Genomic DNA, 288358 nt, shown 5'->3' with positions numbered 1-288358 from the left:
ATAAATCACCTAACATTCCTAAATAGTTTGGAATAACGTGCTTTAAAACATCAGGTATGATGTTGTATCGATCAGGTAGTGTAAGGGTCACGCCCGCTTCACAGTGACAGACCAAACTCCCCGTTTAACGCACCGCAAACAGTCCATTTGCACAACCGCAAACTCCCCATTTGCACAAGGTTGGTGTCATGCCCTGCTCAGACGATGTGCGGAGGTCTGCCAGATTAGCAGCACGTGTCTAGTCATTTGTTTTGTTTTGGAGTCGTGCTAGATCCGCCTCCCTTCAGGTTCTCTGGGTGGGGTCGTTGGTTTAAATTACTCTCACTCCCAGGGTTCCATGCGGGTTATAGCTTCTGTCAGGTTGTGGAAACAAGGAGTGAAGGATTGGCTTTTCCTGCTCAGATAAGATAAGTTGGTTTCTGATTTCTTTGGTTTGCTGTCTAGGCTGTTTGAGTGTCGTCTGTCCCCTCCTGGTTCTGAGGGAGCAGGCTGTCCCTTTTTCCCCTTTCACCATCTCAGGGATTCTAGGGTATTCTCAGCCCAGGCATGAGGACACATTATTCCCACCTTCAGGATCTGAATGTGGGCAAAGCAGAATAGGGACAGCAGTTAGGGATTTGCTAGGAGGTGACCTCATCCCCAGCTTCTCGCCTAGAAATATTGTTTGTTTAGTTATCTGTGTATCTTATATCGTCCGCCGTGACATTATAACCCGCCATAACTGTGACTGCCATTGCTCAGCGGTTTTGCAATGGCATCATTTGATGCGCTTTTTGACCGCATGCAGGGATTATCTCTAGAGGTTGCGGATCTGCGTAGTTCGGTCACACGGTGTCAGAATGCTCTGGCATCAGGTGCAGGTCAAATTTGTGGGGAGCCTAAAGTCTCTCTTCCTGAGAGATTTGCAGGGGGTGCGGATGACTTTATCCGTTTTAAAGAGTCATGCAAGTTGTATTTTCGGCTGCGTCCATCTTCGTCAGGTGATGAAAGTCAGAGGGTTGGTATAATTATTTCTCTGCTTAAAGGGGACGCACAATACTGGGACTTTTTTCTGCCGCCCGGTTCTCTGGCCCTCCGGTCGGTGGAAGAATTTTTCAAAGCCCTAGGATTAATTTACGATGACCCAGATCGAGTCTTGATGGCGGAATCTAAATTGCGTAATTTATTACAGGGTGAACATACTGCAGAGGTTTACTGCGTTGAGTTTAGGAGATGGGCTACCGAGTCAGAATGGAATGACCCCGTGTTACGTAGTCAGTTTTGTCAGGGGTTATCTGAGAGATTGAAAGATGCCCTTTCTTTTCATGAGTACCCAGATTCTTTGGAGAATGCTATATCTTTGGCAGTACGGTTAGATAGACGTATTAGAGAGAGGTGAGAGGCTCCCTCCGTGCAAGGGATCCCTTCTGTGAGTGGTTTCGTCTCTACTGCTTCCCAGGGTGATGTTACAGGTAACTCTGGGGTAGGGGAGGAACCCATGCAGCTGGGTCAGGTATCTTTCCGTTCTGGTAGTAGAGACTTTAGGAAATTGCATAGACTGTGTTACTACTGTGGGAAAAGTGGTCATTTCATTTTTGCTTGTCCTTTTGTTAAACCGCATGTTGATAAGAAAGAGAAAAAGGAAACCGTCCTGACTCTTGGTAGTGTGAATAGAGTGTTGGAGCAAGCAGGTATGCAAGCTCCCTGTAATACTTGTTTTCTCCTTCCAGCTATGGTGGCGCTAGACTCAAGAAAATTTGTTGTTGAAGTATTCATTGACTGTGGTGCTGGGGTAAACCTTATTGACTTTCTTTTTCTTCAAAATCTGGGTCTAAGTACTTGCACTTTAGAGAGAGAGATTCCGTTTTTTGCAATTGATACTTCCCCTCTCTCTCAAAGGAGTCTCACTCATATTGCTCATGGCATTCAGTTAAGGGTGGGTGATTCACATGTGGAGATTATGTCTTGTTTTGTCATGAAGGATTTGCCCGCTCCTGTAGTCTTAGGGTTACCGTGGTTGACAAAACATAACCCAATTATAGATTGGCAAGCAAGACAAATCATTGGTTGGAGTGAATTTTGTTCGGATAATTGTCTTGGCACATCTATCTCTGGTGTGTCCACTATGGCTCTACCTCAGTACCTCACAGATTTTGCGGATGTCTTTTCAAAAGGGGGGGCTCAGGAATTGCCCCCTCATCGTGACTATGATTGTCCAGTTAATCTCATCCCAGGGGCTAAATTGCCAAAGTCTCGGCTTTATAATCTTTCTCAACCCGAAAGAGAGGTCATGCGGAAGTATATCGCCGAGAGTTTGGCAAAAGGTCATATTAGGCCATCTAAGTCTCCAGTGGCAGTAGGTTTATTCTTTGTAAAGAAAAAGGATGGATCGCTGAGACCTTGTTTGGATTTACAGGAATTTAACCGTATTACGGTCCGGGATCCGTATCCCCTTCCTTTGATCTCCGACCTTTTTGATCAGATTGTTGGTGCCAAGGTGTTCTCCAAGTTGGATTTGAGAGGGGCCTACAATCTGATCAGAATCAAGGAAGGGGATGAGTGGAAAACGGCCTTCCATACGCACGAGGGTCATTTTGAGAATCTGGTTATGCCTTTTGGGTTGACGAACGCGCCAGCGGTATTTCAGCGATTCGTCAATTACATTTTCCATCATTTGGTGGGGAGGTTCGTGGTAGTTTATTTGGATGACATTTTAATTTACTCTCCTGATCTGAAGACCCATCAGGATCATGTGAGACAGGTTTTGACGATTCTTCGGGAGAATAAATTATATGCCAAATTGGAGAAATGTGTGTTTTCTGTGCAGGAGCTTCAGTTTTTGGGATATCTGCTTTCTGACTCTGGTTTTCGTATGGACCCCGAAAAGGTCCGGGCGGTTCTGGAATGGGACCGACCAGAGAATCAGAAAGCTTTACATAGTAACATAGTACATAAGGCCGAAAAAAGACATTTGTCCATCCAGTTCGGCCTGTTATCCTGCAAGTTGATCCAGAGGAAGGCAAAAAAACCCTGTGAGGTAGAAGCCAATTTTCCTCACTTTAGGGGAATAAAAAATTCCTTCCCGACTCCAATCAGGCAATTAGAATAACTCCCTGGATCAACGACCCCTCTCTAGTAGCTATAGCCTGTAATATTATTACGCTCCAGAAATACATCCAGGCCCCTCTTGAATTCCTTTATTGTACTCACCATCACCACCTCCTCAGGCAGAGAGTTCCATAGTCTCACTGCTCTTACCGTAAAGAATCCTTTTCTATGTTTGTGTACAAACCTTCTTTCCTCCAAACGCAGAGGATGTCCCCTCGTCACAGTCACAGTCCTGGGGATAAATAGATGATGGGATAGATCTCTGTACTGACCCCTGATATATTTATACATAGTAATTAGATCTCCCCTCAGTCGTCTTTTTTCTAACGTGAATAACCCTAATTTTGATAATCTTTCAGGGTACTGTAGTTGCCCCATTCCAGTTATTACTTTAGTTGCCCTCCTCTGGACCCTCTCAAGCTCTGCTATGTCTGCCTTGTTCACTGGAGCCCAGAACTGTACACAGTACTCCATGTGTGGTCTAACTAATGATTTGTAGTAGTAGGAATATGTTCTCATCACGGGCATCTATGCCCCTTTTGATGCAACCCATTATCTTATTGGCCTTGGCAGCAGCTGCCTGACACTGTTTTTTGCAGCTTAGTTTGCTGTTTATTAAAATTCCTAGATCCTTTTCCATGTCAGTGTTACCGAGTGTTTTACCATTTAGTATGTACGGGTTACTTGCATGATTCCTTCCCATGTGCATAACTTTACATTTGTCAGTGTTAAACCTCATCTGCCACTTATCTGCGGTTTTTGGGGTTTACTAATTATTATTGAAAATGTATTTTGAACTATTCTACCATTGTAAGACCTCTGACTGATATGACTAAGAAGGGCACCGACATCTCTGTCTGGTCGGATGAGGCATTGCAGGCCTTTTCGACTATTAAGGAGTGTTTTGCGTCTGCTCCCATTCTGGTGCAGCCCGATGTGTCTCAGCCATTCGTGGTGGAGGTTGATGCATCAGAAGTGGGGGTTGGAGCGGTGCTGTCGCAGGGTTCATCTCCTGGCAAGTGGGTCCCGTGTGCCTTTTTTTCCAAGAAGCTCTCGGTCGCCGAGAAGAATTATGATGTGGGAGATAGAGAGTTGCTGGCCATCAAGTTGGCCTTTGAGGAATGGCGTCACTGGTTGGAGGGGGCGTCTCACCCCGTTACAGTATATACGGATCATAAGAACTTGGCTTACCTGCCATCTGCCAAGCGTCTGAACCATAGACAGGCCAGATGGTCACTGTTTTTTACCAGGTTCAATTTTGTGGTTACTTTTCGCCCGGGGGTTAAAAACATCAAGGCGGATGCGTTGTCTCGCAGTTTTCCTGGGGGATGTGATTCAGAGGATCCTGCTCCGATTTTGGCTGATGGGGTGGTGGTCCCCGCTCTGTACCCCGAATTGGAGATGGAGGTGTTGGGAGCCCAGGAGGGGGCTCCTGGTTCTTGTCCCCCAGGGAGGTTGTTTGTTCCTGAAGGACTGCGATACAAGGTATTCAAGGAACATCACGATACTGTCCTTGCTGGACATCCTGGTGGTAAGTCCACCTGTGACCTTGTGTCCCGGAGGTTCTGGTGGCCCGGATTACGTAAGAGCATTGAGGATTACGTGGCAGCTTGTGAAACCTGTGCGCGGTCAAAGGTTGCTCATACTCGACCGGCTGGTTCACTCCTTCCTTTGTCTATTCCGTCTCGTCCTTGGACGCACATGTCTATGGACTTTATTACGGATCTGCCGAGTTCCTCCGGGAAAACAGTAATTTTGGTGGTAGTTGACCGTTTTTGTAAAATGGCTCACTTTATATCGTTAACTAGTCTACCTAATGCCAAGACTCTTGTGCAGATTTTTGTTGATAATATCGTGAAATTGCATGGTATTCCTTCAGATGTGGTTTCTGATAGGGGCACGCAGTTTGTCTCCCGGTTTTGGAGGGCGTTCTGCTCTCGGCTTGGCATTCAACTTTCGTTCTCTTCGGCTTTTCATCCGCAGTCGAATGGGCAGACAGAGCGTATTAATCAAAACCTGGAGACCTACTTGAGGTGCTTTGTGGCTGAGAATCGGGAGGACTAGTCCTCATTCTTGTCCCTAGCAGAGTTTGCTTTGAATAACCGTAGGCAGGAGTCCACGGGTAAGTCGCCATTTTTTGGTGCATACGGTTTTTATCCTCAGTTTGGTACCTTTTCTGGGAATAGTTCCTCTGGGATGCCAGAGGAGGAGAGATTTTCTTCTGCCTTGTCTTCTATCTGGCGGAGGATCCAAGTGAATTTGGAGAAGATGGGTGAGAGGTATAAGCGAATGGCTGACAAGAGACGTGTGACTGGTCCGGACCTGTGTGTGGGTGATCTGGTGTGGTTGTCCACTAAAAATATTAAACTGAGAGTGCCATCTTGGAAACTGGGTCCAAGATTTATTGGTCCGTACAAAATATCTGCGGTGATCAATCCAGTAGCGTTTCGGCTGGATCTTCCGCAGACTTGGAGGATCCATGATGTATTCCACAGGTCTTTATTGAAAAAATATGTGAAACCGGTGGAACCATCGCCATTGCCCCCTCCTCCTGTTCTGGTCAATGGAAATTTAGAGTTCAAGATCTCCAGAGTTTTTGACTCTAGAGTTCTTCGGGGTTCCCTTCAGTACCTGGTACACTGGAGGGGATACGGCCCTGAGGAAAGGATGTGGGTTCCGGCGCTGGATGTCAGTGCAAGCCGACTGGTTAGGGCTTTTCACAGATCCCACCCGGATAAGGTTGGTCCGGGGTGTCCGGAGGTCACCCGTAGAAGGGGGGGTACTGTCATGCCCTGCTCAGACGATGTGCAGAGGTCTGCCAGATTAGCAGCACGTGTCTAGTCATTCGTTTTGTTTTGGAGTCGTGCTATATCCGCCTCTTCAGGTGCTCTGGGTGGGGTCGTTGGTTTAAATTACTCTCACTCCCAGGGTTCCATGCAGGTTATAGCTTCTGTCAGGCTGTGGAAGCAAGGAGTGAAGGATTGGCTTTTCCTGCTCAGATAAGATAAGTTGGTTTCTGATTTCTTTGGTTTGCTGTCTAGGCTGTTTGAGTGTCGTCTGTCCCCTCCTGGTTCTGAGGGAGCAGGCTGTCCCTTTTTCCCCTTTCACCATCTCAGGGATTCTAGGGTATTCTCAGCCCAGGCACGAGGACACATTATTCCCACCTTCAGGGTCTGAATGTGGGCAAAGCAGAATAGGGACAGCAGTTAGGGATTTGCTAGGAGGTGACCTCATCCCCAGCTTCTCGCCTAGAAATATTGTTTGTTTAGTTATCTGTGTATCTTATATCGTCCACCGTGACAGTTGGATACCAAGCTAGCCATGTCCCGTTCCTTGTCCTCACTGATGTCATTGAAGGTCTCTTCCTCCACCCAGCCACGTACAACACCAAGGGTCCCCAAAAGGTGACAACAAGCCCCCTGGGATGCCTGCTGTGGTTTGTCTTCCACCTCCTCAAAGCCACCTTCCTCCTCTGACTCCTCTTCTTCAGACTTCTCTCTCTGCGTTGCCTCTCTCTGCGTTATTATAAGGTGTGTTAAGTAGTACTATTCCTATCAGTTTAATCCCTGTTACGTCCCCTATCAGGGGACGTGTATATGGCATTGATTTTAGGAACGTGGAGATGGAAAAAGATGCTTGGTCCGTCCTCCTACTTCAAATTTGGGGCACTGCGAGTGCAATCTAATGTGCCTCCAGATAGTTGTGGTGTGTTATGTTGTTCTATTCTTATCAGTTTAATCCCTGTTATGTCCCCTATGCACTGGTGTGACACTGTGCCCTTGCAGGAACTGAAACGCACACTTGTGAAGGAAAATGACTGCTATTATTTTAGTCCAAAAAGCCTTTTTTTTTTTTTTTATGTGCACCACTGTTACACCAGATATGAGTTGCACTGGTGTGACACTGTGCCCTTTCAGGCCCTGAAACGCACACTTGTGAAGGAAAATGACTGCTATTATTTCAGTCCAAAAAGTGTTTTTTTTTTAAAATGTGCACCACTGTTACACCAGATATGAGTTGCACTGGTGTGACACTGCCCTTGCAGGCCCTGAAACGCACACTTGTGAAGGAAAATGACTGCTATTATTTCACAGTCAAAGTTAATTTTTTTTTAAATGCAAGCTTTTGTGACACCAGATATGAGTGGTGGCACTGGGCAAGTGGGCACAGTATACTCTGTGAGCCTGACACACACGCTGGCAGGCAGGTAACTGCAATTAGATTACACAGGAAAAAAAAAAAGCAGACTGATGTTCTAGCCCTAAAAAGGGCTTTTTGGGGTGCTGTCCTTACAGCAGAGATCAGATGAGTCTTTCAGGACTGTAGTGGACACTGAATGCACTAGCCTAGCTATCGATTTCCCTATTAAATCAGCAGCAGCTACACTGTCCCTCCTCTCACTAAGAATGCAGCTTCCAAATGAATCTAAAATGGATGCTGTCCAGGAGGTGGGAGGGTCTGGGAGGGAGGGTCTGCTGCTGATTGGCTGGAATGTGTCTGCTGACTGTGGTACAGGGTCAAAGTTTACTCAATGATGACAAATAGGGGGCGGACCGAACATCGCATATGTTCGCCCGCCGCGGCAAACGCGAACAAGCTATGTTTGCCGGGAACTATTCGGGACATCTCTACTTAGCAGAAAGGAGCTGTGTTTCCTTCCCATCATCTACTGGTCCTGATGATCCTGTCCCTCCTCCTTCTCGTCATTCATTTCGTCAGCAATTGATCACAAAGGTGATTGCAAAAAGACAACATTTATGCATACACTCATCCAATGGCGCAGAAGCTGAACGTGATCCTGCCCAAGTTGCTGGTACTACAGTCCCTCCCTTTCTATGTGGTGGACTCTACACCTTTCACAGAACTGATGGCTTGTACTGAGCCAAGGTGGAGAGTCCCAAGTCATCATTACTACTCAAAAAAGGCAGCACCAGCCCTGCACACTTATGTTGAACAATGTCTTTTGCTGCCTCCTCATCCTCCACCTTGTCCTCAGTCTCCATTGCAGGCACAATTCGGAGTCCTCCTCCAGCATACTACATGTGCAGGGCATGGCGGTGTCACGCTGTTCTGCACCTAGTTTGCCTGGGTCACACGGAGGAGGAACTGCTTTGCATCCTCCATCAAGAAATCGAATCCTGGCTGTCTCCTGGTCAACTGAAAATCGGAACCATGGTCACCGACAATGGGAAGAACATTGTGTCGGTGCTGAGTCAAGGAGGGCTTAGTCATGTGCCTAGCATGGCGCACGTGTTTAATCTGGTTGTAAAGCGGTCCCTGAAGTCTTCCAACCCTCTGCAAGACATCCTGAATATGGCCAGGAAACTGTGCATGCACTTCAGAAACTCCTACACTGCAAAGCATACCCTTCTTGAGCTGCAAAGGCAGAACAGCGTTTCCTAACATCGGCTGATATGCAATGTTTGCACCCATTGGAACACCACCCTCCACATGTTGGACTGACTATATGAGTAGGGATGAGCGAACCCGAACTGTATGGTTCGGGTTCGTACCGAATTTTGGGGTGTCCGTGACACGGACCCGAACCCGAACATTTTTGTAAAAGTCCGGGTTCGGGTTCGGTGTTCGGCGCTCTCTTGGTGCTTTTTGAAAGGCTGCAAAGCAGCCAATCAACAAGCGTCATACTAATTGCCCCAAGTGAAATTTCTCTGACCGTGGGTGTGTGCCACTCCGAGAGATGTTCTCTTTTAGTCCTGGAGAACCTACCGGTTGAGGTAGTACTAGGGTTGCCTTGGCTCCGTTTACATAACCCCACAATTGATTGGTCCAAAGGAGAGTTGGTGAAATGGGGACCTAAGTGTGACTCATGCTTGCCCGTGGTCCAGGCTGGGGTTTCAGTAAGGTCTAATACATTACCCTCAGTTATTAAAGAATTTTCTGATGTATTCTCATCCCCTACTCCAGAGGTTCTACCCCCCCATAGACCTTATGATTGCTCCATAGAGCTAATAGAGGGTGCCGAATTTCCTAAAGGACGAATTTATAATCTTTCAGGGCCCGAACGCAAGGCTATGGAAGATTATATTAAGGAGAGCCTTGCTAAAGGGCATATTAGACCTTCAGTCTCTCCTATGGGAGCAGGGTTTTTCCTTGTTAAAAAGAAGGATGGTGGTCTTAGGCCTTGTATTGATTACCGGAGATTGAATAAGATCACTGTCCAAAATAGATAGTCTCTCCCATTGATTCCGGATTTATTTAACCAGGTTCTGGGGGCAACCTGGTTTTCCAAGATTGACCTGAAAGGGGCATACAATCTAATCCGAATCAAGGAGGGAGACGAATGGAAGACATCGTTCAATACTCCGATAGGACACTTTGAATATCAGGTGATGCCTTTTGGACTCGGCAATGCCCCAGCTGTGTTCCAAAACTTAATGAACGATATTCTCAGGGAGTTCTTAGGTAAATTTATTATTGTCTATCTTGACGACATTTTGATATTCTCTCCAGATTTCGAATCCCATGTGTCTCATGTCAAACAAGTATTAGAGGTGTTGAGGGAGAACCAGCTATCCGCTAAGCAAGAGAAATGTGTCTTTGGTGTACAGGAGATACTGTTTCTAGGGCATGTTTTCACTCCTCACGCCTTTAAGATGGATCCTGGTAAAGTTTTAGCAATTAAGGAATGGGTAAGGCCTTCATCCTTAACCACCTCAGCCCCTATAGCTTAAACACCCTTAATGACCAGGCCACTTTTTACACTTCTGACCTACACTACTTTGACCGTTTATTGCTCGGTCATGCAACTTACCACCCAAATGAATTTTACCTCCTTTTCTTCTCACTAATAGAGATTTCATTTGGTGGTATTTCATTGCTGCTGACATTTTTACTTTTTTTGTTATTAATCCTCTCCCCCCTTGCAAGACGGGTGGTAATGAGCCGTTGGGGGAAGCCCCGGCGACTACGTCGCACGGTGCCACAGGCGCAAATCTGTTCTAGAAACAAATGCCTAAAGAGGGCCACACTTGTGTAGAAATTGTCCACATAAAGATGGTACCCCTTGCCGAATAAGGGTGACACCAAGTCCCAGACTGTCTTCCCACTGCTCCCCAGGTAGTCAGGGCAACTGACCGGCTCCAGGGTCTGATCTTTTCCCTCATAGACACGAAATTTGTGGGTATAGCCTGTGGCCCTTTCACAGAGCTTATACAATTTGACCCCATACCGGGCACGCTTGCTTGGGATGTATTGTTTGAAGCCAAGGCGCCCGGTAAAATGTATTAGGGAATCGTCTATGCAGATGTTTTGCTCTCGGGTATACAAATCTGCAAATTTCTGGTTGAAATGGTCTATGAGGGGCCGAATTTTGTGGAGCCGGTCAAAAGCTGGGTGGCCTCTGGGACGGGAGGTGGTGTTGTCGCTAAAGTGCAGGAAACGCAGGATGGTCTCAAATCGTGTCCTGGACATAGCAGCAGAGAACATGGGCATGTGATGAATCGGGTTCGTGCTTTTAGTTAGACCCATGTTGAGGAGAAGGCCCAGAAAAATTTTAAATTCGGAAACTTGGACTGGTTTCCACCGGAAAGGCTGGGCATGAAAGCTTCCCGGGTTGGCGGTTATAAATTGTGTGGCATACCGATGTGTTTCTGCCACAACTAAGTCTAAGAGCTCCGCAGTCAAGAACAGCTCAAAAAATCCCAGGGCTGAACCGATCTGAGCCGTCTCAACCCGAACTCCAGACTGGGCAGTGAAAGGGGGAACTACAGGTGCGGCTGAAGTTGGTGACTGCCAATCAGGGTTTGCCAGCACCTCAGGGATTCTAGGGGCTCTACGGGCCTGTCTGTGCGGTGGCTGCGACGGGGTAACTACTGCACGTGCCACCATACCAGCTTCAACTGCCCTTCTGGTGCTCGCTACTTCACCATGTTGTACGGCAGTGCTGGTACTAGGTCCAGGAAGGGCTGCGCTGCTGGTGTATGCCTCACCACGTGATCCGACAGCGCCAGCCCCACTCTGCTGCTCTTGAAGCGGATCCTGCGTAACCTGTGGTCTAGCGACACGGGGCCGGGTACGCCTGGTGCTATCAGGGACCGCAGCCTCCTCGTTTGAACTTTGGGTCAGAGAGCCACTGCTTTCTACAGGTTTATATTCTGACCCGTTAGATTCATCAGATGAGGGTTCCCATTCCTCATCCGACTGGTAATGGGTCATGTGATGAGCTCAGTGACGTCACCACAGGTCCTGAAGAAAGACCGGCAGCTACGCGATCAACTGGAGGAGGTGAGTTAATTTTTTAAAATTATTTTTTAACCCTCATTGGCACTTCCCACTGAGCCACCAATGTTTCTTATACTAGGGGGGGGGGGCGCACTGAGCCACCAATTATGTTTCTTATACTGGGGTGTTTGGGGGGGTGGGGCGCACTGTGCCACCAACGTTTCTTATACAAATACAGGAGGCGTGTGCCGGAATCAAATAGCCGGCACCCGACCTTTGTGACAGGGAGCTGCGATCAGCGGCAGTTAACCCCTCAGGTACCGCACCTGAAGGGTTAACTCAACTGCAGCTGAGTAACTGTTGTCACTGATCATAAAAACCTAATGTTCCTCGAGTCAGCTAAGAGGTTGAATCCTCGACAAGCCCGATGGGCTCTGTTTTTTACCCGTTTTGATTTCTCCATTACGTTCAGGCCGGGAAGTAAAAATGTGAAAGCAGATGCATTATCTCGGAGCTTCCATGCTTTTCAACCCACTGAGACGCCGCCTGAATCCATCCTACCAACTAACATCTTCTTAGCAGCTCTAACCCAGGATATCTCGGCTCGCATTAAGGCTGAACAACATCTGGCACCGGCATCCATCCCAACAGATAAGTTGTTTGTTCCCGTACAATTTTGTCTCCAGCTGTTGGGGGAGTGTCACGATTCTGCCTTTTGTGGACATCCGGGTGTTGAGGGCACTAAGGATCTGGTTTCTAGATCTTATTGGTGGCCCACTCTGACCAGGGATGTTAAGTCCTACGTGTCAGCCTGTGAGGTTTGTGCCAGGTCTAAGACACTTAGGACTCACCCTGCTGGTAACCTACGACCCCTACCCATTCCCAGTAGACCCTGGTCCCATATCTCGATGGATTTTATAACTGACCTACCGCTTGCGGAGGGTAAGACTGTGGTTTGGGTAGTGGTCGATAGGTTTAGCAAGATGGTTCATTTCATTCCCCTGTCTAAACTTCCGAATGCTAAAACCCTGGCGTCTATTTTTGTGAGAGAGATTGTTCGTTTACATGGCATCCCGGAAAATATTGTTTCTGACAGGGGTGTGCAGTTTGTGTCCAAATTCTGGAGGGCCTTCTGTCAAAGATGTAAAATTTCATTGTCTTTTTCTTCCGCCTACCATCCTGAGAGTAATGGGCAGACTGAACGCCTTAATCAGTCTGTGGAACAATTCTTGAGGTTGTATGTTGCTGATGACCAGCAATTATGGGTCAAATTCCTTCCGTTGGCTGAATTTGCTTTGAATAACCGTGTCAATTCTTCCGCTGGGGTCTCCCCTTTCTTTTGTAACCATGGTTTTCATCCCCGTTTTCATTCTGGGTCGTCCGTCTCCTCCTCTAACCCTGAAGCCGATAAACTCTCCTCCAAACTGTGCACAGTTTGGGCCCGGGTTCAATCGAACCTAGAAAAGGCTCAATGTTCTCAAAAACTCAAGGCCGATAGGAGACGTTCAAGGGGGGTAAACTTTCAGGTTGGGGATAAAGTATGGTTGTCCTCCCAGAATCTATCTCTCAAGGTAACTTCTAAAAAATTTGCTCCTCGTTTTATTGGACCATATAAGATCACGGAAGTGATTAACCCGGTATCTTTTAGGTTGGAGCTGCCCGAGTCATTCCACATTCATAATGTGTTCCATAAATCTCTGCTTAAAAAATATTTTGAATCGGTAGTACCATCAAAAGCCTCGCCTCCGCCGGTTCTTGTTAATGATGCTGTCGAGTATGTGGTGTCTAAAATAGTGGATGTCAGGAAGGTGCGTAATTCCTTGCAGTACCTGATTCACTGGAAGGGGTATGGACCTGAAGAGAGATCTTGGGTACCTGCCAGGGAGGTTCATGCTCCTAGACTTGTTCGTAAATTTCATTTAGAACACCCTGAAAAGCCATCGCCTGAAGTCTTGGGTCCGGTGACCCCTCGTAAAAGGGGGGGGGGGGGGGTACTGTCACGGGGTTCCGAAGGTGTACTCGGTCCCCCATTGCCCGCAGACCTGTTGCTTAGCTTTGGGAACGAGGATCTGTGTTTGACCTCATTCCCAGGGCAGTTTTACTAGCTGGGTGGCTCCCTGCTCCTAGTCTGCCTTGAGCGCCGAGCTGATCACTCGGTGCTCGACTGGTTGGTCTGTTGGTCATGTGACGCTGGCCACGTCACATGACCCTCACTCCCCACTATAAATACAGGCAGCCTGCTGGCTACAGGTTGCCTGTTAATTTATAGGTTCCTGGCTATTTGTTGGACTGCTGAATACTTACCTGATCCTGTTCCCTGACCATCCTTTTGCCTGCTCCTCCTGCACTGCACATTCGTCCTGGTATTGTGACCTCGGCTCCCACCTGACTACACTCTTGGGACTCCTCTTGTACTTCTCTGCTCTCCTGGTAATTGACCCCGGCTTCTCCTGACCATTCTTTGCTTAATCCTTTGTACTGCGTAGCTCTCTTGGTTCTGACCCGGTCCGTTCATGTTCCGTATTTTGTCTTGTCTGTCTTCCCTGCACATATCCTAAGTTAGGGACTGTCGTCCAGTTGTCCCCTGTCATCAGGACTCGTGAGGCAAGTAGGCAGGGCCAGGGGTGAGGGTGGAGCGCAGTGGTCACTATCCTTCCCCCTGTGTGTGTGTGTGGACGTGACCGTTACAGCTGGTCAATCTATTTAGTGTCTGCCAAAGCACAGTTTTTGTTCTGGGTTGAAATACAATTCCCAACTTAGCAATTCCCTAAATTAGTGGTTTCTGATCTATCAGGCCAAGGTTAAATTTATCCATAAAAGGGTATATTAGATTGAAGGTGCGGATAGGGTCATCCTCAATAACTTCACACGCTACCGTGCATTTCCAAGTCTAATTCTGTCCGTAAAAGGGATACCTGTCATCCAGGGCCTAAATACTAGGCCTACAATTTATATTCAGCTAAATCTGTTGTTACTGCTGTGCCTGTATTAGTGTAATATGGTACCTAAATAGATAGCCAGATAGTGTTAGGTGAAAAGGCCTGAATTTGAATTCAATACATTGGGCCAAAATTTTTTTTTCTTATTGTGGTGAACGGTAACAATGAGGAAAACATCTAGTAAGGGACGCGGACGCGGACATGGTCGTGGTGGTGTTAGTGGACCCTCTGGTGCTGGGAGAGGACATAGCCGTTCTGCCACAGCCACACGTCCTAGTGAACCAACTTCCTCAGGTCCCAGTAGCCAGCAGAATTTACAGCGATATTTGGTGGGGCCCAATGCCGTTCTAAGGATGGTAAGGCCTGAGCAGGTACAGGCATTAGTCAATTGGGTGGCCAACAGTGGATCCAGCACGTTCACATTATCTCCCACCCAGTCTTCTGCAGAAAGCGCACAGATGGCGCATGAAAACCAAGCCCATCAGTCTGTCACATCACCCCCATGCATATCAGGAAACTGTCTGAGCCTCAAGTTATGCAGCAGTCTCTTATGCTGTTTGAAGACTCTGCTGGCAGGGTTTCCCAAGGGCATCCACCTAGCCCTTCCCCAGCGGTGGAAAACATAGAATGCACTGACGCACAACCACTTGTGTTTCCTGATGATGAGGACATGGGAATACCACCTCAGCACGTCTCTGATGATGACGAAACACAGGTGCCAACTGCTGCGTCTTTCTGCAGTGTGCAGACTGAACAGGAGGTCAGGGAGGAAGACTGGGTGGAAGACGATGCAGGGGAATGAAGGTCATGCCACTGACTTTCAGAATTCGGAGGAAGAGGCAGTGGTGAGACTGAGCCAACAGCGTAGCAAAAGAGGGAGCAGTGGGGAAAAGCAGAACACCCGCCGCCAAGAGAGTCTGTCTGCTACTGGCCACCGCCATCTGGGACCGAGCACCCCAAAGGCAGCTTCAAGGAGTTCCCTGGCGTGGCAGTTCTTCAAACAATGTGCTGACGACAAGACCCGAGTGGTTTGCACGCTGTGCCATCAGAGCCTGAAGCGAGGCATTAACGTTCTGAACCTTAGCACAACCTGCATGACCAGGCACCTGCATGCAAAGTATGAACTGCAGTGGAGTAAACACCTTAAAAACAAGGAACTCACTCAGGCTCCCCCTGCTACCTCTTCTGCTGCTGCAGCTTCGGCCTCTTCCTCCGCCTCTGGAGGAACGTTGGCACCTGCCGCCCAGCAAACAGAGGATGTACCACCAACACCACCACCTGCGTCACCAAGCATCTCAACCATGTCACACGGCAGCGTTCAGCTCTCCATCTCACAAACATTTGAGAGAAAGCGTAAATTCCCACCTAGCCACCCTCGATCCCTGGCCCTCAATGCCAGCATTTCTAAACTACTGGCCTATAAAATGCTGTCATTCAGGCTGGTGGACACAGACAGCTTCAAACAGCTCATGTCGCTTGCTGTCCCACAGTATGTTGTTCCCAGCCGCCACTCCTTCTCCAAGAGAGCCGTGCCTTCCCTGCACAACCAAGTATCCGATAAAATCAAGTGTGCACTGCGCAACGCCATCTGTTGCAAGGTCCACCTAACCACAGATACGTGGACCAGTAAGCACGGCCAGGGACGCTATATCTCCCTAACTGCACATTGGGTAAATGTAGTGGCGGCTGGGCCCCAGGCGAAGAGCTGTTTGGCGCACGTCCTTCCGCCGCCAAGGATCGCAGGGCAACATTCTTTGCCTCCTGTTGCCTCCTCCTCCTACTCGGCTTCCTCCTCCTCTTCTTCCACCTGCTCATCCAGTCAGCCACACACCTTCACCACCAACTTCAGCACAGCCCGGGGTAAATGTCAGCAGGCCATTCTGAAACTCATATGTTTGGGGGACAGGCCCCACACCGCACAGGAGTTGTGGCGGGGTATAGAACAACAGACCGACGAGTGGTTGCTGCCGGTGAGCCTCAAGCCCGGCCTGGTGGTGTGCGATAATGGGCGAAATCTCGTTGCAGCTCTGGGACTAGCCGGTTTGACCCACATCCCTTGCCTGGCGCATGTGCTGAATTTGGTGCAGAAGTTCATTCACAACTACCCCGACATGTCAGAGCTGCTGCATAAAGTGCGGGCCGTCTGTGCGCGCTTCCGGCGTTCACATCCTGCCGCTGCTCGCCTGTCTGCGCTACAGCGTAACTTCGGCCTTCCCGCTCACCGCCTCATATGCGACGTGCCCACCAGGTGGAACTCCACCTTGCACATGCTGGACAGACTGTGCGAGCAGCAGCAGGCCATAGTGGAGTTTCAGCTGCAGCACGCACTGGTCAGTCGCACTGCGGAACAGCACCACTTCACCACCAATGACTGGGCCTCCATGCGAGACCTGTGTGCCCTGTTGCGCTGTTTCGAGTACTCCACCAACATGGCCAGTGGCGATGACGCCGTTATCAGCGTTACAATACCACTTCTATGTCTCCTTGAGAAAACACTTAGGGCGATGATGGAAGAGGAGGTGGCCCAGGAGGAGGAGGAGGAGGAGGAAGAGGGGTCATTTTTAGCACTTTCAGGCCAGTCTCTTAGAAGTGACTCAGAGGGAGGTTTTTTGCAACAGCAGAGGCCAAGTACAAATGTGGCCAGACAGGGCCCACTACTGGAGGAAGAGGAGGACGAGGATGAGGAGGAGGTGGAGGAGGATGAGGATGAAGCATGGTCACAGCCGGGTGGCACCCAACGCAGCTCGGGCCCATCACTGGTGCGTGGCTGGGGGGAAACGCAGGACGATTACGATACGCCTCCCACAGAGGACAGCTTGTCCTTACCTCTGGGCAGCCTGGCACACATGAGCGACTACATGCTGCAGTGCCTGCGCAACGACAGCAGAGTTGCCCACATTTTAACGTGTGCGGACTACTGGGTTGCCACCCTGCTGGATCCCTGGTACAAAGACAATGTGCCCACCTTACTTCCTGCACTGGAGCGTGATAGGAAGATGCGCGAGTACAAGCGCACGTTGGTAGACGCGCTACTGAGAGCATTCCCAAATGTCACAGGGGAACAAGTGGAAGCCCAAGGCGAAGGCAGAGGAGGAGCAAGAGGTCGCCAACGCAGCTGTGTCACGGCCAGCTCCTCTGAGGGCAGGGTTAGCATGGCAGAGATGTGGAAAAGTTTTGTCACCACGCCACAGCTAACTGCACCACCACCTGATACGGAACGTGTTAGCAGGAGGCAACATTTCACTAACATGGTGGAACAGTACGTGTGCACACCCCTCCACGTACTGACTGATGGTTCGGCCCCATTCAACTTCTGGGTCTCCAAATTGTCCATGTGGCCAGAGCTAGCCTTTTATGCCTTGGAGGTGCTGGCCTGCCCGGCGGCCAGCGTTTTGTCTGAACGTGTATTCAGCACGGCAGGGGGCGTCATTACAGACAAACGCAGCCGCCTGTCTACAGCCAATGTGGACAAGCTGACGTTCAGAAAAATGAACCAAGCATGGATCCCACAGGACCTGTCCATCCCTTGTGCAGATTAGACATTAACTACCTCCCCTTAACCATATATTATTGTACTCCAGGGCACTTCCTCATTCAATCCTTTTTTTATTTTCATTTTACCATTATATTGCGGGGCAACCCAAAGTTGAATGAACCTCTCCTCTGTCTGGGTGCCGGGGCCTAAAAATATCTGACAGTGGCCTGTTCCAGTGTTGGGTGACATGAAGCATGATTCTCTGCTATGACATCAGGGCCGGTGCAACCATATAGGCGAACTAGGCGTTTGCCTAGGGCGCCGGACTGCTGGGGGCGCCCTGGTGGGCTCCCCCTGACTGGGGCTGCATCCCTGGGCGAGCGGCTCTTGAGCCGCCCCCAGCGCCATTACAGGGGGGCCAGGAGGTGGTGGTTCTTCTTAAATATGGCAGAGCAGGCATCTGCTTGCCCTGATGGCAGGTGCCTGCTCTGACAGTAAATTACCGGAGGAGAGGAGGCGGGCGGCAAGGGAGGCTGTTCTAGCAGCTCCCCACTCCTCCCTCGTGCGCCCTCTGTGGCCCCGGCATACTAAACGACGCTCTGGAGGACTGAGGAGCTGCACCACACTGGACCCCAGGGAGGTGAGTGTTTAAGTGTTTGACTGAGTGTCTATCTGTGTATTTATGTCAGTGAGTGAGTGTATGTATGTCTGTCTTTCTGTCAGTAAATGTATGTGTGTCTGTCATTGAGTGTCTGTGTGTGTATGTCAGTGAGTGAGTGTATGTCAGTGAGTGTGGATGTCTGTCGGTCAGTAAGTGTCTGTGTGTTTGTCAGTGAGTATGTGTGTGTGTTTGTCTGCCAGTGAGTGATTGTCTGTCAGTGAGTTTCCGTGTGTGTGTGTGTTTCAGTGGGTAGGTGTCTGTCTGTCAGTGAGTGTATGTGTGTCTGTCAGTGAGTATGTCTGTCAGTGAGTTTCTGTGTACGTCATTCAGTGAGTGTCTAAGTACGTGTATGTCTGTCAGTGAGTGTATCTCTGTCTGTCAGTGAGTGTATGGCCTCATGCACACGACCGTTGTTTCATTCCGTGTCCGTTGTGCCGTTTTTCGTGATTTTCTGTGGACCCATTGACTTTCAATGGGTCCGTTGAAAACTCGGCTAATGCACCGTTTGCCATCCGCATCCATGATCCGTGGTTCCAGTCCGTCAAAAAAATATAACCTGTCCTATTATTATTATCGGAAAACGGTTCACGGACCCATTCAAGTCAATGGGACCGCTAAAAACGTGGAGGCACACAAGATTGTCATCCACGTCCGCGCGTCCGCGTCTGTTTTTTTTCCTATCATTTGCATGGCAAACCTGTCTTCGACTTTTTTTTTATTTCCTTTATGTCTGGTGGTCCTCCAAAAATAAAGAAAGACACATGGAAACAAAAACGGAAACGGATCACGAAACAACGGAACCCCATTTTGCGGAACGGAACACAACAACGGTTGTGTGCATGAGGCCTATGTCTGTCTGTCAGTGAATGTATGTGTGTCTGTCAGTGAGTTTCTGTGTACGTCATTCAGTGAGTGTCTGAGTGCGTGTCTGTCTGTCAGTGTGTGTGTGTGTGTGTGTCTGTCAGTGAGTGAGTGACATGAGGGGGCGGCAAAATGGATCTTTGCCTAGGGCGGCAAAAATCCTTGCACCGTCCCTGTATGACATGAAGCCTTATTCTCTGCTATGGGACCTCTCTCCTCTGTGTGGGTGCCGGGGCCTAAAAATATCTGACAATGGACTGTTCCAGTGTTGGGTGACGTAAAGCATGATTCTCTGCTATGACATGAAGACTGATTCTCTGCTGACATGAAGCCAGATTCTCTGTTATGGGACCTCTCTCCTCTGTCTGGGTGCCGGGGCCTAAAAATATCTGACAATGGACTGTTCCAGTGTTGGGTGACGTAAAGCATGATTCTCTGCTATGACATGAAGACTGATTCTCTGCTGACATGAAGCCAGATTCTCTGTTATGGGACCTCTCTCCTCTGTCTGGGTGCCGGGGCCTAAAAATATCTGACAATGGACTGTTCCAGTGTTGGGTGACGTGAAGCCTGATTCTCTGTTATGACATGAAGACTGATTCTCTGCTATGGGACCTCTCTCCTCTGTCTGGGTGCCGGGGCCTAAATATCTGACAGTGGCCTGTTCCAGTGGTGGGTGACGTGAAGCCTGATTCTCTGCTATGATATGAAGCCTGATTCTCTGCCATGAGACCTCTCTCCAATTGATATTAGTTAATTTTAATTTATTTTATTTTTATTTTAATTCATTTCCCTATCCACCTTTGTTTGCAGGGGATTTAACTACATTTTGCTGCCTTTTGCAGCCCTCTAGCCCTTTCCTGGGCTGTTTTACAGCCTTTTTAGTGCCGAAAAGTTCGGGTCCCCATTGACTTCAATGGCGTTCGGGGCGAAGTTCGGGTCGAGTTCGGATCCATTTTTTGTTGGTTGTTTTTATGTGGATCAGAAGAAGGACGAAATAAACAGTGACGTCAACACAAACTTACTGCTGACACCCTCTCCACTCTCTCAGGGGTCACAACTTGTATCAGCATGTAACACTTGTATCATCTGACGACGGTGTAAAAGGAGTGTGCTCTTTCACGCTATAGTAGAATCCTGGGCCGCTGCACGGTTCTTCATTCACAATTGAGTTATTTGGTCAATTTTGGCACCGTAACTGACCAAATAAGTGAAGTGTGAAGTGATTTTAAGAGTGACGCCTGTTATCTGTGTGTCATACTGACTCACAGTATTGTTTCACTACCACAACGGACTAGCTATGCGTGTTTCTGCAATGCACAGTGCTCTACACCACTATAAAGGCTCTCAGCAGCCAGGAAATAGCTCTTTTTTAATGTGATTTAATGTGATTCGTCACAAATAAATTCAAATCGAATTGACTCTTTTTGGGAAATTCGGTGAACCGTCCGAATCAAATTTTTTTGGAAAACTGTTAAGGGGTGGAGTGCTGTGGAGGTCACAGTTAAGGGTGAGGGCTGCTGTGGAGGTCAATGTTAGGGGGCGGGGTGCTGTGGAGGTCACAGTTAAGGGGGTGGGACTCTGTGAATGTTAGTATATATATATATAATATACACATTTCTTTTCTGTCTTTTCTTTATTCATGACTAAACGACTGGTCCAATCTGCACCCAATTTAGCATATAGGTAAATCAGGGGCTTAGAAAGGTTTTAGCTACTGTTGTTGAGAAATTAGGGACACTGTAGATGTCACTATTATGGGAGCACTGTAAATGTCACTGTTATGGGGTCTCTGTGGATGTTACTGTTATGGGGTCTCTGTGGATGTCACTATTATGGAGGCATTGTGGATGTCATTCTTATTGGGACACTGTGCATGTCACTCTTATTGGGACACTGTGCATGTCACTCTTATGGGGGCATTGTGGATGTCCCTATTCTCATTACTGTTATGGGTGACTATGGATGCCACTGTTATGGGGGCACTGTGCATATCTGTTATGAGGGCACTGTGAACGTCACTGTTATGGTGGCACTGTCAGTATCTTTTAACCACACACAACAACAACAGAGATAGAAGCTGGGCAATTCTGCTAGTAATAAAGATAAATTTAAAACATTTAATTTCTAGTAAAATGGTCATTTATTTCCAGGCAGGTAAAATATTTTACGATTGTGACTATTTTCTATACATCATTACTAAATAATTCAGCTGTTGTAGATGGTTTGGTGAGGCTTTGGCAATACCCACCACCTTGATTCTCTTGGGATCCCAAACACAATCCTCTTCCAGCCCACTCTTAACCATTCCACAATAGGCGGGCACCCAGGCTGTATCATAGCCATTCTTATGCCATGTCTTTTGCAGAGGATGACCTTGATAATGAATCCTTATGACCTTGCCCACATTCACTCTGAGCTTCAGGACTACCTGATCTGTTTTGTCATCTAGGGGGTATCTCTTGGCTTTATCTACATCTCTACTGACGTAGATGCCTTTTCCCAGCATTCCATCTTCAGATTGCTGAAATCCAGAGGACATGATTGCTCTAGCAGCTGCATATGTGGTGCCGTGGTACATTACATAGATCTTCCGATCTTGTGGCTGATCAGTATCTCGGAGAACCACTTCCCGAAATCCAGGCAAAGTCTCCTCTCCCCAGATATCTTCAGTGTAGTGTGAAGAATATCCATACTGATATGCCATGATAACTGTAATAAAGATGACAAGGGTGAGTGGTCTACAGCATCAAGCAACACAATAAGACCTCATGCACAAGGCTATATCTGTTTTTGCGGTGTGCAAATCATGGACCCATAAAACACGTGCATCCAGGATTTTCTCTTCCACAGGTCCCGCAGTATGTTTCAAATGCCTATTCTTGTCCACAAAACAAATAGGACATTTTTTTTTTTTTTGCATGGCTGCAGAACAGATATACGGAAATTAATGGATCTGTATTCGATCCACAAAAAAAATTGGATCGGGTGGGGACCGAAACTACGTTCGTGTGCATGAGACCTAATGGATCAAAATATGTTATATACATTAAATATGTTAAAGGCTATTTACACCTTTGGGGCAATATTTTAAAATTATTGCATTATACTAATTTTGAACAAAATTTTTCATTTGGTCTTTATTAAAGATTTTGAACCACTGTCTTTGTGCAGCCTAGAGTTTGTCTAGCAGCAGGATCTAAATTTTCACTCTGTTCAGTCAGTCAGCTCACCTGACCTGACCTCATAAACACTCATTATAGCTCAATTCTTATTTTACTGATGTGGCTTAAATAACTGTGTTTATGGCGTTTTAATAATTTAGAGGTAATGTTTATTAGATGACCAGCACAAAGTGAAAGCCTGTATTAGACCTAGCGATCATGCAGGCAATTGTCGGGAAGGAAGTGGTCCTTCCTGGCAATCGCCTGCTCCCTAGCAGAGGAGGCCGCAGCTTTACATGCAGCGATCTCCTCTACAGCATCGCTCGTCCCCATGCTGTCTAGTTGTTTGCCAGAAGCAGATCGTGATTAGAAAGCACAATCTGCACCGCAAAAAGTGATCTTTTAGCATGCTGAAAGATCACTATTGCCCGATGAAGGAACAAACTCTAATCGGCAGTATCGGTTTTCGGCGGCAGTATTACACTGCCAGATGATCGCTAACAAGCGTTAGAACGAACGCTCGTTGGCGATCAATGGGCAAAAAAATTTGCCAGTGTAATATAGCTTTAAAAAGTATCATTCACACAGCTAGAAAAAAACTGTTAACCCTGTGTGACAAAATGGCTCAAGACCATTTGAAATAATTATTTTTTGTCCAAATTGAGTAAAATGCAATGATATAAAAAAAATTGCCGGGAAAGGACCGAAACGTTGACCATGTCTTACGTATGCAACTGGATGGGTCAATAAAGTTTTGCTTTGCATCTTAACTATTATCGGAGTGCTGTGGTTATTTAAGACAACATAGATTTCAGTCTAGACGTACAGACTGCCGGAGGATGCACCTTGTCATAAATTAGGCGCATCCTCCAGTATTGAAGGGGATATGATGCAGGTCTATGATAAATCTCCCCCATGATGTTTTGTGTTCTGCAGTTTAGAAAGACTGAACTCGTAATTGCAGTGTGCGTTTCAATGGCCTTTTGGCACTGATCCATCAATGCCAAAGAGAATTCGTTGTTGATAATGACAATCTGAGGACGCAGGCTGGTTAAGTACTTTTAGGGTTAGTTCAATATGTTGCCGTCGTCAAATACACTGCATTGAAATTTGGTCTTTGTTTTTTGAAACCCTCTGTACATTATATTCACGTGGAATTGTAAAGTACATGAATCCATGCGCTATCATAGCAGCCATACGATAACTGTTATCAGCATTGTGCCTGGCCATAAAATGCATAAAACTTCATGCCAGTTTTGAAGTTTACCTTTGGTCCTGTGCAAATGATAATGTTCACCTCTGCAGTAAACTTGGTAATCCAGGAGCTAAAATACATAATTAACAATATAAATAATGACACCAATTAGAGAGGAGCAAAGTTCTCAAAAATTTGATTCAGCTGATTTGCCGAATTTCACCCAAAAATTTGCTTTGTGGCGAATTACTTCACCATGACGTGCATTTCTTTGTAAGTAGCAGGTGCAATGACAGGAAACAGTGATTGCCCCGCCCCCCATCATTGGACCCCTCAGATGTAGCATTGATTACTGATCGCGGCATCTGAGATCCATATTAACCACCTCAGCCCCCCTAGCTTAAACACCCTTAATGACCAGGCCCCTTTTTACAATTCTGCACTACACTACTTTCACCGTTTATTGCTCGGTCATGCAACTTACCACCCAAATGAATTTTACCTCCTTTTCTTCTCACTAATAGAGATTTCATTTGGTGGTATTTCATTGCTGCTGACATTTTTACTTTTTTTGTTATTAATCAAAATTTAACGAAATTTTTGCAAAAAAATGTCATTTTTCACTTTCAGTTGTAAAATTTTTCAAAAAAAACGACATCCATATATAAATTTTTCTCTAAATTAATTGTTTTACATGTCTTTGATAAAAAAAAATGTTTGGGTAAAAAAAAAAATGGTTTGGGTAAAAGTTATAGCGTTTAGAAACTATGGTACAAAAATGTGAATTTCCGCTTTTTGAAGCAGCTCTGACTTTCTGAGCACCTGTCATGTTTCCTGAGGTTCTACAATGCCCAGACAGTAGAAAAACCCCACAAATGACCCCATTTCGGAAAGTAGACACCCTAAGGTATTCGCTGATGGGCATAGTGAGTTCATAGAACTTTTTATTTTTTGTCACAAGTTAGCGGAAAATTATGATTTTTTATTATTTTTTTTCCTTACAAAGTCTCATATTCCACTAACTTGTGACAAAAAATAAAAACTTCCATGAACTCACTATGCGCATCACGAAATACCTTGGGGTGTCTTCTTTTCAAAATGGGGTCACTTGTGGGGTAGTTATACTGCCCTGGCATTCTAGGGGCCCTAATGTGTGGTAAGTAGTTTGAAATCAAAATGTGTAAAAAATGACCTGTGAAATCCGAAAGGTGCTCTTTGGAATGTGGGCCCCTTTGCCCACCTAGGCTGCAAAAAAGTGTCACACATCTGGTATCGCCGTACTCAGGAGAAGTTGGGCAATGTGTTTTGGGGTGTCTTTTTACATATACCCATTTTTTTATACAAAGTTGGCATTTTTTTTTTTAAACATTCTCTTTTTATTAAAGTTTACAACAATAAAGCATAATATCACATATACTTTTTAAGTATTTAGGAAAAAGGCATGACCAGTGCAACTGGTCTAAATGGCAAATTAGTGCAAGTCACAAGTATAACCTCTATCCAAAGATAACAAGTGGTTCGCAAACCTAACTTATCATGCATTGTGAGATTGCAGGTACCATACAATGGATTTCCCACTTTAATGAACATAAAATAATTAACATAACTAAAATTGGACCTAAAAACCAAAACAAAATCTTTAGACAAAAAACCTAAGAGTCGAGATGGTTCACTCTCTAAACCTGATCAATCGCATTCTGAAGTCTATATACCAGGAAAAGTGTGTTATAGACCTGTTTTCCTTCCGCAAAGACTATAACCATATCTTGAGACACACGTTAAGATAGAACCTATTCTTACAATCAGGTTAGTTCCCCTCTGGGTTGGCAGGAGTTCTGCTCCTCCAACTCTTCCGGATGGCGGTATCTCAGGGTCTCTGTTCCTGTTGAGTAACCATGTGTGACAACCAAGGTTGCCAAGTTTTCAAAAACCCCTGTCTGTTGTGAGACTCCCAACTGGTTAATTCCTCCATTCTGCATAAGTGATTCATTTTCTCATACCACATGGCTATACTAGGCGGTTCTGTAGTTCTCCATAAAGCTGGAACCAATAACTTGGCGGCTGTTATCATATGTGTCTGTAGATTATTATTATTAGGAGTAAAATTGCCCTCTGGCCTCCACAGCAGAACTAAGGGGGCAGTGAGTGACAAGTTTCCTGAGCAGATCCTATTCATAGTCTCCTCCACTGAATCCCAAAACTGTCTAATTTTATGACAATGCCACCATATATGGGAAATGCTACCCACATCCTCCTTACATCTCCAACATTCACTAGAGCTGATTAAGTGGATTTTCCGGAGAAATTCAGGTGTACGGTACCATCTGGTTAAGGTTTTGAGTGAATTCTCCTGCACTCTGACACATCTGGAGAAACCATGTGAATGTGACAGAATAAAAGCTCTGATAGGTTCATCAAGGCTTATCCCTAGTTCCTTCTCCCATTCTTTAAGGTAAGTGGGCGGATTGTCTCCTCTTTTTTCTAGAATCTGTCTGTATATTAAGGATAAAGTTTTAGTTGGCAATTTTGGCAATAGAACCATAGTCTCTAACCAAGATGGATCTATCTTCGAGTGTTTTTTAGATAACTTAAACTTTTTGCATGTTACTTCAAAGTCCCATTTTTGAATATCTGATCCTTCTCTAGGTGACTCCCCTCTGAGAGACTCAAAGATATCAGTGGTGAGAGGCAGTTTCAAAAGGTCTCCTACTTTGAGCTCTGATACAGATTCCCACACCGGATTGGCTTCTATAATTCTATCTGACAGGACATAGGGCAAAATATTGAGAGGTGTAATAGGGGATAGATCTCCTTTGCTAAGGTTTAACGCTGATGACCTCTGACACTCTTTAATAGTACTTTTAGTTATAACACTTATAATTTCCTGAGGGTTTAAAGTTGGAGGTTTGTGCCATAGCAAGTGTGTACTATTTTTCCCCAATATCTCTCTTTCAAAGCGTACATGTAGAGGATTATCTCCAGTTCTAGTTAAAATCAACCATCTCTCTAGATGGATAGCCTGAACATAGGCGGAGATATCCGGCAAAGAGATTCCCCCATGTCTCTTCTTCCTTATAAGTAGAGAGTGAGGTAATCTAGCTTTTTTGTTACCCCATAGAAATTTCCCCATAATAGATCTCAGTCTGTTCAGGAATGATCTGGGTATTGTTATTGGGAGGGAGCGAAACATATAAAGTATTTGGGGTAGGATGTAAGAGGTCAATACACTTTTCCGTCCTAGCCATGAAATTCTAGGTAATAGGGATTTATTTAGGAACGTTTGCACTCTTGTTAATAACGGAGTGTAATTAAGCTGGAACAGCTGAGAGGGATTGGCTGGGATCATGACTCCCAAGTATTTAATCGCAGTGGAGGGCCACTTAAAGGGGGTCATTCCTTTTATCTTTTTCATTTGGGAAGGGGGTAGTGAGACTCCAATGGCTTCAGATTTTTCCATGTTAATTTTAAAATTGGAAATCTCCCCAAAAGCTTTAAAGGTGTCTAGTATTTGCTTCATTGCTTCGACAGGGTTGGTGACTAATAGCAGCAAGTCGTCAGCAAATGCCGCCATTTTCTGCATATCACCCCTGAGTCTGATTCCCCTGATACTGGGATCTTGTCTGAACTTCAGCAGAAGTGTTTCTAGAACTAATATAAATAGAGATGGGGAGAGGGGACATCCCTGCCTAGTACCGTTCTTAATAATAAAGGGGTCCGACAATGTACCATTGACTAAAATACGGGCTGTGGGAGCTGAGTACAGGGAGAAAATTGCTGTGACAAAAGTATCAGGGAAACCAAACGCTAATAAGGCACTACGCATGAAAGGCCAACCAACCCTGTCGAAAGCCTTTTCAGCATCTGTCCCTAGCAATATTAAAGGCATGTTTTTCTTTTTAGCATAGCAAACTGCATTAACAACTCGGCTAACATTGTGCCTGCCTTCCCTGCCGGGCACAAACCCAACTTGCTCCTCCCCCACCAACCCAGGCAACAAACCTGCTATACGATGACTTATCAATTTAGCCCACCATTTTAAATCTGTGTTAAGGAGTGAGATTGGGCGATAGCTACCACACGCTTCCGGATCTTTCCCTTCCTTGTGAATGATAGTAATAGTCGCTTCCTGGGCCTGCGAGGGGAGGGTCGAACCACCTAGGAGGGAGTTACACATCTTGGTGAAATGTGGGATCATTATTTCCGCAAATTTCTTATAGTACACTATAGGGAAACCGTCTGGTCCTGGACTTTTCCCAGATGGGATGCTGTTGAGAACCTTGGCCACCTCCTCCTCAGTGAATAGCTTTAGTAGATCTGTTCTATCCCCGGCAGACAAGGCAGGCACATCAATAGATTTCAGGAAAGCGTCAATGTTATTTTGTAGCAACGCACTATCTCTAGTTTCGGGCCCTCTTTCCCCTTCCAGATTATATAGTGAAGTATAGAACCTGCAAAATTCTTTCGCTATAGCTGGTGTAGCCGTCAATCTCTGGCCTTCTTTTGATTTAATTATTTGAATAAAGGACTTATTCCTCTGTGCCTTTAGCAGGTTCGACATCAATTTAGAGCTCTTATCTCCGTGTGAGTAGTATTTGAAACGCAAAGCCTGTAATATTTTAGCTGATTTAATGTTCAGCTTGTCTTTTAGCTGAGACCTTAGGGATTTTAGCTGATTTAAAACTTCAATTGTCTGCGCCTTTTTATGTAGCTTTTCCAGTGTGGAAATCTGCAAAAGCAGAGAGTTTATCAACTGTGTTCTTTGTCTTTTAACTTTGGAGCCTATACTGATAAACTCTCCCCTTACTACAGCTTTGTGGGCCTCCCACAAAATCGGGCATGACATCTGAGGGGTTTCATTTAAGCTAAAATAGTCTAGGATCACCTTCTTAACCCTATCTTTATGTTCATTCTCCTCCAAAAGGGTTGAATTGAGCCTCCATGACCAGGACCTTGCAGGCATGCCATTCAATGCTAACTTCAGGCTCACCGGGGCATGATCCGATATTGTGATCGACCCTATGGTGGCTTCTCTAACCATGGGGATAACAGTATTAGATAAAAATATGTAATCAATGCGCTGGTAAGAACCATGCACTTTAGAGAAAAAGGTGAAGTCCTTCTCCTCTGGGTGAGTCAATCTCCACACATCCGATAGGCCCATATCTGCCAGAGTTATCTGCAATCTACGCTTCTGTCTTCCCGATAACTGGGTCGTGGCAGATGTGGAGTCCATCCCATGATCTAGTGCAAGATTGAAATCCCCTCCTAGTATTAAAATCCCTTCAGAGAACATTTTCAGAGAATCTAGAGCTTGTATCAGCCACTTAATTTGACCCTTATTTGGTGCATATATAGCTGCGAGGGTAATCATTGAGTTTGAGACCTTTCCCTTAATAAAAAGAAACCCGCCGTTGGGATCAATTAATTTCGCTGTTAACTGAGAAGGGATATTCTTATTAAAACCAATAGAGACACCTCTAGATGCCGAAGAGTGTGTGGCATGATGCCAATCTGGGAAATGTTTACTGGACATATTGGGGACATGGTCATGTCTGTAGTGTGTTTCTTGTAGAAACATAATATCAGGGTTTTCTTTTCTAAGTGTGTGGTAGACTTGGCTACGTTTCTGCGGAATGTTCATTCCATTCACATTAAGTGAATAAAGTGTAATGTGCGTCATATCTGGAATACTTGGTATCTAGACCAGACTTCTCATTAGTATCAGTGAACCTATAGACTCGACTCAAGAAAGTAAAGTAAAAGGACATAAAGACATAAAAAACACATATAAACAGAATGAAAGGACTTCCCAGTCCTATAGGCGCTATACAGCGCAATAGTGTAATTACATTTTGAGAATAAGACATTGGGGGAGGGGACATAGGTAAAGACTTCTAGATAAATATAGATGAACCACTCACCCGACCTCTTATATAATTTTAGTAAAACTGACCGGATAACAACAACACTTCAAGAGTTCCGAACTCATATCAAATGTATGGACTAAGAGTATGTTGTTCCACATGCTCTGAGGCCTGTGGTATTATAACTATAGCTGAGCCACTCTCTCAGTACCAAGGCATATCAAACTGAGCATCTGATTAGTTTGCTAGCAATAGTTGAACCTGAACATTTTAAACGGTGACAACTTTAAATATCTCTTACTAAAGAGCACATATATAGTAAGTAGATAAACAAAGGCTCTCTCTGGGACAAGTGACTACCATGAGAGAGGTAAAACTTCAACCTCCAGCATCAGGAGACCTCAATTCAGTCCCCTGTCAGCGGTTTCTTCTTTGTATTCTTGTACTTAGGCGTATCTTTCCAGGGTAAAGGGCCAGAAAGCTTTGGCAGCTTCTCCATGTTAGCTGAAGGGAGCCAGGAAGGGATATCCAGGGGAGAAATCTCCGGGGCCTCCCATACCTTGGTAAGTTCATCTGGATGTCGCACCACAATCTGCCGGCCGTTAACAGTGGTACTCAAACCGAACGGAAAAAGCCACCTTATGGGCAGCCTCCTCTCTCTTAATACTGCCGTGAGGGGTTTCAATGCCTTCCTTTTAGCTAGCGTGCTTGCTGCCAGATCCTGAAAGAACAGGATTTTGTTCCCCTCAAAAGTAACCTCTTCTCTCTCCCTTGCCGCTTTGAGCACTGCAGAAGTATCGAGGTAATTCAGTAAGGCACAAATGATATCTCTAGGCGGCTCACTTGCAGCAGGCTTAGGCCTAAGCGCCCTGTGCGCCCTTTCAATGATAATATTTTCGGCCCGCTCTGCTCCCACAAGTATAGCGAATATCTGTTTAACACTGTCCAGCAATGCTTCTGCCGCCACCGATTCTGGGACACCTCTTATTCTAACATTTTTCCTTCTCCCCCTATTCTCTTGATCTTCTAAGTGGAGATATATACTGTCCACCTGGGAGCCTAATGATTTCACATGGCTTTGTAAGCCCTTACTGTGTTGTACCGCAGCCGCTTGAAATTCCTCCAGCGCTTCCACTCTCTGCCCCACATGAGAGACCTCCGTTCTGATGACCGCCAGCTCCGTTAACACGGGGGATAGGGCCTGAGCTAAGGACTGCTGTAGAGACCTCTGCAGGAAAGCTCTGGTGATCGGAGCAGGATCCGGTTCGTCAGGCAGATCTGAGGGAGCGCAGGAGCTTGCGTCATCTGAATCCATATCCAGGGCTGCATCGTTGTCCTCCGCCGCCGCCATCTTCCCTCTGGCTGCAGGAGACGCCGTCCTCTTGTAGCGGTATTTGTCAAGATCTCCATGCGATTTCCTTAACTTTGTCGCCTGCGTGGCCTCTCCACCTCTCTCTTTGTTAGATTTGCCCATATTTATGTCGGTCAGGGCTATATAAAAGCTTTAGATCGGGTGGTATAGTGAGGAGCTCAGAGCTCACACGTCTTCCACCATGCTCAGTTGGCTCCGCCGACAAAGTTGGCATTTGACCAAGATATTTATCTCACCCAGCATGCGTATATGTAAAATGACACCCCAAAACACATTCCCCAACTTCTCCTGAGTACGGCGATACCAGATGTGTGACACTTTTTTGCAGCCTAGATGCGCAAAGGGGCCCAAATTCCTTTTAGGAGGGCATTTTTAGACATTTGGATCCCAGACTTCTTCTCACGCTTTAGGGCCCCTAAAATGCCTTAGGGCAGTATAAATACCCCACATGTGACCCCATTTTGGAAAGAAGACACCCCAAGGTATTTAATGAGGGGCATGGCGAGTTCATCGAATTTTAGTTTTTTGGCACAAGTTAGCGGAAATTGATATTTATTTATTTTTTCTCACAAAGTCTCCCTTTCCGCTAACTTGGGACAAAAATTTCAATCTTTCATGGACTCAATATGCCCCTCATGGAATACCTTGGGGTGTCTTCTTTCCGAAATGGGGTCACATGTGGGGTATTTATACTGCCCTGGCATTTTAGTGGCCCTAAAGCGTGAGAAGAAGTCTGGAATATAAATGTCTAAAAATTTTTACGCATTTGGATTCCGTGAGGGGTATGGTGAGTTCATGTGAGATTTTATTTTTTGTCACAAGTTAGTGAAATATGAGGCTTTGTAAGAAAAAAAAAATAATAATTTTTTTACGCTAACTTGGGCCAAAAAAATGTCTGAATGGAGCCTTACAGGGGGGTGATCAATGACAGGGGGGTGATCAGGGAGTCTATATGGGGTGATCACCCCCCTGTCATTGATCACCCCCCTGTAAGGCTCCATTCAGATGTCCGTATGTGTTTTGCGGATCCGATTCATGTATCCGTGGATCTGTAAAAAACATACGGACGTCTGAATGGAGCCTTACAGGGGGGTGATCAATGACAGGGGGTTAATCAATGACAGGGGGGTGATCAGGGAGTCTATATGGGGTGATCACCCCCCTGTAAGGCTCCATTCAGATGTCTGTATGTGTTTTGCGGATCCGATCCATGTATCCGTGGATCCGTAAAAAACATACGGACGTCTGAATGGAGCCTTACAGGGAGGTGATCAATGACAGGGGGGTGATCAATTACAGTAGGGTGATCAGAGAGTCTATATGGGGTGATCACCCCCCTGTCATTGATCACCCCCCTGTAAGGCTCCATTCAGACGTCCGTATGTGTTTTGCGGATCCGATCCATGTATCCGTGGATCCGTAAAAAACATACGGACGTCTGAATAGAGCCTTACAAGGGGGTGATCAATGACAGGGGCGGGTGATCAATGACAGGGGGGTGATCAGGGAGTCTATATGGGGTGATCACCCCCTGTCATTGATCACCCCCCTGTAAGGCTCCATTCAGATGTCCGTATGTGTTTTGCGGATCCGATCCATGTTTCCGTGGATCTGTAAAAAACATACGGACGTCTGAATGGAGCCTTACAGGGGGGTGATCAATGACAGGGGGGTGATCAATGACAGGGGGGTGATCAGGGAGTCTATATGGGGTGATCACCCCCCTGTCATTGATCACCCCCCTGTAAGGCTCCATTCAGATGTCCGTATGTTTTTTGCGGATCCGATCCATGTATCCGTGGATCTGTAAAAAACATACGGACGTCTGAATGGAGCCTTACAGGGGGGTGATCAATGACAGGGGGGTGATCAATGACAGGGGGGTGATTAGGGAGTCTATATGGGGTGATCACCCCCCTGTAAGGCTCCATTCAGATGTCTGTATGTGTTTTGCGGATCCGATCCATGTATCCGTGGATCCGTAAAAAACATACGGACGTCTGAATGGAGCCTTACAGGGAGGTGATCATTGACAGGGGGGTGATCAATTACAGGGGGGTAATCAGGGAGTCTATATGGGGTGATCACCCCCTTGTCATTAATCACCGCCCTGTAAGGCTCCATTCAGACGTCCGTATGTGTTTTGCGGATCCGATCCATGTATCCGTGGATCCGTAAAAACATACGGACGTCTGAATGGAGCCTTACAGGGAGGTGATCAATGACAGGGGGGTGATCAATTACAGGGGGGTGATCAGAGAGTCTATATGGGGTAATCACCCCCCTGTCATTGATCACCCCCTGTAAGGCTCCATTCAGACGTCCGTATGTGTTTTGCGGATCCGATCCATGTATCCGTGGATCCGTAAAAAACATACGGACGTCTGAATGGAGCCTTACAAGGGGGTGATCAATGACAGGGGGGTGATCAATGACAGGGGGGTGATCGGGGAGTCTATATGGGGTGATCACCCCCTGTCATTGATCACCCCCCTGTAAGGCTCCATTCAGATGTCCGTATGTGTTTTGCGGATCCGATCCATGTATCCGTGGATCTGTAAAAAACATACGGACGTCTGAATGGAGCCTTACAGGGGGGTGATCAATGACAGGGGGGTGATCAATGACATGGGGGTGATCAGGGAGTCTATATGGGGTGATCACCCCCCTGTCATTGATCACCCCCCTGTAAGGCTCCATTCAGATGTCCGTATGTGTTTTGCGGATCCGATCCATGTATCCGTGGATCTGTAAAAAACATACGGACGTCTGAATGGAGCCTTACAGGGGGGTGATCAATGACAGGGGGGTGATCAATGACAGGGGGGTGATTAGGGAGTCTATATGGGGTGATCACCCCCCTGTAAGACTCCATTCAGATGTCTGTATGTGTTTTGCGGATCCGATCCATGTATCCGTGGATCCGTAAAAAACATACGGACGTCTGAATGGAGCCTTACAGGGAGGTGATCAATGACAGGGGGGTGATCAATTACAGGGGGGTGATCAGGGAGTCTATATGGGGTGATCACCCCCTTGTCATTAATCACCGCCCTGTAAGGCTCCATTCAGACGTCCGTATGTGTTTTGCGGATCCGATCCATGTATCCGTGGATCCGTAAAAACATACGGACGTCTGAATGGAGCCTTACAAGGGGATGATCTATGACAAGGGGGTGATCAATGACAGGGGGGTGATCAGGGAGTCTGTATGGGGTGATCAGGGGTGATCAGGGGTTAATAAGGGGTTAATAAGTGACAGGGGGGGTGTAGTGTAGTGGTGTTTGGTGTTACTTATTACTGAGCTGCCTGTGTCCTCTGGTGGTCGATCCAAGCAAAAGGGACCACTAGAGGACCAGGTAGCAGGTACATTAGCCGCTGTTATCAAAGCAGCGTCTAATATACCTGTTAGGGGTTAAAAAAATCGCATCTCCAGCCTGCCAGCGAACGATCGCCGCTGGCAGGCTGGAGATCCACTCGCTTACCTTCCGATCCTATGAACGCGCGCGCCTGTGTGCACGCGTTCACAGGAAATCTCGCATCTCGCAAGATGACGCATATATGCGTGACTGTGCCTGCAGCTGCCGCCTCCGGAACGCGATCCTGCGTTAGGCGGTCCGGAGGCGGTTAAAGGGCTTGTCTCACCTCAGCAAATGGCCTTTATCTTGCAGAGAAAGTTAATACAAGGCCCTTACTAATGTATTGTGATTGTCCATATTGCCTCCTTTGCTGGCACTGCTCGTTTCCATGGTTATGACCACCCTGCAATCCATCATTGGTGGTCGTGCTTGCTCATTGTAGCAAAAAAGCACCAGCCTCTCTGGTGGCCAGGAGCGTGAGAGCACACATAGGCTACTACTTTTTCCTATAATGTGCAAGCACGACCACCACTGATGGATTGCAGGGTGGTCGTAACCATGGAAACTAGCTGTGTATAATGTGATGGAAAGATGAATCAAGCCAGCAAAGGAGGCAATATGGACAATCACAATACATTAGGAAGTGCCTTGTATTCACTTTCTCTACATGATAAATGCCATTTGCTGAAGTGACAACCCTTTTAAAGCATTTTAGTGGTTGCTAATTTAAAAAAATAAAATTGTTCTTACCTCATACATGAGAGGCCGTTTTTGGCCCTTTTGCTTAAAGATCCAGCGAGAAATTTTGTGCGGCGCATCATGACATCATCATGTCTAGCGTCTTGGTGACGTTATATGTCACCACACATGAGATTTCTTGCGGGATCTTTAAGCAAGATGGCCACAGCAGCCTATTCGCGCTTAAGTGGATGAGGTATGATTTTTTTCAATTTTTACCGCCATTTCAGGGAAAATCGATTCGTTTCCACAAAGCATCAGGAAAGTCGGATTCGGCCAAAGACAACCTTTCCAATTTTTTTTTATACAAAGTTGGCATTTGACCGAGATATTTATCTCACCCAGCATGGGTATATGTAAAATGACACCCCAAAACACATTGCCCAACTTCTCCTGAGTACGGCGATACCACATGTGTGACACTTTTTTGCAGCCTAGGTGGGCAAAGGGGCCAAGGTATTCCGTGAGGGGCATGGCGAGTTCCTAGAATTTTTTATTTTTTGTCACAAGGTAGCGGAAAATTATGTTTGTTTTTTTTTTTCTTACAAAGTCTCATATTCCACTAACTTGTGACAAAAAATAAAAACTTCCATGAACTCACTATACCCATCACGAAATACCTTGGGGTGTCTTCTTTCCAAAATGGGGTCACTTGTGGGGTAGTTATACTGCCCTGGCATTTTAGGGGCCCTAATGCGTGCGAAGTAGTTTGAAATCAAAATGTGTAAAAAATGCCCTGTGAAATCCTAAAGGTGCTCTTTGGAATGTGGGCCCCTTTGCCCACCTAGGCTGCAAAAAAGTGTCACACATGTGGTATCGCCGTACTCAGGAGAAGTTGGGCAATGTGTTTTGGGGTGTATTTTTACATATACCCATGCTGGGTGAGAGAAATATCTCGGCCAAAGACAACTTTTCCAATTTTTTTATACAAAGTTGGAATTTGACCGAGATATTTATCTCACCCAGCATGGGTATATGTAAAATGACACCCCAAAACACATTGCCCAACTTCTCCTGAGTACGGCGATACCACATGTGTGACATTTTTTTGCAGCCTAGGTGGGCAAAGGGGCCCACATTCCAAAGAGCACTTTAGTATTTCACAGGGCATTTTTTACACATTTTGATTTCAAACTATTTCTCACGCATTAGGGCCCCTAAAATGCCAGGGCAGTATAACTACCCCACAAATGACCCCATTTTGGAAAGAAGACACCCCAAGGTATTTTGTGATGGGCATAGTGAGTTCATGTAAGTTTTTATTTTTTGTCACAAGTTAGTGGAATATGAGACTTTGTAAGAAAAAAAATATAAAATCATCATTTTCCGCTAACTTGTGACAAAAAATAAAAAGTTCTATGAACTCACTATGCCCATTAGCGAATACCTTAGGGTGTCTACTTTCCAAAATGGGGTCATTTGTGGGGTTTTTCTACTGTCTGGGCATTGTAGAACCTCAGGAAACATGACAGGTGCTCAGAAAGTCAGAGCTGCTTCAAAAAGCGGAAATTCAAATTTTTGTACCATAGTTTGTAAACGCTATAACTTTTACCCAAACCATTTTTTTTTACCCAAAAATTTGTTTTTTTATCAAAGACATGTAGAACAATAAATTTAGAGAAAAATTTATATATAGATGTCGTTTTTTTAAAAAAAATGTACAACTGAAAGTGAAAAATTTCATTTTTTTGCAAACATTTCGGTAAATTTCGATTAATAACAAAAAAATAAAAATGTCAGCAGCAATGAAATACCACCAAATGAAAGCTCTATTAGTGAGAAGAAAAGGAGGTAAAATTCATTTGGGTGGTAAATTGTATGACCAAGCAATAAACTGTGAAATTAGTGTAGTGCAGAATTGTAAAAAGTGGTCTGGTCATTAAGGATGTTTAAGCTAGGGGAGCTGAGGTGGTTAATAAAGACCAATTAAAAAAAGATTTTTAGCCCAAAATGAGTAAAATGCAGCCATAAAAAAAATTGTCCACGAAGGTGTACATAGCCTTTATGGTCCGAGAAAACAATGTTGTTTCTTCTCTCACGCACTGTACAATTAGAAAGCCGTGGCACTGTGGCCAGCACTCTATATCCCTGCATGACCGTAACAGTAGAAAGTCTTGGTATGTACTCACCAGATGCGCGTGGAAGTAGGACTACAGCTGTTTTCCGCACATCTCCACCTTTTATTAGCTTGACACATAGCTTCGGTTTCATTTTTTATGTGTGACGTCTGTAAACTTTGTTCCTTTTTTATTTTTACAGCTGATCGGCCGGATTACATATTTACATAGAATGGATAAGGAAGGACACATGTGCATGAAAGTCAACCAGGAAAATGGAGCAGCTGATGGAGGAAATGGAAACTAAATCATTATCATTAACTCACCAAGAAAGATGAGAAAGAATACTTTATTAGGTTTGAGTCACAAATACCATTTATATTGCAGCTTTCGAAGACAAACTAGAGTGAAAACAAGAGGCAGGCTTCTGCCCACAATGACGGTGATGCACTCATGTGTCTGTGCCTACAATCAGTGGTGTAACGTGGGCTGCCAGCACCTGGGGCAAGCCAAGCATTGTGCCTCCCCAACCTGTGCCTCCCCCTTTTTACAGATAATGTAGTACATGTCACCTGCAGTCCTATGTAACACCAGATAACACAGTGATAGTTCTCTGAGTACAGATAATGTAGAAGATGTCACCTGCAGTCCTATTTAACACCAAAAATAACACAGTGATAATTCTCTGAGTACACATAATATAGTACATGTCCCCTGCAGTCCTATGTAACACCACAGATAACAAAGTGATAACTCTCTCAGTACAGATAATGTAGAAGATGTCACCTGCAGTCCTATGTAACACCACAGATAATAGTGATAACTCTCTCAGTACAGATAATATACTGTAGTAGATGTCACCTGCATCATCCATATTTGGATGGACATTACATACATTGCTAAAATATATACTGGAGAATACAGCACCACATACAGTACCTCTTACATCCAGGGAAGTCTCCTCTGATGTAGACTCTTTCCTCAACGTCTCCATTCGGTGATAAGACCACCATGATACCTTATTTCAGCCGCGTCTCATGTCTGCAGAGTTTATCACACAAGCATTTTAGATTCCTCAGTTTAGGCTTTGTTCACATCACCGTTCAGCCTTTCCGTTCTCTTTCTCCGTTTAGGGATGCAAACGCTCAGTACATGCTTTCCATCCTGCAGATTCCAGCAATAAAATGGACCACTATGGTGTAAAGATGTCACTGAAGTGAATGGGGCTGAGCTGCAATACCAGGCACAACCTCTATACAATGTACGGCGCTGTGCTTGGCGATCTGAGAAAAGGCTTCAGCGCTACAGTGAGCCGTGGTGTCTTCTCAAATAACTGCTCTGTGGACCCCCACAAATCAGATACTGAATATCTACCCTAAGGATAGAGACTCCTTTAACTCCTACTTTGTAGTTATGATGAAGAATTAGTTGATCGCTGGGAGTCTAGGACCCCCGTTCTTATGATCGGTAGGTGTCCTGGCCATCACAATCCCAGCGATCAACTAGTTATCCCCTCTCCTGTGCATATGAGGTAAATTAAAAACTTTACCGTTAACCTTTGCCTTCACAGTCCCAAAAGAGCCCTGATGACAGTGGGACCTCGAAACACGTTGGATCATTTTTTAACTTAGCGGTTAGGCCGACTGAAAAAAATAGGCTATTTAAAACGGACATACCGACATGGCCATTTTGCATGTGTGTGAATCCATTTTCTTCCATCTATCCATTTTTAATGACAGTTAAAAATGGCCATTAAAAACTGATGAATTTCATAGTTTTTTTTTATAGTGCTCCCCAATAGTAATAATACCCCCTCTTGGTGCTCACTATTCACATGGGGAGACTTGCTCTTCGCTAGAGACAGCAGGACCTGATGCTCCCAGCATGGTGACGCCCCTTGCACATTCGAGTGTCCCCACACATTCAAATGGATAAGATATTATTTTTTCTATAACCGTGAGACGGGTGCACTCTTGTCTAAATGGCCGTTAAGCTAAATGGGGTCCATCTGGCCGTGAAACAACCAGAATAGGACATGTCTTATTTTTTGACAGCTGCGATTCACTGGCCATAAAAAAAAAGGATATGTGAATAACTCCATAGATTTCAAATGTAATTTTTATTTTTTAAAAGGCTGTGTCATGGCCATTACAAAAAACGCTGTCGTGTGAACATAACCTTATGGTCCATTCACACGTTCGTAGTGTATTGCGGATCTGCAAATTTAACTGCCTATTCTTGTCTGCAATTGCGGACAAGAATGGAACATGTTCTATTTTTTTTTGGAAGCCGTGGACCGAAAGATCGGGGCCGCGCTCCGGAAATGCGGATGTGGACAGCACACTGTGTGCTGTCCGCATCTCTTCCGGCCCCATACAGAATGAATGGGTCCGGATCGATTCCACAACGTTACAGAACAGATCCGGACCCATTCTACGGACGTGTGAATGGACCCTTAAAGGGGCTCTCCAGGAATTAATAAAAATGTATTTCTGAAAATACTTAAATATTACTTTATTATATATTCCCAAATACCTTTCATTAGTTATAATGGCTTGTTTGGTCTGGGGAGCAATCATTAGTTACTTAACAACACTGAGGTAAAGAGCTGCCTCATCCTCCTCTCTGCTCTACCTGTCAGGGGTTATGATCCCGAATACAGATGACAAGATCTTTAGCTGAATCTCTGTAGGAATGGAGTTCATGAGGAGACATGAAGTACAGAGAGGACTGACAGGACAGACTGTGGTAATGTGGGTCTGTGGTAATGGAGACTGCATACAAGTGCTGCTTCTCATCAGCCACATCCCCACCCTCCTCTCTGTACTTCATGTCTCCTATGGGATCTATAGAACAGAGTGTTCAAAGTGAAGGAGAGCGCACCACCCATGCGTGGCCGTCCGCCATTCATTTCTGTGGGAGTGCCGAAAATAACTGAACAGCACACTCGGCTATCTTCAGAAGGCCCACAGAAATGAATGGAGAGAGAACCAACCATGCCAGCATGTCTCTGAGCAGACTTTCTATGTGAACTACAGGATGACATCATCACCTGTCAAATTCCTCCTGGCAGTTTTCAGGCCTCATCCTTCTCTGCCCTGCATGTTCCTCTGTATATCCTTGTATTCTGCTGAAGATATAATGTCTCCCCTCTCTAAATGAGCGGGAATGGAGATATATAGTAGGTGAGTATATACAGTGATTAGCTGCAGTTATATAAACCTCCTGACTCCCTCTGCCTGTCTATACCATCTGTGTGTGCTGACTCTCCAGTGTAGTTCTATGAGACATAGCTTCACGGTGGTCCCTCTGCCTTTTGCATGTAAAAGCTGACAGGGGAGAAAGAGATGACAGGAGAGAGGGAAGACAGGCACAAGCTGCACCAAATAAGAAAACATCGAGACCCTGCATTGTGAGGGGATAGCAGCTGTTTCCCCAATCTGTCATGGCTGCCCGCCAGGGCCGGTGCAAGCATTTTTGCCAACACAAGCGAAGCTACATTTTGGCGTCCCCCCCCCTTCCTGCAGCTCACCTTGCCCTGGTCCTGTCTACATCAGCTGGCTTCTCCTCTGTGTGGTCCTGATATCTTCGCTCTGCTTCAGACAATCGCTGGTTTGAGGACTGTATTTTTCGCCCTATAAGACGCACCGGCCCATAAGAAGCACCTAGGTTTTAGAGGAGGATAATAAGAAAAAAATATTTTCCATTACACCTCAGGTCAGACCATCAATCAGACCCCCAATGTTAATCAGACCTCAGATCAGGCCCCCAATGCCTCAGACCAGCCCTCCATGTCAGCCATCAACCCCCCATGTCAGCAATCATGCCCCCATGTCAACCATCAGGCCCCCATGTCAACCATCATGCCCCCATGTCAACCATCATGCCACCATGTCAGCCATCATGCCACCATGTCAGTCATCATGCCCCCATGTCAGCCATCAGCCCCCCATGTCAGATTTCTTTCCCTCAAGGCCTCCATGTGACATTTCTCCCCCTCCATGTCACATTTCACCCCCTCAATGTCACATTTCTCACCCCTCCATGTCACATTTGTCCCCCTCAATGTTAAATCACCTATGTTACATCAGCCCTCCCATTTCTCCCCCTCCATCCATGTTGTCACATTTCTCCCCCTCCATCCATGTTGTCACATTTCTCCTCCCTCCATCCATGTTGTCACATTTCTCCCCCTCCATCCATGTTGTCACATTTCTCCCCCTCCATCCATGTTGTCACATTTCTCCTCCCTCCATCCATGTTGTCACTTTTTCCCCTCTCGATCCATGTTGTCACATTTCTCCCCCCTCCATCCATGTTGTCACATTTCTCCCCCCTCCATCCATGTTGTCACATTTCTCCTCCCTCCATCCATGTTGTCACATTTCTCCTCCCTCCATCCATGTTGTCACATTTCTCCCCCCTCCATCCATGTTGTCACATTTCTCCCCCCTCCATCCATGTTGTCACATTTCTCCCCCCTCCATCCATGTTGTGTCACATTTCTCCCCCTTCATCCATGTTGTCACATTTCTCCCCCCTCCATCCATTTTGTCACATTTTTCCCCCCTCCATCCATGTTTTCACATTTCTCCCCCCTGCATCGTGTCCATTTCACCCCCCATGCCACATACATTTCTCCATGCGGGCCGCACAGGTACTCACCACCAACAGCTCCGCCTCAAGTCTCCAGACTTCTGCTCCCCAGTCTACACCAGTTGCTGCTGCCTGCCGCTCACTGTCACACACCCCTGACCCTGTGACTGTCTGTGTTGCCGATGCCGTGCTGCTGCTGAGCCTGCGTACCGCTCTGTGAGGAGCTGAGGGCCGGGGCTGCACAGCACACCTGCAGGCTGGTGTGGGCGGCCGGGCAAGTCTGCAAGTTATGTATTTAAAAAATATGTATAATAAGAAGAAAAAAAAACATTTTCCGCCCTGGCGCCGCCCCCCCCCCCCCCCCTTCTTCTGCGCCCTCAAGCAGCCGCTTGGTCTGCCTTATTATAGAGCCGGCCCTGCTGCCCGCAGAGGACTCAGGGCAGTGCAGTGTGGTGAGACTTCATCCCCTCTGTCTCTGCAAAGCCAGGCATGATGGGACATTTAGGATTCACTATTAAAACCATCTCTGAGGGGAAGAAGTAATCAAGATGGCTGTCAACCCACAAATTACTTATCAAAGAAATCATATATACACAAGAACCTCTATCTAATAATGGTCTGCACTATATAGGCAAAGAAAAAAAAATCTGGATTGCTTTTTTAACTTTACTTTTCAATGGAAAAAACAGGCATAGCCCAAACAGCTAAAATGCATCTCCATACCATTCTCTTCCCTCCAGTAAATTTTTACAGTGGCCACCTTTCATTCCAGTAGGTTGCAGTCTCTGGGCTCTCACCAAACTCAGATTTGTCCATTAGACCGCCAGATAGTGAAACGCGAGTCATCACTCCAGGGTACAGTGGCTATGTGCTTTACACCATTCCAGCTGGTGTTTCTTTTATACAGTGTTTAGTGATCTTAGGCTTGAGAGCAGCACAGTCCTTCTGCTGATTTCACTTCCAGAGCCTGAGTGAAGCAACAGAAGATAGGAGCCATGAGCATCAGTAGTCAGCAGTCACTGACTAATAATGATCCCATGCATTCAATGTTTTAGATGCCATGACAATACTAATTGTAGCCCCTGAAGTTTAGAATCAAAAGCAGGGAGTAGGTTCTTTTTTTCCAGATTGTTGCTTTTCTAAGTTGTAGCACTGATGGTGTTAAGTTGAGGCCCTCAGACTGTTCAGTAATGGTACCTGTTAGTAGATACAGCACCTTAGTTATACTCGAACAGATGCTTGTGCATTTTGTATACAAAGACGGTAACAAAGTGGTGGATTATTCAAATAATTCTATGTATTATAGTTAACAATCTATATATATTAAGAAGGATGTATGTATGTATGTTCCGAGATCATTAAAAAATGCAACCATCGATTTCAATAAAACTTGGTATACACATCCCTTGCTACCTGGAAAGAAATCTTTTGGGGGTCACAGCTCTCTAGCACGTACCATTCCTGAGATATTCCCAAAAGATGCAAATATGGCACATCACATGACCTACATTAGCCAATAAAAGCCTGCAGGTCTTTCTCTTTATATCCCAACTGCCATACACATGGTCACATATCCCTTATCAGCCAATAGAAGCTTGCAGGTCCTTAGTCTCCACATACGCACAGTTTTACACCAGGTTTCCAGCCAACAACCCAGCCATTTTTCCTCACTGCTGTAGGTCAGCTTTGGATGACACTGTTAGGGGGGCGGAGTGCTGTGGAGGTCACAGTTCAGGGGCAGGTTGGGTGGCCATTCAGGCCACCTTCAAAAGATGGACTTAAAAATCCCGCTCCCAGGTCCCACTAAGCCACGCCCCCTTCCACTCCGCAGCCGACGGGGATTGAAAAAATGAAGGTAAAAATCAACTTCTGTCAGCTGCAGGGGTGGGAGGAAGGGTGACTTTCTCCCTGCAGCTCACGCTCAGACAGCACAGTGCTGCTGTCTGAGAGTGAGTTGTTTAAAAGAACATCCCTGTGTCCGTCCAGGCCCTGCGCTGGATGGAGTACAGGGAGTCTGAAAGCTGGACTGTCCGGCCTAAAACCGGACCTCTGACACCCTAGGGGCAGGCTGCTGTGGAGGTCACCATTAAGGGGAGGGTGCGCTATGGAGGTCAGTTTTAAGGGGCTGATTGCTGTAGAGGCCACTGTTAAGGAGATGGGGTACTGTGGAGGTCACTAATGAAGGGGCGGCTGCTGTGGGGGTCACTGTTAAAGGGGCAGGCTGCTGTGGAGGTCTCTTTTAAGGGGGCGGGATGCTGTTGAGGTCACTATTAAAGGGGCAGGCTGCTTTGGTGGTCACTGATAAAGGGGCGTGATGCTGTGGAGGTCACTGTTAAAGGGGCGGGCACTGTGGAGGTCTCTGTTAAGGGGACAGGGAACTATGGAGATCACAGTTAAGAGGATGGTCTGCTATGGAGGTCAGTGTTAAGGGGCAGGGTGCTGTAGAGGTCACTGTTAAGAGGCGGGTGTTGTGGAGGTCACATTTTAAGGGAACAGAGCTCTGTAGAGGTCACTGTTAAGGTGGCGGGTTATTGTGGAAATCACTGTTAACGAGACAGGGTACTGTGGAGGTCAGTAATAAAGGGGCGGCTGCTGTGGAGGTCACTGTTAAAGGGCAGGCCGCTGTGGAGGTCACAGTTAAGGGGGCGGGGTACTATAGATGTCACGGTTATACTGGATACTGTCGATATCTTTTAATGACATACACAAACATTAAATGAAATAGATGAAATAGATGAACAGGACATGGCAAAGCACTCTGAAGTCTTTAGAGAAGTGTCATTCATACATCCCTGGTATACAGCAAGATTTCAGTAACCCGGTGTATACATTATTTCACACTAACAATTTTGGAGGACTACATCATTTCCTCTGTCATCCTGTTTATATCTGGATCAGTGAGTAAGATCCTTCACCAGTTGAAGACCAGACCATTTACCCTTTTTCCTGACCATGTGCATTTTTCCATTTTATAATTACTTGCGTATTTGAAAGCCAGAACTTTGATTTCTGGGGCTTTACTTTTAAGTCATTTTTATTTTTGTATTTTTTTTTTTTACACACAGGAAAATAAAACAAATGTAAAAAAAAAGTATTTTTCACATTTTTCTTTTTTATTTTGTTAATAGGACAGCAAGCAACAACATTTTTTTTTTATTATGTTCCCTTTCCATAATTGTCATTTCAGTATATTGTGTGATGTGTGGTGTTTTTTATTTTTTATTTTTCTTATTTACATGCTGTGCTCCCCATAACCTTTTTTTTTTTTTTTTTGGGGGGGGGGGGGGCACTTAACACTACATTTTGTAAATTAATGTTTTTTTTTCTGTAACTGGGGCTGACATATTTGCCCCAGTTACAGGGGGAATACATCCCCAGAGAGGTTACACAGGGCTGAACAACCTCACTACAGAGCTGATCTGGATCTACCAAGACCCAGGAGCTCATGCAGATCCCCGTCCCTTAGCGATCACATCATCACTGGGATTGAAGCAGGAAACAGCAATGTCGCTTCCTGATCTGTGTTCTCAGTGCTCATTGAGCGCTGTGTATAGAGTGATGGGGAGGGTAGAGACTTTAAAAAAATCTTCTCTGTGGGGAGCCCTGATGTCACTGACAGCAGACCCCCCACTCCTACAGTACTTGATTAGTGTGAAGCTGTTATCTCTGCAAGGAAATTTAGAAAAATCCATTCAGAGGTAAGTACTGACCGCCTGGATGTATAGACTCAATGGGCGGTTGGCAAGTGGTTAAAGTTTTTTTTTTTCCAGTTTACATGGTGAAAATGGATCAGGAGAGTCCAAACTAAAAAAAAAAACATGGGGAAGATGTACATGAGGTAAGGAACTACATGAGCATATCTGTTTAAAACCATAGTAATCCGGAAAACCCCTTAAAAGCCTTGCACCCACTATTCAGGATCCAATCCTTCACAGGGCACCTCAAGTCTTTATTTCTCTCTGACTTCTTAGTATCCCTGTAATGTGCTTTTGCTGGTGCTTCGAAAAAAATGAAGCCTAAACAAGCTACATCATGACCTGATGGAGTTACCAGGATGTTATTGTGATGTTTCCTTCATGTCAGGTTAGTAATCTTTCTAGTAATAACTGGGTGTGGACTTTAGTTTCATTTTCTTGAAAGTAGAAACTCCATTTGTAGTGTGGTAATGTGTACAGTACAGTGCTGGAAGCGTGTATATCCCTCCCAGATACCTCAGCTGGGTGAGATAACTGAAATCCAGAAAGCTGCAGTGGTTTCAGCAAAGTGTAGTTTGCTGAGACTGTTTGTCTAGATTCCCTTACGTCCTACCAGCAGCAGAGATGGGGTTAACTGCCCCCCCGGACTGGTAGGACCGGCGGAATTTTTAATGAGCCCAAAGAATAACCAATAGAAGAACTCCAGCTCCCTTAACCGCCTCCGGACCGCCTAACGCAGGATCGCGTTCCGGAGGCGGCAGCTCTGCACAGAGTCACGCATATACGCGTCATCTCTCGAGACGCAAGATTTCCTGTGAACGCGCGCACACAGGCGCGCGCGTTCACAGGATCGAAAGGTAAGAGAGTGGATCTCCAGCCTGCCAGCGGCGATCGTTCGTTGGCAGGCTGGAGATGCGATTTTTTTAACCCCTAACAGGTATATTAGATGCTGTTTTGATAACAGCGTCTAATATACCTGCTACCTGGTCCTCTGGTGGTCCCTTTTGCTTGGATCGACCACCAGAGGACACAGGCAGCTCAGTAATAAGTAGCACCAAACACCACTACACTACACCCCCCCCGTCACTTATTAACCCCTTGTTAACCCCTGATCACCCCATATAGACTCCCTGATCACCCCCCTGTCATTGATCACCCCCTGTCATTGATCACCCCCTTGTAAGGCTCCATTCAGACGTCCGTATGTTTTTTACGGATCCACGGATACATGGATCGGATCCGCAAAACACATACGGACGTCTGAATGGAGCCTTACAGGGGGGTGATCAATGACAGGGGGGTGATCACCCCATATAGACTCCCTGATCCCCCCCCTGTCATTGATCACCCCCCTGTAAGGCTCCATTCAGACGTCCATATGTTTTTTACAGATCCACGGATACATGGATCGGATCCGCAAAATACATACGGACGTCTGAATGGAGCCTTACAGGGGGGTGATCAATGACAGGGGGGTGATCACCCCATATAGACTGCCTGATCACCCCCCTGAATTGATCACCCCCCTGTAAGGCTCCATTCAGACATTTTTTTGGCCCAAGTTAGCGGAAAATTTTTTTTTCTTACAAAGTCTCATATTCCACTAACTTGTGTCAAAAAATAAAATCTCACATGAACTCACCATACCCCTCACGGAATCCAATTTTTTTTTTACATTTATATTCCAGACTTCTTCTCACGCTTTAGGGCCCCTAAAATGCCAGGGCAGTATAAATACCCCACATGTGACCCCATTTCGGAAAGAAGACACCCCAAGGTATTCCGTGAGGGGCATATTGAGTCCATGAAAGATTGAAATTTTTGTCCCAAGTTAGCGGAAAGGGAGACTTTGTGAGAAAAAACAAAATAAAATCAATTTCCGCTAACTTGTGCCAAAAAAAAAAATTCTATGAACTCGCCATGCCCCTCATTGAATACCTTGGGGTGTCTTCTTTCCAAAATGGGGTCACATGTGGGGTATTTATACTGCCCTGGCATTTTAGGGGCCCTAAAGCATGAGAAGAAGTCTGGGATCCAAATGTCTAAAAATGCCCTCCTAAAAGGAATGTGGGCCCCTTTACGCTTCTAGGCTGCAAAAAAGTGTCACACATCTGGTATTGCCATACTCAGGAGAAGTTGGGGAATGTGTTTTAGGGTGTCATTTTACATATACCCATGCTGGGTGAGAGAAATATCTCGGTCAAATGCCAACTTTGTATAAAAAAAATGGGAAAGTTGTCTTTTGCCGAGATATTTATCTCACCCAGCATGGGTATATGTAAAATGACACCCCAAAACACATTGCCCAACTTCTCCTGAGTACGGCAATACCACATTTGTGACACTTTTTTGCAGCCTAGGTGGGCAAAGGGGCCCACATTCTATAGAGCACCTTTAGGATTTCACAGGTCATTTTTTACACATTTTGATTTCAAACTACTTACCACACATTAGGGCCCCTAGAATGCCAGGGCAGTATAACTACCCCACAAGTGACCCCAATTTGGAAAGAAGACACCCCAAGGTATTCCGTGAGGGGCATGGCGAGTTCCTAGAATTTTTTATTTTTTGTCACAAGTTAGCGGAAAATGATGATTTTTTTTTTCTTACAAAGTCTCATTTTCCACTAACTTGTGACAAAAAATAAAAACTTACATGAACTTACTATGCCCATCACAAAATACCTTGGGGTGTCTTCTTTCCAAAATAGGGTCACTTGTGGGGTAGTTATACTGCCCTGGCATTCTAGGGGCCCTAATGTGTGGTAAGTAGTTTGAAATCAAAATGTGTAAAAAATTACCTGTGAAATCCTAAAGGTGCTCTTTGGAATGTGGGCCCCTTTGCCCACCAAGGCTGCAAAAAAGTGTCACACATGTGGTATCGCCGTACTCAGGAGAAGTTGGGCAATGTGTTTTGGGGTGTCATTTTACATATACCCATGCTGGGTGAGATAAATATCTTGGTCAAATGCCAACTTTGTATAAACAAATGGGGAAAGTTGTCTTTTGCCGATATATTTATCTCACCCAGCATGGGTATATGTAAAATGACACCCCAAAACACATTGCCCAACTTCTCCTGAGTACGGCAATACCACATTTGTGACACTTTTTTGCAGCCTAGGTGGGCAAAGGGGCCCACATTCCAAAGAGCACCTTTAGGATTTCACAGGTCATTTTTTACACATTTTGATTTCAAACTACTTACCACACATTAGGGCCCCTAGAATGCCAGGGCAGTATAACTACCCCACAAGTGACCCCAATTTGGAAAGAAGACACCCCAAGGTATTCCGTGAGGGGCATGGCGAGTTCCTAGAATTTTTTATTTTTTGTCACAAGTTAGCGGAAAATGATGATTTATTATTTTTATTTTTTTTACAAAGTCTCATATTCCACTAACTTGTGACAAAAAATAAAAACGTTCATGAACTCACTATGCCCATCACAAAATACCTTGGGGTATCTTCTTTCCAAAATGAGGTCACTTGTGGGGTAGTTATACTGCCCTGGCATTCTAGGGGCCCTAATGTGTGGTAAGTAGTTTGAAATCAAAATGTGTAAAAAATTACCTGTGAAATCCTAAAGGTGCTCTTTGGAATGTGGGCCCCTTTGCCCACCAAGGCTGCAAAAAAGTGTCACACATCTGGTATTGCCGTACTCAGGAGAAGTTGGGCAATGTGTTTTGGGGTGTCATTTTACATATACCCATGCTGGGTGAGATAAATATCTTGGTCAAAAGCCAACTTTGTATAAACAAATGGGAAAAGTTGTCTTTTGCCAAGATATTTTTCTCACCCAGCATGGGTATATGTAAAATGACACCCCAAAACACATTGCCCAACTTCTCCTGAGTACGGTGATACCAGATGTTTGACACTTTTTTGCAGCCTAGGTGGGCAAAGGGGCCCACATTCCAAAGAGCACCTTTCGGATTTCACCGGCCAATTTTTACAGATTTTGATTTCAAACCACTTCTCACGCATTCGGGCCCCTAAAATGCCAGGGCAGTCTAACTACCCCACAAGTGACCCCATTTTGGAAAGAAGACACCCCCAGGTATTTCGTGATGGGCATAGTGAGTTCATGGAAGTTTTTATTTTTTGTCACAAGTTAGTGGAATATGAGACTTTGTAAGAAAAAATAAAAATAAATCATCATTTTCCGCTAACTTGTGACAAAAAATAAAAAATTCTAGGAACTCGCCATGCCCCTCACGGAATACCTTGGGGTGTCTTCTTTCCAAAATGGAGTCACTTGTGGGGTAGTTATACTGCCCTGGCATTCTAGGGGCCCTAATGTGTGGTAAGTAGGTAAATGACCTGTGAAATCCTAAAGGTGCTCTTTGGAATGTGGGCCCCTTTGCCCACCTAGGCTGCAAAAAAGTGTCACACATGTGGTATCGCCGTATTCAGGAGAAGTTGGGCAATGTGTTTTGGGGTGTCTTTTCCCATTTTTTATACAAAGTTGGCATTTGACCAAGATATTTATCTCACCCAGTATGGGTATATGTAAAATGACACCCCAAAACACATTGCCCAACTTCTCCTGAGTATGGCGATACCAGATGTGTGACACTTTTTTGCAGCCTAGATGCGCAAAGGGGCCCACATTCCTTTTATGAGGGCATTTGTAGACATTTGGATCCCAGACTTCTTCTCACGCTTTAGGGCCCCTAAAATGCCTTAGGGCAGTATAAATACCACACATGTGACCCCATTTTGGAAAGAAGACACCTCAAGGTATTCAATGAGGGGCATGGCGAGTTCATAGAAATTTTTTTTTTTTGGCACAAGTTAGCGGAAATTGATATTTTTTTTTTCTCACAAAGTCTCCCTTTCCGCTAACTTGGGACAAAAATGTCAATCTTTCATGGACTCAATATGCCCCTCACAGAATACCTTGGGGTGTCTTCTTTCCGAAATGGGGTCACATGTGGGGTATTTATACTGCCCTGGCATTCTAGGGGCCCTAAAGCATGAGAAGAAGTCTGGAATATAAATGTCTAAAAAAATTTACGCATTTGGATTCCGTGAGGGCTATGGTGAGTTCATGTGAGATTTTATTTTTTGACACAAGTTAGTGGAATATGAGACTTTGTAAGAAAAAAAAAAAAAATTTCCGCTAACTTGGGCCAAAAAAATGTCTGAATGGAGCCTTACAGGGGGGTGAGCAATGACAGGGGGGTGAGCAATGACAGGGGAATGATCAGGGAGTCTATATGGGGTGATCACCCCCCTGTCATTGATCACCCCCCTATAAGGCTCCATTCAGATGTCCGTATGTGTTTTGTGGATCCGATCCATGTATCCGTGGATCCGTAAAAAACATACGGACGTTTGAATGGAGCTTTACAGGGGGGTGATCAATGACAGGGGGGTGATCAGGGAGTCTATATGGGGTGATAGCCCCCCTGTCATTGATCACCCCCCTATAAGGCTCCATTCAGATGTCCGTATGTGTTTTGCGGATCCGATCCATGTATCCGTGGATCCGTAAAAAACATACGGACGTTTGAATGGAGCCTTACAGGGGGGTGATCAATGACCGGGGGGTGATCAATGACAGGGGGGTGATCAGGGAGTCTATATGGGGTGATCACCTCCGTCATTCATCACCCCCCTGTAAGGCTCCATTCAGATGTCCGTATGTGTTTTGCGGATCCTATCCATGTATCAGTGGATCCGTAAAAATCATACGGATGTCTGAATGGAGCCTTACAGGGGGGTGATCAATGACAAGGGGGTGATCAATGACAGGGGGGTTATCAGGGAGTCTATATGGGGTGATCACCCCCGTCATTGATCACCCCCCTGTAAGGCTCCATTCAGATGTCCGTATGTGTTTTGCGGATCCGATCCATGTATCAGTGGATCCGTAAAAATCATACGGACGTCTGAATGGAGCCTTACAAGGGGTGATCAATGACAGGGGGGTGATCAGGGAGTCTATATGGGGTGATCAGGAGTTAATAAGGGGTTAATAAGTGACAGGGGGGGGTGTAGTGTAGTGTAGTGGTGTTTGGTGCTATATATTACTGAGCTGCCTGTGTCCTCTGGTGGTCGATCCAAGCAAAAGGGACCACCAGAGGACCAGGTAGCAGGTATATTAGACGCTGTGATCAAAACAGCGTCTAATATACTTGTTAGGGGTTAAAAAAATCGCATCTCCAGCCTGCCAGCGAACGATCGCCGCTGGCAGGCTGGAGATCCACTCGCTTACCTTCCGATCCTGTGAACGCGCGCGCCTGTGTGCGCGCGTTCACAGGAAATCTCGCGTCTCGCGAGAGGACGCGTATATGCGTCCAGGAGGAATGAATCAACCACCTCCAGGACGCGTCGCTGCGTTCGGCGGTCTGGAGGTGGTTAAAGGCAGTCTGTCAACTAATCTGAGCGTTTTTCTGTGTACATCGCTGAGGGGCCTGGGCACTTGCGGCAGTAACACCGCCCCTGGGCACTTGCAGAAGCTCATTTGCATACGTTTAAAAAGTCTCTTTTTCATGATCTCGACGAGGGACACAGAAAAGAAAGGTACCATTGTGATGAGGGTCCAAGAGTCTATAACCTGATCTGAGCGGTCTAAAATGCTCAGATTAGGCGACAGACTCCCTGTGACAGGAAACTTCTACTGTACAACGACAACAGCTAAATCTTTTTTACGTACTGGACTCTTGCTATTTGGTAGCAGGCCTACCATTAAGGCCTCATACACACAACCGTATCCATTTTGCAGTCTGCAAATCACAGTTCTGCAAAATACGGATGAATTATTTTTTTTTTACGGACCCATTGACTTTCATGGGTCTGTAGTCTGCATTTTGCGGACATATTTAATCTTGGAACGGACATAAGGATGCGGAAAGCACACAGATAATCCAAGTACTTTCCGCCTCCATACAGTATGTCCATTCCACAAAAAGATAGAGCATGTCCTATGCTTTTCCACAAAATGCAGACCAGGGAACCATTGAATTCACTAAGTCTGCAAAAATGCGGATGCAACTCAGACAGTATCTGTATCTTGAGGATACGCAGTTTGCGGACTGCAAAATACATACAGTCATGTGCATGAGGCCTAAAGGGTTTTTTCAAGACTCAGGGTAGGTCATTAATATCCGATTGGTGATGGCCTGACACCCTGTGCCCCCACCAATCAGCTGTTCCCTGCAGTGATGGAAATGGCACTTACTTACATAGCTCTGTTCAATAGGAAGTGTAGCCCAGCTCTCATTCACGTTAATACCACTACACTGTGCTGTATTGTTCCATGCTTCCTGTTCCATTCAAAGTGCTACTTCATCTAGTTGGTGGGGACTTGTGGTATCGGACTCCCCCTGATCAGATATTAATGACCTATTCTGAGGATACAGATGCAGTCGAGCTAAACTTGATGGTTAACGAATGGCAAGAAAAAGCTAACTAACTTTTCAATGGATTTCAATGGCATTTGTCAGGAAATAACCAAGATAACACTGTGCCATGTGTTATCAGTAAAGATGAGCCAAGTTTCCTGGGGGAGGGGTTAAAAAGTCCATCTTTTGAGGGTGGTCTGAGTGGGGCCCCCCTATGCATAGCTAATCCTTTCTGGTAGTGGAACAGTTACTGTGGGTCAGTATGACAGGCAGGTCACATACAGTATATGGATGTGCGCATCGGCATGCGTCATTATTAGGCTCAGTTGACACTTCACTTATTTGGTCAGTTACGGGTCCAAAACACAGAACAGGTGCAGATCTTTATGTGATACCTTTTCGGAGAGTAGGATAGGCTCTCCATACAGTAACTGCTTGGAACTGCGGAATTAACTGACCAAATAACTTGTAGCTCAATGTTTGTGTCAGGTATAATGTCCCTAACCTTGCAGTGAAAGAGCACTCTCATTTAACACCATCTGCAGTTTCCACATAGATTGCTAGTGAACCTGTTAGCCACTGATTCTACTAAATTGTGAAAGAGCATTTCACTGTTTGTGGGGTGTTCACATTGATTGATAGATAAGGTATTGTGTTACTTATTCTACTATAGAGTGAAAGAGCGATCTCATTTTACACCGCCTGCTGTTTCCACATAGATTGCTAGAGAACCTGTTCTGTTACCTACTGATCCCAAGTGGGGAGGGTTTCAGCAGTAAGTTTGTGTTGACGTCAATGTTTATATTTTTTCCTTCTTCTGATCCATCAGAAGAACAATCCCAAAAAAAAACGGATCCTGTCTTTTGAGTATTCACCTTCATCCGGTCATAATTTTGTCAGTAATTGATCAGTATTGATAAGGCAAAACAGAGCTGGGTCCAAAACAGAGATGACATATTTGCATGCCTTCTGTGTTTTGGACCCAATCCTGCTTTTGACTTCCAAATCATGATCAAATCCTGATGCAAAATACTGACCGTGTGATAGAGGCCTAATTCTCGATTTACGTGAGTTTTGGCAATTTGCATCTGACATCGGTTTTACTCAAATCGAAAAGAAGTACTGCATGTAGGACTTTAATGGCCTCTATCACAAGTCAGTATTTGGTCAGTTTTTTGCATCAGTATTCGATCAGTACAGGTCAGGCAAATACGGTAGTGGGTCCAAAACAGAGATGACATGTGATGGAAATATTTGCATGTCTTTTGCGTTTTGAACCCACTCCTGATTTTGGCTTCCAAATCATGAAAAAACCCTGATACAAAATACAGACCGTGTGATAGAGGCCTTATAGATGCCCCAAAGACACTTGGTCTTGCTTTTACTTTGTAACACATGTAGCCGCCATTTTAGGAAAAAAAAAGATTCGTTACTACGAAGCGCCAGGAAATTAAACAGAGGCTGTGACAGATACTGCACCTAACTGTGGCATCCACCAACCATAGGCGATAATGGCATCCATTCAACAGACATGTCATGAAAAACTATTGAAAAGCTCATGCATTTGTTATTATAGTCTACGGGTGGTGGTTACCACTGCCAGGTATCAGTCACCGTCTCTGTTTATTGTAAAGCTTGTGATGTGAACAGGGCCTTATTCTGCTTGTTCACACAGATTGTGGTTGAATGTCAGTCATGGATCAGCTATGGTTAGAGCAGGATATGCTGAAATTGTTGATGACAGTGATGACAATGCCTACTTTGGCCATGCTATAGTCATCAGAAACTAGTCGTAAAATCATTACTCTTTTCTCTGTCTACAAAGGGAGTTTCTGGTTTCAGGAAAACGAAACCAAAGTTCATGCCCGGTTATTACTAGACAGCACTAAACCTGACATGAAGAGAACGTCAGTAGACCATCCTGATAACTCCTTCAGGACCTATTGTAAAATATGTAGGCTTCATTTTTAGGCCATGTTAAATATACCATTCATATCTTTATAGTACAGGTTGTGATGGTTAGACAGGGAAACCAAATAGTGAATGAATGATGAGGACTAGAGCGACCCTACGAAGAAGGATTATATCCTGATTGCTGGGCTCAAGGCTTCAAGGGATCCGACTTACTGATCCAGATGTAAACAAGATGAAATAGGAAAGGAAGTATCCCTCCAAAATGTTTCGGGTAGTATCATTATTCACCCATGGTATACTGCAACATTTCCGTCCCTCTGTGCCTCAATATTTCCCATAGGTTATAATGGCATCTCTACAACTGATATGTCATGAAAAACTATTGAAAAGCTCATGACATATATGTTGAACATGTGGTGGTGGCCATAATGTTCTATTGTAAAAAAAAATATATGTTTAAATGTATACATTTTTACTGTACTCTGCGGGATGGAATAGCATTGGTATATTACTGGTAAAACACATTTAGGCTACATTCACACGTCAGTATTTTTCTATAATCCGATTTTCTGTCCGTTTTTTGCGGATCCGTTGTTCCTGAAAATGTTTCCGTATGTCATCCGTATGTCATCCGTTTTTTGCGGATCCGCAAAAAACGGAAACATGTATAAATTTCAATAAGCAAATAAAGTTGTTTGGATTTCTTTAAAAATAAAAAAATAAAAAAAATAAAAAATAAATTAAAATGTAATTTCCAGGAACGGATTCCGTATAAAACGGATGAAATACGGAATGACATCCGTATGTCATCCGTTTTTTGCGGATCCATTGACTTTGTATTGTACCAGGATCCGATTTTTCAGGAAAAGAATAGGACATGTTTTATATTTAAACGGACATGCGGAACGGAACAACGGAAACGGACAGCACACATTGAGCTGTCCGTTTTTTTCCAGGACCCATTGAAAATGAATGGGTCCAGATCTGGTCCAGATCTGTTCAGCAAAAAACGGAACAGATCAGGAAAGAAAAAACGGACGTGTGAATGGACCCTTATTGGTTGTCTTGTAGCACCTCTGCAGTAAAGTGCGGTACTAGGTGTTCTGTACTGCTCTTTACTTGTGCCAGGATTAGTTGACCCATTAGACACCAGGTAAGGTGGCTCCATTTTATTTTTCTGGTACATTGTGTACTGTTTAGGACCCTAAACAAGGTTCTGTTCACAATATAGCAGCTGTCTGACTTTTGTCAAGACCTTCTTTATCTGTATTTAGCTTTTTGCTTAAAAGGGATTGTCCCATTTTAAAATGTATGGCATATTGATAGGATATGCCATAAAAATCTGATTGGTGCGGGTCCTACCTCTGGGACCTCTTCCTATCTGAAGAACGAGGCCTCACTAGGAATGGAGAATGGTGAATGTGCGTTGCCCTCTCCATTCACTGCTATGGGAGTTCTGAAAATAGCAGAGCGCTGGTGAATGCTCTCAGTTCACTTCAGGGCCTTTTCTTAAGATATGGGTGGGTCCAAGATAGGGCTGCAGTAATCAAGTATTCTATCGACTAATCCAACGATTATTCGAGTACAGTCGTGGCCAAAAGTTTTGAGAATGACACAAATATTAGTTTTCACAAAGTTTGCTGCTAAACTGCTTTTAGATCTTTGTTTCAGTTGTTTCTGTGATGTCGTGAAATATAATTACACGCACTTCATACGTTTCAAAGGCTTTTATCGACAATTACATGACATTTATGCAAAGAGTCAGTATTTGCAGTGTTGGCCCTTCTTTTTCAGGACCTCTGCAATTCGACTGGGCATGCTCTCAATCAACTTCTGGGCCAATTCCTGACTGATAGCAACCCATTCTTTCATAATCACTTCTTGGAGTTTGTCAGAATTAGTGGGTTTTTGTTTGTCCACCCGCCTCTTGAGGATTGACCACAGGTTCTCAATGGGATTAAGATGTGGGGAGTTTCCAGGCCATGGACCCAAAATGTCAACGTTTTGGTCCCCGAGCCACTTAGTTATCACTTTTGCCTTATGGCACGGTGCTCCATCGTGCTGGAAAATGCATTGTTCTTCACCAAACTGTTGTTGGATTGTTGGAAGAAGTTGCTGTTGGAGGGTGTTTTGGTACCATTCTTTATTCATGGCTGTGTTTTTGGGCAAAATTGTGAGTGAGCCCACTCCCTTGGATGAGAAGCAACCCCACACATGAATGGTCTCAGGATGCTTTAATGTTGGCATGACACAGGACTGATGGTAGCGCTCACCTTTTCTTCTCCGGACAAGCCTTTTTCCAGATGCCCCAAACAATCGGAAAGAGGCTTCATCAGAGAATATGACTTTGCCCCAGTCCTCAGCAGTCCATTCACCAAACTTTCTGCAGAAGATCAATCTGTCCCTGATGTTTTTTTTGGAGAGAAGTGGCTTCTTTGCTGCCCTTCTTGACACCAGGCCATCTTCCAAAAGTCTTCGCCTCAATGTGCGTGCAGATGCGCTCACACCTGCCTGCTGCCATTCCTGAGCAAGCTCTGCACTGGTGGCACTCCGATCCCGCAGCTGAATCCTCTTTAGGAGACGATCCTGGCGCTTGCTGGTCTTTCTTGGACGCCCTGAAGTCTTCTTAACAAGAATTGAACCTCTTTCCTTGAAGTTCTTGATGATCCTATAAATTGTTGATTGAGGTGCAATCTTAGTAGCCACAATATCCTTGCCTGTGAAGCCATTTTTATGCAACGCAATGATGGTTGCACGCATTTCTTTGCAGGTCACCATGGTTAACAATGGAAGAACAATGATTTCAAGCATCACCCTCCTTTTAACATGTCAAGTCTGCCATTTTAACCCAATCAGCCTGACATAATGATCTCCAGCCTTGTGCTCGTCAACATTCTCACCTGAGTTAAAAAGACGATTACTGAAATGATCTCAGCAGGTCCTTTAAATGCCTCCGGACCGCCTAACGCAGGATCGCGTTCCAGAGGCGGCAGCTCCAGGCAGAGTCACGCATCTATGCGTCATCTCGCGAGACGCGAGATTTCCTGTGAAAGTGCGCACACAGGCGCGCGCGTTCACATGATCGGAAGGTAAGCGAGTGGATCTCCAGCCTGCCAGCGACGATCGTTCGCTGGCAGGCTGTAGATGCGATTTTTTTAACCCCTAACAGGTATATTAGACGCTGTTTTGATAACAGCGTCTAATATACCTGCTACCTGGTCCTCTGGTGGTCCCTTTTGCTTGGATCGACCACCAGAGGACACAGGCAGCTCAGTAATAAGTAGCACCAAACACCACTACACTACACCCCCCCTGCCACTTATTAACCCCTTATTAACCCCTGATCACCCCTGATCACCCCATACAGACTCCCTGATCACCCCCTGTCATTGATAACCCCCCTGTCATTGACACCCCCTTGAAAGGCTCCATTCAGACGTCCAATTTTTTTTTTTCCAGATCCACGGATACATGGATCGGATCCGCAAAACACATACGGACGTCTGAATGGAGCCTTACAGGGGGGTGATCAATGACAGGGGGGTGATCACCCCATATAGACTCCCTGATCACCCCCCTGTCATTGATCACCCCCCTGTCATTGATCACCCCCCTGTAAGGCTCTATTCAGACGTCCGTATGTTTTTTATGGATCCACGGATACATGGATCGGATCCGCAAAACATATACAGACGTCTGAATGGAGCCTTACAGGGGGGGTGATCACCCCATATAGACTCCCTGATCACCCCCCTGTCATTGATCACCCCCCTGTAAGGCTCCATTCAGACGTCCGTATGTTTTTTACGGATCCACGGATACATGGATCGGATCCGCAAAACACATATGGACGTCTGAATGGAGCCTTACAGGGGGTTGATCAATGACAGGGGGGTGATCAATGACAGGGGGGTGATCAGGGAGTCTGTCATTGATCACCCCCCTGTCATTGATCACCCCCCTGTGAGGCTCCATTCAGACGTCCGTATGTTTTTTACAGATCCACGGATACATGGATCGGATCCGGAAAACACATATGGACGTCTGAATGGAGCCTTACAGGGGGGTGATCAATGACAGGGGGGTGATCACCCCATATAGACTCCCTGATCACTCCCCTGTCATTGATCACCCCTGTCATTGATCACCCCCCTGTCATTGATCACCCCCCTGTAAGGCTCCATTCAGACCTCCGTATGTGTTTTGCGGATCCGATCCATGTATCCGTGGATCCGCAAAACACGGACACCGCGGATCCGCAAAACACATACGGACGTCTGAATGGAGCCTTACAGGGGGATGATCAATGACAGGGGGGTGATAACCCCATATACACTTCCTGATCACCCCCCTGTCATTGATCACCCCCCTATAAGGCTCCATTCAGACATTTTTTTGGCCCAAGTTAGCGGAAATTGTTTTTTATTTTTTTTAAATTTTTTTTTTTCTTACAATGTCTCATATTCCACTAACTTGTGTCAAAAAATAAAATCGCACATGAACTCACCATACCCCTCACGGAATCCAAATGCGTAACATTTTTTAGACATTTGGATCCCAGACTTCTTCTCACGCTTTAGGGCTCCTAAAATGCCAGGGCAGTATAAATACCCCACATGTGACCCCATTTCGGAAAGAAGACATCCCAAGGTATTCCGTGAGGGGCATATTGAGTCCATGAAAGATTGAAATTTTTGTCCCAAGTTAGCGGAAAGGGAGACTTTGTGAGAAAAAACTAAAAAATATCAATTTCCGCTAACTTGTGCCAAAAAAAATAATAATTCTATGAACTCGCCATGCCCCTCATTGGATACCTTGGGGTGTCTTATTTCCAAAATGGGGTCACATGTGGGGTATTTATACTGCCCTGGTATTTTAGGGGCCCTAAAGCGTGAGAAGTCTGGGATCCAAATGCCCTCATAAAAGCAATTTGGGCCCCTTTGCGCATTTAGGCTGCAAAAAAGTGTCACACATGTGGTATCTCTGTACTCAGGAGAAGTTGGGTAATGTGTTTTGGGGTGTCATTTTACATATACCCATGCTGGGTGAGATAAATATCTTGATCAAATGCCAACTTTGTATAAAAAAATGGGAAAAGTTGTCTTTTGCCGAGATATTTCTCTCACACAGCATGGGTATATGTAAATTGACACCCCAAAACACATTCCCCAACTTCTCCTGAGTACGGTGATACCAGATGTATGACACTTTTTTGCAGCCTAGGTGGACAAAGTGGCCCACATTCCAAAGAGCACCTTTAGGATTTCACAGGTCATTTTTTACACATTTTGATTTCAAACTACTTACCACACATTAGGGCCCCTAGAATGCCAGGGCAGTATAACTACCCCACAAGTGACCCCATTTTGGAAAGAAGACACCCCAAGGTATTTCGTGATGGGCATAGTGAGATTATGGAAGTTTTTATTTTTTGTCACAAGTTAGTGGAATATGAGACTTTGTAAGGAAAAAAAATAAAATAAAAAAATCATCATTTTCCGCTAACTTGTGACAAAAAATAAAAAGTTCTATGAACTCACTATGCCCATCAGCGAATACCTTAGGGTGTCTACTTTCCGAAATGGGGTCATTTGTGGGGTGTTTGTACTGTCTGGCCATTGTAGAACCTCAGGAAATATGACAGGTGCTCAGAAAGTCAGAGCTGCTTCAAAAAGCTGAAATTCACATTTTTGTACCATAGTTTGTAAACGCTATAACTTTTACCCAAACCATTTTTTTTTTTTTACCCAAACATTTTTTTTTTATCAAAGACATGTAGAACAATAAATTTAGAGAAAATTTTATATATGGATGTCGTTTTTTTGCAAAATTTTACAACTGAAAGTGAAAAATGTCATTTTTTTGCAAAAATTAAAATTTTTTGCAAAAAAGTTAAATTTCGATTAATAACAAAAAAAGTTAAAATGTCAGCAGCAATGAAATACCACCAAATGAAAGCTCTATTAGTGAGAAGAAAAGGAGGTAAAATTCATTTGGGTGGTAAGTTGCATGACCGAGCAATAAGCGGTGAAAGTAGTGTAGTGCAGAAGTGTAAAAAGTGGCCTGGTTATTAAGGGTGTTTAAGCTGGGGGGGCTGAGGTGGTTAATGAAAGCAATGAAATGCAGTGGAAAGTTTTTTTTGGGATTAAGTTAATTTTCATGGCAAAGAAGGACTATGCAATTAATCTGATCACTCTTCATAACATTCTGGAGTATATTTCCAATTTCCAATATTTATGTAATTCTCAAACTTTTGGCCACGACTGTACTCTAACGCTAAACAAATTAAAAAAACTCATCAGCCACGCGTGCCATCATCGGCCCCACATGCCATCAGTCCTCTATGCCATCAGCTCCCACCAGTGCCATCAGTTCCCCCCAGTGCCATCAGTCCTCTGTGCCATCAGCCTCCCCATGCCATCATGTCCTCCACTCCCCTAGTGCCATCAGCCATACCTCCCAACTCTTGAAAATCGCAAAGCGGGACAATTTGTGTGGCGCCCATAACGGTTTTAGGTGCAGTTTTTTTCATACTAGGCCACGCCTAGCACAATTACTGGCTCTGTCAGAACTACAGCAGCCGGGGATCGGTTAGGTGAGTATAAGTTTCTTTATTTTTTTTACAGCATGTGGAGCCCCTGGGACAATTTTTATTCTTGCGCTTTGATATTCATTTAAATATTAGCACATAAATCATCAAATTATAGATATTTTAAGTTCCAAATTGCACAAAATAATGAAGTAATGTTCTAATATACAGGTAGAAACCACGCAGATAGTTTATTAAGGAGCAATTTAGTACATTTATTAATGCACATTTATTCATTTATTCCCCAGGTCAAAAAGAGGGACATTTAAGGATCAAAGAAGGACAGAGGGACTTGGGTCAAAAAGAGGGACTGTCCCTCCAAAAGGGAGGCATGCCTCAGCCCCTCCATGCCTTACCTTTCCTGTCCGGGTGCGCAGATGGCCGATATGGAGTCCACAGGAGAAGGCCTGCAGCGTCTTCTTCTTCCCAACATGCACTGGGACCTAACGTCACACAGTGTCAGGCAGCGCACGATGACGTTGATCTGATCTGGGAACTGTAAGGGTACATACACACACACTGCATATACACACTGTAGTGTATATATCGCTGTGGAATCTAGGATGGAAAATCTGCAGGGTTTACAGTAACAGTGAAGTGCATGAGATTTAAACAAATCTGAGCCAAAGGGACAATGGGGCATTTTTTTCTGTGTGGAAGAAGGGCCTGTGGTGTTTTGAGAAGATTTTACATGAAATAGCTTTTTAGAAGCTCTTCTTTTCCTACTCCAGGATGTCCTGTTAGGCGGTAATATCATGCTCCTCTACCATGAGTCCATGTATCGTTTAATATACAGCAATATTCTGCTCCTCTTAGAAGCAGTTGATTGACTTTGCAAGATAGTTAGTCTATTATCTTCTAGTACACCTACAATTTTCTTTACGAGTGACTCTCCCAGACTCTCCCAGTCTCCATAGGGACCTTCAACATAGACCCATAATTGACGTTGAACATTTGTGAAAACGTTTGTTTAAGGATTTTACTAGGATTGTTATAATGATGGCCTATACTCAGAATAGGCCATCAATATCTGATCAGTGGGAGTCCAATAATCTGCATGATTGCATCCCTGCCGATCAGCTGTTTCCAAGTGGCTCCGGAACCAGAACTACACAGATCTGTCCATTGTGTAGTAGATGGAGCTGTGTAGTTCCAGTGATGCTACTCGGGACCAACTGATTGGTTGGGAGGTGGGGGTGGGGGCAAGGAGCTGCACCCAGAGGACAGGCCTTTGATATAAAAATCCTGGAAAACCAGTTTACCATGATCATTGATGCGTGTAAACATACCGCCATTTACCTGACAAATGAACAAATGCTTATTTGTCAGATGATGGCCTCCTTTATGCTAAATAAAATTCCAGCTGTAGGCAGCACATTTCCTTCTGTAAACAGGGAGGTGCTGCCAACTGTGTATATCTGAACAATCACATAAAGGATTGTTTGGATACCGATACAGTACCGCTAATGATTTCATAGAAATGGAGCTAAACAATCACTGATCGAGATGCTACATCATCAGTAAGTGCTCGTTTCAGGCAAAGATCTGTCCATGTAAAGGAGCACGTAAGGCGCAAAGATCTGTCCATGTAAAGGAGCACGTAAGGCGCAATTACAGTACATGTGCCAATGGAGCAGGCAATTATCGGGAAGGGATTGTTCCTGATAACTACTTGCTCTATAGTGCAAGAACGAGCAGCATCTACTCGCTGCAATCTCCTCCACTGTATAGGGATGAGGATGGCTCCTGCAATCACTCTTCCTTATACAGATTCATTGTTTCTGGCAGCAGATCCCTGCTTACACGGCACAAATGTGTTGCACAAAAGATCATTTCAAAACGCTCATCCACTGGCAGCACATTTACATGGGCTATTATAGGGAACAACCATTTGTAGTAATCTGGGGTGGATTGACCATAGACCCTACAGGGAGGTTTCCCAATGGGGCGATGCCTAGGAGGGCCACCCAAGCCCTCCTCATGTCTGACAGCCGAGTACATAGTAATTTGATTCTCTCTTACCCACCTGGCCAGCAGCCGGAGGTGCCCTCCGGAATTCATCTGTATTAACGTCCTCAGGACAGTGATACAGGTGAATACTATAGTGCAGGTGGCACTATTTTGTGCTGCACTGTGGTATTTGATTCACCTGGGGTGGTATATTGCTCTGCACTGTAGTATTGCTGACCCTGCCTTCTTGTGTTGTCCCTGCCTACTTGTGTTGCACCTGCCTACTTGTGTTGCACCTGCCTACTTGTGTTGCACCTGCCTTCTTGTGTTGCACCTGCCTTCTTGTGTTGCACCTGCCTTCTGTCAAATTGGACCCGCCTGCAACATAGGCCCACTTTTACCTTTTTTCCAGGGCCACTTTTAGTTCCCACTCCACCCCCGGTAGTAATGTTGCTTCCCAATCATCTGCCCGACAATCTGGCAATGCAAATCCAGCTTTAGTCCTCCAGGACCCATTCGGCATGACTAACATGAGACTCAATGACTAACTTTACAGTTATTCAGACTAAAGTCCATCTTTGTTTAGCAGTTGGTTCCTTGTTGGTTCCTTGTTATTCCTTCAGTGGTTCCTTGTTATCTGGCATTTCAGGATGGGAGGGTGCGGACTGTAATGAACGTCAATGAATTCTCATTTCATAATTATTACTTTACCTCACATACATTTAGTGACCAGTTTATATAGTTTGTTTAGTACATAACAGTTTTGGCAGTGCTTTGCCCATATGTTGTAACGTCTGGCATTGCCCTGTAAGACTTGATCTTAGTATGTCTGACCCACCGAGCTTGCACTAGGTGGAATATTTAACAACCCTCTATATAACTCCAGCCTTCATCAGCTGTTCACCACCATAAACATTGGGTGGAATGTATCATTTCCTTTGCAACCGAATTCTGGCAGGAAAAAAGGCTAGACAGCGACATGTGTCGCCTGACAAATAAGGGTACAGCTACATGGTAACATAATACCAACAATTGCTGAAACCAGCAGAATATAATGAGTGGTGTACAACTATCAACTCCTATATAAATTAAACCAACACGCAAATAACAAAGCGATCCATCTTTATTATAACAAATAGAATGACATACATGATAAAAAATCAAAGAATGCAGGAAAGTCAGGATTCAAGCCTCCAGACCCAAGGATAATGCAGTTATCAGTATAATTGCAGATACCACTGTTGTGTATGCAGTACGCCAGAACAGAGAATATAACGAGTGTGGCCCTGCACACATAAATATCAGCATATAAATGAAAGTAAATCATCTAGCAAGGTGAGGGCCGCCTAACTAAAGATAACAATGTCCAATATAATACTGGCAAAAGGCATAGACAACAGTGAGCAACATAAGCACATATAATAACAAGGCTGAGGGGAAGAGGTGGCTCACCTAGTGTTGCAATATGAGAGGTGCTCTAGGTCTAGGCTGACCCACCCAGTCAGAGGGAATAGAGCGAAAATGAAAGTATAGACCGGCACTCAGTTATGGGGAAAAAGCAGGAATTTATTGATGCTAAAAGAAATGGTAATTAACCATATGAGAAACAATACAAGGTAACTAAATTAGCAGTAAAAAATTAGTAGAAACTAGATAAATATAAAAAAAATAGGTTAAAAATGAGTTGCTCAATACTGTGGGTCTTGAGTAGTTTCAGATGGATGTATGGAGGGTGGCAGCGCTGTAGCAGGTGGCACTAGGCTGTCTTGAATTGAAACACTATGCTACCATGTATGGAGCGATTTAGTGTGAATAGATACAATGTGGATAGAATGAATTTAGTGTGATTCTGATGTGTATTGGGCTTACATCAGGCAAAATAGATTGGAAGGTACAGTATGCAAATGCTTATAATGTCACAGTGTATGAGGGTTCGTTAATCAGCCACTTCTGGCTGCTTAGTTGCGATGTCCTGTGTTTGCCGAAAGCTAGTCCCGGTAAGTTTGCTCGGCAAGCAGTACACAATTTTGATTACAAGTGCTTCGGTCTATAAAAAAAAAATGCTTAAACTGTGAAAAAATAGACAGGCCACGATGCAGTATAAAAAACGATGCGTATAAAAAATAGTAATGACAGGCCAGTATCGGGTGGCGTCCCACCCAATGTGTTTGTACTGGCCTCTGTTACCTTACTCGGTGTCCGCTCTGTGTCTGGTTAGTAGCCGGTCTTCTTTCTCTTTGCAAATCTGTGGCCGTTACTAGAGTGGATATTCCCGTGCTTGCTGCTGAGTCGAACGGGCCTTCTTCTAGTCGGCGTCCCACGTGTGTAGCGCTGGATGCGCTCCGGTATTGCATGGGCTTCTGAAGTTCTGGGTTGGGGGAATGATCTGTTGTTGCTGGAAGCGCTTCCAAGACTGCAGTATATCTTTGTCTATGTGCAGATTTCTTTACCCAAACGCATTTAGAAGTCTTCAACTGACTTCTTCCTCTGCACAGATCTCCCAGGATTCTTATAGTCGCTACCGACACCATCCAAGATCCGGGGTGGATTTTGTATAGAGTGCGTCTTTTTTACCTTCTCTATTAACCCTATCCCCACATTGGTGTATCTCACAAAACCCAGATTTCATATACCTCTATATACATACTGGGAGAAAATTTTATGGCACAAACTCTCGAGCACTATATTTTTATTGCCATTCCAGCCATACATATATGTTTTTTATGAATATATCAATATATTTGTATGATATACTTTTATGACTTGTTTAATTTATTTTTGGATATATTTTTTCGATATTTTTTGATATTTTTCATATGATAATAACACCATGCCTTATTTTGGATTGAACTATGCCTCAATAAAATACACTCGGCAAGACTGCCAATTGTTGCGGGATCTCCATATGTCATTCAATCACAAAAATTATGAATCCCCAAAAAAACGCAACACTGACGCACTCGGAATAGAAGTGATGTCATAAGCTCACTCTGAGACCAACACTATACTGCTGACTCTTTCCTATTATAATGCTCTTAATTAGAGATGGGACGGGGGATTCGTCGAATCCACGAATCCCTCGAATCTTGCTGGATTCGTGGGATTCGTGGACTCGAATCCAGACGTAATTTGCCTGAAACGAATCCGACGAATCTGGTGGGAGGGACTGGGAGGCGGAGCTGGGGGCCGGTGCGTTCACTGTGCTCCGGCCCCTCCGCTCCAGTAGTTATATAATGTGTAATTGTGATTAATAATCATGCTGCCCCCTCTGTGTGTAGTATAACATTCAATGACTCTTACTTACAGCCGGCTACTGCTATCGTAACAGGACGGCCGGGCAGACGAGCGGCAGCGTCACTGACTGACGTCACCTGCTTGCGCCGCTTCATTCATAAAGCAGGCGGCTCAGGCAGGTGACGTCAGTCAGTGACGCTGCCGCTCGTCTGCCCGGCCGGCCTGTTACGATAGCAGTAGCCGGCTGTAAGTAAGATTTATTGAATGTAATACTACACACAGAGGGGGCAGCATGATTATTAATCACAATTATACATTATATAACTACTGGAGCGGCAATGGGGGGGTCTGTGGATGGCACTGTTAAGGGGTGGGTGGTGGGTCTGTGGATGGCACTGTTATAGGGTGGGGGGGTCTGTGGATGGCACTCTTATAGGATGGGGGGGGTCTGTGGATGGCACTGTTATAGGATGGGGGGGTCTGTGGATGGCACTGTTATGGGGTGGGGGGGTCTGTGGATGGCACTGTTATGGGGTGGGGGGGTCTGTGGATGGCACTGTTATGGGGTGGGGGGGTCTGTGGATGGCACTGTTATGGGGTGGGGGGGTCTGTGGATGGCACTGTTATGGGGTGTGGATGGCACTGTTATGGGGTGTGGATGGCACTGTTATGGGGTGTGGATGGCACTGTTATAGGATGGGGGGTCTGTGGATGGCACTGTTATGGGGTGGGGGGGTCTGTAGATGGCACTGGTATGGGGTGGGGGGGGGGTCTGTGGATGGCACCGTTATGGGGTGGGGGGGTCTGTGAATGCCAGGGGGAGAGGTGAGAGGCACTATGATACTACTGGCACATTGGGGGGAGGCACTATGATACGGGCACATTATGGGGGAAGATGGCACTATGATACGGGCACATTGGGGGGGAGATGGCACTATGATACCGGCACATGGGGGGAGGAGAGAGGCACTCCGCACTTGATACTGGCACATGATTAGGGGGGCATCTATGGGGACACTTACTGGCACATTATTGGGTGGCACTGTGGGGGCATCTACTGAGGCCACAAAGAAGGGGTATTTTATATGGGGGGCTCTGTGTGGTACTAGTATTATCAGGGGTAGTTTCTGCAGTATAGTATTGGAGAGCACAGCGGCACAGTATTGGGGGTGTTAGGATGATTTGTCCAGAAGATGGGAGGATGATGGAAAAGTAGTAAACTAAGATTTTTTTTTTTTTGTCAAGCTGCAGAGACGAAAAATGGCTGAAAACTGGTGTCTGGTCTGAATGTCTGAAAGGAGAAGATGAGGAAAGAGAACATCTACAAGAGACGTCACTGGATGTAAGAGGTATGAGGCTGTATTACCCTGTATGTTCTGTAGTGATAGGAGCAGGGGTCATCGCGGTCATATAGGGTGCGACCGTGACTGGGAGGTGGAGGTTCAGACAAACTGACGCGGTCTGACTTTGTTTCTTACACCGTGCGTTCACACAATTATGTACAGGATTCGTAGGATTCGAGATTCGAAAGATTCGATATATTCGAGAACCTTTTCGGATTCGGATTCGGATTTGGATTCGAAAAAATTTGGATTCGTCCCACCTCTACTCTTAATGTTTTTTTAAAAAAAGCATATATAAAAAAAAGACGCACTCTGAACAAAATCCACCCCGGATCTTGGATGGTGTCGGTAGCGACTATAAGAATCCTGGGAGATCTGTGCAGAGGAAGAAGTCAGTTGAAGACTTCTAAATGCGTTTGGGTAAAGAAATCTGCACATAGACAAAGATATACTGCAGTCTTGGAAGCGCTTCCAGCAACAACAGATCATTCCCCCAACCCAGAACTTCAGAAGCCCATGCAATACCGGAGCGCATCCAGCGCTACACACGTGGGACGCCGACTAGAAAAAGGCCCGTTCGACTCAGCAGCAAGTACGGGAATATCCACTCTAGTAACGGCCACAGATTTGCAAAGAGAAAGAAGACCGGCTACTAACCAGACACAGAGCGGACACCGAGTAAGGTAACAGAGGCCAGTACAAACACATTGGGTGGGACGCCACCCGATACTGGCCTGTCATTACTATTTTTTATACCGCATCGTTTTTTATACTGCATCGTGGCCTGTCTATTTTTTCATGGCTTAAGCATTTTTTTTATTATTTTTTTATAGACCGAAGCACTTGTAATCAAAATTGTGTACTGCTTGCCGAGCAAACTTACCGGGACTAGCTTTCGGCAAACACAGGACATCGCAACTAAGCAGCCAGAAGTGGCTGATTAACGAACCCTCATACACTGTGACATTATAAGCATTTGCATACTGTACCTTCCAATCTATTTTGCCTGATGTAAGCCCAATACACATCAGAATCACACTAAATTCATTCTATCCACATTGTATCTATTCACACTAAATCGCTCCATACATGGTAGCATAGTGTTTCAATTCAAGACAGCCTAGTGCCACCTGCTACAGCGCTGCCACCCTCCATACATCCATCTGAAACTACTCAAGACCCACAGTATTGAGCAACTCATTTTTAACCAATTTTTTTTATATTTATCTAGTTTCTACTAATTTTTACTGCTAATTTAGTTACCTTGTATTGTTTCTCATATGGTTAATTACTATTTCTTTTAGCATCAATAAATTCCTGCTGTTTCCCCATATCTGAGTGCCGGTCTATACTTTCATTTACATATCATAACAAACCTGGCTGGAGGAACGGCCCAACGTCCGTTTCGCAGTCGCGCTTTTTCAAAGGGCACAATACACCCGCTATTGAGCCATCCCTATATACTCCCAACCTCCTCAAAACACCCTATCCCAGAGCAGATACCAGATTAGCTATGCCCCATTACACTTGTGGGATAATCCCACCTCATTCATCAAGGGGCCGGCGTACGTGAGACGCGATCAGGGCTGCGCAAACAATCTAGCGATAGCACGTCAAATTACGTGAAAACCCGTCGTCAGTGAGTGTCCAAAAGGCACGCCCACACATGAGATGGGCACATGATAGAAAAACCTGAACACGTGATACGTCACAAGGTCGAGTAGGTTGCACAAACTCAAGGTGGGCATATCATTAAATAGCGTACCACGAAGTACGCGCAAATAGGGTAAATCACATGATCAAGCAGCAAGAAAGATCTGCAATCGGGCCGCCTCCAGACATCACCAATTACATGATCGGAGAGCGATCCAAAATCTCATATTGAACGGACAATATAACCAACTAGACTGGGGCATGATAAGCAAGTAAGGCATAATAAAAAGTATTTGGATATGAACCGTACGGTGCATTACATAATTATACGTCATATCACGAATTAGTGAGAAGTGCAGTTGCTCATAGTGCTCAGGTGCAAAAGGAGAGCATAATAGTGTATAAATGCAATGGACAAACACACAATTTCACACAATTTAAGATATGTTGATAAATACATTATTATTATAAGATATGTACAAAAAATGTATCTCATAAATAAATAAAGTGAATTAAAAAGTATACAAAAAATATACAAAAAATAATAAAAGATAATAATATATATATATATATATATATATATACACTCACCTAAAGAATTATTAGGAACACCATACTAATACGGTGTTGGACCCCCTTTTGCCTTCAGAACTGCCTTAATTCTACGTGGCATTGATTCAACAAGGTGCTGATAGCATTCTTTAGAAATGTTGGCCCATATTGATAGGATAGCATCTTGCAGTTGATGGAGATTTGAGGGATGCACATACAGGGCACGAAACTCCCGTTCCACCACATCCCAAAGATGCTCTATTGGGTTGAGATCTGGTGTCTGTGGGGGCCATTTTAGTACAGTGAACTCATTGTCATGTTCAAGAAACCAATTTGAAATGATTCGAGCTTTGTGACATGGTGCATTATCCTGCTGGAAGTAGCCATCAGAGGATGGATACATGTTCTCATTCTGTTTACGCCAAATTCGGACTCTACCATTTGAATGTCTCAACAGAAATCGAGACTCATCAGACCAGGCAACATTTTTCCAGTCTTCAACAGTCCAATTTTGGTGAGTTCGTGCAAATTGTAGCCTCTTTTTCCTATTTGTAGTGGAGATGAGTAGTACCCGGTGGGGTCTTCTGCTGTTGTAGCCCATCCGCCTCAAGGTTGTGCGTGTTGTGGCTTCACAAATGCTTTGCTGCATACCTCGGTTGTAACGAGTGGTTATTTCAGTCAACGTTGCTCTTCTATCAGCTTGAATTAGTCGGCCCATTCTCCTCTGACCTCTAGCATCCACAAGGCATTTTCGCCCACAGGACTGCCGCATACTGGATGTTTTTCCCTTTTCACACCATTCTTTGTAAACCCTAGAAATGGTTGTGCGTGAAAATCCCAGTAACTGAGCAGATTGTGAAATACTCAGACCGGCCCGTCTGGCACCAACAACCATACCACGCTCAAAATTGCTTAAATCACCTTTCTTTCCCATTCTGACATTCAGTTTGGAGTTCAGGAGATTGTCTTGACCAGGACCACCCCCCTAAATGCATTGAAGCAACTGCCATGTGATTGGTTGGCTAGATAATTGCATTAATGAGAAATAGAACAGGTGTTCCTAATAATTCTTTAGGTGAGTGTATATAACAATATAATTCATGTGCCTATTAGTCCCAATAAAATATGTCAAAAACGTGTACGTCAATACGTCCCAGGGTGTATCAGGAAGCAAATTAGGGGATCGCAGCCATATATAATTCGTATCAAGAGAACTTAATCAACAGGGAATCTATAAAGAGGAGAAGGAGGAAAAGAAAAGGTTAAGTCAATAGCTGGTGACCAGATAATCACTAGAACTGTTAAAAACTGAATAAACCAATAAAAACATACTTCTAAAAACCAGGACCTTACCTAGTGAGTACCCGAATCTGGGGCAGCGGAAAAGAGGGGAACCTACAATAAAGGTGCAAAACTATTATTATCATTCAACCCATGTGGTGTGACAGAGTTTAAAGTGTAAATCCAACGGGATTCTTGCTGGGCAAGAATTATTTTCCAGTTTCCCCCCTTGGGGATATTCTGACATGGTCAATACCCCTAAACTGTAACAAAGAGCTGTCACATCCATGTACATCCTTAAGTCTGGGTATGGTAGTAAGAAGATCATCATCTGTGGCATCCTTCGCTGCTTCAATCGCCAGTACATGTTTCTGAATGCGTTTCTTAAATTGGCGAGTAGTCAACCCAACATGAATCTTGCCACATAAACATAAAGCCCAATATACGACCCCAATGGTGGTACAATCAATAGGATAGGTAATGCAATATTTCTTCTATGTGCCGTATCCCAAAATATGTCAGTCCTATCCATATTGCAACATGTCACACATTTGCCACACTGTTTGTTCCCCTACTTGGGGCCCTTTGAACCAAAGAGTCCAGGCTGTTTAATGATGTAATGATCCGTACCAGGTGATCCCGTAGGTTTTTAGAGAGTCTGAACGTCATCCTGTCACAGCCTTTGGTGTGCGCTGTGACACTTATGCCTTGCTTGCTGTTGCCTGTGGCAACGGGTTGCTGTTTCAGCATGCGGGGGCAGTGTCATGGCCTTTGTTGTGTGTGCCATGACATGGTTGCCTTGCATGTTGTTGCCTGCGGCAACGTGTAGCTTTTTATGCTGGTGTGTGCACTTCCCCTTTCAGTTGTTTCCTCCTGGTGCTGGAGGGGTTAACCACCTTGTTGGGCGTGGTCACTAGGTGCTTCATCTTACCTGTGGCTAGAGGCCAGGAGTCAGTGGTACTCCAGCCATGTTGTGTGTTGGAGTTATGCTCCTGGTCTTCATGTTCCATCTCCCAGAGTGAGGGCCTCCTAGTGGGACATCGAGGTCTCCAGCAATGTCTTCCCTCCCTTACATGTGTTGTATGTTTGGTGTGGGGTTATGATTTGGTGTGTTGTATTGTCTAGCTTGGTGTTCCTTGTCTGGTATGTTTGGTGATATCTTCCAGCATGGTTTCTAGACTTCCTAGCCTGTATGCAGTGCCACCTGGGGCTGCCATGCACCTTGAGGCATGGGGGTTTGGTGTGCTGGATACCTGTATGAGTTGCTGATATGGTGTCCTGTTTGGTGTTAGGGCTCCGGTACGTATTCATGGGTTCCAGTCGTGGTGGCAGCGGCAGGTAAGTGCGGCAGGTAAGTGTGTCTTGTTTTCTTACCTGACGATTCTCTTGCTGCATATGGTCTTTTCCTTTCTCTGCTTCTAGGCCTTTTGAGACTCCTGTTCTTCCGTGTCCTGGAAGAACAGGGTGCCTCTCCTCAGCTCCTTTGTGAGGGATTCTCAGGGCGACTCAGGGCCTTAGGTATCCAGGGTATGAGCCGTCCTACCATCCAGGTCCGCTCATACGGTGAGGAGTTAGGGCTAAGTATAGGGATGCATTAGGAGGTGACCTGCTCCCTTATCCTTGTGTTTAGGCCTAGTTGTTTTCCTTATCCCCCAATCATTGTATGGTGGGGGGTTTTCCCCACTCCCCGCCGTGACACATCCGTGGGCCATCAGTAATCGAACCTAATTGCGAGTCCACTCTAAGTATCTCCCAATACCTGGATAGTACTTCACCTATTTCAGTGCAGTTGTTATTGTATGTTGTAATAAACCGGATCTCATCAGACGTGTTCTTATGTGTTCTCTTTCGTAGGAGCTCAGAGCGTCTCGCCAGGCGTGCTCGACGATATGCCGTCTCGATGGGACGTCTTGTATAGTCCCTCTGCTGGAACCTCCTCCGCAAATCATCGGCCTGTAATTCAAAAAGATGGTCAGTAGAACAAATCCTCCTAGCCCTCAGAAACTGACCAACAGGTATGCTGTTGATCAGATTCCTAGGGTGTGAGGACTTAGCTGAAAGAAGAGCATTCACCGAGGTTTGTTTCCTAAAGAGGTCCGTAGTAATACCCCCATCAGCCTCCACCCACAGCTTGACATTAAGAAAATCAATCTCTGTTCTACTAAGCGTGTGGGTAAGTCGGATGTTCATCTAGTTATCATTCAGCTCCTCCACAAACATTTTAACTCCTCACTTGAGCCCTGCCAAATTATAAGAAGGTCATCAATGTACCTTCCCCAGTATTGGACCTTGTGTGACAGAGATGATACATTTGTCTGTAAAATCTCTCTCTCCCACAGCCCCAGGAAAAGATTGGCGTAGGAGGGTGCGCAAGCCGCCCCCATCGCCGTTCCCTGGAGCTGCAGAAAAGAGAGACCACCAAACATAAAAAAAATTATGGGTAAGTACAAACTCCATCAAGGTCAGCACAAACTCACATTTCTTTGGTTCCATATTAGAGGTCCGTAGGAAGAAATTAACCGCCTTCGGACCATCTTGATGCTTGATGGACGTGTATAGCGACTCGACATCACATGTTGCCAATAGCATGTCTGATTCCAGATGTAGATCTTCAACCTTTCTAAGGACGTCCATAGTGTCCTTCAAATACGGTAATTCTTCAACTAACGGGTGTAGGAAGGAATCAATATATTTGCAAACAGCCTCATTTAGACTGTTCGTTCCCGACACAATCGGTCGTCCGGGGGGCTGTCGTATATTTTTGTGCACCTTAGGAAGAGGATATAATGTAGGGATCACTGGATGTTCCTTCAACAAATGGGATGCTTGTTTAACAGTAATTATCTCATCCGTAACAGCCTGATTGAGTATGATATTCAATTCATTAATGTATTTTAAGGTTGGATTGAAAGTTAGCCTCACATAGCAGTCATCATCATACAACTGCCTCCAGGCTTCTTTTTCATACATAGTGCGGGGCCAGTTAACAATGTTACCCCCCCCCCCCCTTCCTTGTCGGCACCCTTAATCACCACGTCATGCCAAGATTTCATTTCTTTCAAAGCACACCTTTCCCCTTTGGTACAATTACCACTTCTATCAGAAAGGGGAATCTTAGCCAGGTCATTACAAACCAATTGGACAAACAGATCGATATTAGGAAACAACGACAGTGGGGAAAATTTCTTGGATTTGGGACATAAACTTTTGGGGAACTCAGCCATTGGTGATGATGTTTCTTGCTAATCCAAAAGAGTAGTTAATGTAGCCAATGCTTCCTGCTCCAAGGGTGTTGGAAAATTTGGATCCGACCTCTGATAAACTTTACCTCACATACATTTAGTGGCCAGTTTATATAGTTTGTTTAGTACATAACAGTTTTGGCAATGCTTTGCCCATATGTTGTAATGTCTGGCATTGTCCTGTAAGACTTGATCTTAGTATGTCTGACCCACCGAGCTTGCACTAGGTGGGATATTTAACAACCCTCTATATAACTCCAGCCTTCATCAGCTGTTCACCACCATAAAAATTGGGTGGAATGTATCATTTCCTTTGCGCCCGAATTCTGGCAGGAAAAAAGTCAAAAATTTTGGAGCAAACTGTTTAGACTACGGCTACACAGCGACATGTGTCGCCTGACAAAAAAGGGTACAGCTACCTGTGTAACACCCCAGAGTTGTGTTACTACACTCCTCTACTCCGCTAGTGCCCTTCAGGAGCCATTATATTGTCATCTGATGTGATTTTGATTATGTCATTCACAAATGTGCCTAAAACCATGTGAAAGTTAATTTTTTCCTTGTAATGTTACAGGTTTACCAGCAGGTGGCAGCATAATTAGTAGAGATAGTTTTAATGTTATGGCCGTTCAGAGTGGAACGATCCTGTTCTGTTCTGCCCCCCTGCTGAAGGGAAGTGGAGGTTTCCACATCCTGCAGCAAGGGAGGAAAAAAACTGTTAGATCCAGTTCTGTTTTGCCCCCTGCATAGGGAAGACAGCAAGAACCAAGTCTCGTTCTGAGACTTGATCAAGTTCCCAGTCTGAGCCCTGCAGCTCAACTGGATGCAAAGAAAGCAGAAAGTTGCAGACAACTCCAGTTCTATGAAGAAATCATCCCCTGAGAAGATAACTGTGAGTAAAGTCCAGAGATACAGGAGAAGCCATATTCCTCCTCAGCTAGTCAGTCCCCATACAGCAGAAGATATAGAGTGCAGAAGCCAAATTCCTGCCACAGTATAGAGCTAACAAGCAGACGTCCTTTCCTGCAAGCTCCAGGTTAATAGAGCAGAAGATAAATTCCTGCCAACCATTGCCAATACCTGCTGGGACCTAAGACTAAAGCTGTATCTTGCTTGGATGAAAGTTACAATCAGTAAAGACAAGTTTGAACTTCACCTAAAGGTCTGGATCTCAATTGCTGCTGCAAATTCCTCTATTACTCCTACTATCACTACACTCAATTTATTGCAAGTGAGCCAGAAGTACAGCCGTACCCAGGTAGGAGACACCGTTGACACAATTACCACTACCATACAGAGACATTACACCACTCTGGCATTCCTAAACTGAGACGTGCGTTAACACCTTTGAAGGGCCCTGTGACAATACCCTGCGCACGCTGCAATTGGCGTCACAAACAAAATACAGACTATTATCCACCTGACCCAGACATTGCATTAAAGTGGCGTCAGTATACCTGCATCCTGGTCACTGCATAAAGTGGCGTCACGAACAGGATTTACCTTTGTGCCTTATTGCATGTACTTATTGTTGAAGAGTGTGGGCTTGCATCAGCTGCAGCACAGTGGCAGAGCAGGGGTTAATCGGCCATCCCAGATATCTCCACACAGCAGAGGGGAGGGAACCAAACAGCCTGCCTCCACAGAGAAAGCATTTCTACAGCAGCAGGAACAAATGTGCTAAATACAAGTTCCCAGGAGGACAGAGAAATCGCTGCCCATACAGGAAGTGAAGCGGTGGCCATCTTGAAAAAGGGAAAATACAGTATTTTCTGAATTGGATGTTTGAGAAGCATCTGCCCTTGGATCTGAGTGAGTACTACTGTGCAAATAACCTTGCTAAAGACTGTTAAGAGTTATAATCTGTCTGCCAGAGCACCATACTCCCCGAAATTGAGCAGTTGCAGCGACTCTTATAGGAGCCACGCACCAATTCTGCTGCAGTCGCCCATAGCAACCTGCATCTAAATTGCATTGTAGCCAGTACTAATCCCTCTAATCTGGTACTGGGTATCAAGGGCCATGTCTGACAATAAGGATAGCACCCACTTGGACCCCAGTGTTCCACCAGCAGCAGCGGCAGCCACCTGCATCATGCCTCTTACTATGCCATACTATTTTGGGGCACCCTGGCTCCCAAGTTACTCAGGAGAACCCCATTCACTCAGGGAATTCTGTGATTAAATGCTAGCCACCTTTAAGCTATATCCAGTATCACAGGATCAGAAAGTGGAAATCTTGATTGGCCAGTTACAGCGAGCTGAGCTCCGGGAGGTCAAGTCCTGGCCTCGGCCAGAGCTGAAAAACCACTGAACGGATCCTAGACCGACTCAGTACCACCTTTGAGACTAGGACCGCCTCTGAACTTAAAATGCGCTTCTTTGGAAAGCGGAAGCAGTCAAAGGAGACCTTGAGAGACTTTGCCCTGTCCCTGCAGGAAGCCCTGCGGGCTGTTATCCAAATTGATCCACGTGAAGCTAAGGGACAAAATCAAACCCTCAGGGAACAGTTTATTGAAAGTGTCCTTGATGAATCCCTCAAACGTCAGCTGAAGATGCTGTAAGCTCAGCACCCAGATACCCCTTTCTTGGACTTTAAGGAACTTGCTATTGGCATCCTAGGGGGAAGTCACCAAGCTGAACCTCCTGAAAACAAGATGCCAGGGCCCACACTACGGCCTGCTACTCACAGTCAAATAGCTGAACATGGGGCTCAGGCACCCGTTCCAGATGCCGTAGCAGCTCTGACCGCTCAAGTCTCCCTCTTAGCTGAGAATATGGAGAGGATGATGAAACAGCTAGAGCGACTGGAACAGCAACCAAAGGTGGGGAAGGGGACTTTTGAAAACAGAGACCGCCCTACACCCGGTCCACAAGAATATCGGCGCCAGCCAGTCAGCAGGTTGTCAGACCCCGGTTATCAAAACATTAGGAAACAGCAATGCCTGCATTGTCAGAGGTATGGACACACTGAAAAGGACTGCTGTCAGTTAAACGGGTATCCCCTGAAGTCGAGGACCGCCCCTCGGGAGGAAGAATACTAGGTCCCAACGATCCAGCCTTTATGCCTAGGTATGTGGGCGCCCGCCTGTGGTTGAAGTTGACATCAACGGAGTGAAGTTTTCTGCTTTAATTGATACCGGATCTCAAGTGACTACCATCCGCCAAGCAGCATTTGACACAAGCAAAAACGGAGCCCAGCTGACGCAACCTCCGGAATCTTGGCTCCGCATCATAGCTACCAATGGCAAACCAGTGCTTATACTAGGTTATTGGGAACCTACCGTACAGATTGAAGATACCGAACTCCCATGCCAAGGGGTAGTCGTGATTCAGGTCCCAGATGATGACAATTGCCCTGTGGTCCTGGGGATGAATGTACTTGGCAACTGTTACCCTGAAGTGCTGAAAGCCTTAAAGAAAACCCTACTGACTACACCCCTTACAACTCAATAGGTTATAAACCAGACCATTCAAGTGCTAGCCACCCAACAAAAATTCAGCAATCAACGGGGCGAAATCTGCCGTGTCCGCATCAAGGATGCTCACCCTATCAAACTCGAGACTGGAGCAGAGACTCTGATATGGTGCAAGGCTTGCATCTGTATCCAAAGTCAAGATTATCAGGCCCTTGTGGAGCCAATACATCTTCAGGATCACCCCCTTCTCCTAGCCGCTAGGAGCATGGTCACTGTGTCTCAAGGAAAGGTACCTATATGCTTAGTCAATCTGGGTGATGAAGCTGTGAAATTAAAAAAGCACTATCCAGTGGCCTGCCTACACCATATCAGTCAGCAGATATCCTGGATTACCCCACTGCGGCGGCCCAACAATCACTCCAAACAGTGGAGGAAGCCAAAGACCTGCCGTAACAGCCCTGGTGGGCCGAACTACACATTGGGGATACCACAACCTCTGCTGAGCAGATCAACGGTGTGCTGGACTTAGTCAAACAACACCATCAAGTCTTCTGCAAACATTCTCTGGACTATGGTCAGACTCACCTAATACAGCACACCATTCCAACCGGCGCTCATCCTCCAATCAAGGCGAGATACCGACCAGTCCCTCCTGCCATGTACCAGCAGGTGAAGAAGATGGTGCAGGATATGAAGACCGCTAATGTCATCCAGGATAGTCACAGCCCCTGGGCTGCCCCCTTAGTCCTGGTAGAGAAGAAGGACGGAACCATCCGTTTTTGTGTGGACTACCGTAAGATCAACAACATTATGCACTAGGATGCGTACCCCCTGCCACAAATTGAAGAATCCCTGGCAGCTCTGGGATCCGCTGCTTACTTTTCAACTCTGGATCTAACCATTGGCTATTGGCAAGTCCCCATGGCACCAGAAGATAAAGAAAAAACTGCTTTTGCCACCCCAATGGGTCTGTTCGAGTTCAACAACATGCCATTCGGGTTATGCAATGCCCCTGGGACATTCCAGAGACTCATGGAAAGATATCTTGGACACAAAAACTTTGAGACCGTGTTGCTGTACCTGGATGATGTAATCGTCTACTCTAAGACCTACGAAGAGCATTTACAGCACCTGGCGGAAGTGTTCCAGACTTTGACCCGACATGGACTGAAAGTGAAACCTTCAAAGTGTCATTTACTGAAGCCCCAAGTGAAATATCTGGGACATGTTGTGAGTGCGGAGGGCGTGAGGCCGGTCCCCGACAAGATAGCTGCAGTACAAAGCTGGCAGGGCCCCAAAACAGTCAAAGAGGTCAAGAGCTTCCTCGGATTTGCGAGTTACTATAGGAATTTTATGCCGCACTTCGCTCAGATTGCGGAACCTATCCAGGAGCTTGTGAAAGGTCACCCTAAAGGCTGTCAGAATTCCAAAATACCGGTGGAGTGGAATGAAGAGAGAGGAGCTTTCCGACTGTTGAAAGAAAAACTTACATAACCTCCAGTCCTGGGTTACCCTGATTACAGCCTACCATTTTGCCTCTATACTGACGCAAGTAAGAAAGGTTTGGGAGCTGTATTATCTCAGACACAAGCTGGAACTGAAAGAGTCATCGCCTATGCCAGCAGATCTTTACGAGAGCCAGAGCGGAATGACCATAACTACAGCTCATTCAAATTGGAGTTTGTAGCCTTAGTCTGGGCTGTAACTGAGAAATTTAAGGACTACCTAGCTGCTACACCTTTGACGGTCTACACCGACAATAATCCGCTAGCTCACTTGAACACTGCACGTCTGGGAGCTCTAAAACAAAGATGGGCCTCTAGACTGGCGAACTTCAACTTCACCATTAAGTACCGGACAGGAAAATCTAATGACAATTCTGACGCTTTGTCTAGGCTACCTACCCAGAAAGAACCAATTTCTACCGATGATCAGTGGGAAGATGTGGAAATGCCAATATTCTACTCCCGATTTGCCCCGGCAGGAGGCCCTACACACTAGGCGTCCGACCTTTAAACCCAAAATATGGAAGCCACTATCAGACGACGTTTCTACTGGATTGGTATGAGAAGTGACATTGAAACTTGGTGTCGGCAGTGTCCTACCTGTGCTGTGGCTAAAGGAGAAAGACACGATCAGCGAGCCCCCCTTCATCCAATAGTGAGTAGAAGTACTCTTGAAATCGTGGCAATTAACCACGTGAAACTGGAACCCAGCAGATCCAGGTATGTCTATGCTATGACAATTATAGACCACTATACCAAGTCGTTGTGGCTGTACCTGTTACTGCAAAAACTACAGCTGCTGCCATATGGAAGAGAATCATTTTGCTGTACGGGTGTCCTGACAAGATACTCACCGATCAGGGATCTGCATTCGAGTCTCAGTTATTCTATGAACTTTGTGCCTTGTACAACTTCAAAAAACTGAGGACCACCGCATACCACCCTCAGGGGAACGGGCTGTGCGAAAAAATGAACCAGACACTGATCAACATGCTCAAGGCTGTGCCGCTTCACAAGCGGGCCAAATGGCTGTTACACCTCCCTGAACTAGTGTACCTGTACAACAATACAACTCATTGCTCCACTGGGTACACTCCATACTACCTCATGTTCGGAAGACATGCCCGTCTACCTACAGATCTTGCCCTTGACGTCCCTCTGCCGGATTGTGAACCACTCCTTCCCCAATCTGAGTGGGTCAAAGAGCATCAGAAGCGCCTGGAGGATGCCAAAGAAATAGTGGGCTCTAAAATAGAGAAGGCACAACAAAAATAAAAACAGGACTTTGATACGCATGCACATGCTGAGCCCTTACAGCTTGGAGACCAGGTCTGGCTAAAAAACAATCACCCAGTAAGCAAGCTGGATAGTACCTGGGAGCGTGAGCCATATACAATAGTGGCCATTCCCTCATCAGAGGTCTACGAAATCCAGAGAGAGGATAAAGGTACTCAGCGAGTCCATCGTAACAGGCTCACGAAATGCCTACAGGAACCTGTTCAAGAGCAGCCAAGAGAAGAGAATATATCACCTGAGCTGCCATTGTCTTCAGAAAGTGAGACTCCAACAGGGTTGCCTCCCATGCTTGACCCCCTTCAATGGTTTCTCCAACCTCAAATTCGAGTCCTGGTAGGCAAAGAGAAAAAATATAGGCGTGCTCAAACCCTGTCACACCGAGCACGGACCATGCCAAGAACCACGGCGTTACTTGAATAAAAAGAGAGAAAAGGGTCCAGCTCGATTAAAATGTTACCTTTATTTTTCAGTGCAGATAAAAGCCAGTTAGGCCTCATGCACACGAACGTATTTTTTTGCGGTCCGCAAAAACGGGTCCCGTTTTTCAGTGATCCGTGACCGTTTTTTCGTCCGTGGGTCTTCCTTGATTTTTGGAGGATCCACGGACATGAAAAAAAAGTCGTTTTGGTGTCCGCCTGGCCGTGCGGAGCCAAACGGATCCGTCCTGAATTACAATGCAAGTCAATGGGGACGGATCCGTTTGACGTTGACACAATATGGAGCCATTTCAAACGGATCCGTCCCCATTGACTTTCAATGTAAAGTCTGGAGTCCCTTTTATACCATCGGATCGGAGTTTTCTCCAATCCGATGGTATATTTTAACTTGAAGCGTCCCCATCACCATGGGAACGCCTCTATGTTAGAATATACTGTCGGATATGAGTTAGATCGTGAAACCTCATTTCCGACAGTATATTCTAACACAGAGGCGTTCCCATGGTGATGGGGACGCTTCTAGTTAGAATATACTACAAACTGTGTACATGACTGCCCCCTGCAGCATCCGATCTCTTACAGGGGGCCGTGATCAGCACAATTAACCCCTCAAGTGCCGCACCTGAAGGGGTTAATTGTACTATCATATCCCCCTGTAAGAGATCAGGGCTGCCAGGCAGCAGGGGGCAGACCCCCCCCCCCCTCCCCAGTTTGAATATCATTGATGGCCAGTGCGGCCCCCCCCCCTTCCTCCCTCTATTGTAATAATTTGTTTGTGGCACAGTGTGCGCCCCCCCTTCCTCCCTCTATTGTAATAATTCGTTGGTGGCACAGTGTGCGCCTACCCCCCCTTCCTCCCTCTATTGTAATAAATCGTTGGTAGCACAGTGTGCGCCCCCCATCGGCCCCCCCTCCCTCTATAGCATTAACAACATTGGTGGCCAGTGTGCGGCCTCCCATCTCCCCCCCCCGATCATTGGTGGCAGCGGGTTACTAGCAATAGTACAATAGTAAAAGATTCATACTTACCTGGGAGCTGCGATGTTCGTGTCCGGCCGGGAGCTCCTCCTACTGGTAAGTGACGGTTCATTTAGCAATACGCCGCACAGACCTGAGGCTGTCACTTACCAGTAGGTGGAGCTCCCGGCCGGACACGAACATCGCAGCAGCAGGTAAGTATGAATCTTCTACTATTGTACTATTGCTAAGTAACCATGGCAACCAGGACTGTAGTAGCGTCCTGGTTGCCATGGTTACCGATCGGAGCCCCAGCGATTAAACTGGGACTCTGATCGGAACTCCGCTGCCACCAATGATGGGGGGGGGGGGGGGGGGGAGATGGGAGGCCGCACACTGGCCACCAATGTTGTTAATGCTATAGAGGGAGGGGGGGCCGATGGGGGGCGCACACTGTGCCACCAACGAATTATTACAATAGAGGGAGGGAGGGGGGGGCGCACACTGTGCCACCAACGAATTATTACAATAGAGGGGGTGGGGGCCGCACTGGCCATCAATGATATTCAAACTGGGGAGGGGGGGGGTCTGCCCCCTGCTGCCTGGCAGCCCTGATCTCTTACAGGGGGATATGATAGTACAATTAACCCTTTCAGGTGCCGCACCTGAAGGGGTTAATTGTGCTGATCACGGCCCCCTGTAAGAGATCGGGTACTGCCAGGCAGCAGGGGGCAGTCTTGTACACAGTTTGTAGTGTATTCTAACTAGAAGCGTCCCCATCACCATGGGAACGCTTCTGTGTTAGAATATACTGTCGGTTCTGAGTTTTCACGAAGTGAAAACTCAGCTTTGAAAAAGCTTTATGCAGACGGATCTTCGGATCCGTCTGTATAAAAACTAACCTACGGCCACGGATCACGGACACGGATGCCAATCTTGTGTGCATCCGTGTTCTTTCACGGACCCATTGACTTGAATGGGTCCGTGAACCGTTGGCCGTGAAAAAAATAGGACAGGTCATATTTTTTTCACGGCCAGGAAACACGGATCACTGATGCGGCTGCAAAACGGTGCATTTTCCGATTTTTCCACGGACCCATTGAAAGTCAATGGGTCCGCGAAAAAAAACGGAAAACGGCACAACGGCCACGGGTGCACACAACGGTCGTGTGCATGAGGCCTTACTGTCCAGTCCACATGTTTCGGATCAAAGACAATAGCGATCCTTCCTCATGACATACACATACTAAGGAGGGGGTTGGATATATAGCGCCTCCACCTAAAAGCAGGTGGACACACTAACTACAGGCCCCTCCTTTAAATGAAATTGACAACATGTGCTAAAAAGCATGGTTAATTAAAACAAAAGAACACACATAAATCATGGATCAGAAATTCAATAATGTAATATCAAGTCGTGTTTCCGATTGAGTCCACTTGGTGTAGTGGACCCCATTTTGAAGATCCAAAAGGACTCACGATTCAAAAGCTTCTTCTTGTAGTTACCACCCCTTGATGGTGGAGTAACCCTTTCCAAGCCTTGCACTGTTAAACCCTCTGTGTTACAACCATGCACCACTGAAAAATGCAGGCTAACTGCAGACACATTCCTGGCATGTGAATGAGGAATGTCAGAGATGTGCCTGCACAGTCTAACCTTAAGGCCATTGGAGGTGCAACCAATATACTGGAGGGAACAGAGAGTACGTGAAATACAATACACCACATGAGTGGTGTTACAGTTGATGTATTGTTTGATGGAAAAACTTTGATTCATGGCATAGGAAAAAACTTCCTTGCCAGGTCGCATATAAGAGCAACACATACAGATTTTATGCCCACATTTGTAGCTACCAAGAAACCGCAACCACACTGGAGAAGCTCGTGCCCCCTCAGAATACGAGTCCTGATGCCAGTGTCCGAGATTTCTCTGTCTACAGAACCAAATCAGACAGCAGATCCTCCCGTACCAGTCCCGGACTCTACCTTCACTCCCAGAGACTCTGAACTGTCCTTGCGGAGATCCCAACGGACCAACAAAGGTAATCCACCTGCCCGTTTTCGGGAATTCTTTGAGATGAACCTTTAGCTATAGAGACAATAGGAGCCAAGCCAAGGACACATTTTTACTAGTAAGGAACATTGCTACCTGTTTATTGTTTACATTATTGGCTCCTTCATCTACCCTTTTTGTGTCTGGACTTCATGGACTCCATCTATCAGCCAAGCCATACCTCATGTTAGATTACAAATTATTTTAGAATTTATTTTTTTCTACTTGTTACAAGTTATGCAACGTTAAAAGCTTGCACCCAAAGAAAAGACTCAAACGTGTACCTGAGCTCTTTGTGATTTATACTGTGCTAATCTTACATTAATTTTGCTTAAATGTTTACAGGTTGAGCAACGTTTAAGAACTTATGCCCATTGTATGGACTCTTTTACAGATCCCGCAATGTGACCTTTATGTATTTTTGTGGAACTGCACTAACTTTTGCCTTTAGCCAGAGCAGTAGCACCTTGCTTCTGTGTGCCTTGCCTTACAGCTCTGTTCTCTTTACATGGACTGCCTCTGTGGACGCTTAATACTAATGGCCTACTCCTGGTGTCATGTATCCTAGGTACCCAGGTAGGACAAAAGGTAAGTCCCAGGCAGGTCCAGCAACTACAAGGGTAACATCGCTGCTTCGGGAACGGTAGGGGAATAACATAGCCCTCCTTCCTGTTTGCTATATGTGCCAGGTTTGGTAATGGGACTACTAAACCCCCATCCTGGTGTGTTTTCAGGAGTTCCATGGATTACTATACCCTCCTCCTGTGACTGCCAGAAGTGTTTAGAGAAGCTCATGACTTCCTCTTCTGTGCCTTTTCCTAAGGTATAGGCCTCAACCTTAGAGCCATTTTAGCTACCCATAGTCACCATAGTGATCGTGCTATAAGCCTTATATTTTGACTTTGGTGCAGGGAAGGGGATACAGGATAAAGCCACCCTTCCATTTGCAAGTATATCATTACACAATGGTGGGACTACAGAGTAAAGACACCCCCATGCTTCCTTTGGTGTTTACAGAGCTCAGAACACTTCACAGTTAGTCAGTAGTGATTGCTTAGTGCAGACCTTTGGTTCACTGGTCATACCGAGAGGGAAACTGTTAATTAGGACACCCTAATCAAGCGGGCAGGAACCTCAGGGTAGCCATTTCATGTTTATCTTTGTATGTCTTATGTGTATTTCAGGCAGCCTTTGTACTAAATTGGGTACCCCAGGGCTTATTCCTCTTATCCCAAGCACAAGCCGAGGATTGCTTGATTCAAAGTAAGGGAGAATGTAACACCCCAGAGTTGTGTTACTACACTCCTCTACTCCGCTACTGCCCTTCAGGAGCCATTATATTGTCATCTGATGTGATTTTGATTATGTCATTCATAAATGTGCATAAAACCATGTTAAAGTTAATTTTTTTCTTGTAATGTTACAGGTCTACCAGCAGGTTGCAGCATCATTGGTAGAGATAGTTTTAATGTTATGGCCGTTCAGAGTGGAACGATCAATCCTGTTCTGTTCTGCCCCCCTGCTGAAGGGAAGTGGAGGTTTCCACATCCAGCAGCAAGGGAGGAAAAAAACTGTTAGATCCAGGTCTATTTTGCCCCTGCATAGGGAAGACAGCAAGAACCAAGTCTCGTTCTGAGACTTGATCAAGTTCCCAGTCTGAGCCCTGCAAAGAAAACAAAAAGTTGCAGACAACTCCAGTTCCAGGAAGAAAGCATTCCCTGAGAAGATAACTGTGAGTAAAGTCCAGAGATCCAGGAGAAGCCATATTCCTCCTCAGCTAGTCAGTCCCCATACAGCAGAAGATAGAGAGTGCAGAAGCCAAATTCCTGCCACAGTATAGAGCTAACAAGCAGCCGTCCTTTCCTGCAAGCTCCAGGTTAGAGCAGAAGATAAATTCCTGCCAACCATTGCCAATACCTGCTGGGACCTAAGACTAAAGCTGTATCTTGCTTGGATGAAAGTTACAATCAGTAAAGACAAGTTTGAACTTCACCTAAAGGTCTGAATCTCAATTTCTGCTGCAAATTCCTCTATTACTCCTACTATCACTACACTCAATTTATTGCAAGTGAGCCAGAAGTCCAGTCATACCCATGTAGGAGACACCGTTGACACAATTACCACTACCATACAGAGACATTACACCACTCTGGCATTCCTAAACCTGGACGTACGTTATAACACCTTTGAAGGGCCCTGTGACAATACCCTGCGCCCGCTGCAATTGGCGTCACAAACAAAAGACAGACTACTATCCACCTGACCCAGCCGTTGCATTAAAGTGGCATCAGTATACCTGCATCCTGGTCACTGCACATGGTGACATGTGTCACGCAATTTCTTGTTGTTGAAAAGTCGCGTAACATTTTTTGTAATTATAGTCAATGGTGTCGCACTGCAACATGCGCACAAAAATTCAACTTGAATGGATTTTTTGCGACTATCGCGTCACAGCATGTTGCGTGTTGCAGTGCGACACCATTGACTATGATTACAAAAAATTCTGCGCAACCTTTCAGCGACAAGAAGTCGCACAACACATGTAGCCGTAGCCTTCAGCTGTTTTTGACACTGGAGGGACTGGACGTAGTGAGCTATGTTGATTAAGTATATGTCGGATTTATCAAAGTTATAAAAAAAGCCACGGACTTACTCCTGTAGGCATGGTAGCATGGGTTCCTTAATTGTTAATGTCCGACAGATGTAGCTTTACAGATTGAGTCAGATTTTCGTCTGGTTAGACCTAAAGAAAGAGAATGGAGCAGATGTAAATACGCGAGGACTGACTTTCATTTCATTAGTCTAGAAAAGAAACTTACAGCAATTTATCTCAACTTTGAACTTTAGAATGTAAAAGTACAAAACCAACAATAAAAATGACGTATGTAAGGGAGGACACGGTCCTGGTGTGCGCAGTCATTTTATGATGCAGATAGTATTAGTTTCTGCTTCTCAGTAAAAAGGAAAGTGCCTACAGAAGCAGAGCTTTAGGTGGACATACCTGTTTCTGCTGTAATCTTACACCTGAAAGGGAGAGGCGCTCCCGCCGGAATGTCACACACCACAGGTACTTTTTGGTTATAAAACAGAAAGTATTTATTTGTCTTTCTTTAGATCACAACTAGAGATGAGCGAATTTTTAAAAAATTCGATTCGGCAGGTTCGCAGAACTTTTTGTCCGGTTTCGATCCGGTTTCGATTGCGCCGAATCGTGTTAAAAAACGTCTATTTCCTGGCTGCAGAGAGCCTTTATAGTGGTGTAGAACACTGTGCCTTGCAGTAATACACATAAGGAGTCTGCGGTGGTAGTGAAACAATACTGTGAGTCAGTGTCACATGCAGATGACAGGCGTCGCTCTTAGAATCACCGCACACTTCACTTATGTGGGCAGTCACGGGGCCAAAACTGACCAAATAACTCAAGTATGAACTCAGCCTTAGTCCTCCTGCACACGAACGTGTGTGCCCTGTGGTCGTGCTGTGGCCCGCAAAATGCGGGACGCAATGCACGAACACCGTCCGTGGGGCAGCCGCAGCGGATCATGGACCCATTCACTTTAATGGGTCTGCGATCTGGCCGTTCCGCAAAAAGATAGATCATGTTCTATCTTTTTGTGGAACGGAAGTGCGGGACGAAACCCCACGGAAGCACTCCGTAGTGCTTCCGTAGGGTTCCGTTCCTTGCTTCCGTTCCGCACCATTCCACATCTCCAGATTTGCGGACCCATTGAAGTGAATGGTTCCGCATCCGTGATGCGGAATGCGCACGGAACGGTGCCCATGTATTGCGGATCCGCAAATGCGGTCCGCAATACGGCAACGGGAAGCACACGTTCATGTGCAGGAGGCCTTACAGGTCGATGTTAGCGCCAAGAAGAAGCACACTCCTTTTACACCGCTGAATGGCAAATAGGCCCTTATTTTTTTCCACTAATACACGCCACAGAAGGCTTTAGAGCATATAACTGCACCGCTGAATGGCAAATATATTTTACTTTTGCCACTAATACACGAGAAAAAGGGCTGTCATTTTCTCACTTCACCACATAGCGGCTATAAGCCCTTTTCTTCCCACTAATACATGCCAAAAAATGCTTTAGAACATATACCTGCACCGCACAAGGGCAAATAAGACTTATATAGAAATATTTCCTTGTAATAAACCCTGTTAATGGCTGTATCAAACAGCACTTGCACCCCAATAACAAGAACGGTTTGCTGGAATTACAGAGCTGTATAAAGGCAATTTGGATCCCCAGTCAGTTCAGCAAGGTGTAATAGGATTGTTCCTATTACCGAGGCTGTAACCTCCCCTACTGAACCCTGTTGAACATAAATGCTGTGGAATGATTCCTCCCTATCCTTTCCCTACACCTTGAATAATCTTTCCCTGCACTTGTAAATCGTTTTTTTTAGCACAATGAAGTTTTTTCATGCACTGTCCCTTGTGCCTGCTGACGTCTCTCCCTGCACTAAGTACCCTGGAAAATGGCAGAATCCAAGATGGCTGAGGCTATTTATAGGGCTGTGACATCACAGGGCTGGCTGGCTGGCTGCTGATTGGCTGCTGCAGGCATTATGGGTGATCCTGCCTTCCCAGAGTTCCTTGCTCCATGTCTTTACATGTGCAGCAGCCATTTTAGTGCGATATGTTACCACAAAGCGTGAGGAAATTCGGATTCGGTGTGAATCAAATTTTTCCTAAAATTCGGATCAAATTCCACTTCGTCAACTTTGATTCGCTCTTTTCTAATCATAACCTTCTTGTCGGATACTGTCACTTTATTTGCATAATGATTATTGTTCAGCGAATTGAAGTCAAACATAATTACTTCGGTCCGAATTTCAGAAAAAATTAGATTCGCAGCAAAGCCGTATTTCCTCACGCTTCGTGGTATTGAATCTATTTTTCTTGAAATGGTGGTAAAAATAAAAAAATATATACTCGCCTCAATCTTAATTGCAGAAACCATGTAACATTTTGCACCAGTGATGACATCTCCACGCCAGCATGATGACGTCATCATGTCACAGCGCGAGATGTCGTGCGGTGTCCTCAATCAAGATGGTTGCGACGACCTCTACGAGAGCAAATGGATAAGGTGAGTAATTTTTTTCTGATTAATCCCTGAGAGGCCTAAATTGTAGCCTCAGATGCTGCAGTCAACAACAAACACGGCATACAGGGACAGATTGGCCATAGACCTTACAGGGAAAATATATGAATGGACAGTACAGACATTTTGACACCATGACAAGAGGGCATCTTGTAGGTCTATTAGAAAGAAGGTTTCACCGTCATAGACAGGGATTCATAACGATAAGGCCTCTTTCACACTGGAGTGTGCGCCCCGTTGCCGTATTGCGGACCGCATTTGCGGATCCGCAATACACGGGCGCCGTTCCGTGGGCATTCTGCATCACGGATGCGAACCCATTCACTTGAATGGGTCCGCAAATCCGGAGATGTGGAATGGTGCGGAACGGAACCACGAAACGGAACCCTACGGAAGCACTACGGAGTGCTTTCGTGGGATTTCGTCCCGTACTTCCATTCCGCAAAAAGATAGAACATGTCCTATCTTTTTGCAGAACGACCGGATCGCGGACCCATTCAAGTGAATGGGTCCGCGATCGGCTGCGGCTGCCCCATGGACTGTGCTCGTGCGGGCCGCAGCACTACCACGGGGGCGCACACACCAGTGTGAAAGAGGCCTAAAGCAGTGGGACGATGGAACTATCTGCCAGAGGAGGTGGTGATGATTCATTGATTCATTGTACAAGTTCAACAAGGGTCCAGGAATGGATGTCTTTCTAGAATGTAAAAATATGGCAGGTTATGGATACTAGATTTCTGGAGATGGGACACTGATCCAGTAATTTACTCTGATTATCTCCTTTGGGGCAATTAGCATCCATCTCATAGGAGTTTTTATTTTTTATTTTTTTGTCTTCCCTTGGATCACCACTGAAGGATTATATGTTACACTTGATCGACCTGTGTCTTTCCCCAAATTTACAAACTATGTAACTGTGTAATTACACATTTAATGTTTTCATTTGGCCACCCTTCTGCAGGAAGATCTGTATGTGTTACATCCAGATTTGTCTTGGATTTTGATGCCTATTTGCCGCAGCATTCACTCTATGCATTGCAAAGGGTGAAATCTGCAATTAAAAGAAAACCTGTCACCATGAAAATGCAGTGTAACTGTCTGGCAGCAAATTACAGAGCAGAGGATCTGATCAGAGTGATATATAGCTATTACAAAGTAGATATGGTCTCGCTGTGTCGCTTGAACAGATTTGACTTGTGACTACTCCTAAGGGTGTTATCTAACTGTCAGGTTTACACCTTTTAACTAGAGATGAGCAAATCGAAGTTGACAAAGTGGAATTCGATCCGAACTTCAGGAAAATCTAGATTCGCACCGAATCCGAATTTTTTCACGCTTTGTGGTAACTAGGGATTAGCGAATCGACTTTGGATGAAACATCCGAAGTCGATTCGCAAAAAACTTCATTCTAATACTGTACGGAGAAGGAGTACAATGAGCAGGACACTGGGTCAGTGGGGATGCTATGCAGTGGGTCAGTATATATGTATAAGAGTTCGTGACGCCAGTTGCAGCTTGCGCAGGTACTATAGCAGGGCCCTTTAAGATGATATAAGCTCTCGTACCAGGTGAGGAATGCCAGAGGGGGATAATGTCTCTGTATAGTGTCAACGGTGTCTCCTACCTGTAGTACGACTGGACTCCTGTATCCTGGCTCACATGCAACAAAATTGAGTGCTGTTAATAGGAGTAATGGAGGAATGATGGAATTTCCACACAGATAATAGGGTCCAACTTGTTTTTACTTGATGGTATAATATGCAGCTTCTGATCCATATAAGTTACAGCAATAGTCTAGAGTCCCAGCAGGTCTTGGCAATATGTGGCAGGAATTTATAAGTATTCTGCATCTGGTACATACGCCTATTAGAATCTGGCAGGTATCTATCTTCTGCTCTGTTTGTGGTCTGCTTTGTTTGGGTCTGACTAGCTGTGGAGGTACTTATCTTTTCCTTATCTGGGGATCTGTACTTACAGGACTGCTCGCAGGGTATGGTGGTTTCTTCCTGGAGATCTGATAGTTCTGAAGATGGCTGCTTTCTTTGTCCACCAGCTGAGGTAAGGGACTCAGGCTGGGAAGGTTGATTTGGGCCTCAGCAGAGGCTTGAATCCTTGGTTGGATCTTGTTTTCTGGGAGCTCCTATCCACGCAGCCTACCCCAGCAGGGGGTGGCTGGTACAGTGCCTTGAACTTTCCTTCCTCCTCCTGAAGTAGGATGTGGGAACATTCCACTCCTCCTCAGAAAGGGGGAAGCTAGCCTGGAATGGTTTGTTCCAGTCTAGATCTATTAACTAACTGTGGCCTACCTACATATTGCTGCCACCTGCTGGTGTACATGGAAATTACAGCAAATATATAAAATACAGTCACAGAAATACATACAATACAAATGCAATGTCAGATTACACAGGATATTAACACATTTACATTTTAACATCATATAGCAGGGTGACAGAACTTTAGTGACATACTCTGGGATGTTACATACCCGCTTACTTTAAGATAAGCCGTCCTCGGCGCATGGTAGACGGTGGAGGAATAAGCTCTGGGTACCCAATACATACAAAGTGCTGCATGAATATACATAGAAATGACAAACAAAGACAAAACACATAACGGTTTCCTCGAGGTTCCTGCCCGCTAGCATAAGGTGTCCAACACACAGTTTCCTTATCTTGGTATAACCAGGTAACCTATAACTGCACAAAGCAAAACCTTTACTGACTGACTTTGTATATCGTCCACCAATATCAAAGAAAGCATGGGGGTGTCTTTACTCCGTAATCCCACCATTATGTAATGGAATGCCCGCAAATAGAAGGGTGGCTTTATCCTGTATTCCCTTCCCTGCATCATAGCCTGAAGAAATTTGGCTTATAGCACGATCACTATGATGTCTATGAGGAAGCTAAATATGAGGCTCTAAGGCTTGAGGTACCATACCTTAGGCAAACGCTCAGAAGGGGAGGTATTTATCATCTCCGTGTCTTCTGGCAAGTCACAGGAGGAGGGCAGTACGTTCCCATGGATCTTCTGGAAATGAGACACCTCCGGATGTGAACAATCCGGAACATAAAACAAGCGGGAAGGAGCAGCCTAGGGCTTCTAACGATTCCCGAAGCAGCAGGGGTACCTGTGAAGTAATCTAGACCTGCCTGGACTTACCACTTGGTCCTACCCTGGGTACCTATGGGTATATATCACCGGGTGTAGGCCATTAGTATTCAATGTCCCTCTGATGACAGTCCGTATGAAGGGGGGAGAGAACAAGAGCTGTGAAAAGGCACACTTAAGTAAGTTGCTACAATTTTTGTTAAGTGCAATGGTAAGTGCAATCATTCTGAACAGTGCATAAATTCACATTGTGGCACCTGGAAGGATAATACACACAATGGGCAGGTTATCTTGAACATTGCATAACATTTGTAAACAGGTTACAACGACATAAATTATTAAATAGCATGACAACTATATGCAAGCTTTTATGTTGCAAACATTTTATAAAATAGTGCAAACTTTATAAGTGCAGGGATAGACTCAACAATAACTTGAGTCCTTATTCCTGGAAGTGCTTGAAGTTTGTAGAATCCTCTGGAAATGGATAAAAGTTCTTTGCAATCAACCGGGCAAAAGTTAATTGTAATCCAAAGGGTTAAAAGTTAATAGCAGCAGGCTATCAAGTAACCAGAGAAAGGGGATAAAACGGTTAACTTGGAGATGAAAGGGTTAAGTGCTGATGGGGGGAGTCCTAACTGACATGACCATCTGGATGAGGACAACACTGGCAACCTGGAACAAAACGGTTAAAAGCACACAACATGCCAACAGGTCCTCACCCGTCAGGTAATCAGTCCATGGCGTGGCTCCCGAACAATGTCACTTGTCGGTTATTTTGTAGTGGGGACACCTTACAGGTAGGTGTCCAGCTCCTCGTCACTACTAGAGCTGCTAAAGTGCATCAAAGGTAATTCCTGCCTCTGCTGGTAGCTGAGGGTAGTGTTAGTAGTAGTGCGCCAGCGCCCTCTACCGGTTACAGTAGGGATTGGTTGTACAGCCAACCTGGAGAATGTGGCTGTAGCTTGCCGCAGACCGGGATCCACAGCCGGTGCGGGAAGGAGCAGAATCTCTGGCTGCAAAGGCTCAGGAAGGCCTGGAGCGGTTTGTGACGACTGCTTCCAGGGGAGCATATAAGTAGGCATAAAGCACGGCTGCACCTTGGGGTTAAACGTGAGGACCGAACCAGCCCCTGCACCGGAATGAGAGGTGCAGGGGCTGGTTGAGCCTTTTCCTTGAAGATCAGGCGACCGTCTGGAGTTTCCTGAAGGCACCTGGTCCTGGCCGCAGAGCCTGGATCCTCCTGCCAGGTCTCTGGGGTGATGGCAGGGGAGAGCGGTTTCTGCAGCAGGGTGACTCCAGCTGCAAAGAGTCCCTGCATGGACCGCATGGGGGTATACTCCACCTGGTCTCCAATATACAGGTTATGCCTTTCTTGAGGCAGGTAGTGCCTCTTTACAGACCGGCGGCCTACAAACACTTCTGTGCCCGAGTGGTTGTCCTGGAGGAATCCCACACCTCTTTCTACAGAGAACCATAAAACGGTTCTGGTCCTCCTAGTCAGCTTGGGGTCTCCAGATTGGGGGCTGTCAATGACCTGCTTGACCCACTCTAGTACAGCCGACTTATATTCCCACGCAGTCTGGGCGAATGCTGTGATCTCATGCGGGACCTCAGGGTTCAGGCTGCTTAACTGGCTGTAGCGGGCAGTGGAGTGGAATCACCAGCCGCCTCCACCGCACCAGTAGGCGGTTGAGGGTTTGCGGGCCTGAGGTTGATGACCGGTGATGGGGTCTCTGGACATGGCGGAGGGACGGACACGGACCGGGCCTGGGCCTCAGGGAGGGGGGTAGCTCCTACCTGTTGTCGCGGCCGGGCGGCCGGTTCCGGTGTCTTCTGCTGGTCCGCTCGGGATTCAGGCGCCATCTGGATCACTGGCTTCTCTTCAGCTGCTGCAGTGAAGTCAGCGGCATCCTCCGCGGGAGCACTTATTAGCCGTTGTGTGGTGAAGTGAGAAAATTGCAGCCCTTTTTGGCGTGTATTAGTGGCAAAAAAAAATTATTATTTGCCGTTCAACGGTGCAGTTATATGTTCTAAAGCCTTTTTTGGCGTGTATAAGTGTGAAAAAAAGGGCTTATTAGCCATTGTGTGGTGAAGTTAGAAAATTACAGCCTTTTTTGGGGTGTATTAATTTCCTTTTTATTTACTTATTTGATCTAACAGTATGTCAGACAGAGAAGTGCCAGGCCCTGCACAGGGGAGGGTCAGAGGCTTAAATGTTTCTGGCGCAGGCACAGGTCGCAGCAGAGTAAGGTGGCGTGGCAGCAGGGGTCACTTAGAGAGGACTGAGCTCACAGTGTCATCTAGCGGTCGTGTTTTGACCAGCAACCCAGCGGTTCTTGAATGGTTGACTCGGTCATCCACTTCGTTCCAAGTGACATCAGACACCCCCAGCCAAGAGTCGGTGGGTCGTCAGATACAACCCTTAGTTGGCATGGCCCGGTAGCAGGCCCTGTGCCCTCACCTGTCCTCAACCTGCCTCTGTCCTTTACTGTTCCCTCAGCCAGAGAAGTATTGTATGCTGTGGGCTCAGCTACACTATACAGTGAGGGCCAGCTACTAGAAGACAGTCAGCAGCTACTGGCAAGCCAAGATTTGGAGGAGACATCCGCCGCTTCCTACACTAGGCGGGCAAGTAGTTATGAGGAGTGTGGCGTTGGAGCTGGTGTTGCAAGCTGTCAGGCTCCTGGCTCAGAGACCGTTGAGGAATACATCAATGACGTGCAGACAGTACTCGATGATGATGTAGCCGATCACAATTGGGAGCCGGGTGACGAAGGGGCTTCATCATCATCGGGAGAAGAGGGTGGCAGCTTGCGCGTGAAGCAGAGGCGGAGCCAGCAAGTCGGTAGCGTGGCCGGGAGTCAGCAGGGTGGCAACAGTGGGAGGTCGGGAGCCAAATGTGCCCGGGGTAGACCACCCGCTTCGCAGAAGCCTACCTGCCCAGAAAGTATCAGGGCCGGGGTTCACTGAGGCAGCGGCAGTAGCAGTCAGTCAGTGCGGAGTGTTGGGGGTAAAATCACCTACTCGGCGGTGTGGCAGTTTTTTTGTTAAGCTGCCGGAGGAGGTAAACATAGCCATTTGCAGAATCTGTGGGCAGAAGGTGAAGCGTGGCCAGGGTGCCAATGTTGGCACCACGGCCCTGTGTCAACATATGCAGCATCACCATAAAGTGGCCTGGGAGAATCATGGCTCCAATGTGGTGGTCCAGCTGCATCACCCAGTGGCACGCACCCGATTTCACGCAGTCAAGGCTCCACCACCTCAACCGAAGGGAGCCGTCTGTCCTTCCCATCCACTACCGGTCCTGATGCTCCTGCTCCTTGCCCTCCTACTCCTCGTCAGTCATTCCATCAGCAATCGATCACTGAAGCGATTGCCAAGAGACAACAGTATGCGTGCATTCATCCAATGGTGCAGAAGCTGAAAGTGCTCCTGGCCAAGTTGCTGGTGCTGCAGTGCCTCCCTTTCCAAGTGGTGGACTCTGCACCTTTCAGAGAACTGATGGCTTATGCCGAGCCAAGGTGGAGAGTCATTTCTTTGCCAAAAAGGCAGTACCAGCCCTGCACAAATATGTAGAACAGAAGGTGGACCAGTCCTTGAGCCTGTCAGTGTCTGCCAAAGTACACGGCAGCGCCGACGTGTGGACCTGTAACGACAGTCAAGGACAATATATGTCCTTTTACGGCCCACTGAGTAAAAGTGGTTCCTGCCCAGCCAAACCAGCAACTTGGCAGGGTGACGGCGCTTCCGCCTCCACGTTCTCACGCCGTTGGTCCTGCGACAATGTCCAGCTCTGGCTCCTCATCCTCCACCGTGTCCTCAGCCAGCAGGGCAGGGCACCTCGATGTCACGCTGTTCTGCACCTAGTTTGCCTGGGCGAACAGAGTCACACAGGGGAGGAATTGCTCCGTGTCCTTCATCAAGAAATCGAATCCTGGCTTTCTCCGCGACAACTTAAAATCGGAACCATGGTGACCGACAATGGAAAGAACATGGTGTCGGCGCTGCGTCAAGAAGGGGTGAGCCATGCGCCCTGCATGGCGCACATGTTTAATCTGGTTGTCAAGCGGTCCCTGAAGTCTTCCACCCATCTGCAAGACATCCTAAAAATGGCCAGGAAACTTTGCATGCACTTCAGCCACTCGTACACCGCAAAGTACACCCTTCTTGAGCTGCAGAGGCAGAATGGCGTCCCCCAAACTAGGCTGGTCTGCGACGTTTCCACCCGTTGTAATTCCACCCTCCATATGTTGGACAGACTATACAAACAGAGAAAGGCCATAAACGATTTCTTGATGATCCAAGCGGACAGGAGTACTCTGTGTTACTTCAATGTCAGCCAGTGGCAGCTCATGCGTGACACCTGCCGTTTGCTCAGGCCCTTTGAGGATGCCACGTTATTTGTCAGTCGCCAGGACTACGGGATGAACAACATCATTCCACTGCTTCATATCCAGATGCTGGTAAATCTGGCTGGTCAGGGGACTGGAGACGTGGCACCTAGATCTCACGGCCACATGAACCCTGTGGGGGCTGAACTGGAGGAGGAGGAGAACATTGGAGCACAAGCAATGTGTAGCGAAATGGGTCGTTTTTCTACACAGGTGACAGGAGAGGAGCAGGAGCAGTCGGAGGAGCAAGAGGGAGTTGAGAAAGATGAGGCAGATGACCCAGACACACCGTGGCAGTATGCACTGGAGATGGAGGCAGGGAGTCCCTCCGGATCACTTGCGCAAATGGCCCGCTGCATGCTCACTTTCTTGGGTAGTGACAGCCGAATTATAACCATTCGGCAGAGGGATATCCTTTGGCTCTCCACCTTGCTGGACCCTAGCTACCGGTCCAAAATGGGGGCCTTTTTTTTACACCCGCTGAGAGGAAGGACAAACTGAACTACTATAAAGTCATTCTATGTAGTGAGTTGGCCGCTGCCTATGCGCCATCGTCCATCCTCTCGCAGGTCTGACCGGGGGGGGCTCTCTGCGTTCTTGTTCCTCTGCCATGGATGCTGTCGCAGGGTGGTGGAGGGGGGGGGGGGGGGTAGGAGCAGTTACAGCTCCATCAGCAGCAGCTTGAGTCTAGAGTCAATAAAGAGCAGTTTTCTTAACCCGCCTAGTGAAGAAACTACTCACCTGCAGTAGCAGCTAGACCTGGAGCATAACCTGAACCAGCAGGTGGTGGCATACTTGGATAGCACCCTGCCACCCCATATAGAAGATCCGCTGGACTACTGGGCAGCCAAACTGGATTTGTGGCCACAACTGGCCGAGTTTGCCCTGGAAAAGCTGTCCTGCCCTGCCAGTAGTGTGGCATCAGAGCGGGTATTTAGTGTGGTGGGGTCCATAGTTACCCCAAGGAGAACTCGCCTGTCCACCCAAAATGTGGCGAGACTGACCTTTGTCAAGATAAATCAGGCATGGATCAGCCAGGATTTCCACCCACCAATGCCTGATGCATCAGATTAGATAATCCATGCTGCCTCACCCAAACCTTGACAAAAGAGACCGGTTTCTTCTGGCTACCTGCCTCAGTTACTATTCTGATGCTGCCACCCTCCTGATGCAACACATCTGATGCCAAGTGCTCCTTCTTACACCCACCATCGTCAGCGGGTACTGTTATTGACACCCACCTCCCCACTTTGTCACCGGGTCACTCTGTGGTCTCCTGATGCTGCTGCCACCTCATCACTGAGGTCTCCTCATGCTGCTGCTGTCACCTCCACACTCTGTCATTGTGCCACTCTGTGGCCTCCTCATGCTGCTGCCACCTCCACACTATGTCACTGGGCCACTCTGTGGTATCCTCATGCTGCTGCCAACTCACAACTCTGTCTCTCGGCCACTCTGTGGCCTCCTCATGCTGCTGCCACCTTCACACTATGTCACCTTGCCACTCTGTGGTATCCTCATGCTGCTGCCAACTCACAACTCTGTCTCTCGGCCACTCTGTGGCCTCCTCATGCTGCTGCTAACTCAACACTATGTCACCTTGCCAGTCTGGGGCCTCCTCATTCTGCTGCTGCCACCTCCACACTATGTCACCTTGCCACTCTGTGGCCTCCTTATGCTGCTGCTACCACCTCCACACTAAGTCACCTTGCTATTCTGTGGCCTCCTCATGCTGCTGCTAACTCAACACTATGTCACTGGGCCACTCTGTGACCTCCTCATGCTGCTGTTGCTATCTCCACACTATGTCACCTTGCCACTCTGTGGTCTCCTCATGCTGCCGCCAACTCACAACTCTGTCTCTAGGCCACTCTATGGCTTCCTCATGCTGCTGCCACCTCAACACTATGTAAATGGGCCACTCTGTGGTCTCCTCATGCTGCTGCCACCTCCCCACTATGTCACCTTGACACTCTGTGGTCTCCTCATGCTGCTGCTACCTCAACACTATGTCATTGGGCCACTCTGTGGACTTCTCATGCTGTTCTCCCACTCTCCCCACTCCATGACTGGGCCACTATTTTGCCTTATTGGCCTGGTTGACATCATCATTTATTTAACCCTTCTGATCTGTCAGAAGGAAGATAAAATGAGACGCACAATGGATCCTGTCTGTGTAGCAGCCGTAAGGCCTGTATGGTCCCATCAGAATTGCCTTATGATTTGGTAGCCAAAAGCAGGAGTGGGTACAAAACACACAAGACGTGCAAATATTCCATTTACTTGTCATCTCTGTTTTGGATCCACTCCTGTTTTTTTTGGCTTTAGCAATACGTATGGATTACTGACCAAATGTTGACAGAGTGAAGGCGGATGCTCAACAGACAGGATCCGTTTTTTGTGGGGTTATTGTTCTGACAGATCAGAGGAAGGGCAAAATAATCAGTGACGTCAACACAAACTTACTGCTGACACCCTCTCCACTCTATAAAAAATATAGAAACTCCAGCAATTGAGTTGCAAGAAAAGATTTTTTTAATTGGTATTGCGGCTGTGTACAATGTGACGTTTCGGCCACACATTGGCCTTCATCAGACTACAGCCCCGTAACTGCCCAAATAAGTGAAGTGTGCAGTAGGGATCTGGACTCCACTGCAGGGGAACCACCAGGTTGTCTCTGTTCAAGTGACTGCTGACCCACAGGGGTCAGGAAACACCAGTGTAGAGCACCGAAGGATCAAGCAATGCCAGACTCAGGGACTGAAGTTAGGGCAGACTGCTTAGGGTCAGAACAGAGATCAAGCAAGGATCAGATCAGAAAGCGAAGGGTCAATGTCACATCTTTTGTCACATCTTTGCAGAAAAATAGTGAATTAGAACCTACTGCTTGAGTACCCTCCCACAAGAGACGGTGCCTAAAGTACCCCAGGGTAACCAGACATAGGGTGGCGAAGATTAGGGTATATGCATGCTGGCCCTTTAAGAGCCAGTGAGAGAGCTTGTTCCTTATGGATAGAGAGAGGCATAACCGGCAGGAGGCAGTGTGCGGAGCATTGTTACTTCAGTGGCCGGGACCACTAGGCAGGGAGAGAGGGCCTCCATCGGGAACAGGCCACCGGAGCCCTAAAGTTATGAAGCAGGTGAGGAAGGTGGCAGCCATGCCTGTCAGTGGCTGTGGGCATGCACCAGCGGCATAACAATAGTTTTTGGGAAAAATATTAAGCAGAACTTTTATTTAATTAATTTCAATACCTGCTTATTCTGGGCTGTGAAGTCCAGGAGGCGGTCCTATCAGTGATTATGACTGTGTATATAGAGATAGCTGTCAATTACTGACAGGACCGCCTCCTGGACTTTAAAGATCTGAATGAGCAGGAATTTAAATGAATGAAATACACGTTTTACTAAATCTTTTCCCACAAAACTATATATCAATCTGCTCAGCTCCTTCTGATCTACAACCTGCAGCTCAAAGATCATGTTCAACTGACAGGTTTCCTTTAAAATGTAAATCTAGGGGCTGCTTTAAACGTAGGGCGAACGGTGCATTTGCACCAGGACCCCTTCTACTGTGTCACGTGTCGACGTGCACACAGGCCATGTACAATCGTGGCCAAAAGTTTTGAGAATTACATAAATATTGGAAATTGGAAAAGTTGCTGCTTAAGTTTTTATAATAGCAATTTGCATATACTCCAGAATGTTATGAAGAGTCATCAGATGAATTGCATAGTCCTTCTTTGCCATGAAAATTTACTTAATCCCAAAAAAACCTTTCCACTGCATTTCATTGCTGTCATTAAAGGACCTGCTGAGATCATTTCAGTAATCGTCTTGTTAACTCAGGTGAGAATGTTGATGAGCACAAGGCTGGAGATCATTATGTCAGGCTGATTGGGTTAAAATGGCAGACTTGACATGTTAAAAGGAGGGTGATGCTTGAAATCATTGTTCTTCCATTGTTAACCATGGTGACCTGCAAAGAAACGCGTGCAGCCATCATTGCGTTGCATAAAAATGGCTTCACAGGCAAGGATATTGTGGCTACTAAGATTGCACCTCAATCAACAATTTATAGGATCATCAAGAACTTCAAGGAAAGAGGTTCAATTCTTGTTAAGAAGGCTTCAGGGCGTCCAAGAAAGTCCAGCAAGCGCCAGGGTCGTCTCCTAAAGAGGATTCAGCTGCGGGATCGGAGTGCCACCAGTGCAGAGCTTGCTCAGGAATGGCAGCAGGCAGGTGTGAGCGCATCTGCACGCACAGTGAGGCGAAGACTTTTGGAAGATGGCCTGGTGTCAAGAAGGGCAGCAAAGAAGCCACTTCTCTCCAAAAAAAACATCAGGGACAGATTGATCTTCTGCCCCATGTGTGGGGTTGCTTCTCATGTGTGGGGTTGCTTCTCATCCAAGGGAGTGGGCTCACTCACAATTTTGCCCAAAAACATAGCCATGAATAAAGAATAGTACCAAAACACCCTCCAACAGCAACTTCTTCCAACAATCCAACAACAGTTTGGTGGAAAACAATGCATTTTCCAGCACGATGGAGCACCGTGCCATAAGGCAAAAGTGATAACTAAGTGGCTCGGGGACCAAAACGTTGACATTTTGGGTCCATGGCCTGGAAACTCCCCAGATCTTAATCCCATTGAGAAATTGTGGTCAATCCTCAAGAGGCGGGTGGACAAACAAAAACCCACTAATTCTGACAAACTCCAAGAAGTGATTATGAAAGAATGGGTTGCTATCAGTCAGGAATTGGCCCAGAAGTTGATTGAGAGCATGCCCAGTCGAATTGCAGAGGTCCTGAAAAAGAAGGGCCAACACTGCAAATACTGACTCTTTGCATAAATGTCATGTAATTGTCGATAAAAGCCTTTGAAACGTATGAAGTGCGTGTAATTATATTTCACTACATCACAGAAACAACTGAAACAAAGATCTAAAAGCAGTTTAGCAGCAAACTTTGTGAAAACTAATATTCGTGTCATTTGGCCACGACCGTACAGGCCATGGCAGAGCAGCCAGGCTAGGCCTGAAATGGGATATCACGTGGCCTGGTGGCTCCTGCGTGGAGGCAGCTGACAGCGCTCCTCCTCAGTGGCTCAAGAAATTGTCAAGTCAAGGCTCCACTCCTGTAACTGCACTGTGGCTTGTGCCGTAACAGTAGTATCTAGGGCCAGGGACGTCTCCAGGCTGCAGCTGAGCTTCCTTCAAGTTTCAGACCAGTCCTCCTGGCTCCTTTGCTCATAAGGCCGCAGTGGCAATGTTTGCAGTGAGTACGTCCCTTAAAGGGACACTGACAGGGCCAAAAAGCATATTTAGGTATATATATGACCGTACAGGTCTTATAAAGTGTATTAGAATCATGTAAGTATCCCCCCTGTCCACCTTATAACTACAGTAATGTGAAGTTTTATAACCTTCTGGAATCGGGTTCAATCTGCCCAAGGGGCGGTGTTTCACCTCAGCTTGCGCCCAGCCAGCCTCGCCACAACTGCCGTTTGAAGCGCCGCCCAGCTCATCAATATTCACTTTGCTGGGCGGCTACTAGTGTCCCCGGCTATCTTCAAAGCATGCGCCCGGCACCCTCACTGGCCGGGATCGCATCGCGCCTGCGCACAGTCTCATTCTCAGAGGCAGCCTGTGAATATTGATGAGCTGGGCGGCGCTTCAAACGGCAGTTGTGGCGAGGCTGGCTGGGCGCAAGCTGAGGTAAAACACCGCCCCTTGGGCAGATTGAACCCGATTCCAGCAGGTTATAAAACTTCACATTACTGTAGTTATAAGGTGGACAGGGGGGATACTTACATGATTCTAATACACTTTATAAGACCTGTACGGTCATATATATACCTAAATATGCTTTTTGGCCCTATCAGTGTCCCTTTAAAGGGGTTATCCAACCCCAAAAATGTTCCCCCAAATGCCCGGACCCCTCACATAGATTGTATTTAACTCGCTTCCCGGCACCTGCGTACCTCCTGCTCCCCGCACGGCCGCCGCTGCTTCTCCCCATCGCACAGATCAAAACATCCGGCGACGGGGGGACGGGGATGGGGGGTATTGCCAATAGCAGGCTGCTACAGGGACGAGCCTCCGTAGCGTCACCCACGATGCTAGGGAGACTCGTTCCCGTCGCGGCCTGCTATCGACCTGATAGCGATAGTGTTGGTAAAGGTGAGGTTAATTATTTTATTTGCTAAAATCTCAAAGGATGATCGCAGATCCTGAAGAATATTGAATGGTCCCTAAACTTATGATAGCTTTAATAAACAGATTGTAAATGTAATATAAAAAGATTTTCGAATGTACTTTTATAAAAAAAAATTACCTTTCTTTGCGAAATAGGCAGCTCAAGTTCAGGTGCCTTCACTTTTTCAATGGATTTCAATGGCTTTTGTCATGAGATAACACCGTGACCTGTGTTATCAGCTTCAATTTTAGCTCAGCTGCATCTGTATATCGCTTTAGAATCTGTACACCCGTACACTGCTGTTTACTGGGCTACGGATTCCCCTGCGGTCGCATTGAGCTCTGTACAACCTGGAGCATACATCGCTGCTACGACCTGTACCAGCGCTGCTCTCCTTAAAGGGTTTCTGTCACCCCGCAAAACTCATTTTTTTTTTTTTGGATAGTTAGATTCCTGATAGTGCGATATAGCAGAATATAATGCTCTTACTTACTTTCATGCGGCCGATTCTTTATAAAACGAACTTTTATAATATGTAAATGAGAGCTCTACCAGCAAGTAGGGCGTCTACTTGCTGGTAGCTGCAGCAGCAATCCGCCCCCTCGCCATGTTGATTGACAGGGCCAGCCGTGATCTCCTCCTCCGGCCGGCCCTGTCAGTAATTCAAAAATCGCGCGCCTCGCGTCATTCGGCGCAGGCGTTCTGAGATGAGGAGGCTCGTATCCTCAGCACTCCCTCAGTGCGCCTGCGCCGATGACATCACCGAAAGAGAAGACATCATCGGCGCAGGCGCACTGAGGGAGTGCTGAGGATACGAGCCTCCTCATCTCAGAGCGCCTGTGCCGAATGACGCGAGGCGCGCGATTTTTGAATTACTGACAGGGCCGGCCGGAGGAGGAGATCACGGCTGGCCCTGTCAATCAACACGGCGAGGGGGCGGTTTTCTGCTGCGGCTACCAGCAAGTAGACGCCCTACTTGCTGGTAGAGCCCTCATTTACATATTATAAAAGTTCGTTTTATAAAGAATCGGCCGCATGAAAGTAAGTAAGAGCATTATATTCTGCTATATCGCACTATCAGGAATCTAACTATCCAAAAAAAAAAAAATGAGTTTTGCGGGGTGACAGAAACCCTTTAAGCCTGGCATAGATGGGGTAGGCTCTAGCAAAGTGGGCACAGGCAGAGGCGCAATGTGGTATGGGGCTCTGGTCGTGCTCACTCCTCTCTGCCGGAGCTCCATACCACATTGCAGATCGGACACACACCCATTCATTTCTATGGGTCCGGCAAAAAAAAAAAAAGACCGCACATGGATGTCATCCATGTGCTGTCTACATCCATGTGGCCAGGCTGCAAATTATAGAACCTGTCCAATTCTTGTCTGTTTTGTGCATTTGAATAGACTTTTTTTTTTTTTACAGTGGGTCCCATTAAAATTGTGGGATGCACACGGACTGCGCCCGTATTTTGCCTGATCCACAATTTGCAGACTGCAAAACGAATAAGGTCGAGTGCAGGAGGCCTTATAGTGATTGAAACAAGAAGAAATAAATTGTGTCTAAGCAAAAAATTCTGTCCATTTTGTTAATCACGTACAATCCCAGGAATACTTTTGGCCATCAGTGGTCATTTTGCACTCCTGTGTTACTTCTTCCATCCCCCCTAGAAGGCCATGGCTCTCCTCCCCATGAAGTTCCACATTGCTTCATAGATCTGGCGCTGTTGGATGAATCAGGAATGTTAACATGTGGACAGTTAGCGTGAACGATGGGGGGAGGGGGTTTGTAAATAAGGCTACTTTCACACTCGCGTTATGTGCGTATCCATCTTGTATCTGCACAGACGTATCCGCACAAATAATGCAAACGCTTGTATCCGTTAATAACGGATCCGTTTGCATTATTCATTCAAAAAAAGTCTAAGTCAAAACAGATCCGTCTTGACTTACATTGAAAGTCTATAGGGGACGGATCCTTTTTCAATTGCACCATATTGTGTCAGTGAAAAATGGATTTGTCCCCATTGATTTACATTGTAAGTCTAGACGGATCCGTTTGGCTCCGCATAGTCAGACGGACGCCAAAACGCTGAAAGCTGCGTTTTAGTGACCGTCTAAAAAACGCAACGGAGACCAAATGCAGCCAAAGTGATGCATTCTGAACAGATCCTTATCCAATCAGAATGCATTGGGGCTGAAATGATCAATTTTGGGCCTCTGGCGAGAGCCCTGAAATGGATCTCACAAGTGACCCAGAAAGGCCAGTGTGAAAGTAGCCTAAGTGAGAAAGAATTCTTTTTTAATGAGGATAAATTAGAAACATATTTGTACTTAGTAATTTATTTCATGGCAGATTAAAATCTCTGTGCCCATTGCTGCAGAAATAATTTGTGCTGAAGTTCTGGTGAGAAGTATTCAATGCCCATCACCTTGATTCTCTTGGGATCCCAAACACAATCCTCTTCCAGTTCACTTTCAACCATGTCACAACCTTCTGGCACCCAGGCTGTATCGTAGCCTTTCTCATGCCATGTCTTTTGCAGAGGATGACCTTGATAATGAATCCCTATGACCTTGCCTACATTCACTCTGAGCTTTAGAACAACCTGATCTGATTTGTCATCTAGGGGTTATCTCATAGCTTTATCTACATCTCTACTGAGGTAGATGCCTCTTCCCAGCATTCCATCTTCAGATTGCTGAAATCCAGAGGACATGATTGCCCTAGCAGCTTCATATGTGGTGCCGTGGTACATTACATAGATCTTCCCTTCTTGTGGCTGATCAGTATCTCTGAGAACCACTTCCAGAAATCTAGGCAAAGTCTCCTCTCTCCAGATATCTTCAGTGTAGTGTGAATGATATCCATGCTGATATGCCATGATTACTGTAATAAAGATGACATGGTGAGTGGTCTACAGCATCAAGCCACACAATGATAGGCCAAAATATCTGCAACATACATTCAATATCTTTAATTTAAAGTTTTTGCAGAATTACATGACCTACTGTACAAGCAGTGACCAGAGAGTGCCCTGTAATAGATTTACATAGCAAAGTAACATCTAAAATGTTTTTGCAGTTATGGGATATACTCTATACCTACCTAAATTTTGAAAAGCCCAAAGAAGGATGCCAGTAGCTGGGCACCTATTTTACAAATGTTTTACATATACACTAAGCTACGCCTCTAACTCCACCCAATGCTGTACATTCTAAATCCGACCCAGTCAGCTTTGTTCCCTCACACAGTAGTTATTCCCGCCTTAGGGCTCCCTTCACATTAGCATGCCCCCTTAGTGCCGCCCTCATATTAGTGATGCTCCTTTAGTGCTCCCACACCGTACAGTGTCCCCTTAGCAGGCTCGGACTAGCCCACAGGGGAATAAGTGAATGCACTGGTGGGCCCCTGAGCAAAGGTGAGCCCCCGATCCTGAACCATTGCAAGGATTTTTAAGAGACTACCCAGTTTATTATAGTAGGTGCATTGGGTGAAGGGGGCACTGAGGCAGGCCAGCCAGTATCCTTTTTCTCAGGGACCTGCCTTCTCAAAACCACTGCAGGGACCCCCATAATCAACCAACTTGAGCATTTTGCTGCAGCCTACCCCTGTGTGACCAGGTAGTATTTGCATGTAGCTGTACATTGGACTCCCAGAATGAACTTTACTGGTATGCCATAGACACCCCAATCCAACATGGTCTGTCATCTCCATTAAGCACTATTAAAGCAGTCATTTGAGTTAGATAAAAGTCAATACTCTTTTCTCCCCATTGTTTCCAGTGATCCAGCCCTCTCTGCCACTGATGTCATGTTCCTGGCTGCAGTGGTCACGTTCTGTACACACAGGTCACCAAGCAGACAATCAATGGCCTCGGCAGTATACTGGATGTTACAGCTGAGGCCAATGGTTGGCTGCAGCAGTGAACAGAATGTCACCACTGCAGCCAGGAAAACAACCAGCAGTGGGAAGGAACAGAGCACAGTGCTGGAAAAAGCAGCGGAGAAAAGAGGTGAGTATTACCTCTTTTGTTACTTTACCACATGTAGAGATGCTCCTAGAGTTTTATTTACCTGACAACCCCATTAACTGCGGTACTACATGAGTAGTACTGTTGACACTGACCCGAAATTACTGCCATATCCTTGTATACTCCTCCCCATTCCGCTTCTGGAATACATTGAAATTACTCATGAGCTGCACACAGAAGTCCCATGAGCGCAAGCTCAGAAGTCCCCTTATGGACCATTCAAACAGTGGAATTTAGCAGCAGAACTTTGGTGCAGACTGTTCAATTGGAGGCAGCACTGCAATTCACTGGGCTAGCACTCTTAAGGTTGTGACCATGTTGAGAAGGGACATCTCCCTTCTTGGTGTGGTTTCCAGGCAGGTGTGCATTTACGGTTTATCTCAATTCAGTGGAGCTAAGCTGTGAGCAGCCCCACAGGATCCAAAGAGAACAACTCTGGCAGAAACCACGGCAGATGTTGACAGTGTCAAACATAACCTTGATATAATACCATGGCAATTTGCAGTCATAAAGCAGGGAATTGGGGGAGTATACACATAAAAAAGCAACTTAAAGCCAGTGTCAGCAGTACCTCTCATGTATTACTGCAGTTTAACATCAAAAAGAGCTTTTATTTTTAAGCTTAATATTCTAAGACAATTTTTTTTGACTGTTTTTATTTTTCATTTTAGCTGTACTATGCCATTGGAAATTAAATACATAATATTGTCCTTCTGTAGCAGTCAACAAAAATAGACCTCCTATATAGATAATATATTGTCAGTCTACTGCTGCTGTGAGGGAAATAGTATATCTGACAGGTTATCCTCGTGATAAGGGCTCATTCACACGGCCGTTGCCCCTCCGTTGCCGTATTGCGGCCTGCATACGGCGGGGCCAAAATACACGGGGCACCGGCCGTGTGCAAATCCGGAGATGCGGTGCGGAACGGAAGCCCGGAACGGAACCCCGCGGAAGCACTATGGAGTGCTACCTGGGGTTCCATTCCGTGCCTTTGCACCGCAAAAAGATAGAACTTGCTCTTCAAGTGAATGGGTCCGAGATCCGCATGCGGCTGGCCCACGGTCGGTGCCCGTGCATTGCGGACCGCAATTTGCAGTCCACAGCACGGGCACGGAGGGGCAACATTAGTGTGAACAAGCCCTAACAGTGGGTTTATAATTGGGATAACAATATGACATAATTGCATTGCATTAGTATAATGTGTAGCGCACTACAGGGGAGAACGCACTCTGGTTACATTGATGGTCTGATCGAAAGCGCGGACAAGAATAGGACATGTTATATTTTTTTTGCGGACCACTGAACGGAGCAATATATGCGGACAGCACACAGAGTGCTGTCCGCATCTTTTGAGGCCCCATTAAAGTGAATAGGTCCGCATCCGAGCCACCAAAACTGCTTCTGGTTCTGCTGGGGTGGTATTTTGTCCACACCTACATCTGTTGTCCCACCTTCTATCAATTTCACATGAACTATCAGAGCAGTTCCCTGACAGTTCAGTGAAAAACAGAAAGCAAGATAGTTTTCAGATATACTAAAACTGAAGGCTTTAGCACAAAAAAAGGGTTGACATTTTTAATAAAGCCCTGCTAACGTCCCAGCTGTGGTCTTTGGGAAAAAATTATTTTTAGCCCAAAATGAGTAAAACGTAATGATAAAAAAAATTACCCTAAGGCCCCTTTCACACGGGCGAGTATTCCGCACGGATGCGATGCGTGAGTTGAACGCATTGCACCCGCACTGAATTCCGACCCATTCATTTCTATGGGGCTGTTCACATGAGCAGTGATTTTCACGCATCACTTGTGCGTTGCGTGAAAATCGCAGCATGCTCTATATTCTGCGTTTTTCACGCAACGCAGGCCCCATAGAAGTGAATGGGGTTGCGTGAAAATTGCAAGCATCCGCAAGCAAGTGCGGATGCGGTGCGATTTTCATGCACGGTTGCTAGGAGACGATCGGGATGGAGACCCGATCATTATTATTTTCCCTTATAACATGGTTATAAGGGAAAATAATAGCATTCTGAATACAGAATGCATAGTAAAATGGTGCTGGAGGGGTTAAAAAAAAATAAAAAATTTAACTCACCTTAATCCAACAGGACCTGTGGTGACGTCACTCCGGTCATCACATGATCCATCACATGATCTTTTACCATGGTGATGGATCATGTGATGACCGGAGTGACATCACCACAGGTCCTGTTGCTGCACAGCTAAGATGAAGACAGAAGGAGATGCCGGGCTTCGCGATCAAGTGGATTAAGGGGAGTTAAATAATTATTTATTTATTTTTAACCCCTCCAGCCCTAATTTACTATGCATTCTGTATTCAGAATGCTATTATTTTCCCTTATAACCATGTTATAAGGGAAAATAATACAATCTACAGAACACCGATCTGTCACGACCATGGTCATGGTCGTGACTCAGGATCCGCATGCAGTTTCCTGCTGTTTGGTTTTATTGTCAACCACATGGTGAGGCCTGCTGGTATGTTGCCTCATGTGTGGTTGCTGCTGGCAACATGATTTGGTACTTGGCAGTATAGCAGCCTGAGCTGTTGCTAGGCAGCTTGCTGTCAAGAGCATGCGGTTACACCTGGTTGGGTGTGTGTGTATGCACTTTGTATGTCTGGTGTGCACGAGGTTTATGTAAGTGTGCACTGTGACACTTCCCTTCACTGTGGCTGCCCATGGCAATGTTTGGTATTGTGTACATGTGGTGGCAGTGTCTCGGCCTTCAGGCTGACTCCCAGGACATGGTTGCCACGCATGTCGTTGCCTGCGGTAACAGCTGCAGTGTGATGTTTGTTTGGACGCTTCCCCTTTAAGTGACTTTTTCCTTTGCCTGGTGAGGGAAGGGTTAACTCCCTTCTTAGTTTGTGAACACTGGGTGTGTGTGGGTGTGTGTGGGTGTGTGTGGGTGGGTGTGGCCACTTGGGGCTATTTAGCTTCTGCTGGATGCCAGACTCTGAGGGGTACTTCAGCCATGGTTAGCTGAAGTCATCCTCCTGGTTATTATCATCTGTCAGTGAGGGCCACCCTTGTGGTCATAAATTACGTTATATGGTGTTATGAAGGTGTGTGTGTGTGGTCTCATTGTTATTGCAGCTTATGGTCCTGGGTTCCTGTGTGGTGTGTGCTGTGTCAGTTTGTGTTCTGGACAGCAGCACTGGCACATGGGTTCCAGGCTTTGTTGTCTGTGGCAGGTGAGTGTTGTGTTTGTTGCATTTACCTGCCATTGCCATAAGTTGTTTTTGTTCCCCTTGTTGCTTGGCCACTTTAGACTCCTGTTTCTCCGCTTCCAGGAGGAACGGGCTGTCTACCCAGCTCCTAGCTCAGGGATCGGCAGAGGGTCAGTAAGGGTTCCGAGGTTCCTGAGCATGAGCCCTCCTACCTTCAAGGGCGGCTCATGCAGCTAGGAGTCAGGGTCAGATTAGGGAAGCTCTAGGAGGTGACCTGCTCCGTAATTCTGTGGTACTGGATAAGTAGCGACCTTCAATCTTCTGGCATCGCACGGCTGAGGGTTTTCCCCATCCTCAGCCGTGACACGATCCCAAGTCCGAACTTCTGTGAAAAAGTTTGGGTACCAAACATGCGCGATTTTTCTCACGCAAAACAAAACGCATTACAATGTTTTGAACTCTTGCGGAAAAATCGCGCGTGTTCCCGCAACGCACCCGCACATTTTCCCGCAACGCCCGTGTGAAAGAGGCCTAAAGTGTTCATAACTTTAGGGCTCTTTCACACGACCGTTTTTTCCCGTTTACCGGCCGTTTTTTGCGTTCCGTATACGGAAACATTAATTTCAATGGTTCCGCAAAAAAAAACGGAATGTACTCCTTATGCATTCCGTTTCCGTATTTCCGCTTTTCCATTCCGTTGAAAGACAGAACGTGTCCTATTACTGCTCGCAAATCACGTTCCGTGGCTTCATTCAAGTCAATGGGTCCGCAAAAAAAAAACGGAACACATACGGAAATGAATTCGTATGTCTTCCGTATCCGTTCTGTTTTTGCAGAACCATGTATTGATCCACAATTTGCGGACCACAAAAAACGGCACGGTCGTGTGCATGAGCTCTTAGGTTACAGAAATTGTGTCTGTGAGAACCATGATTTGCCCCCAGAGAATGAGTGATTTCTGCATGTCTTGATATACTGTAGTAGGAGTGATTAAACATAATTAAATCTTTGGTTATTTATTCTATTCAAACTTCTGTAAATGTCTGAATCATACACGGTTTGTGATCACATATTCTTAACCTGTTGGCAAAGTGTGAACACATGCCTGGACTTGGACTCTTTGTGCAGAACCTGCAGCATGGTGCGAATGAACACCAGGACTTTCAACTAAGGTGAAGTTGTTTACTGAGCTGTTAAACCTACTTGTGTGAATAAAACGCTGCAGTTTTATCAAGAACAGTTTTTGGTGCCTCTGTTCTGCGTCCACCTACCAGAGCGAATCCCCACAGTATGTATGGTATTTTGTGGTATTTTTCTGCAAATTTGTGTTTTTTGTGGATATTTTGCACCTTCATTCACCTTAGGGTACTTTCACACTAGCGTTATTCTTTTCCGGTATTGAAATCTGGTAAAGAGTCTCAATACCGGAAAAAAAACGCATCCGTTTTGTTCTAATGCATTCTGAATGGAAAGCAATCAATTCAGTATGCATCAGGATGTCTTCCGTTCCGTCCCTTTACGGTAATTGACCCGACAAAATACCGCAGCTTGCTGCGGTATTTTTTCTGGCCAAAATCCCGGAACAATACCGCTCTTGCCGGCATTAATTTCCATAGAGATGTATTAATGCCGGATCCGGTACCAAGTGTTCCGGAAATTGCAGATTTTCCAGTCTGGCGCATAAGCCGGGACATAGGAGGAGCTATTTTTACTTTTCATCTTTGAAAAAAATTAAATACCGGATCCGTTATTCCGGATGAGACGGATCCGGTATTTGTACACTGCTTGCCGGATCTGGCAGGCAGTTCCATTGCCAGAATGGGTTGCCGGGGACGGCAGGCTGTTCCGTTGCCGGAACTGCCTGCCGGAATAAAAAAACGCTAGTGTTAAAGTACCCTTAGTACCCTTAGAAGGAATTGCATTTTTCATCTCCTTCCCTATGGGACAAAGTGCCTAACATGTGTTGAGACATAAACAGCACTAAAAAAAATACGAGTTAGAGTCAGATATGTAGTACGAAAAAACTGCAGGCAGTTTCTATGGCTTGGTTTAGTGAGTTTCTTTATTTTTATTGAATCACATTCAGTGCCAGTTTTTGCATGACTCCCCCATCAGCAAACATGTTCGGTTTGGCCTCCTGCGTATATGCATTCAATGGGGAGAGAGGAGAAAGCCGCTGCCAGACATTTCTAGGTTGGCTTATTTTCCAGGAGAACAAAAGGATAGGGTAAAAATTGTCACTTCACCCGATCCTTCTCTCCCTTGATATCATCTGTTGGGGGAAGAGTCGAGAGCTCCCCACACACATTAGACTTCTCGGTGGGTTTAGACAATAATAAACTAATGTGTATGGCAGCCTTAGGCTACATTCACACATCAGTATTTTTCTATATCCCGATTTTCGGTCCGTTTTTTGCGGATCCGTTGTTCTTGAAAATGTTTCCGTATGTCATCTGTATGGCATCCGTTTTTTGCGGATCCGCAAAAAACGGAAACATGTATAAATTTCAATAAGCAAATAAAGTTGTTTGGATTTCTTTTAAAAAAAATAAAAAATTAAAATATAATTTCCAGGTACAGAATCCGCATAAAACGGATGACATACCTAATGACATCCGAATGTCTTCTGTTTTTTGCGGATCCAATGACTTTGTATTGTACCAGGATCCGAATTTTGAAGAAAAAATAGGACATGTTTTATATTTAAACGGACATGCGGAACGGAACAACACATTGTGCTGTCCGATTTTTTCCAGGACCCATTGAAAATGGAACAGGACCCAAAAAACGGAACAGATCAGGAAAAAAAAACGGACGTGTGAATGGACCCTTAAAGGGATTATTCAGAAACTGAAAATGATGACCTATCCTTAGAATCAATATCAATAGCACATCGGCGTGGGCCCGAGTCCCAGCATCCCCACCAATCAGCTTTTTCAGGGAACCGCCACACACACCGTAGCTCTGGTTCCCGGCAGCTCACCAAGCACAGGGCCGTACATTGTATAGCAACTGTGCTTGATATTGCAGCTCAGCCCCATTCACTGCAACTGGGCTATATGACTGGTGTACAGTGATGTCACATGGCCCAGGAAGAAGCTGCGTCACTTACGGAGCACTGGCATTTTCTAACAGCTGATTGGTGGGGGTCCCAAGTGTTGGAGCCCCTGCCGATCTGATTTTGATGACCTATCCAGAAAATAGGTCATTAATATAAATTCCAAGATAACTCCTTACACCCCTTCCCACCTCTACACCCTTAAATTACCTCAGAGGTGGGGAATTTAAAGATGGAAACCACTCGCAAGTGCAGCAGGCACCATAGCCACCAGGTGCCTGCGGTTTTATAAAGCAGGCACCTGGAACGAACGTCAATCGCATACATTTAACCCCTCAGATGCCATGGTCAAATGTGACCATAGCATCTGCGAGGTTAAAAACCGGCTACTCCTAACAAGGATCAGGGTAGCCGGATGGTGTGTGCAGCAGTCTCTGTATTCCCGAGTGATATGAGGCTGCCGCACATTAGTTCCCTGTCTGTGGCATAGGAACACAGGGGGTCATTTATTAAGACCGGCGTTTTAGACGCTGGTCTTAATTAGCTCCTGTGCTGACAGTGGATCTAACGAAGTTATGTAGAGATGTTGGTGGAGAAAAGTCGCAGATTATGGTGCAAATGACCTTTGCGCCGAAATCTACACCATATATACACCTAATATATAGGTGTATTTCTGATCATAAATGACCCCCATAGTGTAATCCTCATAGATTCCAATGCTTCTCTGAGAGAAGTAATCTAATGATCGCTTGTTATCGTTCCCTGTGGGAACTATTAAAAAGTTAAAAAAGAAAAAAAATTGTTTTTTAAAAATATTTTAAAAATAAAGAAATAAAATTCAAATCACCCCCTTTCCCCAAAATAAAAATACATAAACAATAAAAAAATAAACATTGAGTATCGCTGCGTGTGAAAATGCTTGTACTATTAAAATATAATATTTATCCCATGCGTCAAACAGCAAAAGGGGAGAAAAAGTTCAAATGGCTGATTAGCTACTTTTTTGGTCGTTTCACCTCTCACAAAACATAGAAAAAAAAGTAACTTAAAAGTCATACACACCCCAAGGAAAAGTATCAATGAAAAGTTGCAGATCACTCCGCAAAAAATGAGCTCTCACACAGCTCCGTAGACATAAAAGTAAAAATGTTATGGAGGTCAGAATATGGCGATGCAAAGAAAAAATAAACTTTTTCCAAACTTTTTTTGTTTTTTTTCAGTATTAAAATGAAAAAATAAAATACAAAAATGATATCGTCGTAATCGTACTGATTTACAGAATGAAAGTAATGGGTCAGTTTTACTGCATAGTGAACGCCGTAAGAACAAAACTCATAAAACTATGGCGGAATTTATTTTTTTATTTTTTTTAATTCCACCCCATTTGGAATTTTTTCCTGCTTCCCACTACATTATATGCAACCGTAAATGGTGCCATTAGAAAGTATAACTTGTTTCACAAAAATAAGCATATGGCTATGTGAATGCAAAAACAAAAAAGTTATGGCTTTGGGAAAGTGGGAGTAAATAACAAAAACAAAAATTGAAAAATTGCCTGGTCCTGAAAGAGGTAAGGGATTTATTGGGACTTTTAATGGAAGCTGTCACCAAATATATCTCAATAAAAGCATCTGACTTGAGAGATGTAACCTCTCAGCTGAATTTAATGGTGTTGGTTTCATTTCGCTATGTACCTGGGTTAGCTTTTTTATAATATAGACATGAACCCCTAGGTGCAACAAGGGTGTTGCCATTGCATCTGGTTGCACCAAGAAGCCCCACGCATGCCCCGCCCCTACCGCTTAGGCTGCGTTCACACGGGCGAGATTTCCGCGCGGGTGCAATGCGGTAGGTGAACGCATTGCACCCGCACTGAATCTGGACCCATTCATTTCAATGGGGCTGTTCAGATGAGCGATGATTTTCACGCATCACTTATGCGTTGCGTGAAAATCGCAGCATGCTCTATATTCTGCGTTTTTCACGCAACGCAGGCCCCATAGAAGTGAATGGGGTTGCGTGAAAATCGCATGCATCCGCAAGCAAGTGCGGATGCGGTGCGATTTTCACGCACGGTTGCTAGGTGACAGTCTATACACTGTATTATTTTCCCTTATAACATGGTTATAAGGGAAAATAATAGCATTCTGAATACAGAATGCTTAGTAGGTGATCAATTGAGGGTTAAAAAATAAAAAAAATTAACTCACCTTGTCCTCTTGTTCACGTAGTTCTCCCGGTCTTTAGTTCTTTAAAAAGATGAACTATGGGCTAAAGGACCTTTGGTGACGTCAGATCACATGCTCCAATCACAGGGTCCATCACCGCGGTGATGGACCCTGTGATTGGAGCATGTGATCTGACGTCACCAAAGGTCCTTTAGCCCATAGTTCATCTTTTGAGAAGTAAAGAAGAGACCGGGACTTACGCGAACAAACGGAGAAGGTGAGTTAATTTTTTTTATTTTTTTTAACCCTCAACTGATCACTTACTATGCATTCTGTTTTCAGAATGCTATTATTTTCCCTTATAACCATGTTATAAGGGAAAATAATAACATCTACACAACACCGAACCCAAACCTGAACTTCTGTGAAGAAGTTCGGGTCTGGGTACCACAGTCGGATTTTTATCACGCGCGTGCAAAACACATTGCACACGCACGATAAAAACTGAACATCGGAACGCAATCGCAGTCAAAACTGACTGCAATTGCATTCCTACTCGCGCGGTTTTGCCGCAACACACCGGGACGCATCCGGACCTAATCCGGACACGCTCGTGTGAACCCAGCCTTAGACTGCTAGGGCCAGGCAGTAAGAGGTAATTAATTAATTTGGAAGATCCCTTTAACCCCCTGAGTCCTGGCTCCATAAATGTATGGCAAAAGGAACAGTTTTAAATATGGCACCCTCTTGCCAGTGCAGTGGACACCATAGTTACTTGGTCTCTGCCCTTTCAAACAGCAGAAGCCCCAGGCTAATGTCTGTGACTGGTGATAACGGCGAGCACAGACATTTAACCCTGTAGATGCTGTAGTCATATGAAAACCCAGAAGTAGGCACTTCCAGGGCAGGAATGGCTCCCCCATGCTGTGATCTGGGGGGCCGTTAACTTCGCTCTGATGGGCTGAGTATCTCTGAAGAGACCCAGCATATCAGAGTCGTAGTTCCTACGAAGGCTTGCAGGTGGCAGAGCTCCATAGAATAACATCAAATTGAGTCTTTTGAACTACAGTTAAAGCTAAAAGCGAGTTTGTACAGATCATTTTACTGCAGTTAACTCATTCTAATCCTGCCTGTAATGATATCACCTCTGTGTACAGATAAGACAGGATCCATAATTCACAGTAGGTGATTGTCAGAGCTCATCTGTTCTTTCCTTGTACAATGACCTCTGCACAGGTCACAGAGCAGGCCTACAAAACCCTCCCAAAGTCAACAGGGTCCCGTCCTGTCCCTTGTGTCTATGGCCCATGGGGCTGCCGTAAAGCAATTTTCTTTAATGCTTTGTAAGTGCTATTGAGAATAGCTCAGGCAAGATGGCTTCCCCCATAATAATGTCCAGGAAATAAAATAAAAATAAAAATCTACAATCAGAAAATAAAAACATATTACAAAAAAAAGATGTTCTAATATTTGGTTTTAACTTGCAGATTCAATTTTTGGTGACACATTTCCTTAAAAAGAGAGCATATGCTAGCCTCCTAGGGCAGCTAAAAAAAAGTTTTAAAAAAGTACTGTAAAATAAAAAGTTTTACAAATATAAAAAGTAAAAAATATAAACATTTAAAGCACTCCCTTTCCCCAGAATTAAAATAAAAATAAACAAAAAACATCCAGATCTTAGGCATTGCTGTGCCCCAAAATGCCTGAACCACTTTAGCTAGCAAAAAAAATGAAATAAAATGTGATCAAAAAGTCACACACACTCCAAAAATCTATAAAAAATAATGAATGCCCTACAAAAATGAGCCCCTCAGCTCCCCACTACAGTATATGCAATATTAAGTGGTGCCTTTAGAAAGTACAACTTATCCCACAACGGACAAGCCCTCATACGGCTATGTGAATGGAAAAGTAAAAAAAAAGTTAGGACGGGGAGGAAAAATCAAAATGCAAAGACTACAAAATCCATAATGGATTGAGGAGGGTAATGTGTATTTACACATGCCACTTTTACTCTGGTTTTTGCTACAATTTTGTACACATCATGTCACAAAACCAGCAGTACATTAGTGAGAAGTCTGACAATCACTGGGACTCAGGGAGTATCTTCCTCCTCTGCTCTTGGCTATGTACACGCGGGGCGTGTGCCTCCTGAATGTGAGTGTTCCAGACTCTCTGCCTCTACTTTCCATCATGTTATGCAAAATAACCAGCACTTGCTATTGCAGGTAAAAAAAACTTGCCTACCACCGGACTGCCAGTGAAAATTTCAACCCGGACTGTGGTTTAACGGTCAGACCCCCATCTACCCTAAGGTTACGCTATTAATATTAAATTCATATAAAACCAATAGAATTCTACTTCTTTCATGCATTTTACATTCAGAAACAAGTTCAGCATTACAGTCACTACTATATCATCCTGATGTAAACCGGTAGAGCTCTTGGGGTGTACTCACCAGATGTCGGAAGAAGAAGGAGTGAGGGTAATTTTCTGGAAATCTCAACCTTTTATTAATTTGCCAATTAGTTTCAGTTTCGTTTCTGAAAACTTTTTTAACCCTAGCTGGGCAAGATTAGATATTTAGTAGTTGAAGAAAGACACGTTCATCAAAATCAATCAAGGAAAGAAAAGAGCTAATGGAGGAAATGATAAAGATAATTCTTACTAACCGACCGAGGAAGGGGAAACGACTCAATTACAAAGGTTGTCCCATCAGGACATTTATGGCAAATCCATCGGATGTAAAGGTAGGGTTATCCAGGAGTGCACCACCAATGGTCAGCTGAGGCGATTGCCTCAAGCAGCATCAGGTAGGGGCAAGAGGGGGGCAGCAGAAGGGCCATGGGCAATGAGCGCTTTCATTGTGGCAAAGGGGTTAGGCCCCTTTCACATGAGCGAGTTTTCCGCGCGGGTGCAACGAGTGACGTGAACGCATAGCACCCGCACTGAATCCTGACCCATTCATTTCAATGGGTCTGTGTACATGAGCGTTTTTTTTTCACGCATCAGTTCTGCGTTGTGTGAAAAACGCAGCATGTTCTATATTCTGCGTTTTTCACGCAGCCCTGGCCCCATAGAAGTGAATGGGGCTTCAGTGAAAAACGCATTGCATCCGGAAGCAAGTGCGGATGCAATGCGTTTTTTCGCTGATGGTTGCTGTTTGTAAATCTTGTAAACATCTGAAGAGATGTTTGTAAATCTTCAGTTTTTTATCACGCTCGTGAAAAACGCATCAAAACGGATTGCACTCGTGCGGAAAAAACGGAACAACTGAACGCAATTGCAGACAAAACTGACTGAACTTGTTTGCAAAATGGTGCGAGTTTCACTGAACGCATCCGGAGCCAATTGGTCACGCTCGTGTGAAAGAGGCCTTAGGTTAAAAAATTGGCACTGGGGAGGGGTGCCATTTCAGTTTTTGCCTCAGGCAGCAGAAGGGCTAGATGCACCCCTGGGCCAAGGTTTCATGGGTAAAAAAGAGGGTTTAATTTAGGGGGGTGGCTTAAAGGGTTTCTGTCACCCCATTAAACCGTTTTTTGTTTTTTTTCTTTACTAATAATCCCTATAGTGCGATCTCATGATACATAAGCAAATTAATCATTTTGGTTCAGTAGAATTTGCTAAAAATCGATTTTTAAAATATGCTAATTACCTTGCTACCAGCAAGTAGGGCGGCTACTTGCTGGTAGCAGCCGCATCCTCCGATGGTAATGACGCCCCCTCGGCATGCTGATTGACAGGGCCAGGGAAGGGAATCGTTCTCTGCTGGCGCTGTTAGAATTTGAAATCTCGCGCCTGCGCCGTACCTGTCTACAATCGGCGCAGGCGCACTGAGAGGCGGCCGCTCTCTCGACCGCTCCATCCTCAATGCGCCTGCGTCGATGACCAGTGGTGTAGCGTGGGGGGGGGGGGCATTTCCCCAGACGCAAACTTCCAGGGGGCGCTAGCAGGGCCACACTGCCAATTAGGCAAAGTGAGGCGATGGCCCTGGTGACAAGCGGGGGGCGGCGGCAGGGCACAGGACGATGAACGCTTCCATTGTGGAAGCGCTCATCTCCATAGTCATCTGTTTTGCCGTCCTCAGGACAGCAATACAGATAGATGTGCTGCGGCGGGGCAGGGGAGGAAGAGGCAAGTTACTGGCACATGATTGGGGGGGCATCTATGGGGGCACTTGTTATTGGCACATGATTGGGGGGCATCTATGGTGGCTCATGTTACTGGCATATGATTGGGGGCATATACGGGGGCACTTGTTACTGGTACATGATTAGGGGCCATCTATGGGGGCACTTGTTACTGGCACATGATTGGGGGCATCAATGGGGGCACTTGTTACTGGAACATGATTGGGGGGCATCTATGGGGGTACTTGTTACTGGCACATGGGGGGCATCTATGGGAGCACTCATTATTGGCACTTGATTGGGGGCATCTTTGGGGGTACTTGTTAATGGCCCATGATTGGGGCATCTATGGGGGTACTTGTTACTGGCACATGATTGGGGGGCATCTATGGGGGCACTTGTTATTGGCACATGATTAGGGGAATCTATGGTGGCACTTGTTACTGGCACGTTATTGGGGGTATCTATGGGGGAACATCTTACTGGCACATTATTGGGGGACACTGTGGGGGCATCTATGAGGAAGCGCTCATCTCCATAGTCATCTGTTTTGCCTTCCTCAGGACAGCGATACAGATAGATGTGCTGCGGCGGGGCAGGAGAGGAAGAGGCAAGTTACTGGCACATGTTTGGGGGGGCATCTATGGGGGCACGTGTTATTGGCACATGATTGGGGGAATCTATGGTGGCACTTGTTACTGGCATGTTATTGGGGGTATCTATGGGGGCACATCTTACTGGCACATTATTGGGGGCACTGTGGGGGCATCTATGAGGGAACTTCTTACTAGCACATTATTGGTGGTACTTTTTACTGGCACATTATTGGGTGGCACTATGAGGGCATCTATGGGGACACTTCTTACTGGCACATTATGGCACTCTGGGGTCATCTGCTGAGGCCACAAAGAAGGGGTATTTTATATGGTGGAAGGGGGAGAGGAATTCTATAGGGGCTTCTACTGAGGCCACAAAGGGGTATTTTATATGGGGGGCTCTGTATAGGGGCATTTTATACTGGAGCAAATTATTGTGGGTACTATGGGGAAGGGGAGAGAGGAGTACTATGGGCTCATCTATGGGGGGCACTAAGAAGGGGTATTTTATACTTGAAAATTAGCCCTTTTTTTTCCCACTAATACACACCAAAAAGGGCTGTAATTTTCTCACTTCACCACACAACAGCAAATACTTTTTTTGTGCCACTAATAAATGCAAAAAATGGCTTTAGAATATATAACTGCACTGCTGAACGGCAAATATATTTTCTTTTGCCACTAATACACAACAAAAAGGGCTTAAGGCTTTAGAACATACAGGGCCGGCGCCACCAGTAAGGCGAACTAGGCAGTCGCCTAGGGCGCCACTTAGCAGGGGGCGCCCGCCGCGGTTTTAAAAAAAAGTTGGTTAGAACTAACATAACAGTGGCGGCCGGCGGCGCCCCTCATGCTGCACGGCAGAGCGGCTGAGCGCTCTAAAGAATCCCGGCGGGCCGCGGCGTGGGGCGGCACATGTCAGACAGGCAGCGCACACAGACACAGGCAGCAGGCTGCGCAGCACTGAGCTGAGCCGGCGCTGGTGACTCCTGACTGTGACTGAGCGCTGCTGCCTCAGTAAAGCCATGGAGGCGGGGGTGAGGGGGGGCGGGGTGTCTGACGTCCTGACTCTGAGTGACTATTGTAACTGCTGCTAATTTGTATGGGCAGCAGATTTGCACAAAACACCGGCTTACCTGGCTTCAGGCTGCAGTGCAGAGGGTGGAGCGGAGGCGGAGCTCTGCTGACTTTGGAGCTAATGAGGGGTGGAGCGAAGGAGGAAGAAGAGAAGGCGGCAAGGCCGCACACTGAGCAGCCCAGCAGCCAGCCACAGTGGCCCACCACCAGCAATTTTCCTCCCCCGACCCCCAGTGCGGCAGTGCAGTAGTGCAGTGCCTGTGCCTTCTCCTGGGACAGAACTAGAAGTGGGCTCCTAGCCTCCTACCTGCCTGGATTGGAGTGCAGCCTGCAGGTGCAGCTGCTTTCTTGTTCCCCAGGACCCCAGCCAGGGCGACATTCCTGAATGGTGTACGTACCGTGTTTGTCTCCAGTCCCCAGAGCCCGACCAAGAGCCAGACTGCAGACTCTTATTGTCCTGGACTGGTAAGTAGTCAGTAGACAATGCAATATGTTTATTATTTACTGTATTTTTTGCCTTATAAGACGCACTTTTCCCCCCAAAAGTGTGAGGAAAATGGCCGTGCGTCTTATAAAACGGATTGGGGATACTTCGCTGGCCGCTATGCTGCACAGCGCGGCCAGCGAAGTATCAGTGTGGAGGGAGGAGGCGGGGAAACTCATGGCGGGGCCCGGTGCAGTGACTCTACTCTAATACACCAGGCCCCGCAGCTGTTAAGTACATTCAATCCGAATGGGTCCGCAATTACTGTACTGTACTTACTGTACTAGTACCTTATGTATAGCATTAAGATGGCGCAGACCAGCAGCTCCCTCGATCATTCGCCACCTGCCGCAGCTCCCTCCTCATGTGCTGCCTGCCCGTCTGCCTGTTCATTCATAAAGTGAGATAAGCAGGCAGGCGGCGCATGACCGAGGGAGCTGCCAGTCTGCGCCGTCTTAATGCTATACATAAGGTACTACAGTAAGTACAGTACAGTAATTGTGGACCCATTCGGATTGAATGGACTTAACAGCTGCGGCGGGGCCCAGTGTATTAGAGTAGAATCACTGCACCGGGCCCCACCATGAGTGTCTCCGCCTCCTCCCTCCACACTGATGCATCTGATGGGGGATCTGTAGATGACACTTATGGGGATCTGTGAATGACATAAGTAACATAACAGTGAGTCATCCACAGATTCCCCCCATAACAGTGAGTCATCCACAGATCCCCCCCATAACAGTGAGTCATCCACAGATCCCCCCATAACAGTGCGTCATCCACAGATCCCCCCATAAAAATGCGTCATCCACAGATCCCCCCCATAAGTGAGTCATCCACAGATCCCCCCCATAACAGTGAGTCATCCACAGATCCCCCCATAACAGTGCGTCATCCACAGATCCCCCCATAACAGTGCGTCATCCACAGACCCCCCCATAACAGTGCGTCATCCACAGATCCCCCCCATAACAGTGCGTCATCCACAGATCCCCCCCATAACAGTGCGTCATCCACAGATCCCCCCCATAACAGTGCGTCATCCACAGATCCCCCCCATAACAGTGCGTCATCCACAGATCCCCCCCATAACAGTGCGTCATCCACAGATCCCCCCATAACAGTGCGTCATCCACAGATCCTCCCCATAACAGTGCGTCATCCACAGATCATCTGATAAGGGGGGGGGGGGGGCGGCAATTTTTATCTTGCCTGGGGCGGCAAAAATCCTTGCACCGGCCCTGAGAACATATAACTGCACCGCTGAACGGCAAATATATTTTTCTTTTGACACTAATACATGACAAAAAGGGCAATGGCTAATAAGTAGTGTTGAGCGAACTTCTGTTTTAAGTTTGGCGTCTAAAGTTCGGCTTCCGGTTAGCGGAGAATCCCGATATGGATTCCGAATTCCGTTGTGGTCTGTGGTAGCGGAATCAATAATCGGCCATGCGTTACGTACTGACGCAGCACATCAGACATCACGGCGCTTGGACTCCGCCTGCTGGTGACGCATAGCGGTTATGTACCGCCTAACAACAGGGGAGGGGCTGACACATGCTCAGTGGCGAGGCCGAGACGCAGAGAATCACCGTACATCCACACTGCACTATGATCATGCAAATGGTAAAAAGACAGTATGGTTAGAACACTATAGTATATATAGAAGATGCTTTGATATGAGGGATAAATGAATGAATTGTAATATGTCTGCAAAGGGGAGTGCACTATTTTTGTATTGGTTGATGAGCTGATTGGTAACAACCTTATCATGTATTTATACTGGCACTATTGCACTTTATGTTTCACCTGACTTGAGAAAGGTTCTGTGAGAGAACCGAAATGTTGTCACTTGATATGTAAAAGAGCACATTTTATCTTTCAAGGAGTGCTGCGAACCTTTTTTTGCTGTCTTCCGTCCTGAATCGAGGGACTATCGAGGGCACCCTACATCCTATACAGCTTTCAAGGGAGTGCTGCCACAGTTTTCTTATGGATCTACTTGCGATTGAAGGCTCTGCACCCAACCCTACCATCATACAAGGTAGTACATCTCAACAAAGGGACATTGACGCACATGTCTTTTCATACAGCAATATGGATATACAGAGGATTATGGGCAATGTGAAGGGGGACGCTGCCTTCCTCAATGTTCCCTCGGTTATCAATATCAAGAGGGATTATGAAAGCATTACTAAGAAGTTGGTATCCATTGAGCTACATTCGCTTACATTAGCGCAATATTACAAAAATAAGCGCATACCAAGGGGAATGCGATCCCGTTTAACACCTAACATGTTTTCACAGGATAATGATTTCAGAGCACGATTTGAAGCCATTGCAAACAAATATTCGATGGATGTCATGTTATTAAATATTGAATTTTCGCAGAAGGAAATGGCGACATTGAAAGGCAAGCTACAGGAGGCTGAACATCAGCTTAAATCTATCCTGACCACCAATGACGTTGAAACGTTTTTGGCAAAACAACAGGTGTTCCTGGATAAGATGCGAAAAGACCTTGAAGAGATCAAAAGGTCTAAATGGCACAGGGATCAAAGTGATTACGAGTCTGGACATGTCTATACTTGGGAACAACCCTGGCATGCTAATAGGAACATGATGCCAAGAAAGATACCCAGACGGAATAAGGAAATTAAGAAATGGGTGAGCAATAAAGATATAACAAATGATGACAGCAACACTATTCCTTCTGGGACTTTTTTAGGAGCACATTACAATATGGGAGACGCCCCACAAGAAGGGGAGGTCGAAGACACAGAAGAGCTGGGAAAAACCAGAACGTAAAGATTGATAAGGACCAACAACTCCAGACAGATGAATGCAAAGAAGAAATAGAGAGGAATGTAGTGGTAAACATTTCTTCACATACATTGACTGAACATGAATTGAAGGTATTGAACAAAGGACTGTCCTTCTGTCCACAGGCTAAGTCTGATTGGTTTCAGTTGGAACTGGACTTGAACCGCCTCTTCAGGAATCTTAGACTGAAGTTGTGGTTCGACTCTGGTTCCACTGATACCTTGATTGCAAATGAGGCTGTTTCATCAGATATTGGGCTAATGTTGAGACAATTTGGTTTGCATTTAAAAAGTTATTTTTTTCCTATTGTGAATTCACATGCCCTAGAATGTTTTATCGAGGCAGTGAAAAGAGACATAGCCTTATTGAGACAAAAAACTAAATCGGATGCATTTGTGAAACCAAATATTACTGCGCAAGAAATGTCTGCCTTAGAGGGTTTGTCCATGAACCCCGATCTCACCATAAAACCCGCCGACAAGGGTGGTGGGATCATGGTCATGGACACCCCTCAATATGTAAAGGAGATACACAGACAATTAGCAGAACCTGGTGTGTACAAACCATTGGGCAAGGACCCCAGGTTTGAGATTGTCAAAAAAATTGAGGTACAGTTAAATTTGGCAGAGGAAAAGAGTATCATTAATAAACAACTCAAGGAGTTTTTGGTGGTGAAGTCTCCAGCTACCCCAACTATATATGTATTACCCAAAATACATAAGAGGCTAATAGATCCTCCGGGACGGCCGATAATTTCTGTCAGGAACTCTATTTTCTCGAATATTAATGTCTTTCTTGACAAAATATTGAGAGAATATGCCATGGGCGCAAAATCATACATTAGGGACACAGGAGACTTCATCACCAAAATAAGAGAGATACGGATCCCGAAGGGGGCTATATTAGCGTCTTTTGATATTGTAACACTATACACTTCGATTAACCTTGAAAAGGGCCTGCTGGCTGTTGCGGAGATGTTGCGAGATTCACAATATCCTGCACATACCCGCCAGTTCATTTTGAGACTATTGGAGCTGTCGCTGCGGAACAATTTTTTTGTGTTCCAGGGCCAGTTCTATTTGCAGATGGTGGGCGTGGCGATGGTATCCAACGCCGCGCCCACCTATGCAAATATATTTGTACGGTCATTTGAGGAACGTCTTGTCTATGTATCTCCCCACTTCAATCAGGTTTTGACGTGGTGGAGATACATAGACGACATTTTACTCATTTGGACTGGCACCATGGATGCACTGATGGACTTTCATGTATTTTTGAACTCCCTAGATAAGGAGATCCAATTTACATTAACGGCATCGGTGGACCGGGTGCAGTATATAGATACTCAGGTTTATATAGAGAATGAACAAATACACATGGATTTGAACATAAAACCCACTGATAAGAACACATTACTGCATTTTGCAAGTGGACACCCAAGAAGGATGGTAAATTCTTTACCATTTAGTCAAATGCTCAGAGTAAGGAGAATAGTGGACAAGGATGACAATATGAATCAGGCACTAAGAAATATGGAGCAATCTTTTGTGAATAGGGGATACCCCAGAAACTTGGTGAAAAGACACGCGGATAAAGTGAGAGGCATGTCCAGAGAGGAATTGCTAGTTACTAAACCAAAACAGGCTAGTGAAAGGTTACCTTTTGTGTCATCTTATAATGAGTTGAGCCCAAATATAGAACGTATAGTGAGGCGCCATTGGGGGTTATTGAGCAGTGGTCACCCTACCATAGCGGCCTTTAAAGAACCGCCTATGATGGCATACAAAAGAGCAAGGAATATTAGGGACAAAGTGGTGCATTCCAAAGTTCCGGAAAAAAAAACAGTTAAGACAAACCTTCTTAAAGACGAAACGTACAGGATGTTTCCCATGTTTGGGGTGTGTGAACTGTAAACTTATGCATAAGGGGTCAGCATTCACACATCCCGAAACAGGAGAGATATTTAACATTAAATACTATCTCACATGTGACTCATCATGGGTAATCTACGTGTTATGGTGCCCTTGCAAAAGCTTTATGTGGGTGAAACCACATGTGATCTGAAAACTAGGTTAAACAACCACAGACAATCCATCAGAAATAAAAGAAAAGATCTACTGGTGTCAAAACATTTTGCGGAGAAGAATCATAAAGAAAATGATTTGAGATTTATGATCTTAGATCATGTTAAACCATTAGAAAGAGGAGGGGATAGGTTAACTGTTTTAAAGAAAAATGAGCTCAGATGGATTTTCTGTTTGGATACTTTGAAACCTAAAGGATTAAATGTCGAGTTTAGGGTAACAGGGGGGATGGTGGGCTAGTACCCCTCCTCTATTGCCCTTTTTCTTGTGTGTCCAGAATGCTGTATTGGGTGAACCCAGTGGAAATTATGTTAATTATACCACAATACGACTTTTTATGTTGTTTGATCATTACACGGGATTATCGTTAACTTATCTTGCTGGGTTGGTAATTAGGGCTGTAGGAAGTAATAGGAAGAAGGAGGATGTCAGATTGAGTTATTGCCCAAAAGATTGCCCTGTTGTAAAATGGCGGAAAAGACAAGTGAAGTGACGCTGGTGAATGCGACGGCGGATTCGCGGGCACGTGATGCATGCGTTAAGTACTGACGCAGCACACCAGACGTCACGGCGCTTGGACTCCGCCTGCTGGTGACGCATAGCGGTTATGTACCGCCTAACAACAGGGGAGGGGCTTACACATGCGCAGTGGCGAGGACGAGACGCGGAGAATCACCGTGTATCCACACGAGTTAAGACGCCATCTACTTGGTTCATTGTATATACCCCCAGCAAGGTATAGAAGTTAAGAAGTTTTAATTGCACCATGCACTTTATTATTGGCACTTTATATATGCACTATGATCATGCAAATGGTAAAAAGACAGTATGGTTAGAACACTATAGTATATATAGAAGATGCTTGTTAGCCTGCTTACATTGATATGAGGGATAAATGAATGAATTGTAATATGTCTACAAAGGGGAGTGCACTATTTTTGTATTGGTTGATGAACTGATTGGTAACAACCTTATCATGTATTTATACTGGCACTATTGCACTTTATGTTTCACCTGACTTGAGAAAGGTTCTGTGAGAGAACCGAAACGTTGTCACTTGATATGTGTGAATAAAAGAGCACATTTTATCTTTCAAGGAGTGCTGCGAACCTTTTTTTGCTGTCTTCCGTCCTGAATCGAGGGACTATCGCGGGCACCCTACATCCTATACAGCTTTCAAGGGAGTGCTGCCACAGTTTTCTTATGGATATATATATATATATATATATATATAGAAGAAAAAGTAGCCAGCAGCACTCCAGGAGATAAAGGCAAACGGTGGTTTATTGACCCAAAGTCAGACAAGCGACGTTTCGACAGCTTATTGCTGTCTTTGTCAAGCATAGTGCACATGTGACTCCAACAAAATATAAATAGGGGTATCAATCCAAAAACTTATTAACATCAATCATAATTGTTATGGTATAAAAAGACATCTTACATTCTGAAGATGATTACACAATATACATGTATTGAAGTGCCAATATCCGGCAGACATAGTGCATATATAAAAATAAAATACAACTGTAATGTGTCCTGTAAAAAGTGAAGAAGAGCATAATTAGTGCAGGTGGCAGTGTTGATTAAGTGAATTAAAAAACTCACTGTCCGGTGGGGAGCTGTATTATGCATGGATCGTGTGCAGTGGCGTCCCGATTCTCGCAATGCGCATGCGCGAGAGCGATAAATCTCGCGATAGCCGCGGTGGTCAAAGGCCGGGAGACAGCCTTTTCCAAAATGGCCACAGCGGTCTCATATGTATGTGCGCATGTCCGGTGTATGTTTGCTATCACCCAGGTAAATGCTGGGTACCGCCCAGCAATCTCATAAAGATAAATAACAAATGAATAATAAATGCTAACAGGGGATAAAGCGAACAGAGAAACGGCGATATTGCCCAGAGGTCCACCAAATGAAGTCAGTGTGATCACTGGGCAGATGCCGACCCATAATGCGATCGCAAAAGATAGAGAGAATGTGTCCTCAAATAATGATGGATCACAATGGGGGCCATCAGTATAGGGGAGAGAGATGAATGTCACTGGGTGATACCCACGGACTATCATCTAACCCTCCTCAAGGGGCACTATGATCTCTCAACAAAAAATATATATGATGAATATCACTAAAGTGAAAGATATAAATGTATTAACTGGGTAGGTAGACTTCCAATACTCAATATAAAACAATATGTCTAGGTGCTGTATAGAGAATAGATTACATTATATATAACAAAAAATAGGCGGAACAGGGATGATCCATTGCACTGACGATACATGACGTGTCATACAGAACCCCAATCACGGCAGTGTAGTTGAAATGAACCTAAAAACAAAAGAGAATATTTTAATATATATCTCATAAAGAAAAACTTGATTAAACATGTGTATAAATATATACATGTGCATTAGACCCACAGTAGGAAAAAGGATTACAGCAATCTCCAGACGGAGACATTAATTGTGAACAGTGGAAAAACTGTCACACCTTAAAGTCCACATTAAGCCCATTTGGTCTCAACGTATTTAACGTATAGATCCAATATAATTCTCGTTTTTTAAGAAGGGCCTGTCGGTCTCCCCCCCGTCTCCCTAATTCAATTTGCTCCAAAATGCGGAACCTCAAATCATTCTGGGTATGTCCCGCTTCCTTAAAATGTTTGGACACGGGTAGATCTAATTTTTCTTTCCTAATGGAATAACGGTGTTGGTTTAGCCGTGTTTTTACATCCCACGTGGTCTCACCAACATACCACTTACCACAGGGGCAGGCAAGCTGGTAGACCACGTAGGATGAATCACAGGTCAAAAATTGCGTGATTTTCATCATCCTGTTAGAGGCCGGATTAAAGAATGTATCGCCCTTAAGTATCAATTTACAATTTATGCAATGGTAACAAGGGTAGCAACCAGTTCGAGTGGAGCCACACATTGTCCTCACACTGGCCCTGGTGCTACCCACATCAGCCTTCACCAACCTATCCTTCAAATTCTTCCCTCTCCTGTAGGAGAATAAAGGGGGAGTCTGAAATTCAGCGACAGAGGGAAAACTGTTCCCAATCAATTTCCAGTGTCTCCGAATGACGCCCGCTATTTGTGAGCTGTCAGTTGAAAAGCTGGAAATGAAGGGGATGCGAGGAGTTGGAGGCTCACTCTGGGGTTTATTGAGGGTAGATTGGGTTTCAACTTTTTTAATGCTGTCCCTAATCAGTTTCTTAGGGTATCCACGTATGGCAAATTTATTGCCCATTTCCTCAAATCTGGTGTGTCTCACCTGCTTATCCTTCACTATCCGTTGTACTCGCAGGAATTGGCTGAATGGTAGAGACCGGATCATGGAACGGGGATGATGGCTGTCATACCGTAGTAAAGTATTCCTATCGGTAGGTTTCACTTTTGTTTTTAGGTTCATTTCAACTACACTGCCGTGATTGGGGTTCTGTATGACACGTCATGTATCGTCAGTGCAATGGATCATCCCTGTTCCGCCTATTTTTTGTTATATATAATGTAATCTATTCTCTATACAGCACCTAGACATATTGTTTTATATTGAGTATTGGAAGTCTACCTACCCAGTTAATACATTTATATCTTTCACTTTAGTGATATTCATCATATATATTTTTTGTTGAGAGATCATAGTGCCCCTTGAGGAGGGTTAGATGATAGTCCGTGGGTATCACCCAGTGACATTCATCTCTCTCCCCTATACTGATGGCCCCCATTGTGATCCATCATTATTTGAGGACACATTCTCTCTATCTTTTGCGATCGCATTATGGGTCGGCATCTGCCCAGTGATCACACTGACTTCATTTGGTGGACCTCTGGGCAATATCGCCGTTTCTCTGTTCGCTTTATCCCCTGTTAGCATTTATTATTCATTTGTTATTTATCTTTATGAGATTGCTGGGCGGTACCCAGCATTTACCTGGGTGATAGCAAACATACACCGGACATGCGCACATACATATGAGACCGCTGTGGCCATTTTGGAAAAGGCTGTCTCCCGGCCTTTGACCACCGCGGCTATCGCGAGATTTATCGCTCTCGCGCATGCGCATTGCGAGAATCGGGACGCCACTGCACACGATCCATGCATAATACAGCTCCCCACCGGACAGTGAGTTTTTTAATTCACTTAATCAACACTGCCACCTGCACTAATTATGCTCTTCTTCACTTTTTACAGGACACATTACAGTTGTATTTTATTTTTATATATGCACTATGTCTGCCGGATATTGGCACTTCAATACATGTATATTGTGTAATCATCTTCAGAATGTAAGATGTCTTTTTATACCATAACAATTATGATTGATGTTAATAAGTTTTTGGATTGATACCCCTATTTATATTTTGTTGGAGTCACATGTGCACTATGCTTGACAAAGACAGCAATAAGCTGTCGAAACGTCGCTTGTCTGACTTTGGGTCAATAAACCACCGTTTGCCTTTATCTCCTGGAGTGCTGCTGGCTACTTTTTCTTCTAGCTTATTGGACCTAGGTGCGGGTCCACATTTGCCGGACGTGCACCCCGCTTTTACACAGTGTGCTGCCTCCTCATTTTCTCAAATTATATATATATATATATATATATATATATAATTTTCCTTTCTTGTCATTTTTACAAAAGATTTCAGGGCAAAACAAATTTTTTAAGAAAGCTAAAGGAAAAAAATATGTGTACATTTGTATATTTTACACACACAAAGTCCACTATACCGTTGCTAAAACTAATAAATATATTATATATTGTGACACAGTGAGAGGTTTTGTCTGGCAAGGCAGGTATTCTCCTCCAAACATGTGCTGCTGGGCTGATTTACAGCCAGGTGAGGTCAAATACCCGACTGGATTTTAAGTGCCGGTCCAGGTTTTGGCAGCACCTGGCTATCCTTAAATAGGCAGCTGGGCTCAGAAGCGAAGTCTCTGTGTTGGGATCTGGGAGCCTTGTGTCTGGATGAAGGCTTGTTACCTGTTTGGCATGAAAACAGATTGGTGCTGCTATCAGCAAGGACTCTTTGAGGCAGAATTGCTGCATGGTGTGAAGTAACACCAACACCGCAAGAGGACTTTTTGTTTGATTATGACTGCTTGTTTTGTCACTTGCCTAAAGTGTGAATAAAACACTAAACTGTTTGATCCAAAGAACTTGTTGTTGCCTCTATACTGCGTCTGCTAATCCTGTCTACCGGAGCAAAACCCCACAATATATATATATATATATATATATAGTGTGGTTTCGCTCTGGTAGATAGGATAAGGCTCCATTCACACGTCCGCAATTTCGTTCCACATTTTGCGGAACGGAATTGAGGACCTATTCATTCCTATGGGGCAGTACGATGTGCTGCCTGGACACGGAATTGCGGATCCGCACTTCCGGGTCCGCAATTCCGTTCCGCAAAAAAATAGAACATGTCCTATTCTTGTCCGCAATTTCGGACAAGAACAGGCATATTCTATTAGTGCCGGCAATGTGCGGTCCGCAAAATGCGGAACGCACATTGCCGCTTTCCGTGTTTTGCGGCTCCGTGGAGCCGCAAAACACATTGCGGACGTGTGAATGGTGCCTTATTTTAGTGTTTATTCACACTAGAGGCAATTGCAGAAAACAGCACGTAACTTTGTCTTGGTGTTAATTCACACTCAATGGAAAGTTCATATAACATAAGTCACCTTGCTGTCAGTTCTGCCTCCAGTAGTCCACAGCAGGCTTTAGGGGGCCTGTTTCCCCAGCGTGCAGCTCTTAGCCCTCCAGCACGGCACAAAGCCTCAGATCCCCAAAAACAGGGGACATTTCTGCTGAGCCCAGCTGCCTATTTAAGGACAGCCAAGTGCTGCCAAAACCCGGACCGGTACTTAAACTCCGGTCCGGTATTTGACCTTGCCTGGCTGGAAACAAGCCCAGCCGCACATGCTCGGAGGAAAATACCTGCCTTGCCAGACACAACCCCTCACTGTGTCACATACCCCCCCCCCTTTGTTCAACCCTGAGGGGGTGGACATACGCCAGACAATGTACCCAGGACAGGGCATCCGCGTTTCCCTGCAACCGGCCTGCTCTGTGTTCTACCGAGAACTTAAAGTTCTGCAGAGACAAAAAACATCTGGTGACCCGGGCATTCCTGTCTTTGGCCTGGCACATTCACTTGAGAGGGGAGTGGTCGGTCGGCAGGAGGAACTTTCTCCCCAAAAAATAGTAGCGGAGAGACTCGAGTGCCCACTTGATAGCCAGGCTCTCTCTCTCCACTATACTGTACCTGGTTTCAGCTGGGGTGAGCTTGCGGCTTAGGAAGACAATGGGATGCTCCTCCCCGTTGACTTCCTGAGACAGTACAGCACCGAGGCCTACTTCGGAGGTATCCGTTTGTACTACGAACTCCCTCTTGAAGTCGGCGTCACCAAAACCGGTGACCCACACAGGGCCGACTTTAAAGTGGCAAAAGCCTCTACCACCCGATCATCCCAGCGAACCATCACTGATTTTCGTCCCTTTAAGAGCCCTGTCAAGGGCGCGGCTAGAGTAGCAAACTGGGGAACAAACCTCATGTAATAGCCCACTATTCCCAGGAATTACTTTATTTGCCTAGTGGTGACAGGTTGGGGCCAATTTCGTATATCGCCTCTATTTTGTTCACTTAGGGTTTGATGACTCCGCGCCAAATGACATACCCCAGTTAATTAGTCTCTTCTAACCCTATCGCACATTATTTTGGGTTAGCAGTTAGACCAGCTTTCCGAAGGGAGTCCACTACAGCCTGCACTTTGGGTAGGTGACTTTCCCAGTTGGTACTGTGGATGACAATATCGTCCAGGTAAGCCGAAGAGTACCGACGATGTGGACGAAGCACAATGTCCATTAGTCGCTGAAAAGTGGTGGGGGGGGCCGTGCAGATCAAAGGGTAAGACCTTATATTGATACAGCCCCTCAGGGGTGACAAAGGCAGTTTTCTCTTTGCCAGCCTCCTTTAAGGGCACCTGCCAGTAGCCCTTCGTGAGGTCCAAAACAGAAAAATATCGGGCTTGTCCTAACCTCTCGATAAGCTTATCTACCCGGGGCATGGGATACGCATCGAACTTGGAAATCGTTAGAGAACCGTTACGTCCCGTCTGGCTAGGGTATTAAGACTATCGGACTGGCCCATTCACTTTTGGACTCCTCAATGACGTCTAGTTGCAGCATTAGGCCTATTGCACACGACCGTATGGCTTTTTCAGTATTTTGCGGTCTGCAAAAAACATCCGCAAAAAATACAGATGACGTCCGTGTGCATTCCGTTTTTTGCGGAACGGAACAGCTGGCCCCTGATAGAACAGTACTATCCTTGTCCGTTATGTGGACAATAATAGGACATGTTCTATCTTTGAATGGAACGGAAAAACGGAAATACGGAAATGGAATGCATACAGAATACATTCAGGTTTTTTTGTGGACTCATTGAAATGAATGGTTCCGTATACGGAACGCAAAAAACGGAACGTAAACAAAAAACTTTTGTGTGCAAGAGGCCTTAGCTGCACTTCTGCAATGGCTTGTCACCGAGCCTCGGGTACCCGGTATGGTTTTAACCGGACTTTTGCCTGAGGATCAGTGACAATGTCATGCTGGATTATGGAAATGCGTCCAGGGAGGTCCGAGAACACATCTGTGTCCTGACTAATGGACTCCCTGGCTTCCTGAGCCTGTTTAGAGGAGAGGCTATCAGCAATTTTTACTGTGGCAACTGCTTCTCCTGCATCAGACCAAGGAGCCTGAACCTTTTCTCCTACAAAACCTGGCCGCGGGCTGTCTTCAGTCGAGGACTCCCTATCTTTCCTTGGTTTGAGTAAATTCACATGGTACACCTGCTCTGGCTTTCGCCTCCCCGGCTGGTGTACCTTGTAATTTACCTCTCCCACTTTCTCAAGTACCTCTTAGGGCCCCTGCAACCTAGCTAGGAACTTACTGTCTACGGTTGGTACCAGAACCAAAACCCAATCACCCGGGTTAAAGTTCCGGACCCGAGCCTGCAGATTTTAGACCCTACTCCGGGCTCGCTGCACTGCCTTCATATGCTCCCTGACCAGAGGCAACACTGTCTCCATCCGTCCTTGCATCTGGGCGACATACTCAATAACACTTTTGTGCGGTGTGGGTTGTTGTTCCCATTCTTCTTTGGCTATGTCCAACAGACCGCGAGGGTATCTGCCATATAGCAGTTCAAAGGGCGAGAACCTAGTAGAGGTCTGGGGCACCTCTTGCACTGCGAACATGTGATAGGGCAGAAGAAGGTCACAGTCCCTCTCATCCTTAGACACCACTCATTTTAACATGTTTTTTACTGTTTGCTTAAATCAACCGCATGCTGCGGTATTTTCTCCATCCAAAATTCCGGAATGCCGGATCCGGCATTAATTTCCATTTAAATGTATTAGTGCCAGATCCGGCATTAAAATTGCCGCATTGACGGCATGCGCCGACCTTTAAAAATGTGGAAATAATAAATACCGGATCCGTTTTTCCGGATGACACCGGTATTTCAATGCATTTGTCAGAAGAATCCGGATCCGTCTACAAATGATATCCGTTTGCATACGGATTTCCGGATCTGACAGGCAGTTCCGGCAATGGAACTGCTTTCCGGATCCTCAGAACGCAAGTGTGAAAGTACCCTTAGTCTCCATGGGTTCGCCCCGATACTGCACTGGACTGGTGCTGATCCAGGTTTTTGTTATTGGGATCTAAGGCTTGTGCCGGGGTGGAGGGCTGAGACCCATGTGAGGGGAAACAGGCCGACTAAAGCCTGCTGATGAACTCTTGTTGGCAGAACAGGCTGCATGGTGTCAACTGACACCAATACTGCAAGGTGAAATTTTTTTGCTTGAAAGTGTTTTTTTGTTGTGAACTTTCTAACGTGTGAATAAACACTGAACTTTTGATTTACAAACTGGTTGGTGCCGCTATACTGCGTCCACTTATCCTGTTTACCAGAGCGAATCCCCACAATATATATTTATATATACAGTACAGACCAAAAGTTTGGAAACACCTTCTCATTCAAAGAGTTTTCTTTATTTTCATGACTATGAAGGCATCAAAACTATGAATTAACACATGTGGAATTATATACATAACAAACAAGTGTGAAACAACTGAAAATATGTCATATTCTAGGTTCTTCAAAGTAGCCATCTTTTGCTTTGATTACTGCTTTGCACACTCTTGGCATTCTCTTGATGAGCTTCAAGAGGTAGTCATCTGAAATGGTTTCCAACAGTCTTGAAGGCGTTCCCAGAGATGCTTAGCACTTGTTGGCCCTTTTGCCTTCACTCTGCGGTCCAGCTCACCCCAAACCATCTCGATTGGGTTCAGGTCCGGTGACTGTGGAGGCCAGGTCATCTGGCGCAGCACCCCATCACTCTCCTTCATGGTCAAATAGCCCTTACTTTCAAAGTTTTCCCAATTTTTCGGCTGACTGACTGACCTTCATTTCTTAAAGTAATGATGTCCACTCGTTTTTCTTTACTTAGCTGCTTTTTTCTTGCCATAATACAAATTCTAACAGTCTATTCAGTAGGTCTATCAGCTGTGTATCCACCTGACTTTTCCTCAACGCAACTGATGGTCCAAACCCCATTTCTAAGGCAAGAAATCCCACTTATTAAACCTGACAGGGCACACCTGTGAAGTGAAAACCATTTCAGGGGACTACCTCTTGAAGCTCATCAAGAGAATGCCAAGAGTGTGCAAAGCAGTAATCAAAGCAAAAGATGGCTACTTTGAAGAACCTAGAATATGACATATTTTCAGTTGTTTCACACTTGTTTGTTATGTATATAATTCCACATGTGTGAATTCATAGTTTCGATGCCTTCAGTGTGAATCTACAATTTTCATAGTCATGAAAATAAAGTAAACTCTTTGAATGAGAAGGTGTGTCCAAACTTTTGGTCTGTACTGAATGCATAATATATTTTGTATTTGATTTTTTTATAAACAAAATAAGGGGGAAATGTGTCTGTGTGCATAGGTTGCTTAACTATTGTAAACTAGTAACTATAGCTTTAACTTATTTATTATTTTCTCTTCTTTATTTCACTTTTTATTAATTTATTCATATTTTTTTAATTAAATTTTCTTTTTTTCAAATTTTTAATGGACAAAAAGTGCGTTCAAGGCAGGAAGGGGTTAATTCAGACTGCAGGTTCACAATTATTTTTACAGCCAGCAGGGTGCTCTCTCACATCAAGTAGAGCGCTCCCCTGCCGGCTTTTTGACTTTACAGTGCGGTGGATCTCTGTACACAATGCAAAGAGATCACTTTGACTGGTCTCAGGGATCCTTACTGGGATGGTGGCTGGCTAATGACGGCATGGTCCCAGCAATATTCAGCGCCACTGGGCGTAGGCAGAAACGCAGTGTAACCTGGCGCTTTTATACGTTAGGTTGCAGTTAAGAGTTTTCAGCCATATATATGCGTATATAGTCATGCGGAGGCAAGCAAAAGGTTAATAAAGCTGTAGCTGACCCCCTCTTTACCCATAATTCAGTGTCTGTTTTATTCCGGTTCAAGCATTATTACATGTACTGGTTTAAGAAGGAGCCGCATTCTCAAGTCATACTTGGAATTTCATCACAACCTGTGCTATAATGCTAATTGGGCAGATTTACTAAGCCTGTAGATGGAGTAATGTATGAAGTGCACTGTCCTAGAAAAGTAGTCACCTTCCCTGTTTTGTTGGTGGAGTAGGCGTTTGCGCAAAATTTATGACGTATTCATGCAGTTTGCATTTACTAAGAGGCAGCTAGATGTTTTGTAGGTGGAACTTCATTTTTAGCCAGATTTATCATTGCAACTTTTTGCATAGTTACAAAAAAGTGACAAGTGTACTGCATTCCCCTGGTGGTGTACAAACTGACAACTGTCTTTGTAATAAATATGACTAGACCTTACACTGAAAAATGCAACATTCTGTAAAAATAAAAGCAAAAACTCACATATTGAGCATTACTCCCAAAGACCGACTGTCTAGATCTGTACCAAATATATCACAGTGGTTCGGACTGGATTACACACGTGGTGCTCGTAATGTTGAGCGTATCAAAGTGAATCAAATTCACTTCCATCCGAATTTCAGGAACAATTTAATCTACCTTTAAGGCCTCTTGCACATGAACGTGTGCGCCCCGTGGCCGTGCTGCAGGCCGCAATGTACGAACACCAACCGTGGGGCAGCTGCAGCGGATCGCGGACCCATTCACTCACTTTAATAGGTTTGCGATCCGGCCGTTCCGCAAAAAGATAGGACATGTTCTATCTTTTTCCGGAACGGAAGTACGGGACGAAACCCGTGCTTCTGTTCCGCACAATTCCGCATCTCCAGATTTACGGACCCATTGAAGTGAATGGGTCCGCATCCGTGATACGGAATGCACACGGAACGGTGCCCGTTTATTGCAGATCCGCAAATGCGGTCTGCAATACGGCCACGGAGCGCACACGTTCATGGCAATAAGCCTAAGAGTCATTCCGTCATAATAGAAGTCTATGGGCAGCATAACGGATCCATCTGGTTTCCTTTATGCAGGACAGGACTCCTGCATAACGGAAACCAGACTGATCCGTTATGCTGCCCATAGACTTCTATTATGACAAAATGCCTCTTAAAGGTTTTCGTTTTGCATTCCGTGATAGCCGAATCCATAACGGAATTCACCCAGAACCCGAACACCGAACCTGAAAACCTCAAGTTCGCTCATCCCTACCCAGAAGCACTACAGATATCGGCTGGTGACAGCTCATGCAGCCCAATATCTACTCCCCTATTGTGTTAAGATGGCTGGACCATTGTACATAACAAGCACTTGTTACCTCCTGTGTCACCCCTATCTCCACATAGAGTGTAAGCTCCAGGGCCCTCATTCCTCTTGTTTTAATTGTTCACTTGTCTGTTGCTATCATTATAGGCATAGATAATTCTCTAAACCTAGGTGCACCAAATTGCCCCACATTTTGGCACAATTTAAGACAAAATCTAGGTGCACTCATATCAGTGAATGTGAGCCAGTGTGTTAATGTTGGTGTATGGTGAACGACAAATTTATTTTTATCTAAAAATGAATTAAAAATCTACAACATATCCTGAAGGAGTTAAAAATATGTAAAAACTTCCCAGTGACTATATAGTTTCGTTTCCTTGAAAATCTTACATTTTGGAAACTCCCTTTTTTTTCCACATGTGTGTTTAGTTTTGCTTTATAGGTTCAACCCCTTGGAACTGTAAACCATTTTCATTCTTAATTTCTTTTTTTTCTTTTTATTTTTCCACCCTGCATTCTAAAAGCTGAAACTTTAGCTTTTTTATACTTAAATTTTTTTTTTTTATATATTTTTAGTCCCTACAGTGTACGTCAACATGCAGTGTGGCTGCCACAGCAACCGTATAGCTCCCTAAATTTATCATGAAGGGAATAGTAGTTTGATAAATGTGTCTTATCCTTAAACACTTTTGTCTAGAAAAGCTGCTCCAGTTTTCCTACCCTACCCTCCTACTGAGTGAGTGACTTTTAAAAAAAGTCTCAGTGATAAATCTGGAGTAAAATTCATTAACGTAGCTAACCAACCGACTTTCCCACCCATATTTGAAACTGGAGTGAGTGGTATAAAAATGCAAAAAGGCCCAAAATGTTTGCACAAATGACAGTAGTTACAAACACCATGTGCAAGACTTGGGTCTCTTGAAGGCATAGGGTTTGGAGGTCACTATTAGTAATAGAACACTCTTTAAAGGCATACAGGGGGACATAATGAAACCTTGAGTGCCAGAGTTTTAACTCGAGTATTCTCCAGGACCTTCCACAGCTCACAGTACAAGCACTCTCCATTAGTGATGATCAAGCACCAAAGTATTCGGGTGTTCGGCCCGAACACATTGCTATATTCGTGTGCTCGGCCGAGCACCCGAGTATAATGGAAGTCAATGGGAGACAACCTGAAGAGGGGAGGTTGCCTAGTCCATTGAAAAAACGCAGAAAGTGACAGAAACACCACTGAAATGGATCGAGAACAGCATGGGAACGATGTCTGGATGCATCTTTGACTCCCAGGTCGCTGCTGGAAACCATGTTGTCCGAGTTGTACGCCACTTTTACAGACTGACAAAAATACGCACAAAAAAATCTATTTTACAGGAAAAATTGTTAGGAAACATTCTTTCCTGTATATTCAATTGTGTATAAAGTGCAAGTGCTGCAAAAACTTACAAGCAAGAGGCACTCCAAAACAGCCTGTATATCACATGAAGGAGGGCCTCATTCACATTGTGGTACAATTGTTCAGGTAGTGGGACTCCTACACTACACAAAATGCTGCAGTTGAGCTGACCCTGTAAAACATTATATGCAAGGGCCTGCAGTTGAGATGACCCTGTAAAACATAAAATGCGAGGGCCTGCAGTTGAGATGACCCTGTAAAACATATGCGAGGGCCTGCAGGTGAGCTGACCCTGTAAAACATTACATGTGAGGGCCTGCAGGTGAGCTGACCCTGTAAAACATTATATGTGAGGGCCTGCAGTTAAGCTGACACTGTAAAACATTATATGTGAGGGCCTGCAGGGGAGCTGACCCTGTAAAACATTATATGCGAGGGCCTGCAGTTGAGCGGACCCTGTAAAACATTGTATGCAAGAGCCTTCTGCTGAGCTGACCCTCTAAAACATTAGGGGCGAGGGCCTGCTGGTAAGCTGACACTCTAAAACATTATATGCGAGTGCCTGCTGGTGAACTGACGCTGTAAAACATTATATGTGAGTGCCTGCAGGTTAGCTGACTCTGTAAAACATTATATGCGAGTGCATGCTGTTTAGCTGATCCTATAAAAAAAAAATTGTTGAGGGCCTGCAGTTGAGCTGACCCTATAAAAAAATTTGAGTTGACGGCCTGCAGTTGACCATGCCTGGTTGTAGGTTGAGTGGCGAGAGCCACAGCTCGGTCTGGTCCCTCATACCCTGCCACAGCTCTTATGCATAGGGGTGCTCGGTGTAACGGTTGCGGGCCTGTTTGGTGTGGGCCGACTTCTCCCTTTTGCAACCCCACTGCCTCTTCCAGCCTGTTGCGGTGCTGCGGATCTCTCCTCCTCTGTACTGCTGTCCTCACTCGGCTTTGCACCTTCCCATGTTGGGTCAGTGACCTCATCGTCAACCACCTCCTCTTCCACTTCCTCACTCTGCTCATCCTCCTGACTTGACCTAACCACAACCTCAGTGATTGACAACTGTGTCTCATCATCATCCACCTCGTGAGCCACCGTCATCACTTGTTTGGCAAGCCTCTCCATGGTGGGAGGAAGGATAATCAGAGTGAGGATTCGGTTGACCAGACTGGGCTTGGTGGAAGAGAGGGTGGTGCTTAACCGATTGGAAGCATTATCTTCAGCAATCCAACCGACCAACTGTTCGCACTGGTCAGTGTTGGACAGTGTTGTCCTGCGCCGCCCAGCTAAGTTGGACATGAAGCTGGGTACGGTAGATGTTTTTTTTTTTCTGGTGCACTGGCAGCGGGCACAGTTTCATTGTGCCCAGGGCCACGGCCTCTGCGTGCACCATCAGCATCACTCCCACTTCCCCGTCCCTTAGTGCTCGCCTTCTTCATATTAATGGTTTTGTCACTAGATGAGGCACAGATTGTTTTACAGTCCGCTAAAGACACAGTTTTCGGATGCAGGACAGTATATGTCACAGAAACCCACAGATTATGGACACTACATTAGGCCCAGATTATTGGAATTTGCAATACAGACACAGTTTTCAGATGCAGGACAGTATATGTCACAGAAACCCACAGAATATGGACACCTAGATTAGGCCCAGATTATTTAAATTTACGCTAAAAAAACAGTTTTTGGATGGAGTACTGTGTATGTCACGGATATGTATTACACGCACACACTACAGAGACAGTAGATGAGGACTGGCCCCTGATTATTTAAATTTACGCTAAAGAAACAGTTTTCGGATGGCGTACTGTATATGTCACAAAGCCACACACTATGGACACTAGATTAGGCCAAGATTAGTTAAATTTGACCTAAAGAAACTGTTTTCGGATGGCGGACTGTATATGTTACAGAAAACAACACACTTTGGACACTATATTAGGTCCCTGATTGTTTAAATTTACACTAAAGAAACAGTTTTCGGATGGAGTACTGTATATGTCACGGATGTGTATTAAACACACACTATAGACAATAAATGTGGCGCTGATTATTTGAATTTACGTAAAAAGACACAGTCTGCGGATGATGTACAGTATATGTCACTAATAGGTATTAAAGAAAAATATCTTGCTGCTGTCAAACACACACAGTAGTCCTTAAAAGAACTTTGGGGTCTTTGAAAAGCTTTTGGTAGTAAAAACAGCAAATATCTCTCTGTCCCTTCCTCAGCACGGATGTCCCTGAGACTGATCAATTTAGCGCAGATAAAAATATATTGCTGCTCTAAAACACACACACAAAATAGTCCTTAAAAAGACTTTTGGGTCTTTGAAAAGCTTTCTTAGATTAATAACTGTGAATTTCGCTCCCTACACTGCCTTTCCCTTCCTATGCTCTGCTCTCCCTGACTATGACTGATCCGAGTACGCGGATGACGCGTTCCAGCCAGCCAATCACTGTAATGCCAGCATCCAACATGGCTACGGCATTACAGTGATGGCAGTACTTACCTGCACGTTTATTGGCTGCTTAGCAGCCGTGAAATGTGCGGGGAGGAGACTCGAGCATGGCGCTCAAGCAGATGCAGTACTCGGCCGAGTACCGCCATGTGCCAAGCATAGCGATGCTCGAGCCGAACAGGTATTCGGCCGAGCATGCTCGCTCATCACTACTCTCCATGAAGTGATCCAGAACTGCTCACAATGATTCCAGGGACACCTCTGGTTAAAAGGGTTTTTGTATATACTTTTTTAATTGCATAAAATAAAAAATCTAGTATAGCCTTGGGTTTTAATGTATCTGTATAGCACCAGCTGCTGTTTGTTCATTTTTTATATTTACCAACATTACAGTTGGTAAATTCTGGGCATGCAAGCCACGGGAACACCCCAAACTCACCTGGAAGCACCATGTAAAGGCAGGGTCTACATAAACCCTGTCAATTATTGACCCTGGAATTTGCTAGGACTACCTCTGCAATTTGAATGCAGTCCCTGCAAAGTTGGGACTCTTGGAACTATGCTTTTTTTTTGTTTTATGGTCAGTGTTTGAGGACTTTAGTTTGGCCATGAAGCTCAGGCCCAATGCATAGGCTCATGTAATGCATGTCAAAACCTGCTTGGTGGTACAAAGCTATTAGAGTTGAGCGAACCTGCCTTTTGGCAGATTCGAGTTCGGGTTTAAGTGAATTACGTAAATTCAATGCGGTATGCCACATAAAAAAGTGTATGGCCAGCCCCGAGGGTTCCGTTCTGCTGGCCATACACTTGTATTATGACGGCATGCAAAACAGAATGCCTCTAAAGGCTTTCCGTTTGGCATGCCGGCATTTGATTACGTGATGGATTCAGTGAGAACGGAATCCATTGCGTAATTCTCTTAAACAAAAGGCAGGTTCGCTCAACTCTAATTGCAATCCAATATACCTAGCCATAGTGTAAGACAGGGATCAGCAACCTCCGGCACTCCAGCTGTTGTGAAACTACAATTCCCAGCATGCTCCATTCATTTCTATGATAGTTCTGAGAAGAGCAGAGCAAGTATGCATGCTGGGAGTTGTAGTTTCACAACACCTGGAGTGCCGGAGGTTGCCTACCTCTGGTGTAAGAGCTGGTGAGCTGTTGACTTAGCAGTGTAAGTATTCCCTATGTTAGGCCTCCTGCACAGTCCACAAAATGTGCATCTGCAAAATATAGTTACCGTCCGTTCGATGTCTGCATTTTTTGGGGACCCATTGACTTTATTTGTGGAATGGGCTGTATCCATATTTCATGGATCTGCATTTTCCGGTGGATCTCTGTACACAATGCAAAAAGATCACTTTGACTGGTCTCAGGGATCTTTACTGGGATGGTGGCTGGCTAATGACGGTATGGTCCCAGCAATATTCAGCGCCACTGGGCGTAGGCAGAATCTCAGAGTAACCTGGCGCGTTTATACTTTGGGTTGCAGTTAAGCGTTTACCGCCATATATGCGTATATAGTCATGCAGTGGCTAGTGATGAGCGGCAGGGGCAATATTCGAATTCGCGATATTTCGCGAATATTTTGGCGAATATTCGCCATATATTCGAGAATTCACAAATTCATGATCTCCAGGCATTATTTTCTTGAATGCGAAAATTCGCATAAAATTCGCATAAAATTCGCATAAAATATTCACATAAAAATTCGCATAAACTGGTATTTTAAAAAAAATCAAATATTCGCGATTACGAATATATTTAGCGATATTTTAAATATTCGCGAATTCTCGAAATGCTGATATTCGCGATCAACACCGGTGGCAAGCAAAAGGTTAATAAAGCTGTAGCTGACCCCCTCTTTACCCATAATTCAGTGTCTGTTTTATTCCGGTTCAAGCATTATTACATGTACTGGTTTAAGAAGGAGCCGCATTCTCAAGTCATACTTGGAATTCCATCACAACCTGTGCTATAATGCTAATTGGGCAGATTTACTAAGCCTGTAGATGGAGTAATGTATGAAGTGCACTGTCCTAGAAAAGTAGAGTCACCTTCCCTGTTTTGTCTGTGGAGTAGGCATATGCGCAAAATTTATGACGTATTCATGCAGTTTGCATTTACTAAGAGGCAGCTAGATGTTTTGTAGGTGGAACTTCATTTTTAGCCAGATTTATCATTGCAACTTTTTGCATAGTTACAAAAAAGTGACAAGTGTACTGCATTCCCCTGGTGGTGTACAAACTGACAAGTATTAAGGCTGGTTACAGCCTGCATTTGTGGGCGGGGCTGCTGGCTATATCTTTCCACGCGACCTCACCCTGAGGACGGTCGCTTCATGCTGCTCTTTCTTGGTCCGGTCCGTCACTTCCGGTTCACGGCCACGTCACTTCCGGGTAAGTCTCAGCTCTCTAGGCTTCCTCAGCTGGGGGCAGCGTTCGTCCGCCGCCCGGCCGGGCCCGGCCCGGCCAGTCTTCCTCTCCCCTCCAGCTCCGGGGGAACCTCCTCGCTACCAGGAAGTGAATTGTCTCTGCAGTCAGCCGGGTGGGCTCGGCGCGGCCGTGTCAGCCTATTTCCTGAAAGCAACCGTTGCGATCCCCCTAAGGCTCGGTAGCTATTTGTTTAGTACATGTACCTCCTCTCCAGATCTGAGCGGAGTGTGACAGCCTCTCCTGTGCTCTGCATAACAACGACACCCGGCCCCGCAGCTGCCGACGTTCGCTTCCTCCTCCTTTTGGGGTCATTTGCTGCATGTCACATATATGTCTAAGACGCTGGAATGGACAGAAACTTTATATAGTCCCTGTGATTTAGGGCCCATTCACACGGCTGTATCCATTATGGACCGTATTTGCGGACATGTATAGGACATGCTGTAACTGTTTTGCAGACGGAAAGAAACTGACATACGGGTGTCTTTTCTTGCCCCAGTGAAGTGAATGGGTCCGCGTCCGACCCGCATAAATTGTGGAAATAAAAATAGTCGTGTGCATGGGCGTTTATAGAAGCGGCGGTATATTGTCATCACTCATGTCGGCCCCCGACCCCAGTAGGGGCCACAGTCTAAGCTGTGCAAATCAATGTGAAGAGGGGGAAGATACCCTTTTTAATAACTGAAAAAAACAGTCTGGCCATACACGGAGCTGCAGTATCTTGCAATAATACCAGTCTGCTTGAATGAATGGATGTATTTGTTTAGGGAAACGTTTTCTGTGGAGCATAAAGCGCTCTGATTGCCTTCTGTCTATCTACGTTCTCTTTTTTCTTCTTCTTCCAATTTTAAATTCGTGATTAAATCCTATTTAAAAAGAGTGATATAATCTTTAATATGCTACAGAATAGGTATTGAAAGTAAAATTGCCTTTAATACACAATGTGAGTAGAGGCTGCAGTCCTATCACGTCAGCCGGAGATACTGATGCCGCTTCTGCCAGCGTTCTCTTAACAAGCCGTCTCGCTTAGAACAATTCAGCAGTGATGGCTTCAGGTATGGTTTTATGGTACACTGCATGTGGGCAGCCACAGACATGGAGCTGTTTGGCGAGATTTATCAGTGTGTGAATGCCAGTTGTACATTGTGAAGTATGATGTTCAGAATGATGTTCACTCCAGTGGGCGCTGCGGCCTCCTCAAAACTTAGAAGCACCGCCTGCTTCATTATTGCAGCTCAGCTCCATTCAATTGAGTGAGACTGAGCGGCGCTTTGGCCACGTGACCAATGAAGTAATGTCAGAGGTAGAGGCCTAAGTACCCACCGGGGTGACACAGCCTCTTTAAACAGCTGTTTGGTGTGGGTACAGGCTAGGCACATGCCTGTGACACCTGTTGTGCCGCCCTCCTGTTTTACCGCCCTGCCGCGTGTATGGGGGAGGGCGCGATAACCCTTAAACGGGCCCTTCCTTTCTCAGGTGCAGCGGCTGTTTCCCGGTCGTCTTATGTGCCATTTCGTGCTCAGGGCTGTCTTCATGAGCTTGTTGTCTTTATCTAGGTGCTGATACATTTTTCCAAAATGAATAGGGCTGCAGTACCGTCTGATATCCAGTCTTCCGGTTCGGCCAAGTTGCTGCTCAGCTTCCCGAATTTCTTCAGGTATCACGCACACGTCATTTTGTCTGTTTTCCATGCTTCTTGTCTCACTCTCACACTTCATCTGTAGTCTCCCTGGATCACCCAGGCTCGTTCCGTCTCTGTCATCCTGGATCTCCCAGGTACACGCTGTCTCTGGTACACGTTGTCTCTGTCATCCTGGATCGCCCAGGCTCGTTCTGTCTCTGTCATCCTGGATCGCCCAGGCCCGTTCTGCCTCTGTCGTCCTGGATCGCCCAGGCCCGTTCTGCCTCTGTCGTCCTGGATCGCCCAGGCCCGTTCTGCCTCTGTCATCCTGGATCGCCCAGGCCTGTTCTGCCTCTGTCATCCTGGATCGCCCAGGCCCACGCTGCCTCTGTCATCCTGGATTGCCCAGCCCCGCGCTGCCTCTGTCATCCTGGATCGCCCAGGCCCACGCTGCCTCTGTCATCCTGGATCGCCCAGGCCCACGCTGCCTCTGTCATCCTGTATCGCCCAGGCCCACGCTGCCTCTGTCATCCTGGATCGCCCAGGCCCGTTCTACCTCTGTCATCCTGGATCGCCCAGGCCCACGCTGCCTCTGTCATCCTGGATCGCCCAGGCCCACGCTGCCTCTGTCATCCTGGATCGCCCAGGCCCACGCTGCCTCTGTCATCCTTCCTTGCTCCCTGTCCACGGTCCTCCGTTCCCTCATCTTCCTTCTCTTCCTGTCTCTCCTAAAGCGGTGTCTATTAAAATAATAATAATAAAATATAATTGGTACAGGTACTTCTTCAGTACACCGGACCTGGGGGCATCTACAACTGTAATTAGGTATAATTGCATGCGTTGTTTTCTATTTTCATTTATTTCACAGTGCATTTCAGCCAAGGAGCCATGGTTGGCATCAGTTGGCAGGCACGGGGCTTGCCGGCCTGTTTTTCCATTCCGGTGGGAGTGGGCTGGTCCTGCTTCTGCTAGGGGGAGAGTTCAAGTATGAAGACAGAGAGGGCAGGGAGCGTATGCCAGAGCTTCTATTCCTGGGAACAGAACTTAAAAAAATAAAAAAGTGGAGCTAACTCCATGAAGGTTGTCTTAGTAGTGAGGTTTAGTTGCCGTGCTATTTTCCGGTTTCCTAATGTACCATTTTGGGCACTCTTTTCTTAAAACAAACAGGGCTGCGGTACTGTCTGATATTCAGTCCTCCCGATCAGCCAAGTAGCCGCTCATCAGCTTCCCGAACTCTTCAGGTATCATGCATACCTCTTCTGTCTGTCTTCCCTGCTTCTTGACACACTCTCACGTCATCCGAGGTCCCCTGGCGGGTTCGCCCAGGCTCGCTCTACCCCTGTCATCCAGGATCGCCCTGGCCCGTTCTGTCGTCCTGGGTCGCCCAGGCTTTCTCTGCACCTGTCATCCTGGATCGCCCAGGCTCGCTCTGTCTCTGCCATCCTGGATCGCCCAGGCTCGCTCTGCGCCTGTCATCGTGGTTCGCCCAGGCTCGCTCAGCTCCTGTCATCCTGGATCGCCCAGGTTCGCTCAGCTCCTGTCATCCAGGATCGCCCAGGCTCGCTCCGCCCCTGTCATTCTGGATCGCCCAGGCTCGTTCTGCTCCTGTCATTCTGGTCCGCCCAGACTCGCTCTGCTCCTGTCATCCTGGATCGCCCAGGCTCGCCCCGCCCCTGTCATCCTGGCTCGCCCAGGCTCGCTCTGCCCCTGCCATCCCGGCTCGCCCAGGCTCGCTCTGCTCCTGTCATCCTGGATCGCCCAGGCTCGCTCTGCGCCTGTCATCGTGGTTCGCCCAGGCTCGCTCAGCTCCTGTCATCCTGGATCGCCCAGGTTCGCTCTGCTCCTGTCGTCCTGGATCGCCCAGGCTCGCTCCGCCCCTGTCATTCTGGATCGCCCAGGCTCGTTCTGCTCCTGTCATTCTGGTCCGCCCAGACTCGCTCTGCTCCTGTCATCCTGGATCGCCCAGGCTCGCCCCGCCCCTGTCATCCTGGATCGCCCAGGCTCGCTCTGCTCCTGTCATCCTGGATCGCCCAGGCTCGCTCAGCTCCTGTCGTCCTGGATCGCCAGGCTCGCTCTGCTCCTGTCGTCCTGGATCGCCCAGGCTCGCTCTGCTCCTGTCGTCCTGGATCGCCCAGGCTCGCTCTGCTCCTGTCGTCCTGGATCGCCCAGGCTCGCTCTGCTCCTGTCGTCCTGGATCGCCCAGGCTCGCTCTGCTCCTGTCATCTTGGTTCGCCCAGGCTCGCTCTGCTCCTGTCATCTTGGATCGCCCAGGCTCGCTCTGCTCCTGTCATCTTGGATCGTCCAGGCTCGCTCTGCTCCTGTCATCCTGGATCGCACAGGCTTGCCCTGTCTGTCATTCGGCATCGCCCAGGCTCACTCTGCCTCTCTCATCCTGGATCGCCCAGGCCCACGTTGCCTCTCTCATCCTGGATCGCCCAGGCCCACGTTGCCTCTCTCATCCTGGATCGCCCAGGCCCACGTTGCCTCTCTCACCCTGGATCGCCCAGGCCCACGTTGCCTCTCTCATCCTGGATCGCCCAGGCCCACGTTGCCTCTCTCATCCTGGATCGTCCAGGCCCACGTTGCCTCTCTCATCCTGGATCGCCCAGGCCCACATTGCCTCTCTCATCCTGGATCGCCCAGGCCCACGTTGCCTCTCTCATCCTGGATCGCCCAGGCCCACGTTGCCTCTCTCATCCTGGATCGCCCAGGCCCACGTTGCCTCTCTCATCCTGGATCACCCCAGCTTGCTCTTCCGCTGTCATCCTGGACCGTCACTTTACTAACTACCCAGTGCCTTCCCGACTCGCTCAGGTCATTTAACAGCCCAGCTCCTGCCTGAATCACTCAGGCCCTTGTTACCTCTCGTGTCGGTCGGTTCAATCAACTATTTCCCTCCTACAGCGTGGGTAGTCTTTTTGCCCACTTATTCAGGCCTACCCCGCACTGGCTCCGGGCACAGTTCAGCCAGATGGATCATGGAGGGTGATAGGTTTCCTTCCCGACTCCACGCCAATGTACACCTCAGCCCCTGCCACAAGTATTAAGGCTGGTTACAGCCTGTATTTGTGGGCGGGGCTGCTGGCTATATCTTTCCACGCGACCTCACCCTGAGGACGGTCGCTTCATGCCCCACCCTCCCGACCCTTCTTTCTTTCATTCCTCTCTCTTGGGTGGCCCACTTATTCAGGCCTACCCCGCACTGGCTCCGGGCACAGTTCAGCCAGATGGATCATGGAGGGTGATAGGCTTCCTTCCCGACTCCACGCCAATGTACATCTCAGCCCCTGCCACAACTGTGTTTGTAATAAATATGACTAGACCTTACACTGAAAAATGCAACATTCTGTAAAAATAAAAGCAAAAACTCACATATTGAGCATTACTCCCAAAGACCGGCTGTCTAGATCTGTACCAAATATATCAGTGGTTCAGGCTGGATTACACATGTGGTGCTCGTAATTAGAGTTGAGCGTTCGGGTTTGTACCGAACTTTAGGGTTTTCGGCACCCGAACCCGAACATTTACGTAAAAGTTCGGGTTCAGCGATTTTTATGGCGCTTTTTGAAAGGCTGCAAAGCAGCCAATCAACAAGCGTCATACTACTTGCCCCAAAAGGCCATCACAGCCATGCCTACTATTGGCATGGCTGTGATTGGCCAACTGCAGCATGTGACCCAGCCTCTATTTAAGCTGGAGTCACGTAGCGCCGCCCGTCAGTCTGCTCGGATTAGTGTAGGGAGCGGCTGCAGCTGCTGTGAGGGAGAGATCAGGGAGAAATCTTATCAAGAACTGTTTTTTGTACTCAGCGATCTACAGCAAATGTGTTTTGTGGGTGCAGTGCACAATTTTTTTAAGCCTGCCCTGAGCCAACTACTGTTGAAAACGAACTTTTTTTTTCTTCAGTTAGTCAATATCAATACAAAATAGGCAGCCATTTTATGCAACGAAAGTGCACCAGCACAGGATATCTGCATGTCTGCAAGTCCAGAAATACAGCTTTTTGCTTACTGGGGTTAAAAAAAATACATCTGTTAAATATAGTGCACATCTGGAATTACACGTGCATAAGTGATTGTCACATTTAGGCCATAAATACGGCTATGGCATTCTGGGGTGAAAAAAGCCTCTTATATACTGCACATCTGGGATAAGACGTGCAAAAGTGAGTGTCACATTTAGGCCACAAATACCGCTGTCATATAGAGTTTAAAAAAAAAAATTTAGTGCGATACCCTACATCAGGGTTTTTATTGGCGGTTAATTATTTTTAACAGACTTAACTACTTTTTACTTTGCTTTGTAAACGCTAACTATGAGGCAAACATCTAATAAGGGACGCGGTCGTGGTGTTGGTGGAGCCTCTGGTGCAGGGAGAGGACGTGGCCGTTCTGCTAGTCAATTGGGTGGCCGACAGTGGATCCAGCACGTTCACATTATCTCCCACCCAGTCTTCTGCAGAAAGCGCACAGGTGGCGCCTGAAACCCATGCCCATCAGTCTGTCACATCACCCCCGTGCATATCGGGGAACCTGTCTGAGCCTCAAGTCATGCAGCAGTCTCTTATGCTGTTTGAAGACTCTGCTGCAAGGTTTCCCAAGGGCATCCACTTAGCCCTTCCCCAGGGGTGGAAGACATAGAATGCACTGATGCACAACCACTTATGTTTCCTGATGAGGACATGGGAATACCACCTCAGCACGTCTCTGATGATGACAAAACACAGGTGCCAACTGCTGCGTCTTTCTGCAGTGTGCAGACCGAAAAGGATGTTAGGGAGGAAGACTGGGTGGAAGACGATGCAGGGGACGATGAGGTCCTAGACCCCACATGGAATGAAGGTCGTGCCACTGACTTTCAGAGTTCGGAGGAAGAGGCAGTGGTGAGACCGAGCCAACAGCGTAGCAAAAGCGGGAGCAGGGTGCAAAAGCAGAGCAGCCGTTGCCAAAACAGTTTGCCTGCTACTGGCCACCGTCACCAGGGACCGAGCACACCAAAGGCAGCTTCAAGGAGTTCCCTGGCATAGCACTTCTTCACACAATGTGCTGACGACAAGACCCGAGTGGTTTGCACGCTGTGCCATCAGAGCCTGAAGCGAGGCATTAACGTTCTGAACCTTAGCACAACCTGCATGACCAGGCATCTACATGAGAGACACGGACTGCAGTGGAATAAACACCTTCAAAACCAAGAAAGGGCTCAGGCCTGCTCCCTCTTCTGCTGCTGCCTCGGCCTCTTCCTTCGCCTCTGGAGGAACGTTGGCACCTGCCGCCCAGCAAACAGAGGATGTGCCACCAACAACACCACCTCCGTCACCAAGCATCTCCACCATGTCACACGGAAACGATCAGCTCTCCATCTCACAAACCTTTGAGAGAAAGCGTAAATTCCCACCTAGCCACCCTCGATCCCTGGCCCTGAATGCCAGCATTTCTAAACTGCTGGCCTTTGAAATGCTGTCATTCAGGCTGGTGGAGACGGACAGCTTCAAACAGCTCATGTCGCTTGCTGTCCCACAGTACGTCGTTCCCAGCCGCGACTACTTCTCCAGGAGAGCCGTGCCCTCCCTGCACAACCAAGTATCGGATAAAATCAAGTGTGCACTGCGCAACACCATCTGTGGCAAGGTCCACCTAACCACAGATACGTGGACCAGTAAGCACGGCCAGGGACACTATACAGTCAGGTCCATAAATATTGGGACATCAACACAATTCTAAAATTTTTGGCTCTATACACCACCACAATGGATTTGAAATAAAACTAACAAGATGTGCTTTAACTGCAGACTGTCAGCTTTAATTTGAGGGTATTTACATCCAAATCAGGTGAACGGTGTAGGAATTACAACAGTTTGCATATGTGCCTCCCACTTGTTAAGGGGCCAAAAGTAATGGGACAATTGGCTTCTCAGCTGTTCCATGGCCAGGTGTGTGTTATTCCCTCATTATCCCAATTACATTGAGCAGATAAAAGGTCCAGAGTTCATTTCAAGTGTGCTATTTGCATTTGGAATCTGTTGCTGTCAACTCTCAAGATGAGATCCATAGAGCTGTCACTATCAGTGAAGCAAGCCATCATTATGCTGAAAAAAACAAAACAAACCCATCAGAAAGATAGCAAAAACATTAGGCGTGGCCAAAGCAACTGTTTGGAACATTCTTAAAAAGAAGCAACGCATCGGTGAGCTCAGCAACACCAAAAGACCCAGAAGACTACGGAAAACAACTGTGGTGGATGACCAAAGAATTCTTTCCCTGGTGAAGAAAACACCCTTCACGACAGTTGACCAGATCAAGAGCACTCTCCAGGAGGTAGGTGTATGTGTGTCAAAGTCAACAATCAAGAGAAAACTTCACCAGATTGAATACAGAGGGTTCACAACAAGATGTAAACCATTGGTGAGCCTCAAAAACAGGAAGGCCAGATTAGAGTTTGCCAAACGACATCTAAAAAAGCCTTCATAGTTCTGGAACAACATCCTATGGACAGATGAGACCAAGATCAACTTGTACCAGAGTGATGGGAAGAGAAGAGCATGGAGAAGGAAAGGAACTGCTCATGATCCTAAGCATACCACCTCATCAGTGAAGCATGGTGGTGGTGGTAGTGTCATGGCATGGGCATGTATGGCTGCCAAAGGAACTGGTTCTCTTGTATTTATTGATGATGTGACTGCTGACAAAAGCAGCAGGATGAATTCTAAAGTGTTTTGGGCAATATTATCTGCTCATATTCAGCCAAATGCTTGAGAACTCATTGGACGGCGCTTCACAGTGCAGATGGACAATGACCCAAAGCATACTGCAAAAGCAACTAAGGAGTTTTTTAAGGGAAAGAAGTGGAATGTTATGCAATGGCCAAGTCAATCACCTGACCTGAATCCGATTGAGCATTTCACTTGCTGCAGACAAAACTGAAGGGAAAATGCCCCAAGAACAAGCAGGAACTGAAGACAGTTGCAGTAGAGGCCTGGCAGAGCATCACCAGGGATGAAACGCAGCGCCTGGTGATGTCTATGCGTTCCAGACTTCAGGCTGTAATTGACTGCAAAGGATTTGCAACCAAGTATTAAAAAGTGAAAGCTTGATTTATGATTATTATTCTGTCCCATTACTTTTGGTTCCTTAACAAGTGGGAGGCACATATGCAAACTGTTGTAATTCCTACACCGTTCACCTGATTTGGATGTAAATATCCACAAATTAAAGCTGACAGTCTGCAGTTAAAGCACATCTTGTTTGTTTTATTTCAAATCCATTGTGGTGGTGTATAGAGCCAGAAATATTAGATTTGTGTCAATGTGCCAATATTTATGGACCTGACTATCTCCCTAACTGCACATTGGGTAAATGTAGTGGCGGCTGGGCCCCAGGCGGAGAGCTGTTTGGCGCACGTCCTTCCGCAGCCAAGGATCGCAGGGCATCATTCTTTGCCTCCTGTTGCCTCCTCTTCCTACTCGGCTTCCTCCTCCTAAAAGTCAGCAGGCCGTTCTGAAACTAATGTGTTTGGGGGACAGGCCCCACACCGCGCAGGAGTTGTGGCGGGGTATAGAACAACAGACCGACAAGTGGTTGCTGCCAGTGAAACTCAAGCCCGGCCTGGTGGTGTGCGATAATGGGCGAAATCTCGTTGCAGCTCTGGGACTAGACGGTTTGACGCACATCCCTTGCCTGGCGCATGTGCTGAATTTGGTGGTGCAGAAATTCATTCACAACTACCCCGACATGTCAGAGCTGCTGCATAAAGTGCTGGCCGTCTGTACGCGCTTCCGGCGTTCTCATCCTGCCACCGCTCGGCTATCTGCTCTACAGCGTAACTTCGGCCTTCCCGCTCACCGCCTCATATGCGACGTGCCCACCAGGTGGAACTCCACCTTGTACATGCTGGAGAGACTGTGCGAGCAGCAGCAGGCCATAGTGGAGTTTCAGCTGCAGCACGCACGGGTGAGTCGAACTGCGGAACAGCACCACTTCACCACCAATGACTGGGCCTCCATGCGAGACCTGTGTGCCCTGTTGCGCTGTTTCGAGTACTCCACCAACATGGCCAGTGGCGATGACGCCGTTATCAGCGTTACAATACCACTTTTATGTCTCCTTGAGAAAACACTTGGGGCGATGATGTAAGAGGATGTGGCCCAGGACGAGGAGGAGGAAGAGGGGTCATCTCTAACACTTTCAGGCTTGTCTTTTAGAAGTGGCTCAGAAAGAGGATTTTTGCAACAGCAGAGGCCAGGTACAAATTTGGCCAGCCAGGGCCCACTACTGGAGGACGAGGAGGAGGAGGATGGGGATGAAGCATGTTCACAGCGGGGTGGCACCCAACGCAGCTCGTGCCCATCACTGGTGCGTGGCTGGGGGGATACGGAGGACGCAGACAATACGCCTCCCACAGAGGACAGCTTGTCCTTACCTCTGGGCAGCCTGGCACACATGCGCAGGCACTGCAGCATGTAGTCGCTCAACGACTGCAGAGTTGCCCACATTTTAACGTGTGCTGACTACTGGGTGGCCACCTTGCTGGATCCCCGTTACAAAGACAATGTGCCGTCCTTAATTCCCTCACTGGAGCGTGATCGGAAGATGCGCGACTACAGGCGCACGCTGGTAGACGCTCTCATGAGAGCATTCCCGACTGACGCCGGGGGACAAGTGGAAGGCGAAGGCAGGGGAGGAGGAAGAGGTCGCCATGCAGCTGTGTCAGCGCCAGCACCTCAGAAGGCAGGGTTAGCATGGCCGACATGTGGAAAAGCTTTGTCCCCTCGCCGCAACAACTGGCCCCAACTGCTGATATGGAGCGTGTTAGCAGGAGGCAGCATTTGAACAACATGGTGGAACAGTACCTGTGCACACGACTACACGTAATGACTGATGGTTCTGCCCCATTCAACTTCTGGGTCTCCAAATTGTCCACATGGCCAGAGCTTGCCCTGTATGCCTTGGAGGTGCTGGCCTGCCCTGCAGCCAGTGTACTCTCTGAACGTGTATTTAGCACGGCAGGAGGCGTTATTACAGACAGACTCAGCCGCCTGTCCACAGCCAACGTGGACAAGCTCACGTTCATTAAAATGAACCAGGCTTGGATCCTTCAGGACTTGTCTGTACCTTGTGCAGAATAGACAGTTCTAACAGCCTCAACCATCCATCCTTGTACTCAAGTGCACTTATTCCTTTTTTATATATATATATATATATATATATATATGTCCCAATATTTTGGGGGATACCCCTATGTAAAAATGCAAAATAACACACATCTGTGTTGGCTACCTATTCCTCCTTCGTCGCCGCTTCCACCTAGGCCGCCACGTGAGCCTACACTGCCACATCCACCCATTCACCGCCTCCTCAACCTCTTCCTCCTACATCATTCCTAATTTTTATTTTTTTAAGGTCTTTTATGTTTTTTTTATTCATTTCCCTATCCACATTTGTTTGCAGAGCATTTGCCATGCTTTTAAAGGGAACCTGTCAACAGTTTTATGGTGTCCTAACTAAGGGCAACATAAATAAGTCACTGATTCTCTTAGCAAAAAGCTGGGTCACTTTCTTTAATTGACCCAGTCAATCTGCCAACGTCTTGTATTGAAAATCTCCACCTGATAATGATGAGTCCTGAATATTCATGAGCTCCTGACTCTCCCCGCCCACCTGCGGCTGATTGACAGTTATTTTCCATATGAATCAGCAGCAGGTGGGCAGGGGAGTGGCTATAGCTGTTTATAAAAAAAACGCTGGACTCACTGACATCATGCTGGACTCAAATCAGCTCATTAGCATGCGGCATGTGGCACCTTTGTGTGTATATTATGAGGTAACCATCTGTCACACCAGTAAGTGAATACATCTAAGGTACTTTTTAGTAGTTAATGATTGTATATAATTAGTTAGATTATAATCAAATATCCACATGACAGGTTCCCTTTAAGCACATTTTGCTGCCTTTTGCAGCCCTCTAGCTCTTTCCATGACAATTTTACAGCCATTTTAGTGCTCAAAAGTTCAGGTCCCCATTAACTTCAATGAGGTTTGGGTTCGGGGTCAAGTTAGGGTGCCGAACCCCAATTTTTTTTTCAAGTTCGGCCGAACCTGCCGAACCCGAACATCCAGGTGTCCGCTCAACTGTATTCGTAATGTTGAGCGTATCAAAGTGAATCAAATTCACTTCCATCCGAATTTCAGGAACAATTCAATCTACCTTTAAGGCCTCTTGCACACGAACATGTGTGTGCGCCGTGGCCGTGCTGCGGGCCGCAATGTACGAACACCAACCATGGGGCAGCCGCAGCGGATCGCGGACCCATTGACTTTAATAGGTCCGGATTCGGCCGTTCCGCAAAAATATAGGACATGTTCTATCTTTTTGCGGAAAGGCAGTACGGGACGAAACCCGTGCTTCCGTTCCGCATCTCCGGATTTGCGGACTCATTGAAGTGAATGGGTCCGCATCCGTGATACGGAATGCACACGGAATGGTGCCTGTTTATTGCAGATCCTCAAATGCGGTTTGCAATACGGCCACGGAGCGCACACATTCGTGTGCAATAAGCCTAAGAGTCATTCCGTCATAATAGAAGTCTATGGGCAGCATAACGGATCCATCTGGTTTCCTTTATGCAGGACAGGACTCCTGCATAACGGAAACCAGAAGGATCCGTTATGCTGCCCATAGACTTCTATTATGACGGAATGCCTCTTAAAGGTTTTCGTTTTGCATTCCGTGATAGCCGAATCCATAATGGAATTCACCCAAAACCCGAACACCGAACCTGAATACCTCAGGTTCGCTCATCCCTACCCAGAAGCACTACAGATATCGGCTGGTGACAGCTCATGCAGCCCAATATCTACTCCCCTATTGTGTTAAGATGGCTGGACCATTGTACATAACAAGCACTTGTTACCTCCTGTGTCATCCCTATCTCCACATAGAGTGTAAGCTCCAGGGCCCTCATTCCTCTTGTTTTAATTGTTCACTTGTCTGTTGCTATCATTATAGGCATAGATAATTCTCTAAACCTAGGTGCACCAAATTGCCCCACATTTTGGCACAATTTAAGACAAAATCTAGGTGCACTCATATCAGTAAATGTGAGCCAGTGTGTTAATGTTGGTGTATGGTGAATGACAAATTTATTTTTATCTAAAAATGAAGCCTTAAAAATCTACAACATATCCTGAAGGAGTTAAAAACATGGAGCTTATGCGCGATTCCTTTGCTTGTAATTTCTTGTAAAAACTTCCCATATAGTTTCGTTTCCTTGAAAATCTTACATTTTGGAAACTCCCTTTTTTTTTCACATGTGTGCTTAGTTTTGCTTTTTAGGTTTAACCCCTTGGAACTGTGTAAAAAAAAAATATATATATATAGTTTTTTCACATTTTCCACTCTGCATTCTAAAAGCTGAAACTAGCTTTTTTATAATAAAAAAAAAGTATATTTTTAGCCCCTACAGCGTACGTCAACATGCAGTGTGGCTGCCACAGCAACCGTATAGCTCCCTAAATTTATCATGAAGGGAAAAGTGGTTTGATAAATGTGTCTTAGGGCTCATGCACACAACCGTATGGCTTTTTCAGTGTTTTGCGGTCCGTTTTTTACGGATCCGTTCCGTTGTGTTTCCTTTCCGTTTTTCCGTATGCCATATACATTATACAGTAATTACATAGAAAAAATTGGGCTGGGCATAACATTTTCAATAGATGGTTCCGCAAAAACGGAACGGATACGGAAGACATACGGCCCAGACACACGAAAGACACATTTTTTCGGACCCATTGACTTGAATGGAGCCAATCACCATGATTTGCGGACAAGAATAGGACATGTTCTATCTTTTCACGGTACGGAAATACTGAAACGGAATGCACACTGAGACACTTCAGTTTTTTTTTGCTGAACCATTGAAATGAATGGTTCAGTATATGTACCGCATACTGAACTAAAAAAACGCCAGTATACTGAACGCGAAATACTGTCGTGTGCATGAGCCCTTATCCTTAGGCCTCATGCACACGACCGTTGTTTTATTCCGTGTCTGTTGCGCCGTTTTTCGTGATTTTTTGCGGACCCATTTTGAATGGGTCCGTTGAAAACTCGGCTAATGCACCGATTGCCATCCATGATCCGTGGTTCCAGTCCGTCAAAAAAATATAACCTGTCCTATTATTTACGCGGAAAAAGGTTCGCAGACCCCTTCAAGTCATTGGGACCACTAAAAAACATGGAGGCACACAAGATTCGTCCGCGTCCGTTTTATTCCTATCATTTGCAGGCAAACCTGTCTTAGACCTTTTTTTTACCTTCTGGTGGTCTACCAAAAATAAAGGAAGACACACGGAAACGGATCACGGAACAACGGAACCCCATTTTGCGGAACGGAACACAACAACGGTCGCGTGCATGAGGCCTTAACCTAACACTTTTGTCTAGAAAAGCTGCTCCAGTTTTCCTACCCTACCCTCCTACTGGAGTGAGTGACTTTAAAAAAAAAGTCTCAGTGATAAATCTGGAGTAAAATTCATTAACGTAGCTAACCAACCGACTTTCCCACCCATATTTGAAACTGGAGTGAGTGGTATAAAAATGCAAAAAGGCCCAAAATGTTTGGACAAATGACAGTAGTTACAAACACCATCTGCAAGACTTGGGTCTCTTGAAGGCATAGGGTTTGGAGGTCACTATTAGTAATAGAACACTCTTTAAAGGCATACAGGGGGACATAATGAAACCTTGAGTGCCAGAGTTTTGTGGTCAAAATGTCACAAGTGATGTAGCATGTGGTACCTTGAGCAAAATTTTGTGACCTCAGCTTCACTATTGGTTTTGGAGTAGAAAGGGAGTTTGCTTTCTGCTTACAGCACTTTTCAGCAGATATACAGTACTGTATCATTTGCGACTTTTGAAAAAAGACTCAAAGAATAACTTGCACATACAACATTTGTGTGGCACCTCAAGTCGGCACTGTCCCAGTCTCTGGTTATAACGCGAGTATTCTCCAGGACCTTCCACAGCTCACAGAACAAGCACTCTCCATGAAGTGATCCAGAACTGCTCACAATGATTCCAGGGACACCTCTTGTTAAAGGGGTTTTTGTATATACTTTTTTTAATTGCATATAATAAAAAAAATTGTATAGCCCTGAGTTTTTCAATAAAATGTATCTGTATAGCACCAGCTGCTGTTTGTTCATTTTTTATATTTACCAACATTACAGTTGGTAAATTCTGGGCATGCAAGCCACGGGAACACCCCAAACTCACCTGGAAGCACCAAGTAAAGGCAGGGTCTACATAAACCCTGTCAATTATTTACCCTAGAATTGGTTAGGACTACCTCTGAAATTTGAATACAGTCGCTGCAAATTTGGGATTCTTGGCAACTATGCTTTTTATTTTTTTTCTTATGGTCAGTGTTTGATTACTTTAAATAGTTTGGCCATGAAGCTCAGGCCCAATGCATAGGCTCATGTAATGCATGTCAAAACCTGCTTGGTGGTACATTGCAATTAGAGTTGAGCGAACCTGCCTTATGTAAATTCAATGCGGTATGCCACATAAAAAAGTGTATGGCCAGCCCCGAGGGTTCCGTTCTGCTGGCCATATACTTGTATTATGACGGCATGCAAAACAGAATGCCTCTAAATGTTTTCCGTTTGGCATGCCGGCATTTAATTACGTGATGGATTCCGTAATTCTCTTAAACAAAAGGCAGGTTCGCTCAATCTAATTGCAATCCAATATAGCCATAGTGTAAGAGCTGGTGAGCAGTGTAAGTATTCCCTATGTTAGGCCTCCTGCACAGTCCACAAAATGCGCATCTGCAAAATATAGGTACCGTCCGTTCGATGTCTGCATTTTTTGGGGACCCATTGACTTTATTTGTGGAATGGACCGTATCCATATTTCATGGATCTGCATTTTGCAGACTGCAAAATAAATATGGTTGCGTGCATGAGGCCTTAATGCATGACACCAGGAACAGCATTCCTGGAGACTATCCTACAGGAGGAGGTGAGATCTGTCAGTAAGGGCCATTACTTTGACTTAAATGGATTATCCCATCTTGAATATCTTATCGCTAGGATATGCCCCCAATGTCTTCTATGTGGGGATCCCACCTCTGGGATCCACACATGTCCTTAGAATGTAGCCCATAAAGTGACAAAGGACGCACCACGCATGCAGGGCCGCCCTCTTCATTTCTAGGGGATGCCGAAAATAGGTGTTAAAGATATGTGAATTTTACTGTTAAAGATGTGTGAATTTTATTTTATATTTTTTGTATATCTAGGACTGTAATGAGTTAAACTTTTTCTCTTCCAAGTGCCTCCCTCCCACCCCTCTCTTTGTCTCAAGCCGGAGAAGAGAGGAAGGGGGGCAAAGGGCTGTGCTGTGTGCAGTGTCTGATTTCTCACCTTTCTGCAGGTGTCCCATGGAGTGTGGTGGAATGTGTAAACCAATCATATGACTTGATGATATATGTTGTTCACTGCCTATAGAGAAGCACCTCTTTGAAGTGTCACATGTGACGTATGCAGTAGTATTGTTAGACTGTCCACCATTACAAAATGGAAACCCTTAGATGTTTACATTAGCTTAACATTCCAAGGTGGTACCCACTGCGCAGATGTTAAGAGTGTTATCTCTGTTTCTCTTATCTCTTTTTCTCTTTGACCAATGAAACAATGGTTTGTGTCTCAGTGAGGACTGCCCTCTTCTGAAGATAAATATATGCTTACCTCATGTAATAAAAGTTAGAGAGAGAGATTGCTTTGACCAACTTCTGTGTCAGTGTTCAGTCTTTCTACCACGCGTGGATATTTAACCCCCTGAGGGTACATTGATTCGGAACACCAGAGTGTATCTTAAATGCCCTAATTAAGTGTGGCTTTAACATAGGCAAGTGCTGGCTATTTCTGTAAGCCCCATATAAGTGAATAGAGCCGTACTCTTTCTATTCATTTCAACGGGACCTCTGTAGATCCCCCTCAGATAACACATGGGCTATGCTGTGATAGGGGATGACCTCTCTTAGGCCAATAGTGGCAAGAGCCATTATATAACTTAGGAAGGCTTGACATCCTGGATGATCTGTGGTATAGAGCTCAATCTCCTTGGCCTAGACAAGACAACACCAAGTGTTGCAACGGTTGACCTGTTCAAGAATATTTACCAGCCAAGTGTGAGAGGAACCAAACCATCAATTGCATAGTACCATTTAAAGTGACAGTAGCCATTAAGGTTCCTTGCCATTGTGGAAAGGAAGAAAACTGAATTGTTCCTGCTTTATTACACCATAATATAGTCTAGTCAGCCTTAAAGAATTAGCCTGGATAGGTATATTTACTCAAAGAATGACTCATTTCATTAGAAACGAAACTTAGAGGAATTTATGTAATCTTTAGAATGCAAAAGTACGAATACCATAAAAAGGGTGGAAACAGGGTTATGCAGAGTCGTTTCAATAAAAACCAGGGAATGGTATCTCTTGTAATGTGTAAGCAGTGCTTATCAGTGATCAGAAGAACACATGAAGAAGCAGCTCTTAGCACGGACATGCCTTTCCTGCATTTGTAAAATTGATTCATAACTGACCCAGTGATTCCCTGGGATCTGTCCACAGAAGAGTCTTAGCCATCTTTATCCAAACCCTGAACAGCACAACAAAACCAGGTGAGCATCTACCAACTTATTATATTTTACACCACTATGTATATTAATTTAGCACCTGGTGTGCTTTCTTTAATATAGGCGTGGTGGACATGCTCACTAACGGTTCTAGATAGAAATTAGGAGACAAGGATGAAGGTGGTAGTCCTGAAAGGTGATTCCTGTACATGAAGTTGTAATGCATGCCTTCTGAAATTCCAGTTATTACACCATGGAGGCAATACCATATACACGGTTGAGTCACATTATTATGAACACTTCCTACTTTCAAAAGTGGCAGTAGGTAGCTCATGAATAAAGTCACCTGTCGTAGAGCTGGCTTGGTGGGTAATTAAGGCTGTTTGCACACATATTGTCACAGGTTAAGGGTAAGGGAAAACACCAAATACACACCACAACGAATAGACAACAATCTAGGCCTCAAAAGCTAAGGAAGAGGGATGGTGACCTCCTAGTAATCCCTAGGCCTTTTCCTAACTCCTGCCAGTATGAGCAGATCCTGATGGTGGAAATACTCATACACCAGATACCTATGCCCTGCTAAAACTGACGAGCCCTAGAATTTGGTAGCAGGGGATGAGACAGCTGGTTCCTTCAGAATGAAGGAACCTGCGTCTCCCTGAGGCCTAGAAACAACACACACCAGATAATAAGAAACAGCGAAGGCAACAAGTACTTAGCTTAGAGATGTATGGAGAAGCAGGAGATCCAAGACAAACCAGCACTAGCAACTCCAAGCAGAAACTATCAACCGCATGGTCAGCAGTGTGAGGCGGATCTAAATAGAGCCTCATCACTGATAATGAGCGGCACCCAGTGGCGTACATACAGGGGTCGCAGGGGTCGCACTTGTGACCGGGCCCGGCACTCAAGGGGGCCCGGCCGCTTGTGGACCCGCCCTGCAGTAGTGCTGTGCCTGTATAACCCGGGCAGCCGGCCCGGGGCCCGCCCCCCAGTGTTGACTTTCCTTGCTGCCAGCCCTACCCTCCCTTGAGTCTCCTCCCCCTGAGTCTCCTCCCCGGCCTCCTGTGGACCCGCCCTGCAGTAGTGCTGTGCCTATATATCCCGGGCGGCAGGCCCAGGGCCCGCCCCCCAGTGTTAAGTTTCCTTGCTGCCAGCCCTACCCTCCCTTGAGTCTCCTCCCCCTGAGTCTCCTCCCCCGCCGGCGGTGCGGCGTGCAGGACATGACGTTGAGATGCAGGAACAGGGAGAAGGCGCCGGAAAAGAAAGGGAGAAGGAGAGCGCTGTGCAAAGAAGCCAGTCCGGCTTTCAGAGTGAGTGAGGTCTGATGGGGGCTGAGAGTTGGGCAATGTATGTAAAGTTATGACTGGTGACTTGTGCTATGAAGTAATGGGGTTTTTTCTGTTGTCTTGGGGTGCAGCTCTTTTGTGTAGGCACTTCTATTGAGCTTCTAGTATATGCTTGGATCTAGCAGAGCTGGTTTTGTCATGCATTTCTTTTGCCTTCATATGGTAAAATACTTCATTGGCCTATCAATGGCTTTATAACTAACTCTGCTATATTTCTGTGGCCTACAACCTCTGACTGCCCAGTTGGGCTGAAACTACTACACCCAACATGTTCTGGCAGTAATAGTAAATAGATATTGGTGCAATTCTGAGCTACTAGTCTATATAATAAATATGTAGGCTACATATGTATTATATAGACTAGTAGCTCAGAATTGCACCAATATCCATTTACTATTACTGCCAGAACATGTTGGGTGTAGTAGTTTCAGCCCAACTGGGCAGTCAGAGGTTGTAGGCTACAGAAATATAGCAGAGTTAGTTATAAAGCCATTGATAGGCCAATGAAGTATTTTACCATATGAAGGCAAAAGAAATGCATGACAAAACCAGCACTGCTACATAATGTAGCAGAGCTGGTTTTGCGTGGGAATACCGTGGGTTATACCGAATATCATCCTTTTGTATATAGTAATATACAGTATAATATATATATATATATATATATATATATATATATACATATATACACATACACGCACGCACGCGGCGGCGGGTTGGAGGGGCGTCGACGGGGAGGGGGCCCCATGGATCAGTTTTGCACCGGGGCCCCATGGATTGTGTGTACGCCACTGGCGGCACCTGAGGAGAGGTGAGATCCTGCCAAACAACAACATACATAGAGGAAAACAGAGAGACCTGTCAGATAGCCTCACGTGCAGCAAGTCTATCCATTCTTCTCACCTCTCTCACAGGAGGGACCGTGACAGTACCCCCCTTCTACGGGTGGCCTCCGGACACCCAGGACCGACTTAATCAGGATGCGTCCTGTGAAAGGCCCTCACAAGGCGACTGGCATTCACGTCAGTCACAGGAACCCACATTCTTTCCTCTGGACTGTAACCCTTCCAGTGCATGAGGTACTGAATAGATCCACGAAGAATACATGAGTTCACTATCCTGGCAATTTTAAACTCAAGATTACCATCCACCATGACAGGAGGTGGTGGCACGGAGGATGGTTCAGCAGGTTTAACATATCTTTTCAGCAATGACTTGTGAAGCACATTATGAATCTTCAAAGCCCGCGGAAGCTTAAGACAAATAGCAAACGGATTAATAATTGCAGAGATCTTGTATGGCCTTGGCCCCAACTTCCAAGAGGGTACCTTCAACTTAATGTTTCTTGTGGACAGCCACACAGAATCACCCACTCTCAGGTCCGGACCACTCACACGTCTCTTGTCAGCCATATGTTTATACTTTTTTCCCATTTTATTTAAATAGTTTTGAATCTTCCGCCAAATAGATGACAACGAAGAGGAGAATCTTTCCTCTTCAGGTATACCAGACGTCTCAGTACCAGAAAATGTTCCAAACTGCGGATGGAACCCATATGCACCAAAAAACGGCGACTTATCAGTGGACTCCTGTCTATGGGTTTTTATGGCAAACTCGCCAACGACAAAAATAAATACCACGCCTCTTGATTCTCAGAGACAAAACATCTAAAATAAGTCTCCAGATTCTGGTTAGTGTGCTCAGTCTGCCCGTTCGATTGTGAGGTTAGGACTGTATCACTGATTTTATATTCTGCTCTTGGGTTTTATGCCCCAGGTGCATTATCTTGCACTTATCAACATTACATTTTAGTTGCCAGATTTTTGACCATTCCTCTAGTTTTCCTAAATCCTTTTCCATTTGGTGTATCCCTCCAGGAACATCAACCCTGTTACAAATCTTTGTGTCATCAGCAAAAAGACACACCTTACTATCGAGGCCTTCTGCAATTTCGCTGATAAAGATATTAACAAATATGGGTCCCAGAACAGATCCCTGAGGTACCCCACTGGTAACAAGACCATGGTCTGAATATACTCCATTGACTACAACCCTCTGTTGTCTGTCCCTCAGCCACTGCCTAATCCATTCAACAATATGGGAGTTCAAGCCCGAAGACTGCAATTTATTGATAAGCCTTCTATGTGGGACAGTATCAAAAGCCTTACTAAAGTCTAGATAAGCAATGTCTACTGCACCTCCGCCATCTATTATTTTAGTCACCCAATCAAAAAAATCAATAAGATTAGTTTGACATGATCTCCCTGAAGTAAACCCATGCTGTTTTTCATCTTTCAATCCATGGGATTTTAGATGTTTCACAATCCTCTCCTTAAGTATGGTTTCCATTAATTTCCCTACTATTGTTGTCAGGCTTACTGGCCTATAGTTGCCCGATTCCTCCCTACTACCTTTCTTGTCAATGGGCACAACATTTGCTAATTTTCAATCTTCTGGGACGACTCCTGTTGCCAGTGATTGGTTAAATAAATCTGTTAATGGTTTTGCTAGTTCACCGCTGAGCTCTTTTAATAGGTTTGGGTGTATCCCATCAGGCCCCTGTGACTTATTTGTATTAATTTTAGGCAGCTGACTTAGAACCTCTTCCTCTGTAAAGACACATGCATCAAAAGATTCATTAGTCTTCTTTCCTAACTGAGGTCCTTTTCCTTCATTTTCCTTTGTAAAAACTAAACAGAAGTATTCATTGAGGCAGTCAGCTAGTTCTTTATCTTCTTCCATATACCTTCCTTCTTTTGTTTTTAATTTGGTAATTCCTTGTTTTAGTTTCCTTTATGTATCTGAAGAATGTGTTAAAGTAGCCCTAAATTAGAGCATTTGAGATACACTCTGGTGCTCCAAATCAATGTACCCCTAGGGGGTTAATATCCACGCGTGGTTGAGAGACTGGACACTGACACAGAAGCTGGTCAAAGCAATCTCTAATTTATTACAGAAAGTAAGTGGTATATGTATCTTCAGAAAAGGGCAGTACTTTCTGAGGCCCAGGCATTATTTCATTGGCTCAAAAGGAAGAAGAGATAAGAGAGAGGAGATAACACCCTGGCATCTGCGCACTGGGCACTACTTTGGAATGTGAACTAATGTAAACATCTGGTTATCGTCGCCATTTTGTAATGGCGTTTATCCTAACAATAATACTGCATACGTCATATGTGACACTTCAAGGAGGTGCTTCTCTATAGGCAGTGAATAATATATACATATCATCAAGTCATATGATAGGCTTATGCATTCCTCCACAATCTATACACCTGTACAAAGATGAGAAAACAGACCCTTTCCACAGCACAGCCCCCCCCCCTCTTTTCTCCGGTCTTGAAACAAAGAGGGGGGTGGGAGGCACTGTCACGGCCATGGCTATGACCGTGACTCCTCAACCGCATGCGGTTGTCAGTGGTTTAGTTTGTTTGTCAATCACAGGTGAGGGCTGTGGTATTTGCCTCACCTGTGGTTGCCGCTGGCAACAGTATGTGGCAGCATAGCACTCTGAGCTGTATTGTGGCAGCTTGCTATGTTGTGCATGCGGTTGCACCTAGCAATCTTTCTGTTAGGTGTGTGTGTATGTATGTCTGTGTACACTTTGTGTTATGTGTGGTGTGCACTTACATCTTCCCCTCACTGTGGTTGCCCGTGGCAACGTTTGGTCGTTGTGTGTACATGTGGTGGCAGTGTCCCGGCCTTCGGGCTGACTCCCAGGACATGAGTGCCACCCATGTCGTTGCCTGCGGCAACAGCCACAGTGTGTGTGTTGTTTGGACACTTCTCCTTTTAAGTGTGTGTTTCCCTTCTTTGGTGCTGGAAGGGTTAACTCCCTTCCCAGTGTGTGTGTGTTTCACTGGGTGTGTCCGACTGTGGGGTGTGGCTTCTTGGCCTATAAAGCCTCACTGTTTTCCCAGGTCTGCAGGTTGCTTCAGCCATGTTTAGCTGGAGCAGCCTCCTGTGTTTTCTACCTGCCAGTGAGAGCCACCCCTGTGGTCATAACCATAATGTCACATTTAAGTTTATGTCTAGTTATGTGTGATGTCTATTTGATGTTTCCTTGTGATTTTGTGCAGCTATGGATCTGGGTCCCTGTGTGGGGATGCGTTGTGATCTGCACCCTGCCAGCACAGGGATCCAGTCAGCAAGGCTGTGGCAGGTAGGTGGAACTCCTTGTTCACCTGCCATATCCATAGAGCTGTTTATGTTCCCCCTTTTCCAGCAGCTTGGCCATTGAGACTCCTGCTCCTCCGTGCCTAGGAGGAGTGGGTTGTCTTACCCTGCTCCTTAGCCCAGGGACCGGACGGAGGGTAAATCAGGGCTCCTAGGTTCCTGCGCATGGGTCCTCCTACCTTTAAGGTCGGCCCATGCAGATAGGAGTTAGGGTCAGGTTAGGGATGCTGTAGGAGGTGACCTGCTCCCTAATCCTGTTGTCCTGGCCGAGCAGCCATAACATCAACTGGCATCGCACGGCTGAGGATTTCCCCCATCCTCAGCCGTGACAGTATGACCACAGTCGCTTCTCACGTGGCGTCCCTCGAAAGAGGGGGCAGCATGTACCGCCATCTGCGGAAGGGGTGCATGCGCGTTCTCCGGAGGGAGAGCGTTATAGGGGTATCACCGGTTACGGCGTGGTGAGTGGCATTCCCGCCATTCCTTTCTCACCGTGTCCGTGCTGGTGTCTCCTTGTTTGTCATTCCCCTCCCCCCCTCCCATTGTTTTTTGTGCCTCACCAACCTTCCCCTTTTGTTGTTGGGAGGGGCTTTGAGGGGTGTGAGTATCTGTCCCTCGAAAGAGGGTGAAGCATGTACCGCCGCCTGCGTAAGGGGTACATGCGCGCTCTTCGGAGGGAGAGCGTTCTGGGCGTTTCGCCTCTGACGGCGCGGTGAGTGGCGTTTCCCCGCCATCCCTTCACCGTTGCCTCGTTTTGGCGTCCCCCTGATTTTATTGCACGGTGGTGTTTCTTTGGTATGCGGTATGCATACCTTCGAAAGAGGGTGCAGCATGCAGTGCCATCCTCTTGTGGCCTGCATGCGCGTTCTCCGGAGGGAGAGCGTTCCGGGGGGATCTCCGTTAACGGCACGGTTGGTGGCTTATTCCCCGCCACCTTACCTTCCGTGTCCGTGTTGGGGATCCCTCGTCCCTCTCCATGTTCTCATCTCTGGTCGTTTGCTGGCAGCACTCCGTAAGTGGTCCGGCTACGTGCTGGTTAGGAGTGTCTGCTGCCAGCGACTGGAGTGGGGACGAGTGTGGAGAGTCCCCTCGTCCACTCTCAGTGGTTCCATTCTTGTGTCGCTGGTGCGGGCTGCAGGCCTCGTCGGACTGGCTGTGTTGTGTGCTGGGAGAGGATGCAGCTGACAGCGACTTTCTGGGAACCATGTCCTGAGAGTGGACGTTCCCTTCTCCTATCCCCTTGTGTTTAGTCTCTCACCAGTTTCCTTTTTTTTCGGTGGGGGGGCTTTGAGGGGTGGGAGTGTCACGGCCATGGCTATGACCGTGACTCCTCAACCGCATGTGGTTGTCAGCGGTTTAGTTTGTTTGTCAATCACAGGTGAGGGCTGTGGTATTTGCCTCACCTGTGGTTGCCGCTGGCAACGGTATGTGGCAGCATAGCACTCTGAGCTGTATTGTGGCAGCTTGCTATGTTGTGCATGCGGTTGCACCTAGCAATCTTTCTGTTAGGTGTGTGTGTATGTATGTCTGTGTACACTTTGTGTTATGTGTGGTGTGCACTTACATCTTCCCCTCACTGTGGTTGCCCATGGCAACGTTTGGTCGTTGTGTGTACATGTGGTGGCAGTGTCCCGGCCTTCGGGCTGACTCCCAGGACATGAGTGCCACCCATGTCGTTGCCTGCGGCAACAGCCACAGTGTGTGTGTTGTTTGGGCACTTCTCCTTTTAAGTGTGTGTTTCCCTTCTTTGGTGCTGGAAGGGTTAACTCCCTTCCCAGTGTGTGTGTGTTTCACTGGGTGTGTCCGACTGTGGGGTGTGGCTTCTTGGCCTATAAAGCCTCACTGTTTTCCCAGGTCTGCAGGTTGCTTCAGCCATGTTTAGCTGGAGCAGCCTCCTGTGTTTTCTACCTGCCAGTGAGAGCCACCCCTGTGGTCATAACCATAATGTCACATTTAAGTTTATGTCTAGTTATATGTGATGTCTATTTGATGTTTCCTTGTGATTTTGTGCAGCTATGGATCTGGGTCCCTGTGTGGGGATGCGTTGTGATCTGCACCCTGCCAGCACAGGGATCCAGTCAGGCTGTGGCACGTAGGTGGAACTCCTTGTTCACCTGCCATATCCATAGAGCTGTTTATGTTCCCCCTTTTCCAGCAGCTTGGCCATTGAGACTCCTGCTCCTCCGTGCCTAGGAGGAGTAGGTTGTCTTACCCTGCTCCTTAGCCCAGGGACCGGATGGAGGGTAAGTCAGGGCTCCTAGGTTCCTGCGCATGGGTCCTCCTACCTTTAAGGTCGGCCCATGCAGATAGGAGTTAGGGTCAGGTTAGGGATGCTGTAGGAGTTGACCTGCTCCCTAATCCTGTTGTCCTGGCCGAGCAGCCATAACATCAACTGGCATCGCACGATTTCCCCCATCCTCAGCCGTGACAGGCACTTGAAGAAGAAAAAGTTAACTCATGACAGTCCTAGAGATACAAAAAATATAGAATTAAATTCACACATCTCTAACAGTCCCCCCTTGAATTTTAATACTCTCCCTAAACATCTGTCCCATTGCTCCGCCTCCTCTTCACCAGCTTCCACGACAAGCCATTCCTAGTGAACAGCCTCCCATGACACTGGATTTGAGCACGGGGAAGTCAGATGATCTTTCCCTAATTTGCGTTGACATCACATGGGGGAGACTGGAGGTCATCAGTGCTTCTGATTTGACTGGACCGAAGTTTTCATACAATTTTCCATATTCTTTTGAGTCATGATCAACAGTCACACAAGGGAAAACCAGTCTCAACACTTCCTTGAAATCAATCCAATTATGCTTTTCTTTGAGCTTCACTGTGCTTGTGGTCAACAACACTCGGAATGGACCATCAAACCAGGGTTTTAGGACTTTTCTAACGTGTCTTTTACTACCACCCAATCTCCAGACACAAGTGGGTGTGTTGCTGGTACTTTATCAAAACCTGGAAGTGAAGCAAAAACTCGAAAATGTACTTTAGTCAAATGCTTGTATCTCATCAAGCATAGCTAGTACAACTACTACAGCTCTGATGCAGAAAGGGGCACCTCTGGCCACGGGATCAAGTTTGGCTGAATAATATGCTACGGGGCGTTATTGCTGGCCATGAAGTTGGGTGAGGACAGCTGAGTCATGGCCACTCACTTCATAACAATACAATCTAAATGTAATAATCTGATAGGCCCAGTGTGGGGGAGCACAAAATTGCCAGCTCTAGGCATAAAAAGCATCAACCACCTCATCTGTGAGGTGGTAGGGACTAAAGGACAAATCAATCACAGTGGAATGAGTAGAGGTAATCGGAACCAGAGCCAACAAGGTGTGTGTATTGGGCACGATGTGGGTGTTAGAAACTGTGGCTTCATTAACGGCATGTAGGTCATGTACCATCCAATGGTGAGTGGTTTTGCTTTTCTCAGCTTCTGGGAGTACTGATACAAACATGGACCAGGGAATTTTATCACTAATGGCCAACAAACAAAGTTCCTGGTCGTTGAGGGCACCTGTAAGCTTCACAGTGCCGTCCTTCTGATATGAGATACTAGCATGTACTTTTGCAAGCAAATCTGCACCCAGGAGGCAACAAGGGGCGTTACCACTGACCAGCAAATGGGCAAGCGCATCTTGGTTAGGGGCAAATCTAATATGGATGGTTTCTGTTGAAAGGGGAGTGTACTACTTTCCCATCCACTTCTACCCAAAGACTGGTGTCCTTGGAGAGTAAATCAGGGGAGGCCATGTTTGCTGTGCACAACTGTCTTGGCTGCTCCAGTATCAATCAAAAACGGGACTACTTCTTTTATCACCCAGAATGAGGGATATCATTGGGCCAGACTGAGTCTGCTAAAAATATTTAAAAGTAGAACCGATACTGGATTTCCTGTTTCCTAATCTTGATCTAACTCCCCTTCCCCCTCATCTGTCTTTGTGTTTTCCTTATGACAAAAAAACATGGGTGTCTGTGGGGACGGACAGTGATCCGGGCATGGTCAACATAGAATACAATCCTCTCGTGTGGTGTGGACGAGGAGTACCACACACAGCACAACACTCTCTCTTCTGGGATCTGGGTCCCACAGACTCTGCAGGCCCATCTACCAGGACCATTATAGGGTGGCAGACTTACTTTTTCCTCACTTCAATGAGGCGTTTGACATCAGGGCTGAAGCAATGCCAAAGGAACGCTACCTATGGTTGGCACCACTGAACCAGCCAATGCTGCTTGATGTTACTCTGCATTTTGGCTTACAGAAGTATCCAACTTTTCCTATCGCGGAATTAATATACTGGAAAACAGGACTCATCTTCCATGGGAGTGTCTTATAACTAGTGGATGGGCACAAGGGCTGTCGTTGTCTGTAACATCCACCCCTATCCTCCTCCCTCCGCTCTGAGTCATCTAAGTCCACCCCTTTCAGTAGGACGCTGTGGTCCTCCTTTTGTCTGTCAGTAGTGTGCCAGCTGTCCATTAGAACAGAGCTCTGATGTTTAGCACAACACTTAACATGTAACACGTAACTTCAAACATTGAAACAAACAGATCTGAACACACAAAGGGCCCATAAGAAACTTTCATTGACTTCAATTTAAAAAAAATTACAGCTCAATCAACACTGTTGGCACCAATAAAAAACCAAAAATCTTCTAAGGAAAATAAAATAAAATTCTCAATGCGCATATTATTTAAAAAAACAAATATCGTACTCCATACGCATTCACATTTTCATGTACTCATTTTCACAAACAGCTCATAACCACGCCCTTATACATAACATATGAATTGCATTCACAGCTCTGCTAAAAACATCCATCAGTCTTCACACATTTTCGGCTCAACTACAACTCAAAGCCACACCCATTCACATTCCACTGAATCATTTGTCTTCCAACCCAGCCACATAGTTTTCTTTGTTTCATCCCAAAACTTGCAGCACAGACAAACACAGCTTTCCTGGAAACAGATAACCACACCCAGAATTGCTGATGTTCTATGTCACTGTTGTGCTGTGTTTTCCAATGTCTTCTGTTCTTCATTCTGTGATTAATCAACTCTTATAAGAAGACAATATACATGTTATAATCATACAGTCATTTTGTTAAAAGCTGGATTACCACATTACACTGCTTGGGAAAGAAGAAAGAAAATTATTAAACAATTCTTTGTCTTGTATAATATATTACACATCACTTACTCTGCATGATTCCCTATTTAAACACACACATATTATTAGGGTAACAAAACTTAACCAGTTCATTTCTGAACATTTAACACAAGAGCCTTTCTGATTGCAGACACTGGGGCACTTTCTTTCTTGCTAGTGCCATCAATTAACATCCTGACACTGCTCTGTTTTCTCACTCATTAGAACCCCCCCCCCCCTCAACATCACAGGAGTTCTGATGCCCACAGTCTGTAAGCACTAACTTCACAGATTCTTACAGATTTTCATCCCTGTTGCCAGCCGGGCGAGCTGCTGTCCGGGGCCACACTTTCTCTAACATTCTTTTTCACATTTTAACTTTCAATTCTCCATTTATATCACATCCTATAATCCCCCTCTTCCCTCGCTACTAGCTAGGGGCTGTATTTTCTCCTTCTTCATAATACTGGGACTGACCCATTTCAACAGCAGTATTTCAGACTGACACACACAAAACAGAGGTTACTCCTCTTTAACCCTTTCCTCCACAGACAAAGGATTCACCCTCCCCTCTGGTTGGCTCAAATCTGACTATCACGTCTGACTAGTCAGCTGGGACTCCCCGCATGTCTTCCCCTTTCCAGGGGTCAGGCGGGCTCCGCACGCATCTTCCTGGGGGTCAGGTCAGGTGGAGAATATCTCTGCAGTCTTCCCTTATCTAAGGGTCATGTGGCTCCATGCGTCTCCCTGGCCAGGTCAGCCGGAGTTTACTTTGTCCCACACTTCGGCGCTACAGCGCCCCCTTCCAAACCAGGAGGTTACTGTCCCCTCCCTTTGTCTGTGGTTTTACCGTCTGTGCTCAATTCACTCCTCAGATAAATCACAGATACACACAAAACATATACACACCAGAGTGATCTATCAATTCAGATTATGGTTCTATGGACCCCAGGCTTTCAGCATATTAGCCGACTACTATTCTTACATGGGTACCACCTCACAGCAGACTAAGCCAACATGAAGTGATGAACTAAATGGCATTAAGGCGGGTAAGAGTATTCTTACCGTTCTATTAAAGCCGGCCATCTCCTCTCTGCCGTTCGTCAAGTCCTGGGGCCTCTTGTGTGTCGGCTGTTGATGCTCCCTTCGCCTTGGGGTCCCATCTGGGGTGCCATCTGTTAAAGTAGCCCTAAATTAGAGCATTTGAGATACACTCTGGTGCTCCAAATTAATGTACCCCCAGGGGGTTAATATCCGTGGTTGAGAGACTGGACACTGACACAGAAGCTGGTCAAAGCAATCTCTAATTTATTACAGAAAGTAAGTGGTATATGTATCTTCAGAAAAGGGCAGTACTTTCTGAGGCCCAGGCATTATTTCATTGGCTCAAAAGGAAGAAGAGATAAGAGAGAGGAGATAACACCCTGGCATCTGCGCACTGGGCACTACTTTGGAATGTGAACTAATGTAAACATCTGGTTATCATCGCCATTTTGTAATGGCGTTTATCCTAACAATAATACTGCATACGTCATATGTGACACTTCAAGGAGGTGCTTCTCTATAGGCAGTGAATAATATATACATATCATCAAGTCATATGATTGGCTTATGCATTCCTCCACAATCTATACACCTGTACAAAGATGATAAAACAGACCCTTCCCACAGCACAGCTCTCCCCCCCCCTCTCTTCTCCAGTCTTGAAACAAAGAGGGGGGTGGGAGGCACTTGAAGAAGAAAAAGTTAACTCATTACAGTCCTAGAAATACAAAAAATATAGAATAAAATTCACACATCTCTAACAAATGCCTTATCGCCTTTTTTCCCTGACTGAGCTCATTTCTCTTCTGCCTGTGCTTTAGAAGCTCTTATAACTTGTTTGGCCTCTCTCTGCCTAATCTTATAAATGTGCCTGTCATCCTCATTTTAATTTTTTTTTGTAATTCCTAAATGCTATCTTTTTGTTTTTAATGATTTTGGCCACTTCTGCTGAGTACCACAGTGGTCTCTTCCATTTTTTGCTTTTACTGACAAGCCTAATGCAATTTTCTGTTGCCACTTTTAAGTAGTCCCATTTCTCCTGGACTCCAATAAAACTGTTCCAATCTGATAGGGACTATTACCTACATAATAATTTCTTTCGGCAGAAGAGAGTTTTTTAGAAAAAAAAGCAAAAGGGCGCCATTTGCTAGGAGAAGAACCCTGCGACAAACCCCTACCTCTGATGTGTCAACTTCCACAATAAATGGTTGTGACACATCCGGTTGTACCAGAATAGGAGCAGAAGCAAAATATTCCTTTATTGCTGAAAAAGCATGCAATGCTTCTTCAGACCAGACTGAGAAATCCACGCCTTTCTTAGTCATATCAGTTAATCGTTTAACAACAGTTGAGTAATTCAAGATAAATTTACGGTAGTAGTTGGTGAACCCCAAAAATCGCATGAGTGCCTTCAGATCTTCGGGTCGATCCCAGTCCAACACAGCACGGACTTTTTCTGTATCCATACGAAATCCCGTAGATGAGAGAAGGTACCCCAGGAATTGCACTGCAGAGACTGCAAATACACACTTCTCCATTTTGGCATACAATTTATTCTCTCTTAGGATCTGTAAGACCTGTCTAACAGGATCCTTATGCATCTCCATATCAGGGGAATAAATTAAAATATCATCCAGATAAACCACCACAAACCTGCTCACCAGATGATGAAAGATGTCATTGATGAAGTGTTGAAAAACCGCAGGAGCATTGGACAAACCAAAAGGCATGACCAGATTCTCAAAATGACCCTCAGGAGTATTAAAGGCCGTTTTCCATTTGTTCCCTTCCTTGACTCTTATCAGATTATATGCCCCTGTCGGGATTCAAACCCGTGACCAGCCACATCCCAGGCGGTAGCCCTGCTTACTAGGCTACCGTCCTCTCTGGACATTCCTCCCTGAAACCTATTATGTAACCTCAGTCTTGCCAAGCCTTGCTCATCACCCTTGATTCCCCACACCTGGTACTTCCCTATATAAGTCCAGCCCCTTGCACTCTAGCTTGCTGATTATTGAGCTCCTGAGCCTTGATCAAGCTTCTCCTCATCTGCTGCTCTTGCTACTACTGGAAGTCCACTGCTGACCAGGAATTGCCTACCGACTACTCTTCTGCTTTGTCCCTACCTACTGAACTGCTACCACCGTTGCCATCCGGATTGTCTGACCACGCTTACTGCCACCTGCCCTGACCCACCGCCTGCCTACCGACTACTCTTCTGCTTTATCCCTACCTACTGAACTGCTACCACCGTTGCCATCCGGATTGTCTGACTACGCTTACTGCCACCTGCCCTGACCCACCGCCTGCCTACCGTTTACGCCTCTGCCAGACTTCCTGCACCTACTACCTGCCTGCGGTCCTTGCCACTGGGCTCCACTCCTACCTCCAGCCAGCGGTCCTCTAACTCAGGTGAGCCTGTAGGACTGTTACAGCCCCCCTCAAATCCAACTTAGAGAAACACCTTGGCGCCGACAATCTGATTGAATAAATCTGGAATCAAAGAAAGGAGATAGGGATCACGGATAGTGATGCGATTAAACTCACGGAAGTCCAAACATGGCCTAAGATTTCCATCCTTTTTTTTAACAAAGTACCCTGCCGCCATTGGTGATTTGGATGGTCTAATATGACCTTTAGCCAAACTCTTGGTGATATACTCTCGCATGGCTACTCTTTCGGGTTCAGAAAGATTAAACAACCGAGACTTTGGTAATCTAGCTCCAGAAATAAGGTTGACGGGGCAATCATACTTCTCCACCCTTAGAGAATACATCAGAAAAATCCGAAAGGAGGTAACATTTTAGAAGTTACAACAGAAAGCGACGTGCTAAGACAGTTGTCCAGGCAGAAATCACTCCAATTGAGAATCTGTCTCGCTTGCCAATCGATAGTAGGGTTATGTTTGGTAAACCATGGTAAACCTAACACCAGAGGAGCAGGCAAACCCTCCAATACATAACAGGAGATAGATTCAATATGAGAATCTCCCACCTTTAGGCCTTTTTCACACGACCGTTTTTTTTACGGGCCATTTTTTGCGTTCCGTATACGGAACCATTCATTTCAATGGTTTCGCAAAAAAAAAACTGAATGTACTCCGTATGCATTCCATTTCCGTATTTCCATTTTTCCGTTCCATTGAAAGATAGAACATGTCCTATTATTGCCCGCAAATCACGTTCCGTGACTCCATTCAAGTCAATGGGTCTGCAATAAAATGGAACACATACGGAAATGCATTCGTATGTCTTCCATATCTTTTCCGTTTTTGTGGAACCATCTATTGAAAATTTTATGCCAAGCCCAATTTTTTGTATGTAATTACTGTATACTGTATATGCCATACGGAAAAAAAACGGAACGGAAAAACAGAACAGAAACAAAAAACGCAACAACGGATCCGTGAAAAACGGACCGCAAAACACTGAAAAAGCCATACGGTCGTGTGAAAGAGGCCTTAGGCGAATGTCCTGCACCATTTGAGACAGACACTTTTGAGGGACAGGGGCGGAATCATCGCAAACACAGAAATATTTTTGTCTAATGCGCTTGTTGTCAAACCATGCATACGGACAAACTGGCCATCCACTAAGTTAACCCCTGCCCCACTGTCAATAAATACTTTCCACAGTTTTGGAATCAAGCGCCACCTTGGCAGGCAGGAGAAATCGGGTACAACCGATAAAAGTCAAAAGTACATTCTCAACTTCCCCATCCACCTACCAAGAGTGAGAAGAGGACTAGACACATTAGGACTTTTTTTTGCTTTTCACCTGGATGTTTAACATAAGGACATACGTAAACAAAATGTCCTCTTTGACCACAGAAAAAGCAAAGTCTTTTCTTAACCCTAAAGTTTTTATCACCTGGTTCAGGTGTGACCTGACCCAATTGCATTGGCTCATCACCAGACACGAGCTTGAGTGTCTCTCTACCCAGAGTGTCAGAAGAGACCACTTCCCTGTATGATAATGCGTCCCAAGAGAGTGGAACTTTAGATGTCTCCCTCAGGCGTTTATCAATATGCACCGCCAGAGACATGCCCGCCTCCAATGACTCTGGATTTGCGTGAAATGCCAAGGCGTCCTTCAGGTTCTCAGACAGTCCTTGACAAAATTGACTACGGAGAGCTGGGTCATTCCACTCCGTGTAAGTTGCCCTCCTCCTAAATTCAGAGCAATAGGACTCAGCTGAACGTTCTACCTGCCGCAAGCAACGCAACTTAGATTCTGCCATGGAAACCTGATGTGGGTCATCGTAGATAAGTCCCAGAGCTCTTAAAAATTTATCTACCGACAGGAGGGATTGTGAACCAGTCGGCAAAGAGAAAACTCAAGACTGAGCGTCACCTTTCAGCAACAAAATAATAATCCCCACTCTCTGACCCTCGTCCCCAGAAGAGCTAGGACGCAGTCTGAAATATAATTTGCACGATTCCCTGAACCAAACAAAGTTGTCACTTCCCCCCGGAAAACCTATCCGGGAGAGCAACCTTCGGTTCAGGGCAGGCCTGGTTCCCGCTGCCGGAATCCACCGCCTGTGGTCTCTGAAACTGTGCAACGGCCCTGCGGAGGTCAGCCACTTCCAAAGACAGCCACTGCATACGATCAGCCAGTGCAGAAACAGTATCCATAGCTGCACTGATAAAGCAAAGGATAACGGTTTAGGCGGTTGATAATGTCACAGGTTAAGGGGAAGGGAAAACACCAAATACACACCACAACGAATAGTCAAAAAGCCTCAAAAGCTAAGGAAGAGGGATGGTGACCTCCTAGTAATCCCTAGGCCTTTCCCTAACTCCTGCCAGTATGAGCAGATTTTGATAGTGGAAATACTCATGCATCGGATACCTAAAGCCCTGCTAAAAATGACGAGCCCTAGGCTAGGTAGCAGGGGATGAGACAGCTGGTTCCTTCAGAATGAAGGAACCTGCGTCTCCCTGAGGCCTAGAAACAACACACACCAGATAATAAGAAACAGTGAAGGCAACAAGTACTTAGCTTGGAGATGTATGGAGAAGCAGGAGATCCAAGACAAACCAGCACTAGCAACTCCAAGCAGAAACTATCAACTGCATGGTCGGCAGTGTGAGCAGGGCCGGCTCCAGGTTCATGTGGGCCCTTGGGCGATAAATCCCAGTGGGCCCCCTTGAGGCATTTTTTACATTTACACGTCCCCCTGTGGCTCCCACACGGTATAATGACCCCCCAGTTGCCCCTATACAGTATAATGACCACTAGTGTCCCTTCACACAGTATAATGACCCCCCAACACTGTATAATGACCCCCAGTGGCCCCACACACAGTATAATGACCCCACAGTGGCCCTCCATTCAGAATAATAACCCCCAGTCGCCCCCCATTCAGAATAATGACCCCCATGCTGTATGGAGGGGGCACTGGGGGTCATTATACTGTATGGTGGTTACTGGGGGTCATTATATTGAATGGGGGCTCTGGGGATCATTATACTGAATGGAGGGTCATTGGGGTTCATTATACTAAATGGGGGACACTGGAGGTCAATATATTGGGTAAGGGGCCCTTACAGTTTAATGACCCCACATTGGCCATCCATTCAGAATAATGACCCCCAGTCGCCCCCACACTGGGGTTTATACTGTATGGAGGGGGCACTGGGGGTCATTATAGTGAATGGGGGCTCTGGTGGTCATTATACTAAATGGATGGTCAATGGGGATCATTATACTAAATGGGGGCACTGGGGGTCAATGGGCCAGGCCAACGTCACCCCTGGGCCAGGCCTGGAGGAGAGAAGGAGATGTGCAGTGATGTAGCTAGAACTGACTGGGCCCCACAGCAAATTTTGGTAAGCCCCCCCCCCCCCCCCCCCCAGTGGGTTCACATCACGTTTTTCCTATCGGTTTGATGTATACAAATGTGCAGCACTCCACATTTTTGTATCCTGCAGAGTCCAGTAAAAAATACATTTGTTAACGTTAATGTTTTTTTACACTGGAACTGTATGGTGAACGGACGCCACTGTACGGCATCAGTCTGAGGCATCTGTTAACGTATACATTTTGTTATGCATTAAATGGATGGCAAAAATAGGATGTGAACCCAGCCATAGTGTCAGAATAAGCACCAGTACACAGCGGAGCAGTGTGGTGGAGAGGGGAGGCCGCCATGTACTGACAGAGAGCTACCTGGTCCTGGTGAGGACTGTGTTTCCCAAGGATCATTTATCTATTGGGAAATACAGGGCACAGTATAATACACTAGAATCTATATAATATAAAGATATTAGCCCTACCCCCGAATAATAATACAATTAGGGGGTCATTTATTATATAGAAATACGTCTATATTAGGTGTATTTCTGACACAGATGTGGCGCAAAGGTCCTTTGCACCGCAATCTGTATATTTTCCCACTCATGCCAGGTCTAAAAAAAAGTGGCCTGGGCAGGGAAAGGGATGCAGTTATGGCCATACAGTTATTGGATACCACCGCCATATAGTGATAACACCGCCATACAATGATAACACCACCATACAGGGACCGGATAAAAGGGTATAAGAGGGCACAGTACAGGGAATGACTAGGGGCACTGTACAGGGTGTGGTAAGAGGGCACAATGCAGGGTATAAAGGGGCACAGTACGGGGTGAGGGGCACAGTACTGGGTGGGGGGCACAGTACATGGTGGGGGGCACAGTCACATGACCCTGTGATATTAGAAGGTCCTTATGGTGAATGCAGTTCAGATGCCACCATAATGAGAAGCAGAGGAGTGAGACAGGGGCCCAGGAGGGGTGGACACAGCAAGTAGGTGGAGGGGGCTCTGAGGGGGATTCATACAACAAGTAGTGGCAGGAGGCCTGTGCAGGGCAGCAATAGGAGATAGGAGGGTGGAACAGGAGCTCTGGATACATGAGGGAGGAAAGTAGACAGCAGGGGCTCCATAAGGAGGAGATAGGACAGGATATGGGGGGGGCAGGTGTTATGGAGGCAAACTGCTTAATGAAACAGTAAAACAACTAAATAGAATGAAGCAGCATCCAGCAGCAGATCGAAGAGTCCCCCCCCCCCTCCTGTCCCACAGAGACGAGACTGACAACCTGTGTTCACACTTCTGCTCCAGCCCTGCCGGTCTCTCTCCTCAGGCAGCACGTCCTGTGTAGAAGGGGCGTGTCTGAGTTTCTGCAGCAGCCGGCCTCATGTGACTCAGAGGGCCCACCAAAGGGGTACTGCTTAAGTGAAATGACAGCAATGAGAGCCTCCATCTGTATTGATGGAAGTGCTCATAGCAGCTCAGTTGGCCCCCCCAGGAGCATTGGGCCCCGGCACTTGCCTGGGTTTGCCGGGTTATGACGCCGGCCCTGAGTGTGAGGCGGATCTAAATAGAGCCTTATCACTGATAACGAGCGGCACCTGAGGAGAGGTGAGATCCTGCCAAACAACATACATAGAGGAAAACAGAGAGACCTGTCAGCTAGCCTCACGTTCAGCAAGTCTATCCGATCTTCTCACCTCTCTCACAGGAGGGACCGTGTGACACATATTCCTCATTGTTGTAATGGGCAAGAGGGGCATAATATCAGAGATACATAAATGGATGATTGGCTTTCTGGAGAAGCGTGGCAGTATTTCTAAAATTGTACAAATTGTGAGCTGTTTCCATGCTGTGGAGAAATTGTACAGTATCACGAGAAGACAAATGGCACCATTGCAAACAAGCGACGTGGAAATTGAGGATCACCACATGCCATTGATGTGATAGGTGAACATCAGCTGTGAAGGCAAAAGGATATGCTACAGTGGTGTATCTCCCTACCAAAATGAACCAGGGGCTACCAGATGTGTGTCTAAAACAACAGTTCAGTGAATCCTACTGCATACGGATAGTTGGATAATTACTGCATCTATGCTAACGAAGTTGCATCATCAGAAAAGCCTTCAATTTCGAATTGGACCTCCACTGATTAGCAAAGGGTTGCTTTCTCCAATGAGTCACATTTTCTGCTTCATCGAACAGATGTACATTGCCGTGTCAGGAGAGAAACATCAGAGAATACACTGTCTGCAACCATTGCTGGAAGAACACAAGATGGTGTTGGCAGCGTTATGGTCTGGGGAATGTTTCACTGACATTCTCTGGGCCTAATCTTCCATGTGGAAGACACTCTCAATGGATTTGGGTATGAATCCATCTTTGTAGATTACGTGAACCCGTACATGCTGATTGTCTTCCCTAGGGCAGACTGGATCTTCCAGCAAGACAATGCAACATGTCACACAGACAGAATTTTCTGACATTGGTTGGAAGAGCATGACCAAGAATTACACTGGCCTCAAATTTCCCCAGAATTAAACCTAACTGAGCATCTGTAGGACCACCTCGATTGTCACTCCCAGTTCGTCTAGCTGCTGTCCCTGCTGCACTGTTACTTTGGTTTTAGCTGGTGGTCAGAATAATGTGACTTAACTGTATATATATTGTTAGTGAGCGCAGGATGATTTAGGAGAGCAGGTCTGTCAACGATCAATGCTGACAGTGTTACACACAGGGACACATGCAGAAGACTTGGTTCTACAGTAAAATGCCAAATCTGTATAAATCAGATGTAGGCAGGCAGTAGAAAGGGAGAGAAGAGGCAGGCTGAGAAACCTGCCTCTGGTATTATGAGTGTTTGTACTCCACATACAGTATACACTTAAGACAGAATTTCCTTAACAAAACTCAACAAATTGCTACATAAGTGAATACTTTGCTGTTTTTGTAAGTTTTTTTAAAAAAAATCATAAAATTACTTTCCCTACACATTGAAATATAAACAAAACAACAGTTACAGGCACTTTTCAAAAAAGTAGGCTAGGCTTGGCAGGACAGGGCAGGACCTACTTGACCCAGCACATTTATAATTTTTGGCAGAAATGTGGCATAGAATATTTCTGTAGCCACAATTTAATTCATGGAAATGGGAGCTGAGCTGCAGTACGTGAGAATAGCCATTAGACAGTGTATGGAGCTGTGGTGGTCTGAAACTGGAGCTATCAATAACAGCTGATTGGTTGGGGTTTGCATATATTGAAACATATTTCAACATTTGCAACATGTAGATCGGGTTTTGTTAGCATTTCAGCATTGGACTGTACTTCTGGAATTACTTCCATGTTCTGTTCTGTCATTGCAAAACAATATATTGACATTTTTTTTCATGCTTTTTATGTGAGATTTCTGTTATGCACATGCATTTTTTATGCAGCACGTTCCAGCAGTTCTATTTGGATACAGGGGGTCATTTATGATAAGATATACTCCACTTTTTGGCGCATATCTGTTGCAGATTTTGCCGCAAAGGTTGTATGTGGCAAAACCTGGGACTTTTGACCCTCTTACGTCGCTCATGTCAGTACTGAAGGTGGTATGGCATGCGCGTGTAAGAGGGCGCGCCAGCATTTATCAGTTTCTATGCCAGTTTTTGGTGTAGAAAATGGCTTAACCCCTTAGTTACCACCCATACGCCTTTTTACGGCGGTCACTAAGGGACCTTAGGCTGGGCCGACGCTTTTTTACATGAGAGCCAAGGCCCTGCTCTAACAGCCCAGACCAGCAGGAGTGCCGATCGGGGCTGTTTAACACTTTAAATGCAGCGGGCAATGGCGCCCGCCGCATGTAAAGTGCTGACAGAGGCACTGTCTCCCATTGGCACCCCGCAAATGCGATCGCGGGGTGTAGATGTGTGTGAAGGCTGGCATGGCTCTGATGTAGGCCCCAGACCAGCCTTCAGTAATTTCCAGCAGGCTGCACCTCTCTGGCGCAGCCTGCTGGTCAGTGTTAGAAAAGCATTGCAATTAAAATGCAATGCACAATAGGGATAATGCATTGCATTTTAAAATAAATCAAAATACTGTCTGTTATAGTCCCCTTGTGGGACTATTAAGTGGTAAAAAAAAGAAAAAAAACATTAAAAAAAATATGTTTCCATTGAAAATTCACTTTTCAATGAAAAAAATTGCAAAAAAAATCTCCCCCATATGTTTGGCATTGCCGCATTCATAATGACCCGGACTACATAAATATCACATAAATTATCCCCTTCGGTGAACACCGTAAAAAAAAAGACAGAATTGCTAATTTATTCGCCACCGAAAAAAACTAACAACAAGCGATCAAGAAGCGCCATTTACTCCTGTTAGCGCAATTCATGCGCTTCTCCTTCTTCTTTGTGTGGTGCCAAATCAATTAGAAGAATAAGTATGTACGTATCATACTGCTTTATAATGAGACCAGACACACTAGGTGGTTTCATGAAAGCATCTTCTCATCTTCCCTGAGCCATTGTAGAAGAGAGCCTTTATTCACAGTACATTCACTTAAATAGCAGACATGACATCACAAAAGGGGTGTTCCTTAAGAAGAGACTATTCGCTCCTTAACCTGATAGGAGTGGTTTCAGCAACTTCAACTGAGTTTATAGGTGTATTTGAAAACTGTAATGTAATCCCCTCTTCCCCCTCCCTTATTGACCTTCTCATACATATGGTTTGCAGCCATCTAGTGGACAGAAATGTGTACTACAGAATGTTCTCATTATATATGCATAAAATAATAAATCCTTCTCTCACACTCCAAAATGATACGAATGAAAAATAAAAGTCGTCTCGCAAAAATCAAGCCCTCACACAACTCCATGGAAAGAAAGATAAAATAAAGTTATGGGTCTTGGGAAGTGGCAATGCAACACATTTTTTTTCTTTAAAAAAAAGGGGCCTTATTGCAAAAAAAGTAGCAAAACGTAAAAAAAATATATATGTTTTTGGTATCACTATAATCGTTCTGACCCAGAGAATAAAAATATTATGTTATTTATACCGAAAAATGAACGCTGTAAAATGTATAACGTAAAAATGCAGTGGCAGTATTGCTGTTTTTCCCATCTCCCTCCCAGAAAGATTTAATAAAAGTTAATCAGAAAGTTATGTGTACCCCAAAATGACGCCATTGAAAACTACAACTTGTCCTGCAAAAAACAAACCCTCATAAAGCTATATAGACGGAAAAATAAAAAAGTTATAGCTCTTGGAACGCGACGATGAAAAAAGGAAGAAAAACGCTTGATCAGTAAGGCCCAAAACAGGCTGGTCACTAAGGGGTTAACCACTTCCTGACCGCCCATAGGATATAAAAGATAAGTGAATATTGATAAAGGTGGCTCTCCTAGGTACTGGTATGGCAAAGGTGCTCAAATCAACTTGACTCACCTCGTCAATAAAATTGTAAATAAACTCCCGTAGGATGATAGGCACACAACATATGAAATCACATGGACCAGAGGAATATTTATATAAAATCCCAAACTTTATTTCTAAAATAGAATAGCGATAAAATAGGGCGTTAAAGCAATCTATAGAAAAAATAAAAAACAAAAACAAGAAAATAAAAAATAATAAAAATTATGGAAAAAATTGAAATGTAAAAGCAATAATAACAATAATAGCCTTATGTATAAATCCTATTGCAATCAACTCTACTTGATTAAAATGAAATCACCTAAGAACAAGGTTGCACAATCTATATTTACAGAGGAATCGCACTGACCGGTAAATGTGCACAGAGTTCTATTATGTCGTCGTATCACAATGTTAAAAACCAATGGTGCTTTGAGCTGAACCGTAAATGCAGTATTGTTATACCTTATTACAGGTGACTATAAAGGGGTTATTCCCATGACTAATGTCAAAAATGAAAATTAGAGATCACATAGTAAATGACAACCTCTTTATAACAAAGCTAGAGCCAGCCCTGTACCTCATGTGGATCCAGAGATCTCCTCATTCATTGCTGCGCTAGATTAATATCAAGAGGAGTGTCTGTTCTGCTACAGGCCAGGGGGCGTGTCTCAGCTCTCCCTATCACAGCTGAGGAGCCAGTTGAAGGATGAAACTGAGCATGTGCAGTCTTCTCAGTGAGCAGGTCAAAGAAATAAGAAAAAGACAAACAGCAGGTGGCGTTATACAGATACATTTTTTTGAATAACTCAGTGGCTATGAATTTTTTTTTATTACATGCAAATACAAAAGTATTCAGATCCAGGTGCTGGTTTGAAAACTGTTGAATATTTTTCGTAGGACAACCCCTTTAAATCTACGCCAGCAAGGGAGCTGGTGTAGATGTAAGCTTGATGTACGCAGGCAGATTATGCGCCAAAGTTATATTGGGGACGTCACCTCTACATATCTTGAATGCATCCATCGCCAGAACAGGGGTATTAAGGCCGGCATCTAAATCGCCTGGCCTAATAAATGACCCCAACAGTTTTAAACCCACAGAAGTTAGGTGATTGACCCTAAAGATGCCTGTTATTTGTTCTTGCATATTTTTTATTTTTTTTCCATAGACATGGGCTTGTTATGTGTTTTTTAATTTCATTTTGGGTACCTTTATGGTATTGTGTAACTTTCAAAACATGTTTGGGGTGACTAAAAAACGACATTATTCCGCTATTGTTGTTAGGGTTTTGTTTTTACACTGTTCGCTGCACAACAAAAATCACTTTATTCTGCTTATCAGTATTAAAGGGAACCTGTCACCAGGATTTTGTGTATAGAGCTGAGGACATGAGTTGCTAGATGCCCACTAGCACATCCGTAATACCCAGTCCCCAAAGCTCTGTGTGCTTTTATTGTGTAAAAAAAATGATTTGATACATATGCAGATTAACCTGAGATGAGTCCTGTATCTGAGATGAGTCAGGGACAGGACTCATCTCAGGTTAATTTGCATATGTATCAAATCGTTTTTTTTTTACACAATAAAAGCACACAGAGCTATGGGGACTGGGTATTGCGGATGTGCTAGCGGCCATCTAGCAGCCCATGTCCTCAGCTCTATACACAAAATCCTGGTGACAGGTTCCCTTTTAAAAAAATGAAAAGCTCTTTTCTAGAAAGAAATATTGTTTTGTTTTCATATTCTGACATCTATGACTTTTTTATTTTACTACTGAGAAAGCTGTGTGAGGGCTTGTTTTTTTTGTGAGGCGATCAGTAGTTTTCACCGAAACTATATTGGGACACTGTACATACTACCTTTTGCTCATTATCTCGAGGGGTGCTGTCATGGGGAGGGGTAAAAGATTGATTATTCTTACTGGTAATCCAGTTTTTACATACCCATGATGGAACTTCAATCCTTTCCCCTCCTTTATCAGTTCTTTCTTATGTGTTCACATGAGCAAAAAAAGAGATTTTTTTATGTTACTACATGAATATCATCCCTGGGCAGGGTTCTTGGAAATACCTACATGTGCAGAGGCATGTTCCTCTTTTATTTTTCAGATTGCCTGTCCAGCTGTGAGAAGTTCCCTCCTTACAGCTTGGCACGAGGAAGGAAATTACACTTCTGCTTTTCCTGTTATTTCTGACAAATTGAAGAATACATCCCGTATGCCTCCCTCACACAGCACGCACTCCTCATACATACCATAGCTTTATATTATCCCTCAGGTACTGCTCATATTTGCTGTGTGAAGCTCAGCCTGCAGCTTTTCTACACCAGTGTTTCACCTCCAGTCCTCAGGGTCCAGCTGCCGTCATGATTTGAGAATATCCCACAGAATGATTACCTGGGGTAAGTCCAGATGCATTGACAATAATGATATTACCTGCTGAATACTAAGGAAATCCTGAAAACATTGTACTTAAAAACTATATTACACTGGCGCCTTTATCCTCTATGCTCTATCGCTGACGCTGCGGGCATTGTTGTGGTTCCGCACAACAATGCCCCACACTCCCTATAATACCATAAGCAGAGGTAAAACGTGCATTCGCTGCATCAATCCAAATATATATATACGTACCTGTTTGAACTGCGCGTACCGATCCTCTTTTGTATGCCGGTACTTGTATATTAGAGTGGGATAGGGAGCCCTATATGTTTTGTTGAAAATGAGCTTGCCTCGGCCGGTGGCACCGCTCGATGTTAGACTCGCTAGTTCGCGCTCCAATCCGAGAGCTACGTGACGTCACTGAACTTACAGGTATCTAGGAGTGTCAAAAAAGCTCCAACGCTTTTCGGATAATTGTTATCCTTCGCCAGGGATGTAGACAGTTTCTTCTAGTATTCCTTATATAGGGTTCTCCTCCCCTCCCATTTTTAACCCTTCATTCTCTGTCATGCTTTTCTCCTTCATTCAAATGCAAATAATTCCATCTCTGAGTTTAACCCTAATGGTGCTAATGTATTCATATTAAAAATCTAACGTGTCTCCACTTTAGACATTTTTTTTAATAAAGTCTCCTCCTCTTTTATCTCCCTTTAACTATTTCTATTCCACTAAATTGAGTTCCCTCACTTAAACCTCCATGTGTCTCCTTATAATGTCGGGATAAGGGATGGCCATCGTATTTTCTATGAATATTATAAATGCGTCCCCCCACTCTCTTATTTAATGTCCTTTTTGTACGTCCTATATATATCTTATTACGTGGACAAGGTAATGAGTAGAGTTGAGCGAACACCTGGATGTTCGGGTTCGAGAAGTTCGGCCGAACTTCCCGGAAATGTTCGGGTTCGGGATCCGAACCCGACCCGAACTTCGTCCCGAACCCGAACCCCATTGAAGTCAATGGGGACCCGAACTTTTGGGCACTAAAAAGGCTGTAAAACAGCCCAGGAAAGAGCTAGAGGGCTGCAAAAGGCAGCAACATGTAGGTAAATCCCCTGCAAACAAATGTGGATAGGGAAATGAATTAAAATAAAAATTTAAAAAATAAAAATTAACCAATATCAATTGGACAGAGGTCCCATAGCAGAGAATCTGGCTTCACGTCAGCAGAGAATCAGTCTCTTCATGCCATAGCAAAGAATCTGGCTTCATGTCAGCAGAGAATCAGTCTCTTCATGCCATAGCAGAGAATCTGGCTTCATGTCAGCACAGAATCAGTCTTCATGTCATAGCAGAGAATCAGGCTTCACGTCACCCACCACTGGAACAGGCCACTGTCACATATTTAGGCCCCGGCACCCAGACAGAGGAGAGAGGTCCCGTAACAGAGAATCTGGCCTTATGTCAGCACAGAATCAGTCTTCATGTCATAGCAGAGAATCAGGCTTCACGTCACCCACCACTGGAACAGGCCACTGTCACACATTTAGGCCCCGGCACCCAGACAGAGGAGAGAGGTCCCGTAACAGAGAATCTGGCCTTATATCAGCGCAGAATCAGTCTTCATGTCATAGCAGAGAATCAGGCTTCACGTCACCCACCACTGGAACAGGCCACTGTCACACATTTAGACCCCGGCACCCAGACAGAGGAGAGAGGTCCCGTAACAGAGAATCTGGCCTTATGTCAGCACAGAATCAGTCTTCATGTCATAGCAGAGAATCAGGCTTCACGTCACCCACCACTGGAACAGGCCACTGTCACACATTTAGGCCCCGGCACCCAGACAGAGGAGAGAGGTCCCGTAACAGAGAATCTGGCCTTATGTCAGCGCAGAATCAGTCTTCATGTCATAGCAGAGAATCAGGCTTCACGTCACCCACCACTGGAACAGGCCACTGTCACATATTTAGGCCCAGGCACCCAGGCAGAGGAGAGAGGTCCCGTAACAGAGAATCTGGCCTTATGTCAGCACAGAATCAGTCTTCATGTCATAGCAGAGAATCAGGCTTCACGTCACCCACCACTGGAACAGGCCACTGTCACACATTTAGGCCCCGGCACCCAGACAGAGGAGAGGTTCATTGAACTTTGGGTTGCCCCGCAATATAATGGTAAAATGAAAATAAAAATAGGATTGAATGAGGAAGTGCCCTGGAGTAGAATAATATATTGTTAAGGGGAGGTAGTTAATATCTAATCTGCACAAGGGATGGACAGGTCCTGTGGGATCCATGCCTGGTTCATTTTTATGAACGTCAGCTTGTCCACATTGGCTGTAGACAGGCGGCTGCGTTTGTCTGTAATGACGCCCCCTGCCGTGCTGAATACACGTTCAGACAAAACGCTGGCCGCCAGGCAGGCCTGCACCTCCAAGGCATAAAAGGCTAGCTCTGGCCACGTGGACAATTTGGAGACCCAGAAGTTGAATGGGGTCGAACCATCAGTCAGTACGTGGAGGGGTGTGCACAGGTACTGTTCCACCATGTTAGTGAAATGTTGCCTCCTGCTAACACGTTCCGTATCAGGTGGTGGTGCAGTTAGCTGTGGCGTGGTGACAAAACTTTTCCACATCTCTGCCATGCTAACCCTGCCCTCAGAGGAGCTGGCCGTGACACAGCTGCGTTGGCGACCTCTTGCTCCTCCTCTGCCTTCGCCTTGGGCTTCCACTGGTTCCCCTGTGACATTTGGGAATGCTCTCAGTAGCGCGTCTACCAACGTGCGCTTGTACTCGCGCATCTTCCTATCACGCTCCAGTGTAGGAAGTAAGGTGGGCACATTGTCTTTTTCCCGGGGATCCAGCAGGGTGGCAACCCAGTAGTCCGCACACGTTAAAATGTGGGCAACTCTGCTGTCGTTGCGCAGGCACTGCAGCATGTAGTCGCTCATGTGTGCCAGGCTGCCCAGAGGTAAGGACAAGCTGTCCTCTGTGGGAGGCGTATCGTCATCGTCCTGTGTTTCCCCCCAGCCACGCACCAGTGATGGGCCCGAGCTGCTTTGGGTGCCACCCCGCTGTGAACATGCTTCATCCTCATCCTCCTCCACCTCCTCCTCATCCTCGTCCTCCTCGTCCTCCAGTAGTGGGCCCTGTCTGGCCACATTTGTACCTGGCCTCTGCTGTTGCAAAAAACCTCCCTCTGAGTCACTTCGAAGAGACTGGCCTGAAAGTGCTAAAAATGACCCCTCTTCCTCCTCTTCCTCCTGGGCCACCTCCTCTTCCATCATCGCCCTAAGTGTTTTCTCAAGGAGACATAGAAGTGGTATTGTAACGCTGATAACGGCGTCATCGCCACTGGCCATGTTGGTGGAGTACTCAAAACAGCGCAACAGGGCACACAGGTCTCGCATGGAGGCCCAGTCATTGGTGGTGAAGTGGGGCTGATCCGCAGTGCGACTGACCCGTGCGTGCTGCAGCTGAAACTCCACTATGGCCTGCTGCTGCTCGCACAGTCTGTCCAGCATGTGCAAGGTGGAGTTCCACCTGGTGGGCACATCGCATATGAGGCGGTGAGCGGGAAGGCCGAAGTTACGCTGTAGCGCAGACAGGCGATCAGCGGCAGGGTGTGAACGCCGGAAGTGCGAACAGACGGCCCGCACTTTATGCAGCAGCTCTGACATGTCGGGGTAGTTGCGAATGAACTTCTGCACCACCAAATTCAGCACATGCGCCAGGCAAGGGATGTGCGTCAAACCGGCTAGTCCCAGAGCTGCAACGAGATTTCGCCCATTATCGCACACCACCAGGCCGGGCTTGAGGCTCACCGGCAGCAACCACTCGTCGGTCTGTTGTTCTATACCCCGCCACAACTCCTGTGCGGTGTGGGGCCTGTCCCCCAAACATATGAGTTTCAGAACGGCCTGCTGACGTTTACCCCGGGCTGTGCTGAAGTTGGTGGTGAAGGTGTGTGGCTGACTGGATGAGCAGGTGGAAGAAGAGGAGGAGGAAGCTGAGTAGGAGGAGGAGGAGACAGGAGGCAAAGAATGTTGCCCTGCGATCCTTGGCGGCGGAAGGACGTGCGCCAAACAGCTCTCCGCCTGGGGCCCAGCCGCCACTACATTTACCCAGTGTGCAGTTAGGGAGATATAGCGTCCCTGGCCGTGCTTACTGGTCCACGTATCTGTGGTTAGGTGGACCTTGCCACAGATGGCGTTGCGCAGTGCACACTTGATTTTATCGGACACTTGGTTGTGCAGGGAAGGCACGGCTCTCTTGGAGAAGTAGTGCCGGCTGGGAACAACATACTGTGGGACAGCAAGTGACATGAGCTGTTTGAAGCTGTGTGTGTCCACCAGCCTAAATGACAGCATTTCATAGGCCAGTAGTTTAGAAATGCTGGCATTCAGGGCCAGGGATCGAGGGTGGCTAGGTGGGAATTTACGCTTTCTCTCAAATGTTTGTGAGATGGAGAGCTGAACGCTGCCGTGTGACATGGTTGAGATGCTTGGTGACGCAGGTGGTGGTGTTGGTGGTACATCCCATGTTTGCTGGGCGGCAGGTGCCAACGTTCCTGCAGAGGCGGAGGAAGAGGCCGAGGCGGCGGCAGCAGCAGAAGAGGTAGCAGGGGGAGCCTGAGTGACTTCCTTGTTTTTAAGGTGTTTACTCCACTGCAGTTCATGCTTTGCATGCAGGTGCCTGGTCATGCAGGTTGTGCTAAGGTTCAGAACGTTAATGCCTCGCTTCAGGCTCTGATGGCACAGCGTGCAAACCACTCGGGTCTTGTCGTCAGCACATTGTTTGAAGAAGTGCCATGCCAGGGAACTCCTTGAAGCTGCCTTTGGGGTGCTCGGTCCCAGATGGCGGCGGTCAGTAGCAGGCGGAGTCTCTTGGCGGCGGGTGTTCTGATTTTGCCCACTGCTCCCTCTTTTGCTACGCTGTTGGCTCGGTCTCACCACTGCCTCTTCCTCCGAACTGTGAAAGTCAGTGGCACGACCTTCATTCCATGTGGGGTCTAGGACCTCATCGTCCCCTGCATCGTCTTCCACCCAGTCTTGATCCCTGACCTCCTGTTCAGTCTGCACACTGCAGAAAGACGCAGCAGTTGGCACCTGTGTTTCGTCATCATCAGAGACGTGCTGAGGTGGTATTCCCATGTCCTCATCATCAGGAAACATAAGTGGTTGTGCGTTAGTGCATTCCATCTCTTCCACCCCTGGGGAAGGGCTAGGTGGATGCCCTTGGGAAACCCTGGCAGCAGAGTCTTCAAACAGCATAAGAGACTGCTGCATAACTTGAGGCTCAGACAGTTTCCCTGATATGCATGGGGGTGATGTGACAGACTGATGGGCTTGGTTTTCATGCGCCATCTCTGCGCTTTCTGCAGAAGACTGGGTGGGAGATAATGTGAACGTGCTGGATGCACTGTCGGCCACCCAATTGACTAATGCCTGTACCTGCTCAGGCCTTACCATCCTTAGAACGGCATTGGGCCCCACCAAATATGTCTGTAAATTCTGGCGGCTACTGGGACCTGAGGTAGTTGGTACACTAGGACGTGTGGCTGTGGCAGAACGGCCACGTCCTCTCCCAGCACCAGAGGGTCCACTAACACCACCACGACCATGTCCACGTCCGCGTCCCTTACTATTTGTTTTCCTCATTGTTACCGTTCACCACAATAAGAAAAATATTATTCGGGCCAATGTATTGAATTAAAATTCAGGCCTTTTTTTACAGACACCTAACACTGTCTGGCTATCTATTTAGGTACCGTATTACACTAATACAGGCACACAAGTAATGACAGATTTGGTTGAATATAAATGTGAGGCCTATTTTTTACGCGCTGTGTGACAGATATACCTTTAAAGGGACACTGACAGGGCCAAAAAGCATATTAAGGTATATATATGACCGTACAGGTCTTATAAAGTGTATAAGAATCATGTAAGTATCCCCCCTGTCCACCTTATAACTACAGTAATGTGAAGTTTTATAACCTGCTGGAATCGGGTTCAATCTGCCCAAGGGGCGGTGTTTCACCTCAGCTTGCGCCCAGCCAGCCTCGCCACAACTGCCGTTTGAAGCACCGCCCAGCTCATCAATATTCACTTCGCTGGGCGGCTACTAGTGTCCCCGGCCATCTTCAGCGCATGCGCCCGGCACCCTCACTGGCCGGGATCGCATCGCGCCTGCGCACAGTCTCATTCTCAGAGGCTGCCTCTGAGAATGAGACTGTGAGCAGGCGCGATGCGATCCCGGCCAGTGAGGGTGCTGTAGTTATAAGGTGGACAGGGGGGATACTTACATGATTCTTATACACTTTATAAGACCTGTACGGTCATATATATACCTTAATATGCTTTTTGGCCCTGTCAGTGTCCCTTTAATCACAGAATTAGACTTGTATCTGCACGGTAGCGTGTGTGTTAAGTTTTTCAGAATGACACTATCAGCACCTTGAATCTAAGATATCCTTTTTGGGATAGATTTAAAGTAGGCCTGATATAACAGAAAGTACTAATTTTGAGAATGGCAAATTTGGGAATAGTTTTTCAACCCAGAACAAAAACTGTGCTTTTACGGTCACTAAATATAACTTGACCAGCTAAAACAGTACAGATTTGGTTGAATATAAATGTGAGGCCTATTTTTTACGCGCTGTGTGACAGATATACCTTTAATCACAGAATTAGACCTGTATCTGCACGGTAGCGTGTGTGTTAAGTTTTTCAGAATGACACTATCAGCACCTTGAATCTAAGATATCCTTTTTGGGATAGATTTAAAGTAGGCCTGATATAGCAGAAACTACTTATTTATGGGAATGGCAAATTTGGGAATAGTTTTTCAACCCAGAACAAAAACTGTGCTTTTACGGTCACTACAAATAATTTGACCAGCTAAAACAGTACAGATTTGGCTGAATATAAATGTCAGGCCTATTTTTTAGGCGCTGGGTGACAGGCTCAACTTGCCCCTGATATAGTATATGGCCAAAAAATAACCACACTATTGATGGTTAAATGCACTTGGGTGACACAGGCTCAGCCTGCACCTGATGTAGTATATGGCCAAAAAATAACCACACTGTTGATGGTTAAATGCACTTGGGTGACACAGGCTCAGCCTGCACCTGATGTAGTATATGGCCAAAAAATAACCACACTGTGGATGGTTAAATGCACTTGGGTGACACAGGCTCAGCCTGCACCTGATGTAGTATATGGCCAAAAAATATCCACACTGTTGATGGTTAAATGCACTTGGGTGACACAGGCTCAGCCTGCACCTGATGTAGGATATAGCACAAAATAACCACACTATTGATGGTTAAATGCACTTGGTGATAGCTTGTGCTGGCGCACCACAAGCCACAAAATGGCCGCCGATCACCCCAGAAAAAAGTGATATAAAAACGCTCTGGGCAGCCTAAAAAAAGTGAGCAATTGAATATCAGCACTTCAATGATCCACAGCTGGAGATCGATCACTGAATTAAGTCTTTTGGAGGAGTTAATCTGCCTAATCTCGCCCTAACGTCGCAGCAGCAACCTCTCCCTATGCTTGAATCAGCAGAGTGACGTGCAGCGCTACGTGACCCAAGCTTATATAGAGGCTGGGTCACATGCTGCACTGGCCAATCACAGCCATGCCAATAGTAGGCAAGGCTGTGATGGCCTCTTGGGGCAAGTAGTATGACGCTTGTTGATTGGCTGCTTTGCAGCCTTTCAAAAAGCGCCAAGAAAGCGCCGAACACCGAACCCGAACCCGGACTTTTACGAAAATGTTCGGGTTCGGGTCCGTGTCACGGACACCCCAAAATTCGGTACGAACCCGAACTATACAGTTTGGGTTCGCTCATCCCTAGTAATGAGTAAATAACACCTTGACTATTACATGTGATATAGTCTCTTATATCATGCACAAATGAGCCATCTGTATTTTTAACTTGTGTATTTCTTCCAGATTTGCTTTTAACCTTTTGCATACCCCATATGTTCCACATGGAAAAAACCTTTTAATGGTTGCTTTTTTTTGGATTATTCACCTTTATATTTATGCATTTATTTGTTGGTGCCACCATATTCCCCACATTTCTAGCCTAGGGATATAATCACCTACTATTTTATCCTCTTTTAAAATGTCCCAATTTTTTTAAATAATATTTTTAAATATCTTAGTCTGACAGTTATATTGTGTAATAATAGGCAGTATTTCAAAATGTTCCCCATCATTCTTCTCTCCATTTTCATTCTCACATCTCTTGTTCTTAATTAATTCCTGTCTTTCTAATTCAGCTATTATTGTTTTTTGTTCTATTAACCTATTCCTACTGTAACCTTTTGATTTAAATTTATGTTGTAGTTCCTCTGCTTCTTTCTCATAAGCCTCCCTTTTTGTACAGTTTCTTTTTATTCGCATAAATTGGCTCTTAGGTATATTTTTACAGCCACTGGGGGAGATGACAACTATCTCGTGAAATAAAACTATTCACATCTGTGGGTTTATTATATGTCCTTGTACATATTTTATCCTTCTATATATGAATAGTTAAGTCTAAAAAATGAATCTCCCTTGTACTAAACATTTTTGTAAATTCCAAATAAAATTAATTTTTATTTAATTCTTTAAAAAATTGCACTAATTCTGCTTTCCCTCCCCCCAAATAAAAACCACATCGTCTATAAAACATTTCCAGAGGACGAGATTCGCGCTGAGCTCGCCATTGGGGTGGATCACTTCATGTTCCCACCGCCCCACATATAAAATTGCAAACCCCGGTGAGAATCTCGTTCCCATCGCAGTACCCCACTGCTGAAGGTAAAAAGTATCCTCAAAAATAAAATAATTTTTCTTTAAAATAGACATTATGCACTCCCCTATGAAATCGATTTGCTCTCTAGGTAGTTCTCCCTGTTTTTCTAAAAATAATTTTGCAGCTTCATATCCTTTCTCATTTTCTATTATAGTATAAAGTGATTTTACATCAAGTGTACCGATAATATAATAAGATCTCCATTCTATTTCATTTAATATCTGTAAAATGTGCTTAGTGTCTTTCAAATAGATCAGTAACATCTGGCACAAGGCTGTAAGTGGAAATCCACATACCTCGAGAAATTGTTGGTTAAACATTCAGTGCTGATACAATAAGTCTACCAGGCGGTTCCATTGTGCTTTAATGGATTTTAGCATTATGGTGGAAGGCCTGTCTGATTTCTACAAATTCTGGCTCCTTTTTTATTTAATATACCTTGTTTTTTGCCCCTTTGTATTAATCGATTTAATTCTTTTTTATATGTTTCTGTATAATGATGTTGTTATTCTCTTGAATCGTCGTCACAGCTTCCCTCTCCACTTTTGATATATATTGCTCATATATTGTGATCTTTTGGATTTTTTGGGACCTTTTACTTTCCGTATATCTTTTACTACTAGGTTCATAAATGTGTTAAAAGACTGAGAGTACTCCTGTATCGGGTGATATCTAGACTTAAAGGGGTTCTCCGGGCTTAACCTTTTTTTTCCTTTAAAAATCTAACTTGTGGAGGAAAGATTAACATCACATACTTACCTTCCACAGTGCAGCTGTTCCTTAGATCTACTCCCGGTCACGTGGTCCCTCCAGATGGATTTTCTTGGCCTCTGGCTGAAGTCCGTCTTCTTATCTTCCTGTCTTCATTTCCTTTCTCCAGCATTAGACGGATCGTCACTAGTGACGTCACCGCCTCCTGCTGGAGAAAGCGGCGGCCGGCAGTCTTCACAGCGAACTAGGCTGAATACTAGTGCGCAGTGCGCATGGGGGCACTGTGGACGTCACTATTATGGGGGCACTGTGGACATCACTGTTATGAGGTCACTCTGGACATCACTGTTATGGACGCACTCTGGATGTCACTGTTATGGATGCACTGTGGATGTCACTGTTATGGTAGCAATGTTGATGTCACTGTTATGGGGGCACTGTGGATGTCACTGTTATGGGGCACTGTGGATGTCATTGTCATGGGGGCACTGTGGATGTCATTGTTATGGGGGCACTGTAGATGTCACTGTTATGGGGGCACTGTGGACTTAATTGGATGTCACTGTTATGGGGACACTGTGGATGTCACTGTTATGGGAGCAATGTGGATGTCACTGTTATGGGGGCACTGTGGATGTCACTGTTATGGAGACACTGTGGACGTCACTATTATGGGAGCAATGTGGGCGGGGTGTTAGGAGCACATAAAAATAATTTTGATTTTGGGACCGGACAACCTCTTTAAGTTTCAAGTCAGTATGTTTATAGTTATTATTAAACTCCTCCTTCTTAATATCATTATGACCTCTTTATTTTTTTCTTTTTTTTTTTCTTCTAATATATGAAGAAAAAATTTAGCATATTAATGCTAATCTCCTCATGAATTTTCGTATCCATATGAACGCCTCAAATTTATTAAAAAATGTTGTCGGGCGCAAAATTCAAGCCTTTCTCTAGTATTTTTAATTTCCCTTCCTTGAGTGTATATTTACTCAAATTATAAACCTTTTGTCCCTATTGTTTCATTGGTTCATTTGATGATAACTTATTTTTGTTGAGTTTCCCTCCCCTACTTCCCCTTTTGTATTTCCTTTACTTCTGGCCTGAAAAAAATCCTGTTTTACTCTTTTTCTTACCACTACTATCTTCTTATTCTCCTTGTCTCTTTGTTTGTTAACCTCTTCACCCTCTATCTCTTTCTCTTCCTTTTTATCTATCTCTTTCTTTCTATTATTCTTTTCTCCTTTCATCATTATATTCAATGCTCTTTCTTGTACAACATTTTTCTCTTCTTTTTCCTTATCATCATTAACATTTTTTGGTGTATCATTTTGCGATCTCTGATGTTGTTGCTGGACTACATCCTCAATACTCTCCTCACTACAATCAGTTAACACATCAAATCGATTACTGTTTTGTACATTAGATTCATCTTTTCTTTTTATTAGAATTTCTGGGGTTAGTGGGGTTCTATAGTTTAGGTAGTTATCTTCTTCTTGTTCATTATGTATAGTAATAATGGATGAGATTTCTTACATATCATTATTCCAACTTTGTGTAAATTCATCTACTTTTTTAAATGAATTGGGGATTATGGACTCTTGATGCTCTACTGGATTTTAGGGGAGGGCATCACAATTAAATTTCCTAATTTTCTTCTCCCTTATTTCCTCTTCCTTTTGGTGTAACCTCCTTTTTATATTTTCTACTATCTGTTTTATACTCATATGGTCTTCCCATGGACTTAATTTCTCAAATGTTACCATGATCTCTCTATTTGTTCTCATTAATTTTTCTCTTCTTTTATTATATAATACATTTAGTTGCATTCCTTGAAAATTCATGAAACATACATTCCCATTCATTGGTTACACTATTTTTCCACTTTTAATCCTTTGGGTATTATATCCCATTCCAGATATTTCTCCAATGAGGTGATTTCCCATAGATCTTTCATTTCTACAATGAGTAACTGCTCTAAATCTTTCAATGTGTGTTTAATCTGTATAAATTGTACACTATTATCTTTATTTAGGGATCCAGATTGTCTCTTATACAGTCCTGATCAAAAGTTTAAGACCACTTGAAAAATGGCAAAAAATCATATTTTACATTGTTGGATTTTAACAAAGTTCCTAATAGAGATTCAACATGCAACAAGAAGAAATGAAAGTGAAACAAAACTTTTTTTGAGCATTCAATTAATTGAAAATAACGATTAAACTGAAACAGGCTGTTTTTCAGCTGATCAAAAGTTTAGGACCACATGCCTTTAAAAGGCCAAATCTGTGCAAAGCTGTGGATTCATTGTCATTTTCTGTCAGGTAGTCACACGTTGTGATGCCAAAGGCAAAAAAACTCGTCCCTTTTGAACGTGGTCGGGATGTTGAACTGCATAAGCAGGGTCTCTCACAGTGCGCCATCGCTGCTGAGGTGGGACGCAGTAAGACAGTCATTTGGAATTTCTTAAATGATCCTGAGGGTTATAGAACAAAAAAGTCAAGTGGAGGACCCAAAAAAATGTCACCAGCACTGAGCCGGAGGATCCAATTGGCTGTCCGTCAAGACACTAGACGATCCTCGACCCAAATTAAGGCCCTTAATGGTGCTAACTGCAGCCCCATAACCATCAGACCCTGAAGGGCTTCAAAAACAAAAAAACGTCTTCAAAGACCTCGTCTCCCTGAACGCCACAGAACTGCTTGTTTGGACTTTGCAAGAGAGCACCAAACATGGGACATTCAAAGGTGGAAGAAAGTTTTATTCTCTGATGAGAAAAAATGTAACCTTGATGGTCCTGATGGTTTCCAACGTTACTGGCATGACAAGCAGATCCCACCTGAGATGTATTCTACGCGCCACAGTGGAGGGGGTGCCATAATGGTCTGCGGTGCTTTTTCCTTCAGTGGAACAATGGAGCTTCAGGAAGTGCAGGGGCGTCAAACGGCCGCTGGCTATGTCCAGATGTTGCAGAGAGCATTCCTCATGACTGAGGGCCCTCGTCTGTGTGGTAACGACTGGGTTTTTCAACAGGACAATGCTACAGTACACAATGCCCGCAGAACAAGGGACTTCTTCCAGGAGAATAACAAACCTTCTTTTGGCCCATCCTGCGTGTTCACCTGATCTAAATCCAATTGAGAACCTTTGGGGATAGATGGCAAGGGAAGTTTACAAAAATGGACAACAGTTCCAGACAGTAGATGGCCTTCGTGCGGCCGTCTTCACCACTTGGAGAAATGTTCCCACTCACCTCATGGAAACGCTTGCATCAAGCATGCCGAAACAAATTTTTGAAGTAATCAACAATAACGGCGGAGCTACTCACTACTGAGTTCATGTTTGGAAGTTGGATTTCAGTTTTGGGGTGTTTAGTTTTTTTTTGGAGGTGTGGTCCTAAACTTTTGATCAGCTGAAAAACAGCCTGCTTCAGTTTATTCAATGTTTTCATTAAATTGAATGCTCAAAAAATGTTTTGTCTGACTCCCATTTCTTCTTGTTGCATGTTGAAGCTCTACTTGGAACCTTGTTAAGATCCAGCCAAGCTAAATATGATTTTTTGCCATTTTTTAAGTGGTCTTAAACTTTTGATCAGGACTGTATGACCAAAAGAACGTTTGTACTTTTTGGATACGTTCCTTTCTGTCCCACCATAATTCTGACATATTTCTTAATTGTGAATTAATTGCTTTACTGTCGAGGGTATAGCTGCCGTAGTGTATTGCGATAATTGAAACACTGTACTTAAAAACGATATTACACTGGCGCTTTTATCCTCTATGCCCTATCACTGAGGCTGCGGTACCGCATCAGTTCCAGTGCTGCTGCAAAAAACTAATATCAATAATAAGAGGATTGGTACACGCAGTAAAGTGACAGAAAAGTTCAAACAAGTACATATATATATTTGTATGGATGCTGAGAATGCACGTTTTACCTCTACTTATGGTATTGTTGGGAGTGTGGGGTATTGTCGGGCGGAACCAGATTATTGTTATTAGTAATCCTAAAAACATGACAAGCTGGGGGGTTGTGAGGAAAGGAGTTGAGAAACACTGCTCTAGACTAATATATATCAAGTCAGTGCTCTACCAGTCCACAGCCAGATGAAACCCTGTCGCATGTTGGTTATACTGGTGCCTGAAAGATGACCTTCTAATCCAATGTGACTGAGTAGTTTAGGGGCAGTCAAACAGAAATGCATTGTGCACTGCAATATATAATATTGATGGCCTATCTGCCAATCTTCTGGTATCTTCCCCTCTTCTTTCAAACATTCAGTCATAACCCCCCCCCCCCCCCAAAAAAAATAAAAAATTGTCTCTAATCTCCCCTTTATCTCTAAACTCCAAGTCTACTCTTGCATCATCCATTAGTCTCTGCTAACTCTCTCCTTGATCTATTACAATCTGCATTCTACAGAAACTGCCCTCACCAAAGTGACCAATGACCTCCTGACAGATAAATACGGAACTACTTTTTACAAATTCTTCTTGATCTCTCAGCAGCATTTGTCACTATAGATCACCATTTCCTCTTCACCATACTTCAATCTATTGGCCTTTAGGACACCATTCTCTCTTGGTTTTCTTCTATTTCCCCTCCTCTCCCTCTTGCTGTTGGGGTTCCTCAGGGTTCAGTCCTAGATCCTCTCCTGTTTTCTCTCTACACAGCCCCTATTGGACAGACTATGAACAGATTTGGTTTTTAGTGCCTCTTCTATGTCGATGACACCGTGACCCAGCTATACACTTCTTCACATGACATCAACCCAGCTGTACTACAGAACACCAGTGACGGCCTGTCCACTGTCTCTAACATCATGTCCTCTCTATATCTGAAATGCATTCTTTCAAAAACTGAACTACAGTTTTTTTCTCCATCTGCTAACCTATCTAAACCTGATATCTCCATCTCAGTGTAAGGCCCTACCACCACGCTTAGACAGCCCACTGTCTCTGTGTTATATTTGACACTGATCTTTCCTTTACAATCTATATTCAATCTCTTGCCTGCTCATACCATCTGCACCTCAAAAACATCTCTAGAATCCACCCTTTCCTTACTGTGGTAACAACAAAGACTATCATTGCTCTGACCCATTCCCATCTCAATTACTGTAACTCAGTACTAATTGGTCTCCCCTTCACCAGCCTCTCCCCTCTCTAATCTATTCAGGCTCATTTATCTGTCTAACCGCTATTCTGATGCTTCCAACCTGTGCCAATCATTGCACTGGTTACCCATAATGTACAGGATTTAATTTAAACTGGTCATTCTCACCCACAAAGCTCTCCACAGTGCTGCATCCCCCAACATCTCCTTTCTCACTTTTTACTAACATCCTACCCATGCTCTCTGTTCGCCAATGATTTAGGACTAACACCCACCATAATCTGAACCTCTCACTCCTGTCTCCAAGACTTCTCCTGAGCTGCACCAGTTCTCTGGAATGCCCTACCCCAAGCAACTAGGTTAATTCATACAGTGCCTTGCAAAAGTATTCACCCCCTTGACTTTTTTTGTATTTTCTTACATTACAGCCTTAAGTTCAATGTTTTATTAATCAGAATTTTATGTGATGGATCAGAACACAATATTCTAGTGAAATGATGTCCACCTGTGTGCAATCTAAGTGTCACATGATCTGTCATTACATATACACACCTTTTTTGAAAGGCCCCAGGGGCTGCAACACCTAAGCAAGAGGCGTCACTAACCAAACACTGCCATGAAGACCAAGGAACTCTCCAAACAAGTAAGCGGCAATGTTGTTGAGAAATACAAGTCAGGGTTAGGTCATAAAAAATATCCAAATCTTTGATGATCCCCAGGAGCACCATCAAATCTATCATAACCAAATGGAAAGAACATGGCACGACAGCAAACCTGCCAAGAGACGGCCGTCCACCAAAACTCACGGACCGGGCAAGAAGGGCATTAATCAGAGAGGCAGCACAGAGACCTAAGGTAACCCTGGAGGAGCTGCAGAGTTCCACAGCAGAGACTGGAGTATCTGAACATAGGATGACAATAAGCCGTGCGTTCTATAGAGTTGGGCTTTACGGCAGGGTGGCCAGAAGAAAGCCATTACTTTCAGCTAAAAACAAAAAGGCACGTTGCGAGTTTGTGAAAAGACATGTGGGAGACTCCCAAAATGTATGGAGGAAGGTGCTCTGGTCTGATGAGACTAAAATTTCGCTTTTCGGCCATCAAAGAAAAAGCTATGTCTGGAGCAAACCCAACAGATCACATTACCCAAAGAACACCATCCTCACAGTGAAACATGGTGGTGGCAGCATCATGCTGTGGGGATGTTTTTAGCAGCCGGGACTGGGAAACTGGTCAGAGTTGAGGGAAAGATAGATGGTGCTAAATACCGGGATATTCTTGAGCAAAACCTGTACCACTCTGTGCGTGATTTGAGACTAGGACGGAGGTTCACCTTCCAGCAGGACAATGACCCCAAACACACTGCTAAAGCAACACTTGAGTGGTTTAAGGGGAAACATGTAAATGTGTTGGAATGGCCTAGTCAAAGCCCAGATCTCAATCCAATAGAAAATCTGTGGTCAGACTTAAAGATTGCTGCTCACAAGCGCAAACCATCCAACTTGAAGGAGCTGGAGCAGTTTTGCAAGGAGGAATGGGCAAAAATCCCAGTGGTAAGATGTGGCAAGCTCATAGAGACTTATACAAAGCGAGTTGGAGCTGTGATTGCCGCAAAAGGTGGCTCTGCAAAGCATTGACTTTAGAGGGGTGAATAGTTATGCACATTGCCTGTTTCTGTTATTTTGTCCTATTTGTTGTTTGCCTTACAATAAAAAAAAAAATATTATCTTCAAAGTTGTGGGCATGTTCTGTAAATTAAATGATGCAAATCCTCAAACAATCCATGTTAATTCAAGATTGTGAGGCACCAAAATATGAAAGAAGTAAAGGGGTGAATACTTTTGCAAGGCACTGTAACATCCTCAGTTTTTGGTTCTCCCTAAAAACACATCTTTTTAGGTTAGCCTAATACATCTCTTGATCTAAGTCTCCAACATTCACTGCCCTGCCATCCCTTCAGCATAATTCTTCTGAACCTAATCCATCATCAAAAATAGACAACCCATGCACTCAGAAGTAATGTTGAGCGAACCTGAACTGCAAAGTTCGGGTCCGTACCGAACTTTGCGAGTTTGGGTACCCAGACCCGAACCCGAACTTTGCAGCAAAAGTTCGGGTTCGAGTTCAGTGTTCAGGCATTTAATAAAGCTTGTTGAAAGGCTGCAGGGCAGCCAATCAACAAGCTTTTAAGCTGTGGGCACTTAGAAGCCATCACAACCATGTCTAGTAATGGCATGGCTGTTATTGGCCTGTGCATCATGTGACCCAGCCTTTATACAAGCTGGATCACGTGTAGCACTGCCAATCGGCTCTGAGAAGTGCAGGGACAGGAAGCAGGCAGCTGAAGGGAGAGTGTTAGGGAGAGTGTTAGGAATTTTATATGGTTATTTATTCTGTGGGTGATCTATAGTGATTTTTTTCGTGGGTGCTATACTCCAGCTTTGCACCCCTGACACAGGAATATAATAATTTATCTGGCTGTTAATTCAGTGGGTGCAATGCACCATCTTTGCACCCCTAACACAAAAATATAATAGTTATAATAGTTATTTCAGTGGGTGACATATTTTTTTGTGTGAGGTACACCTGCACTGCATCCGTGACAGGGAAATTAATATAGTTAATTCGTCTGTTAGTTCGGTAGGTGACCTCAAAGAATGAGGAGAGCATCAAATAAGGGAGGTGGCCCTGGTCGTGGTGCTGCTGGTGTTGGTGGAGCTCCTGTTGCAGGGGGAGGACGTGGTCGATCTGTGCCAGCTACACGCCCAAATGAAACACCTTCCTCAGGTGCATGTAAGCGACAGAACGTTCAACGTTATTTTGTAGGCCCGAACACCGGTGTACGAATGGTGAGGCCAGAACAAGTAGAGGCGGTAGTAGATTGGGTGGCTAACAGTGTCTCCAGTTCCTTCACATTGTCTCCCACCCTGTCCCCTGCTGAAATTTCAGAGTTGGCACCTGAAGCACATGGGCATCTGTCTTTCACCTCACCCCCTTGCAAATCAATCAAGCAATCTGAGCCCCAAGTCATGCAGCAATCTCTTATGCTTTATGATGACTCTGCTGGCAGGGTTTCCATAGGCCATCCACCTAGCCCTGCCCCAGAAGTGGAAGAGATTAAGTGCACTGATGCCCAACCACTTATGTTTCAGAATGTGGACATGGGCCGACCACCGCAGCATGTCTCTGATAATTACGAAGCCAACTGCTGCAGCTTTCTGCAGTGTGCAGACCGGCAAGGAGAGAAGGGGTGAAGAGTGGGTGGAAGATGATGTGGAGGATGATGAGGTCCTAGACCCCACATGGAATCAAGGTCATGCGAGTGATGTGTGCACTGTGGAGGAAGAGGTGGTGGTCACACAGTGCCAGCCACACAGCAAAAGAGGCAGCAGGGTGCAAAAGTAGAGTGCCTGTCCCCTAGCCAGTACGCCTGCTACTGTCCACCCCACCCAGGGACTGAGCACACCAAAGCCAGCTCCAAGGAGTTCCCTGGCGTGACAGTTGTTCAGACAATGTGCTGACGACAAGACGCAAGTGGTTTGCACGCTGTGCAATCGGAGCCTGAAGCGAGGCATAAATGTTCTAAACCTGAGCACCACCTGCATGACCAGGCATCTAAATGCAAAGAACGAGTTGCATTGGAGTACCCACCTCAAAAACCACGAAAGATCTCAGGCTCCTTCTGTTCCATCTTCTGCTGTAGTCTCGTCCTCCCCCTCCCCCTCTGGAGTGACAGTGGCAAACAGAGGATGTGGCAGCAACACCATCACCAAGCATCTCCACACTGTCCCATGGAAGCGTACAGCTGTTCACCCCCCAAACACTGGAGTGAAAGAGGAAGTACCCCCCTATCCACCAGCGATCCCTGGCCCTGAATGCCAGCATTTTAAAATTTCTGGCCTTTGAAATGCTGTCATTCCATCTGGTGGAGACGGAGACTTTTAAAAACCTTATGGCGGTGGCTGTCCCACAGTACGTGGTTCCCAGCCACCACTACTTTTCCAGGGGAGCCATCCCTGCCCTGCACAACCAAGTGGGGGACAAAATCAGGTGAGCACTGCGCAACGTCATCTGTGGCACAGTCCACATAACCACCAATTATTGGACCAGTAAGCAAGGGCAGGGACGTTATATCTCCCTAACGGCACACTGGGTAAATGCAGTGGCATCTGGGCCTGAGGCGGAAAGCAGTTTGGCGCATGTCCTTCTGCCACCGATGATTGCAGGACGTTTCTCGTTGCCTCCTACTCCGCTTCCTCCTCTACCGCCTCATCATCCGGTCAGCCTTACACCTGCACCACCAACTTTAGCACAGCCAGGGGTCAACAACAGCAGGCAGTTTTGAAACTTATTTGTTTGGGGGGAAAACCTCACACCGTGCAGAAGCTGTGGACAGGCATGGAACAATAGACTGATGAGTGGTTGGTGCCAGTGAGCCTCAAGCCCATCCTGGTGGTGTGCAATAACGGGCAAAATCTCATAGCAGCTCTGGGCCTAGCCGGTTTGATGCACATCCCCTGCCTGGTGCATGTGCTGAATTTGGTGGTGCAGAGGTTCCTGAAAAATCACTCCGATATGTCAGAGCTGCTGCAGAAAGTGTGGGCCGTCTGTGCACGCTCTCGGCGTTCTCACGCTGTCTGACCTGCAGCATAACTTCGGCCTTCCCGCTCACCACCTCATATGCGATGTACCCACAAGGTGTAATTCCACCTTGCACATGCTGACAGTGGAGTTTCAGCTGCAGCATGCACAGGTGAGTTGCTCTGTGGAACAGCACCACTTCACCACTAACGAGTGGGCCTCCATGCAGGACGTGTGTGCCGTGTTGCACTGTTTTGAGTACTCCACCAACATGGCCAGTGCCGATGAAGCCGTCCTCAGCGTTATTATACCACTTCTATGTCTCCTTGAAAAAATGCTTTGGGCGATGATGGAAGAGGATGTGGCACAGGAGGAAGAGGGATAATTTCCACGGTTAACAGGCTAGTTATTCACAAGTGACTCGGAAGGTGGGTTCCTGCACCAACAGAGGCCAGGTACACAACTTTCCAGCAAGGTCACAGTTCAGGAGGATGAGAAGGAGGAACCGTGTTCACAGCAGGGTAGCACCCAAAGCAGCTCATGCGCATCAATGCAGCGTGGCTGGGGGGATACAGAGGACACAGGCGATACACCTCCCACAGAGGATAGCTTGTAGTTGCCTCTGGGCCGCCTGGCACACATGAACGAGTACATGCTGCAGTGCCTGCGCAACGACCGCCGAGTTGCCCACATTCTAACCAGTGCTGATTACTAGGTGGCCACCCTGCTGTATCCCCGCTACAAGGACAATGTGCCGTCCTTAATTATGTCACTGGAGCGTGATCGGAAGATGCGCGGGTACAAGTGCATGCTGGTAGGCGCTGCTGATGGCATTTCCACCTGACAGCGGGGGCTCAGTGGAAGCGCAAGGCGAAGGTAGAGGAGGAGGGTTAGCAGGGCTGAAATGTGGAAAACATTTGGCAGCACGCCACAACAACCAGCACCACCAGCTGGAGTTGCTGGCCTGCCCTGCGGCCAGTGTATTGTCCGAACGTGTGTTTAGCACGGCAGAGGGGGTGATCACAGACAAGCACAGCCGTCTGTCCACAGCCAACATGGACAAGCCCACGTTCTTTAAAATGAACCAGGCATGGATCCCACAGGACTTGTCCGTACCTTGTGCTGAATAGTCAAGTATACCGGCTGCACCCAGCCATTGTTATACTCCTCTTTGCATTCTCTTTTCCATTTCCCAATGTTTTGGGGCCTTCCTGAATTTATAAATAAATAAATAAATAAAGGGGGGGAAACAAAAACAGTCTTGGCTATCTCCTACTCCTCCACCACCACTTCCACCTACACTGCCACGTCTACCGCCTCCTCAACCCCCTACTCCGCTTTGACCTCCACCTCCTAGTTCGAGATTATTATTTTTTAATTTTTTTATATTCTATGATATTTTAAGTCATTTCCCTATCCACATTTGTTTGCAGGGCAATTGTCCTGCTCTGACCCCCATTTTGTTTCTTTTTGCCCTTACTATGACTATTTTAGTGCACCAAAGTTTGGGTTCAATGGGTCAATGGGGTCTGGGTTCGGGTTCGAGTTCGGGTCCTGAACCCGAAATTTGACCCGAAGTTTGGCCGAACCCGGCAAACCCGAACATTCACGGGTCTGCTCATGCCTATTCAGAAGCACTACAAATATCGGGTGTTGATGGCTCGTGCAGCCTTATATCCACTACCCTATTGTGTTAAGATGGCTGGACCACTGTACAAATAAAGCACTTATTCCCTTCTATGTCACCCCTATCTTCTCATAGATTGTGGGCTCTTGTGATGAGGGTCCTCATTCTTGTTGTTTTAATCATTGACTTGTTTGTTAGGGTATATTCACACTTGCATTGCTGGATCCGGCAATCTGTATGCAATCTGTATGCAAACGGAAACCATTTGTAGATGGATCTGGATGCGGATCGGTCTTACAAATGCATTGCAATACCATCCCGTTTTTCCGGATTAAATTTTTTTACATTTTTTAAAGGTCTGCGCATGTGCAGACCGGAAGACCAGATCCGGCACTAATACATTCCAATGGAAAAAAATGCTGGATCCAGCATTCCGGCAAGTGTTCAGGATTTTTGGCCTGAGAGAAAAATGCAGCATGCTGCAGTTTTTTCACCGTCCAAATACCGTAAAAGGACTGAACTCAAGACATCCTGATGCATCCTGAATGGATTGCTTTCCATTCAGAATGCATTAGGATAAAACTGATTAGTTTTTTTTCGGTATTGAGTCCCTAGGACGGAACTCAATATTGGAATACTTTGATGCAAGTGTGAAAGTACCCTTACTATGTTATTTCTGGCTCTGTTTGTACCTGAACCCCCTTATTGTAAAGCGCTGTGGAATATATTGGCACTATATAAAGAAAGATTATTATTATTATTATTATTAATAATATTGTTTTTAGAGTGTTCTTATTTAGTAGGTTTAGTAGTTACTTGGAGCCTTTTTAAAGGGCCCTTTTACATTGCCCCATGCATATGTAAAAGTGATCGGGAGGAAAATGTTTGTTATAGATCACTGCCCTACTGAGGTGCAGTAGAGATGGATTTACATGCAACAATCATCTCTCTTGTATGGGGATGAACAAATGCTACTGTGATCATCCTTCCCTATGCAGACTCATTTCTTGTGGCCAGCACATCACTGTTTACATCGGGTTAGTCTTCTGCCAACAATGATTTTAGGTGCCACATGAAAGATGCATTCAACCAATGAATCAATTGTCAGGTGACCTTTGGCACCTTTATACAGGGCAATTACGAGGAATGAGTGTTCCTCTGAAATCTCCCTCCTGATAATCGCCCGGATCAAAGGTGTGCAAAGGGTCCTTAACTCGACTGTGATATCACGTCACAAAAACCATTGAAAAATTCAAGTAGGAGTTTCTTGCACTGTTTAGTTAACTATTGTCAGGATAGGAATTGTTATATTTGTATTTTATCTGCAGATATATTCTGGTATAATTTGGTCAGGGACATATGTTTTTTGGTTAGATGAATGAAACCTATTAATGTGGCCTAATGTGGACCAAAAATTTACCTCCTTTATAGCAAGGTTTTAACCTTATTTTTTGAATTTGTACTTTTAGGTTTCACTTTTTCTATCATTCATTCTTAATTTCCGACAAAAAATATTTTTGATGTTTTTTTTAATTTAGATTTCATTTAATTTAGATTTCATTTCATAATTGTTCTAAACCGCATATTTAGAAGATGTTACTTTATTTTACTTGATTTTGTTTCTTTTTATAAGCTGGTATTCAGTGATGTATGCTGATGGGATCAGGTTGGTCCTGTACTTATACATCAGGTGAGGATATATCAGAACTGTACGTTTTTCTTGACTCTTATGCATTGCCTGTTTCTAGACCTGAGATCTTGGATAAAGACAGCATTAGTATCCGGTATTAAATTGTATTGTGCCTATTTCGCTATACATCAGAATCAGGTGAGTGATCACATTACATGCTCTTGATCATACTTCTTTCACACAACCATTACACTGCCAAGACCCCCTGAGGCTAAACTGAACCAAGGCAGAGCAGAACAGTTTTTGTAGGTATTTATGGATTTTTGAAATCACCAGAACTTTTTATAGGAATGGTTTTATAGTATAGATAGGGGCCCAGAGCCATGATGACAATTGTTGCGTTATACAGTATATTTTATAACAGTGGTCACAGCCCATCACTCAATACTTACCTGGGGACACTGGTCCAATATTCAGCATCCGGCAACACAATGAGGATAGGGGATAAGTGCCTGATTGTGGGGTTTCAACTGATGGAACCCCAACTAATCACAAGAAAAAACATCATATTTTCCCCATATGAGTGTAGTCAGGTGTGCATGCTGCTGCTTTATTCATCTGTAAGGCATAGCTGGCAATGCTATACAGAAGATTTGAGCAACAATTTGAGCACCTGATTTGAGCAACAATTTGAGCACCGGATGGCTTGTTGAGCACCTGCTCAACAAGCCATCCGTTAGACCCTCACCAAACAGACACTCTCAGTGGGTATATATTATGTTTAAATCTTGTCCCAACCCCTTTAAGTCAATTTTAAATCCCCTGCTTTGCTTGGGTAATAATAGGTTCATGAGTTGTTCCTCAATAAAAATTAAAAAAATATAAACTTTTAAGCCTAGGTTTGATTAGTGATTTCCATCAGTGATTTTGAGCCCAAACCAGGTGATGGTCAAAAACACAGAAAAGGTGCAGATCTTTCCATTATAACTTATTTCTGTGTAGCCCTCACTTCTGGTTTTGGCTCACAATCACTGATAAAAATCATTGACCAAATCAGTGAAGTGTGAACTAGGCCTTACCCAATTTAATTTAGGTATGGGAAGCTCTGCCTTAGTGCAATTGTAGGATGTTCCCCTACCAAACATAGACCTCCCGTTGGTCCTATATTACTACTTTATTTTACTTTTTCTAAAGAAAGGGACTGTCTAGTTTGCAAAAGAAAAAAAATATGATTGCACATCCCCTAAGACATGCTAATTTTGTGGGTTCCTACTATCATAGGATCATACTCCTGAGGGTCTCTGTAATGAGTTGTTACCAGTTGCAAGAATTAAATATTGAGGCTACATCATTATATTGTCACAAGAAGTCTTTGGCATTGTCTTCTTTATAATAAGAACAATACTATTTTTGGATTTGATAATCCTTCCATCTTGCTTCACATTAACACAGTATAACTCTTCTTGCAGGCTTCAGGTACACACAAACTTGAATTACTTCTGCAGTAATGGTAAACAAACATTCTGGAAGAAGGTTTTATACCATGTATCATGGGACATCGGTAAATGCAGCCTACAGTATCATCAACAATGGATTTCAAGTCTCATTGAATGGGATGTTGGGGAGAGGAGTCTATATTAGTAAAGATGTGAGGAAGGCTTCAAAATATCCAGGAGGTCAGGTAGATAAAGTGGTTTTGAAACTTAGTGTAAGGGTGGGAAAGGTTAAGAAAATTGACCGTCAAGACCACCCACTGCGGCTCACCTGGCACGATCATGGATATGACTCTGCTTGGGTGCCTCCAGGATGTGGCATGGTGCCTAGTGGCCAGGAAGAAGACTGTGTTTATGACCCTTGGAGGATCAAAGTGACTGATGTTGTGAGGGGTCCTCCTGAACACGTCCATTCTTTAAAAGGTTTAATTGCCAGAAAACAATGACATGAAGAACTTTCAAGAGCTTGAATGTGTGCTTATAACATTTTTTAACATTTACGTAAAAGTTTAACATCCAACTGGAACTGCATTTTACACTGTGTGATGTTATCATCATGTTCCAAGAGTTGCACATCCTTCACAACTCAAGCTGATCTTCATTAACCTCTTGTGACCTCAGGATTTGGTTTGCTTGCATTATAGAATTATCTACCCCTTAAAATATCTAAATGCAATAAAACATGTAAGGGGTCATTTACCAAAGCTGTACACCGGGCCTTTGGTGTAAAAGTCTCAAAATTCAGGGCAAAAGGTATTTTGAGCAAACACTTTTTGAGTTTTCCACCACTTTCTCCTTTAAGTGGGTGGAACTTATCAGAAGGCTATGAAGCCTGATATATTTACTATAGATTTATGTCAGAAAATTAAAACTGAAATCTACTCCAGCTCCTGGAGTCTTTTTTTTTTCTAGTTTCTGGTCCACGGAGTGCGACTGTTAATAAATGGTTGGATCTTCCTCCATCTGAGCTTTTACAAAGATTGTATGTGATTGCATGTGAAATGTCAGCATTTAGTAAATGACCCCCATAGTATTTCCATTTCAGCCTAAGGCAGTGGTCTCCACTATAAGGGGCTCCAGTCACAGATGTTTTAACATGCTGGAGAATAGCAAGTTGAAGACCTCTGGCTTAAGGCAACAGGTGAGGACAATAACATACAGTTGTGTCCTTCCTTACCTTCCTCTTGGCTCAGTATATCCTGGGATGTGTGGCACAAGAGGATGAGCTTTTAATAAATACTTGATTTTATGAGACTGTCACAAGATGTCTTTTACTTTCAGCTGCTATCACTCCTGACATAATATCTAAAGGGTATGTCTCCCGATATACAGGGTGGGCCATTTATATGGATACACCTTAATAAAATGGGAATGGTTGGTTATATTAACTTCCTGTTTGTGGCACATTAGTATATGTGAGGGGGGGAAACTTTTCAAGATGGGTGGTGACCATGGCGGCCATTTTGAAGTTGGCCATTTTGAATCCAACTTTTGTTTTTTCAATACGAAGAGGGTAATGTGACACATCAAACTTATTGGGAATTTCACAAGAAAAACAATGCTTGGTTTTAACGTAACTTTATTCTTTCATGAGTTATTTACAAGTTTCTGACCACTTATAAAATGTGTTTAATGTGCTGCCCATTGTGTTGGATTGTCAATGCAACCCTCTTCTCCCACTCTTCACACACTGATGATGTGTTTCCCTCTTTATGCACTGAAGCTGGCACGTTCCCTGAGTTTTTTCCAGCAAGATGGTGCACCACCACATTATGGGTGTCAGGTCCGAGCATTCCTAGATGAACAGTTTCCTGGAAAGTGGATTGGTCGTCGTGGGCCAGTTGAATGGCCCCCATGGTCTCCTGATCTGACCCCCTTAGACTTTTATCTTTGGGGTCATCTGAAGGCAATTGTCTATGCTGTGAAGATACGAGATGTGCAGCACCTGAAACTACAGATAATCGAAGCCTGTGCTAGCATTTCTCCTGCGGTGTTGCTATCAGTGTGTGAAGAGTGGGAGAAGAGGGTTGCATTGACAATCCAACACAATGGACAGCACATTGAACACATTTTATAAGTGGTCATAAACTTGTAAATAACTCATGAAAGAATAAAGTTACGTTAAAACCAAGCACACCATTGTTTTTCTTGGGAAATTCGCAATACATTTGATGTGTCACATGACCCTCTTCCTATTGAAAAAACAAAAGTTTGATTCAAAATGGCCGACTTCAAAATGGCCGCCATGGTCACCACCCATCTTGAAAAGTTTCCCCCCTCACATATACTTATGTGCCACAAACAGGAAGTTAATATCACCAATCATTCCCATTTTATTAAGATGTATCCATATAAATGGCCCACCCCGTAGAAGAGATGGCTTTATAGTGTTGATCATGCTGACAGAGGCTCTTTAAAACCAGTTAATGATGCATATTTTTTTTATTGTAATCTGTTTTTATTTTCTGATAGATTTTTTTGTTTGTTTGTTTTCTGTACATGACTATGGGGCAGGATTTCATTAAATTTATAGTGACAATAACCAAAAAATATTAAAAAAATGTATACGATAACATGATTTTAACCATAAACATTTTACTTTCCATACTGCTGTACAGAGGAAGTGACAAGATGGCACATATTTTTTCCCACAAAAGAAAGTTAGGCGTGCAAAAAAAAGCCAACCAAAAATGTTAGGTGCTAAAACACAGTGCATGGGCAAAAATGCTACAAAAACAGTGGACAAGACAGGTGTTATTTTGAGGTTTTATCTTTTTGCCAAAAAAATGTCCAGCACAAAACTGTATGTGAAGGAACTCTTAGATATGTTAATACAGATACAAGACCAACGCTGGCCCGCATGCCTGAACTACAATGAGTATGTGCAATACATATTGCGTCAAATTTGGGGGCCAACAACTTGAAAAATATATGAGTACCAGCTCCTACAACAAAACAAAGACCTACAAAAATTGAAGCTCACAGGTACCAATACAAAAGATATACTTTATTGAATTACATGAATACATGCATAAAAGACGTTGTGATTAAAAAGGTAGCAGCAAGAAAACCACCATCCCACTCTTAGATATGTAGATCTCAATAGGTCTAATCCATATTTTTTAAATGTCCATTATTAGGGAGTATAAGGTCACTGTCTGGACCACAGCCTGTAAACCCTAAAACTGCTACCAGCTTTCCAAAACCACTCCAGGTGCTAGAAAGTTAAGGGCCCAAGCACAGACAGATACTGTAGATATTTAGATTATTCCTTAATATTAGGGAGCTTTTAGGCATGTATTAGGCTCCAGTCCTACTTTGACCATGCACCTTTATTGCTATTCTTTCTCCAAACTTTTTGACCACTGATTAAGGTTCAGACACCAGCAGAAACATACCATGGCTCCATATCTGAGTTCCAACACATTTTAGGCCATTTTAGAGGTCTATAGGGATAATCTCCAGGATCTCCACAGAGGGACAGTGCAGGGACATTTATACCACATGTTATTTCTCAGATAAGATTGAAGAAAACGCTAAACCTCTCTTCCAGTCATCTGCATCTGTCTACCGATCTGAAATGATAATATTGAAGACCTGACTGGACTTCACCATCCATGTTTTAGATACTGTTTTGAATGCTTATCAAGTTATCTGACCCAGGATGGAGAGCCCATCTTGACCTATTTGCCTTCATACCTACATATATTATTTGCATAGTGTGATGTGTTGTCTATTTGACATATCTTTTTTCTGCTGATCCCACAGTACACATTAGCCCTGCATGGTTATTATTAATAACAGTTTATTACAAAGAACAATTTATCATTGAGATTTTATCCGATTCAATAAAAGGTACTTTTGCTATAGCACACTTGTTATTGGTATAAAGAAATTTTAACATGATAGACAGATTACATGCCATGAGGTATATAAAGAGCAAATTCAAATCACCAATATCAGGTCATATATATAGATTATTTTAGAAATGTACAGGACAAATAGCCATCAATTTGGGACCATCCATTTATGGGTGGGGCTTATGTAGGCCCATTTTCGTTCCAGGACAGTCCGAATTTGCAGGGACTGTCTCTGAAATGAAGGACAGAGTCCATGCAAATTTGAGACTGTTGGCAAAATTAGACTTAGGAACCATCGTTCTCATGATCTGTATGAATCCCAGTGGTTGGACCCTCATGCATTTTTCACCTATACTGTGGGGGGAAAAAACCTTAGAAGCTCTCAGTGTCCAAGGCTAAAGCTTCAGCTTGACTCTCACTTCACATGTGCTATTTGTAAAAGTGGTGTCCTTCTATGCATTTGAAGGATATGTGAGCCCCCTTTAGACAACCAATACATTTGCTTAATTTCTTAATTTCCCTGTTGTGTCACTGCATGAAAATTTAACAATTTTTAATAGGTTCTCTCCACAGTTTATAGCTGAAGTTTGGGGTCTAAACAGCGGGACATACTGATCGTCTGAGGGCTGATTCACTAAAAGTATATAAAGATAACCAAATCAAATCAATGAGTAAAAAATATTAGACGGGATAATTTATTTATTGGGCAGTGATTGTGTCACAAACTTACCTGCCAGGCCCCAGTGGTGAGATGTGCTGCAAAGCCATGCCCCCTGGTGACGCGACAGCATGCTTAGCAATAAGATGCAATGCTCTGTTTTTCCACACAGCGGGCATGTGCTGGAGAAGACTAGCAGTGGGCTGATTGTTCAGCTGTTCTATTCCTGTGTGCTGTGTCTGACTAATGGAGCGCCCAGTCATGACCTATCAGGTTCTGATTCTGAGATTCAGTGCTCTACAGTATTTAAACCCCTTCCTGGCCACATACCATTGCCAGTGATAGTTTTTTCATTTTTTGTTACATTACAGCCTTAAGTTGAATGTTTTGTTAATCTGAATCTTATGTGATGGATCAGAACACTATGGTCTAAGTTGGTGAAGTGAAATGAGAAAAATGTGTAAATAAAACTATTGTTTAGAAATAGAAAACAGAAAATTGGCATGTGCGTATGTATTCACCCCCTTTGTTAGGAAGCTCATAAAAAGCTTGGGTTCAACCAATTACCTTCATAAGTCACATAATTAGTGAAATGATGTCCACCTGTGTGCAATCTAAGTGCCACATGATCTGTCATTACATATACACACCTTTTTTGAAAAGCCCCAGAGGCTGCAACACCTAAGTAAGAGGTATCACTAACCAAACACTGCCATGAAGACCAAGGAACCTCTCCAAACAAGTAAGGGACAATGTTGTCGAGAAGTACAAGTCAGGGTTAGGTTATAAAAAAATATCCAAATCTTTAATGATCCCCAGGAGCACCATTAAATTTATCATAACCAAATGGAAAGAGCTTGGCACAACAGCAAACCTGCCAAGAGACGGCCGCCCACCTAAACTCACGGACTGGGCCAGGAGGGCATTATTTAGAGAGGCAGCACAGAGACCTAAGGTAACCCTGGAGGAGCTGCAGAGTTCCACAGCAGAGACTGGAGTATCTGTAAATAAGACGACAATAAGCCGTACGCTCCATAGAGTTGGGCTTTATGGCAGAGTGGCCAGAAGAAAGCCATTACTTTCAGCTAAAAACAAAAAGGCATGTTGTGAGTTTGTGAAAAGGCATGTGGGACACTCCCAAAATGTATGGAGGAAGGTGCTCTGGTCTGATGAGACTAAAATTTCGCTTTTCGGCCATCAAAGAAAATACTATGTCTGGAGCAAACCCAACTCATCACATCACCCAAAGAAAACCATCCCCACAGTGAGACATGGTGGTGGCAGCATCATGCTGTGGGGATGTTTTTCAGCAGCCCAGACTGGGAAACTGGTCAAAGTTGAGGGAAAGATGGATGGTGCTAAATATAGGGATATATTCTTGAGCAAAATCTGTACCATTCTGTGATTGATTTGAGACTAGGACTGAGGTTCGCCTTCCAGCAGGACAATGACCTCAAACACACTGCTAAAGCAACACTTGAGTGGTTTAAGAGGAAACATGTAAATGTGTTGGAATGGCCTAGTCACAGCCCAGATCTCAATCCAATAGAAAAATCTGTGGTCAGACTTAAAGATTGCTGTTCACAAGCGCAAACTTGAAGGAGCTGGAGCAGTTTTGCAAGGAGGAATGGGCAAAAATCCCAGTGGTAAGATGTGGCAAGCTAATAGAGACTTATCCAAAGCAACTTGGAGCTGTGATTGCCACGAAAGGTAGCTCTACAAAGTATTGACTTTAGGGAGGTGAATAGTGATGCACATTGACCTTTTCTGTTATTTTGTCCTATTTATTGTTTGCTTCACAGTAAAAAAAAAAACATCTTCAAAGTTGTGGGCATGTTCTGTAAATTAAATTATGCAAATCCTCAAACAATCCATGTTAATTCCAGGTTGTGAGGCACCAAAACACGAAAAAAGTCAAGGGGGTGAATACTTTTGCATAACTGTATGTTAGTGAACACGTTTTATTGCTTCAAGAAACTAATCACTGTTATACCAAAAGCAACACAGCAATGATGTCATTATTATATCTATGTTAGTAAATGCATTGTTTTATTACTTCAGGAAACCATTCAGTGTTATATCAAAACCAATAGGACAAAAATGCCATTATTATATCTGTGTTAGTGAACGCATTGCTTTATTTCCTCAAGAAACTGTTCACTGTTATAACAAAAGCAATATGGCAAAAATACAATTATTAAAGCCAGGTTAGTGGCTATGTGTGAGTATCTCCAGTATGGTGGATTTTCTCCACAAGACTGAAACACAAAACTAAAGCCTTGTGCAAGATCTGCAGGATTAAAATAAACTGCGGGTGTTCAAACACAAACATAGGTACCAGGGAACTATTGCAGCACAAGAGGCGGCATCACCGAATTCTGTGAGAAAATAGAACTAGCAAGCATTCCAAATCAGAACAAAACTGTCACTCCAAAATCTTCTTGTGGCAGCCAGGCCACATCCCCAAGCAGTACAGTGTCCTTGTCACCATCATCATCATGCTCAGACTCCTCCTCCTCCTTGTCCTCTGCTCTATTGTGAAACATCTATGACAGAATGCGTGGCTGTGAGAAAACTATTCTCAAACAAAAATTCCACGTGGCCAAATTGGTGGTGACGCAGTTGCTGCCATCCTGCTTAGTTATAGTAAATGTGGCACAGTTTTACTTCTTACCTTCTTCTCTAAAATTGATTTCTTCTCTGTCTCTTCTGCCACAGTTTTTGCCATATCCTATCATTAAGTCTTTTGACAGGTGTCTGACACAGTTCTGCACCTTCCCCAAAACTGAATTCTGCTATAAAATTGAATTCTTCTATATGCCATCAGTTGGACGTTTTGTTAGGCAGGGGTCTGTAAAAATGGTCTTGTTATTATAGAATTGTGGTGAAGTTCCGGGACTCCACCAGAATTTAATTCTGCTGTATGGTAGTCATTCTTCTGCCCAGCTGTTCACTTTTTTTTTTAGAAAATTGTCTCGTTTTCTAAATGACTGTGGCCTTTTCCCGGCACATACCCTGTTTTCTGACCTCACGGACTTCTGGGAGGCAGATTGGAACATTGGACAAAAATAGCCCAGTTTGCTCTCTGTACTGTCTTGTCCAGTCTCCAGTGTCGTCTCAGAGAGGGTTTTCAGCATGCCAGGTGGTGTCACATCCAAACTGTCAACCTTGTCCTCTGCCATTGTACAAAACATCACCTTTTTCAGAATGAATCAGGTATGATCAGTAAGAATTTACACACATCTCCAGCTGAGGTCGATGAATGGCTCTTCCATTGCTGACTGTAGATATTGATCACCGGCCCCATTATGCCACTGTTGCTGTCAGCCTGCCTATCATCATGTTCCATACCATATGGTTGCTGCTACCCCTGCCGCAGTTACTACTCCCTGTTGCTAATCCCCTTATTGCTTCTTCCATTATTCAACTTCCACTACCATTACCCCTACACAGCAGCCACTACTATGACTACTACCAACACAGTGGCGTACATTACATTACATACTGTAGATTACATACAGATCTTCCGACTTTTTTTTGTCATGCATTACTGTTTTTTGTTTGACAACACTGTTACTTATTTTCTCTCTTACAGGACTGTTGATTTGGCATTGTTGAGGTGTCTAGATTCCTGCTAGATAAATGTGTGCTCCAGTTGTGCATTTGACAGACTTATAAAAGGGAAGAAAAGTGGAACTTCAAGAAGCTGGATGGTCCATCCTTCATATCCACCCAAACCATTAGAAACCATCTACTTGAAGATGGATGCATTCACTCATTCCAATAGCTCATTTGCCACTGTCATTCACTGTCAAGAGAACCTGCATTGGTGCCACAAGATAGCCCATTGGAGACAGGAATGATAAACAACAGTGTTCAATAATCAAAGCAAATTCTGCCTTGGTATTAATGATGGCCACCTTAGAGCTAAGAGGAGAGCTGGAGAGTGCCTACTGCTATCCTGCATATGCATAGTGCGGCGATAAACAGGACCAACACCAGGTGTCATAGTGTAGGGCACCATTAGCTACCATACGCGTTCCGGTCTGGTATTTGTACATTGACCAGCTTTTGGCATGTCAAGGAACCAGTCCTATTGTGTTTTTTTTTGTACTCAGGAGATTTAGTGTTCCAACAAGATAATACCCATCTACACGCTGCCCATGCTATACAAAATGCTCTTCAGGGTATTCAGAATCTTCCCTGGTCAGCTTGATCACCCCCTACCAAGAATGTGGGACTGTATAGGATAACAGATCTCCAATTCACAAGAGCCAACAACCACCTTGGCTGAACTACAGCTCCAAGTTGAAAGATCTTAGAATGATATACCACAGGAATACATCCAACATCTGTATGACCATTACCAAGCCAGAGTGTAAGCCTGTATCACAACAAAAGGGGTGTTCTCCTTTAGGCCCATGTTGAATTCATGCAAAAGCTGTCAGCAATCGTAGGCACACTCTGACCTCCTGGAGGATTTGTGCTAAAATACACAATCCTCTAGGCACAGAAAAGAGTCCGCTAAGTGTTACAACTGTTGACCAGTTCAAGAACATTTGCCCAGTGTGAGAGGAACCAAACCATTAATTGCGTTGTGCCATTTTAAGTGGCAGTAGCCATCGAGCTTCCTTGCCATTGTGGAAGAAAGAAAATAATTTTTATTGCTTTACTACAGAAAGTAACTGTGACATTTTAGTTGGCTGCCATAATATACAGTGCCTTAAAAAAGTATTCATACCCTTTGAACTTTTCCACATTTTTTTATGTTACACCCACAAACTTAAATGTATTTTATTGGGAATTTATGAGATATACCAACACAAAGTAGCAAGTATGTGTAAAGTGAAAAGAAAATGATACATGGTTTTCAAAAAACATACCAGACAGGTCAGGGATAAAGTTGTGGAGAAGTGTAAAGCAAGGTTAGGTTATAAAAAATATCCCAAGCTCTGAACATCTCACAGAGCACTGTTCAATCAATCATCTGAAAATTGAAGGAGTATGGCACAACTGCAAACCTACCAAACCATGGCCGTTCACCACAACTGACAGCCCAGGCAAGTAGAAAACTAATTAGAGAAGCAGTCAAGAGGCCCATTGTCACTATGGAGGAGCTGCAGAGATCCACAGCTCAGGTGGGAGAATCTGTCCACAGGACAACTATTAGTTGTGTACTCCACAAATCTGGCCTTTATGAAAGAGTGACAAGAAGACAGACATTTTTTAAAGCAAGCCAAAGGAAGCCCCATTTGCAGTTTGCCACAAGCCATGTAGAGGACACAGCAAATATGTGGAAGAACGTTCTCTGGTCAGATGAGACCAAAGTTGAACTTTTTGTCCAAGATGCAATGCCATGTGTTGCAGAAAACTAACACTGCACAATACCTTGAACACACCATCATTCTGTGGGGATGCTTTTCTTCAACAGGGACAGGGAAGCTGGTCAGAGTTGATGGGAAGATGGATGGAGCTTAATACAGGGCAATCCTGGAGGAAAACCTCATATACAGGGCCAGACTGGGGATAAAAACCAGCCCTGGAAAAAGTTGCATACCAGCCCCACAGCATTGCGTCATTATTTACTTGTTTATAATAGGAGAAAGCATTCATTTTAAAATATGTGTGTAAGCACGAATATGAACTTTGCCCCACGATAGCTCTTTTGTAGAACCCCCATTGTTCATATTATCACAGTGTTTTCCCAACCAGGATGCCTCCAACTGTTGCAAAACTACAACTCTCAGCTTGCTCAGACAGTGTTTTACCACGCCCTTTGACCTGCCCATTTTTTGTTGGCCACCTATTTAATGCTTGCCGGTAGCCAGAGCCCCCCATAATACAGTACAGACCAAAAGTTTGGACACACCTTCTCATTCAAAGAGTTTTCTTTATTTTCATGACTATGAAGGCATCAAAACTATGAATTAACACATGTGGAATTATATACATAACAAACAAGTGTGAAACAACAGAAAATATGTCATATTCTAGGTTCTTCAAAGTAGCCACCTTTTGCTTTGATTACTGCTTTGCACACTCTTGGCATTCTCTTGATGAGCTTCAAGAGGTAGTCCCCTGAAATGGTCTTCCAACAGTCTTGAAGGAGTTCCCAGAGATGCTTAGCACTTGTTGGCCCTTTTGCCTTCACTCTGCGGTCCAGCTCACCCCAAACCATCTCGATTGGGTTCAGGTCCGGTGACTGTGGAGGCCAGGTCATCTGGCGCAGCACCCCATCACTCTCCTTCATGGTCAAATACCCCTTACTTTCAAAGTTTTCCCAATTTTTCGGCTGACTGACTGACCTTCATTTCTTAAAGTAATGATGGCCACTCGTTTTTCTTTACTGAGCTGCTTTTTTCTTGCCATAATACAAATTCTAACAGTCTATTCAGTAGGACTATCAGCTGTGTATCCACCTGACTTCTCCTCAACGCAACTGATGGTCCCAACCCCATTTATAAGGCAAGAAATCCCACTTATTAAACCTGACAGGGCACACCTGTGAAGTGAAAACCATTTCAGGGGACTACCTCTTGAAGCTCATAAAGAGAATGCCAAGAGTGTGCAAAGCAGTAATCAAAACAAAAGGTGGCTACTTTGAAGAACCTAGAATATGACATATTTTCTGTTGTTTCACACTTGTTTGTTATGTATATAATTCCACATGTGTTAATTCATAGTTTTGATGCCTTCAGTGTGAATCTACAATTTTCATAGTCATGAAAATAAAGAAAACGCTTTGAATGAGAAGGTGTGTCCAAACTTTTGGTCTGTACGGTATGTGCCAGTAGCCAGAGTGCCCCCCCTATCATGTGCCAGTAGCCTCACTATTATGTGCCAATAACCCCTCTTATGTGCCAGTAACCCCCCTTATGTGCCAGTAGCCGCCCCTTATGTGCCAGTAGCCACCCCTTATGTGCCAGTAGCCGCTCCTTATGTGCCAGTAGCCGCCCCTTATGTGCCAGTAGCCACCCCTTATGTGCCAGTAGCCCCCCTTATGTGCCAGTAGCCCCCCTTATCATGTGCCAGTAGCCCCCCTTATCATGTGCCAGTAGCCCCCCTTATCATGTGCCAGTAGCCCCCTTATCATGTGCCAGTAGCCCCCCTTATCATGTGCCAGTAGTCCCCCCATCATGTGCCAGTAGTCGTCCTTATGTGCCAGTAGCCCCCCTTATGTGCCAGTAGTCCCCCTTATGTGCCAGTAACCCCCTTATGTGCCAGTAGTCCCCCCTTATGTGCCAGTAGTCCCCCTTATGTGCCAGTAGTCCCCCTTATGTGCCAGTAGCTCCCCATATGTGCCAGTAGCCCCCCTTATGTGCCAGTAGTCCCCCTTATGTGCCAGTAGCCGCCCCTTATGTGCCAGTAGCCACCCCTTATGTGCCAGTAGCCGCCCCTTATCATGTGCCAGTAGCCCCCTTATCATGTGCCAGTAGCCCCCATATCATCTTCCAGTAGCCCCCTTTATCATGTGCCAGTAGCCCCCCTATCATGTGCCAGTAGTCCCCCTTATCATGTTCCAGTAGTCCCCCTTATCATGTGCCAGTAGTCCCCCTTATGTGCCAGTAACCCCCCTTATGTGCCAATAGCCCCCTTATGTGCCAGTACCCCCCCTTATCATGTGCCAGTAGCCCCCCCATCATGTGCCAGTAGCCCCCCTTATGTGCCAGTAGCCCCCTTATCATGTGCCAGCCCAGTAGTCCCCCCTTATCATGTGCCAGCCCAGTAGTCCCCCCCTTATCATGTGCCAGCCCAGTAGTCCCCCCTTATCATGTGCCAGCCCAGTAGTCCCCCCCCTTATCATGTGCCAGCCCAGTAGTCCCCCCTTATCATGTGCCAGCCCAGTAGTTTCCCCCTTATCATGTGCCAGTATTGTACCTATATAAAAAAAAAACCACTTATACTTACCTCCAGCAATGCGATGCAGGCCTCTTCCGGCCTGTGTCCCTTGCTATACGGCTCAGGCGGTGCAATGACGTCATCGCGCCGCCTGCACCGGCCTCTGATAGGCTGCCAGCACTAGGCCGGCAGCCTATCAGAGGAACAGGAGGTGACACACCTCTCCCTCGCCTGCCGCAGCATAGACATCTGTATCGCCGTCCTGAGGACGGCGATACAGATGACTATGGAGATGAGCGCTTCCAAAATGGAAGCGCTCATCTCCTGCTGCTGTGCCCTGCCGCCGGCCGCCCCCACTTGTCTCCAGGGCCGCGGCCTTGCGACACTCAGGCCTGCCGGCCTACCGGGAAATTTCCCGGTATCCCGGCAGGCCAGTCCGGCCCTGCTCATATAGGCTGCAAAAGACTTGCGACTAGGGCAGAGGTTCCCCTTCCAGCAGGACAAAGACCATAAACATACAGCCAGAGCTACAAGATATAATAAAGGCATATTCATGTGTTAGAATGGCCCAGTCCAGACCTAACTCCCATTGAGAATCTGTGGCAAGAATAGAAAATTGCTGTTTACAAACGCTCTCCTCTCCAAAGAAGTATGGGCAAAAAACCTCATCCTCTAGATGTGTAAATCTGGTAGAGACATACCAGAAAAGACCTGCAGCAGTGAAAGGTGGTCCGACAATGTATTGACTCAGGGGAGTGAATACAAATGTACACCACACTTTCCAGATTTTTATTTATTAAAAATGTTGATAACCATGTATCATTTTCTTTTCACTTCACACATACTTGCTACTTTGTGTTGTCTATCACATGAAATGGCAATAAAATACATTTAAGGGCGGGTTCTCACCAGTGTTAGGAATTCCGTTATAGGTTTTCGTTATAAAATAGTTATAATGGAATATAACAGAATTTTAGGTCGGAATGCAAAAAAGAAGCCTTTAACCCCTTAAGGACATAGGACGTACCGGTACGCCCTATTTCCCGAGTCCTTAAGGACCAAGGACGTACCGGTACGTCCTAACTTTTAAATCGGGATTCCGGCGCCCGAGGGGTTAAACGGAACGGGATTTCGGCTGAAATCCTTCAGCCGGCATCCTGTGACAACGCCAGGGGGGGTGATGTGACCCCCCCGTGTCGGCGATCGCAGCAAACCGCAGGTCAATTCAGACCTGCGGTTTGCTGCGCTTTTTGCAGTTTCTGATGCCCGCGGTCCTTGACCGCGGGGATCAGAAACTTTAGAGTGGCTAAAATATATATTGTCGCAGGCGGTGGGGGCGTTGCGGGACGCGGGCGGTGCGGCAGGCGGGATCGCGATCCCCCGCCCGCCTCCCCATGAATGATCGTTGGCTTCTAGTGGTTATACCAGGGTGCCAGCACATTGCTGGCACCCTGGTATAAACGGCTGACATCTGTGCAGATGTCAGCCGTTTAACCCTTTCCATACCGCGGTCCGTACGGACCGCTGTATGGAAAAAGTTAACTGTCATCGGTCAGGGAGCTCACTCCCTCTCCATCGGGGGGCTGCTGTGCCTTTGCAGCCCCCCGATGGAGAGGGAGAGAGCCCCCAGAGAGCCCCCCTCAGCCTCGTGCTTACCCTTCCCCGTCTGCGAAGTTCTGAGCAGACGGGGAGGGTTCCCATGGCAACAGGACGCCTGCTCAGGCGTCCTGCTGTCCATGGTGCTGAACAGATCTATGCTGAAAGCATAGATCTGTTCAGTGTAAGTAAAATACAGTACAGAACAATATATATTGTTCTGTACTGTATTATACAGACACCAGACCCACTGGATCTTCAAGAACCAAGCGGGCCTGGGTCAAAAAAATGTAAAAAAAAAGTGAAAAAAGTTAAGATAAAAAAAAAAACATTTATCACTGAATAAAAATTAAAAAAATAAAATAAACTACACATATTAGGTATCGCCGCGTCCGTAACGACCTGATCTATAAAATGGTCATGTTACTTTCCCCGCACGGTGAACGCCATAAAAATAAAAAAATAAAAACTATGAGAAAATTGAAATTTTGCCCACCTTACTTCCCAAAAAAGGTAATAAAAGTGATCAAAAAAGTCGCATGCACCCCAAAATAGTGCCAATCAAACCGTCATCTCATCCCGCAAAAAATGAGACCCTACTCTAGATAATCGCCCAAAAACTGAAAAAACTATGGCTCTTAGACTATGGAGACACTAAAACATTTTTTGGGTTTTAAAAATGAAGTTATTGTATAAAACTTACATAAATAAAAAAAAATGTATACATATTAGGTATCGCCGCGTCCGTGACAACCTGCTCTATAAAATTACCCCATGATCTAACCTGTCAGATGAATGTTGTAAATAACAAAAAAAAAAAACGTGCCAAAAAAGCTATTTCTTGTTACCTTGCTGCACAAAAAGTGTAATATAGAGCAACCAAAAATCATATGTACCCTAAACTAGTACCAACAAAACTGCCACCCTATCCTGTAGTTTCTAAAATGGAGTCACTTTTTTGGAGTTTCCACTCTAGGGGTGCATCAGGGGGGCTTCAAATGGGACATGGTGTCAAAAAAACCAGTCCAGCAAAATCTGCCTTCCAAAAACCGTATGGCATTCCTTTCCTTCTGCGCCCTGCCGTGTGCCTGTACAGCTGTTTACGACCACATATGGGGTGTTTCTGTAAACTACAGAATCAGGGCCATAAATAATGAGTTTTGTTTGGCTGTTAACCCTTGCTTTGTAACTGGAAAAAAAATATTAAAATGGAAAATCTGCCAAAAATTTGAAATTTTGAAATTGTGTCTCTATTTTCCATTAAATCTTGTGCAACACCTAAAGGGTTAACAACATTTGTAAAATCAGTTTTGAATACCTTGAAGGGTGTAGTTTCTTAGATGGGGTCACTTTTATGGAGTTTCTACTCTAGGGGTGCATCAGGGGGGCTTCAAATGGGACATGGTGTCAAAAAAACATTCTAGCAAAATCAGCCTTCCAAAAACCAAACGGCGCACCTTTCACTCTACGCCCTACTGTGTGCCCGTACAGTAGTTTACGGCCACATATGGGGTGTTTCTGTAAACAGCAGAGTCAGGGCAATAAAGATACAGTCTTGTTTGGCTGTTAACCCTTGCTTTGTTAGTGGAAAAAATGGGTTAAAATTGAAAATTAGGCAAAAAAATGAAATTCTCAAATTTCATCCCCATTTGCCAATAACTCTTGTGCAACACCTAAAGGGTTAACGACGTATGTAAAATCAGTTTTGAATACCTTGAGGGGTGTAGTTTCTTAGATGGGGTCACTTTTAGGGAGTTTCTCCTCTAGGGGTGCATCAGGGGGCTTCAAATGGGACATGGTGTCAAAAAACCAGTCCATAAAAATCAGCCTTCCAAAAACCATACGGCGCACCTTTCCCTCTACGCCCCGCTGTGTGGCCGTACAGTAGTTTACGGCCACATATTGGGTGTTTCTGTAAACGGCAGAGTCAGGGCAATAAAGATACAATCTTGTTTGGCTGTTAACCCTTGCTTTGTTAGTGGAAAAAATGGGTTAAAATGAAAAATTAGACAAAAAAATTAAATTCTCAAATTTCCTCCCCATTTGCCAATAACTCTTGTGCAACACCTAAAGGGTTAATAATGTATGCAAAATCAGTTTTGAATACCTTGAGGGGTGTAGTTTCTTAGATGGGGTCATTTTTGGGTGGTTTCTATTATGTAAGCCTCGCAAATTGACTTCAGACCTGAACTGGTCCCTAAAAATTTAGTTTTTGTAAATTTCTGAAATATTTCAAGATTTGCTTCTAAACTTCTAAGCCTTATAACATCCCCAAAAAATAAAATATCATTCCCAAAACAATTCACACATGAAGTAGACATATGGGGAATGTAAAGTCATCACAATTTTTTGGGGTATTACTATGTATTACAGAAGTAGAGAAACTGAAACTTTGAAATTTGCAAATTTTTCCAAATTTTTGGTAAATTAGGTATTTTTTTTGTGCAAAAAAAATAATTTTTTTGACTTCATTTTACCAGTGTCATGAAGTACAATATGTGACGAAAAAACAATCTCAGAATGGCCTGGATAAGACAAAGCGTTTTAAAGTTATTAGCACTTAAAGTGACACTGGTCAGATTTCCAAAAAATGGCCTGGTCCTTAAGGTGAAAATGAGCCCGGTCCTTAAGGGGTTAAGAGGCATTTTGTTTTGCTCTATCCCATTATATTTCTATGGGCACTGTAAGGGGTTACACTCTCAGGCAGGGCGGCGATGACAGATTCTCGTGCAGAACACAGGATTAAAGTCCAAATGTTGCTGTCACGAGGTAGCGTCACGGGTATAAAGATAGAGCGGAGGTGCACCCCCTGAGCTGCCACCCGGTCCCCTGTCCCTGCCTACTTGCACCACCCACCCTAGGTGACGGGGCGCAACTGGGCGACAGTCCCTGACCTGAGTAAGTGCAAGCAGAGAGATAGAGACAGCAGGGAAGCGGACAGCCAATGACAGGTAGCACTCGTGCGGACAGAGAGGTGAAACAAGCAAGGTACCACCAAAAACGGAAGGGCGAGGCGGGTCAACTAGCCGGGGTCAGTCCAGGAGGTCACGTCAGTACGAGGGAGGAGACAGAGACAGATCCGAGAGCGGGCCGAGGTAAAAATCCGGGAGGTCACGTCAGTACAAGAGAAGAGGCAAAGACAAAATCCAAAAGCAAGCCGAGGTCAAAATCCGAGAGGTAGCGTCAAGGTTCAGGGAGCAGGCAGAAGAGGTGTCAGGAAGCAGATCAAGGGTCAAATCCAAAGGTAAGCTTAATAACAATAATAATACACAGCCTAAGGGACCAAAATCACAGCCAACCTGTAGCCAGAAGGTTGCCTGTATTTATAGTGGGGAGTGAGGGTCATGTGACGTGGCCAGCGTCACATGACTGACAGACAGACAATTCGAGCACCGAGTGATCAGCTCGGCGCTCCAGGCAGACCTAGGAGCAGGGAGCCTCCCAGCTAGCAAAAGCCGCCCTGGGAACGAGGCCGAACACAGATCCTCGCTCCAGAAGCTAAGCAGCAGGTCTGCGGCTGATAGGAGACCGAGTTACAGTACCACCCCTTTTACGAGGGGCCACCGGACCCAAGCCCTTGGGTACAAATCTCCCAGGATGCTCATGACATTTCTTGATGAGCCTCAGGGCGTAGATCTCAGTAGCTGGGACCCAAGACCTCTCCTCGGGTCCATAGCCCTTCCAGTGGACCAGGTATTGAAAGGAGTTCCTAACCTTTCTAACATCAATAATTCTAGAGATGAATTCCTCCTGACCTTCAACCTCCACAGGTGGAGGAGGTTTTTTAACCGGACACATATCTCTTAAGCAACGACTTATGAAACACATCATGTATACGAAAGGAGTCAGGTAGCTTAAGTCTAAAGGACACTGGGTTAACAACCTCAATAATATTGTATGGTCCAATGAAACACAGAGAGAATTTCCTAGAACACTGTTTCAAAGCAAGATTCTTAGTCAACAAACACACCTTATCATCGAGTACAAAATTTACCCCCTTGGAACGTCTCTTATTGGCATGTTTACACTGGGTTTCCTGGGCCTTTTCCAGGTTCGTTCGAACCTGTGCCCAGACTGTGCACAGTCTAGAGGTAAAAGAATCTGCCTGCGGGTTGAGTGACAAAAAAAAAGGAGACTTAACTCGATTGTTAATAGCGAATTCTGCCAAGGGGAGGTATCTCACCCATAAGAGTTGATTATGTGATACATAGCACCAAAAGCTCCACTGCCTGATTTAACCGTTCCGTCTGCCCATTGGTCTGTGGATGGAAAGCAGACGAAAAGGATAAAGAGATGTCGCATCTTCGACAAAAAGCCCTCCAGAAACCAGAAACAAACTGAACGCCTCTATCAGAGACGATATTCTCAGGGACACCATGCAGACGTACCACATGTTCAATGAACAAGAATGCTAAGGTCTTCGCATAATGGAGCTTACTTAAAGGAACAAAGTGCACCATCTTGCTAAAACGGTCAACCACTACCCACACCACTGATTTCCCCTCAGAAGGGGGCAGATCAGAAATAAAATCCATGGAAATGTGAGACCATGGCTTGCAGCGGGAAGTGTTCTCGGGGTCTTAGACCTGGCACAAACATCGCAAGCCAAAACATAAGACCGTACATTCTTAGACAAAGTGGGCCACCAGAAAGACCTCAGCAGCAATTCCTTAGTGGCAGCAATACCTGGATGACCAGAGAGCACGGAGTCATGACATTCACCCAATAATTGAAAACGAAAGCACTCAGGAGAAAGTAATTTATCTGCCGGTGTTTGTGGAGGAGCAAGTTGCTGAGCCCGTTGAATCTCAGAGGAAAGATCCGATGAGTTCTCTAAAAATATCGTTCATGAAATTCTGAAACACAGCTGGGGCATTGCAAAGACCGAATGGCATAACAAGATACTCAAAGTGTCCCTCTGGAGTATTAAAAGCAGTTTTCCACTCAACTCCCTCCTTAATACGAACTAGGTTATACGCTCCTCTCAAATCAAATTTAGAAAACCACGAAGCACCCAAAATCTGGTTAAACAAATCAGGAATCAACGGGATGGAATACTGATTCCTAATAGTGATTTTATTCAAATTTCTATAGTCAATGCAGGGCCTGAGACCACCGTCCTTCTTTTTAACGAAAAAGAATCCTGCTCCCAGGGGAGAGGTGGAGGGCCTAATATGTCCCTTCTTGAGACTCTCCTGGATATAGTCTTTCATGGCCCTGCGCTCAGGACCGGAAAGATTATAAATCCGTTCTTTAGGAAATTTGGACTAGGGTACCAAGTCGATAACACAGTCATAAGACCTATGGGGAGGGAGAGTATCTGTCTCAGTGGTGGAAAAAACATCTGAATAATCAGAAATAAAATGAGGAATAATATCTGATGAAACCCCAGCTTGAACTACGGTTAAGCAAGAACTACAGTTAGGCCCCCATCTCTCTAACTCGCCCAAACTCCAGTTAATGACCAGATTGTGTTGCTGAAGCCAGGGCATACCAAGGACTACCTGAACAGAAAAATTCTCTAAAACAAAGAAAGAGCATTTCTCTGAGTGGCAGACCCCCACAGACAGGGTAACCTCCGGAGTACGGAGTTTTACCGTGTCCCCTAGCAGGGGGGTAGAATCGATGGCGACAACCTGGATCAGGGTGGACAATTCTAGTATAGGAAGTCCCATTTGTTCAACAAATTTGCAATCAATAAAACTAAAAGCTGACCCTGAATCCACAAAGGCATTTCCTGACCCCTTTAAGACTCCAAAGGCAATAGAAACCGGCAACAACAATTTACTTCTTACCACCTCTGGGAGTACCTTGTCCTTGGATCCTTCAGACTTGGATGACTTTCCAGAAGGCGGAGCTTTAGGACACTGATGGATCCAGTGGTCGGGATCCCCACAATAAAAACAAGAGCCCCGACGACGGCGTAGCTCTCTTCGCGTCATCCCGAGTTGCATGGGCTCGTCCGAGTGGGCCACCATCTTGGGTTCAATGGGGGAAACCTCAGGTTGAAGAAGGGTATGAGGAGAAAACAAATACTCTCGCTGTCTCTCTCTGATCCGTCTATCTAGTCTGAAAGCTAGCGTCATGGTCTCCTCTAAAGAGTCAGGACAGGGATAAAAAACTAACATGTCTTTTAACTTCTCAGTCAAGCCTGCCCTAAATTGACATTTGAGCGCTGGTTCGTTCCAACCCGAGGGAACACACCACTTGCAGAACTGCGTACAATAATCCTCCACGGGACGATTCCCCTGAGTGAGGGCCTTAAGATTGGATTCTGCCACAGAGGCTCGGTCTGGTTCATCATAAAGAACCCCTTACAGCCATCTGTGGATCAGGACCAGAGGAGTTAGGACGTAGTCGAAAATAAAGTTCACAGCTTTCCTTGAAAGCTAAAAAACTTCGGCGGTCACCCGAAAACCGATCGGGTAATTTAATGTGTGGTTCCACCTGAACGGTGGCGGGAGCAAGAATAGGGGGAGTTCAGACGGTCTCCTGAACCTGTAGTCTCTCCCCAAGTTCCTGTACTATTTGAGCAAGACCCTGCACATGTTCGGTGAGGCTCTGTAGAGGGTCCATGCTAAATTAAGGCCTGTAATTCTGTCACAGGGTAGCGTCACGGGTATAAAGATAGAGCGGAGGTGCACCCCCTGAGCTGCCACCCGGTCCCCTGTCCCTGCCTACTTGCACCACCCGCCCTAGGTGATGGGGCGCAACTAGGCGACAGTCCCTGACCTGAGTAAGTGCAAGCAGAGAGATAGAGACAGCAGGGAAGCAGACAGCCAATGAGAGGTAGCACTCGAGCGAAAAGAGAGGTGGAACAAGCAAGGTACCACCAAAAATGGGAGGGCAAGGCGGGTCAACTAACCGGGGTCAGTCCAGAAGGTCACATCAGTACGAGGGAGGAGACAGAGACATATCCGAGAGCGGGCCGAGGTCAAAATCCGGGAGGTCACGTCAGTACAAGAAAAGAGGCAAAGACAAAATCCAAAAGCAAGCCGAGGTCAAAATCCGAGAGGTAGCGTCAAGGTTCAGGGAGCAGGCAGAAGAGGTGTCAGGAAGCAGATCAAGGGTCAAATCCAAAGGTAAGCTTAATAACAATAATAATACACAGCCTGTAGCCAGCAGGTTGCCTGTATTTATAGTGGGGAGTGAGCGTCATGTGACGTGGCCAGCGTCACATGACCGACGGACAGACAAGTCGAGCACCGAGTGATCAGCTCAGCGCTCCAGGCAGACCTAGGAGCAAGGAGCCTCCCAGCTAGCAAAAGGCCGAGGCCGAACACAGATCCTCGCTCCCGAAGCTAAGCAGCAGGTCACCGGCTGATGGGAGACTGAGTGCGCCTTCGGCGCCCTGTTACAGTTGCTTTATTTATAACACTCTGGCAATACAGGCAACCCCTGTTATAATTCACTGAGTAAGGTGAAGGCCCAGCAGCACAAAAACATAAACCAAACCAAAATAAACACCTGCCCGCCTGGGCTCTGGCTAATACAGTGAAGATCCTAGCTCACCTATTGAACACAGGTCACACAGAGAATTTGGCTTTTCTAGCCAGCAGGGCAGCCAGCTTCCCAGACTTTCTCCAGGCATCACTCTCTCTAGACAGCCTGGACTGTGCTTTATTTCCCCTTGACGATCCCAGCTGGCTTCAGCCAGGGATCCTTCAGTCTAGGGGAAGACCTGCCCTGGAATGGGGTGGACTGGGGAGGTCCCTCTACTAAGTCTATCTTCTCCCAGGTAATTTAAGTCCAGCCCATAAACTTAACAACACTGTCTCAGCAACCTACAAATTGCTGAGACCATTTTAACCTTCTGGATTTTATTTACCTCACCCAGTTGAGGAAGCTGGGTGGGATATACACCCCTTCCAGGACTTTATCATACACTTTTCTGTTCACCTTACCACAGCACATACAGTTGTAAGAAAAAGTATGTGAACCCTTTGGAATTATATGGATTTCTGCACAAATTGTTCATAAAATGTGATCTGATCTTCATCTAGGTCACAACAATAGACAATCACAGTCTGCTTAAACTAATAACACACAAAAAATTTAATGTTACCATGTTTTTATTAAACACACCATGTAAACATTCACAGTGCAGGTGGAAAAAGTATGTGAACCCCTAGACTAATGACATCTCCAAGAGCTAATTGGAGTGAGGTGTCAGCTAACTGGAGTCCAATCAATGAGATGAGATTGGAAGTGTTGGTCACCAGTTCTGGGTTTGCTTTTCACAAGAAGCATTGCCTGATGTGAATGATTCCCCGCACAAAAGAGCTCTCAGAATATCTACGATTAAGAATTGTTGACTTGCATAAAGCTGGAAAGGGTTATAAAAGTATCTCCAAAAGCCTTGCTGTTCATCAGTCCACGGTAAGACAAATTGTCTATAAATGGAGAAAGTTCAGCACTGCTGCTACTCTCCCTAGGAGTGGCCATCCTGTAAAGATGACTGCAAGAGCACAGTGCAGACTGCTCAATGAGGTGAAGAAGAATCCTATAGTGTCAGCTAAAGACTTACAAAAGTCTCTTGCATATGCTAACATCCCTGTTAGCAAATCTACGATACGTAAAACACTAAACAAGAATGAATTTCATGGGAGGATACCACAGAGGAAGCCACTGATGTCCAAAAAAACCATTGCTACACGTTAACAGTTTGCACAAGAGCATCTGGATGTTCCACAGCAGTACTGGCAAAATATTCTGTGGACAGATGAAACCAAAGTTGAGTTGTTTGGAAGAAACACACAACACTATGTGTGGAGAAAAAGAAGCACAACACTCCAACATCAAAACCTCATTCCAACTGTGAAGTATGGTGGTGGGGGCATCATGGTTTGGGGGTGGTTTGCTGCATCAGGGCCTGGACGGATTGCTATCATCGAAGGAAAAATGAATTCCCAAGTTTATCAAGACATTTGGCAGGAGAACTTAAGGCCATCTGTCCACCAGCTGAAGCTCAACAGAAGATGGGTGTTGCAACAGGACAACAACCCAAAGCATAGAAGTAAATCAACAACAGAATGGCTTAAACAGAAGAAAATACGCCTTCTGGAGTGGCCCAGTCAGAGTCCTGACCTCAACCCGATTGAGATGCTGTGGCATGACCTCAAGAAAGCGATTCACACCAGAAATCCCAAGAATATTGCTGAACTGAAACAGTTCTGTAAAGAGGAATGGTCAAGAATTACTCCTGACCGTTGTGCACGTCTTATCTGCAACTACAGGAAATGTTTGGTTGAGGTTATTGCTGCCAAAGGAGGTTCAACCAGTTATTAAATCCAAGGGTTCACATACTTTTTCCACCTGCACTGTGACAGTTTACAAGGTGTGTTCAATAAAAACATGGTAACATTTAATTCTTTGTGTGTTATTAGTTTAGGCAGACTGTGATTGTCTATTGTTGTGACTTAGATGAAGATCAGATCACATTTTATGGCTAATTTGTGCAGAAATCCATATCATTCAAAGGGTTCACATACTTTTTCTTGCAACTGTATAACAGTTCAGTTTTTCTCCGTTATGCATGACAGAAAAAAAATCCTGTTTGACAGTGTTATTTGTGCCCATAGACATGTATTAGGATGGAGCAAAAGTAAATGCCTCTTAAAGGCTTCCGTTTTGCATTCCGTCCTAAATTTCCATTATATCCGTTATAACTCTATATATAATGGAACACTATAACGGAATCATTTACACCAGTGTTTCCCAACCAGTGTGCCTCCAGCTGTTGCAAAACTACAACTCCCAGCATGCCTGCACAGCCAAAGGCTGTCCGGGCATGCTGGGAGTTGTAGTTTTGCAACAGCTGGAGGCACACTGGTTGGGAAACACTGATTTACACTGATGAGAACCCGCCCTAAGTTTGTGGGTGTAACGTCGAAAAGTGTGGAAAGGTTCAAGGGGTGTTAATACTTTTTCAAAGCTTGTAGTCTAGACAGCCCTAAAGAGTGAGCCTGGACCAGATGTAATTATGAAAAGCACGACTAATTTCTCAGGAAACGTACAAAAATGCAAACCGAAAATGATACTAATAGGTTAATATATAAGGGTGGTAAAAGTCCTGCTATATATAATCTTAAAAACAAAACAAAACAGGAAATGGTATATCTTGTAGTGTATGGGCGCAGCTTCTCATAAAAGGTTAACGCCGGAAGAAGCAGGTCTAAACAGACATACATTTCCTGCACATTTAGAATTGCTTTGTGACAGACCCATCTCCATCCTTAAAAGTCCTCCTTTGTATCGTACATGCAGCGCAGCAGAACCAGGTGAGCCTCTGCCAACATACTGACTCTTACACCACTTACCTTGTCTAGAGCACTCTGTTTATTATGGACAGGTAGGTAGGCATGCTGACTAACAGTTCTGGATAGTAATTAGGGGAAGAAAGTTGAGGAGATAAGGCTGGCAGTTACATTATAGTCCAGAAAGGTGACACTTATATATGACTCTGTAATTGATGACTAGGGGGGTAATACCATATATCACATTTGGTGTACCTGCACGCGGTGCGGATTTGTTTGCAGAAAATCTGCAACAAAACGTGAAAACCATGATAAAACCCGCATAAATTGGCATAAGCAATGTGGATTTTTTGCTGTTTGTATGCAGTTTAGTTGTGGATTTTCTATTAATTTCAATAACACCATGGCGAAAGCCACTCTACATAAAGTGCAGAAATGCACAAAAAATTGGCATGCTGCCGATTTTAAAATCCATACAAATTTTGCAAGAAATTAGTCTCACAGCATTCTAAGAAAAAATGTATCTGTGCCCAGCACTGACACTAAAGTGCTGCAGACATAGTGCACCCCAAGTAGTGCTTCCAAAAAAGAAATTATGCAAAGTACCTGCAATAGTAATAGTGATCATCACCTAGAATCCTACAAATTCACTGTGCCAAGCAGTGCCCCCAATAGTAATAGTTCTCCCCTACAGTACCCCCAAAATTGGCTGTGCTAACAATAATGCCTAAAACAGTCATAGGGCTCCTCCATAGTGACCCCGAATTTTAGTTTGCCAAGGTACCCCATAGAACTTTTGCCCACAAAGGTGCCACAAAAAGCAATAATTTGCCACAGAGTGCCCCATTGTAGCACACTGTATTTATAATGCTCTCCCACAGTGCCCCATTAGTAATCGCTTCCCGATAGTGCTTAAATTTTGTTTTCTCAAAGCCTCCTCATTAGTGCTCCTCGCCCTACAGGGTCAGCAATATTATTTCTCCATAAATCTTCTGCATAGACATTTTTTAAAAAGGGAAAAAAGCCACTACTTGCTCAGCCTGGTGCACAATGGCATCAATGCACCACCTGGGCAGCAGCTCCTCTCTCTCATAGGCTTCTATGGTTTATGACGTCGTTATTATGGGGGACTTCAACTAGCCAGATATAGACATAAAGGAAACAGCAGGTCCCAGGGGACACCTGGGAGATAGTGACCATAAAGTAATAACCTTCCAATTGTCATTCAAAAAAGTGTTTCTTCAGGGAGGAACAAAAATACCAAACTTCAAAAAAGCTAAATTTAGCCAACTAAGAGAGGCCATATGCCTAACTAACTGGGACAGAGTCCTTAAAAATAAAAATACAGCCACAAAATGGGATATTTTTAAAAGCATCCTAAAATCTAATTGTGAGAGGTACATATCTTATGGGAGTAAAAGGTTAAGGAACAAGAAAAAAACTATGTGGATAAATAGAACTGTAAAGAAAGCAATAAATTACAAAAAGAAAGCATTTAAATCACTAAAACAGGAGGAGTAGCGAGGAAGCACTGAAAAACTATAAGGAAAAAAATAGAATATGTAAAAAACAAATAAAAGCAGCCAAACTAGAGACCGAGAGATCAATTGACAAAGAGAGCAAAACTAACCCTTAAAATGTTATATTTACAATTATATAAATGGTAAAAAGTATAAATCGGAAGATGTCGGCCCTCTACAGAGTAATGAGGGGGGAGTTGCAGAGAGCGATGAGGAGAAAGCAAAGCTATTAAATATTTTTTTTCTCCACTGTATTCACTGAGGAAAATAAACTGTCAGATGACATGCAGAATATAAAAGTAAATTCCCCATTAAAAGTGCCCTGTCGGACCCAGGAAGTAGTACAGCGGCGTCTTAAAAAGATTAAAATAGACAAATCGCTAGGACCAGGTGGCATACACCCCCGTATCCTAAGAGAATTAAGTAATGTCATAGCCAGACCCTTATTTCTGATATTTAAGGACTCTATACTGATAGGGAATGTCCCACAGGATTGGCGCATAGCAAATGTGGTGCCAATATTCAAAAAAGGTCCAAAAACAAAGCTTGGAAACTATAGGCCGGTAAGTTTAACATCTGTTGTGGGTAAACTGTTTAAAGGTTTTCTAAGAGATGCTATCTTAGAGCATCTCAACGGAAATAAGCAAATAACGCCATATCAGCATGGCTTCATGAGGGATCGGTCATGCCAAACTAATATAATCAGTTTCTATGAGGAGGTAAGTTCTAGACTTGACTGCGGCGAATCAATAGATGTCGTGTATCTGGACTTCTCCAAAGCATTTGACACTGTACCACATAAAAGGTTAGTATATAAAATGAGAATGCTCGGACTGGGAGAAAATGTCTGTATGTGGGTAAGTAACTGGCTCATTGATAGAAAACAGAGGGTGGTTATTAACGGTACACACTCAGATTGGGTCACTGTCACTAGTGGGGTACCTCAGGGGTCAGTATTGGGCCCTATTCTCTTCAATATATTTATTAATGATCTTGTAGAAGGCTTGCACAGTAAAATATAATTTTTTGCAAATGACACTAAACTGTGTAAAGTAATTAACACGGAAGAGGACAGTATACTACTACAGAGGGATCTGGATAGATTGGAGGCTTGGGCAGATAAGTGGCAGATGAGGTTTAACACTGACAAATGTAAGGTTATGCACATGGGAAGGAATAATGCAAGTCATCCGTACATACTAAATGGTAAAACACTGGGTAACACTGACATGGAAAAGGACCTAGCAATTTTAGTGAACAGCAAACTAAGCTGTAAAAACCAGTGTCAGGCAGCTGCTGCCAAGGCCAATAAGATAATGGGTTGCATCAAAAGGGGCATAGATGCTCTTGATAAGAACATAGTCCTACCACTTTACAAATCACTAGTCATACCACCATACAAGGAGTACTGTGTACAGTTCTGGACTCCTATGAACAAAGCAGACATAGCAGAGCTGGATCGGGTTCAGAGGAGGGCAACTAAAGTAATAACTGGAATGGGGCAACTACAGTACCCTGAAAGATTATCAAAATTAGGGTTATTCACTTTAGAAAAAAGACGACTGAGGGGAGATCTAATTAATATGTATAAATATATCAGGGGTCAGTACAGAGATCTATCCCATCATCTATTTATCCCCAGGACTGTGACTGTGACGAGGGGACATCCTCTGCGTCTGGAGGAAAGAAGGTTTGTACACAAACATAGAAGAGGATTCTTTACGGTAAGAGCAGTGAGACTATGGAACTCTCTGCCTGAGGAGGTGGTGATGATGAGTTCACTAAAAGAGTTCAAGAGGGGCCTGGATGTATTTCTGGAGTGTAATAATATTACAGGCTATAGCTACTAGAGAGGGGTCGTTGATCCAGGGAGTTATTCTGATTGCCTGATTGGAGTCGGGAAGAATTTTTTTTCCCCATAAGTGGGGAAAATTGGCTTCTACCTCACAGGGTTATTTTTGCCTTCCTCTGGATCAACTTGCAGGATAACAAGCCGAACTGGATGGACAGATGTCCCATGTTCATATGTGCCCTCACTGCGGAGAAAAAGTTCTAATATTTGCAAATGAGCCTCTAGGAGCAATGGGGGCGTTGCTGTTATACCTAGAGGCTCTCCTCTCCACGCTCTCTGCACTTTGATTGTCAGGACCAGGCAGTGAAAACGTCTTAAGACCTGCCTGGTCCTGTCAAAGTGGAGAGGGCGCGGCAGTCACAGAGAGAGCTGAACCAGATGACTAGCATCATGAGAGATGATTGGATTTCTTTACTTTAGGGTCTTATTCTAATAAATCAGTACAAAAAATTAGATTCAAGTCCGAATCGATTCTACTCAAATGAAAAGTGTTCCAATAGGCCTGAAAATTGGTGCATGACATTGTGAGGTGTCCTATATATTTTTTTTTTTATCAGAGTGTAGCAGTTGTGGCAGCAGCAGCAGCAATCCAGTATGGAACATGATAAACAGGCAGACAGCGGCTATGGCATGATTGGTCTGGCGATAAATAATCACTGTCAGCAATGGCAGATGCATTCATTGGCCTTAGCTGAAGGTATGGTAAAATCTTCAGGGACCCATGGCAAATTTTTCTCTGCTTGGGTATGATGATACCACCTGCTGCACTGAACACCCTCTCTGATAGTACACCTGAGGCTGGACAAGACATTGCACTGATAGCAAACTGGGCATGTTTGGCATGGTACCTGAAAAAACTGCTCCATCATGTTCATAAAACTGAATTAGCTGATGCTGCTTCTGATACTTGTCGTAGCAAAGACAGGATGAGGTGGGTGACTCATCGGAGGACGGAGAGGACTTCCTGGTCAGACACGTGAATGGCAGGCATCCGCCTGCTGAAAGCTGCAGCAAGCTGTGTACAGAGGGTATCCTGATAATACAACAATTTTGTCTCCCTTTTGGTATCAGCAAAACATTCCTCCATTTTGCTTTGCTAGCGAGGGTCTAAAAGCAAAACTATCTGGTAGAAATCACACAGCTTGCCATGTCTGCAAACATGCCTGAGGACCCAGTTCTTTCAGGATCTGCCCCTACTGTGATTGATCATGACCAGTGTTTGTTGTCATTATGAGCCTCGTCCTCCTGCACCACCAGCTCCTCCTTCTCCTGCTCCTCTTTCTCTCTTACTTGTCCTTATCCTCCTCCACTTCTTCCTCAGTTTAGAAGGTCTACTCAAGTATAGGGAAAGGGATCTTACTGTCATGAAGTAAGGAAGAAATTGTGCAAGAATGAAGTACCTTCTATAAGGACTTAGTGTGTGTCTAAAGTAGTGCGTCTACCAACAGGTATGGTAGTTATTGTGATGAATTAACACAAGAGGGGAATGGGGATAGAAAGCACTTCGAACGCAACTGGTGCCAGACGTGTAGCAAGCCTCTGGTCAGTGTACTTTGTATACTGGCCAGAAAGAGTGGCTGGGCGTTCAATCAGAATATATGGGATAGAGATAATTCAAGTGAGTCTCCAACAAGGCTGACAAGGAGTTTAGTCAGTTTAGTGATATCTAACCAGCATTGTAGTTGGATGGCCACATAATATAATTTGATGTCTGGGAGTCCAATCCCTCCTTGAGACCTCGAGAGAGGTTCTGAAAAGCAACGTGAGGGTGAGAGAATTTCCATAAAGATCTGGAGAACAGACTCTTAACATGTTGAAAAAGGAGGTGGGCAGGTAAATGGGGGCCAATTGCATTTGGGTAAAATAAAGGTAGTCATAAAATGTTTCCTGCCTATACAAGAAAGAAAAGGTCATCTAAGCTCTGTTAATTATGCACTGACTTAATTAGTAAGAGGTAAATATTTTAATGTGCATACATTAGAGAGGTAACTCGGTACTTTCAGACCCAAGTAGGTAATATATGAGTCCTGCTACATAAATGGGGCGAGATGCAATATTCATACTTCTTCCTCCTGCAAAGTGATATTTAAGATCTTAGATTTTCCGATATTGATGAAATCTATCAAATAGATTAACAATATAGGGAAGGACTTGGTCTGGGTTTGTGATAAAGAGAAGTAAATCATCAACATATGCTGCTGCCGAGTGATCACCAGAAGGGCACTATCAACCTTTAATATGAGGGTGCTGCCTAATTTTCCATACACATAACTAAAAGGCTAGGAGATAATCAACACCCTTGTCTGGTGCCATTGGTAAGGGTAAATGCTGGTGACATGAAGTTATTTACCTTAAATCGGGTGTACAGGAGGAGGAGGATAATAATGAAAAAAGATCACAGTTATTAATTTAGGAGGAAGTCTGAATCTAATAAATTTTTCTCTCACGAAGGGCCAGTCAGTTCTGTCAAAGGTTTTCTCTACATCTGTGTTGAGAAGGACCAGGAATATTTTAAAAAAACTTGGCAAATTATATAGCATTTCACAAGCTAGTGGCATTATCTTTGCCTTCCCGAGAGGGGACAAAGCCAGTTTGTTAATTATTTATTAGGAAAGGGAAGATATTTCTGAAGTCTCTTAGCAAGGATTTTGGTCCATGATTTCATATGGCAATTACAAAGGGATATTGGCCTGTAGCTACTGGAATCTGCCAAAGCCTTCCCTTCTTTGGGCAGAACAGCAGGATAGGCTTCGAAATGCCTGTCTGGGAACGGGAGTGCCTTCTAAGATGGCCTGGCATAACGTCTGGAAATGTAGATGTAAGATGGATTGAAACTTTTTATGGTGCATTGTTTATTTTATTTGTGTACTTTACTCACTTATAAAGAGCTAGACATATAGACATATTATTTAGACATTATCATCAATCACTGTCCCCAATGGGGCTCACAATCTAAGTTCCCTATCAGTATGTCTTTGCATTGTGGGAGGAAACTAGTGTACCCAGAGGAAACCTCCGCAAACATGGGGAAAACATACAAAACTCCACGCAGATGTTGTCCTTGGTCAGTTTTGTACCTTGAACCCCAGCGCTGCAAGGCACCAATGAGTCACTGTGCTGCCCGAGGGGGTCGAAGATAGAGCAACTATCATGCAACATACCATATGGCTGCTGTCGCTTTAGGGTCTATTCACACGTCCGCAATTTCGTTCCGCATTTTGCAGAACGGAATTGCAGACCCATTCATTTCTTTGGGGCCACACTGTGCGGTGCGGTTTCGGAAATGCGGATCCGCACTTCCGGGTCCACATTTCTGTTCCGGAAAAAAATAGAACATGTCCTATTATTGTCCGCAATTGCGGACAAGAATAGGCATATTCTATTAGTGTCGGCAATGTGTGGTCCACAAAATGCACATTGCCGCTGTCCGTGTTTTGCGGATCCCTGGATCCGCAAAAAACGTTACGGACGTGTGAATAGAGCCTTAATTTTTTGAAGCTTCTTAATAAGAAAAACCATAACACATGAGACAGTGTTTTTTCAATCACACTGCTTGTTAACGCAGTCAAACATGCATTTACCCGTAGCTAGGTCTGTCGGTGCCACTCTGCTGTCATTGCGTTCAAGAGTTTAGAGAGGGGGTGAGAGAGAGAGCAAAAATTTGCAAACAAATTAACAAAGAGATACCGTAACTGGGGTTATTTACAATTATTTTTACACCTGTTTTTGTCATAAAAATAGTCGCAAGACCCTTTTTGTGACTATTTCAATGTTCGTGTGACAATATTTTGGCGCAAAGGTGTTTTTGTGCCGTGTTTGACACTTAGGAGTGTCTGGATTGTGTTGGTAGCCGGAACCTTGGTCCCAGTTAGTTTGCAAAAATTTACGCCTGAAAATGCATACATGTTGCCGAAAAATTACAGCAGCCACTGGGCTGGTGTAGTTTTTCTGCCACGTTCTCGGACTTCTGAAGGTACAACTAATTAATGATGAGTGCAACCTATGACAGTGCAGGCAGAGACAAAGATCATTATAACACACCGATCTGTGTAAATGACTCTGACCATCTTTTCATTAATAAAAAGATGTTGTAGCCTACTTGGTCTCAGTTTAAAGGGGTTCTCCAGGATTTTGATCCTCAGGATAGGCCATTAATGTCAGATCAGCGGGGTTCTCACTCCACCGATCAGCTTTATAAAGAGGCTGCGGCACTCCATGAGCACTTAGGACTCTTTCTAGGCCAGTGAGACTGCTGGTAATTAGGGATTAACCGCTGGGGAAAGGGGGCACCCGGTAAGGCCCATTAAAACCATTTACCTTAAATAAGAGACTGACAACCTTATTCATTTTAATGCTGGGTGATGGTCGGCCACAGCTTTCTTTATTTAACCATAACACTGTAAATGGCGCAGTATGCCAGCCGCTGTCTGCCTTGTGCCATAACCAATTCCAACTGAATTATATACCGCCAGATGTGACTTGTATGAAAACATCAATATAATCCAAATTCTTAGACATTCAATTCCTTTTTTTTTTTTTTTTAACATAAATATAACCTCATGTAAGGAAAAACACGGACCCAGTCCATCTAACACCGCCATCTCCCAGGGCGGGCGGGAGGGAAACCAGCTCATCCACCGTCAAGAGGAAGTGGCAGAGGCAAGTACAAGAATTTATAGCCCCCAGTACCGCCCCTTCCCCTGATGCAATCATGGGAAGGCACTCCACTTAACCCCTTCAACACCCTCTCCTCCCTCCATACTCCAACTCTTAAACCAGGGCCATGACCCCTATTAACCAGGGGGAAAGGGCATTAGGAAGGACCCCCCAGTCTCTTATCACCCTCCTTAGGCAGTCGGGCGCTTACCATGTCACCGAGCATCTGTCAGGCTTGGTTCACACTTGCGTGAAACAGACCCGGCAGGCTGCTCCGGCCGGGAACAGCCTGTCGGATCCGTCCTTGCCGGGCACTGCTGCCATTCCGTCCGACCGCATTCACTATAATGGGGACCACCGGAGATCCAGCCGCAACCCGGCAAATATGCTGAGGAGCGGCCGGACAAATACAGCTGCATGCAGCAGTTTTCATCCATCCACTCCTCTGCATATTTGTCGGGTTGCGGCTGGATCTCCGCCGGTCCCCATTATAGTGAATGGGGCCAGACAGAATGCCAGCAGTGCATGACTGCGCCAGGCAAGAACAAATCCGACAGGCTGTTCCCAGCCGGAACAGTCTACCGGTGTAACACCCCAGAGTGGTGTTACCACTCCTGCACCCTGCTACTGTCTTTAATGGGCTAACACAGTGTCATCTTATGTATTTTTGTCCAGGTCCTCCACCGGGTCTTTTTCCTGCAAGTGTGAAACAAGCCTTACACGACCAAGGTGCAACTCAGTCCCATTCAAGTGAGTAGACCTGGGCTGCAAATACCAAGCACAGCCCATATCCAATGTCAGCACTGTGCTGCAGGGAGGCCACAGAGCTCACCAGAGCGCCACAGCCACCTCAAACAGCTAATCAGTGGAGGTTCCGGGAGTCCCATCAGTCCTTCTGAGCCAAAACCAGGTGCAGATCTTCCCCTTATGGCCTCATGCACACGACCGTTGTGTGCATCCGTGGCCGTTGTTCCGTTTTCCGTGATTTTCTGCGGACCCATTGACTTTCAATGGGTCTGTTGAAAACTCGGAAAATGCACCGTTGTTCATCCGCGGCCGTGATCCGTTTCCTGTCAGTCCAAAAAAATAGGACAGGTCCTATTTTTTTGACGGACAACGGACAACGGTTCACGGACCCATTCAAGTCAATGGGTCCGTGAAAAAACACGGATGCACACAAGATTGGCATCCGCGTCCGTGATCCGTGGCCGTAGGTTACTTTCACACAGACGGATCGCAGATCCGTCTGCATAAAAGCTTTTTCAGAGCTGAGTTTTCACTTCGTGAAAACTCAGATCCGACAGTATATTCTAACACAGAGGCGTCCCGCTTCAAGTTAGAATATCCTACGAACTGTGTACATGACTGCCCCCTGCTGCCTGGCAGCACCCTATCTCTTACAGGGGGCTGTGATCCGCACAATTAACCCCTCAGGTGCCGCACCTGAGTGGAAAATTGTGCGTATCATAGCCCCCTGTAAGAGATCAGGTGCTGCCAGGCAGGAGGGGGCAGACCGCCCTCCCTCCCCTGTATTACATTCATTGGTGGCCAGTGTGGCCCCCTCCCTCCCTCCCCAATATTATATTCATTGGTGGCCAGTGCGGCCTCCCCTCTCCCCCCCCCCCCCCCCTAGTTAAAATCACCTTCCCCCATCATTGGTGGCCGGTGCGGCCTCACCTCTCCCCCCCCTAATTAAAATCATGTTCCCCCATCATTGGTGGCCAGTGCGGCCTCACTTCTCCCCCCCCCCAGGTTAAAATCACGTTCCCCATCATTGGTGGCCAGTGCGGCCTCCCCTCTCCCCCCCTAATTAAAATCACGTTCCCCCATCATTGGTGGCCAGTGCGGCCTCACCTAACCCCCCCCCCCTAGTTAAAAAAATCACCTTCCCCCATCATTGGTGGAAGCGGAGAGTTCCGATCAGAGTCCCAGTTTAATCGCTGGGGCTCCGATCGGTAACCATGGCAACCAGGATGCTACTGCAGTCCTGGTTGCCATGGTTACTTAGCAATTTTTAGAAGCATTATACTTATCCTCTATGTCTGTGACCCGCCGGGCGCTCCTCCTACTGGTAAGTGACAGGTCTGTGCTATAAGCAATGCGCCGCACAGACCTTTCACTTACCAGTAGGAGGAGCTCCCGGCCGGTCACAGACATCGCAGCAGGTAAGTATAATGCTTCTAAAAATTGCTAAGTAACCATGGCAACCAGGACTGCAGTAGCATTCTGGTTGCCATGGTTACTGATCGGAGCCCTAGCGATTAAACTGAGACTCCGATCGGAACTCTCTGCCGCCACCAATGATGGGGGGAGGCGATTTTAACTAGGGGAGGGGGGGAGAGGTGAGGCCGCACTGGCCACCAATGATGGGGGAACGTGATTTTAATTGGGGGGGGAGAGGGGAGGCCGCACTGGCCACCAATGATGGGGGAACGTGATTTTAAATTAGGGGGGGGAGAGGGGAGGCCGCACTGGCCACCAATGAATATAATATTGGGGAGGGAGGGGGGCCGCACTGGCCACCAATGAATGTAATACAGGGGAGGGAGGGGGGTCTGCCCCCTGCTGCCTGGCAGCACCTGATCTCTTACAGGGGGCTATAATAAGCACAATTAACCCCTCAGGTGCGGCACCTGAGGGGTTAATTGTGCGGATCACAGCCCCCTGTAAGAGATCGGGTGCTGCCAGGCAGCAGGGGGCAGACATGTACACAAACTCAGATCCGACAGTATATTCTAACTTGAAGCGTCCCCATCACCATGGGAACGCCTCTGTGTTAGAATATACTGTCGGATCTGAGTTTCACGACCGAACTCAAATCAGATGGTATATTCTAACAGAGGCGTTCCCATGGTGATGGGGACGCTTCAAGTTAAAATATACCATCGAATTGGAGAAAACTCCGATCCGATGGTATAATAGGGACTCCTGACTTTACATTGAAAGTCAATGGGGGACGGATCCGTTTGCAATTGCACCATATTGTGTCAACGTCAAACGGATCCGTCCCCATTGACTTGCATTGTAAGTCAGGACGGATCTGTTTGGGTCCGCACGGCCAGGCGGACACCAAAACGATTTTTTTTTTACTTTCCTTCATGTCTGTGGATCCTCCAAAAATCAAGGAAGACCCACGGAAGAAAAAACGAACACGGATCTCGGAACTACGGGACCCGCTTTTGCGGACCGCAAAAAAAAATGGTCGTGTGCATGAGGCCTATACCTCATGTCTGTGGAGGCTTCAATCCTGGTTTTGGCTCACAATCAATGATGGAAATCACTGACGTGTGAATGAGGCTTAGGGCTCATGCACACAAACTTATTTTCTTTCCGCTACCGTTTTTTTTGCGGACCGTATGTGGAACCATTCACTTCAATGGCTCTGCTAAAACAACGGAAGGTACTCCATGTGCATTTTGTTTCCGTATTTCCGTTCCGCAAAAAAGTAGTGCATGCCCTATTATTGTCCGCAAATTACAGTCCGAGGCCCCATTCAAGTCAATGGGTCCACAAAAAATACGGAACGCACACGGAACACATTTGTATATCATCCGTATTTTGCGGATCCATACTGTAGAAATGCTATGCCCAGCCCATATTGCTCATGTGTTTGGTGACTAATAAGTTACTGTTTCCGTTCCGCAAAAAACGGATTGCATACGGAGACCATATGGATATGTTCTGTGGAATAACGGAACAAAAGAGGACTTAAGGGTGCATTCACACGACCGTAAGTGTTTTGCGGTCTGCAAATTGCGGATCCGCAAAACACGGACCGCACATGGCCAGCGCTATATAGAGAATGCCTAAGCTTGTCCGCAGTTGCGGACAAGAATAGGACATGCTCTATCTTTTTTGCGGGGCCACGGAGCAGAACAACGGATGTGGAGAGCACACCGTGTGCTGTCCGCATCTTTTGCGGCCCCATTGAAATGAATGGGTCCGCACCCGTTCTGAAAATTTGCGGAACGGATGCGGATCCATTTATACGATCGTGTGAATGCACCCTAAATCAGAGAGAAAAAAACCCTCAGATACGGAACAACGGATCCGTGAAAAACAGACCGCAAAACAACGGTCGTGTGCATGAGCCCTTAGGGCTAGAGCTACATGGCGACAAAAGGGAACAACTATACTGAGACATGTGGTAAGACATTTGTTATAATGACAGTCAATGGTACAAATGCACATAAATCCAATTTAGAAGGACCTTTAGGGTCCATTCACACGTCCGTTTTTTCTTTCCTGATCTGTTCCGTTTTTTGCGGAACAGATCAGGACCAGATCTGGACCCATTCATTTTCAATGGGTCCTGGAAAAAAAATCGGACAACACAATGTGTGCTGTCCGTTTCCGTTGTTCCGTTCCGCATGTCCGATTAAATATAAAACTTGTCCTATTCTTTTCCGCAAAAATCGGATCCTGGTACAATACAAAGTCAATGGTTCCGCAAAAAACGGATGACATTCGTATGTCATTACGTATGTCATCCGTTTTATGCGGAATCCGTTCCTGGAAATTAAATCCTGCCCACAGAAATCACTTATTCACTTTTTTTTTTTTTTTTTCAAAGAAATCCAAACAACTTTATTTGCTTTGTGAAATTTATACATGTTTCCGTTTTTTGCGGATCCGCAAAAAACGGATGACATACGGAAACATTTTCAGGAACAACGGATCCGCAAAAAACGGACCGAAATTCGGGATATAGAAAAATACAGACGTGTGAATGTAGCCTAAGTGACTATGGATGCCACCTGGCGATTAACTCACCAGCCAAGCCAGTAATTTAGGTCCCCTGCCGATGCCAGTCATTTTTTCTCCCAGCAATAATAATTGCCGGTATGTAACATCCGAAGCTCGCTTCGCTCATCACTAGCGGCAACCCTATTTTCGACTGTCGTGACGCAGCATGTCGCAGTGCAACACCAATGACTGTCAGTATAAAAAATGTTGCGCAAATTTTCAGCAACACATGTCGACGTGTAGCCCTAGAGTCTAGGCATGTGTTCAGTTTTTTTCGCTGCCGATAAAACCGTAGCATGCTACGGTTTTATCTTTTGCCTGATCAGTCAAAACGATGTTCAAAAAACGAGTAAAAAAAATTAAAAAAAATCAGACATCATATAGTACACGACAATCTCGTTCTAACAAAGCTAGAACCAGCCCTGTACCTCACATGGATCCAGAGATCTCCCCATTCTCTGCTCTAATTGTTCCTAATTCTTTTCAGCCTGGCAGCTCAATGGGGTGTGTCCTTTCCGCTGCAGCTCTCCCCCTGTAACTGCCATAGCTTCTAATTGAACATATGGCAGGTTGCAGTTGGAGATTTAAACTGGGCATGTACGACCAGCTCAGTGAGACGGACAAAAAATAAGGAAAAGAACAAACAGCAGGTGGCGCTATACAGATACATTTTATTGAATAACTCACTGGCTATATTACATTTTTAATTACATGCAATTACAAAAGTATTCAGATCCAGGTGCTGGTTTGAATAATGTAGAATATGTTTTGTGACACAACCCCTTTAAATAGTATAGGACTCAAAGTTCAAACCATTGTGCTGTGTTAATGTTTCCTCTCCTTATTGTGTAAAGCTTTTATACTAATCTATTTTTTCATTAAAAGATTGTATTTTTTTGCTAGTGTGATTGCACTGTAGATATGGAGAACTTACAGTGTATTCATTCCAGACAGGAAGTATTCATGATATGTAGGTTCCCCCGTAACAGGGAGAAGTCTGTCAATCAGGAATACATTACATTCCTGTTGCTGACATTGGCCTGAAACAAGTAAACTGTATTTTTTCATATATGCAAATGAGCCTCTAGGAGCAACAGGGGCGTTTCTGTTACACCTAGAGCCTCAGCTCTCTCTGCAACTGCCGTGACCTCTGCACGGCAGATTGACAGGAGAAGGCAGAAGGGTCTGGGATCCAAGGAGTTATTGTGATTGCCTGGAGCCGGGAAGGAATTTTTACCCCTAAAAGCAGGAAAATTGGTTTCTACTTCATGGAATTTTTTTGCCTTCCTTTGGATCAACTTAGAGGATAACTGGCTGAACTGGATGGACGGATGTGTTTTTTTCAGCCTTATTAACCCCTTAGTGACCACCCATACGCCTTTTTACGGCGGTCACTAAGGGGCCTTAGGCTGGGGCACCGCGTTTTTACGGCGGCCCAGTCTAAGCGCTGCACGGCTCCCCCGTGCAGCACATGAGAGGCGGGGCCCTGCTCTAACAAACCTGAGCAGCAGAAGTGCCGATCCGGGCTGTTTAACCCTTTACATGTCGGGCGCAAGGGCGTCCACTGCATGTAAAGTGGTGACAGAGGGAGCGGACTCCCTCTGTCTCCCATCAGCACCCCGAAAATGCGATCGCGGGGTGCTGATATGTTGGGAAGCTTACCTTGCTTCCGTTCAGGGCCCCGAGCCTGTCTTCAGTTATCTCCAGCAGGCTGTGCCTCTCTGGCGCAGCCTGCTGGTCAATCTTTGAATAGCATTGCTATTGAAATGTAATGCATTATAGAGATAATGCATTACATTTTAAAAGCAATCAAAATACTGTATATTATAGTCCCCTTGTGGGACTTCTAAGTAGTAAAAAAAATAGAAAAAAAATACACATTTATTAAATAAAAAAATTCCATAAAATAAAAAAAATATGCTTTTTTTCCATTGAAAATACGGACTACATAAATATTACATAAATTATCCCCTATGATGAACGCCATAAAAAAAAAAACCCTGAATTTCTAATTTATTCTTAGTTTCCACCGAAAAAAAAAAATATAATAACAAGCGATCAAAAAGCAGAATTTACTCCAAAATGATACCAATGAAAAATACAAGTTGTCCCTCAAAAATCAAGCCCTCACACAACTCCATAGAAAAAAAAATAAAAAAGTTATGGGTCTTGTGAAGTGGCAATGCAAAATCATTTTTTTGGTTAATAAAAGGGGTTTTATTGGAAAAAAATAGTAAAACTTAAAAAAGATTATAAGTATTTAGTATCACTGTAATCGTACTGACCCAGAGAATAAAGATATTATGTTATTTGTACCGAAAAATGAACGCCGTAAAATTTATAATGTAAAAACGCAGTGGCAGTATTGCTATTTTTCCCCATCTACCTCCCAGAAAGAGTTAATAAAAGTTAATCAGAAAGTTATGTGTACCTCAAAATGGTGCCATTAAAAACTACAACTTGTCCTGTAAAAAACAAGCCCTCATAAAGCTATATAGACGGAAAAATTAAAAAGTTATAGCTCTTGGAACGAGACCATGAAAAAAGGAAGAAAAACGCTTGGTCATAAAGGCCCAAACAGGCTTGGTCACTAAGGGGTTAATGTATGGGGGTAATACTGATCTTCCTACAGTGGTCTGTTAGTAACAGTACGGTGGTAATATTCAGTCACTATTTAGCTGTATTACTAGTAGTCATAGTGCGGCATTATCTGGATTGGGGACCACTCAGGTGACGGGTGCTGACCCCCTATCTATGCCCCAGAGTCATGCCACCGATGACATCACAGATAGTGTTTCTAAGGAAACAAGAAGTGTTATCGTGCCAGGATTCTAATGATGACATCACAAAGGGTGGCTTAGTATGAGAGCGGCCATCTTGAATGTACTTTACTAACCTACCCTTAATGGAGATATCACTAGTGGATGGAGTATTACCTGGGGGGGGATCATTTATTTTGAGACTTGCACTCGTTTTCTGGCTATAATAACAGTCACAAACTTCAGCACATGCTAATTTTATGGAAGAATTTGTAACTTTAAATATTACACTTTTAAATATTGGTAACTCGCCCCTTCAGGATCCAGCTCTGAGCTTACTTAATATACCTTTAGGATACCCATAGAAAATAGGGGCTGAGTACGATTTGTGCAATTTGATAATTAAGAGAAATAAAACAAAAATTTTAAAAACAAAAAACACTATGTTTATTTATAAAAGGTTTTAAATGAATTTTCTGCAGCTTTGGCTCCGTCTTCAGAATTGGCTGGATTCAGGTCCGCTAACTTGTAGAGAGGAGGTCGGGGGTCGCACCTCTGGCAGATTTTCAGTGACAGAATATTGTCACCAGAGGTTCCTGATGTTATTTTGTAGTCGGATTCTAGAAGAGAAAATACCTAAATAAAAAAACTGTTTACAAAAACACAAGGAGAAGATGGAGGGAAGCGGCCAAACTTACCGGACCTGGTGGTGCTCTGCTCATCTTCATTGGAATTTCAGATGGTTTGGATGATAAAACCATCTATAGATGGTAAGTGGGCCCCAAGGGATGGATGGTAAGTGGGCCCAAAGAGGTAGATGATAAATTGCCCCAAGGGGTAGATGGTAAATGGGCCCCAAGCTGCAGATGGTAAATGGCCCCAAGCTGCAGATGGTAAATGGCCCCAAGCTGCAGATGGTAAGTAGGGCCAAGCAGCAGATGTTATATGGTGGCCAAGGGGCAGATGGTATAGTAAGGGCCTATCGGCAGATGTTATAGCCGGCGGCAGATGATACAGCTTGGCCGCTTTCTCTTCCGGGTACTTGAGGCCCTGATGTTAGTGGTGTTCCCCGTAAGGTCCTCCATCTCCACATCCTCCGGATACTGGCGAGGGCCAACATCCATTTTGTCATCACTATGATCGGACTTCATGTCAACATCATCGGGATACTGTCGAGGGCCGACATCCATTTTCTCTACAGCAGTCACCACAGGAATAGTCTTTGGCATCAACCTCCTCTTCTTCCAGGACTTCCCCATGGTGAGAGCCAGCTAGAGATACTGACACTGCTGTCAGGGTGTGACCCCAATTTATGGGATTAGACCACACCCCCTGATTATTATGTCATAAGTAAATGAGTCATGTCTCATTATGACATCACAAGTAAAAAGGTCATGCAAGAGGAGGGGGGGCCAGGGGGACAAGCATCTATTGATGACATCACAAGAAGTGCCTTAGAATGAGAGCGGCCATATTGGATGTACTGAACTCACGTTTTTAATATCACATCATGTACATACATGTTCTTCCCTGAAATTTTCTTCATGGTTGTTCATTCTCTTCACATAGATTTTGGGATGAGGGGTGGGATATATGACCCCAGAGGACTTTGGTTCCTATAGAAGCCAATCACATCGCAGCTTTCTATTTGGCTCTTTGAAAATAAAAGCTGCGCTGTGATTGGTCGCTATGGGCAACAAAGACAGTTTTACTGTTAATCTGACCCGATGTGTTAGATGATGGGAGTGATATAATGTGTAAGAGATGGTGGGAGTGATGAATTATGTATAAGATGATGGGAGATATGTATTGTGTGTGACATGATGGGAATAAAACATTGGTTGTATGATGGTGGGGGTGATAAACTGTGTATGGGAGGATGGGAGTGATACATTGTGTGTGAAATGATTGGAGTGCTTACAGATATTTATCTATAATGTAATATTTTCACAATACAAAATATATTTTAAAGATATTTCTGATACTGTACAGTGGATTATTGTGTAATATACAGGACTATACATGGGGTGCAGTGTAATATACAGGATTATACATGGGGTACAGTATAATATACAGACTTTACATGGGGGCAGTGTAATATACAAGACTATACATGGGGGCAGTGTAATATACAGGACTATACATGGAGTGCAGTGTAATATACAGGACTATACATGGAGTGCAGTGTAATATACAGGACTATACAGGGAGTGCAGAATTATTAGGCAAGTTGTATTTTTGAGGATTAATTTTATTATTGAACAACAACCATGTTCTCAATGAACCCAAAAAACTCATTAATATCAAAGCTGAATATTTTTGGAAGTGGTTTTTAGTTTTAGCTATTTTAGGGGGATATCTGTGTGTGCAGGTGACTATTACTGTGCATAATTATTAGGCAACTTAACAAAAAACAAATATATACCCATTTCAATTATTTATTTTTACCAGTGAAACCAATATAACATCTCAACATTCACAAATATACATTTCTGACTTTCAAAAACAAAACAAAAACAAATCATTGACCAATATAGCCACCTTTCTTTGCAAGGACACTCAAAAGCCTGCCATCCATGGATTCTGTCAGTGTTTTGATCTGTTCACCATCAACATTGCGTGCAGCAGCAACCACAGCCTCCCAGACACTGTTCAGAGAGGTGTACTGTTTTCCCTCCTTGTAAATCTCACATTTGATGATGGACCACAGGTTCTCAATGGGGTTCAGATCAGGTGAACAAGGAGGCCATGTCATTAGATTTTCTTCTTTTATACCCTTTCTTGCCAGCCACGCTGTGGAGTACTTGGACGCGTGTGATGGAGCATTGTCCTGCATGAAAATCATGTTTTTCTTGAAGGATGCAGACTTTTTCCTGTACCACTGCTTGAAGAAGGTGTCTTCCAGAAACTGGCAGTAGGACTGGGAGTTGAGCTTGACTCCATCCTCAACCCGAAAAGGCCCCACAAGCTCATCTTTGATGACACCAGCCCAAACCAGTACTCCACCTCCACCTTGCTGGCGTCTGAGTCGGACTGGAGCTCTCTGCCCTTTACCAATCCAGCCACGGGCCCATCCATCTGGCCCATCAAGACTCACTCTCATTTTATCAGTCCATAAAACCTTAGAAAAATCAGTATTGAGATATTTCTTGGCCCAGTCTTGACGTTTCAGCTTGTGTGTCTTGTTCAGTGGTGGTCGTCTTTCAGCCTTTCTTACCTTGGCCATGTCTCTGAGTATTGCACACCTTGTGCTTTTGGGCACTCAAGTGATGTTGCAGCTCTGAAATATGGCCAAACTGGTGGCAAGTGACATCTTGGCAGCTGCACGCTTGACTTTTCTCAGTTCATGGGCAGTTATTTTGCGCCTTGGTTTTTCCACACGCTTCTTGCGACCCTGTTGACTATTTTGAATGAAACGCTTGATTGTTCGATGATCACGCTTCAGAAGCTTTGCAATTTTAAGAGTGCTGCATCTCTCTGCAAGATATCTCACTATTTTTGACTTTTCTGACCCTGTCAAGTCCTTCTTTTGACCCATTTTGCCAAAGGAAAGGAAGTTGCCTAATAATTATGCACACCTGATATAGGGTGTTGATGTCATTAGACCACACCCCTTCTCATTACAGAGATGCACATCACCTAATATGCTTAATTGGTAGTGTGAGAGAAGGATTTATTATTTTACGCATATATAATGAGAATATTCTGTATTACACATTTCTGTCCACTAGATGGCTGCAAACCATATGTATGAGAAGGTCAATGAGGGAGGGGGAAGAGGGGATTACATTACAGTCTTCAAATACACCTATAGACTCAGTGAAACCACTCCTATCAGGTTAAGGAGCCAATAGTCTCTTCTTAAGGAACACCCCTTTTGTGATGTCATGTCTGCTATTTAAGTGAATGTACTGTGAATAAAAGCTCTCGCCTGCTCTTCTATCATGCTCAGGGAAGATGAGAAGATGCTTTCATGAAACCACCTACTGTGTCTGGTCTCATTATAAAGCTGTATGGCATGCACATACTTATACTTCTAATTGATTTGGCACCACACAAAGAAGAAGGAGAAGCGCATGAATTGCGCTAACAAAATGGCGCCGAGCGTGAGGCAGACAGCTTGCGTAACTTCCGATTCAAACGCCACGAGAGCGACTTAAACGGAACCATCAGACGAGATCACATGCCGGCAAGGTAAGAAAGCTTTATTTCTTACAAATCTCCTCTGTAACTTCCGCTTTTGTGGGTTCTCAAGAGTTGAATTGGTGTTATCGTGATAAAAGGGTTCAAGTTATAGCTGATCTGTCCGTTAGAAAGAACCTGTTGAAATATTCCTTCTTTGTGTGGTAGAACATGCTGAAACTAAACTGAAGTTGTTAGACAGCTGAGCCGGATATCCTGTGACGTAGAATTAGTTCCCAGCCAAGGTTCTGACGAGAACTTTGGGAAAAGGGTTAATACCAATTGCCATAGGCAATTGGAAGTTATTAAGATTTTGTATCTCGGTGAATTGACTAGGGGTCTTCACTTTGAGAGATTGTGGGTTCAATACTATTATTTCATTTGAGCTGTGTGCAACTGCGCTTAAGTTTGTGGGTTCGGTGGCGATTACTTATAGTAATCGGATTCCGTTTGAGCTTTGTGCAACTACGCTTAAGTTTGCGGGTTTGATAAGTAGCAATTGTTAGAGCTTTGTGCAACTACAATAATGGGAAATTCTAATGTTGCAGGACAGAGTGAAAAGAGATATTAACAGCGGCTCAGTTGATGCGAGAAAAGAAAGGAAAAGTTTCAGTTAGAAATAAAAGTTGAAAGCATTCTGTCATACTAAGTAGCAGCGATTTCCGGTATTATCCGTAAATATGCAGTTTTGTGTAAAAGTTCCCCCTAGAGATTGCAAATGCAGTAGGAGATAGATTAAATTAAAGTTTGTGGAAAAGTGTATATGGAAAGTTGAAAGTAATTGAGGAGAATGGACAATACTGCTATAGTAAAATGGAGGATTTGGGTGTGGTAAGGGAACAAAGAGAGTTGGCCATGCGGCATTCCCTTCCCCCCACCACATGTGTTGTAACTAAGTAATCCTGGGTCTTGTGGTCCATCAAAGACTACCTATTGCTTTTTTCTGTCAGCCCCTCCTCTACACCAGGTGCTGGAATGTGCTAATCAGCACCACCCACTGTGCCTTCTGCTCCTTCTAGCCTTTCCCCATCCTCTAAAACTCTTTCCTTAGGCCTTATGGGGGATGAGAGTGTGTGTGCGAGTAACATGTTGTTTGTCTGTGGATCTCAAAGACAGGACACAATTTTTATCATAGTTTCCAACACTGGATTATATCCAGTGATGTCTGAAAATAACCCTTCCCAATTGTATGTCCCATCAGTTAAAAAGGTACCTGCAGTAATTGCCCCTATGATGCCTACTAGAAATATTCCAGGCCAGTCTACTCAATCTAGATTGCACCCATTCTAAGTCCTTATTCAGGTATGAGTGAAAGTGTAGGGATATCTGCATCATTATATGATGTATGACATCTTCCACACCCAGTAGTAACATCAATTTTGCCATGATGAATAGAATTCCCAATTCAGAGAACTTACTTATGCTGCTTATAGAAAATTAGTTAAAATATGGAGAGTTTTCTCATATTATTTATGAGATTTGGAAAATTGAGTCCAATGTAGAGCTGGGGATTTAATGCATAGTGAAGATCAGTGAGTCTGTGATGAAGTGTTTAGGTCATCAGTCAGTCACATTGTCCTCAGGACAGAGAATGTGGAGAAAGTTTTCACTAGACTCCAGGAAAGTTGGGTGGATTTGGATTTTTGAGATTACTTTAGCTATGCATGAGAAAATCCTAAGTGCTGCCTTTGTGTATGATCTTGAGAATCATCTAGAAAGGTCTAGTGTTGGCTAGGCTTGAGAGAAGTTAATTTTGTCCCTATTTTGTCATATTGTTAAAGTTTAATCAAACAAAGACCTAAGGCGGGGGTGGCTGCCTATCAGCCCTCCCCACAAGGGGGGGAGGGGGGGAGAAAGACTTTGTATGTACTTGCCCACTTCCTCGCCCGTGGGAGGAAGACAAATGTTCAGCCCCTTCAAATGAAACACCCATAGGAAATTAACAACCCAGAATCAAATACTGGATCCCCATTATTTATATAATCCTTGGGATCTAATTCCATTGCCTCATAGCAAACATGCTCCATGATCTCTCATGACTGAGGGTAGTATCACATGTGTAGGAGCATCTAGTAATGCAATTCCTACTCCTCTCACCAATTAATCACCATCTTGAGGGTGTGCAAAATTAGATCCGATCACTCTGCTGCATCTGGAGGGGGGGAGGCTGGGAGTAGTAAATACAAATACTTTTTCCCACCTCTGTAAATAAAAATAAAAAGTGCTTTCTGGGAGTAGTAAATAAAAATATAAAAATTCAAATTCAAATTTAATGTCTCCAATTAATAACCACATTTTTGAGTTTCTGGTAGATCATTTCAGGTTCCTGGAAGATGGATCACCTCGGACAGGATATGCTGTTCCTACTTAATCTGATGTTGTCAAGAAAGAACCACTCCGTCCAGCAATGGTAGTGCAGGAGACAGAGCTGAAGACACTCGCTGAGGTTGGTAAGATGGCTGAGGGTAAGACTGCTAACATCCAGGTATGCCTTCGGTATCACTCATTATTATGGTCTAATCTAGTGAAGCAGAGATTTTGTTTGATCCATGGCTAAGCCCATCAATAATGAATGCTGAGTATATGGAAGATGTTTGATGCCCTGATACTGCCTGAGAAGGTATAGGTTACACTATTACCTGAAGTCTACCCTAAGTGGAAATCTGTGTGATATAGGATGGCTTAAGGCCAGTGGACTTCCAAAAAGTTTGCCTTTTTCAGATACAGGTTACAGAGGCTGAAAGGAAACATCAAAGGATAAAGGTAGAAGTGATAATAGGACTCTGGAGAGTTGGTAATAAACTCTTCCTTCAGAGGGCACTCTACCTAAAGAGGATGGATTTAGAACATGGGCAAATCGAGAGAGAGAAGGTGTGATTGGGTTCTGTGGTGGATGGCTCCTGGGTTCAACAATGCTGCCACTAGGTGAATGCTGTAATAATGATGGGAGAACTATGGGAGTTCCAGGAAGGCATATGCCAAGGTCATCTTACCCATTTCAGAGACTGCGGATTGACTACATTCAGAACAAAGGTGGAACAGTGTGAATATGTCTGTGTCTATATTGATCTCTTTCCAGGATATTCGGAGATTTGGCCTGTAGCAAAGGCTACAGCTAAAAGATACTGACTGAGGTGAGAGTACCTATCCCTGGGGTTTTTCTCCATCCGATATACATCTAACCGGAAGATAGGCCTAAGTCCTTATGAAGTACTCTTTGGGAATGCTCCTGGATTAGGTGTCTATTTCCCCAATAGTTCCAGATGCAGCATAGTAGTTTTCCAAAATGATGTTGTCTGTTGCACAATTTATTGTCCAATGTGTATTTCCAAGTTTTAGTTGTTTCCTAGAATCCAGACTGTATAGAAGCGATTCATTCTTCACAATCAGGAGATTGGATAGTGGTGAAACAAGAGACGTGTGGAAAGTCCTAGAGCTATGGTTTGAAGACCTACATCAAGTCCTGATAACCTCCGCCACTGCTGTCGAATTGCAAGGAAAAACTGATCGTATTGCAATCAAGTGCCAGGACTATAAGAGCCATAATGTTGTTTCATGCCTTATTGTTTGTTCCATATTGTACAAAGGGGAAATCACAGTCAAATCAAATTCCAACGGTTTTATATTATCAAGATGAGTCAGGAACAACTAAGTTGACTTTTGCAGTATAGTGGACTGTAAGACAGATGACAGATAGGACACTTGGTTTTGGTCTGATAAGTACATCTGTGTGACGGGGACTGACCCAGTCTATGGTAATTGTATTTAAATATGACCATACCAACTGTGGATATTGGAAATTAACAGAATGGAGTACTAGTCTAAAGTGTTAGAAATATAAACTAGTGGAAACTACCTCTCGAGTCAGAAAAGCTGAAGGTTTGTCGCAAAGAATGACTATCCTGAAGGGAACCCCACCAAACAGTTGTAAACATGATGAATGTAATCCTCTGTTCCTGTCCATTAGAAATCCTATACAACAGGATTTGGGGATATATGTGTTAGGAGCATGTGTAAGTGACCAAGATCCCCTAGGCAAATTTAAAATGTTGGTAAGGCTACTTTCACACTAGCGTTGTTTTAATCCGGCGTTCAATTCCGACACCGGAACTGCCCGCCGGATCCGGAAAAACGTGTGAAAACGGATTACATTTAAATCCTGATCAGGATTTTGATCACAATGAAAAAATGCATTGGAAAAAACGGATCCGCCATTTATGGACTTTAACTTTTTTTTCACATTTTTCGGGTTTAACATGCAAAAGCCGGATCCGTTTTGACTGAACACACAGTGCCAGATCCGGCGTTAATGCAAGTCAATGGGAAAAAGGCCTGATCCGGCGTTCAGTCAAAGTGTTCAGGCTTTTTGGCCGGAGGTAAAAATACTGCATGCTACGTTTTTCTGAAAAGCCTGATCAGTCAAAAAGACTGAACTGAAGACATCCTGATGCATCCTGAAGGACTGACTCTCCATTCAGAATGCATAGGGATAAAACTGATCAGTTCTTTTCCGGATTTGAGCCCCTAGGACGGAACTCAGCGCCGGAAAAGAAAAACGCTAGTGTGAAAGTAGCCTAAGAGAGAAACCTCAAAGTTCAGTTGCATCTGTGGCTCCTACATCCTTACCTATAGTTGGCATTAAATATTTGGCCAAATTTTAAATATAATGACAAACTGACCTTAGAGACAGGATTTATACAGGAAAGCCCTTTGGTGTTTTCCCTCCAGGATATTGTTCTTACATAATTCAGCTGAAGAAGACAAGTAGTGACTCTAACGTTTACTCTGACAGTTGGTTTATCAACCAAAATGATCAAAACGCAGATATCTGGTGATTGTGTGGAGATTTGAAACTCCGACCCAGGATGCAGGTGGAATAAAGTGGTCAATGTACAGTACCCTGATCAAGTCCTGATCGGGTACTGATGCCATTTGTTCTATTCTCACCGCCTGAGTGGGATCAAATCAGAAAACAATGTCCGGTCAAGACTAAGGAGGTCACTGCCTACATCCTATGACTCATGTTTATACATGGATACATGGATGCCATAGGAGTCTGTAGTAGAGTTTCTGATTAATTTAAAGCAAAAAGTCAGATAGTTGCAGGATTCGAGTCATTAATTCCCATGATTAGTAGTATATAATAAAAAAAAAATATAATAATAATTTTTATTGGATTAACATATCTATTGTCATCAACAGAGATTTGTGAATTATATATGTGATGCTGTTGAGGGAATGGTGGAACAACTGAGCTCTTTTCCAGTGATGACTCTACAGAACCGACTGGTCCTTGACAGCAGAAAAAGGAGGGGTCTACAAGAACGGCTGCATCTACATCCCGGACAACACTGCCCCTGATGGAAGGATCACCAAGGATCTGAAGAAACTGATGGAAGGATCACCAAGGATCTGAAAAAACTGATGGAAGGATCACCAAGGATCTGAAGAAACTGATGAACTTATCAAATGAACTGACGGGAAAAATTCTGAAATTAATATCATGGCCAGAATAATGTTTTGGGAACTGGTTCAGCGACTACAATGTTATTAGAATTTGGTTTTAACAGGCTGTCATATAGTTCTACATTTTAGGAAAATTGTTTTTGAAAAATGTATAATACATCCATGCCCACACTATGTATATGTGCTGTGCCCCTGTCAAAGACACAGATTATTCCATCCTTAAGTAAATAAAACCTTGTTGATGGTTGCGGGGTAAATAAAGGTGAAGGCAAACCCGAAAGGGAGTTGAGGGGACCTGGTGAAGCAATAAGGAAAGTCAAGCTCTTCGCTGTTTAGGGCGTTGGGAGAGTACCTCACTTTGCCTGTTCACCTCTGGTCTATTGCCCGCAAAAGGAGGGATTTGTGAGAGAAGGATTTATTATTTTACGCATATATAATGAGAATATTCTGTAGTACACATTTCTGTCCACTAGATGGCTGCAAACCATATGTATGAGAAGGTCAATGAGGGAGGGGGAAGAGGGGATTACATTACAGTCTTCAAATACACCTATAGACTCAGTGAAACCACTCCTATCAGGTTAAGGAGCCAATAGTCTCTTCTTAAGGAACACCCCTTTTGTGATGTCATGTCTGCTATTTAAGTGAATGTACTGTGAATAAAAGCTCTCGCCTGCTCTTCTATCATGCTCAGAGAAGATGAGAAGATGCTTTCATGAAACCACCTACTGTGTCTGGTCTCATTATAAAGCTGTATGGCATGCACATACTTATACTTCTAATTGATTTGGCACCACACAAAGAAGAAGGTGAAGCGCATGAATTGCGCTAACAGTAGTAGGCTTTCGAGCCTATACAGCTTGGAGTAAGACAACATGCATAAAGAGGATGATGTGGTCAAAATACTCATTTGCCTAATAATTCTGCACTCCCTGTACATGAGGGGCAGTGTAATATACAGGACTATACATGGGGGGCAGTGTAATATACAGGACTATACATGAGGTGCAGTGTAATATACAGGACTATACATGGAGTGCAGTGTAATATACAGGACTATACATGGGGGGCAGTGTACACTGCGTGCAGAATTATTAGGCAAATGAGTATTTTGACCACATCATCCTCTTTATGCATGTTGTCTTACTCCAAGCTGTATAGGCTCGAAAGCCTACTACCAATTAAGCATATTAGGTGATGTGCATCTCTATAATGAGAAGGGGTGTGGTCTAACGACATCAACACCCTATATTAGGTGTGCATAATTATTAGGCAACTTCCTTTCCTTTGGCAAAATGGGTCAAAAGAAGGACTTGACAGGCTCAGAAAAGTCAAAAATAGTGAGATATCTTGCAGAGGGATGCAGCACTCTTAAAATTGCAAAGCTTCTGAAGCGTGATCATCGAACAATCAAGCGTTTCATTCAAAATAGTCAACAGGGTCGCAAGAAGCGTGTGGAAAAACCAAGGCGCAAAATAACTGCCCATGAACTGAGAAAAGTCAAGCGTGCAGCTGCCAAGATGCCACTTGCCACCAGTTTGGCCATATTTCAGAGCTGCAACATCACTGGAGTGCCCAAAAGCACAAGGTGTGCAATACTCAGAGACATGGCCAAGGTAAGAAAGGCTGAAAGACGACCACCACTGAACAAGACACACAAGCTGAAACGTCAAGACTGGGCCAAGAAATATCTCAAGACTGATTTTTCTAAGGTTTTATGGACTGATGAAATGAGAGTGAGTCTTGATGGGCCAGATGGATGGGCCCGTGGCTGGATTGGTAAAGGGCAGAGAGCTCCAGTCCGACTCAGACGCCAGCAAGGTGGAGGTGGAGTACTGGTTTGGGCTGGTATCATCAAAGATGAGCTTGTGGGGCCTTTCCGGTTGAGGATGGAGTCAAGCTCAACTCCCAGTCCTACTGCCAGTTTCTGGAAGACACCTTCTTCAAGCAGTGGTACAGGAAGAAGTCTGCATCCTTCAAGAAAAACATGATTTTCATGCAGGACAATGCTCCATCACACGCGTCCAAGTACTCCACAGCGTGGCTGGCAAGAAAGGGTATAAAAGAAGAAAATCTAATGACATGGCCTCCTTGTTCACCTGATCTGAACCCCATTGAGAACCTGTGGTCCATCATCAAATGTGAGATTTACAAGGAGGGAAAACAGTACACCTCTCTGAACAGTGTCTGGGAGGCTGTGGTTGCTGCTGCACGCAATGTTGATGGTGAACAGATCAAAACACTGACAGAATCCATGGATGGCAGGCTTTTGAGTGTCCTTGCAAAGAAAGGTGGCTATATTGGTCACTGATTTGTTTTTGTTTTGTTTTTGAATGTCAGAAATGTATATTTGTGAATGTTGAGATGTTATATTGGTTTCACTGGTAAAAATAAATAATTGAAATGGGTATATATTTGTTTTTTGTTAAGTTGCCTAATAATTATGCACAGTAATAGTCACCTGCACACACAGATATCCCCCTAAAATAGCTAAAACTAAAAACAAACTAAAAACTACTTCCAAAAATATTCAGCTTTGATATTAATGAGTTTTTTGGGTTCATTGAGAACATGGTTGTTGTTCAATAATAAAATTAATCCTCAAAAATACAACTTGCCTAATAATTCTGCACTCCCTGTAATATACAGGACTATACATGGGGGGCAGTGTAATATACAGGACTATACATGGGGGGCAGTGTAATATACAGGACTATACATGGGGGGCAGTGTAATATACAGGATTATACATGGGGTGCAGTGTAATATACAGGACTATACATGAGGTGCAGTGTAATATACAGGACTATACATGGGGGCAGTGTAATATACAGGATTATACATGGGGTACAGTATAATATACAGACTATACATGGGGTGCAGTGTAATATACAGGACTATACATGGAGTGCAGTGTAATATACAGGATTATACATGGGGTGTAGTGTAATATACAGACTATACATGGGGGGCAGTGTAATATACAGGACTATACATGGGGTGCAGTATAATATACAGGACTATACATGAGGTGCAGTATAATATACAGGACTATACATGGGGTGCAGTATAATATACAGGACTATACATGAGGTGCAGTATAATATACAGGACTATACATGAGGTGCAGTATAATATACAGGATTATACATGGGGGGCAGTGTAATATACAGGATTATACATGGGGTGCAGTGTAATATACAGGACTATACATGAGGTGCAGTGTAATATACAGGACTATACATAGGGGCAGTGTACTATACAGGATTATACATGGGGTACAGTATAATATACAGACTAAACATGGGGTGCAGTAAAATATACAGGACTGTACCTGAGGTGCAGTGTAATATACAGGATTAAACATGGGGAGCACTGTAATATACAGGACTATACATGGGGTGCAGTGTAATATACAGGACTATACATGGGGTGCAGTGTAATATACAGACTATACTACATGGGGTGCAGTGTAATGTACAGGACTATACATGGGGTGCAGTGTAATATACAGGACTATACATGGGGTGCAGTATAATATACAGGACTATACATGGGGTGCAGTATAATATACTGGACTGTACATGAGGTGCAGTATAATATACAGGACTATACATGAGGTGCAGTGTAATATACAGGACTATATATGGGGTGCAGTGTAATATACAGGACTATACATGGGGTGCAGTATAATATATAGGACTATACATGGGGTGTAGTGTAATATACAGGACTATACATGAGGTGCAGTGTAATATACAGGACTATACATGGGGGCAGTGTAATATACAGGATTATACATGGGGTACAGTATAATATACAGGATTATACATGGGGTGCAGTGTAATATACAGGACTATACATGAGGTGCAGTATAATATACAGGACTATACATGGGGTGCAGTATAATATACAGGACTATACATGAGGTGCAGTATAATATACAGGACTGTACATGAGGTGCAGTATAATATACAGGACTGTACATGAGGTGCAGTATAATATACAGGACTATATATGGGGTGCAGTGTAATGTACAGGATTATACATGAGATGCAGTGTAATATACAGGACTATACATGAGGTGCAGTGTAATATACAGGACTGTACATGAGGTGCAGTGTAATATACAGGACTATACATGGGGGCAGTGTAATATACAGGATTATACATGGGGTGCAGTATAATATACAGGATTATACATGGGGTGTAGTGTAATATACAGGACTATACATGAGGTGTAGTGTAATATACAGGACTATACATGGGGTGTAGTGTAATATACAGAACTATACATGGGGTGCAGTGTAATATACAGGACTATACATGGGGTGCAGTATAATATACAGGATTATACATGGGGTGTAGTGTAATATACAGGACTATACATGAGGTGTAGTGTAATATACAGGACTATACATGGGGTGTAGTGTAATATACAGGACTATACATGAGGTGCAGTGTAATATACAGGACTGTACATGAGGTGCAGTGTAATATACAGTACTATACATGGGGGCAGTGTAATATACAGGATTATACATGGGGTGCAGTGTAATATACAGGACTATACATGGGGTGCAGTATAATATACAGGACTGTACATGAGGTGCAGTATAATATACAGGACTATACATGGGGTGCAGTATAATATACAGGACTGTACATGAGGTGCAGTGTAATATACAGGACTATACATGGGGTGCAGTATAATATACAGGACTGTACATGAGGTGCAGTATAATATACAGGACTATACATGGGGTGCAGTATAATATACAGGACTGTACATGGGGTGCAGTGTAATATACAGGACTATACATGGGGTGCAGTATAATATACAGGACTATACATGGGGTGCAGTATAATATACAGGACTGTACATGAGGTGCAGTATAATATACAGGACTATACATGGGGTGCAGTGTAATATACAGGACTATACATGGGGGGCAGTGTAATATACAGGACTATACATGGGGTGCAGTATAATATACAGGACTATACATGAGGTGTAGTGTAATATACAGGACTATACATGGGGTGCAGTATAATATACAGGACTATACATGGGGTGCAGTATAATATACAGGACTGTACATGAGGTGTAGTGTAATATACAGGACTATACATGAGGTGCAGTATAATATACAGGACTATACATGGGGTGCAGTATAATATACAGGACTATACATGGGGTGCAGTGTAATATACAGGACTATACATGGGGGTGCAGTGTAATATACAGGATTATACATGGGGTACAGTATAATATACAGACTATACATGGGGTGCAGTGTAATATACAGGACTATACATGGGGTACAGTATAATATACAGGACTATACATGAGGTGCAGTATAATATACAGGACTATACATGAGGTGCAGTATAATATACAGGACTATACATGAGGTGCAGACTAGACTAAGCCTTCAATATGAACATTCTGGAAAAACCCTTTAAGTTCTGAAACCATATGGGCAGGTAAGTTTTAGACACATGTTCACTTAGTGCAGTACTGCATGGTTGCTGTTTTTCGCATGTGATTTGGTGGGACCCTGAGCCAAGGGGGCTTACTCTGGCAAGGGCTCCTAGGAGACTAGAAGGTGATATACACCAATTTTCGGAGTACTCTTGACCTGGTGAGTGGGCTTATGCTTTTGGATCAAAATGTATGCACATGCCTCGTGTACATTTGTAGATTATGGCATTGTATGCAATCAATTATACTGAGAAGCAATAGATCCGTGTTTTCTTCTTCTTGCTGTTTTATATTAGGGCCTTCCCTCCATGGTATCTGCACTCCTCCCATTTGTACCAGGTGTTTTTACTTAGCAGGAGACTGCATAAGGTAGCTGCCTACTCAGCCTCAGTTTAGGTTTTGAGACCATATGTAAAGGTGAGTTTTAGACACCTGTTCCCATAGAGTAGTGCAGTACTGCTTGGTTGCTGTGTCTGTGGATTGGTGGGACCCAGAGCCAAAGGGGCTTAGGCCCATTTTACATGAGTGAGCGTGAAGTGAACGCATAGCACCCACACTGAATCCTGACCCATTCATTTCAATGGGTCTGTGTGCTTTTTTTTCAGACTTGAATGAGGCTTCAGTGAAAAACATATTGCACCTGGACACAGGAGAAGTTTATAAACCTTCAGTTTTTTTTCACACGTGTGAAAAAATGCTTCAAAACGGATTGCACCCGAGTGGAAAAAACTGTACAACCGAACGCAATCGCAGACAAAACTGACTTAACTTGCTTGCGAATTGGAGCGAGTTTCACTGAACGCCTTCTGACACAATCCATACCGTTTATGTGAAAGAGGCCTAAGGCTAGGGCTACACGACGACATGTTGCGCAACATTTTGTCGCACCAATGTTGTGCAACAATTTTTGTAATTATAGTCTATGGTGTCGCACTGCGACATGCTGCAACTGCGACATGACAGTAGCAAAAAATGGATTTTTCTGCGACTGTCATGTTGCAGTGTGACATCATAGACTATCCTTATAAAATATAGTTGTGCCCTATGTGTCGCCTGACACATGTCGTTGTGTAGCCCTAGCCCTATAGTCTGGCAGCAGGGGTTAATATTAGTGATGATCGAGCATGCTCGGCACATGGCGGTACTCGGCCGAGTACCGCATGGGCTCGAGCGCCATGCTCGAGTCGCCTCCCCGCACATTTCTTGGCTGCTACGCAGCCAATAAACATGCAGGAAAGTACTGCCCTCACTATAATGCCATAACCATGTTGACTACTGGCATTACATTGATTGGCTGGCCGGATAGCACCCGATGACGCATGTTCGGCTCATTCGTAATCAGGAGAGCTGTGCATAGGAAGGGACAGAGAGTGTAGGGAGTGTAATTAAATATTTTTTTGGGACAAAAACATTTCAGAGACCCAAAAGTCCTTGTAAGGACTATTGTGTGTGAAAGCAGCAATAAATGTTTGTAGCGCAACCTGCGCTAAATTTCTCAGTGTTAGGGCTCATGCACACGAACGTTTTTTTGCGTTCCGTATACGGACCGTATTTTGATTCCGTATACGGAACTATTCATTTCAATGGGTCCGCAAAAGATGCGGACAGCACTCTGTGCGCTGTCTGCATCCATTGCTCCGTTCCGTGGTCCGCAAAAATTAGGAGACATGTCCTATTCTTGTCCGTTTTGCGGACAAGAACAGGCATCTCTACAATGGGCCACTTGTTCCGTTCAGCAAATTGCGGAAGGCACATGAGCGGCATCCGTTTTTTGCGGATCCGCAATTTGTGGACCGTAAAAAACAGCACATCCGTGTGCATGAGTCCTTAGGGAGTGCTGTGCATAGGAAGGGACAGACAGTGTAGGGAGTGTAATAGGAAGATTTTTATACAAAAAACTTTTCAGAGACCCAAAAGTCCTTTTAAGAACTATTGTGTGTGATAGCAATATATATATATTTTTAGCGCATCTTGCGCTATATACCGTGTAATAGGCCGCTGCGGACAGTTAAATTATTCGCGCCACATCTCGTGTGTAAAGTGTGCGCATCCCTAAAATGTCAGTGACATCCAGTGTACCTTTTGCCTCCCGCCCTGCACCTGGACCTGGACCTTCGCAAGCACCATCAGCGACTACATCCACTTCCGTGTCCCAGCGCAGCATCCAAATGTCCTTACCCCAGCCTTTGAACGCAAGTGAAAATACCCAGCCACCCACAGGCCATAGCACTTAATGCGCAGCTTTCCAAAATACTGGAAATGTTGTCATTTAGGCTTGGGGACACTGAGGCCTTCCGCAGCCTGATGTCGGCGACCGTCCCGCATTGCGCAGTCCCCAGCAGCCACTATTTTTCAAGGTGTGCCGTGCCCTCCTTACAATAACATGTCCCGTAACATCACACGTGCCCTGACCAACGCAGTAACTAAGAAGGTCCACTTAACCACGGACACATGGACAAGTGCATTCTGCCAGGGACGCTACATTTCCCTGACGGCACACTGGGTGAATGTTGTGGAGGCTGTACCCTGGGATGGCACAGGTGCTACCGACGCCAAGGATTGCGGACCCTACATCGATTAGGGTTTCCACCAGCACCTACGTTAGTGGCTCCAAACCCCACTTCTCCTCCTCCTCCCCTCCTCCACTTCCACCTCCGATTTATCAGCGTGCAGCACCAGTCAGTCATCAGTCGGTAGCTGGAAGCAGCGTAGCACTGCAGTGGGGAAGCGGCAACAGGCCGCTGAAGCTGATATGCTTAGGGGACAAACGGCACACCGCCGCAGAGCTGTGGCAGGGGATAAGAGACCAGACTGAGCTGTGGCTCTCGCCATTCAACCTACAACAAGGCATGGCTGTGTTTGATAATGGCCGTAACCTGGTGGCAGCTTTGGAGCTCGGCAAGCTCAGACACATCCCATGCCTAGCCAACGTGTTCAACCTTGTGGTTCAGCGGTTTCTCAAAACCTACCCCAATTTGCCTGAGCTACTGGTGAAGGTGCGCCGCGTGTGTGCACATTTTCACAAGTCATCATCAGCTTCAGCCGGTTTGTCAACGCTGCAGCAGCACTTAAAATTGTCAGCTAATTGGCTCTTCTGCGACGTGAGTACGCACTGAAACTCCACGTTCCACGTGTTGGCCAGGTTTTCTGAGCAGCAGAGGGCAGTAGTGGAATACCAGCTGCAACATGGTCGTCGTCTTTCCAGTCAGCTTTCACTATTCACAAGCGAGGAGTGTGCATGGATGTCTGGCCTCTGAGGTTTTAAGAAACTTTGAGGCATCAACACAGATGGTAAGCAGTGATAACGCTATTATCAGCGTAACCATCCCACTTCTGTGTCTACTCAAACGCTCGCTGCTCACAATTAAGGACAACGCTTTGCATGTGGAAGAGGTGTAAATGGGGGAAGACATTACACAGGGTGATAGCCAGACCACCCTCAGTTCGTCTTCTCAGCGCAAATTGGACGATGAAGAGGAGGAGGAGGAGCAGGAGACGGTTGCCTCCGCTACAGAGGGTAGTACCCATGGAAGTTTAATTCCATCTGTTCAGCGTGGGTGGGCATAAGAGGAGGAAGAGGATGAGGAGATTGAGAGTGATCCTCGTTATACGCATTTTAGACACCATGGATTACTGGTTGTTCACCCGTCTCGACCCCCTCTACAAAGAGAACTTCTCATCTCTCATTCCTCTTGTGGAGATGATGAGAAAAACGGTGCAATACCAGAAGTTGGTTGTTGAAAAATTGCTCCAAAAATTTCCATCCGACAACGCTGGCGGCAGAGTCCGTAGTTCCTTGGCCAACCGAGGAAGGGAAACTAGGGGAACGCACAGCAGTTCCAACAGAGGCAAGGCAACCCTCTCTAAAGCCTGGGACAGTTTCATGACACCCCGCCAGCACCCTAACCCTGATGCGCGGCCTAGTGTCACAAGGAGGGAAAATTTGGGGAAGATGGTGAAGGAGTACATAGCAGACCGTGTCAGCGTCCTCAATGATCCCCCAGTTCCTTACAAGTACTGGACACGTGGCATGAACTGGCGCTCTACGCCTTGGAGGTGCTGGCTTACCCTGCCACCAGCGTTTTGTCTGAGCGGGTATTTAGTGCAGATAAGCGTATCCTCCTGTCAACTGAAAATGCTGACAGGTTTACTCTTAGGCTCCCTTCACACAACCGCAATTCCGTTCCGCATTTTGCAGAACGGAATTGCAGGCCCATTTATTTCTATGAGGCCGCACGATGTGCGACCTGGATCCGGAAATGCGAACCCGCACTTCCGAGTCTGAAATTCCGTTCCCGAAAAAAAAGAACATGTCCTATTCTTGTCTGCAATTGTGGACAAGAATAGGCCTTTTCTATTAAGTGCCGTCGATGTGCGGTCCACAAAATGCGGAACGCACAGTGCCGGTGTCCGTGTTTTGTGGATCAACAAAACACACACGGATGTGTGAATGGACCCTAAGGGCTCATTCGCATGAACGTTTTTTGCATTCCGTATACGGGCCGTTTTTTGAGTTCCCTATACTGTCTGTATAGGGAACCATTCATTTCAATGGTCCCGCAAAAAAAAAACAATGTATTCCATTTCCGTATTTCCATTTTTCCGTTCCGTTCAAAGATAGAACATGTCCTAATATTGCCCACAAATCATGTTCCGTGGCTCCATTCAGGTCAACGGGTCAGCAAAAAAAACGGAACACATATGGAATGCATTCCCTACGTCTTCCGTATCCGTTCCATTTTTGCGGAACCATCTATTGAAAATTTTATGCCCAGCCCAATTTTTTCTATGTAATTACTGTATATGCCATACAGAAAAATGGAATAGTCCATTCACACATCCGTATGTGTTTTGCAAATCCGCGGATCCGCAAAACACGGACACCGGCAATGTGCGTTTTGATTTTGCGGACCGCACATCGCCAGCACTATAATAGAAAATGCCTAATCTTGTCCACAATTGCGGACAAGAATAGGACATGTTCTATTTTTTCAGGAACGGAATTGCAGACTCAGAAGTGCGGATCCGCAATTCCGGATCCGGAAAGCACATAGTGTGGCCCCATAGAAATGAATGGGTCCGCAATTCCGTTCCGCAAAATGCGGAACAGAATTGCGGAAGTGTGATCGGAGCCTAAACACTACTGAAACAAAAAACGGATTTGTTAAAAACAGCCCGCAAAACACTGAAAAAGCAATACAGTCGTGTGTCACGATCAGTGTGGGAGGGAAACTCCACACTAAACACAGGAGGGAAGGGGAACAGTAACTGGGCCTGGAAACTAGGTAAGAAACAGGTCACCTCCTAGACAACCCTAATCCGGGCCCTGACTACCTATCAATATGAATAGACCTTGAAGGTAGGAATATTCATATGCAGGAAACCAAGGCACTGATTTCTCTGTAAGGACCAGAGACAACCCATTCCTCCCCAGATGGAGGAATGGAAATCTCTGTTTCAGGCCCAGATACAAAAAAAGGGAATATAACAAACACAAACAAACGCGACACTTAGCTTCTGTAGAGGTGGACGAACAGGAACACCAAAGACAACCTCACACTAGCTCAGCCAAACCCTAATGAAGCTATCTACCGCATAGTCAGAAGGTGGTCAGACTATAAAGGGTAGAAGTGATGATAACTGAGCAACAGCTGAGAAAAGGGAAGTGGTCATTAACCCTATCAACACTGAATCAAGAGAAATCAAGGAAGCTGTTAGATTCCTCGACGCTCAGCGAGTCTTCCTGATCTCCTGACACCAGTCACCTGAGGGACCGTGACATTGTGTGAACAAGCACTTATAAAAATGAACAAGGCCTGGATTGACCATGACTTCTCGACTCCACCAAAGGAAAGCTGATGAACATAAAGGCACTTTAAGGGTCCATTCACACGTCCGCAGTGTATTGCGGAACCGCAATAGACCCGGCCGGCACCCCCATAGTACTGCCTATTCTTGTCCGCAATTCCGGACAAGAATAGAACATACATTTTTTTCTGGAGCCGCAGACCAGAAGATCGGGGCCACGCTCTGGAAATGCGGATGTGTAACACCCCAGAGTTGTATTACAACACTCTTCTACCCCGCTACAATCTCCTAAGAGCCTTTACCTTGTCATCAGATATGATTTTACATTATGTCATTCACAATAAACCATGTTAAATGTAAATTATTGTTGTTATTTTCCATGTTCACCAGCAGGTGGCAGAAATGTGTTGGTAAGGAATTAGTTTCAGTTTAGTATTTCTAAGCTGGAATGGTTCATACCAGCTTAGCTTCCCCTCTGTGGAGGTGTGGACTATTCCCACAGCCTACACCCTGGGTGGAGAAGGAAGTTAGTGAGGAGTGCAGCCCACCCTCTGCTTGGGGTAGGGTGTGCCTGTTAGGAGCTCCCCGATATAGGGAACCAAGTCAGGATCTTGTCTCGGCTGAGACATTGATCACCATCCCCAGCCTGAAAGCCGTGCAGCCTCAGCTGGATGAGGCAAGCAGACAACCTCCAGTTCCAGGAAGAAAGCATTCCCTGAGAATATAACTGTGAGTAAAGTCCAGAGACCCAGGAGAAGCCATATTCCTCCTCAGCTAGTCAGTCCCTATAAAGCAGAAGACATAGAGAAGTGCAGAAGTCAAATTCCTGCCACAGTTTTAGAGCTACTAAGCAGACGTCCTTTCCTGCAAGCTCCAGGTTTATAGAGCAGCATATTCATTCCTGCTGGGACCTAAGACCAAAGCTGTACCTTGCTTGGATGAAAGTTACCCTCAGTAAAGACAAGTTTGAACTTTACCAAAGGTCTGGACATCAGTTTCTTCTGCAAAATCCCTCTATTACTTCTCCAATCACTACACTCCAATTTATTGCAAAGGAGCCAGGAGTCCATCTGTACCAGGGTAGGAGACACTGTTGACACCATTATCATCACCATACAGAGACATTATAGGCAATTACACCACTCTGGCATTCCTAACCTAAGAACGTGCGTTACAACACCTTTGAAGGGCCCTGTGATAATACCCTGCGCATGCTGAAATTGGCGTCAAGACAAATACTAAACATTTAAACCACCTGTTCCTGGCCACTGCATAAGCGGAGAGCACATTGTGTGCTGTCCACATCTCTTCCGGCCCCATTGAGAATTAACTGGTCCAGATTTGTTCCGCAACGTTGCGGAATGGATCCGGACCTATTCTACGGACGTGTGAATGGACCCTAAATGTGTTGTTTATAATGTACTGAATACACTGTATTCCCATTCACCCCTTCCACCACAAACAAGGGTATATGGTTGAATCTTCCTTTTCTCATCCTCCTCCTCCTCTTCCATCATGTGAACATGCTTATTCATCGCATATAATGCCCTCACATATGTGCCCTTCGTTTTACAGGCTCAGCTCAGCTGCAGGCCCTCGTATATAATTTTTTAGAGGGTCAGATCACCAGCAAGCACTCGCATATAATTTTTTAGAGGGTCAGTCCACCAGCAGGCCTTCACCTACAATGTTTTACAGGGTCAGCTCACCTGAAGGCCCTTGCATAGAATTTTTTAGAGGGTCAGCTCACCAGCTGGCCCTCACCTTCAATGTTTTACAGGGTCAGCTCACCAGCAGGCCCTCACATATGTTTTACAGGGTCAGCTCACCTGAAGGCCCTCACATATAATTTTTTTAAAGGGTCAGCTCACCAGCACGCCCTCACCTACAATCTTTTACAGGGTCAGCTCACCTGCAGGCCCACGCATATAATGTTTTACAGGGTCGGCTCACTTGCAGTCCCTCGCATTAAATTTTTAGAGGGTCAGCTCACCAGCAGGCCCTCACCTACAAGTCCAGTCTCACTATCCAAGAGTCTGGTCAACACAATCCTCACCACCGGGGTTTGCGTAACTAGTTATCACGGAGGAGTCTCGTTCGTTAATGGAATTAATCAGACAAATCGCTCCACCAACTAGGAACGTCCATGCACCACCACCACCCACATAATCGAGAAAGAGCTATCAATCTGTCAATCCTTTCCGTGTCCAGTACAGGTGAGGTTTGCTGTGTTGAGTCAAATTAAGCAGCAGGCTCCACTCCTGGTGGTGCCTTTCCGCCAATTCCTTTAAGTTTCAGCTTTGCAACCATACTCCCCCTGGAACCCAAAGACTTTGGTTTCCCAGAAGCTGCTTGGCGGGTCATGGGAATAACTTTGCTGAATCGCCGGTCGTCATCTTTTATGGTCGGAACTACGACGGTATCTGATCATATTTGAACCTCCGACTTTCGTTTTTGATTAATGAAAACATTCTTGGCAAATGCTTTCGCTTTTGTTCGTCTTGCGCCGTTCTAAGAATTTCACATCTAGCGGCGCAATACGAATGCCCCCGGCCGTCCCTTTTAATCATGGCCCCAGTTCCGAAAACCGACAAAATAGAGCCGGAGTCCTATTCCATTATTCCTAGCTGAAGTATTCAGCCTGCTTTGAACACTGTAAAAAAAATTTAATGGTCAGCTTAGCAGCAGGCAATCTCCCATAATGTTTTAGAGGGTCAGATCACCTGCAGGCACTCACCTATTTATACCTAGTAGGTAATTTGCGCGCATGCTGCCTTGCTTGGATGTGGTAGCTGTAGCCGTTTCTCAGGCTCCCTCTCCGGAATCGAACACTGATTACCCCTTACTTGGTTGGCGCTGAAAATAACATCGAAAGTTGATAGGGCAGACATTCAAATGGATCGTCGCCGTCACGGGGACGTGCGATCGGCCCCAGGTTATTTAGAGTCACCAAAGCGGCAGCAGGCCCTCGCCCATAATGTTTTAGATGGTCAGATCAGCAGGCGCTTGATCCACATGTTATTGAGGGTCACCAGCAGGCCATCAATCATAATTTTTAAGGCTGTGTATGATGCCCTCCTTTATGTGTAATAAAGGGTGTATTGGAGTGACGGTTCCTTGTAATTTTTGGCAGCCTTTTCACTTGGTGCATAGGCTTTAGGAGTCCCACTACCTGAACAATTGTACCACAATGCGAATGAGGCCATTTTTTATGTGATATACAGGTTGTATCGGAGTTCCTATTACTTGTCATTTTTGTCAGCACTTGCACTTTATATACAAGTAAATATACAGGAAATAAATGTTTCCTCTAAAATAGACTTTATCTTCGGTTTTGTGCGTATTATTGTCAGTCTTTAAAAGTGGCGTACTACTCGGACAATATCGTTCCCAGCAGCGACCTGGAAGACCAAGATGCATCCAGACATCCTCCCCATGCTGTTCCCGAACATTTCGGTGGTGTTTACATCAATTTCTGACCTTTTCCTATGAACCAGACACTTTCCCCTCTTCAGAGTAGGGGGTGCCTGGTTTAATGCTCGGATTCTCCCATTGACTTCTTGACTTCCATTTTGTTGGGGTGCTCGGTAGAGCACCCGAGCATCCCGGCGTGTTCTACCCAAGCACTATGGTGCTCGATCAACGCTAGTTAATATCAATGGGTCCGCAAAAAAAAATGGAAAGTACTCAGTGTGCATTCCATATGTCCGTATTTCCGATCTGCAAAAAAATTTAAATGTCCTATTATTGTCTGCATTGCGGACATGGATATACTGTTCTATTAGGGGCCAGCTGTTCCGTTCCGCAAAATACATAATGCACACCTATGTCATCCGTATTTTTGCGAATCCGTTTTTTCCAGACCGCAAAATACAGTCTATCGTGTGCATGGCCTAAGAGGCAGCATTGATGTGGTGAATGGGCTTATGATTTTTTGATCGAAGTGTATACAAATGCCTCGTGTAAAGTTGTAGATTATCCCAACAGACGTTCTTGCTTCCAATACATTATATTCTTTATTTCATCTTCAAAAATTTCAAAGTTACAGGATGTGTTTCGGCCCGTCCAGCCTTTCTCAACTGCATGATACTAAATGACACTTAGTAACATTTTAGAGATACAAATCCAAATCACCTGATCATGACATCATTAATTCATTAAACAAACAGGAAATGACATAGGTAAATCGTCAGAATCTTTCCTCTTACTTTAATCCATATTCACCGCGAAGGAAACAAAAGTCCTTCAAACTATCAACGTTGTATTGCGGTCTGTAAGAAAATACACTCTACATTAAAAAACTATTAAACTGATAAAAACACAAATCCAAAGAATGGATCAAAAATGCCTCTCTCCTGAGTAATAACTTTTTTATATCTGCTCCCCTTCTTGGCTGATGAACCTTCTCTATTATCTGATATTTCAATTGTGCAATAGAATGTTTACAGTCATGAAAATGAAAAGGTATCGGTAATAAAAGATTCTGTTTACGTATAGTGGACTTATGTTTACTAATGCGATCTTTAACTGTCTGCATGGTCTCCGCTATATACAACAAGCCACAAGGGCATTTTATAAGGTAAATCACTTTGCAGTATTACAGGTATAATAACTCTTGATTTTATAAGGTTTTCCAGTGCGCGGATGAGAAAAAACTGGCCCTTTACTACATTTGAGCATTGCATGCAATGGAGGCAGGGGAATGTTCTAAATTTTTGACGTGTAAGAGTTTTCTGTATCTGTCCCCCTTTCACACTCCCTATGTCTGCATGTACTAGTTGATCCCTTAAATTTGGACTCCGCTTGTAGCAGATAAGGGGTGGATTTTTAAATTAGGGTTAGGGCTCATGCACATGACCATATGCCCTCCGAGATATACGGTCTGTGAGCGGGCCATATGTCCCGCAGCAGCATATATGGTGTGCACGGGAGCGCACAGCATCATAGGTTACTATGATAATGTGCGCATCGGGCTGCCCGCGGGACTATCGTCATATGATCTTATGAGTGCAGGACAATAACCCTGCGGGCGACCTGACCTGCACAGCATCATTGTAATCTATGATGCTGTGTACTCCCGTGCGCACGATGTATGCTGCTCCTGGACATATGGCCCACTCACGGACCGGATGTCTTGGAGGGCATACGGTCGTGTGCATGAGCCCTAACCCTCATGTATTGGCATTTCGGACTGTCTTTTTTCAGAGCCAATGGGTGGGCACTTTGATAATGTTATACGCTGTTTCTGTTTATTTTCTGTATAAATCAGTATACAAATATCCATCCTCATGTTTCATTACCACAGTGTCTAAAAAGCTGAAAAAACTTCGATCATATGGCAATGTGAATTTCAGTTCACCCCAAACGCTGTTGAAATGTTAAAAAAAAAAAAGGAGGGACTCGAGTGGCCCCGCCCATACGCAAAAAAATGTAATCTATAAATCTTTTCCAGGTAAGTAAAAATTTTTGAAAATGCTCATGAGTGTAAACGTACTGTTTTTCAAAGGATGACCTAACGCTTTTTTTTTTTTTTTTTAACATTTGAACAGTGTTTGGGGTGAACTGAAATTCACATTGACATATGATCGAAGTTTTGTCAGCTTTTTATTTGTATACTGATTTATACAGAAAAGAAACAGATAGAAACAGCGTTTTACATTATCAAAGTGCCCACCCATTGTCTCTGAAAAAAGACAGTCCGAAATCCCAATACATGAGGTTTAAGAAGATAGTTACAGACCCAGAGATGCAGCACAAAAGGATTGAAGAAATGACATCCAGATTTTTGGACAGGGGTTATCCTAAAAAGATATTAATGGAGGCTAGAAGTGATATGGGAGAGCAATCTGTCTCTAAAAATAAGAGCAACCGTATAGCGTTCATACATAAATTCCATCCTTTTAATTATCATTTTGATAATCTCATACGCAAGCACTGGCATATTCTAGGAAAATCATATCCAACAGTGGAGGAATTTAAAAATCGAACCCTTATCTGCAACAAGCCAAATTAGTCCAAATTTAGGGGATCAACTTGTACACGCAGACAGGGAGTATGAAAGGGGGACAGATACAGAAAACTCTTAGGCCCCTTTAACGCACGTAAGATTTCCGTGCGGGTACAATGCATGAGGTGAACGCATTGCACCCGCACTGAATCCTGACCCATTCATTTCGATGGGGCTGTGCACATGAGCGATGTTTTTCACGCATCACTTGTGCGTTACGTGAAAATTGCAGCATGTTCTATATTCCGCGTTTTTCACACAAACGCAGGCCCCATAAAATTGAATGGGGCTGTGGGAAAATCGCATTGCATCCGGAAGCAAGTGCGGATACGGTGCAATTTTCACACATGGTTGCTAAGGAGACGAGGGATGTATGACCCGGGACCCTATTTACTTTATTATTTTCCATTATAGCATGGTTATAATGGAAAATAATAGCATTCTTTAATACAGAATGCAAAGTGTAATGTCAATTGAGGGTTAAAAAATAATAAAAACATAACTCCCCTCATCCACTTGATCACGCAGCCGGGATGTTCTTCTTGAAGAACCTGCAAAAGGTCTTTCGCTGACGTCATCGCGCTCACCACATGGTAAACGCGATGACATCAGCGAAGGTCTTTTTGCAGGTCCTTCAAGAAGAACAAAGAAGAGGATCCTAGCTGCGCGATCAAGTGGATGAGGTGAGTTATGTTTTTATTATTTTTTAACCCTCAATGGACATTTTACTAAGCATTCTGTATTAAAGAATGCTAATATTTTCCATTCTAACCATGTTATAATGGAAAATAATAAAATGTACAGAACACCAAACCCAAACCTGAACTTCAGTGAAAAAGTCCAGGTTTGGGTCTGGGTACCACATTCAGTTTTTCTCACGCGCGTGCAAAACGCATTGCACCCGCGTGGAAAAAACTGAACGGTACGCAATCGCAGTCAAAACTGACTGAAATTGCGTGCCTACTCGCACGATTTTCCCTGAACGCACCTGCATCGCATCCGGCCCTCACCCACGACGCCTGTGTGAAGGGGGCCTTACACATCAGAAATTTGGAATATTCCCCTGCCTCCATTGCATGCAATGCTCAAATGTACTAAAGGGCCAGTATTTTCTCATCCGCGCACTGGAAAACCTTATAAAATCAAGGGTTATTTTACCTGTGATGCTGCAAAGTGATTTACCTTATAAAATGCCCTTGTGGCTTGTGGTATATAGCGGAGACCATGCAGACCGTTAAAGATCGCATTAGTAAACATAAGTCCACTATACGTAAACAGAATCTTTTATTACCTATACCTTTTCATTTTCATGACTGTAAACATTCTATTGCACAATTGAAATATCAGATAATAGAGAAGGTTCATCAGCCAAGAAGGGGAGCAGATATAAAAAAGTTATTACTCAGGAGAGAGGCATTTTGGATCCATACATTGGATACCCTACAGCCTAGGGGATTGAATAGGGATTATGAAGTCATGTGTTTTTAATAGTTTTCTTTTAATAGTTTTTTAATGTAGAGTGTATTTTCTTACAGACCGCAATACGACGTTGATAGTTTGAAGGACTTTTGTTTCCTTTGCGGTGAATATGGATTAAAGTAAGAGGAAAGATTCTGACGATTTACCTATGTCATTTCCTGTTTGTTTAATGAATTAATGATGTCCTGATCGGGTGATTTGTATTTGTATCTATAAAATGTTACTAAGTGTCATTTAGTATCATGCAGTTGAGAAAGGCTGGACGGGCCGAAACGCGTCCTGTAACTTTGTAATTTTTGAAGATGAAATAAAGAATATAACGTATTGGAAGCAAGAACGTCTGCTGGGATAATCTGTTGGACTTTGACATGGGGCTTGCTCCTTCCCGGGCAGCGTGAACAAGGATCGTGAGCTATTGAATCTTTTTTCAGTTGTAGATTATGGCGTTGTATGCAATTAATTATGCTGAGAAGCAATAGATGAATATACGGCATGTGGATGTGAGATCCGGGATTTCTTCTTTTTCCACTGACATTATTTGCTATTGCTGTCATTTATCAAGGGACTTGCAACTTTTTAGTCATAAAAAAAAAAAAAACACACGTCTCTTTATTGACCGGCTATGCTACAATAAAATATATACATAGACTAAAAAACAGAAACAAAAAGTCTACAGCTAAAAGTAGAGAGAAATTTTTTTAAAAATTGATTAGTATATATAACTAATAAAATCCTTAAAATATGAATCTTAGCGAAGAGAGAATTGGGTGTCAGCCCCGAAAAATCATGTGGGTGACTAAAGTGACAAATGTCACGATGCATATTATTAACAATTAGAGTTGAGTGGACCTGCCTTTTGGCAGGTTTGAGGTTTAAGTGAATTACATAATGGATTCCATTTTCACAGAATCCATCACATAATTCAATGCCGGCATGCCGCATATGACAAGTGTATGGCCAGCCCCAAGGGTTCCATTCTGCTGGCCATACATTTGTATTATGATGGCATGAAAAACGGAATGGCGGTTATAGATTCCGTGAGAACGGAATCATTACTTTATTCACTTAAACCCTGGACCAGAACTCAACTCTAATGACAACTATAACAAGCTGCCAGTGCATGTAAAGTATGGAATATGAACGGTGTGGTGTACACTCAAAAAACAAATAAAAATAATAAAATATATACACAGAATGCAAAAATGTATACTAGAGCACAATGGTGAATCTACCAACTTAGCCCAGGTTCATATCACCGTTTAGTATTCCGTTCTCCTGATCTGTCAGAAGAACAGAAAAATAAACAAAAGAAACGGATCCTGTAGATCACCTTCTGTTATTTTGCATTTGTTTTAGCAATTTACGCCTGACATCTAGTATTTCAGACAGAAAAAAGTCCTATAGGGAGTTTTAATTTTTCAATCTAAAATAACGGATCTCAGATGGAAATTGCTAAAACGTATGCAAAATGGGCACAACTGAGCATAATGGATGCTAAAATACAGGATCCGTTTTTTTGTTTATTTTTCTGTTCTTCAGATGGATCAGAAGAACGGAGAAATAAACGGTGATGTGAACCCGGCCTAAGGCCTGTTTTAGACAAGCATGTCCCGTCTGTGATTCCCCGTTATAGACACTGCTCATTTCTCTGGAGCGCATGGCATTATATTGATTTACAATGCTATATATCTCTGCATGACCTGTATCTACTGAATTGGGGCCCATGCAGATGACCATTGGATGTTTTGCAGTCCGCAAATTGCGGATCCGCAAAACACGGATGACGTCTGTGTGCATTCTGTATTTTGCGGAATGGAACAGCTGGCCTCTAATAGAACAGTCCTATCCTTGTCCGTAATGCAGACAATAATAGGACATTTTCAATTTTTTTGTGGCCATGCAGACATACGGACACGGAATGCACATGGAGTCATTTCCGTTTTTTTTCTTTTTTGGCGGCTCAGTTGAAGTGAATGGTTCCACATCCAGGCCGCAAAAAAAAAAAAACAGAACGGCCATGGAAAAACATGTTTGTGTGCATGACCCCTTTCTACTGCTGTCCATATAATTCTATAGCAGTAAGGTCATGCAGAGACACACAGCATTATAAATTATTATAATGCCACAAGCTCCTGAAAAACGAGCAGTGTCCATGATGGGGAATCGCGTTCACACACGGAGTATGGTTTCCGCACAGGACACACTGAAATAGGCCTAAGGCTGTTTAGTGAACGCCAGGAAGCTATAGGAGAGCAAGCCTGTCAGTGATCAGTCCTGACAGTAAGACTACATTCACACTACCGTATGTATATTGCGGTATTTTGAGGCACCCATGTGCTTTCCACATCCATATGTCCATGTTGCAGAATATGGAACATGCCCTATTCTTGACCACAGACCCGTTGAAGTCAATGGGCCTGCAAAAAAAGAAAAAAAAAGATGCAGCATTGAGGTCATCGGGTATTTGCAGTTTCGCAATTTGTGGGCCGCAAAATAATACATATGGCAGTGTAATACACCCTAATTAGATGTAAATGAGGCAGAAGGAAGGGAAAAAGAGGCTCTGCCATTATAGATGTCCATATTCAGCCTACACGACACGTTTACATATACATACACTACATACATGTAACACACATACACATAAATACACCATATATACACTAGACACACATACCACCCAACTAAGGAGCTAAACTATCAGTGGAGTGCAAAGCAATGGAAGCGAACAACTCCAGCTGCCCTGCGCCGTCAGAGCACCGGATCGTGACTCAGCCGGTAAAACGGTTCTCTGATCCGTATCTGGAGAACTGGAGGGAACTAGCTGTATCCCATGCCTGAGTATGCACTGAGCGCAGAATTTCTTTAGCAATGCTTATTCACAGAATTGCTAAGGGAACATTTTAAAGGCTTTTTTTATGTTTGTATGTTTTAATAAAAGTTGACAAATTGCCTAATGTTTTCGAAAAATTCATAAAATCACCGTCCCTACATATTTGAAAAAATTAAACGACAGTCGGGCTTTAAGGCACTTTTCATAAAAAGTGGGACAGGGACCACTTGGCCCCAGCACATTTATCATAATTTAAACTAGAAAAGTGGGAAAAAATATAGCTAAAATCACAACTATTCAACTGAATGGGAGCTGAACTGTAAAACCCAAGAACGGCCATTACAGAGAGTAGAGAATCAGAGCTGCCAATAACAGCTGATCAGTGGGGGGTGCCGGTTGTCGGACCCCCACTGATATCATATTGATTACCTATCTTAAGAAGATATTTTAACAGATTTCGTGCCCTCAAACCTGCAGACTTTATTTCCCTGCAGCATGTATAGGACTTGATTAGCACTGTACTTAGAGTTCCTGAGTAGGGATGAGCGAACGTGTGTTTTATGAGTTTGGGGTTTAGGTTTTAGCTCTGCTAAACTTAGGCTGTGCTGAACAGTTTTGGTAGGATTTTTGTAGCCAACAGAATGGAATAGTTATATATGATAGAATAAAATATTGCCATCTAATAACAATGGTAACAGCTCATCGCTCAGTACTTACCTGTGGACACTGGTCCAATACAACACACTGAGAATAAGTGGTAAGTGTCTTATCTTGGGGGATCAACTGCGGGATCCCCCACCAATCACGAGAAAGGACATCCTGTGTCCACCCTGTATGAATAAAGCAGCAGTCAAGCAAAAGCAGTTCTGCTCTATTCATTTCTATCAGACTGCCAGAAATAATGAAGTATAGCGCACAGCTCTCTCCTGCAGTCCCATAGGTATGAATGGTGCAGCAGTACACATGATTGAGCAGCGATCCAGTCATATGGGCAATCTGTGGGATCGCATTATTGTGATCACTAGGCGACCCCCACCAAACAGATTCTTGCTATGAATAGTGGAGAAGTACTTTAAATCTTGCCACAATCCCTTTAAGCCACTTTAAATTTCCCTGGTTTGCATGGGTAATTATAGGCTAATTTTCCTAAGAAAAAACACTTTTACCGAATTGTGTGTAATTTTACCCAGGTTTGCCCCCCCTCCCCCCCCCCCCCCCCCTATAGATCTTCTGTTAGTCCTAATTCAGTCTCTTATTTGATTTTTTTCAAATTTCTGTTTCTAAAGAAATGGATTGTCCAGTTTGTGAAAATAACCTCCCCTAAGATGTGCCAGTTTTGGGATTCTTACTATTATGGGATCCTACTTCTGTGGGTCTCTGTAAGGAGTTGTTACCAGCTGCAGTCTGCAAGCATTAAATATTGAGGCTACATTGTTGTCATAAGACTTCTTTGTAATTGTCTTTTTGTGGTAACAATACTTTGCATTTGATGATCCTTCCATCTAACACAGTAAAACATTTTTACTACGTTGCAGGTTCATACACTTGAATTACTTCTGGAGAAATGTCAAACAAATATTCTGGAAGAAGGTTCTATACCATGTATCATGGGACATTGGTAAACGCAGCCTACAGTATCATCCAACATGGATTTCGGGTTTCTGAGGATGGGATGTTGGGGAGGGGAGTCTATGTTAGTAGAGATATAGAGAAGGCTTCAAAATATCCACTAGGTCATGGAGATCATGAGAAAGTGGTTTTGCAGCTTAATGTAAGGGTGGGAAAGGTTAAGAGGATTGACAGTCAAGACCACCCACTGCGGCTGACCTGGCATGATAAAGGATATGACTCTGCTTGGGTGCCTCCAGGATGTAGCATGGTGAATAGTAACCAGGAAGAGGACTGTATTTATGACCCTAGTAGGATAAAAGTGATCGATGTTGTGAAGGGTCCTCCTGAACACGTCCATTCTTTAAGACATGAAATTGGAAACCAATGATGTGGAGAACTGTCAAGAGTTTGAATGTGTGCTCATAACATTTTTTTTTATATGTAAGGTGGCCATACACACTAGACAGAAGTTGGTTGAACAGCAGTTAAAACATCTGGAGAATATTAGTTTTGTAGACACCGCCATATATATTTAAGTGCATATTGGCTGATACAGTTGTTCAAATTGATCATACATGTTGAGTGGGAATGTTCTTTCAAAGGAAGATCTTTTGTCCACAAATGATATTTCTTTAAATGAAAGCTCTTTCATCCAACTACTGGATGAAAATTTTAAATACCCTGACTTTTCAGATGGTTTTTCATCGGTTGGCCAAAACGATTGTTCGTTGTTAAATTTCTCTGGAATAAATTTCATTTTGGTTTGAATTGTTCATTTTGATCAACCTTAGACGGTGTATGACCACCTCTAGTTAAAAGTTTAAACTCCTACTGGAGCTATACTTTATGCCATGTTGTAATCATGCACCAAGAGTTGTACATCTTCCATAACACAAGCTGATCTTCAATAACCTCTTTTGACCTCAGAATTACATGTTTGCTTTCATTCGAAAAATAATTATCTACCTCTTAAAATATCTATGGTAAAGGAGGTTGTCTACCAAACCGTATGCCTGGTTTTTGACATTTAAAAAAAGTACCAACATTTTGTGGATGTTGTGCATTAAAATTGCAGCGTAATACAGAACCAGCACGGTGTGTGAGATTACACAAATGTCATGTGCACTTTGCTTTTTTCCTTAGGTTACTTTCACACTAGCGTTCGGGGCTCCGCTTGTGAGTTCCGTTTGAAGGCTCTCACAAGCGTCCCCGAAAAGATCCGTCAAGTCCAAATGCATTCTGAGTGTATGCGGATCTGCTCAGAATGCATCAGTCTGGCAGCGTTCAGCCTCCGCTCCGCTCAGCAAGCGGACCCCTGAACGCAGCTTGCAGCGTTCGGTTGTCCGCCTGGCCGTGCGGAGGCAAACGGATCTGTCCAGACTTACAATGTAAGTCAATGGGGACGGATCCGTTTGAAGTTGACACAATATGGCTCAATTTTCAAACTGATCCGTCCCCCATTGACTTTCAATGTAAAGTCAAAACGGATCCGTTTGCATTATCATGAACAAAAAAAAAAATTTTTTTTTTTTGTTCATGGTAATGCAAACGGATCCGTTCTGAACGGATCTAAGCGTTTGCATTATAGGTGCGGATCCGTCTGTGCAGATACCAGACGGATCCTCACCTAACGCAGGTGTGAAAGTAGCCTTAGATGGGGATTTTGAGATATGGTATGCAGAATGTCAATTGTTCTGTTTCTTTTATGAACATTACCCTTTTTTCTGTTTTAAACCCACACCAAACGATGCATAAAAACACACCAGAAACGAGTGTGGATTTATGTGCATTTTTGTGTGTGTGCAGATTTCTTTTGGATTTTCTGCACATTAATCTGCACTAGAGTTGAGCGAACACCTGGATGTTCGGGTTCGAGAAGTTCGGCCGAACTTCCCGGAAATGTTCGGGATCCGAACCCCATTGAAGTCAATGGGGACCCAAACTTTTGGGCACTAAAAAGGCTGTAAAACAACCCAGGAAAGAGCTAGAGGGCTGCAAAAGGCAGCGACATGTATGTAAATCCCCTGCAAACAAATGTGGATAGGGAAATAAATTTAAATTAAAATAAAAGAAATAAAAATGAACCAATATCAATTGGACAGAGGTCCCATAGCAGAGAATCTGGCTTCACGTCAGCAGAGAATCAGTCTCTTCATGCCATAGCAAAGAATCTGGCTTCATGTCAGCAGAAAATCAGTCTCTTCATGCCATAGCAGAGAATCTGGCCTTATGTCAGCGCAGAATCAGTCTTCATGTCATAGCAGAGAATCAGGCTTCACGTCACCCACCACTGGAACAGGCCACTGTCACATATTTAGGCCCAGGCAGAGGAGAGAGGTCCCGTAAAAGAGAATCTGGCCTTATGTCAGCACAGAATCTGTCTTTATGTCATAGCAGAGAATCAGGCTTCACGTCACCCACCACTGGAACAGGCCACTGTCACATATTTAGGCCCAGGCACCCAGGCAGAGGAGAGAGGTCCCATAACAGAGAATCTGGCCTTATGTCAGCACAGAATCTGTCTTCATGTCATAGCAGAGAATCAGGCTTCACGTCACCCACCACTGAAACAGGCCACTGTCACATATTTAGGCCCCGGCACCCAGACAGAGGTCCCGTAACAGAGAATCTGGCCTTATGTCAGCGCAGAATCAGTCTTCATGTCATAGCAGAGAATCAGGCTTCACGTCACCCACCACTGGAACAGGCCACTGTCACATATTTAGGCCCAGGCACCCAGGCAGAGGAGAGAGGTCCCGTAACAGAGAATCTGGCCTTATGTCAGCGCAGAATCAGTCTTCATGTCATAGCAGAGAATCAGGCTTCACGTCACCCACCACTGGAACAGGCCACTGTCACATATTTAGGCCCAGGCACCCAGGCAGAGGAGAGAGGTCCCGTAACAGAGAATCTGGCCTTATGTCAGCACAGAATCTGTCTTCATGTCATAGCAGAGAATCAGGCTTCACGTCACCCACCACTGGAACAGGCCACTGTCACATATTTAGGCCCAGGCACCCAGGTAGAGGAGAGAGGTCCCATAACAGAGAATTTGGCCTTATGTCAGCACAGAATCTGTCTTCATGTCATAGCAGAGAATCAGGCTTCACGTCACCCACCACTGGAACAGGCCACTGTCACATATTTAGGCCCCGGCACCCAGACAGAGGAGAGAGGTCCCGTAACAGAGAATCTGGCCTTATGTCAGCGCAGAATCAGTCTTCATGTCATAGCAGAGAATCAGGCTTCACGTCACCCACCACTGGAACAGGCCACTGTCACACATTTAGACCCAGGCAGAGGAGAGAGGTCCCGTAACAGAGAATCTGGCCTTATGTCAGTGCAGAATCAGTCTTCATGTCATAGCAGAGAATCAGGCTTCACGTCACCCACCACTGGAACAGGCCACTGTCACATATTTAGGCCCCGGCACCCAGACAGAGGAGAGAGGTCCCGTAACAGAGAATCTGGCCTTATGTCAGCGCAGAATCAGTCTTCATGTCATAGCAGAGAATCAGGCTTCACGTCACCCACCACTGGAACAGGCCACTGTCACATATTTAGACCCAGGCAGAGGAGAGAGGTCGCGTAACAGAGAATCTGGCTTCATGTCAGCACAGAATCAGTCTTCATGTCATAGCAGAGAATCAGGCTTCACGTCACCCACCACTGGAACAGGCCACTGTCACATATTTAGACCCAGGCAGAGGAGAGAGGTCGCGTAACAGAGAATCTGGCTTCATGTCAGCACAGAATCAGTCTTCATGTCATAGCAGAGAATCAGGCTTCACGTCACCCACCACTGGAACAGGCCACTGTCACACATTTAGGCCCCGGCACCCAGACAGAGGAGAGGTTCATTCAACTTTGGGTTGCCCCGCAATATAATGGTAAAATGAAAATAAAAATAGGATTGAATGAGGAAGTGCCCTGGAGTAGAATAATATATTAAGGGGAGGTAGTTAATATCTAATCTGCACAAGGGATGGACAGGTCCTGTGGGATCCATGCCTGGTTCATTTTTATGAACGTCAGCTTGTCCACATTGGCTGTAGACAGGCGGCTGCGTTTGTCTGTAATGACGCCCCCTGCCGTGCTGAATACACGTTCAGACAAAACGCTGGCCGCCGGGCAGGCCAGCACCTCCAAGGCATAAAAGGCTAGCTCTGGCCACGTGGACAATTTGGAGACCCAGAAGTTGAATGGGGCCGAACCATCAGTCAGTACGTGGAGGGGTGTGCACAGGTACTGTTCCACCATGTTAGTGAAATGTTGCCTCCTGCTAACACGTTCCGTATCAGGTGGTGGTGCAGTTAGCTGTGGCGTGTTGACAAAACTTTTCCACATCTCTGCCATGCTAACCCTGCCCTCAGAGGAGCTGGCCGTGACACAGCTGCGTTGGCGACCTCTTGCTCCTCCTCTGCCTTCGCCTTGGGCTTCCACTGGTTCCCCTGTGACATTTGGGAATGCTCTCAGTAGCGCGTCTACCAACGTGCGCTTGTACTCGCGCATCTTCCTATCACGCTCCAGTGTAGGAAGTAAGGTGGGCACATTGTCTTTGTACCGGGGATCCAGCAGGGTGGCAACCCAGTAGTCCGCACACGTTAAAATGTGGGCAACTC

General features: G+C 45.0%; 1 protein-coding gene across 1 annotated transcript; it reads left to right on the top strand.

Annotated features, from left to right (window-relative positions):
- The first annotated feature begins 161700 nt into the window (after positions 1 to 161700).
- LOC120989164 lies at positions 161701 to 284124 on the top strand. The gene is made up of 4 exons (XM_040417124.1): positions 161701 to 161884; positions 211100 to 211546; positions 269833 to 269851; positions 283716 to 284124. Exons 2-4 carry the CDS (start codon positions 211138 to 211140, stop codon positions 284122 to 284124), a joined length of 837 nt encoding a protein of 278 aa, XP_040273058.1. The 5' UTR covers positions 161701 to 161884; positions 211100 to 211137.
- The last annotated feature ends 4234 nt before the right edge of the window (positions 284125 to 288358 follow it).

The sequence above is a fragment of the Bufo bufo genome, chromosome 1 (assembly GCF_905171765.1).
Source record: "Bufo bufo chromosome 1, aBufBuf1.1, whole genome shotgun sequence".
NCBI lineage: Eukaryota > Metazoa > Chordata > Amphibia > Anura > Bufonidae > Bufo > Bufo bufo.
This window is presented reverse-complemented; position numbering and strand designations above follow the sequence as displayed.

What these genes read in the sequence shown, in the direction of transcription:
- LOC120989164 (XM_040417124.1), top strand. Translation starts at nt 211,138, where the DNA reads ATGGTAAACAAACATTCTGGAAGAAGGTTTTATACCATGTATCATGGG.